The sequence below is a fragment of the Dysidea avara genome, chromosome 10, assembly GCF_963678975.1.
Source record: "Dysidea avara chromosome 10, odDysAvar1.4, whole genome shotgun sequence".
Lineage (NCBI taxonomy): Eukaryota > Metazoa > Porifera > Demospongiae > Dictyoceratida > Dysideidae > Dysidea > Dysidea avara.
This window is the reverse complement of record NC_089281.1, coordinates 20,566,611-20,805,213: the sequence shown is the minus strand read 5'-3', so window position 1 is coordinate 20,805,213 and position 238,603 is coordinate 20,566,611. Positions and strand designations below refer to the sequence as shown.

Below are 238,603 nucleotides of genomic sequence, written 5' to 3'. Positions count from 1 at the left end.
AGGCTTGAGACAAAAATACTCTTACATATCTTGGTTTTTGATAATACCATGTCATGCTCATTGCATACAAACAATAATGAGTAATAAAGCAACCAAAGTGTTAAAGTTTATTAAACAAAACCTGAACAATGATCCTCCCAACACTAAAATAGCAGCATATTTAACAATAGTTAGACCCATCATCGAATATATACCCCATGCAAGAGCAGCTAAAAAAAAAAATTGTCTACATACAGCAAAAACTGGTGTGTTAAAACAGCACATTAAAATTTCCCCAGTAAAACAGCACACTAAAATGTCCCCAGTTTCAGCACATGCGCTACCCCTTAAAATGAAAGTGTGCTAAAACAACACACCAACTCTCTAAAACAGCACATTGATGCGTTAATTTGACATGCTAGTGTGTTGTTTTGTAGTGTGCTACTTTAGCACACTGTACATTAAACAGTGTGCTACTTTAACACATGTGATATTTTAAGTGTGCTATTTAAACACATTTCAGGGGCGGATCCAGGGGGGTTCAAAGGGTTCCATGGAACCCCCCTTTTGAAAGAGCCTCTCTTACTCGAGATACTCTAATAGAGCAGTCAAATCGAGATTCTCTAATAGCGCAGTCAAATCGAGATACTCTAATAGAGCAGTCACAGTAGTCTTTTGAGGAACAGTGTAGTAAGCTATGTATACAGTTATAAATAAGGAAATATAGTTGGTGAAGGCATCTATCTATGGTGAGGAGCAGCTATTGTCAGCAGGTGATGACCTTTTTTTTTTTTTTGGTCTTCAACTTACAGTTAGGCTGAAGTTGCAATTCCAAAGTGGAACCCCCCTTTTTAAAAGTCTGGATCCGCCCCTGGCATTTTGTGCACAATGAACACATGTGTAACTAAGACTGCCAAGATGTGTTATAATAGCACACTTGCTTTTAGTATGCAGCTATAGACTCCACAAAACTAAAAGTAACTGGCAACTAATATCTGGTAGGGCCAAGAAATGAATGTTAATACTGGGCCTTACTGGCAACTAATAAAAATCTATATAACATTGGTCCTTTATCATTGTCTTGCTGAATTCTAATTAATTCCCTTTAACTCTAATTGACTAGTAATTTGGTACCTTTTCAACAGTCAGTATAGCTATAGGAGAAAAAAGGCAGCCAGATTACTAGCCAATTAGAGTTACAGGGAATTAATTATGCAGCAAGACTGCACCAGTCAATGATAAAGGACCAATGACATATAGATTATTGTATATAGTTGATTGCCGGCATTAACATTCATTTCTTGGCCTCACCAGATGTTAGCTCCTTTAACAGCTGGAAAGTATCTGCAAGTACAAGTACCGATACCAAGTACCTTAAAGTAGCTACTTCATAGTGCACACATTTATTACATAGTGCATTCCATGGTATTCTTGTACACATTTTCAGTATGGTTCATGTTTATAATGAAGTAGCTAGCCAATCAAGATTCACAAAGAAGGAAGTCACTGAAATGCAAACCAGTGGATATTCCAGTATTTTTCTGGAGAAGTGTAGATAATATCATAATGGTGCTTTCAAAAACACTAGCTAAACATTCTAATACTGAAACAGTAACTTCTACCTGATTGCTCTATTAGAGTTATTGACTGTTCTATTAGAGTATATCGATCTTTTTCTCAGTAAAGCGTTTTCCCACGTAGGTTTCAGCATTGATCAGTAATTTTGCTGGTAGTTACGTAGCTATTAGTGTTATACCTGATGCTTTTAGGCGTCCACTGTACTAGTAAAATGAGCAAGTACAAACAAACGTTATTTTATTTACACACGTGATAAGAATCGGTATCTGCAACAATATAATGGCCGATTCCGATACTTCATGAAAACAGCAGTATCGGCCCGATACCGATACTAGAATCGGTGCAGCCCTACCAGTTACCTCTATATGGCTCCATGGATATGTCTTTTGTACAGCCAAGCTGTTTTTGCATTAAATTGGGGTCGTGAATCAGATATCACCCTGACTTTTCTAGACATGTGGTGCACAATTCATTAACAAGACCATCTTATGGGATACACTCAAAATAATAGCAGCAATTTAGACATTGAGGTCTCTATAAAGAGCTGGAATAATCTACGATAATATAATAGAATCAAGAACTTGGTTGAATGTATTATTGTACTTAGTTACCAGTATTGCAATTATCTAGAAATTGTGTAGCTATGTGTTGAAGTAAAGGTTCAAAGAGCAGAAATGTGTAGTTTGATTCCATTAATTTTAAATTTCAAGTTTAATTTGTGACTAACCTGTTACCTGTGCACTTTATGGTTTCTCCATAAAATGTACCATGGATGCATTGAGGTATGTATATTTTGTATCAGTCCAACATGAATTACTGTTGTCTAACGCACTATACTGAATTAGAGGTTAATTCATTTGTACATGTACTGTGTGATAAGTGTGACATGAAGCCATGTAAATTTGACTTATATGGCTTACTTCATAGCAAAAATGATAATTATAGTAACCTCTTTTGTCTATATTTCACTCATGCAACACTCACAATGGATTTCAGACCTGCTCATATTTATGCAAGCTACAAATTTGACTGCCCATGCAATATCCAGATTTGTTTGTAATGTGATTCTCTACCTCTGTGCCAATTTGGTACTTTTATCACAAAATGTCACTAAACCACCTCACTAAAATGTTAATTTCAGCATCATAGAGGTATTCTGCCCAGATTAAATAATAGCACCTCTATTATATGCCTCACTTGCAACAACATTTCAGTTTACAAAATTAATGTTTTCTCATAAGTTACTTAAAATGTTTTCTTTGACAAAAATTTTCGGTGTAACTGCATTCACCTTTGTACTCCATACTAAGTTATATCCACTGGAAATCAACAACGATGGTGTCTCACATGTTATTGGACACCTGATTCACATAGTAAGGGTCGCTATAAACATGTACACTATTCTGTGACACCTCCACATCAGTTTCTCATAGCCACATAGATGCAACACACTCCTGCATGTGTGACCAAGTAGTGTGTCTTATTTAGCATTATACAGTATGCCTTCAAGTTCAACTAATTTATGAAAATTATACAGCATGTATCTCTCAAATTGACTAATATACTATAGAGTATGTTTGCAATTTCACATCAACAATGAGTTACTGTTTCTTCATCCGATGGGCAACAGCAGCTACCATGGCTGCACCACGACCAGACCCGTCCTCAGACAACTTCATCACAATACCATTATCTGATTAGAACAATAGTACACAATAATCCACATGGTAACTAATATAATGGGTCTTTACTTGTCCAAACAATTCAAAAATCCCTATATTTTAAGTTTCAGTATTATATAATAGAGCATACACAGTCGTGTAGACCCTTAAAGCTGTAATAAACTCATACAATTTTTGAGGAATGCATGGTTATACAAACAAGCTTGTAAGACCAGGTAACTTGGCCTGCCTCACTCCACTGGCCTAAACCAAACATTGATAGAAAGCTATTCATTGGTAGGCTTACTAACCGCTGTAACAACAGTGTTATCATACAGTATGATAGTACTGTATATTAGGGACATCGAAGGTGTGGGGGTGATCCGTGATATAATATAACCTAAAAACCTGCCACGATTTTTCCTCACAATGACATGACAGTATTGATTGGATAAAACCAAGCCCAAAAGTGTCTTCAGATCGACCCGAAACGTTTGCGTCAAGTTGCGACAGAATTTAGAAAAAAAAATTATTCAACAGAATTGCCTGCCTGACTCCTTCAGTCAAGTGTAGTGGAAAGTGGCTACAGCTACAGCCCTAATTTTTTTGCAGAAATGTTTCTAGTTTGCTTAAGAAAAAACCTTTGGTATATTGATAAACATACAATGCTTGCACTATTGTCTTACCTTTTATCCTTCTTTACCATGGCCATCAGCCAAGGTTCTACCGCTGAGTGTTAATAAACTACACTATGGCTTCCATACCAGTGCATATTGCATCAAACTATTCGAATACACGTGGTTGCCGGTTGCACCAACAACACACGCATACGTGACTCGCTGTTGATGTCGATCAGAGAGAGCAACTCACGGCGAACTATATAGCAATGTGTAAGTCAATAAATATAGTCAGGAGCTCATCGAGTCCGTAGGACGAGGGAGCATGTAACTCTGCATACTCACAACGTAAACAGCATAATTCAAACATGGCGGACATTTCTTAACATAGCATATTCCTTATATAGTAAAAGTTGTATCGTAGGGTACAGAGTTACGTAATAATCATGCCACAAATATGCAGCGCCTAGTCTGGCGGTGCCCGCCCCTTCGCATGGAGTAAGGGTCTGGTATGCTTAGTATAGGACAGTTGTACCGGATTACCAAAAACTGGTGCAACCAATCAGAACGCTCCACGTTTAATCAGCGCATTTTTGTTTATGTTACGTCAAAAGAATGAATCAAATTCCCTAACAGTACTGAAAGAAACAAAAGGAGTTAGCTAATAAAGAACAAGGAGAAGAAAGTGTTATTTCGGGAAGAGCTTTTCGCCTTGTTTGATACGCGAAAAACCCGGGTTACGCTCTGATTTCCTAGGTAGGGAGTAGGGCTGAAACGGATAGCAACTTTTACTATCCGGACATCCTGAACAAAACCTATCCGGATATCCTACGGATAGTGACATCATCACTTGCTATAGAAACATTTTATAGTTTATTTTAAACATCCTTGTTTTACTAGTACTAGAAGCAAACAAACATTAACATGATAGTAAAAGGTTTGTGGTAATGTTACAGTGTTACTTTGCACCGTCTGTAACAAGATTGGCAGCTGGAGAAAACATGAATACAAGATGTAGCAGTTGCTACAAGACTTTTTCCAGGTACAACTAGTCGTAAAGAACTCTTTGTAAGGCAATAACTATTCTGTTACAACTTCTTCAGTAACATTCACAGCCTCGCTTCGTAATTTAGCGATGGGCGTGGTCGCGAGCAAACTGATTAACTTACCAGGTTGCTGTTAACTTCACATAATCTAGCTTAGCTAACTCTCCATGATGAAAATTGATTCATCTGGTGATGAGAAAGTTGGACAGATAAATGGCTTTAAGTTATTACTATCCGCTTGGCTTCAAAGTACTATCCGGATAGTAAATTATTATCCGGATATCCGGATAATACGGATATCCGTTTCAGCCCTAGTAGGGAGACATGTGTATTCAATAAAAGTAGACCAATCCACTTTCGCCTATGTAAAGGCGAAGAAAGTTCAATATCACTGCCACAGTTTTGGGTGAGGCACTTCCGTTAAGACCATTTTCGTTACGTCATTACATTCAAATTAAATTCCTCCAGAACAACTCGGTGATACTAAGCATACCAGACCCTTACTCTATGCGAAGGGGCGGGCGCCGCCAGACTATACAGCACCTGGATTAATTCGTGAAAGAAAGAGATGGCAAGGAAGGAAACGTCGAGGAAAGGGCTTAACTAACGGAGTGAAATAGTGACAAAATGTTTTGGAGATTGCTAGGAAGCATTCTTGCTTACCGCGTAATGTAAGTGGGCTGGCTATCAGTCCACAGCGGCAGCACAGAGTATCTGCAGTAAATACTGAAGGAATCGAGTTTCATCGCTCACTGCTGGAGCAAGAAGACTACAGTATTGTGCCAGTAGTAATGGATTTAGCGAGCATGCGCGGTACATGTGTTTATCCTTATACGGTTATTGTTTGAATTACTATTAATAAATTGCGACGCCATGTTTGAATTTCGCCGTTTACGGAGTTACATGCTCCCTCGTCCTACAGACTCGATGAGCTCCTGATATAGTTTATTTAGTAACAATGTTAAACCGAGTCGGGTCATCCAGTTCCTGCTATACAGATTATTTGGGTCTGACTCCACGTACTAAATTAAATGTGGACATGTTACTATATGTCATAGTGTAGTAGTCTCGCGCAGCCAGACCACTATTTCTCCCCACGGCGTTTATCGATTAGAGATTATAAGCGCCTGCTCGAAATAGGGTCTGGTATACTTCCAGTAGGTCAGTTGTGACAGCACTTCGATTAGAATTTATCGGTGTTGATAATGCACCCTTAAAATTTAAATAAAAAAGAACCAGCATGCAATGGCGAATTCTTATGTGTGCTTGTTAACGCCTTTTCGAGCGGCGTAATCGACACCTCACATCCCTGCCGGGTGCTGTCACAACTGGCCTATTGGAAGTGTACCAGACCCTATTTCGAGCAGGCGCTTATAATCTCTAATTGATAAGCGCTGTGGGGAGAAATAGTGGTCTGGCTGCGTGAGACTAATAGCATAGCTCTGCTTCTTTCGTGAGCCACGCCCACTTACATAAATTACAGTCTGTAGATATATGGTAGCCACGTCCATTCATCAGTGTGTAGGTATGCATGAATCCATGTCCGTTATTGTCTGTAGGCTTATGTAGAGCCATGCCCACTGATCAGTTGTTATTGTATGAGTCATAATCTAGTATAATAGTGCTGTGGGTAACTCAGCAGATATTTAGTGGTCATGAGCTTGCAAAAAAACTTCACAAACAAGTTAAAGAAAAAATTTTGGAATTTTAGCACAGTAGGGATATTCACTTCTTATTGTTTTACAGTATTTGGACATTACATACTACTCCGATCCAGCTGGTTTCAGTACTTTTTATTGCAGCATTATACACTGTCCCTACTCTAATTTAAAATTCCAAATTTTTTCTTATACTTGTATATACAGTAACAAGGAATGAGAACTGTAATGAGGACTATTTTTTTATTGTTTTTGTTTGTTTTGCAATGCTGCATTCTACATTTTGTTCACCATATTAGTAGTGGTTTGATCTGCTGAATGGTGAATTGGCCAACAGCTATTAGGATCAACTGGCAACGAGTTGCTGTTCACTGATTTTTTGCAGTGAGTTATGGATAACTATACCATCATTTTAATCTAATTTTGATGTTTTAGTAAAGTAGCTACAGGATAAACATTTCGATACTCATTGCATAAATATGCAGTGGTCATTTGCATAAAGGGAGAACATTTAGATTAACCAAGCAAAGCAAAGTAAACAAAGCAAAGCCTATGGCAGCCGCATGAAGCACAGCTATTTCCACCCAGTGAACCAGCACTGGGATGCCTGTGTACCACTCAGGTGCTTGAGCCTTGTGCAGGAAAATCCTCCTGGGGCAGGACTAGTAACCCATTGGAGGACCGTCCAGGTCTCACGAAGAGAGGTCAACATTAACCACAACCAACAACACCAATAAGCATAAATATTCCCCTTTATCAAACAGTATGGCCATACTGTTTAGTAGGGTTACCCCCTAAAGTGACGTACACCACTAAAAAGCTGCATCTAAAAACCATCATGGTAATATCATACACGGCTGAAAAGAATAGTTTTACTCCATTCAGCATCAATTACAGTATTACAAACAAGAAAATACTTACAGGCATCCGGATATTGAATAAAATAAATCGTCATAACTTGAAATTGTGTCTGACAATATGCCTGACCACAGTTGTAAGGCTAGAGGCCAAATGAAGCAGCGCACAGCCACCATTTTACGCCACAGCAACAAACTCACTGGTGAGGTGTGCCTTTTGTAGTTTGAATGTCTGCCTACTGCGCTTTGCCATTCTTAAATGGCCATATTCTTCTTCATGGAAACCATACCAAGGTTTTAATTTTCCATATCGATACTTTCCTTGAAGAACGTGTTTACATGCCACAAAATTATTTAATGGACTGTAGTATCAGGTAGCAACCAAGCTGTGCTTTAAAACAATTGCCACACCCTGTAAACGATGAGAACATGTTACAACAACAATCTAGCTACGTAGGAAAACAAGGCGCTCACTAGCTTGATCTACTGTGTAGATGAGTGGTGAGATTGAGATACTCTAATACAGCAGTCACGGCCACACGTGTATTTCATAGCTATATTCTAACAGAAAAAAGCTAACAAAATGAAATAGGTAAAAAGTGGCGAAACAAGAGATGATGGTAGCTATGAGGGAAAATCTTTTCTTCTTCCTGTGGTAAAGAAAAAAGATAGGTTAAAAAAGTCCCAAAGCAGGCCATAAGCCAGCTTTGGGGTATACAAATACAAAAAGAAGTGAAATCTAATCCAAAACAATCAAGCTGTAAAAAAAGTGTGTGGCCCTCAAAAAGGCTATGGTGAAAAAAGATGTGAAATCCAAGGTGGCGGCCAAGAAATGGCTGTGATGGTAGGTTAATGATAAAAATTTTAATAACGACAATTCAGGTGAATTTTGGTGCCACTTGGTCAATTGGCACAAAATTCACCTGAATTGTCGTTATTAAAATTTTTACCATTAACCTACCATCACAGCCATTTCTTGGCCGCCACCTTGGATTTCACATCTTTTTTCACCATAGCCTTTTTGAGGGCCGCACTCTTTTTTTACAGCTTGGCTGTTTTGGATTATTGTATTGTATTGTATTAATGCTTTACAGTGACCAGCACTGAAGGTCTGCAGCAACATGTGTTGCAGGATTAGATTTATGTATCTAGCATATAGCCAATCTCGCCCATGTTACTATGGATAATTTAGCACATCTACAATGCAGTGTTTTTTCATACTCCAGGTAACAAAATATGTAAAGACACTCACTTGGTTCCATTTCCTTCATAGCAGCTATCATACGATCTTTAAAATGAGGATGTAGTTTGTATAATGATCCATCCACAGCCACAGTACATTTGTCTACCTTCTTTATCTGTAACACATACACAACATCATAAAACATCAGGCTCTAGAGGAAATTCAGTGAGTAATGTGGTGGTAGTGAAATCCTTCTAACTTTAACAGACATCAAGTTAAGGGAAGTCTATACAAGGGCATGCATTAAAACTAATATACGGGTGCTGGTTGCCAAAAGGTTCAATTAAATTAAAGAGGTGGTTACTTAGTGATATTCTCTGTATTTTAACCTGCCTGCTATTCCAAAAGTACATAAAATGCCACATTATGGTGTTAGCAGTACAAGGCAAGCAAAGCACAGCAGATAAGCAATCAAGTGTGCAGCATACCTTCCTAACAAGTGCTACAATTCCTGCTGCAGCTAGTCTTGCTGCACGTGTTGACACTGCTTCACACACTCTCCTTATGATCCTGCAGTCATCATCATTAGCATCAGCAAGAATGGACACCTCATTGTTATCCTTCAGTGACTTGATCTTTGAAAGGTCACTGCCATCTCTGAAACAAGAGGAGGGCCATCATATGGATATATAAACACCAGGAGCCTTGTATATGTCAAGTAGCTAACTTGTCGCTTATAGCTACTTTCTCAGTGGCGAGAAGTTAAACCAACTAGTAAGTTACCCGTGACAGTGCCTGTATACAGGTTAGAGAAGCTGCAATTGCAGCTTCAGGACAAAAAGTCCAACAGCAGTACTGAGTTACCAGAAGCAGGTGTCTGGGGGCACAGCCCCCAGCCGCTAAGAGACTTGTATTAATGAATCAAACTCAGTAAACTGCTATATTTTATGCAAAAAATTAATAGTACATTAATTTTAATACATATAAGTTCTCCTAAGATGAAGCTAGTACTAGATAAAGCCACCTAGTGGAAACAGACAGCATAACACAGAGACTCGTAATAAATTAGACATCTGTAAGTGATAGTTATACCACTGGTATAGAATTGAAATCACAAATCCACTGATACAAATACAATGACTTACAATCAAAACATTATAACTACAAATATGCATAGCATGGATTCATTTTGCATGCCCAAGTGATGTTACTGGAGTTCTATATCTTTAAACACTGCACAGCAGTATAAGGTCATGCTCAGCTTAGTACTTAGTGTTAGAATGTCTGAAATACTCTACTAATGAAGTTCCTTAACACATGGATATTTTATGCATTGTGTATTAAGAGTATACATGACTGCTCTATTAGAGTATATACCTGACTGCTCTATTAGAGTATATCGATCTTTTTAGCAAGTTTTCAAGAAGGCTCATGTTATCTCTGTAAATCCTTCCCTGACATGAATGTAAGCTTTGTAGATTGTTGTGCTGTGCTACACACTATTTAATTAATACTCACTCATTTTGTCTTGCCCACTAAATGCTAAATGTTGTGTTAGGGTCAGGTAGGGTCCTGCTGTAAACTCAGAAGTCTAAATTTTACAGGGGGATTCCTGAACCCTTGGACCCCTCCCCCCCGCATCCATACAAAGTATACATTAGGGCTGACAAATATTACAGGTTTTCCTGTATTTGTGCACATCCTTTTTAAGTTTTATTTTATTTAATAAGTTTGTAAGCATTTGGAAAGTGCATAGCAGCAGTACCGAATGATGAGATTGATCGATTGCAAATGGGCGTGTCCTCTATACTGCAATCAACACCAAGTAATAGCTAAAAGGACATTTCCATGCACATTATAAGGTGTTTTAAGGCTGCAACTATGGTAGCAAGCTGGTTAAAAGTGGACATGGCACACGAAGATCGATCATGAAGAGACGAACATTGATCATGCAAGAGGAATAAGCAGCTGCAATAAATATAACAACATTTATTTGTAATTCTTTCGTAGACTATGAGTGCATTAAGAAGCTTCAAAGGATACTTTTATAATTCGAAGTTAACTTAACCTTCGAACCCACGAAACATTCGAAGCTTTGTCCCAGCCCTAGTATGTATACCAAAATTCACAGGCTTTTGATAGGCTACTTGCATGCAGGGGTCAGATGGGATATTTATTAATTTAAAAAACTTCTCAACGGTTTTATTAGACTAATTTAGTGCACTATCAGAGTGTCAGAAAAAGGATCAAACATTTAGGTTATTTTTTGTCACAAAATGTCTCTGCAATAAACTTTCATCACGAAATATATTGCATCAAAGTCTTGAATATTTTTCAATGCCCTATTTAGGGTGTAAAGTATTCTTCATATTGTCATATCTCTTCACATTTTACTATACGTACATAGACACAATTACAAATGATCCCCAAGAAAATTCTACACCCCCAGTAGGTATGTACCTAAATACAAAGACCTTACCCTTGTTCAATCATTGACAGGTAGGCAGACTCAAATTTCTCCCTCTCTTCAAACACTGGTAACATTTTGCCTCCACACAGTAACTTCTTAGTGATGAGATCATAACACACCAGACGAACCATTTCTCCCAAGTACTTCCCAGATATCATCTTCTCATACCTGAGTGTGCACCGTATGAATATGGCAACATAACATACTCACAATGGGACTTCTTCTTAGTCTACCATTCAAGCATCTGTATACTGGTCCCAGATAAATGCAGCTATGTGAAATTGTTTTGAATTTGTTGATACCAGTTCAGTTATATACAAACCACCGTTGAACTACTCTAATAGAGCAGTCACTTACATGTACAGTTGCATGCTTATAGTACACACATTTTATTGTTGCATGGTAGACAACATATGTAAGCTGTTAACTCACTACCCATAAACTGAAATACTTCTATTAAAAGAGGGAAAAATGCTAGGGGTACATGAACTGTGCTATATACCATTAGCCTTCAGTGAGTTATGCTTATCTGAAGATATCAGTTAGTGAGTCAGTTAAAATGTGAACCACTGAAAGCATTTTGGGCCACTTTGAATGGTAAAGATAGTATTACCAAGACACCAAGTGATCAATAGCTTCTAGGATGAAAAATGCAAAGTTTTGTGATCCTAACTATTGTATCAACATGTTTGCTATTACTTAAAATCTTTGTTTTGATGAAGTACACAGGATGTGCGCACAGTTGTCGGCAGTGGTTGGTGTAGTAACTACTATTCAAATAAAACAGCAACCAATACCACTTACAGATTCACTTCTGGCATACACAAGTTACCGCCCACACCATATTTCTGGCCTGTCTCTTGTAGCCACCATTATTCTAAACCTGGGTGTATCACTGAGTACATCAAAGGAAACACAAGGTATGGGAAATTGGTTTACGTATATCATGTCAAAAAGATCTGAAATTTTGTTGATGTTTCTTAACAGTTTGACTTAGTCCTTGAGAAGGAAGGAGATACAGGGGACCTACCCAGCAATGGATTTGCTATGTTCTAAAAATTACAATAGTTCTAGTCTCAACTCCATTAAGCTTTTAATTAATCAGTTGCAGTTTATTTCTTTACTATTACTGTACCAAATCTAAAAATTCATTTTGTCATTTATACATATACACAAAAGCTTTAAATTTGTTTTGCACATCCTGTCACAGTCTTAGATTACTTACTGCTGCTCTTTGACATTAACTGCTCCCTTATCCAGCTCCTCATCCACCTTATTTCTGAAGTCATCTAGTTCTCCCTTCTCACCAAATGCTCCCCATTCACAGTTGATGATGACATGAGAATTCTTTGACTTGTCACCAGTGTACTTGGGTATGTTGCTGGTCTCTTCCATGTAACAAGCATTAGTACCTGTACCCAAAATGAGGCCCACGTAGCAGTCAGGATTGCCCAAACCAAGTGCCATCTGTGTACCAGTTGTGTCATTGACCAGAGCAACCACATCAACATTAGCCAGCTAGGGGGAAGTAAATATGGTACACATCATATATGCTTGTCATGAGCACAGACTTGTACCTTCTTTCTCTTAAAAGCATCTATTAAAAGCTGAACCACGTCTTTACCTACTGCACCGTCTGCATCAAAACCTTTTGTCCAGCGGACCAGGACACCAGATGTTAAACTCTGTTGGTCAACTGGAAAAGAGAAAGTGTAGCCTAGTGGTAGTGTCTCCTTGATGCCATGCTCTGCGATGAACTCAGCAACACAGTCGGCCACATGATCAAACAACACCTCTTGTGTACTAGTGATCTTGTCCTTGGTCAGTTTCTCTTTAGCTACTTTCTGCTCAATAGTTCCATCATCCTTTATGATAATCTTTAAAACTCGAAAGTTGCTCCCACCCAAGTCTAAAGCCAGGTACTCACCAACTTCAGACCCATCCGGCAATGAGTGAACATAAGTTATGAACATTTTTACTGAGCTGTTGTGCTTTTCCTTTGACAGTCCCTCAACAAAGCAGCCAGTAAGCCTCTTTGCTATCTCTTCCATCCCATCCTTGGTGACATTAAATTGCTTCAGTGCCTCTTCCTATAAGATAAGATATACTCTACACCATGTACATCACATTACATTTATAAGTCTTTCACATTAATGGTACACTTCTAAAAGTTGTGATGTACTCTCATCAGTCAACTGGTAATGGTCATTATAAATTTGCAACAAAGTCAAATGCAGTAAACTGCATATCATACACAAGTCACATGAAAGCATGCTCTATAGGTAGACAACAAAACTTTCATATTCAGATGGGTCGACATCATTATATCACCTGACTCAGTTCATATGACCACCAAAAAATTACCAAGAAATTTGTAGACAGCTTTATCACAAAAAGTATCCAGTCATCAGTTGACCTCTATAGTTGCATATCAGCAGACAATTGTAGACTAATTATATTGTATTTTGGAGCTTGTCCTTAAATCCTCCACCTTCTCACATAATTATAACTCCCCTAACAGACCCCGTCCTCAGGGAATTAGTTAATTATAGCAGAAAATAAATATAATAATAAGACTATGATATATTACCTAGTAATCACAAAAGGTCTGGAGTTTAGCAAGGCATGCACAATACTTCTGACGATCATGATCAAAACAAATACATTATGGTGAAATAAATAGTGTCAAAACTACTGAAATACAGGTCAAGTTAATCCAGCTGAGAGCTCATGTCAAAGGGTGAGCGATGAAATGTAAATCCCGTAGGCCATTGATATAAAATCTGTACATACAATGTATAAAGTCCTAGATTTCTGTAAATTTCTGCTTATTTACGTATATTAAGCAACAGAAATGATGAGATCATTTTGCTTATTGAATGACATTAACAACTCTCATAAATCTTGTAGGCAATTTTGGCTCATTGCAGACCCCTTAGCTCATGTCAACAGTGAAACCCTTAGATTGTAAGGTGTCTATCTATGATAAGTCCCTATCCCTCCAGTACAGGCTACGTGGGGGGATTAGATAATTTTGCAAGAGGACATATGATTCCATACCAAAGTTGACAGGCGATTCACGTCATCTTGTGTGGGCTGTGGCCTGCACATGAGCTTTTGCTTGTGACTGCATGATTTAATCAGTTTAGAAGCACAAAATCAAAAAGCCACTACTTTATATAGTCTATACTGAAGGTTACAAATAATAGGTAAAAAATATTTCCTTTCCTCTAGCTACTACAAAACGGTGGAATTCACTGATACAAAGTCTTCCAGTTGATTGCATCTGCTAAGGACTTTTACCTCAATACTCAATGTAAGGTGCAATTAGATCCTTGTGTTTGTTTGTGTATTTGTACGGCTGCTTATGTTTTGTGTGCATGTATGTGTGCTCCAGTAGGGAAGAACAGCTCTACCGACCACTGTGAGGGTAAATCATACACGGAGGTCGCTTAATGGTCTCTTTGTTAGGGGAGGTCATAAATGCAGGGACAAACCTAACTTGTTAGCTACAAATTTAATGACCTTGGAGCCCAAGTGGTCGCGTGATATTAAACCTTCCTTTGCACAGCTACAATAACATTGCAATAAACAAGACAGCCATAGAGATGGAAATGGTTCGGTCACCCAAGCGCTCATCTACAGGGTCCAAAGAGCCCCAGAAAAGTACACACTAATAACTTGATATTTAACGCTTTGTATTAACACACAACCTTACCACCATTGTGCTGCTTGCCAGTAACCGGTCCAAGGCGACAGTCCAACACTACCAAAAACGAGACAGTCGAAGCGACTAAGGAATTCGATCACTCGACTGTCACGTGATTAAATCTATTTCCAGAGTCACGCCCGAAGGAGGCCTAACTCACCTCGGGGAAACTGTGTAAGATTGAACACGAACTCAACCGATTATAAACCAACGAGGTACTAATGTACTGTATGTGTATGTGTGTGCACGTGTTTTCGATTTGCACCTTCGATCAGAAGAAATTTTAAGACACTGAAAAAAAGTGATACCCGAGGTGGGTATATTATCATGGACGATCCCAGTAGGACATAGACGAAACTATAAACTTGTGCGACCTGTGAGATGACAATGCATGTACTAAATTGTTTTTCTATATAGCATGGAGGCCAGGATCACTGGTGCCATATTTATGATTGTGGTGGTGGTGTCATCTGTCAGTGCTAATGATTACTGCACATACTTCCATAACCGTGCTCCGTCTAGAGAACCTCAGCTAACTATGTGTAACAGATATAGGGAGAACTCTTGCTGTCAGCCAGATGAAGAGAGGATTGGATTTGATGTTGATCCAGTTTTCCATCGTGACATCACCAGCCAATGTGCAGCCACGTTATCCCTGCTGCGTTGCTGGATTTGCCATCCTCAGCAGAGCATATTTTATAACAATGAGACTCTAACAGTGTGCCCAGGATTGTGTAATGATATTTTAAGTGATTGTGGGGACTCTGCATGGCGTGATAGAAGAGTGCGAAATTATTACAGAAATGGTAGAGAACTGTGTGAAGAGATGGGATTTAATGTACAAAACACAGACTGCTTCACAGCTGCTGCCACTAAGGGTCTTGCTAGTAAATTAACAACTTTAGTCACTCTTCTTGCAGGCTTTCTGTTAACAGGATTGCTTTCTAAGTCCCAACTGAATATGGGAATGATAGTAATTGTGTTAACGATAGTTCTGTTGGCTGTTCCCAGTCATGCCCAAACATCTCGTAGTAATGAAGTCATCGATTGGGCCCAGAGGGTCTCCTTGTTTATTCAAGAACTTGCCGATGAACAGCTGCTGGTTGATGAAGCTCAAGATTTGTTTGACAACGCAGAGTACGATGAGACTGTAGTAGATGGGATGGAAGTTGTTGAACAAGTCAGAGAGGAGCTGAGAACATTTGCTGCTGACAAATTGAACGCACTTGACAGAATGAGGAGCACCATATTAGAAGAGTATGATCAGTTTAATGAACCACTACCCGACTCTCCAGAGCAGTTTCCTTTCAACATCTACAGGGATTCTGATGTGTCTGAACACTTACCTGATGATCAGTTGACTTTTGACAGGTTAGTTCTTATTTAATACACTGTATAATAATCATGAATGAGGTAATCCAGTCAAGTGAAGGAAGTTTATACATGAACTTGTGTGGGTTTGTACTTTCACCTTCTATGATGTATAGCTGAGTATGTCGTTTCCATTTTTGCTAGGAGGTTTGAGTACACTGTGGACTTCAATCAAAGCTCTGTCAAGATAGCAGGTGGTCTAAATCGTTCCGATGAAGACTTGCTTAGACAAATTAGAGTTTCTGCAGCATTAGATCCAATCTTCAAAGAGAATCTAGCCAATGATTCATTTATTAGGTAAATATATTAGTGTTGTGTGGGATATGATATCACATTACGGTGTTGTGTAATAACACAGTTTAATTGGTGGCTTTTTATAATAGTGTGTTGCTATTTTTTTGTAGAAATCTGACTTATGTGGTAATTCAGAATTCACTGTTATATATGTGCATTACAATTGAAAACCTTGAATGTGTTGTAATTTTTTTTATTTCCATAGTTATCAATTTTATGGGAGTGAAAGTGGATTCATGCGGGCATATCCTGGTCGTCCCTGGCAACGTAATGTCATTGGAATGAGGGAGGACTTTGATCCCAGATTTAGGCCATGGTTTGTCGGTGCCACTTCAGGACCCAAAGATGTTGTCATTGTTCTGGACATGAGTCGTTCCATGGGTGACTTCCGTGGCCGTAGGTATGTTAAAGATACACTGTCCTGTTACTTTATGCCCTGCAATATGCAGTGTATACCTACAGGTGTATGTACCTGAATTCTGTAGTTAGTAGCAATATATCAAAGAGTATATGTGACCAGATATTACAAAATCATTCCAAATCGCACATCAGGCAAAATCAAACTAACACCACCATTGGTTAGCTACACTATCATACTACTAATTTTGATCCTTAGTACTACTCAAACTGCTTGCGGCTGGTTTAACAGATGTCTTTTCTGGGTGGTGTGGAGAGCTTGAATGATGATTTCAGGTTTTGTGAAGGGTCTGGCTTGGCAGGAATCAGTGGTTTACTGGTGATAATGTTTGCCAAACTTTTTTTCTGTTGATTTTGCTGCATATCAGCCACTAAAAAGCCAGCACAGCCCTGTAATCTCGTGTCTGGACTTCAATCGTGGTCTGCATCCATTATGAAGTCTATCTTGTGCCCACCCCTCCACCTCCACCCTCCTCCCCTTTGTGAGCACTCGTGATACTACTTCACTTGTTTAACTGCTCAGATTTTTTGGCAGGAAACTCTACAAACAGCTACAAGTAGTCTGAAAGGTAATAGATTGATACATCTCTGGTGTAAAATTCATATGCGTGTTAGTTATGCTAGGCAAGTCACATATGTATAGTTGTATACCAATCTCATTCTTACCAAAGCTTCAAAATGAATGCTAAAGTCATCTGCTGATATTTGAATACTTTATGGGTGAACCTAGTAAGTTTGCCTTTAGATAGACCCTTGCTAGTCAGTTAAACTTCATGCAATGCTCGAGACATTATGTCTTAACTTGGTTTGACTAGTGGCTGTTTCTACACAAAGGGTCCTATTATGTAAGAATACACATGTTAGATTGGTACACATTATTTATCCAAGTTAGCTAATGAATTAAATGCTAAAAGATATATACATTATTGTCTCCTCTACTGTAGTGTCTGCTGTGGTCCATGAAATGGCATGCAAACACCTGACACTGCATATGTACCCTCAGTAACTCTGTTAGCACATACAGCAAACTGACCTAGAAATCAGAATACCATGATAGTTTGGACTCTTGGTTGATCTGAAGGGTGTCATTTATTATACAGATACCACTGTGTATATGCTTCACTGTATTTTTTCAATCTGTTTATTGTACCATAAATACTATACTAAAAACACGGGATTGGAAGCTCCATTTGCAGACTCAATATAATGTGTATATTCCGGGTACACTCCTTGTAGTTTTGTGGATTGCCTTTCGATTGGTGAAGTGCTACTAAAGGCTTTAAAAGTTGGTTATTTAAACTTTGCTAAGGGTTGTGCAAAACCTAGGATGATATATGTGCAGTAGTTTATACTACTCAACTCGCAGTACAATGTTACAGGAAATTGTAGTGTACACTTTGCCATGTCTTTGAAGACATAACAGTAAAACTAGTGGCATTGTAATAAATTTGGGACATTTTCAAATGGTTTGTGCCACGCTCAACACTTCTACAGAGCAGGTGCACAGTCACTTAGTGTTCCCTTTTATGGTATTTTCTAAGTGTCCTTATATCTGCTGTAATTACGTTAAAGCTAAGTGATTCTAAAGTGGAAATTACAAATCTCAATAAACTTACAACTCCTGTAATACATATCATTGACTGTCTTGTGATAACAGATTATAGCAACCGAAATAACAACATGACTAATGATATGATACAACAGCAGATTAATTACTTCTGGAACAATGAAGAATACTGGCATGCGAAATGGAGCTTCCAATCCTGTGGTATTAGTATAGAGTATCTATGGTTGTACATACTACCCATGTCTTTTGTGTGTTAGATGGCGTATAGCACTGAGGACAGTGCAGACACTGTTATCAACATTAACTCGAGATGACTATGTAAATGTGATTGGTTACCGGACATCTTACTGGGATTATGATAGCAACCGATTTGTGTTTCCTCCATTTAATGTGATGGGTTGTCGACAAACTGGTCTACAACCAGCAACTGCTGCACATCAAGAAGAACTGATGGCTAACATAAGAGAGTTCAACCCACGCGGTGGAAGTAATCCACAGTAAGTGTGTAGTTAGTGTGGATGTGTGTGTGTGTGTGTGCGCGCGTGCACGTGTGTGTATGTTCTTGTAATACCTAGTATAATAGTATGTGCGTGTATAGTAGGGGGTAGAGTGTGTGTTGTGTGTGTTGGCATGGGGCGATTACACAAGGATAGTGATCGATTATGATTACTTTCTATGATATGATTGTGATTATGATTGCAGTGCTCTATAAATGTATGTGATTAAATTGCAAGTATATTTTACTAAAGTAAGCTGATTACATAATTATGTGTAATACAAATACTACGTGCAAGGGCTTTAGTGTGCTCATAGACTTCAAATAAGTTAAAATTTGTAAGTAAGTATGTAATGTGTGTCTCACCCTGTGGGATGAGAAACCAACATATTAATCATAGAATGATATTTTTAACAATGTAGTCAATTATGTGTATAATACATAAAAACTACAGTTATGATTAGTATAATTGATAATGATTACTGATTATGATTGCCCCATGCCGTGTTGTGTGTGTGTGTGTGTGTTGTGTGTGTGTTGTGTGTGTGTGGTCTATGTTTGTTGTTGTGTGAGTACATTTGTGGCAGTGTCTGTCTGTCTGCCTGTCTTTGATTTTGTGTGCTTACTTTGAACAGTTGAATAAAACATGTGTAGTGACTTCTTATGTGTATACAGTAAGGCTGTTTGGTTGTCACATAAGATGTACTTGTAAGGTTTACTTTGTTGCATGTGTATTATTGTTTGTAGACATGCAGTTTGCTTTACAAACTTGTGACTGTTTCAATAGGGAAGCGTTTACCCGCGCCTACACTATGCTGGGTTCAACTCCTCGGACCAACTGTCAACAATTTGTCCTGTGGGTGACTGATGAAGCTCGTCGAGATGATGATGTCCGCTGTGGCCCAGGAAGATACGTTTCAACCGACGATGGTACAGAGTACATTCCTGGCCCCATTTGTAGGTGGACTGATGAGTATGAAAGGCTTTTGGGTATTGTGGACCGTGAGAGTATAGGAAAGGTGTGTGATTGCAATGTGGATAATGTTTGGAGTGGCTGTCATGGTATAATAACCACTGGTAATTGCTGTGTGGGTAGAAATATAATGAAGCATGTAATGCAGTGTCTTACGATATGTGCATACATTGCTGAAAATTTTTTTGTTAATTTTTGTAGGTGCGTACATTCACTTTCAGTATCTTACCAAAAGACCGCACTTATGCGGCGGAGGTGGCTTGTGCAGGTAATGGTGCTCGTGAAGAACTCAACAATGAGAGACGAGGTGCAATCAGAGATCAGTCCATGGGGTACTTTGATTATCTCGAGCAAAGCACACGCAGTGAAGAGGTTATATGGACATCTCCTTATGTGGATAACTTTGGACTTGGCCTGATATTGACACTTGGTAGGCCTGTGATTACACCAGATGGAAGGTGCAGTGAATACACAGTATACAGTGTATATATATTTGCAGTGTGCACACATAGAATGGTTACTTTGCATGTAGTGCTGAGCGGTTTTGATATTTCATAGATGGTATAATGATATTGTTACTTGATATTGCAGTATAGCTATAGTATTGCTATAGTATTGGTATAGTATTGGTATATATGCCTTACCATTTTAGACCTCTACTGCCAGATCCAGATACAAAAGTACATTTTCTTATTTAAGACAGGATTTTGTTAGCAAACTTATATGCAGTATATTATTGTACACTGGTCCATATCCTTTCATACGTATGTACACTTTTCATACAAATAGTGAAGCTTTAAAAGACAGACGGTATCAAAGACAGATACCGTGTCTTAACTAAACAGTTGGTATATTGCTCAGCACTATTTACATGCATTTAAAAGGAAATGCTCTGCATATTTAGACTATTGTAAAAAAAAGTTGTCGCATATTATGTGCCCCTAAAATTTTTGTTGTGTTTATACATACAGTGTAAAGTGCAACTGCTCTAATAGAACATACACTGACTGTAGGATTGAACAATCAGAATCTGCTGTTATTTTGTCTAAAGAATGTAGAGAAAGTTCCAGATCCTTGTTGTTGTTGCTCCTTTGGTGCATGCCTAGACTACATGTTGCTGAAGGATCAAGTCACTATCACCAAGGCAAACAGGCTTGCATGTACCTGGTTTCCTGACAATGTTTTCCATTTGTTCGCATGTACCCACAAACCATTAAAATGGTAAAGCAGCCAGTATGTGAGAAAATAAAGATTGAATGAAGCCTGTAAAAATCCACACAAAGCTTTGGCTGGTTTAAAACACAGGTATAGCAACTCTCTATAGAATTTCTGAATAACCTTCCCACCAGGTTATGAGGACATTTGACGACCAAAAATCAAGAGAGCAAGCTTTCCAAGTTCCAGGAACTTCGAGTGAATATTCCCTATGTACACATTCTGTTATGAAGTGCAGCCTCATACAGTAGACAAGATGCTTTTGTGCATAATAATTTAAAGTATTTTGTTTAAGTTATGCTTCTTTAGCAGTACATAGTAATGTAATTAGTAAATTACAAATAATTAATGAATTACACAAAATACATAGAAACTAGATACATAGCTGTATGTATTATTATGGAATAATTAGCTAGTTTACATAGTTCCTGTTAACCCTTAAACCCACATAGGCCAGAAAACTGGCCCAAATACGTGTGCTTTGCACAAAGTGCTGTAACTTTCAAAGCATCCATCCTATGGCTACACAACTTACATCATTCTACTTGTAATGCAACAAGGATTAAAATGATACCAAGGGTTTTCCCGTAACGTTAAACAGTGAGGCCAAAACTAGCCATGTTGATAACTTTTTGGCAAGGAAACACACAAACCATTTACATATCTCTATATAATGGTCCATATCTCGATGTGGTTGCTCCTATCAACTTGCAACAAGTTCCATTCGCTTCGCCATAAATTTTCTATCAGGAGGATGGAATCGGTTTTAAGCACCATTAAAATTAATTGTGCGTTTGTGAGATGAACTAAATTGTGTGGATGATGTAGCTAAATGTGGCATCATTGTCTTGTTCAAAAATATATACATACCTGGTTAGTGCCAGCATATTAAGTGTGGAAGTGTGTCATCAATTGCACCCGAAAACTAAGCGATTTTACAAAACAAAGTACATCATCGTAATGCTTACATGAAGTACAATCTAAATATCTAATGATCCCACCATTTGCTAGTTTTGTATTGCGACTATTGAGGCTCGTGTGAAATTCTAAATGAAGGTATGCAATTGGCGTAATATTTTCAGGCAGCGCTTCCATCCTCCTCTGTATCAGGCCATATATGACTCACATGAGTAAATCCACAATTGAAATTAAAGATGTGGCAAGAATTTTGAAACAGAGACACGACTTGCTGTAGTTCATCGGTTCATAACAAGTAAGCCACTGTAGTTAGTGTTCATTTAACCTTCTCCAAGTAGCCCAGTGAACAGATTTTTGAACAATGTGTTGTGTTAGGCTATAAGAATTAAGTTACCCCACACGTCACCACGCATTCACCAAAAGTTCTTGCAGGCTAATGAAAAGTTACAGTAATATGAACTGGACTGTGGACACCTGGGTTTTAGAAATAGATACAACATCTACTTGTTTTTGTATTTCTATATTTGTATTGTCAAGTTTCTGATTCCATATATTTACAGAGTTTGTCTTCTCACACATTTCCAATTTATTAGCCAACTCATTGTATGTTTGTGCACATACTTGTTTGGGCTGGTCCTCCATCACACACATTGGTGTATACAGTAGTTATGTACGTATGCCTATGTAGGCATCTTGGAGTGGTTGGAGTTGATGTAAGGTTGACTGATGTTGAGCAGATCCTATTCAGTCAACAATGGGGTACCTTGTACTCCTTTATGACTAATAATCAAGGAGAAGTGATCATTCATCCTCGGCTAACACCAGCTACTGAGGTGCGTATTTGTGTAAACAAACAAACAAAACAGTTGTATACATATACACGTGTGTGAACACACGCACACGCATACACACACTGCACACTACACATACAGTCACAAACACGCACGCATGCACACACACACACACACAAGACACACACACAAGACACACACACAAGACACACATGCACACAAGACACACACACACTGCACACGCACACACTGCACACGCACACACTGCACACGCACACACTGCACACGCACACACTGCACACACATATCCACACACATACACACACTGCACACGCACACACTGCACACACATATCCACACACATACAGGTGTACAAGTAATAATTGTAACACGGGCATGAGGGCTTTGCCTGATATGTATGCCCGACTCCCCAAGGACAGAGGGTATACATAACATATCAGGCAAAGCCTGAATGCCCCGTGTTACAGCTAATGTGTAACACTTATTTAGCTGATAGCCTGTACAGGGCGATCAATCACCCAAGCCAATACCAGTGTAGCCACTGGATGTATTATATATGCATACTTAAAAAAATTTTGAAGCAGCTAGTACACTGCTTACATTCGGTTACGATGAATGGACATATCCTAGAGATACCACAGAGAATTTCGGTTACACGAATTTAATGTTTTAATTAGTGCTATTGAATCGTTTATAGAAAAATTATGAAGTTCACTAAAGGCCTAGATAGGTAAGCTTGTTTGTAGAGTGGTTACTCTGTGCAGGGTGGTAACTTTGTGATGGGGGCATGTCCGTATTCGAAAACGTGCGGAAATGATCGGTGAATAAGCTATAGCACTCATACTCACCTTAGCCCAACGTTTTTCAACTCGTAGGATGACAAGGATAACAAAACACTCTCTGTCTGAGTGGTTAATTTCATGGCAAAATCCAAGTCATGCATCCTAATCACGTGAGTATTAATCGATTCCCGCAATCAATTTTGGTATCAACGTCTATATAATCACTGCCCAGTTTAGCTGGGCTACATACGAAATGTAGCCCGGGTGGCTCCTTTGATCTGAGGGATGACAAGGATAACAAAACACTCTCTGTCTGAGTGGTTAATTTCATGGCAAAATCCAAGTCATGCATCCTAATCACGTGAGTATTAATCGATTCCCGCAATCAATTTTGGCATCAACGTCTATATAATCACTGCCCAGTTTAGCTGGGCTACATACGAAATGTAGCCCGGGTGGCTCCTTTGATCTGAGGTGTGAAAGTGTTACATATTACTTCATACTAAGTGAAAAGTAGAAAGCTTATCTTTACTTGCCACTCAACTCATGTAATTACAACATGTATTTTGTTATGATTTTGTTATGCCTGTAGTTGATAAGTGACCTGGAGACTCCACCACTTGAGATGCTGGAGACAAGAGATGGGGTACCAAACATCAATGCTCTCCTTGAAGCCCTCAGAAATGGAGAAACAGGCAACATAACTTATTCTAACATTCCTCGCTCTGTGTTAAGAGGGGAAGATCAAGATGGGATTATATACGCAGAAGGAACAACTTCAAACTATTTCTATACCGATTTACCAGGCACTGATTTTTCTTTTGCCTTTAATTTTGAGAACAGTGACCTAACTTTCATTTATCCTCTAGAAGGAAGTGTGAATCTCAGTGTGCCAAGTATCTACCATGACCTGAATGCATATAGCAGAGTATTTCCAAGTATTTTCAATAGCTTGGATGTTCAACAACCACGCACCTCACTTGACTATCCACTCACTTTGTTGACAATGAGGAATTCTACTGTTAAACTTGCTCCAAAAGCTTTCTGCCATCCTAACTTGTACCTACGAGAAGAGAGTTACCCTAACTTGACCTTTGTCCACAATTATTTGAATGGTGCCGGCGATAATGTTGGATGTGATAATCCGGATGGAGTGTTTGAAATTAGAGCTAGGTAGGAATATATACCTGTATTCTGTATCCATTATTGTATGATTTTTATGTGTATATAGGCCTGACACATACATCACATCTGGCATGGAGTCCCACTGGAAAAGACGTAGTGGAGCAAATGGACATTTGATTTCTTTGAGTTATATTGGTACTAATGCTGGTGTGGTGCGCTCTTTCCCGGGAGTTCATTGGACCAGACCTTATGACCCTACTACACGGCCTTACTACCACAGGGCCCTTGCTGGTAGAGGCAGATTGGCTCTATCATATGCTTACTTTGATGCAGCTGGTGCAGGAAAAATTGTCACATTCTCTGAAGTGTTATATTTGGGAAAACTACCAGCAACTGTCCCTGAATGCTCACAAGTAGCAAATAGATCTGAACGGTATGAACTATTTATTTTTGTGTACTGGTACAGTTGGGTCCATATATTATGTTGATTGTAAAACATTACATAGTGGCCAGCTCACCATTATAGTAGTCTACTTCACTGTCAGGCTGTAGGTTCTCATGTTGTAGCACTGTCATGCATGTGTATAGAAAATACAGCACAGGGGGGGCATGTTGAGAGGCTAATACACCTCGAGAGTGCTGTATTTTTTGTACAGATAAGCACAGACGGTGCTTTAAGTGTTATATTGTACTTTCTGGTGTTCTTGCTTTGGAACGTTTATCTTGCGTGGCCGAACCGCTTCAATTTTTAGTGATCAGACTATCATGTATTATTTGTGGTCAAACCAACTGGTAGGATTAGTCTGGCTAGTTTTAGTGATTTACAATGTCACAAACGTGATAAATTATTGGGGGGTTGCTTTTGTAACATACCTTATGCAACTATTCTGCACAACATTCTGCATAGCTGTACTGTATTTTCCCAAGTGTACTGTAATTATCCAATTATGTGCAGTTCTGTACTGTATGACTTCATACTGTATGACTTCATACAGCACAGTTATGTAGTACTGTGTATGCCGTGGTACTTTTATCTTCCTTTGTAAGTACAATGTATATATATATATATGTTGCTTGCCAGTTGCCTTTCTATAGTACACTCAGCTTTCCAAATGCCAATCCCAAAGTGATTGCTCTATTAGAGTGATTGACTGTTTTATTAGAATTGAGCGTCAATTTTTTATTATCCCAGTGTTGTGTTTTTATGCACAAGTGCAGAGATATAAGCAGTCAACCAAGCAACAGTAGGTAGTCCACAGGGCTGTGAATACATGAGGTTGCATGTGGACCCATGATTATCATGTACATATCAATGTGTTTCATTCTCATGTATGCAGGTGTGACTGTGACATGGATTCACAGTGTGCCACTGGTCACTGTGAACGCACAAGATGTGTTGGGACACAGGTGGAAGGAGTCATCGCCATTGACATTCGCTACAATGACTTCCATACTCAAGTGCTCACTCGTTTGAGGAGTGGGAATAACCCATGCGGTGATAACTGCAACGAACAAACCTGTCCAACTAGGTAATGAGCAAAGCTCCACATTATTTGCACAAATATGAATATTTCTTGTGCTTTCATGAATTAAGTGCTCACGTACATACTAAAACAACACTGAAAGTAAAACAACATCTTTATACAAACTCATTCATTTATAGAGGCAGAATATATTTAACGTTTATTGTTGTCAATTCTGTTGCTATTCTTTTATTATAGGTGTTATGTGATTGATGAGAGTAGCAATGTTATATTTTCTGATGGACTGAATCAAGCTGATCAACTGGACTTACGTAACTACAATCGTGTGCCGCTAGGTAGAGTAGAGCCTGGTGTAATGAGGGATCTTGTCAGAGAGAAGAGGTTCTTCATTCCTGAACCAGTTCAAATTGACTTCCAAGGTGTCTGCGAGCGACTCAACTATTTTGTTCCTGTAAGAAAGCACTTTGCTTGTTTTAGACAGTGTAACTGTTTAGTCAAGTACAGTAGACCCTCGTTTATCTGAACCCCAATGTGTGGTAAGTGTTCAGACTACACAGAGCTCTGTTGGAATACTCTAATAGAACATACACTGGAGTCAAAATACTTTAATAGAACAGTCATTTCCAATTTTGGATAAACAAGAGTCAGATAACTGAGGGTTTACTGTAAAAATGGCTCTATAAGTGTTATGAGTAGCTATTTATTGACTATACAACTCAGCATCATTTTTGTCAAACTACAAATTGTTGTGTACTGTTGTAGGCTAGTGGTGATGGAATTTTGCGAACTGCTGAAGAAGAGGACAATTATTTTGCAGAGAGGGGACCACTGCAGAGATACCAAAACAGTTTTGGGTGTGTTCAGGACCTAGTGAGATTTTCTGCTAATCCTTCAGTGATTCCTGCCGCCAATATCATCACAGGTATTTGCTGTACTTGTAGCTAATGACACATATGGGGCTAGTATATAGCATGTACTCATGGAGTAAAAGTTACTGGTTTATTGGAGAAAGATTGCCGGTGCTCTTTTGTTACGTAAATACTCGTATATTAAATATGTACATATGTATTGTTTTAGGTACTCAGTCCACTGCCTGTAGTTCAGGGAACTACTACCTCACTAGGATACCAGATACTAATACTTACTTGCTTGTCATTGACAACTGGGAAGACACATTGACTGACACTAACATAGGAATTGGATGTTTAGTTGAAAGAACGTGAGTACATTATCACCTAAACATGTACATATGTAAGACAACACATAGAAAACTGAGCAGTGTTGTACTGTAAAGCTATTATTACTTTGCTATTACACACATGTAGGACATGTCTAATTCCTGTTTAAATCCTTCTGGGTATTAACCTACTACATTTAGGCCCCTATTTGGTGATTATTAGTTTCTCATCCAGCCTTTCTAATTGTTATGATGCGGGTGGGAGGGTATTACCATTATGTCATTATTTTATAATATTAACACACTGATGTACAAACCTTGTCCAAATTGTCTTTCTTTCTTACTACAAACATTTCCTTCACCAGCTGATTCTACTTTTCGTGATTGCCAACTGTTTTTCGACAGTCAACTGAAAGCCTGCTTTGATGGAGTCGATAGAACACGATTGCAACTGGCACTGCAGCAATTTGCTAAGGAAAACAACAGTTCTCCTGGCGATATATAGCGCATTGTAGCGTTCATCAAGAAAAATTATAACAGTTTGGTATCACATGTTCTTCTGAGCATGCACAGAGTAAATAATGGCTCACCATGTGGTAGCTTAAGAAGGATGCGGGCGGTGGATGAGAAACTAATAATCACCAAATAGGGGCCTTACCAAGTTCTGTTTGTTTAATAAACGTTTCAAAAATGCTTGCAAAAACACTTTTTATACTCATTGTAAGTATATGTACGTATCAATACTCAGTGAAGCAAAGTTCTATTACCTGTAAGCTGAGAAGGTTATAGAACATAGACAAATGGCATTTGAAAAGTTATTAAAGGACTTTTCCCAGTACTGTACAGTGCAACAATAGAATACACTGTTATGCAAAAATGATAAGCTTAAAATGATTTATCAATTTGACATCAAGAGGCTCTTTCAAAACCAAGTACATTGTCTTGTTGCTTGTGTGAGTATATATATATCTACTGAATCCCAGTGAACCCCATCATGTGCTAGTTTTATATTGCAACTATTGAGACTTGCACAAAATACTGAATAGAAATGTGCAATTAACACAATAATTTCAACCGGAGCCTGCCTCCTCTGTAATACACCATTGTGTACATATTCCTACTTATGAAGAATAAAAGTATGTATATTTCATTGTGTACACTGAAGAGCACTTGTGTTTGTAATGAATAGAAAATGTACAAATATCATTCTTGTAGATTGACGGGTATTTAGAAATGGATTTGCCTTTGAACACACTGACGACTTCCTAGACTATTGTGTTCTTGACATATGTACATATAACGATTAACTCTTATATACAGTTTAGTAGAACTGTATGGGACCCCTCAAAATGAAGGGTGGCCGCCAAAGCATTGCTGCTAAAAACCATCATAGAAATATCATACATGATGAAAAAAGCACCTTTACAGGAACAGTCCTAATCTATCTAGCAGAAACCTACGGTTGTATCACAGGATCACGAGTGTTGATTTTAAAATAAAAACAATGTGATTTTTCTCCTGCCAGACCACAGTGGAAAGGCTAGAGGCTAAAAGGCTAGATGCTAAACAACACATTAATTGTACAGCCAGCATTTATTTTATACCACAGGACCTACAGTAACTCACATCTTGCATGTACCTTTTGGGATTCCGACAAGCCTTTTCAAACATATTTTCTGTAACAACTTTAAACAGGCTGTAGGACCAGGTGTCCTACAGACCTTTAGCACTTGTGCTGTAAAGCTTTAATAAATAAAATTAATAAAAAATCTTTGCATCAGTATCCTTGCCTTTCTTTTTGTCTTCAATCATGCTGTCTTCATGCAGATCGTATAGCTATACAGGTTATCTTCTGGGTGATACTAGCCGTAAGTGCTCTATGTAATTTTGTAACATTTAAATGTTATACTCCTCAAGGAAAGTGTTTAACATTTCAATATACATAGTTTTGTTGTTTACCACTGCAAGCAGAGCATGATGATCGCACCCTTGACTTATAACAACCAAACATGGTGATCACTTCCTGTGTCCCCTTATATGATCTAGCTGCACTTATAGCAGTCAAGCATGTCCACCATTAACTGCATTAATAACAGCTGAGCACAGCGATCACATCCCTTAATGATACACTTATAGCAAGAGTTTATATCTTACTACTTTATATTATGAACTCTTGCTTATAATGATTAAGCATGCCCCATTGTTGATGCATGATAGCATGGTGAAAACTAGGTATGGCTACCGTGCCCTTTGAACCATCATGTAGGCCAGAGGCTTTCTGTTTGGCTGAAACTTGTCAATCCATTCCTCTACTGCTCAATTTATTGAGAACCCATTTACAGCATATTTGCAAGCATTAAAAATTTTCATTCCTGGTGAATTCATTGATTCATCAAATACTGAGCATGTGGTTACAATCATTAAGACAGTTTTTGAGGCCGTACTATTAAACCTTTTTCTATCTTATCTGTAATTTGATGTAACTTAACTCTCTTCAGGTTGCACTCTGCAGGAGCATACAGAGCATTAAATGCTACTTGTGGTTTACTATCTGATGATGTTGCTAGACCAGTGACATGTCCTGTAGTTGACCAGAGAATACAACCAACATGCATGCCAACTGGAACTAGAGGTAGTGCATCTGTGCTACACCATCTAGGGTGGTATATTCTGGGAATCATAACATTATTAGTAGTAATGTGTCAATAACTAATTCAATTATATATGTTTTGCAAAGAGAGACAGATGTTGCTTAGTTTTGTTTATATCATTGTATAGATTGTATTGTAGATGTTTATATTGAAGAATTTGATGTTTTGTTATTACCCTGTGTATAACAGAGCAAGTTTACAAAGGTGCTTATCTAGCTAACACATACTAATTGCCAGCTGTAATGGTCATACACTAAATGTGTGTAATTTTGTCATCGCAATAGCTAGCTGTATGTCAGAATGTCACACTACATTGGACAAACACAGCATTAGTAACAATTATGAGCTAGCTGGCCTCATAAATGTTACCATAAACTACATATACTGTGACTATTATATGCAGCTTAGTGAGCTAAATAGGTACTACTGATATGGTCGTAGGTTGTCTTATTCAGAGCCACTAGATCATGCTTCACTGTTCATGAAATGCTGTGACCATAAAAGACTGAGAAAAGAATGTATATAGCACATGCATGTTAAGAAAGTGCCTATTTATTAACCCTATTCACTGAATCTGTTGACTACACTGCATGGTCATCAAACCATTGAAGAAATTTCCCTCCATGCAACATACAGTATGGTATGGATAGGTACTTCCCTTGCAAACCACATTACCATCTTTTGCAATGACATCACTTCAAATATTTGTTTATTTGAGGGCCCATTACAGGTTAGATCATAATGTCAAGCAATCACACGCCATATAATACATGCATATAGCAACATGTTATCATTGCCATTCCCTCACACACACTATGCACACAATAATACTGTTCACTTATATCTTAAAACCATTTAGTTAATGAGATTACATTTAACCACTACAAGAGTTACTTAATCACTAAGCATAAGAAGTAATAGTAAATCTGTTCATTCAAAGTACTGCACAATTGCAAATGCAGTTAAATGCCTACAGTAAATCAAATAGCCATAACACGGAATGTGATCAAAGGAATCAAATAAAACTTTGTCATATGATACACTGTTGTTTGTGCCAAATATGAAGAAATTTGAAAAAGAGAAGGCTAACATTTTAATTTCTCTGATGGAATGACCAAAATACTAGAATTTTTTTCCTGAGTTAATATCCTAATTTGCCCAATGTTGACAGAGGTGGTTTTACATAGTCCATAATATGAAGAAATATTTTGTGACAAACTATAAACCATATTGCAAGGGTCAGCCAAAAAAACCCCTTGGACTATATGCATAACTGAGCTACATACCATGCAGCATGCAAAACAACATTTTACACTAATCTTGTGATGAATTGAAGGTATAAAGCTTCATAATAGCATGCAGGTGGTGACGTAAAACAGTGAATTAATATGTCTGGCTTTATTGCGTACAGAAAAGTTTTCTTAACAGATAAGTTATTATGACCACAACAAGTTTTAAAATTGAACAGCTATATACTTTTACTATGTACAAGAAAACTTGTTAATGCATGATAATTAAATCAAAGACACTTGTGTATTCTATACATTTAATTAGCTACAATCACAAAGTATCTGTACATAAGTTGAAAACTTGTTATTATTATTATTAATACTGTGTAAACTCATGCAGAGTATACAACACAGATAATCATACAAATGAGTGCTATAACAAATAGTGTGCTAGTCTATCTTTAAATTCATCTAAATTGTTGATCATCACCAGTGACTCGGGGAGATTATTCCACATCTTGGTAGTTGAGGGTAGTTTGGAGTGTGCAAAGGTTTCAGTTCTGATGGAAGGGATGGTATAGCGGCAGGAGTGACCTCATGTGACTGAATTCAATGGTGTCAAGCTTATGGTGGTTTCAACAAAAGTCTTCTCAATTTTGTAAAACAATAATAGTTTAGGTAAGCTTGCCTGTTGCAGTCAACTCCAATAGAACATTTAAAATGATAAAATGATTTCACTAAAAACAGCAGTGTATGCCAGGGGTGGATTCAGGGTTTCACCGGCAATTTTCAAAGAAAAATTGGGTCAAACCTATACCTATCATCATGAACCACAATAGTGAGTTCATAATAGGCATGTTTTTTTTTGCAAAAATCCTAATAGAACGCACACCTAAAAACCACCTTGAAAAGCATCCTTCAACTCAAAACAACCCTCTGGTGGTTCTTTGCAATGAGTATAGGCCCACTAGTAAGTATCAAGTGAAAAGGAAACAGTAGAGTAGTGGTGGTAGTTATGAGACACTTAACTTCAAAACATTGAAATTACTTAAAACTGTAGCCCTGGTATTTCACACTACTATTACGGAAAAGTGTACCCATAAACTACATTACCCTAAAAATTCAAAAACATTCCTGTCTTGTGGTGGTCTTTATGATAATTTTTCTGGAACACTGTAGATGTGTGTATTATGAGACGCTGTGCTTGAAAGTTGACTATTTCATATTTAGTTACGGTGGATTTCATATGTAAAGGGTAGCAGGGACACTGTAGACAGTTTAAAAAGATTAGTTGACTTCATATGTCTACTTCACATCTTTGTACTCTTAACTACATAGTGAGTGAATCATCAACAGTATGCCAATATGATGTAGTAAATTTAAGGAGCTATATCATCCTATATGATTAGATTTGTGGTTGACTTATAATCACTATCTGTGATGATCTGAATAGGTACTATCTCTTTCAATGGCGGATCCAGGATGGGGCATTTGGGGCAAATGCCCCCCCCCCCCCCCTTCAAGAAATTGCATACAAGATCGAGATACTCTAATAGAGCAGTCGATTACTCTAATAAAGCAGTCACAATGTTCATGAGGCAGTGTAGCTTTCCTATGAAGCTATAAATAGGATTTTATTGTACATAACAGACGTGATATATTTGGTAAAGGATAACTACTATTATTGTTGCGACCTTTTTTTTTGTTTTGGTCTTCAACTGTTTTTCAGCAAGGTGCCCCCCCTCTTTCCAAACTCTGGATCCGCCCCTGTCTTTACTCCTAAATCTGCAGGATTTAACCCACTCAACTGGTTTTAAGTTATGTGACCCATATTACCCTCTGTCCCACAATGCCAACCCCTACTCTATGTGTATTTCAGACAAAACTGAAATATGCCCGATTGTTCATATTAGCTATTATATTATTTATTATTCTTTCACAGGCATAGCGAAGTTTACAAGGAGAATCCTGGGATAAAAAGTAGCAAGGCTTGCTGAATGGATCATTGTGCGTGTCCAAGACCTATACTTGATTTCGTTTTCGGATGGAAACCGGGCCGTTTCTTCTTGACAAAACGCCATTACACTCGAGAAGCCATACAAGATCGCGCTCAAAGTTAGGTTTTTTGATGTGCGCTGCTTGTGGCTAATAGAATCTGTCTTTATAAAACTCAGTATAGGCCAGGAAGCTTAATCTGGGCTGAAGACTTTGTTGCAAGGTGGTTTTTTCGCTCTGTGATTATTGTACGTGGGCGGGTTATCCGGATTAAATACTCTAATAGAGCAGTCATGTAAATACTCTAATAATGCAGTCAAGTGTCCTTGCACTGAATTTGACAGCTATTAAAGGCACCAGTGGTGTAAATTGTAGCTCATATTGGGAGACTCTCAGTATGTATGCACATTGTAATTTGATCAGTTTCATGTGTGTACTGAAACGTTGATGGCGTTACTATGCAGAATGCAAAATTACACTATTCACCACAGTCTTCATTATTAATCAACGAAATTCTACACATGATATTGTAGTCAATAGTATGAGAAGATATTGCTGAGGAGATGATATGTTCCAACAACTTGCAGCAAATACTAGTCAATGATATAGGTCTATAGTTTGATGGATTAGTACAAGGGCCTTTCTTGTATACTGGTGTTACATATGCCCTCTTCCAGTCTGAAGGGAGTCCACCCTGATGTATAATGCAGTCAAGTGTATAACAACAATCCTTGCACTGAATTTGACAGCTATTAAAGGCACCAGTAATGTAAATTGTAGCTCATATTAGGGGACTCTCACACATTGCAATTTGATGTGTGTACTGAAATGTTGACGGTGTTACTATGCAGAATGCAAAATTACACTATTCACAACAGTCTTCTTCATAATCCATTACTGGATTAATAAAAAGTACACAAACTAGATGAATAAAAAATTGGAAACTTTAAAATGGGAATAGGGACCACTGAAAAAAGCCACCAAACAAGAAGGGATTGCTGGGGTGGTAATGTAAACCACAAATCCCTATTTTGACTCTCTGTCAGTGGTAATGTAACCCTATTTTGACTCACTTCAAAATGGCAGAGCATGTAACTAAAGATTTATGACAGAGTCAAAATAGGGATTTGTGGTTTACATTACCACCCCAGCGATCCCTTCTTGTTTGATGGCTTTTTTCAGTGATCCCTATTCCCATTTTAAAATTTCCAATTTTTAATTCATCTAGAACTAGTTGCTTTTATGTACTCAGTAAACCACTTATCATTGTAAGGGCAGATTTAGGGGCTGCATGAGGTACCCCCCTCTCCAAAATTGGTTAATAGAAGCTACACTACAGGTGCAATTGCATCTAAAGCATACATGGGCAATGAAAAGATGGAAAGAGCAAGAAGGGAAGAGCTAATTTATTCTAGGGTCAAAATTTATATTTCAGCGGTAAACCTTAAGCTGCTAAAATCAAAAACTCTAATAAAGCAGTCAACTACTCTAATAGAACATTCATCACTAAAATCTCTTCTAATCTATAAGAAACGTGCAAGACTAGTATATGAGCTGAAATCAAACTGCCTCTTCTTTACCTGCACTGATATGCTACTGTTATACCAGACATCCTGACATAATTTGCCTTACTTTGGCCCCTTTTCTGTTACACCTTATCAGTCAGTAAGTTAAGTCACTAGGTCTAAGTCCTTGAAATTAGGTTAGGTAATCCTAAGGCTGCAGCACATGTTGCTGTCAAACCTTCAGTGCTGGTCACTGTAAAGCACTAATAAATAATAATAATAATAATAAGTTACTGCACTTGAAGCAAATGAAAAATGGAAATTGTAACAGAAAGGTTGTTACATGCTGAGAAAAAACAAAAAGAAAAAACAAATGCTAACCTCAGTTAGCAAAGGGCTTTAACAACTAAGTGTCAACATGAAAACTCTCAGATGTCACAAATGTGGTAAGCTTGGCCACATTAAGAAATTTCTTTAGAAATTACTCTGGTGATAAAACAAATTACAAGCCCAAGCAAAAGGCTAGTGCTGCTGAAAGTAACATGTTGAGAGCAGTTCTGACAGTGAGAGTGTTGGGTTAGTTGTACGACATGCCATGACAAGTTATTTTGGAAGAACAGCATGGATTGTAGATTCAAGTGCCACATGTGTAATGAGCAATCTGTTTTTGACAAGTATGAGAAGCTAAAGACTCCCTTGAAAGTCAAATTAAGAGATGGGTATGAAGTTGATGCAATCAGGCTGTTGCTCTCACAAGTCAGTTGCCTAGTGGAAAGCATAAGATAATTAATGTAATTTATGCAATGTTTTGCACATACTTAGTCTGTCTTGTAACTTACTGAGTATAACTGAGCATGGTATAAAACAGTTCAATTTGAAGGTACTACTTGCCGAATCCTTGATAGAAGCTAGCTTGTTGGTGTTGACATTAAGTCTGGGGATTTATTTTATTTGAGCTGTAACAAAACTGTTTTCAGTGCCAGTATGACAGACACTCAAACAGAACAATCAGCTGAGGATATATGGCACTGTAAATTTGGACATTTGGGGTCAAGAAATTTAGGGACACTAGTTATAGTTTTACCTACGACCCATCAAGAGATCTCACTTTCTGCCAACCATGTGTTGATGGTAAAATCCGTAAAAGCAATTTCCAACTACTGGAGGGAAGAAAAGCAGACAAGTTGCTTGAGTTTATTCACAGTGATGTTTGTGGCAAAGTTCAGATGTCATCTTTGAGTGGATGTCATTACTTTCCAAGGGCGGATTTAGGGGAGGTGCTTGGGGCGCTGAAGCCCCCCCTCCAAGATTTTACCATGTGCAAGCTAGGAAGCTTCTAGAAGTTGCAGTACAGATGCAATTGTATCTGATACGCATGCATGGGCAATGAAAGATGGAAAGAGAAGGGAGAATGGCTAATCTTTTCTTAGAATTACTAAGAGGAGTTCAAATTATACTATTGGTGTGAGACATAACCTAAAAGTTGCTAAAAAGCGAAATACTCTAATAGAACAGTCAACTACTCTAATAGAACATCCATCATAGTGTTGTTGTTTTTTCAAGAAGTTGCTAGTGTGTTTTCTTGGCCTGTGCACTGCTATCTTACCATTGCTCCAAACATCCTGCCATATAATGATCGTTTTCTGAGAACAACTTCTGTCAAATGGTTTAAAATTATAGTGGGTATTTTCAGTTGTTGCTACAAACTTGATGCTTGGGTTGACATGCTTAAGTAAAACAGTTAATTTCTTAGTATGTACACAGTTAATAAGGCTGTAACATCTGAGAACTGTTTGTTTTCGCTTTATCAGTACCAAAGTTCCATGCTGCATTTACCTGAATCTATAGCCGTCAATTGAAGCTAATGAAATTTAATGTCATACAGGGTTTGCACTCAACCTATAAGCTCAAATAATACTGCAGCATTTATGCTGTCATGTTATAAGGGGGTTAGTTGTGGCCAAATGTTAGTTGTATATGTAAGTGACTTTGGACTCGTGTTGTAAAAAATTTATGTGATGATGGGGCCATAGTTGTAAAAAGTCAGATTGAAATAGCAACAGAACAGTCTGTGGCTATACTCTTGTGAGGGCATGACCAAAGAAAGAGCATGCTCCACATGCTGAGGAAGTGTGATTATAAAGGTGTGTTCCAACACAATTTATACAGTGGTAGGCTAAAAAAGTGGTAACTATAATGATACAATTAGCACAGTGTCCGAAGCACATGCACCTCTTGTAAAATCCTAGATCCGATTCAGACCCCAGGCCCTACAGTAGGTTGTAGTTGGCAACCAAAATACCTGATTTTGGTGCAATCAAGAATATGAATGTTAATACAATATAATTTACAAAAATTTTATGGAACATTTATCACTCTATCTAAATACATTCAGTAAATAATTCCTCTTACCTAGTCATTGACCACTTTTTACAATAGTCAGTGTAGAGAAAAGGGCAGCCAAATGGCTAGCCAGCTAAAATTAATGAAATGTTAGTCATTTCACAACGACTTCTAAGACAGTGCTTTTTAATGTATTTGGCGAAGTGGTGAAGAATGTGTGAAATTCCCAGTACCTATTACTGTATCTATACATTTGATTTCCAAATATTATACTATATAGTCATACACTATCCATGTTTTTAATTGCAGAAACTGTACAGTTCTGCAGCTGTGATGCATGGGCCAGAATTAGACACACAATATCATTTACTATAAATGGTTTAGTCACACAGTGAATCTAGAGATCATTTAAGCCAACCAATACAATTCGTGGTCACAAATATAGAGTGATACTTAAAAATTGCAAATTTATTCTGAGCATGCAGTGAGCACTATAATTAAAGAATGTTTGGTATGCAATACTCTGTTGAGCATGGAGAATCCATAGGCTTATTGCATGCTAATAATTATGTGTGATCTCATATCCAGCAAATCATGTCTTTAATCACGTAGCTACAACTGCAATGTCACAGTGGCTTTGACACTGACTGCCAGTGTCAATTACTTTTCCTTTTTCATGTATGGAGTGTTGTCATTGATGATACAGTAATATATGGTATGTACTTGTCAATGGATTCATTAACCATCAGGCCACATCTATGGGTTTAGGGGTTAGTTCACAACTTGCAATGTGTGACATAAGCAGACATCTGCAGGTGTTTAGTTGGCGGGGAGTGAAGTTGCTTAGTCAATTTTCAGTACACAGTATCAGCAAACTGTTCGCCAAGCAATGTCACCTTCCAAACATATCGAATAATTGAAATGTAAAGTGACCCACAAATATAACTGTGTAGTACTACATTTATTTTATTAAAATTACCAGTCTGTGTTCTGAAGAAACTTGAAAGGTGACTTATAATGAAGTATGTATATGAAAGGTAGTTATTTCAAATTTGAACACTATATATAAGATCAATAGTAAATCAGTGATAATTAAGGCATACCCCTATGCAGAGGCGGATCTAGGATTTTTAAAAGGGGGGGGGGGGGGGGGGGGGGGGCTAACTCAAGGTACTAATCTCTTTGGTGAAGGTATGCAAAGCACACCTCCCAGCATGTGAAGCATGCTGGAACTAGGGGGGTCTGGGGGCATGCCCCGCCAGGAAATTTTTGAAAAATAGATGCTAAAATACTGGAATTTGGAGGCATTTCCACATAAAATACATATTTCTGCCTGTCAGAGTACTGTAGATATTTTATATACTGCCTTTAGATATATATATAGCTCTCTGCAGCATTTGCTAATGGAAAGGTTTGAGTAGGTTCAGACAACCAAGCACATGATGCACCCTCTCACAATGTGTGCATGATATAATAATAATGTTGAAACTGGAAAATTTTGAAATTTGAACGATACGAGATTGAATCTGAAAGCATTTTCAATGGAAATTGTGTACCTGAATTAAGTATACTGGTACCGGTAATAACTAGATAAGTAGATGAACAAGCCTTTTAAACAGATCAATGCACTTCATTGTATGAATGGCGCAGGCAGATTTGGCATAACAGAACCAACTTTTATGTTTACACTGAATGTTCTATTAGGGTAGTTAGGCGACTGTTCTATTAGAGTATCTCGATCTTGTACACTCCATTGCTAATCTGGGTCCTTGTTGCATAACCTTTAGCATAAATCCACTAATAATTCCTTGGAAAGATGTTTATAAGGTGGGTTTATGAGTATTTGTATTATTAGTGATCATATAAATATGCTAAAATAAAATTTCATTATAATCCTCAGCATATTGATCAAGTGAAGTCTATAAGCGAAGGGGGGGGGGGCTTCAGCCCCCAAAGCCCACCCCCTAGATCCGCCCCTGCTATGTATTTTGTTTGTATAAACCGCAGGTCAATTGCCTCATTAAAGTGATAGTACACTTGTGAAACGCGCTCCAAGCAGCTTATGTTTGGTTCAATTAGTAAAGCACTTTTCCCACCGGCTGACAGCTCTGAAACCAGCACAACAACGGAACAGAATTGTTTATCTAAGACTCTGACTGACCTTAGTGAGAAAATTGCTGATTTGACTATCAAACAACGAACACTACACAACTCGGTGCAATCTATATCCTCCAAATTTGTTGAGTCTGCTGTTAACATGGACACTGGTGCTCCAGCTCAATCCATCACTCAAGGAGCTGGTCCATCTAGTAATGCTCTAGACATTATAGATGAGATGGCAGATAGAGATCGAAGGAAAAATAACATTGTCGCATACAATTTCCCGGAGTCCACTGACCGAAATGTTGATATTCAATCATTTAAGGCCCTAAGTGACACAGTTTTCAAATTGGATCTGGATGTAACCAAGGCTATTCGTTTGGGACCAAAGATCCCTAATAAACACAGACCATTACTATTGACTGTTGAAGATGTTGACGACAAGACTTTCATGCTCTCTCATTCTCACTTTCTGAAGCGACACGAACAGTACAACAAAGTATACCTTGTCCCTGATAGAACAAGACTTGAACGTGCTAAGCACAAAAGGGTTGTTGACGAGTTAAAACAAAGGAAGGCCAATGGAGAAACTAATTTGATAATTCGTAATGGCATTATTTCACAGAGACAACCCCGTGTAAATATAATTGCTGAAACCACCAACACTCAGCAGGCTACTAATTGTTCCTGATAGAAGTCTTGCTGGTTCTTCAGTAATGATAAGTAATACAATGTTAAGAACTTTGTATACAAAGGCTGATCAGTTTTTAAATAAGCGTGATCTTCTTTCAGCTCAAATTACAGGTAGCCACCCCCCTGACATAATTATTATTACCGAATTGCTTCCTAAATCACCAAATTCTACTGTTAGCTCAGCTCTACTGGCACTTCCTGGATATTCTCTTTACGTTAACTTTGATCCAGACAAATATACCCCTGTCACCTCTCACATACGCGGAGTTGGAATATTTGTCTCTGAGAAGCTGCAGGCTCATCAAGTATTTTTTCACTCACCTGATCTTGAAGATCAAGTATGGGTTAGAATTCAACTTTGTGGATCTGATTCACTGTTAGTTGGCTGTCTGTATCGTAGTCCTACGGGTGATCTCAGTACTAGTGTTTCATCTCTTTGTAATTTATTTACCAAACTCGATAACTATTCTCACTTATTAGTATGTGGTGACTTCAACTTTAAAGAAGTTACTTGGTCAGACCTTTCAGGTTCAACTACTAATTCTCATATAGTACCTTTTCTCGACTCAGTAGATGATTTATTCTTGTTTCAGCATGTCAACAAGCCCACAAGAATTAGACAGGGTGATTCTCCAAGCCTACTCAATCTAGTATTCACAAATGAAGAGAATATGGTTACAAACTTGTTGCATCTTCCACCCTTGGGTAATGGCGACCACATTTGTATACAGTTTGATCTTTTGTGCTATTTGGAGCCGAAGAATACTGACAACTTGAAATATAATACAAGAGCGGCAAATATTGATCTAATGAAGCAAACTCTTGGTGATGTTGACTGGGTATCCTTATTGGACCCCCTTGATATGAGCGATGCTTGGTTGCAATTTAGGTTGATCTTTCAGGATGCTCTTGACAATTGCGTTCCTACTTACAAGCCCAAGGAGAAGAAAAGCCTATACAGTAACTCTGAAGTGTTTAGTTTGAAAAGGAAAAAGAATCATCTTTGGAAAAAGTACCTCTCGACTCGTTCTCTCATAGACCTTGCAAACTTTAAATCAGTAAATAATCAGCTTAGAAGCTTGACTCGTAACCTTAGAAAAGACTACGAAAAGAATCTGGCTCAAGGTGTCAGATCTAGGCCTAAAGCATTCTGGCAATATGTTAAATCAAGGACAAAAGTACGCCCAGGTGTTACCGAGTTGGTCTCCTCGGATGGGTCTGCAATACATTCCGATACTGAAATGGCTACTCACTTTAACGAATACTTTTCTAGTGTATTTACCTGTGAGGACACCGCAAGTATTCCAACAGTTGATTCAACTAGTTCCCCTCTCCTTGATGACTCCATTGAAATCACTCCTGCAACTGTTTTCAGCAAGCTAATAGCTCTACAAAGTAATAAATCCTCTGGACCAGACGGATGGCCTATAACTATTATCAAATCTGTAAGTGAATTTATTTCTGTACCATTATCTATCCTGTTTATAAATCGCTAAATAGTGGCACTTTACCTTCAGATTGGAAGTGTGCCAATGTAACACCTATTCACAAAAAGGTGCACGGAATCTGGCCTGTAATTATAGACCAGTCAGCCTCACTTCTATTTTCAGCGAATCCATTGTCAAAGATCATATACTGAACCACCTATCCACAAACAACTTACTGTCTCCCTATCAATTTGGCTTTATACCAGGAAGATCGTGTTCCACTCAATTGCTTCTGATGCTGGATTATTTAACTCATCATCTTGATGAGGGCTATTCTATTGACGTAATCTATTTAGATTTCCAAAAAGCCTTCGATACTGTTCCACACCGACGTTTATTGCAAAAGTTAACATCGTTTGGTATTCATGGAAATGTGCTAAAATGGATTGAAAGCTTTTAATCTAACAGAGTGCAACAAGTTGTACTTAATGGCCATAAATCTTCCACTATTCCAGTTACTAGTGGTGTCCCCCAGGGTTCTGTGCTGGGTCCCCTACTATTCACGATGTTTGTAAATGAGATACCATCAATTGTATCAAGTCCGGTGCTATTGTTTGCTGATGATACAAAAATCTTTCGAGTCATTAGAAATAGAGAAGACTATACTGCGTTACAGAGTGACTTAGACTTACTTCAAAGATGGTCACAACAGTGGCTTTCAATTTTAATATTTCCAAGTGCAAACACCTTCACTTCGGCCCAGCCCACCACTATGGTCCTTACTGTCTCAACGGAATATTTATTGACATCAATGCAATGCACAGCGACCTCGGTATTGTTTTTGACGATCAGCTCAAATTCCACCATCACACCACTCAAGCTACTACCAAAGCTAACCGAGTACTTGGTTTGATTAAGAAATCATTTGAATACCTTGACTCTACCATGCTAACTTGTTTGTTCAATACATTAGTTCGACCTATCTTGGAATACAATAATCCTATTTGGGGGCCTCATTACATTCTAGACAACAGAAAAGTAGAGAAGATACAATGAAGGGCTACTCGTCTCATCCCACAACTTCAAGACAAATCTTACTCAGAGAGGTTGACACAACTAGATTTGCCATCTTTTCATTATAGACGATTGAGAGGTGATCTAATATTTCTTTTCAAAATTCTTAACAATTATTTCACCACCGATTTTACTGATATATATACGTACTCAAAATCTATTACCAGGGGGCATCAATTCAAATTGTTTAAGGAACGCTCAAGACTATTGTGTAGATCTAATTACTTTATGAATAGAATCACCAACAATTGGAATAGTTTGCCTAATTATGTTGTACATAGTTCTTCGATTAACACTTTAAAATCATTATTAGATAGTCATTTAATTGATTCAAGATTTATTTTTGTATAATTCAAGAGTTATTTTTGTATAATTACTGCATTGATCGGGTATGCAGGCTGTGCCTTTACCCGTATTTAATCATAATCATAATCATAATCAGTACAAGGATGCAATTTTGCACAGCACAGATTCAACTAGCACTCTAATCAGTCAAAATAAACATTTCTATTTTAATACTCAATGGTACACAAGTAAGTATACGTCACATTGTCAAGAACCTTTTTTGTCCAAAAATATCCAATATTATGTAATTATAATGGATGTGACAATTTAGTTGAATCAGAGAGGTTCTGGATTACAGGTGTTAGATTAGAATTTTACTGGCCAAGTGTATTTGAATCATTCCATAAAACATAATAGAACACACATTTGATGATTTGATGCATGTAGTATTAGAATGAAACCCTTTAACTGTGCGAGTATACATTACAGAACATTCTTGTGCTTAACAAATAAATTTGTACATAAAATGTTATACATAAACTTTACTGTTTAACACTGAATGGTGATGTATATGGATCAGTTCATCATAAAGATTGTGTGATAACCTCCTATAAGTACACATCACACAAAATGTTGTATAACTTGATACAACTCACTTACCCAATAGCATATGTCGGACAAGTATCATTGAACAATACAAATAAACTGTTCACCAAAGCATAACATTTATAACCCTGTAACAGTGCTAACTATAAGGCTAATCATGATTATATGTAGTTGTTTTAGTTACCTATAACTAAAACTAAAAGTACTTTTAGTAAGGCAAATATGTATTAGTTAACTAAAACTAAAATTATTGACAAAACTGACTATGACTATAACTAAAACTAAAAGTCCTTACTAAAACAACAAGGGCGAATCCAGGGGGGGGGGCTTTGGGGGCTGAAGCACCCCCTTCACTTTTAGGCTTTACTTGATCAATATGCTTAAGATTATAATGAAATTTTGTCTTAGCATAATTATATGATCACTAATAATACAAATACTCATAAACCCACCTTATAAACATCTTTCCAAGGTATTATCAGTGGAATTATACTAAAGTTTATGCAACAAGGACCCGGAGCAGCATTGGAGGTGTACAAGATCGAGATACTCTAATAGAGCAGTCACTTAACTACTCTAATAGAACATACACTGGAAGCATATAGTTGGTTCTGTTATGGAATTTTTCCAAATCTGCCTGCACCTATACATACAATGAAGTGCATTGGTCTGTTTAAAATGCTTGATTCATCTACTGGTGTAGTTAATATGCATGGCAACACTTAATTCAGGTACACAATTTCCATTGAAAATGCTCTCAGATGCAATCTCGTATCATGCAAATTTCAAAATTTTCCACTTTCAACATTATTATTCTAATATGTACCTATTGTTGTGCAATTGTGAGAGAGTGCATTATGCGCTTGATTGTCTGTACCTACCCAAACTTTTCCATTAATAAAATGCTTCAGAGAGCCATACCTATAATCTAAAGGCAGTATATAAATATCTACAGGCAGAAACATGAATTTTACGTGGAAATGTCTCCAAATTGCAGTATTTTAGCATCTATTTTTCAAAAATTTACTGAGGGGGCATGCCCCCAGACCCCCTAGTTCCAGCATGCTTCACATGCTGGGAGGTGTGCTTCACACACCTCTACCCAAGAGATTAGTACCTTGAGTTCCCCCCCCCCCCCCCCTTTTATAAATCCTAGATCCGCCCCTGAACAACATTAATATATATATATATATAAGTTTAAACAAGTACATTCTAATTATTGATCTGTAAGAATATATTAATATTCATTACTGAAAATGTTCAAGACTGTACCACTCTTGACCGATCACACATACACGCTAGTAGCATTGAGATATCCTTGCTAATAATATAGCAATGGGTAATCTATGCTGTGCGTTAATTTATCACTTTTCAAAGCATTCTCTGTGCAATTAGCTGGCAGCTGACTTTGCAAACAAAACATTTCAGGAGTTTAGTAGTATCACAAGTGGAGTGGAAGTTGGAGAACGTGGGTGGGCGCAATTTAGGCTTCAAAATGAAGGTACAGTAGGATAGTGACAAATTATATAGGTCTATACCCAATCCTCTTGAGCTGTACAAATACCAAACTCAATATAGAAAATGTTAGGCTATAGTTGTACCAAGCCATTCACCTTTGTGTCATTATTTCTCATCAGTCCGAGTCACCATTCAAGCTTATCACATATGTGACTGAATTTTGGAAAATCACCCATATGGGCGCACGTGAAATAAATAGAATTTTCATGTTTAGTCAGTTGCTAAAAAGTGCATGGCACAGCTTTAAAAATATTTCAAGAATTTTCAGTTGTAATTTAAGGTATTGAGAATGGTTTACAACTATTAAAAAGTATATTTGCACTATAAGGTTTGTGATTTGATCATTAAATATTTAGGTGTCAAATGTGCCCATATGGGTGATCTTCCAAAATTCGGTCACATATTCAGAAAGCTGGAGTGACCCTCAAAATCAACTTTGTTATGTACTGAGGTCTAAAATCAATAGTTTAATGATATGGCAACACAATAGCACTATTAGTAGAGATGCCAACCTCTCAACAATTTTAGGAGTGAGACCTCAAACACTACCAGCAATGTGGACTAGACTCAAGTGCAGCTCCAGGATTTTTGGTAGTGAAGACCAAAAAAAAAAGGTTGCTGCTTGCTCAAAAAGCACAGGGCTGTCCAATTTTAAGCACAGGGCTAATGATGAAGCAGATCAAGCGTGAGAAATGCTTGAGAACTAAGCTGAAAGAGTGAGAAACAGAGGGTAAGGTGTGAGAGTGTGAGATTACTAACCAAAGAGTGAGACTCACACCTAATGCGTGAGAGTTGGCATGTCTGTATTAGGTGGTTTTTGCCTCCTGGTCTGTTGCAAATGTACATAGGTGGTCATATTATTCATTCATGATCAATGATATTGTGTTTCCAAGCAGTGATGTTCTATTAGAGTGCAAGGAGTGTGAAACGTATATCTAGCCACCAACCTGTCCAACTCAATTATTTGGGAAGCCACATGAACCAACTGGGCAATTCTCTTCCTTTATAAATAAGTGATGGGTAAACACCACATACAGTTGATTCGTGTTTGCATATTAATGTATGAGTGTCTGAAAGCTGTTAACTAGAGTATTTGTACAGAGATTGCCAATTCCTCACAGCACGAGAATAACATAACACACACCTCATGAATGGCATAGGTCTCAACTGGTTTGTGGCCCAGAAGAGAATGTAAATTACTGGATGAATTGCTTGATGTAGTTGTAGTATTTAAAGCAGGTAAAACAGAGCCATAAGTGGATTTATAGAAATGCAGCAATACACTCTTTTGTTCATCAATGCTCATTGTACCCTGGTACCCTGTAGAATATAACAGCTATTCAATGATAATATCCTCACATATATTGTATATACCTGGACTAAAGAAGCTCCTTTGAGAAGCTGTACTACCAGATGAGTGAAAGCTGGACAGACACTTGTGAGTGTCTGCACTCCAAATCAAGAAAGCTAGAATTGATGACTCCAAGTTAAATGTTAACGATAAATTATGAAGAAGTGAATGAGACAATATTTTCAGGTTATCACTGACTATACTCCAAAATTGTACTACATGAGAAAGAGCTTGTTCCAGGCTAGGCTCAGCAGCACACAACACAGCAACTTTGATGGACTCCATTAACCTTGTTACTAGCCACCAGCAAGTAAACTGGCACATCTGGGATTTTTTTCTGCATTCTTCAACATTTCAGTTACATGTTTATGACTCACTGTGTCCACAGGCTTTAGCCTTCTCACAGGTCCCTAGTGGGATAGCATTCTCAGATAAAAGCATTGCTGGCGAGAAGTCAATATTTAAGTACAGGTTGAATGCAGAGAAAACTCAGATTGCGGTTGTTGTGGCTCCTTTGGTGCATGCCTAGATTGCATGTTGTGGGGGATCAAGTCACCACTGGGTCTGGGATTTTTTCTGCATTCTTCAACGTCTTAATTACATGTTTATGACTTACTGTGTTCACAGGCTTTAGCCTTACATTTCTCTAAAGCAGTAAGCTCCCTCCTATACATAGATTGTGATGAGTGAGCACAAGTATACAGTAGAATCTATGTAATATTTTGGACATCATAGAAGTCTATATTTCAAAGTATCATGATTTTCAAAAGGTATCTTCTATCTTGGCACATTGTACTAAGTGTCAAGATTACATCCTCATTTTTCAATGGCTCGCAACACGAACAGGTTCCATTGTATACAAACTCTTCCAATGGATAATAGTTACTGTAGCCAGGAGATACAAGAGATATCGAGATTCATGGACATCTGCCTAGCAACTGGAATAGCCCATGTGGTAACCTGTGTTGATATATGGTAAATCTCATTGATAAAGCTTAAACCTTAAACCAAAGAAATAACAGAATTCATACTACTGAACATACAGTACTATTAAACTGTTATTGGCATGTTTAATCTAGTATGGTACAACTATTGTTATGTAAGTACTACCACACAAAAACAGCCAAGCTGTGAAAGAATGGTTCGGCCTTAAAAAGCCTGAGTGAAAAAAGTTGTGAAATCAAAGGTGGCGGCCAAGAAATGGCTGCAATGATGTTTAATGCTAATAAATTTCAACAATGCACACAGCCATTATTAAATTTTTTTTTAGCATTAACATCATTGCAGCCATTTCTTGGCCAGCGCCTTTGATTTCACAACTTTTTTCACCCAGGCTTTTTAAGGCCACACCATTTTTTCACAGCTTGGCTGTTTTTGTGTGAATTTCACTTCTTTTTGTACTTTATATGGCCCCAAAACCAGCCTATGGCTGACTTTGAGGTTTGTTTTTACTCACATTTCTTCTTTCCTATGTAGATACAATGATGATTATTGAATTATAAATGTATTTCATTGCATGATTTAATTCAATATTTGATAATATTATTGTAATACCCTAATAGAGTGCACATTTTTTTGAGGACTTCTAATAGAACATACATAGAATGTTCTAGAACAATCTAGTACTTCTATTGGTAGATCTATGAAATAACAAACGTTTGATTATAAGCAGATTCCAACTAGAAATTTCATTTATAAAGCAGAAATTAAGTGAGGTGATCAGCCAAGGTAGTAGTGGTTCAGTGGTTGGGGATGCAGGTGTTGGGTATGGAGGTCCCTGGTTCGAACTCTGGTAAGTTTTTTTTTGACATTTTTGCACACCTTTTTTACTCCACAGTGACCGCTCTATTACAGTATCTCGATCCTGTGATTTTACACTTGCTTGGTTTTTGCTTTATACTTCAGTTTGTTGCTGTAACTCTATTGCTATTCAAACTATCAAAAGGCACTGCTACGATGATCAGCCTATCTACACACCAATTTTCAAGTTATTTCTATACTTGGTTTACCCTGTAGCCGTGACAGAAGTTTGATCTTTTTTTACGAGAATAAACACTCATAACTCCTTGAATATTACTCAGATTCACAACAAACTTGGTATGTGAATCCATCGTTACACACTCTTCATTTGTGCCAAAGATCAAGGCAATCGAGTTACACGTTTGCATTTTAAAGCAATTTTTGCAAAGTGTGTGAAAAGAAATCAAAGCTCCCATATGGCATAAGGAGGAAAAAAATGAAGAAATTAAAATGAAATTTTGAACGCCAATATCTCAAAAATGGCTGTTGCGAATTTAATTAAATTTGCTGTGTGGCGTACCCTACTTGGGGGACAACTATAATGTAAAAATGATGCGTTTTGGAGAAGGGGCCATGGAGCTATGCACGCATGAAAAAGCTGTTTTCTTTCTTCCTGTAAATATACTCACGGTGTGGTCGCCAGCTTTCTTGGCCACACGACACACTACCATGTGTAATATACTCATGGTGTGGTCGCTGGTTTTCTTGGTCACACAACACACCAGGCTACCGTGTGTCTTGATGTAGTATGGTACACCCTTAGCTTATTTCATTGTTTACACTGTAACAAGTTATTACCAGCTAGGTGTAGCCACGACAACATTTCCACCTACAAGAGACAACCATAATTGCTTTGCACTGACTCTGTGAAACCGTCCAAACAGTCCTGGAATTTGAAAGTACAAATAACAATAATATAAAAAGTAACACTCCAAAAGCTGTATGTATACTGTGATAAAATTTATGAAATAGGAAAATTATGTACTAGGTGGTCAACACAGGTGTCTCCAATGAAAATCTTCCCAATAAAACATAAATTGAAAAGAATTCGGTTTTGAAAGGTTGGCCGATTCTCCACTCATAAAATTGTATTATAGTAAATCTATTCATCTTCTAACACAACCAAATTTTCAATTTTTCAGACACAACTAGAATTTGAAGTATTCTGCAAAAAGTATTTGAGCTATTCAGTAACAACACACTTAGATTAAGAGTATTACATTACAGTTCCCCAGCTTCTTAAACAATATACATCCTAACTAAGCCATCAACAAATTTAACTTATAACAACACCCTACCTGTAAGGTGCTGGGGTCAGAAGGAGCAGCACTCACATCCACACAGTTCACTAATGGTCCCAATAGTACAGTACTGTCCAGTAACAAGTCAATAATAGTATAGCAACACTGGAAGGTACAACACCAAATAGGTAATGAATATCACTTAGTAGTGAATATGTAACAATAATTATCACAATTGTAAGGGTCAACCACACGCACCCACTTTTGTAAGCAACACAATCAACCACTCAACCACAAGCTCACCTAGACCAGAGATGTTATAGTATGAATGAACCAATGATTACTTGACATATATGGTACAACTACTCCAATACTGCAAATAGACTAACAGTATACTCTATAGATGTAAATTATCATCACCAAAATTGCTTCCTACATATTAGAGAAGTGTAAGGATATACTGTTCTATCCCTCCGAAGGTGTCCTATCTATATTGCTATTCTAATGGATAGCGATTGTGTGATCTAGAGGAGAATAAAATGGGATGCTTGAAAAGGCACTCCGCACAAGGAACAAAGTTGCATGAGAAGTACATTAGGCAGAGAAAAAAGTAGCACAAAAGTATACTATTGGATGGAGGGAAAACATTTGCCCTGAGCAGGAATATTGAGCTAATCAGTCAGTCATTTCAACCATTATGCCACAAAACTCCTTGCATAGGTTGGCTAATACAAATGGGTCGTAAATGCATGGGTCAATTGAATGATATAGGTGTTAATGCTTGCAGTTAACAAAAAGAATTCAGCTGAGATCTACATGCACTATTGCGTTGTAGAACACAAATGCATGGCAGGAATACTTTGTTTCTCATAACAACTGCTTTGAAACATGCATCTATTGGCAAGATAATCGTCTTATATCAATGGAATGTAGACAGAAGGACAGCTTGTTTGAATCAAACACTAATTGGCTAATGTTATAATTGTTTTTATATCATAAGATATTTATACTATAAGCAGTAAAACTGCTGCTGCAATAAAGAACCACCTTAAGATCTTTCTTGAGTCTCTCCAGACTAGTAGGATTCTCTAATTCATGTAATCCTAGTACCAGCACCTGACGATACAACAAGGACGATGTATGTAAATGTTGTGTTTGTTTGTTTGTTCACCTCTTTCACTGACAAAAACATGTAAAATATTCCCGTGAAGAATTGTGTATTTCAAAGCTATAAATCCTGTTTACTATATAAATAGCTCAGTTAGTACATACAATACTATTTTGTCTACGCATTAAATAACCAATTATAAATTATTGGCTACAGTACAAACACAACATTCGTTTCAAAGATTGCTATGGCTGCCATATTGATCATCTTACTGATACACATCAAACAGCCAATGAAATATCCAAATAAATATGAATATACCAGTTGAAGTGCCCATAGATATGCTTCTCATACCTCAGAAGAGACACCAAGATCAGGGGCGGATCCAGGAGCTGGCAACGGGAGAGGCACAAACAGACTAAGTTGTAGCTGGTTGGGGAGAGTCAGATTCTCTTGTTAGTTGCTGTATTTCTGAAGCAACAAATAATCACCTCTTAGTAGTGTCTCACTGTTGAATTTTGCCATTTTGGCTAAAGGTGGACCGATACCGATACCAGTATCGGTATCAATGCCGATACCAATGGTATCGGATCGGATCGGTATCGGTAATACAAGGTACAGATACCACAGTAGACACTCACCACTTTTATTAAACCATCTCTAGCTAAGTTTCCAGTAGCTAAAAGCTTAGATGAGCTAATCAGTAACTTAGTTGAGCTAACAAAGTAGCGAAACAAAGCCTTTGCTACTCTTCCAAGTATTGCTGCAATTGCTTCGTGTGTATTCTAATGTATTAGAACACGTGAACCCTTTGTAATTAAATGGTAGTGCAGTTGTTCCTCAAGAAATAAGTTTATGACTACTTGGCTTGCTTTTTCATGAAAAGGTTTGGTTGAAAAGCTGTAACAAACATTGTACATTTATCGGCCGCCCACGCAATTAATTGCCTTATCAATTATATATATTATCAATAAGCTTACAAGAAAACTACCTCAAATCAAGAAATTAGTAATCTACCATGATGTTTATCATGTTTAGCTGTTATACAATAAATATTTTGAAACTTGATTGAACTGAGATCAATCAATTACTGTGATATTTTAATAGCTAGCTATGTATCACAACAATGAAATTTCTATAATAAACTTGTCTAGGCTTCAATGTATAGTATCGGTATCGGTATCGGCAAATAATTTCAGTACAAATACTCGTATCGGAAATATCGGTAAAAAGTGGTATCGGTCCATCTTTTGGCCTTTGCAGATGCATGGTTGTGAAGTCTTAAAAGCTGTTTAAAGGCTTTGAATGGCTTAAACAACACCAACCCAGCAATTATTTTTAGAGGCGCTTAGTACGCAGGACGCTTCTGGGTGACTACCGTATATTTCGAGGTTGAGCAATGCTACTAAAAAAATTTTTTTCGCGGATTTGCAAACACTCCCTAACTATATGAAGGTCTAAATATTTTAAGGTTAAAATTTTCGCTGATAACCACCAAAACCGCGAAATCACCGAAAATTTCCCCCTAGGCTATACGGTATTTTCACAGCTAGTTTGACTTTGGTTTGCTTTGGTTTCAAGCGAATTTGTAATAAATGCTAGTAAAATGTACATATTTTCATGAATTGTATAAACTGATCTTAGCAGGGGCGGATCCAGGGGGGGGGCTTTGGTGAAGCCCCCCCCCCTTCATATTTAGGCTTTACTTGATCACTAATATCAAGAGTTAATAATAGAAGAGAGACTCTCTCTTCTATTATTAACTCTTGCTAATATGCTGAGTATTATAATGAAATTTTGTCTTAGCATAATTATATGATCACTAATAATACAAATACTCATAAACCACCTTATAAACGTATTTCCAAGGTATTATCGGCGGATTTATGCTAAAATTTATGCAACAAGGATCCGGATCAGCATTGGAGGTTTACAAGATCGAGATACTCTAATAGAGCAGTCAGCTAACTACTCTAATAGAACATTCACTGGAAACATGTAGTTGGTTCTGTTATGGAATTTTTCCAAATCTGCCTGCACCTATACATGCAATGAAGTGAATTGGTCTGTTTAAAGGGCTTCATTCATCTACTTGAGTAGTTAATATGTATGGCAATACTTAATTCAGGTTCACAATTTCCATTGAAAATGCTCAATCTTGTATTGTTCAAATTTCAAAATTTTCCACTTTCAACATTATTATTCTAACATGCACCTATTCAGTGTTGTGCAATTGTGAGAGCGGTGCATCATGTACTTGGTTGTCTGTACCTACCCAAACTTTTCCATTAGCAAAATGCTTCAGAGAGCCATACCTATAATCTAAAGGCAGTATATAAAATATCTACAGGCCTATGAATTTTATGTGGAAATGTCTCAAAATTGCAATATTTTAGTATCTATTTTTCAAAATTTTCCTGGGGGGGCATGCCCCCAGACCCCCCTAGCTAGTTCCAGCATGCTTTTTTGCTGGGAAATGTGCTTTGCACATCTCTACCCAAGAGATTAGTACCTTGAGTTAGCCCCCCCCTTTTATAAATCCTAGATCCGCCTCTGCTTAGCCTGACATAAAGTTTAGTATTTTAATCAGAAGTATGGCTGGCTCCTCCAAAAGGTAAGGAAAGAGGGGGGGGGGGGGATTTGCCCTAAATGCCCCATCCTGGATCGGCCATTGAGGATGTGATGCTTGAACCACGTACGGCTTCCAGTAGTTATTATCATACGATATGACAGTACTGTATATTAGGGATCATAAAGGTTTGGGCTTTTCTGGCCAAGACCAGCCTCACAATACCTTCATGGTGCCTTGGCAGTATTAACTAAGCCCAAACATGCCTTCAGTGTAACCCAAAATGCTTCAAAAATTGCTAAGAATTTTTTTTTAAATTTAGTGGAATTAACTGAGTATCTGATGCCTTCAGACAAGTGCAACTCAATAAAAGTTAAGGCTACAGACTTAATTTATTTCACTGTTCGATGTCTCTTCAGCTGACAGGAACCTTTTGGCATACCGTGAGCAGATATGTACATGCATGCTTTATGGACTAACCTGGGTCCTCTTTTGTGTCCCATTTATCTTTGCTGACAGCGTAGGCTGTTGATTTGCAATAGCACCACATAATGGCTTCCCTATGTTTGCAATGGAAATTGTCTGAGTTTTTCAATGTGACTGGATTGATTACAGAGGTTCAAAATAAAACTGAAAGGCTGAAAGCTGAAAATAAGGAATTGCAGTAATTGATAGTTGGGGCACACATTCAGACGAAAATAGTAAACCTGGTGCCAGGCCATTGTTTCTTCTAATGCAGCAGTAAGGGCAGGATATAATGTTGCAAAAAAGTAAACAAAACGTACTAGGATTTTAAGGTGGATTAAATGTCCACTAGTATACTGTATCTTCAGGTATAAGTGACCTCACTTGTTTCACTTTTTTTTGATCCCTTAAAATTCCTAATTTTTTCTTGTACTTGTAAGATATTTTGATAGACCCACATGTCATACACATAAGTTGTTTGCTGTGGTACGTCCAGATAAACTGTCACTATATTACTTCATGTAATGTGGCAGCACAATTGGTTATGATGTGGTTCAGTACAGTAAGGTGTCAAGTACACCATAACAGATGTACTAACCACCAGTCCACATCTATGGGTTTGGATGTCACAAGTTGTATTCATACGTAAGGTGTCGGACATTAAGGTATGTAGCCATGCATACATCAGTTAGATTTGGCGGAGAATTTCATTTGATGGTTTCTTATCAGTCTTCAATAATTGCTATCAGCCAATTGCTTAATATACATATATATATATATATATATATGACTGGAATGGAGAAATTACTCTACTGTCCAGACATACATATTAATTTTTACAACAGCAATGTAGCTAAGTGCAAACTTTTTATGATCAATAATTTTTAACTGCTTCAAGGAAACTTCAATGCTTGATAAAAGTTTTACACAATATCTTAGTCACCACACTACAACTCACCCACTCTCTATTACATAAAGTTTGATTTCAATATTACAAAGCTGTTGACATACTGATTGGCTAATTATGCAACACTAAACATTGTAGGTGCTTTCACAATGTAAGCCAATCCATGTGCCATAATTACATGGGCAGAAAGCAAATTAACAAACACAGATACACTGAGTCACTGAGATAAAATTACAAAAACAAGTCAATGGTAACTATAGGACCAGTAGATAAACGAGCAAGTAATCCAGGAATTGAGTTATTCTGTATACATAGTAAATTAGTGGGCTGCCTTGTTAAAGCTTTTGAAGTTCAGTAACATCATCTGTTATCTCAAAACTAACTACTTGGGGTAACTCTTTGGTGCAAAGCAATGTGAATATTTGTAGCTGGTTCATAAAAGCTTTGAGAAAATTGCTGCTCAAAATATGAACAAAAGGAACCATATAGTATTTTACTTAACACATATTATCACCATTTGTACTGTACCTTTGTATGCATGGCTGAACTACCAGTTTCATTTTCCTTCCAGCTATCACACAAAAGCCACCTTACTCCAAATCGGTCACTTATTCACAATACTGTACATGTAATGGTCAGTGAATCACTATTGAGGTTTATGAAGTGACAGCTGGTTAGTGACCTTGATGTGACTAAACCTTAACTAGAGTCATGAAGAGTGATCTTTGAATAATACTATGTGGTATGAAGAACAAACATTTGCAGGTATTTGAATAGGTTTACAACTATCAAACTGCATCATATGGACTGTTAAGATTGTCTTATATATTTAATTTTGTATCATTGTCATATAGAGCTATTAGTCTTATAAGAAGTGTTCCACTTGAGTCTGAGCTAACTAACCATTGAGTTGAAAATACATAACTGTAGTTATGACAACAGTCAAATTATATTACATAGCTACAAAGGCCTAGTGGATCTAATTCAGTTACTTAACCAATGTTAACAAATCTAAATTAATTCTGTAGTTCTCTGTTTGTATAAGATGAAACTCTAGACTATTAAAAGTTGCAATGATTACGTAACAGCCATAGATCTACCAACAATGGCCAATTCTTTTGCCTTTTTTTGATAATTACTGCACAGTGACTGAAAGCTTAAAGGGCAAAAATTATGACATACTGTACAAGCATTATATCATCTTGTGTTTACTAAAAGCATACAGTTCAAGTGGTCAAATAATCAAAACTCTGATCACTTACTGATCAATTAGAAACCTTTCAAGCAGGTATGCCCTGAGAAATTTTTCACTACTAAAGAGCTCTGATATCCAATCTCGCCTGCAGCAATCAATAATCAAATTTGGAATCCTACCATGATTTACAGATGCTGTCTACACATAACAGTTTGTTTACTGTCACATAGTTTTGCTCACAAGGTAATGTGATTCATTCGTCTCTACGCAGTCATGCGAAACATAGTGTTACATACCGAAACACCAACGTACACACCTTGATGACTACCAATGCTGACTAGCAAATGAATTGGTTGCTTATATGCACAGCATTTTCATATTATTGGTATGACAGTCTTCAGAATTGTTTCAGTAAATAGAATTGTACTTCATTGTTTAATAAATTACATTATTCAGCACTGTAGGCCATTTTTTTGCAATAGCAAAATTTAGTTTTATCCTACATATGCATATTCTAATCTTACACATATAGTATAAGTATGTCTACAGAGAAAAAGTGAATGTGAAATAATATCTCACAATTTCTTCCTCATGCTCAAATGATTAGAAGCTAATGCTTTTCTCACAGTCTGAACAAGTACAGCCGTTCAAATAGTAGCACAAAGCAAGAATATTTGGTTGGCTGTTTATTGGATTAGCATCATGATCAGAATTTTGTACTCTAACTTGTGTAGACTCCTGAGCTATTATTAACAGTACATGCACATTTTTCCAAGGACACATGCCTAGCTTTTTATTTTCCAAATAGTTTTTAAACAAGCTGAACAAACACTTTTCATGACCAGTTTCACTCAGAGCCTGAAATTATGGTCAGATATCTGCCATTTTCTGACTATTTCTGGCTAATGTCTGAGCACACATTTAGAAAGTTTTGTACAGTACTACTGAGTATATCCGACCACAAAACAGAATTTGCCAGATCATTTCCAAAACAAAATTTCAGGCCCTGATGTTCATGACATCATTCATCCACATCAGTACTACCATGTACCATCCTGTCTACAACCTGTCATAACCCTTATTCATATTTTTAACAAGCACATTAACTACCTAGTAACAGGACTATCAAATCACAGTTGCTAAGAGATTGGCTACAAATAATTACATCATCTGAATAGTTACATAACATTGTGCATTGTTGACTATCTCACATTACTCACAATGACAGGGTCATGTTATGGTTTATCACGAGAAATTAGCAGGAGCAAAACAAAGAAAAAGCCACCACCAGTATATGAGAACTTTTTTGGTGTAAGTAATTCCTGATCGTGTATTATAGTAGCAAAGATTGTGAAAGGAAACTGCACACCTTTCACAACATGACTTGAATTTAATAAATCAAGACACACGGTAATCGTGCGGCCAAGAAAGCCGGCGATCACACCGTGAGTATATTGACAGGAAGAAAGAAAACAGCTTTTTCATGCGTGCATAGCTCCATAGCCCCTTCTCCAAAGCACACCATTTTTGCAATATAGCTGTCCCCCAGGTAGGGTACGCCACACAGCAAATTGGATTAAATTCGCAACAGCCATTTGCGAGATATGGGCGTTCAAAGTTTCGTTTTAATTTCTTCGTTTTTTTCTTCTTATGCCGTACGAGGGGCTACGGGGACTTCGATTTCTTTTCGCACACTTTGCAAAAATTGCTATAAAATGTAAACGTGCAACTCGATTGCCTCGATCTTTGGCAAAAATGACGAGCGTATAACGGTAGATTTACGCACCAAGTTTGTTGTGAATCTGAGGAATATTCAAGGAGTTATGAGCGTTTATTCACATAAAAAAGATCAAACTTCTGTTTAATAGGGCTACAGGGTAAACCAAGTATAGAAATAACTTGAAAATTGGTGTGTAGATAGGCTGATCATCATAGCAGTGCCTTTTGATAGTTTGAATAGCAATAGAGTTACAGCGACAAGGTTATAAAGCAAAAACCAAGCAAGTGTAAAATCGCGGGATCGAGATACTCTAATAGAACAGTCACCGCGGGGTAAAAAAGGTGTGCAAAAAATGTCGAAAAAGAGAGTTCGAACCAGGGGCCTTCATACCTAACACCTGCATCCCTAACCACTGAACCACTGCTACCTTGGCTGATTACCTCACTTAATTCTTGCTTTAAAAATGAAATTTCTAGTTGAAATCTGCTTATAATCAAACAGTTGGAATTTCATAGATCTACCAATAGAAGGTCTAAATTGTTCTAGAACATTCTATGTATGTTCTATTAGAAGTCCTCAAAAAAATGTGCACTCTATTAGGGTATTACTCAAATATTGGATTAAATCATGCAATGAAATACATTTAGGCCACTTCAACTAAATCTTTTGTTTCTCGGGCAAAATTCAGCCAAATAAAGGTCGGTAGGTCGGTAAAATAAAAATAAAAATAGGCTATTTTGCTAGCTGAAGAGTGATATTGTGAGTCAAACGGTGGCTAAGCTACATTACGGTTGCTGTATCACTTACGAGTAGGCAGCTATATGTTGAGATATTTAGTGTTACCTATACTTTTTGAGAGCTTAAAGATAAATTTGCAACTCCTTCGTGGCGTTGCCACTCTTTGCATGGTGATCACGTGATTAACATAATTATTTTATACTGAAAAAATATAGGGTCGGTCGGGCCCGAGAAACAAAAGATTTAGTTGAAGTGACCTTATAAGTCTTTCTTCAATAATCATCATTGTATCTACATAGAAAAGAAGAAATGTGAGTAAACACAAACCTCAAAGTCAGTCATAGGCTGGTTTTGGAGCCTTATAAAGTACAAAAAGAACACAAAAAAGCCAAGCTGTGAAAAAATGGTGTGGCCTTAAAAAATTCTGGATGAAAAAAGTTGCAAAATCAAAGGTGGTGGCCAAGAAATGGCTGCAATGATGTTAATGCTAATAACTTTTAATAATGCACACAGCCATTATTAAATTTTTTTAGCATTAACATCATTGCAGCCATTTCTTAATTTCACAACTTTTTTCACCCAGGCTTTTTAAGGCCGCACCATTTTTTCACAGCTTGGCTGTATTGTGTGGATATATATATATATATATATATATCACTTTAATGTCAATACAAATAATGCCACCTAACATTTTCAATTCATTGACACATCGCTCACCATTGACGTATGAGAACATGTTTCAAATAAGTGGTTTTATTTATCCATAAAATTCAGGGTACAAAGGTGGGATATTTAATCTACTGTAGCTATCCCATAGGCGGTGGAGACAAGGGACCAAGGGGGTCATGGCCCCCCACTTTTATGGGACGATGTTTGCAAGAAAAGATTGAGATACTCTAATAGAACAGTCAGGATCTAGATACTCTAAGAGAGCAGTCACAGTATTCAGAGAAGCAGTGTAGCAAGCTATACTTAGCTACGTATGTGTAGTTATAATTAAGGAGATATAATTGGTGGGGGATAGCTATTGTCAGCAGGTAGTTACTTTTTTTGGTCTTCAGCTTACAGCTGGCCTAGCCTCCTCAATCTTTGGCCTGCTCCACCGCCCCTGAGCTATCCCACCATTTCAAGTCTACAAAACACTTCTGAGAACTCATACTATCAGCTTACTCAAGTTACTCCTAAAAAGCACAAAAATACTCTAGTAGATCAACACATGTATAAAATAACTAACTAGTCACAATAACATCCCCACGACACTTTTTTGTTCCCAGTTGTATATATTGTTCAGTAGTTCGGCCTCCTGGTTCTCAGTAAAGACATGTACACCATTCAGTGATCCAGTGGTTGGGGATGGAAGCTACAAATTGAGATAAAGTATTTATCTAACCTAATCCTGATCCATATGGCAATTGAGATTTCATTCATGCAAAGTATATTTATAATTACATGTATCAAGACATGAGTAACTTCTAAATGTAACTTTAAGAGAACCACAGCACAATGATGTGGTCACATAATAACATTCAAAGTGGTATATTTTCCTGACCGAGTAGCTACAGTCATTGTATCTTCTGAGCATGTTTTGCATGTACAATGAAATATGCCAACAACTATGCAATTATTACTGTATACACAATGGTTTATTTCATTAAAAAATGATGAAATTTAAGTTGTACTGTAGGGGACAGATGAGAAGTTATCACCCCCTACTATTTTTTAAACAGTTTATAAGGCAATGATCTGTCAGCTATGAATGGTACTTTTTGTTGCGGTATAATAATCACTACTTTGAGTAAAATTGCACAGTGCATGGTTTGGGGGGTTAATGGGGGCTGAATTACACCCTTCCAAAATTTTACTCTGTTAGCTAGAAAGGTCATAGAAGCTACTTGTACGGTACAGGTGCAGTTACATCTAAAGCATACATGAGCAATGAAAACATGGAAAGAGTGAGAAAAAAAGAGCCAATCTCTTCTAGGAAACAACAAGAGGGGATCAAAGGGGTAAAACTGCTTTAAAAGCTGCTAAATATTCTAATAGAACAGTCAACTACTCTAATAGAACAGTCAACTACTCTAATAGAACATTCATTATTAAAATAAACTATAAAGAACAAACACTACCTCACTGATTCCTAGACTCTTAAAATTTTGAACTCAAACCATATGCAGCATTTATGTCATCCCCTTTATATGAACACTAGTTACCACTGCTAGAAAACCTTACTTTATGTAACAACTTTAAACAGGCTGTAGGACCAGGTGTCCTACAGACCTTTAGCACTTGTGCTGTAAAGCCTTAATAAATAAATAAAAAACAATGATTAAAGTGGCTCACAATGATTATTCAGTAAGGTTTAGTCAATATTATTGTCTAATTTTATCTCAGAAAGCTAAATTTGAATTTTTTTTCTGTAAGGGCATGCCCTCGGATGCCCAAGATAAAACGTGTTCCTTTGTTTCTTACATGCACTGCACTTTACTAGTTGCATCAACCAGTTGCCACATTATTAACCCCCACTATAGATGCCCCTAGCTTAGCAACCCCCTTGGGAAATCCTAGATCCACCCCTGGTATATATATATATATATATATATATATATATATAGTAGGTATAGCCGGGGGGGTCTTTGGGGGCTGAAGCCCCCCTTCAATTAGGCTTTACTTGATCAATATGCTGAGTATTATAATGAAATTTTGTCTTAGCATAATTATATGATCACTAATAATACAAATACTCATAAAACTACCTTACAAACATCTATTATCAGTGAATTTATGCTAAAATTTATGCAACAAGGACCCGGATCAGCATTGGAGGTGTACAAGATCGAGATACTCTAATAGAGCAGTCAGCTAACTACTCTAATAGAACATTCACTGGAAACATGTAGTTGGTTGTGTTATGGAATATTTTCAAATCTGCCTGCACCTATACATACAATGAAGTGTATTGGTCTGTTTAATGGGTTTCCTTTATCTACTTGTGTAGTTAATATGTATGGCAATACTTAATTCAGGTACACAATTTCCATTGAAAATGCTCTCAGATTCAATCTTGTATTGTTGAAATTTCAAAATTTTCCACTTTCAACATCTAACATGCACCTATTCAGTGTTGTGCAATTGTGAGAGGGTGCATCATGTACTTGGTTGTCTGTACCTACCCAAACTTTTCCATTAACAAAATGCTTCAGAGAGCCATACCTATAATCTAAAGGCAGTATATAAAATATCTACAGGCAGAAAATATTATGTGGAAATATCTCTAAATTGCAGTATTTTAGCATCTATTTTTCTGGGGGGCATGCCCCCAAACCCCCCTAGTTCCAGCATACTTCGTTTGCTGGGAAGTGTGCTTTGCACACCTCTACCCAAGAGATTAGTACCTTGAGTTAGCCCCCCCCCCCCCCCTTTTACAAATCCTAGATCTGCCCCTGATAGCAGCCCCTATAAGTGTGGTTATAGCATGTCCCTAGTTTTAGTACACTACACATGTGCTCATATAACACACAAATGTGCTCATTGTGCACAAAATGTGCTCATTGTGCATATAATTACACATGTATTAAAATCTAACATGTTAAATTAGCACACCAATGTACTTTTTTAGAGATCTGGTGTGTTGTTTTAGCACATTTTTTTAACACACCATGATGTGCTAAAATGACATACATGTGCTAAATTAGCACAAATGGAGCAGCACACATGCTGAAACTGAAGACATTTTAATGTGCTGTTTTAGCACACCTGTTTTTCTGTACAAAGATGCTTCAGGACTGTATTTTTGATGTAGAGTAGTTTTATGCACATAATAAACTTTCTAAGTGATCCGTATTGATCAAGAGCTGTAGGGGTCAGTGATATGGTTGTGAGTAAATTGTTATGAAGAATGGCATATAAAGAACTATGTGAATTTCATTTGTAAAAAATCATATCAGGCTAAATGTGCCCATGGGATGGTGCTGCAGATGCAAACTTTCATACTCAACTACTGTGGAGGATTCTTAATAATGTTGTTTTATGTAGTGACTGTTCTATTAAAGTATTTTACTGACTGCACTATTAGAGTACTTTGCACTTTCCTCTTTTGGAAACAAATTGATTGAGATACTCTAATAGAGCAGTTACTTACTCTAATACAATAGTCAGAAGATACTGAAACACTCTAATAAAACAGTCAGTCCTTAACACGCTATCTTGAGAACATAACTTTTTGAGCATCTTTTAAGTATTTGTATATTAATTGAGTGTTTTTCTTGTCATTGCATTGTATATGTTTTGGTGTATATTTCTGTATGTTGTTTTCAGGGCTCCACTGAAAATTAGCATAAGCTGAGTGGACTAGCTTGCTGCTTAAATGCTACAATTACAATATTACAGTATTACAATATTACACAAAAGGCTTGTTTATTGAGCATTGCTCAAAAGCATAATAGGCAATTTTCATAGCAAAATTTGATCAAGCATATACCTGTCTCCCTCCACCCCCTTCAAAATTGGTTAATAGAAGCTACACTACAGGTGTAATTCAATCTAAAGCATACATGGACAATGAAAATATGGAAAGAGCAAGAAGGGAAGAGCTAATCTCTTCTGGGATCAAAATTATATCTCAGCATAGCTAAGCTGCTAAAATCAAAAACTCCAATAGAGCAGTCATCTAATAGAACATTCACCACTAAAATTTTTTCTAATCTATAGAAGATATTTTAGTGATGAATGTTCTATTAGAGTAGTTGACTGCTCTATTGGAGCTTAATGTGACTGGGCCTGAAAAAACAGGGCATGTGGTCACATGATTTTTTCCTACTTTTTCAAACTTCCATGACTCATAACTTTTAATACCATTATGCTGTGGCAATGAAATTTTTAGCCCTAAGTAAGCATTTAATTGGCTATACGATGCAAGTTACAGAATGCACATATTCTCTTCCAGTACTAAGATATGACCTGTAGTGTGATGGAGTGTAGTTTGTGCCCACATGCCCTGTTCTCGCAGGCCTGGTCTATAAGGAACATGCAAAGACTAGTATATTAACTGAAATCGAACTGCTACTTCTTTACCTGTGCATGTGCACTGATATCCCACCATTATACCAAATACCCTGACATACAAATTGTTTAGAATTACATATAAATTATAGTGAATCATGATATCAACTGCTTTTTAAAAAGACAAATAGTTTATTCTGTTTAATGTGTAGTGGCCTAGTAGGTAATTAGCTACAAACTTGATGCTTGGGTTGAAAATGTAATTAAATTCTACTGAAATTTTAAACATCTATAAAGTTAACAGAGTTATAGTATCTGAGGGCTGCACCTTTGAAGTTACTTGATTAAGCTCCACAATTTTAAATAACTTTAGAACAAAACAAAATGTGACCACTATATGCATCACTTCTACTGGTATGTTGCATTTAAAAGTACATAGTACATAGTGTATTAAGTTATCATCATCATACTGTAAATGTTGAGAGCACACTATTGCATTAAATTCCTAATTTCTGAAGGAGATACATTACAATAATCACAGTATGAATCAGGAATTCCCAACCATAAGTAATTGAATTGCCTTCCCTGGTGAAAATAAATTGAAAACTCTTTGAAAGTAGTTTCAGTAATTGCTGGTCGCAGTTTCATCTTTAGCATTAGTTTAGGTTCAAATATAGAATCAAATATCTTACAGCTTCTGGAAGTCGCACTCCTAGGAATCTTGAAATTCAATTATTAACCTCTGCAGCATTTAGTGCTATACCATCTGTACGACAGCTACCAAGACTGATGATGTGTCCTTTTTTTAACATGTAACATGAAGTGGCCCACAATGCATATGCTCAAATCTAAATTACCCAAAAATATTTTTCTTGTGAGGGCATGTCCAAAGAAAGAGGAAGTGATTACAAAGATGCTGCAACACAATTAAGTCAGTGGTACAATTAGTCAGTGATACAATTAGTACAGTGTCCAAAAAATGAAATTTAATACAAGTAATATAATTTGCAAAAAGTATAATATATGCAACCTTTATCATTGTCTCGTGTTCTACATTCAGTATTGTAAATAATTCCTCTTTAATCCCTCAAATTGGCTAGTCATTGACCACCTTTTACAACAGTCAGTGTAGAGAAAAAAAGGCAGCCAAAGAGACTAGCCAGTTAAAATTAATGAAATGTTGGTCATTTCACAAGGAACTAGTTAACATGCTAACTTGAGTACATATGGCAATTTTTTGGCATGCTTTCCTACACAAACCACCCTTCCATCGCGCCGGGCTCTATTACATTACGGCATGCAACAAAATATTAAAACACTATCCATGCTTCTTAATTGCAGAAACTGTACAGTTATGCAGCCGCATTGAGCCAAAATTAGACGAACATACTCACACAATATCATTTATTATAAATGGTGTAGTCACACAGTGAATCTAGAAATCCTTTTGTGTAAATAAGCTAACCAATACAATTCTTGGTCATACATTAAATACAGAGTAATACTTAAAACTACAAAATTATTTGAGCAGTGAGCACTGTAATTAAAGGATGTTTGGTGTGCAATACTCTGTTGAGCATGGAGAATATATATGCTTTTTGTGTGCTAATATATATATATATGATCTCATATTCAACAAATCATGTTTTTAATCACACACAACTGCAATGTCACGGTAGTTTTGACACTGAACACCAGTGTCAATAAGTGAAATCACAAACTTTTGATATCGACCAAAACAACTCAAGTGTCAAGCACACTAGTTGCCTGAAAGTGAGTTTTTGGTGAATTTAAAGTAAGCTAGTGTTTGAGAACATGAAGCCCCCTGCAAAGGAAGTCAACTTGGTACAATAAATCATACTGTTCTTATAAATTACTTTTCCTTTTTCATGGACGGGATGTTGTCATTGATGATGCAATGTAGTACAGCAATATGGTATGTACTTGTCAATAGATTCATTAACCACTAGGCCACATCTATGGGTTTAGGGGTTAGTTCACAACTTGCAATGTGTGACGTAAGCAGACATTTTACAGCTGTTCAGTTAGTGGGGAATTCATTTGAAGTTTCTTATAGTTAATTTTCAGTACACGATATCAACAAATTGTTCACCAAGCAATGTTGTTACCTTCCAGATGTATCAAATAATTGAAATTATAAAATGAACCACAAATTTTACTGTGTAGTACTACAATTGTTGAACTTTCAAATTGACGGTCCATGTTCTGAAGAAACTTAAAGTTGACATATAATGAAGTATGTACATATAAGGTAGTTATTTCAAATTTGAACTCTATATAAGATTAATAACTATTATGGTAAATCAGTGATAGGCTATACCTATGTATTCCAGTTACATAAACCACAGGTAAATTCCCTCATTAGAGCTGATAATTCTGTGTATACAAGGATGCAATTTGCAGAGCACAGATTCAACTAGCACTCTAGTGGCTTTAGTACAGTCAAATAAACAATTCTAATTTGATACTCAATAGTGCACAAGTGAGTATATGTCACATTATCAAGAACCTCTTTATCCAAAAATACCCAATATTGTGTAAATATAATGGATGTCACAATCAAAACACTTGTTGTATGACAATTTAGTTGAATCAGAGAGGATTCTGGATTACAGGACTGGAGTTAGATAAGATAATTGTGATTTTACAGGTTAAGTGTATTTGTATAAAAAATATTCTAATAGAACACACATTTGATGATTTGATGTATGTAGTATTAGAATGAACCCTTTAACTGTGTGAGCATGCATCCACAGAACATTCTTGTGTATAACAACTAAATTTGTACATAAAAGTTTATACATAAATTTTACTGTTTGACACTGAATGGTGATATATGGATCAGTTCATCGTAAAGATTGTGTGATAACCTCCTATAAGTACACATCACACAAAATGTTGTATAACTTGATACAATTCACTTACCCAATAACATATGTAGGACAAGTATCATTGAACAATACAAATAAACTGTATTCATCCTTCACCAAAGCATAACATTTATAACCCTGTAACAGTGATAAATTATGCTAACTGAGGCTAATCATGATTATAAATAAGTTTAAACAAGCACGTTTAATTATTAATTTGTAAGAATATTCATTAAAATGTTCAAGACTGTACCACTCTTGACCAATCACACACTAGTAGCATTGAGATATCCTTGCCAAGAATAGCAATGGGTAATCTATACTGTGCATTAATTTATCACTTTTTGAAGCATTCTCTGTGCAATTAGCTGACAGCTGAGTTTGCAGACAAAACATTTCAGGAGTTTAGACAAGTGGGGTGGAAATTGGAGAAAGTGGGTGGGCACAATTTAGGCTTCAAAACTTCAAAATGAAGGTACAGAAGGCTAGTGACAAATTATATAGGTCTGTGCCCAATCCTCTTGAGCTATACAAATATCAAAATCAATACAGTGGTTTTTGCCTCCTGGTCTGTAGTAAATGTACATACAGTTGATTCGTGTTTGCATATTTATGTATAAGTGTTTGAAAGCCATTAACTAGAGTATTTGTATGAAGATTGCCAATCATCACATCACAAGAAATAATGCAACACACACCTCATGAATGGTGTAGGTCTCAACTGGTTTGTGGCCCAGAAGAGAATGTAAATTACTGGTTGAATTGCTTGAAGTAGTTGTTGTATTTACAGCAGGTGAAATAGAGCCACAAGTGGATTTATAGAAATGTAGCAACACACTGTTTTGTTCATCAATGCTCATTGTACCCTGGTACCCTGTAGAATATAACAGCTATTCAATGATAATATCCTCACACATATTGTATACCTGAAGCTCCTGTACTACCAGATGAGTGAAAGCTGGACAGACATTTGTGAGTATCTGCACTTAAAATCAAGAATGCTAGAATTGATGATTCCAAGTTAAGTGTTAATGGTAAATTATGAGGAAGTGAATGAGACAATGTTTTCAGGTTGTCACTGACTATACTCCAAAATTGTACTACATGAGAAAGGGCTTGTCCCAGACTTGGCTCAGCAACACACAACACAGCAACTTTGATGGACTCCATTAACTGAAAAATCAGCGGTCTATATGCAACCTTGTTACTAGCCACTGGAAAGTAAACTGGTATTTCATATGATGATGCTGGTGGAAGGGAATAAACTAAACTTGATAGGAGACATTTCTCTATTGCAGTAAGCCCCACCTACATAGATTGTAAGAAAGAGCACAAGTATACAGTAGAATCTATGTAATTTGTTGGACATCATAGACTTGACCAAGTGTCTAGATTATCAAAGTGTCATGATTTTCAAGGTAAGTTAAAAGTTATCAATCTTGGCACGTTATACTGAGTGTCAAGATTACATCCTCATTTTTCAATGGCACAGACTCTTTCAAGTGTAAACATGGATAATAGTAGCTAGGGAATACAAGAGATTCAATTCAATTCAATTATTAGCTTTATAGTGCAATGTTACAGGTGTACATGGTTGTACAACAATAAAAGTGAGTTTATATACAATTGCACTAAAGGTAATCTGGTAAGTACCAGATCCCATAACTTAAATTAAGTACTTATCATTACTTATATAATTACAATTAGCTGCTAAATGTATCAAAGTTAGGTGGCTTGGGATGTTTGGAGCAGATGCTACAAGGACATGTAAAATGGAAACTATGCTGGTTGTCTGGATCGAAGTTTTTTGTAAAATGCTGCCATAGGATTTTAGTTAGTTGAAATTTAATGGTAACAAGATGTCGAGACTCGTGGGACATCTGCCTAGCAACTGGAATAGCCCATGTGGTAACCTGTGTTCATATTTGGTAAATCTCATTGATGAAGCTTAAACCTTAAACCAAAGAAATAACAGAATTCATACTACTGAACATCCGGTATCATTAAACTGTTATAGGTATGTTTAATCTAGTATGGTACAACTATTGTTATGTAAGTACTATGTAGTATGGTACACCCTTAGCTTATTTCATTGTTTACACTGTAACAAGTTATTACCAGCTAGGTGTAGCCACGACAACATTTCCGCTATGAAGAGACAACCATAATTGCTTTGCACCGACTCTGTGAAACCGTCCAAGCAGTCCTGGAATCTGAAAGTACAAATAACAATAATGCAATAAAAAGTAACACTCCACAAGCTGTATGTATACTATGTGTACGCTGATAAGATTTACAAAATAGGAAAATTCATAATGTACTAGGTGGTCAACACAGACAGTAGTGTCTCCAATAAAAAAAATCTTCCCATAAAACATAAATAGAAAGGAATTCAGTTTTGACAGATTGACAAATTCTCCATTCATAAAATTGTAATGTAGCAAATCTATTCATCTTCTAACACAACTGAATTTTCAATTTTTCAGACACAATTAGAATTTGGAGTATTCTGCAAAAAATATCCATTCCAATGTTTTTGAAACAACATAGTTAGGTTAAGAGTATAACATTAACAGTTCTCTAGCTTCTCTGACAAGACACATCTCAACTAAGCCATTAACAAATTTAACTTATAACAACACCAACCTGTAAGGTTCTGGGGTCAGAAGGAGCAGCACTCACATCCACACAGTTCACTAATGGTCCCAATAGTACAGTACTGTCCAGTAACAAGTCAATAATACCATAGCAACACTGGAAGGCACAACACCAATTAGGTAATGAATATCACTTAGTAGTGAATATATAACAATAATTATCATAATTGTAAGGGTCAACCACACCAATCCACTTTTGTAAGCAACACAATCAACCACTCAACCACAAGGCCAGAGATGTTATAGCACTGAAGAGTTTATAATACTTGTATAGGGGAGAGTGTCTAACTGGAGTACATTCAGCAAAGGCACTGCTGTAAGTAATACCCCAGGCTTCTTTCAGAAGAAAGGCGTGACCTTATTAACACCAATCATCACCTATCAACAGTTCTCTGTCATCAGTAGAATCAAGCTAGCGGTGTATATATGATCAAAAGTGAAGTTGGAGCAGTACATAGGCCATACTGGCAGTGGGATATTCTTCCCCACACAAATACAACTACTTCAATACTGTAAATAGACTAACTCCCTACACAGTATACTATACAGATGTATATTATAGCCACCAAATTCACTTCCAAAATTTATGGATATATTGTCCTACCTTGCCAAAGGTGTCCTATCTAGTGATATCTATATTGTTATTCTACTGGATAGCTATTGTATGATCTAGAGGAGAATAGAAAAAGATGCTTGAAAAGGCACTCACAAAAGGAATGAAGAGTTGGTATGAGAAGTGCATAGGCAGAGAAAAAGTAGCACAAAAGTATAGCAAGGATGAAGGGAAAATGTTTACCCTGAGCAGGAATATTGAGCTAATCAGTCAGTCATTTTAACCATTACACCACAAAACACCTTGCATAGGCTAGGTTGTAAATGCATGGGTCAATTGAATGATATAGGCGTTAATGCTTGCAGTTAACAAAAAGAACTAAGCTGATGCACCCTTATACTCAATGTGTTGTAGAAGACAAATACATGACAGGAGATGATGAGCACTTTGTTTGCCATAACAACTGCTTCAAAACATGCATCTGTTGGCAAAATAATCATCTTATGTCAATGGAATGTAGACAGATGGACAGCTTGTTAGCAACACATAAATCAAACACTAATTGGCTAATTCCATAATTGTTATAATTGTATTTATATCATAACATCTTTTATACTATAAGCAGTAAAACTGCTGCTGCAATAAATACACAATTTGTATTTACCACCTTAAGATCTTTCTTGAGCCTCTCCAGACTAGTAGGATTCTCTAATTCATGTAATCCTAGTAACAGCACCTGATGATACAACAAGGATAATGAATGTCAACGTTGATCATAATAATAGTGTTTGTTTGTTTGTTTGTTTGTTTGTTTGTTCACCTCTCCAAAACATGTAAGATATTCCCTTGAAGAATTGCACATTTCAAAGCTATAAATCCTGTTTACTATATTAAATAGCTCAATTAGTACATACAATACTATTTTTGTCTACACATTAAATAACCAATTTATAAATTATTGGCTACAGTGCATACACAACATTCGTTTCAAAGATTAGTTGCTATGGCTGCTATATTGATCATCTTACACACATCAAACAGTCAATGAAATATCCAAATAAATATGAATAATACAGAATGTGACAGTTGAACTGCCCATAGATACACTCTTCATACTTCAGAAGAGCTACCAAGATGTGATGGCAGGAAAAGGATGTTCCTTTCAGTAGTTATTATCATAATATTATTGTACTGTATATTAGTGATCATAAAGGTTTGGACCTTAATTCCTACTTCAGTGTAGAATTAGGAATTCATAGGGATCAAAGAAATAAAAACAAGGGAGGTCGCCTACACCTGAAGATATACTAGTGGACATTTAATCCCTACTTCAGTGTAGAATTAGGAATTTTTTCTTGTACTTGTAAGATATTATGCACTAACAAAGCCTCATATGTCACATTTATATAAGTTGTTCTGCTGTGGTACGTCCAGCTAAACTGTCACTACATTACTTTGTGTAATGTGGCAGTATCATTGATGAAGGTGTCAGGTATACTATAACAGATGTACTAACCACCAGTCCACATCTATGGGTTTTAGGTGTCACAAGTTGTATTCATATGTAAAGTGTCGGACATTAAGGTATGTAGCCATGCATCAGTTTGATTTGGCGGAGAATTCCATTTAATAGTTTTAAATCAGTCTTCAATAATTACTGTTATCAGCCAATTGCTTAGTACGTATATATGTGACTGGAACTGAGAAATTACTCTACCATCCAGACATACACGTCAAATTTTTATAACAGGAATGTAGCTAAGTGCAAACTTTTTATGACCTATAATTTTCATGGAAACTTCAATGCTTGATAAAAGTCTTACTGGATATCTTAAGTCACCACTGTGTAAACTGCAACTCACCCACTCTCTATTACATAAAGTTTGATCTCAATATTTACAAAGCTGTCAATATACTGATAGGCTTAACACTAAATATTTCAGTTGCATTTTCCCCATTCATAATGTAAGCCAGTCCATATACCATAATTACATGGGCAGAAAGCAGATTAACAAACACAGACACACTGAGATAAAATTACAAAAACAAGTGAATGGTAACTATAGGACCAGCAGATAAATGAGCAAGTAATCCAGGAATTGAGTTATTCTGTATACATAGCAAATTGGTGGGCTGCCTCGTTAAAGTTTTTGAAGTTCAGTAATAACATCTGTTATCTCAAAACTAACTACTTGGGTTACTCTTTGGTGTAAAACAATGTGAATGAATATTTGCAGTAGGTTTATAAGTATATAAGCTTTGAGAAAAATATGGACAAAGTAAACCAGAAACATTTATAGCATTTTGCTTAACAAATACTATCACCATTTGAAGTATACCTTTTTGTGCCTGAACTACCAGTTTCATGTTCCTTCCAGCTATCACACAAAGAGTACCTTACTCCAAATGGGTCACTTATTCACAACATTGTACATGTAATGGTCAGTGAATCACTATTGAGGCTTATGAAGTGATTATGATAACAGCTGGCTAGTGATCTTGATGTGACTAAACCGTAACTAGAGTCATGCACAGTGGTCTTTGAATAATACTATGTGGTATCACACAAGAACAAATATTTGCAGGTATTTGAATAGGTCAAGCTGCATCATATGGGCTATCATATCTTTTATTGTCACATAGAACTATTAGTCCCATAAGAAGTGCTCCACTTGAGTGTGAACTAACTAACCATTGAGTTGAAAATGCAGTTGAGAAGATTGTGAACATGATGATCTGAATAGAGACTGCTCTGTGAAGTGACCAGAATCAACTTGATGCTATAGATCAAACAGTTAAGCATGTATATAATGTTTGTATTAGTTAGTGTACTGTGTACAACATAAACATAACTGTAGTTATGACAACAGTCAAATTATATTATACAGCTACAAAGGCCTAGTGGATCTAATCCAGTTACTTAACCAATGTTAACAAATCTAACTTAATTCTGTAGTTCTCTGTTTGCATACGATGAAACTCTAGACCATTAAAATTTGCAGTGATTATGTAACAATCATAGGTCTAGTAACTGGCCAATATCTTAGCACAGTAAAGAAAATTAAAAAAGTGACTGAAAGCTTAAAGGGCAGAATATTTATGTACTATGCAAGCATTATATCATCTTGTGTTTACTAAAAGCTGGGTTTTTGGAGTTCAAGTGGTCAAATGATCAAAACTCTGATCACTTACTGATCAATTAGAAACCTTTCAAGCAAATACACCTCGAGAAACTTTTCACCATTGAAGAGCTCTGATATCCAATCTCGCCTGCAGCAATCAATAATCAAATTTGGAATCCTACCATAATTTACAGATGCTGTCTACACATAACAGTTTGTTTACTGTCACATAGTTTCGGTATGTAACACTATGTTTCGCATGACTGTGTAGAGACGAATGAATCACATTAAGAGGTGTAACCTTGTGACCAAACACCAAACACCAACGTACACACCTTGATGACTACCAATGCTGACTAGCAAATGAATTGGTTGCTTATGCACAGCCTTTTCATACTAATTGGTATGACAGTCTTCAGAATTGTTCCAGTAAGTAGAATTTAATTGTACTTCATTGTTTAATAAATTACATTTTCTGTTATTCAACACTGTACGACTACAAATGCTGTACTCTACACTTTCATATTGTCTGGCATAAGTCATGCCCATTCTTTGCAATAGCATGTATCCTGCATATGCACATAATACTGCATTTTATGCCTACACATATAAGTATGCCTACAGTCAAAATGTGAATGTGCAAAACATCTCACAAATTCTTCCTTATAATTGAATGATTAGAAGTTCTACAGTTGTTTATTTTCTCACAGTCGGAACAAATACAGCTAAACTACCTGTTTAAAGAAAGAATATTTGATTGGCTATTGGATTAGCATAAATGGAATTAAAATATGTACAAGTATATGTTAAAAATCAAAATCAGACTTAACCACGATTTTAACTCTACTCCTGAGCTATTATTAACAGTAGAGCTGGGCGATATACCTGTATTGTTAGTAATCTGTGATAATTAAGTCATACCAGTTTTGATACCACCTGTTGTTTTTTTTTAATACTGTCATACCATCTGGGCACTATGGCCTCCCTGTGGGTTTGTTTCATCCCATATTTAGAAGGTAACCAGACATGTGACAATGTAGGCAGGTGCTGATGTAGTCAGCTAACCAAATTATGTAAACAAGTTTGTTTGTGGTAATTTGTACCTGAGGTTTGCTGAGCTACCATGGGTATTTGGTGCTTTTGTTGATGGCAGTTACTTCAGTACCAAAGGCTTTACCATTAATACTGTGATACTTTTTATGGAAGGTATACCATTTGCTATTTTTCAATACCGCCCAGTACTAATTAACAGTACCTGTAAATTGTCCAGGAACACACACCTATTCCTCTATTAGTTATTAAACAAGGTGAACAGCATAACGAACACTTTTCATGACCTGTTTTCACTTTCCTGTTCATGACCTCATTATAAAAAGTTCATCCCCACCAGCATTACTGTCATCCTGTCTGCATCCTGTCATCACTCTCATTCATAATTTTAACAAGAAAAACTACCACATTAACTACCTAGTAACATGACTATCAAATCACAGTTGCTAAGAGATTGGCTACAGATAATTACATCATCTAAATAGTCACATAACATTGTACTTTTTTGACTATCTCACATTACCCACAATGACAGGGACATACGGTTTATCACAAGAAATTAACAGGATCAAAACAAAGAAAAAGCCACCACCACTGTATGTGTAGAGCAGTGTGACACATTTCAGTGTACATATTTTCTAATTGTATTATAGTAGCAAAGACTATGAAAGGAAATTGCACACCTTTCACAATATGACTTGAATTTAATATAATAAACAGCAGACTAGGTTATCCAATTGAAACACCCAAGACTAAATCACTTAAACGTCAATACAAATACATTACCTAACAATTTCAATTCATTAACACGTCGTCGTTGACGTATGACAGCACGTTTCAATTGAACGACCATATTTGTCCATAAAATTTCTACTTATTCAGGGTCCAAAGGTGGGATATTCGATCTATTGTAGCTATCCCACAACTAAGAACCTACAAAACACTTCTGACAACTCATACTATCAGCTTACTCAAGTTACTTCTAAAATACTCTAATAGATCAACACATGTGTACAATAACTAGCATGTCACAATAACATCTCCACAACACTTTTCTGTCCCCAGTTGTATTGTTCAGTAGTTCAGCCTCCTGGTTCTCAGTGAAGATGTGCACACCATTCAGTGATCCAATGGTTGGGAATGGAAGCTATAAATTGAGATAATGTATGGTCCATATGGCAATTTGATTTTTGATTTCATTCATGCAAAGTAGCATTACAGAATATTGACATGAATAACTTCTCAAGGTTAATTTAATACCAACACAATGATGATGTGGTCATGTAATGCTATTATAGATTATTCAAAGTGGTACTTTCCTAAACCAGAAGCCAGAGTCATTGTATCTTCTGAACATGTTTTTCATGTACAATGAAATGTGCCAACAGCTATGCAAAGATCACAGGTAGTAATTATACGAGATGGTTTATTTCATAAACAACCATGATGAACATGATGAAATGTAAGTTGTAGATCACAGATAGGAGGTAATTTTCCTTATAATTTTTAAACGGTTTATATACACGTAAATCTGACAGCTATGAATGGTACTTTTTGTTGTGGTATAATAATTACCACTTTGAGTATTTATTCTCACAGTGCACAATAAGCTTGCATTATGCATTTATCTGTGATCTTTCTCATCAACACTAACTACTGTTGAGGAAAGGACTGGGTTTCTTTGTGGCTTCCAAGGTATGTGGTCACAGCTGCAAATTAAGTGCATAGACAGTACATTGTTCAACATATGGGATCAAAACAACAAAGAACTGCCTGCAGTTCTTGCTTGCATAATGTATTTTCTCTGGTTTGTACACTTAAGTTGCACAACTAAGCATATAAAATAGTAGCACAAAGCAACGAATGTAGGAAGTACAACTTCTTAAGTCTGGAGAGACTCAGCAGCACAATCAGACTGCTTTGGTCATAGTTAGATATTGATAATCAATTGCTGGTGATAATTGATGATAAGTGTATAGGTTTGATGTTACAGGACTGAAAACACTGAATGGATAAATTTACGAATTTTAGTGAAGTTATAGGACACCACAAATATCAAAATGAACTGTTGTTACACTTTGAGATATTCTAGTAAAAACAGCTGAAACAGTGCTACCAAAAAACAAAGAATCTTCATAAAACATAGGAAGCTTGATTTCTCAAGACTGAAGAGACCTTACAGTATAATTAGACTGTTACAGTCATCAGGTTAACATTGATAATGACAAAACAATGGAATAATTAATAAGCCATAAATTGTATAGACTTAATGTCTGAAAACTCTGAATAAATACACTTACAAAAGTTTTTGAATACCACTGAACATAAATTTGCACTTTCTCCTACTATTGAGAACCTCTAGTAAAAGAGGAAAATGTACTATTGAAAATGTTAATCCATTCAGTGCCGCTATAGTGTAAATTTTACCCTTAACTTAATTCAGTCCAATCAAAGTGCATGTACTAGCATGGATGGTCTGTGGTCTTAAACACCATATAGTGTATTTAACTCAGTGCCTGTCCAGACCAATACAGTCAATCAGCACACGTACTGGCATGTATTTGCATGCATGGAAGGTCTGTGTTACAGACTTGACCATACATCTTAAATGTCTCTTACCACTACCAGTATTCTCATTATGTGTTCTAAATCCCATGGTCTATGTGTGGTTTGTAGTTAAACTTTACTACCAATTTTGGTTTATACCACATTAATATCAGTGTCTAGGGGAGTGGATAAACAACTGACTAGATACTTTTCCTCTTCATGTAGTTTACATTGTTAAGTAACAAGGTTAGCTGACGAATTTGATGACTAGAATAATCCATAATAGTACAGGAATGATCTGAAAAGATGACAGACTAGATGTTGTGGTTTATGATATCATAGAGTTATATTACCACAAGCTACGTGCAAAATTTGGATTACCCTATAGCAACATAATTATTTTGAGGGTCTCTCTAACACACAGGAGAATACTATAAATCAAACACGTGTGTTTTTATTCTCCAGTAAGCTGTCTGTTTGTGATCAAGCATTGAATTGCTGAAGGGTTGCACAACAGAGGATATTACTGTAAAATGTGAAGACTTTTTAGTAGAACAACATGGTTTTGCGTTGTCTGAATTAACCACTAAATTACATATGCACTCACCAGCCATCCTAGTGAAATATTAATAAACAACCCTTCTGTATAAGCATAACAAGGAATTCTGCATACCCAGCCCACGCCCCAGGAATTCCATATACTCCTGCCCCAGCTATACATACAAGCCTTCAGCCTTATTGCAGGTTACCAGTGGGATAGTAAAATAATACATATGATGCACAATTACTAGACAGTATGGACTTCATTGCAAGATGAGTGGATGGCTTTTCAACAACAACACCTTGTTTTTACAGTGGAATCTCAGTTAATAATCCAAACTTTTTTTTCAATTAACCAAGCTTGTTCTGTTCATAGCAGTGAGTGTTCTAATAGAGGTTTTCAGAAGAATCTGAAAACATTTATGTTTACGAGATGCCATTACGTCTGACCTTACATCATGTAACAGACACAACAATCTATGAGAAATATCGGAAATTGTGTGAAAATAATAGATGATGTACTTCAGACTTCCAGACATATGAATTTTTGTAATTTGACTTCAGCAATGGTTGTTAGAGATTTTTCAAAGAAACAGTGAAGGATGGATGTTTGTCTGTATGGTAAAAAAGATTATATTTGAAGAAAGTCAGTGACTAAGTATGCTTTAGTTGCCAAGAAGTTTTTGACCAGATATGAAATTTGCCCCACCAGCCACAGTTAAGCAGCTTTAGCCACAATACTCCACAGACAACATGGGTATATAGTGATTAACAACATATTTGTTCAGTAGCCGATTCACACTGGTGGTTTTTGAGATGCAAATAGAACGTCCCATGTTTTATACGCCCATAGTGACCTAGGTTCCATAAAACATTGCGGCTATTACATGATGTAAGTTCAAATGTAATGACTTTCTGTAAATATGCATATTTTTGGATTCTTCTGAAACCCTCTATTGAGTTATCAGAATTCTCAAAAGCGTTAACACACATTTTAAAGGTAATTTTGCACATACCTTCAGAGTTGGGACTTTTTAACATCAGATGCTTCATGTACATACAGTACACATACCACTAGTCTTGGCTGGATTCCATTGTTTGTGCATGGCAGATCTGTTGTTAGTTATTTCAAAACTTTATTCCATTCCTAGATGGCTAATGCATGCTCACTGAAGCATCATCTATTTCTTTAAAAATTATCATTATGCCATTGTTTTGTGTTTAAGTAGTAAATGAAAAAGTCAGGCAGACTATATAAGCATCTCTAAAAGCAATGAATATTATGTAGATGCTTTCTAACACATCAAAAAACTAGTACCATGAAGGCTAAGTAATGGATACCTCAACATAAAAAACTATTTCTATCAATGCTTTAGACAGGCAGACATACAAGTACTTAGTAATACCTACCATACTAGTAATCATTGTAGTGTTATTGATATGGACACATGATGTGAGTTTCTATCACATTAACAAAGCACTTCAACACAAACCATCAATGCACATAATTTTTAGTGTATGTAGCTCATTTTGTGTAGTTACATACTGCTTCATAGCTACACAATTTCATGTAATATGACAGCACTTACGAGTGACCCAATAACGGAAAGCGATATCAACATGAGAAATATATCACTAATAATAATTAAGTGCTAGTTTAATTACTAACAACACTCACTCATACACAATCAGTTGCCTCAACTAAGGAGAGTCTAACACTCTTTAATAATGTAATGAACGCACTGAATAAAGAATTAAGTCACTAAAAATATATATATAATATTTCATGGTTGATTAGATATATTAGCAAAACAAACTCCACTACAACATTCCAGAAGGTACTATTTGCACTCCTACACAGTTCATGGTTAGGTAACCAATCAGCAGTGCCCGCCTTATCCTGTTGACAAATTAGCCCATGTGTGATGAATATAGTATAGCAAATACAAAATTCTTCCCTGCATTCTTTCTGTGGCTGTTATATGTGCCAAGTCATACTGCATATCATCAGAAGATGCAGTGCAAAAATGAATTATGTAATTTAACTACTTACATAGATCAGATATCAAACACAAGGATCTTACAACTAATTCTAAATCCTGAGGTGAACTGAAAAACTAAAAACACAGGGATATGGTGTTATGGTTCAAAACTGACTATTAGAAGAACGTGGCCTGAAATCCACAATCAAAACCAGACATTGTTGACTAGCATGGTATTAAATAAATTATGCAAAATAGATGAGTAAATGTATTTAAAGTCTACATTGTTATATATGAAAAGAAGCTCACTGATCTGCTCTGCCTCCTGAGGGAGGCATAGTAGATCAGTGATCAATTGTGAGATCTGCAATACTACTCAGCACATCAGTGATCATTAGTGAGGTGTGTTTAATGGTGACTCCCTCAACTGAGGAGATAGGAGGTCTCATTTTAGAGAACCTCTCCAGAGGTCTCTTGAAGATTTTAAAGGCCTCATTATCTCCCAAAGATCAAAGGATTTAATGCATACCATTTTCTAAATCCTGTAAACAAATATTCAATGACAGTTGTATAGCCTAAGTACATCGCATGGGAGTTTCACAGGATATGTGCAGCATGGGATATATGTACATTAGGGTCCATGTATTTAATATGCGGGTACCTGGGTTCGTACTTTTATGACATTTTAAAATTAAGGTTCTCTTTTTACAAGTATTAACCAGGCCCTATATTAGTGATGAGAACTATTATTTTATAGTTAGTAAGATAAGATCAATTGTCTGATACTGATCAGGACTTATTCATCATTGTTTACAGAACATTTACAACTACTAATTGGAGACCCTTCTCACAACCATACCTCCAACTGCTGTTGATATGTATGATGAATTGCAAATACTACATGGTTTACTCTAACATAAATATTATTGTAGACAAAATATATGTGTGATGACTACAAGACTAAGTCTAGTGGCACTGACTACTATGATTCTGAAGTATGTGGAAAACATCAGATTACTATATGAAGGCAGCTGCCTTTTATTGCTATCTAAGAGCACCCACTATCAAACAGTATGGTACATAGTACTGTAAGGTAGGGTCTCCCTCTAAAACTAACGGTGCCCACCAAAATGCTGCTGTTAAAACCATCATGGACATAACATACGCAATGAAAATCACCTTTAGAGAATAGTTTTAGTGTGTCAAACACCAAATCCAGGAAGAAAACCCTTACAGAAAGCCAAATATTGAATTTTTAAAAATTGCCAAAACCTGATGTTGGGTTTACCTTCTTGCCTGCCTGACAACAGTCACAAGGCCAAACAAAGCAGCAAATAGCTGCGATTTTATGCCACAACAACAAACTCGTGTGTGGCATGAGCCTTAGCTGATTTTGATGAGTGTCTGCTTTCTGTCCTTTGCCTTTCTATTACACAGTTGTCTTCTCCTTCATGTAAGGAAACCATACCAAGGAGTTAATTTCCATATCAAAGGTTGTTGCGCTCTGATCATTAAGTAGCATGTTCTTAATCACCGTAATATTTTATAAGTGTTTCAAATAATTTTGTAGCTTCTACTGTCACTTATTTCTGCAGTTTTGCTGTAGAAAACAAGACATGGCAACCACTATCATGCAGCGCACTTCAGATAAGTAGTGAGATACTCTAATAAAGCATTCTCAGTCACAAGTGTATATTATAGTTATGCTATAACTAATAATTTGACAAACTAGTCCAATCAAAATGAAGTAGGGTTCCAGCAATAAAGAATTAGAGATATGAATAATGGCAAGAATTCATAATATTTGTATGGGGTCTATACAAATATTATGAACTCTTGATAATGGTACATAGATTTTATACCACATACCATGTAGGGATTTTCCTATGTTGTAAAAGACACCACTAGTGATGTGCGATATGTGATACATATATATTGATATATCATGATAAAATTTTCTATATCGTGATATGATATAGAATCTTTATATCATGATATAAGCCTAGGTATAGATTTTAGCTATAGTTAGAGAAAAATGTACCCAAGATGTCATTGTACACTGTACGTATAGATAATTACTTTTTGCAATTTTTGTTCTATATTAAATTAACATATAAATTGTAGAGAAACTCAAAATATACAAACTCAAGCTCCTACGTACATGGTGTGAGATGATGATAAGAAACTCCCTTTTACATACACCTAACATCTTACAGAAGAAAATATCTATGTACAGATCTGACTATTATGAGGGAGTATATCACACAGTGGACACCCCAGACTCAACAATTACTTGATCAGCTAGGGCACTGTGCCCAGAGAGCTTGTTGAATGCACATGATAGATTACTTCAAGAATGAAACGCTTAAACAACAGCATATAGCTAAACCACTTTGTACAGGATACATACCAACAACATAGTGTATATCCAGCCCTTGAAGGTGTGTTGTGTTGGATGGATAAAAATGTTTAACAACTGCAACCAACCACCAGATGTTGCAAACTTGAGGGAGATAAACTACCACACTCAACCTCTCCTTGTATGCACAAAGCTTCTACTGTTCACATTATGAAGGATCTGGATTATTTATTGGAAGGAGTGAGGGAAATAAACAGCTGGACATAAGAAGGTATATTGTGCTGGTCCATGCATAAGTATTTTCCTTAGGAAAGATAAAACTGAGCCACTGTTTATCACACATTCACAGTTTATCAAATTGAGTTACATGCAGTTTAGAATTTACATTATCAAATGTTACTAACTATCCTATACAGTGGAACCTCTCCATTGTAGACATTTTGGGACCCAGAAGTTTTGGCCACTTTTTGCTGAGGTTTTCCTCTTTCAGAGGTTAAAAATGCATTAACCAGACATGTTGGGACCAAAATTTTTGTCCTTAATTTTCTATTGTGTCCTTAATTCGGAGAGTTTAAGAGAGGTTCCACTGTAATGTATTTGCTAATGCATACTGCTAAATGCAGTTTAACTGCATGTGCTTTCTTACTGCACAATTCAGCTGTACATGACTGCTTTAATAGAGTATAGCTATGGTGGCTATAGAAGGGACGGCTTAAATTAAGACTCTAGTTAAGTCAAACGGTGCATATATATAGCCTCTTTTGCTACACCTATGCATAACTGAGCTACATACCATCAGTGTTGGGAGTAACGCGTTATGTAATATTATTACTTTTGTGGTAACTAAGTAATATAACGAAATACGCTATAAAAACAAGTAATATAACTCTAGTTACTTTACTTGCAAATGTAATGTTACCTAAGTAATATAGTTACTGTAATGAACCTATATTATGTAATATTATTACTACAAGTAATGAAGTTACTAATCTCGTTAGTAATCTACTGAGTAACACCTAGCCACAACGAAGTAATGAAGCCTACTGAATGAAGCTCATTCACCAGCTTCTTACTTATAACCAAGATTTGCACATTGTCCAACAACGCAATTATGTCACGTGATAAGGTGTTAGTTTCACACATGACAGCTTAAGGCTGTAGACACAAAGTAATATAACATGTAACATTATTATAGTTACTTTTTTATGGGTAATATGTAACTGTAACTAAATAGTTAAGTTGCAAGTAATATATAATATGTAACTAGTTACTTTTAAAAGGTAACTTGCCCAACACTGCATACCATACAGCAGCTATTGCAAAACAGCATTTTACATACAATTCAAGAAATCTAGTGATCATAATAGCATGCAGGTGGTGACGTTAAACAGTGAATTAATTTTGTTTGGCCTTATTGCATACAGAAAAGTTTTTAATACTGTTAAGCAAAACATGAGTATCATGAGTTCTAATACTACCACAACAAGTTTTAAAATTGAATACTTTTGCTATATACAAATACTCCAACTGAAGGTTTCACCACACATATGCAAGAAAACCTGTTAATGCATGATAATTAAATTGAAGACACTTGTGTATTCTAGCCATTTAATTGAAAGTATAAAATGAAGCTGTTAAAAACTGAAATACTCGCTACAGTCAACTACTCCAATAGATTATATTGGAATGATTTTATTGAAAACAGCAGTGCATGTCAAGAGTGGATTCGGGGTTTTACAAGGGGGTGCACCAGAGTATATATAGTAGGATATAACAGGTGTCTGCAGTCCTAAAGATGCTTCAGGACTGAAAATTTTGATGTAGAGTAGTTTTATGCACAAAAATTTATAGTAATAAGCTATCTAAGTGGTCTGCATTGATCAAGAGTTGTAGGGGTCAGTGAGTACAGTTATGAGTCTACAGTAAATTGTCATGAAGTACGGCATATAAAGAACTATGTGTATTTCATTTGCAAAAAAAGTCATAACAGGCTAAATGTGCCCATGGGATGGTGCTGCAGATGCAAGCTTTCATACTCAACTACTGTGGAGGATTCTTAATAGTGTTGTTACATGTAGTGACTGTTCTATTAGAGTATTTTACTGACTGCACTATTAGAGTATCTCTAATAGAGCAGTCACTTACTCTAATACAACAGTCAGAAAACAAAACAGTCAGCCCTTTACACACAGCATTGAGAACATAATTTTGAGCACAAAAGGCTCATTTATTGAGCATTGTTCAAAAGCATAATAGGCAATTTTCAAAGCAAAATTGGGTCAAGCATATGATCAATTTCTATATGCTTTTATGTATTCAGTTTATTGCAAGGGCGGATTTAGATACAAGAAGGGAAGAGCTAATCTCTTCTAGGAACTGGCTAACAAAAGCAAGTCAAAATTAGCAGTAAAATTGCTGCTAAAATTGCTGCTAAAATTGAAAACTCTAATAGAACAGTCAACTACATCCATCACTAAAAACTCTCTAATCTTTAAGGAACAAAGACTAGTGTGTGAGCTTAAATTGAACTGCTTCTTCTTTACCTGTGCATGTGTTCTGATATCCCACCATTATACCAAACATCCTGACATACCAATTGCTTAAAATTATAAATCTATACGTTTTATGTACTGTGAATCATAGCACATCAATTGTTTTTTCCAAAGGCATATAGCTTCTTTTGGTTTAGTGTGTAGTGGCCTAGTGGGTGATTAGCTACAAACTTGATGCTTGGGTTGAAATACTTTCTTTTGCAACTAAGTTTTAAGCATCTATAAAATTAAAAGTTTCTGGGGGCTGCACCCTCAAAGTTACTTGTTGATCAATTAAGCTCCACAATTTTATATAACTTTAGAACAAAACAAAATGTGACCACTACTACTTGTATGTTGCATTTGAAAGTACATATATATAACAATATATCAAGTTCTTTATCAACATACTGTAAATTTTGGAAGCACGCTATTGCCAACTTTCCAATGGAGATACATTACAATAATCACAGTATGAATCCTGATCATAAGTAATTGCCCTTCCCTAGTGAAAATAAATTGAAAAGTCTTTGAAAGCAGTTTCAGTATTATTGTTGGTCGTGGTTTCATTTTTAGTGTTATTAGCATCAGTCTAGGCTAATACAGCTTCATGAGGTCGCACTCCATTCAACATTGAACTGAAGCCATACTGCAGCATTAATGCTGTACCCTTATTATGACAGCCAGTATTAGCTAGAAAATAGTGATTTCACTTATATAGTGACTCACAATGCTTGTGCTTACTCAGTCAAAACTATCACCAAATTCAATCTCGGAAAGCTATATTATTTGCAAAATTTTGGCATGTCATTCCCCCAGACCCCCTAGGTAGAGTATGCTCTGCATTCTAGTGTGCTTCGCACCCTTTCACTAGTTGTATCAATGAGTTGCCCATTTTCTTAGCCCCCACTTGCAGTAAAAAAATGAACAGTGAATACTGTGCCAATAGTGAATTTCACTGCAAATTCTTAGTGAGTTGCTAAAATGTACAATGACGTTCACTATTTGCCACAATATTCACTACTCATTTTTACTGTGCTGGTATAGATAGCACTTTACCATCTAGCTAGTGCTGGGGGTGATAGCAAAGGGTGCTGGTCATCCTGGAAAGTAATAGATGTACCTAGCTTAGCATGAGTCACATGCTCAAAATTTTGCCCACAGGAATTTCCCAAAATTTCACCTATTATGCTCTTCAGTGTTTCTATAATGCTTGCACATTTCTTAATAGTGAACGCTCTATTAGAGTATTTCAATACAAAGTGACTGTTCTATTAGAGAGGCTAAGGAGCTATGTACTTGCAGTTTCCCTAACTGGGAGTATCATCCACTCAATATGCTAGCATTATGTTGGCATAGCACCCTAACCTGTTACACTGGCATATTTGATGTAGGCCAGCATCCCCCCCACCCCCCTTGGGAATTCCTAGACCCACCCCTGCATTGGTGCATATATTTGAACTTCAAATGACCACTATAAAATAAAACTTTTGGGCTAAATATACAGTGGCTATTTCCAGTTTTAACTACAATAGTGATGCTTGAGTTGTTATCAAGACACACGGTAGTGTGTCGTGCGGCCCAAGAAGCCGGCGCGTAACACCCGTGAGTATATTGACAGGAAGAAAGAAAACGCAATTTTCGCACCTCCGTAGCTCTGTGCTTCCTTGATGAAACAAGACGATTTTTGCTGTGGACATGCCCTCCAACTGCAGCACTCTACATTCCAAATTTGAGCGAAATCGCTTCGCGCGTTCCCGAGATATTCGACTTCAAAAATTGGCTCAGTTTCTTCGTTTTTTTTTTATTCTTCTTATTTTTCTTTTTCTTGTCGCACACTTACAAAAACTGCTATAAAACTCGAACGCCATATCCGATTGCCTTGAAATTTGGCACACAGAAGGGGGATATAAAGGCGCATCTCTGTACCAACTTTGGCTGGAATACGATAAACAGGCAAAGAGGTATGAGCGATTATTCACGTAAAATAACACCAATATGTTGTCACGCCTACAGGGTAAACCGCGTATGGGAAGAAGCTGAAACTCGGTGGGTGAATAGGTTAACTATTGAACCTCAAACCTTTTGTGGTTTGAAAGAAATCGAGCTAAAAAACAGGAAGATACAACGAAAAAACCAACAGTGTGTAACAATTACGCAATCGAGATTAGCTAATAAAAAAACGACTGCTTGCCACGCCTACCAGATAAACCGCTTGGGGTAATGCTTTGAAAATCGTTATACAGATGGAGTAATCATCTTAGAAAGGCTCATCAATGGTGTAGAAGAATCAGACTTAAAGCCACGGAGTTATAACACGAAATCCAACTTGGTGCAGCAAGTGCGAGATCGAGATACTCTAATAGAGCAGTCATCCTAATAGAGCAGTCACCCTGAAGAGAATTCAAGAGATCAGCTAGAAATAAGAAACCTGTATAGAGATCAGCTACACACAAGTCACCCTGTAGAGAGATCAGCTAGAAGAAGTTACCTTGTAGGGAGTTCATGCAACTATGGAAAGAGATAGTTCAGCTAGAAAAAATCACCTTGTAGAGTTCAGCTACAAAGAAACCACCATGTAGAGAGAGTTCAGCTACAAACAAATCGCCCTGTGGAGAGATCAATAGAAGAAGTTACCTTGCAGAGAGTTCAGCTACAAAGAAACCATCATGTAGAGAGTTCAGCTACAAACAAATCTCCCTGTAGAGAGATTAGCTAGAAGAAGTTACCTTGTAGAGAGTTCAGCTACAAACAAATCTCCCTATAGAGAGATCAGCTAGAAGAAGTTACCTTGTAGAGAGTTCAGCTTCAAACAAATCACCCTATAGAAAGATCAGCTAGAAGAGGTCACCTTGTAGAGAGTTCAGTTACAAAGAAACCACCATGTAGAGAGCTCAGCTACAAACTAGTGACCTTGTAGAGACATCAGCTAGAAGAAGTTACCTTGTAGAGAGTTCAGCTACAAAGAAACCATTCTGTTTAGAGCTCAGCTGCAAACAAATCACCTGTACAGAATTCAGTTACAAACAAATCACCCTGTAGAGAGGTCAGCTAGAAGAAATTACCTTGTACATAGTTCAGCTACAAAGAAACCACCAAGTAGAGAGTTCAGCTGCAAAGAAATCACCCTGTAGAAAATTCAGCCACAAACAAATTGCCCTGTAGAAAGATCAGTTAGAAGAAGTTACCTTTTGAGAGTTCAGCTACAAAGAAACCATTCTGTAAAGAGCTCAGCTGCAAACAAATCACCCAGTAGAGAGATCAGCTAGAAGAAGTTAACTTGTAGAGAGTTCAGCTACAAAGAAACCATCATTTAGAAAGTTCAGCTTCAAACAAATCACCTGTAGAGTGTTCAGCTACAAACAAATCTCCCTGTAGAGAGATCAGTTAGAAGAAGTTACCTTGTAGAGAGTGAAGCTACAAACAAATCACCCTATTGAAAGATCAGCTAGAAGAAGTCACCTTGTAGAAAGTTCAGCTACAAACAAATCACCTGTAGAGAGTTCAGCTGCAAACAAATCCCCTGTAGAGAGTTCAGCTAGAATTAAGTCACCCTGTAGAGAGATCGGCTAGAAACAAGTCACCCTGTAGAGAGTTCAGCTAGAAGAAGTAACATTGTAGAGAGTTCAGCTACAAAGAAACTACCATGTAGAGAGTTCAGCTGCAAACAAATCACCCTGTAGAGAACTCAGCTACAAACAAATCGCCCTGTAGAAAGATCAGCTAGAAGAAGTTACCTTGTAGGGAGTTCAGCTACGAACAGATCACCCTGTAGAGAGTTCAGCTACAAACAAATCACCCTGTAGAGAGTTCAGTTACAAAGAAACCACCATGTAGAGAGTTCAGCTGCAAAAAAATCAATCACTCTGTAGAGAGTTCAGCTAGAAGAAGTCACCTTGTAGAGAGTTCAGCTGCAAATAAATCACCCTGTAGAGAATTCAGCTACAAACAAATCACCCTGTAGAAAGATCAGCTAGAAGAAGTTACCTTGTAGAGAGTTCAGCTGCAAACAAATCCCCTGTAGAGAGTTCAGCTGCAAATAAATCACCTGTAGAGAGTTCAGCTAGAAGAAGTCACATTGTAGAGAGTTCAGCTACAAAGAAACTACCATGTAGAGAGTTCAGCTACAAACAAACACCCTGTAGAGAACTCAGCTACAAACAAATCACCCTGTAGATAGATCAGCTAGAAGAAGTTACCTTGTAGAGAGTTCAGCTGCAAATAAATCACCCTGTAGAGAATTCAGCTACAAACAAATCACCCTGTAGAAAGATCAGCTAGAAGAAGTTACCTTGTAGAGAGTTCAGCTGCAAAAAAATCCCCTGTAGAGAGTTCAGCTAGAAATAAGTCACCCTGTAGAGAGATCGGCTAGAAACAAGTCACCCTGTAGAGAGTTCAGCTGGAAGAAGTCACATTGTAGAGAGTTCAGCTACAAAGAAACTACCATGTAGAGAGTTCAGCTACAAACAAACACCCTGTAGAGAACTCAGCTACAAACAAATCGCCCTGTAGATAGATCAGCTAGAAGAAGTTACCTTGTAGAGAGTTCAGCTGCAAATAAATCACCCTGTAGAGAATTCAGCTACAAACAAATCACCCTGTAGAAAGATCAGCTAGAAGAAGTTACCTTGTAGAGAGTTCAGCTGCAAACAAATCCCCTGTAGAGAGTTCAGCTAGAAATAAGTCACCCTGTAGAGAGATCAGCTAGAAACAAGTCACCCTGTAGAGAGTTCAGCTAGAAGAAGTCACATTGTAGAGAGTTCAGCTACAAAGAAACTACCATGTAGAGAGTTCAGTTACAAACAAACACCCTGTAGAGAACTCAGCTACAAACAAATCGCCCTGTAGATAGATCAGCTAGAAGAAGTTACTTTGTAGGGAGTTCAGCTACAAACAAATCACCCTGTAGAGAATTCAGCTATGAAAAGATCACCCTGTAGAGAGTTCAGCTAGAAGAAGTCACCTTTTAGAGAGTTCAGCTACAAAGCAACCACCATGTAGAGAGTTCAGCTGCAAAAAAAAATCAATCACTCTGTAGAGAGTTCAGCTAGAAGAAGTCACCTTGTAGAGAGTTCAGCTGCAAATAAATCACCCTATAGAGAATTCAGCTACAAACAAATCACCCTGTAGAAAGATCAGCTAGAAGAAGTTACCTTGTAGAGAGTTCAGCTACAAAGAAACCACCATATAGAGAGTTCAGCTGCAAATAAATCACCTGTAGAGAGTTCAGCTAGAAACAAGTCACCCTGTAGAGAGATCAGCTAGAAACAAGTCACCCTGTAGAGAGTTCAGCTAGAAGAAGTCACATTGTAGAGAGTTCAGCTACGATGAAACTCCCATGTAGAGAGTTCAGCTGCAAACAAATCACCCTGTAGAGAACTCAGCTACAAACAAATATGCCCTGTAAAAAGATCAGCTAGAAGAAGTTACCTTGTAGAGAGTTCAGCTACAACGAAACCATCATGTAGAGAGTTCAGCTACAAACAAATCATCTGTAGAGAGTTCAGCTAGCAACAAGTCACCCTGTAGAGAGATCAGCTAGAAACAAGTCACCTTGTAGAGAGTTCAGCTAGAAGAAGTCACATTGTAGAGAGTTCAGCTACAAAGAAACTACCATATAGAGAGTTCAGCTGCAAACAATCACCCTGTAGAAAGTTCAGCTATGAACAGATCACCCTGTAGAGAGATCAGCTAGAAACAAGTCACCCTGTAGAGAGTTCAGCTAGAAGAAATTACCTTGTAGAGAGTTCAGCTACAAAGAAACCACCATGTAGAGAGTTCAGCTGCAAACAAATCACCCAGTAGAAAGTTCAGCTATGAACAGATCACCCTGTTGAGAGTTCAGTTAGAAACAAGTCATCCTGTAGAGAGATCACCTAGAAGTATCACCTTGTAGAGAGTTCAGCTACAAACAAATCACCCTGTAGAGAGATCAGCTAGAAGAAGTCACCTTGTAGAGAGTTCAGCTATAAAGAAACCACCATGTAGAGAATTCAGCTGCAAGCAAACAAACACCCTGTAGAGAACTCAGCTACAAACAAATCACCCTGTAGAAAGATCAGCTAGAAGAAGTTACCTTGTAGGGATTTCAGCTACAAACAAATCACCCTGTAGAGAATTCAGCTACAATGAAATCATCATGTAGAGATTTCAGCTGCAAACAAATCATCCTGTAGAGAGTTCAGCTATGAAAAGATCATCCTGTAGAGAGTTCAGCTAGAAGAAGTCACCTTTTAGAGAGTTCAGCTACAAAGCAACCACCATGTAGAGAGTTCAGCTGCAAACACATCACTCTGTAGAGAATTCAGCTACAAACAAATCGCCCTGTAGAGAGACCAGCTAGAAACATGTCACCCTTTAGACAGATCAGCTAGAAGAAGTTAACTTGTAGAGAGTTCAGCTAGAGTCAAGTAACCCTGTAGAGAGAATCCTGTAAAGAGTTCATCTACGTACAAGCAGATCACCCTGTAGAGAGTTCAGCTACATTTCAAGTCACCCAGTAGAGAGATCAGCTGCAAATTATCCTGTGGGGATTAATTTACATGTAATAAATATAGGCATTATATATATAATTTGTACATTTACTGATAAAATCAGAATGAGTTAAAGTATTTATAAAATCTGCTTCATCTTTTTCTTTTTCCTGTGGTAAAGAAAAAAATATAGGTTAAAAGCCCCAAAGCTGGCCATAGGCCGGATTTGGGGTATACAAATACAAAAAGAAGTGAAATCTAATCAAAAACAGCCAAACTGTAAAAAAAGGAGTGCGGCCCTTGAAAAGGCAATAGTGAAAAAAGATGTGAAATCCAAGGTGGCGGCCAAGAAATGGCTGTGATGGTAGGTTAATGGTAAAAATTTTAATAACGACAATTCAGGTGAATTTGGTCTTGGCACAAAATTCACCTGAATTGTCGTTATTAGAATTTTTACCATTAACCTACCATCACAGCCATTTCTTGGCCGCCACCTTGGATTTCACATCTTTTTTCACCATAGCCTTTTCAAGGGCCGCACTCCTTTTTTTACAGTTTGGCTGTTTTTGATTAGATTGTATATATCATGATAATTGTGATAGAAACAATTCATGATACTCCTGATAGAGAAAACAGCTAGACTATATCAGTGTGACCCAGTCTGGGAAAACCGGTCTTATTGCCTATTTAAAAGTATCAAGAAATGCCGGTTTTAAGTATTTAGTGTGTTGTATATAGCTCGCCAATGGTGAAGCTATGTGTACCAAATTTTCACACTTTTTACACCAATTCCTTACCTTCCAGAGCATCCACTGTGCAAGTAGCCAACAACTAAGTTTCCCCCATTTTAGATAGTTTTTAAACCATGTATCAGGCGAGCTCCAAAAGAGGAGGGAGGGAGGCGGGGGCCCGGAAGGAGGGCAAGAGGTTGTTTAAAAAATTGAAAAGGAAGGCGTAGGAATGAATTTTATGGGCCATTCAGGTATCAAAACTGGCTAAAATGAAAGGAAATTCCCAGCAGAGGTACTTATTCAACACCACAGAGCTGTACAGCCACATACAGCTATCCCCAGGCTGACCAGAGTTCCATTGAGGCCCCACACCGTATGTACGGATCACCACTGGGCTTGGGAAAAGCAGCCAGCAAAACCAGACCACTCAAGTCTAGCTGATTTTGATTGTGAAATTAGATAGTTTATTCATGTAGCTTTGTGTTCTGGGTGGAAAATCGAATCTACTGACATGGGCGATAAGACCGGTTTTCCCAGACTGGGTCACATATCATGATACAAAAACACAAATTATCATACAGTACGATTATACTGTATATTAGGGATCATGGAGATTTGGGTTTTTTCTGGCCAAATAAATCACCCAAAAACCAGCTTCACAATAGCTACCATCCTGGCACCTTGGCAGCATTGGTTAGGTATAACCAAGCCCAAAAGTGCCTTCAGTACGATCCTAAAGGCTTCCAATAAATTGTTACAAAATAAAAAGAAAATTATTCAGTGGAATTTTCTACTGACTAACTGCCTGCCTGCCTGCCTGCCTGCCTGCCTGCCTGCCTGCCTGCCTGCCTGCCTGCCTGCCTGCCTGCCTGCCTGCCTGCCTGCCTGCCTGCCTGCCTGCCTGCCTGCCTGCCTGCCTGCCTGCCTGCCTGCCTGCCTGCCTGCCTGCCTGCCTGCCTGCCTGCCTGCCTGCCTGCCTGCCTGCCTGCCTGCCTGCCTGCCTGCCTGCCTGCCTGCCTGCCTGCCTGCCTGATGCCTTCAGGCAAGTGTAACTCGATAACGGCTAAGGCTATGGGCTTGATTTTTCACTGTTCGATGTCGCTCCATTCTGAGACGTGCCTTTTGGCATACCGCAGTATGTACAATGCACACATCATGGACTTTATTTTTTTATAATTGATAGTTGGGGTGGGCGAATTGTCGTATTTTCATGGTGACTGGATCAGATGGATTGATTGCAGAGGCACTTCTTCTACTGTTTTTCATGCGTAACGGACTGAACATAATTGAGTGAAAGCAAAGCGTAATGGCCACTGCACTTTTGAAGCAATATTTGATAGCTGGGGTGTACGTTCAGACGAAAACATTAATTTTTGCATCATCCTTTCTTTTGATGTAGTATGTGTGGGTTTGCCAGTCATAATAATGTTACAAAAAAGTAAACAAACAAGTTTAAGGAAAAATTAGGAATTTTAAGTTCGATTAGGGATCATAGAAAAAAAAGTAGGGAAACAAGAGAGGTCACCTACACCTGCGAATCCCTAATTCAGTCTTGGTCTTGGGTATAGGGATTAAATGGTCACTAGTATATCTGAAGGTGTAGGCGACCTCCCTTGTTTCCCTACTTTTTTCTATGGTCCCTCAAAATTCCTTAAATTTAGTGAGAAGCAACTTGGTATTTGCAAAATATGAGAATATTTCTCTGGCAACATGTGGTGATGTATAATAAATGAGTGTCAACTTTGTCACATAAATTTTATAAGCATAGTAGATTGACTGAATAAAATTTATCCTGTGAAAACATTAACATATTCAATTCATTTAATATATTGTGACTATCGTGATATAAGTACCACAATATCGTGATATTAAAATTTTCACATCGTGGCACCACTATATACTGCAAATAATTTAGTACTATACTGCAGAAGGATGGTCAAGAGCCTTTTCAACTTTATTTTAGAGGTGCTACAGCATGTAAAAACTTTTGAAGATTGAATAGAGCAGTAAACTCTTCTAATAGAGTATACACATGATCTAATTGAGCATTAAACTTCTGCAGTATTTAGTGCTGTATGACTGCTACCACTACTAGAGACTGATGATGTGACCATTTTCTTTTCAACATGAAACATGAAGTGCCAACAATGCATATTACGCTCATTTTAGTTTACCTAAAAATTTTAAAATATTTTTTTCTTGTGAGGGCATGCCGGAAGAAAGAGCATACTCCACATGCTGAGGAAGTGATTATAAAGATGCAATAATTTACAGTGGAAGGCTAAAAAAGTGGTAACTAATGATACACCGTAATTTGCAATTGCTTTTTTCATTGTAAAATAATTTTTGTATGCAAAACTTGTACGAAAATTTCTTAGACGAAAATTTTTACATAAGATCAAACTACTCTAATAGAACAGTCATTCACGTAAATCACGAAATATTTTTACATGAAATTTTCATGATTTTTTTTGCACGAAAATAAAGCAAATTTACACACCTCTTGTGAAATCCTAGATCGCCTCCAGACCCCTGATTGTAGTTGGCAGCCAAAATACAGCCAAGAATGAATGTTATGTTATCATATTAGTGCAGCCAAGAATGAAGTAAATAGCTACAAGTAATATAATTTTTATGGAATCATTATCATTGATTTGTGTTCTACATTCAGTATTGTAAATAATTCCTCATCTAGTCTTTTACTATAGTAAGTGTAGAGAAAAAAGGCAGCCCAGCCAGTTAAAATTAATGAAGTGTTAGTCATTACACAAAGAACCTCGCAAAGAACTACATATAGTTCAAGACTTTTAAGACAGTACTTTTTAAATGTATTGGAGAAGTGGTGAAGAATGTGTGAAAATTACAGTGCCTACTGTATCCATTGATTTCCAAATATTGTGCTAGTCATACATTATCAATGGGTTTTGTTTTAATTGCAGTTCTGTTGGGCCAGAACTAGACGAACACACTCACACAATATCATTTATCATAAATGGTTTAGTCACACAAATCTAGAGATCCTCTATGTGTAAATAAGTGAACCAATAATGGTCTCAACAGAGTAAACATCCTTTATTTAATTATAGTGCTCACTGCTCAAAATAGTTAAGTGTCACTGTAAATGTGTGAGCATGGAGAATTTATAGGCTTTTTGCATATCCAATAAATCATGTCTTTGATCATTACAACCGCAATATCACAGTGGTTATTGACACTAACCTCAAGTGTCGATAAGTGACATCACAAGTTTTTGACATCGACCAGAACTTAAATGTCAAGCATGAAAGTGAATTTTTGGTGAATTTAAGGTGAGCTAGGATTCGAGAACATGAAGCCTCCTGCCAAGGAAGTCAATAAATCATACTGTCCTTATAAATTACTTTCCTTTTTCATGTACTGAGTGTTGTCATTGATGATGCAACATAATACAGTAATATGGTATGTACTTGTCAATAGATTCATTAACCATCTAGCCACATCTATGGGTTTAGGGGTTAGTTCACAACTTGCAATGTGTGACGTAAGCAGACATGTACAGCTGTTCAGTTGGCGGGGAATCCATTTGAAGTTGCTATATCAATTTTCAGTACATGGTATCAGCAAATTGTTTGCCAAGCACTATTACCTTCCAGACATATCAACTAACTGAAAAAGTAAAAAATGAACCACAAATTTTACAGCGTAGTACTATACCTATGTATTCTGTTTACATAAACCACAGGTTAACTACCTCATTAGAGCTAATAATTCTGTACAAGGATGCAACTTTGCACAGCACAGATATTAACTAGCACTCTAGTGGCTTTAGTACAGTCAAATAAACATTTCTATTTTGATACTCAATGGTATACAAGTGAGTATATGTCACAAGCCTCTTTATCCAAAAATATCCAATATTGTGTAATTACGATGGATGTTACAAACAAAACACTTGTTATATCACAATTTAGTTGAATCAGAGGTTTCTGGATTACAGGTGTTAGATTAGGTAATTGTGATTTTTACTGACCAAGTGTATTTATAAAATATTCTAATAGAAAGCACATTAATTTTGATGATTTGATGTATATTGTATTAGAATGAAACCTTTAACTGTGCGAGCATACATCTACAGAACATTCTTGTGCATAACAACTACATTGTACACAAATTTTACATCCTTTATACATAAACTTTACTGTTTAACACTGAATGGTGATGTATGGATCAGTTCATCATAAAGATTGTGTGATAACCTCCTATAGGTACACATTACACAAAATGTTGTATAACTGAATAAACTGTATTCATCCTTCACCAAGGCATAACATTTATAAACCGGTAACATTAATAAAACTATGCTAATCATGATTAATATAAACAAATATGTTTAATTAGTGACCTGTAAGAATATTTGTTAAAATGTCCAACACTGGATTTTGGAATACCACTCTTGGCCGATCACACACTATTGCCCCGAGATATACTTCCCAATGATAACAATGGGTAGTCTATGCCGTGCATTAATTATCACTTTTCAAAGCATTTGCTTTGCAGACAAAACATTTCAGGAGTTTAGTAGTACCACAAGTGGGGTGGAAGTTGGAGAAAGTAAGTGAGCACCTTTTAGGATTCAAAATGAAGGTATAGAAGGCTAGTGACAAATTATAGAGGTCTGTGCCCAATCCTTTTGAGCTATACAAACATCAAACTTAGTACAGAAAATGTTAGGCTAGTTGTTCCAAGCCATCCACCTTTGTGTCATTATTCCTTGCTAGGTTAAAGTCACCATTCAAGCTTATCAAACTTTAAGAAAAAGCGGCTCTCAAAACCAGCTTTGTTACATACTGAGGTCTGAAATCAATAGTCTAATGATACGGCAACACAATAACACAACTAGTTGGTTTTTGCTTCCTGGTCCGTTACAAATGTATATATGTGTTTAACATGCTAGCTTGTTTGACTCTTGTTTCTTCAAGTTTTTCAGTGTCTTCTGACAACTATTAACTAGAATATTTGTACAAAGATTGCTAATCATCACATCACAAGAATAACACAACACTAACCTCATGAATGGTGTAGGTCTCAACTGGTTTGTGGCCCAGAAGAGAATGTAAATTACTGGATGAATTTCTTGAAGTAGTTGTTGTATTTACAGCAGGTAAATCAGAGCCACAAATGGATTTATAGGAATGCAGCAACACACTCTTTTGTTCATCAATGCTCATTGTACCCTGGTACCCTGTACAATATAACAGCTATTCAATGATAATATCCTCACACATATTGTATATACCTGGACTAAGGAAGCTCCTTTGAGAAGCTGTACTACCAGATGAGTGAAAGCTGGACAGACACTTGTGAGTGTCTACACTCAAAATCAAGAATGCTAGAATTGATGACTCCAAATTCAGTGTTAATGGTAAATTACGAGGAAGTGAATGAGACAACGTTTTCAGATCGTCACTGACTATACTCCAAAATCGTACTACATGAGAAAGAGCTTGTTCCAGACTTGGCTCAGCAGCACACAACACAGCAACTTTGATGGACTCCATTAACTGAAAAATGAGCAATCTATATGCAACCTTGTTACTAGCCACCGGCAAGTAAACTGGTATTTCATATGATGATGCTGGTGGAAGGGAATAAACTAAACTTGATAGGAGACATTTCTCTAATGCAGTAAGCTCCCACCTACATAGATGGTAAGAAAAAGTATGAGAGAGCACAAGTATACAGTAGAATCTATGTAATGTGTTGGACATCATAGAATTGACCAAATGTCTAGATTATCAAAGTGTCATGATTTTCAAGGTAAGTTAAAAGTTATCAATCTTGGCATGTTATACTGAGTGTCAAGATTACATCCTCATTTTTCAGTAGCTCCCAGCATCAACAGGTTCCACTGTATACAGGCTCTTTCAAGTGTAAACATGGATAATAGTAGCCAGGGGATACAAGAGATGTCGAGACTCGTGGGACATCTGCCTAGCAACTGGAATATATAGCCCATGTGGTAACCTGTGTTTATATTTGGTAAATCTCATTGATAAAGCTTAAACCTTAAACCAAAGAAATAACAGAATTCATACTACTGAACATCCGGTATCATTAAACTGTTATAGGTATGTTTAATCTAGTATGGTACAACTATTGTTACGTAAGTACTAGGTAGTATGGTACACCCTTAGCTTATTTCATTGTTTACACTGTAACAAGTTATTACCAGCTAGGTGTAGCCACGACAACATTTCCGCCTACGAAGAGACAACCATAATTGCTTTGCACCGACTCTGTGAAACCGTCCAAGCAGTCCTGGAATTTGAAAGTACAAATAACAATAATACAATAAACAGTAACACTCCCAAAACTGTATGTATACTATGTGTACGCTGATAAGATTTACGAAATTGGAAAATTCATAATGTACTAGGTGGTCAACACAGACAGAACATAAATTGAAAGGAATTCAGTTTTGACAGATTGGCAAATTCTCCACTCATTCAATTGAACTATACATAGCAAATCTATTCATCTTCTAACACAACTGAATTTTCAAATTTGAAGTATTCTGCAAAAAGCATCCATTCCAATGTTTTTGAAATATTTAGTAACAACACACTTATGTTAAGAGTATTACATTTACAGTTCTCCAACTTCTCCAACAAGACACATCCCAACTAAGCTATTAACAAATTTAACTTATAACAACACTACCTGTAAGGTGCTGGGGTCAGAAGGAGCAGCACTCACATCCACACAGTTCACTAATGGTCCCAATAGTACAGTACTGTCCAGTAACAAGTCAATAATACCATAGCAACACTGGAAGGTACAACACCAATTAGGTAATGAATATTGCTAAGTAGTGAATATGTAACAATAATTATCATAATTGTAAGGGTCAACCACACCAACCCACTTTTGTAAACCACCCAACCACAAGGCCAGAGATGTTATAGCAAGGGTTCATAATATTTGTGTGGGGGAGAGTGTCTTAACTGGAGTACATTCAGTAAAGGCACTACTGCAAGTAACACCCCAGGCTTCTCTTAGAAGAAAGGCTTGACCTTATTCAACAAGAGTTCGTAATATTTGTGTTGTATATACTTTCTACTGATGACAGAGAACTGTTGATAGGTGATGATTGGTGTTAATACATATGATATGACTACTCCAATACTGTAAATAGACTAACTCAGTCCCCACACAGTATACTATACAGATGTATATTGTAGCCACCAAATTCGCTTCCTACATATTAGATAAGTGTATGGATATAATATTGTCCTACCTTGCCAAAGGTGTCCTATCTATTGATATCTATATTGCTATTCTACTGGATAGCTATTGTGTGATCTAGAGGAGAATAGAAAAAGATGCTTGAAAATGCACTCACAAAAGGAACGAAAAGTTGCATGAGAAGTGCATAAGCAGAGAAAAATTAGCACAAAAGTATAGCAAGGATGAAGAGAAAATGTTTACCCTGAGCAGGAATATTGAGCTAATCAGTTAGTAATTTCAACCATTACACCACAAAATACCTTGCATAGGCTAATACAAATGGGTGGTAAATGCATGGGTCAATTGAATGATATAGGCGTTAATGCTTGCAGTTAACAAAAAGAACTCAGCTGATGCACCCTTACATTCAATGTGTTGTAGAAGACAAATGCATGACATAAAATTTGTTTGTCATAACAGCTATCAGCCAATTACTTAATACATATATATGTGACTGGAACCGAGAAATTACTCTACCATCCAGACATACACATCAAATTTTTATAACAGGAATGTAGCTAAGTGCAAACTTTTTATGACCTATAATTTTCATGGAAACTTCAATGCTTGATAAAAGTCTTACTTGATATCTTAAGTCACCACTGTGTAAACTACAACTCACCCACTCTCTATTAAATAAAGTTTGATCTCAATATTTACAAAGTTGTCAATATACTGATAGGCTCAACACTAAACATTTCAATTGCATTTTCAACTTTCATAATGTAAGCTGGTCCATATGCCATAATTATGTGGGTAGAAAGCAGATTAACAAACACAGATACACTGAGATAAAATTACAAAAACAAGTCAATGGTAACTATAGGACCAGCAGATAAATGAGCAAGTAATCCAGGAATTGAGTTATTTTGTATACATAGCAAATTGGTGGGCTGCCTCGTTAAAGTTTTTGAAGTTCAGTAATAACATCTGTTATCTCAAAACTAACTACTTGGTTACTCTTTGGTGCAAAACAACGTGAATGAATATTTGCAGTAGGTTTATACGTGTATAAGCTTTGAGAAAAATATGAACAAAGTAAACCAGAAACATCTATAGCATTTTGCTTAACAAATACTATCAACATTTGAACTATACCTTTTTATGCCTGAACTACCAGTTTCATGTTCCTTCCAGCTATCACACAAAGAGTACCTTACTCCAAATGGGTCACTTATTCACAACATTGTACATGTAATGGTCAGTGAATCACTATTGAGGTTTACAAAGTGATTATGATAACAGCTGGTTAGTGATCTTGATGTGACTAAACCTTAATTAACTAGAATCATGCACAGTGGTCTTTGAATAATACTATGTGGTATCACACAAGAACAAACATTTGCAGGTATTTGAATAGGTCAAGCTGCATCATGTGGACTATTATATCTTTTATTGTCACATAGAACTATTAGTCTTATAAGAAGTGTTCCACTTGAATGTCAACTAACTAACCATTGAGTTGAAAATGCAGTTGAGAAGATTGTGAACATGATGATCTGAATAGAGGCTGCTCTGTGAAGTGACCAGAATCAACTTGATACTGTAGATCAAACAGTTAAGCATGTATATAATGTTTGTATTAGTTAGTGTACTGTGTACAACATTAACATAACTGTAGTTATGACAACAGTCAAATTATATTTCATAGCTACAAAGACCTAGTGAATCTAATCCAGTTACTTAACCAATGTTAACAAATCTTACTTAATTCTGTAGTTCTCTGTTTGCATAAGATGAAATTCTAGACCATTAAAATTTGCAGCGATTACATAACAGTCATAGGTCTAGTAACTGGTCAATATCTTTTTTTGTTTTTTGATCTTTACTGTGCAGTGACTAAAAGCTTAAAGGGCACAATATTTATGTACTATGCAAGCGTTATATCATCTTGTGTTTACTAAAAGCTGGGTTTATGGACTTCAAGTGGTCAAATGATCAAAACTCTGATCACTTACTGATCAATTAGAAACCTTTCAAGCAAATATGCCTCAAGAAACTTTTCACCATTGAAGAGCTCTGATATCCAATCTCGCCTGCAGCAATCAATAATCAAATTTGGAATCCTACCATAATTTACAGATGCTGTCTACACATAACAATTTGTTTACTGTCACATAGTTTTGGTATGTAACACTATGTTTCGCATGACTGCATAGAGACGAATGAATCACATTAAGAGGTGTAACCTTGTGACCAAACACCAACGTACACACCTTGATGACTACCAATGCTGACTAGCAAATGAATTGGTTGCTTATGCACAGCCTTTTCATGCTAATTGGTATGACAGTCTTCAGAATTGTTCCAGTAAATAGAATTTAATTGTACTTCATTGTTTAATAAATTACATCTTCCGTTATTCAACACTGTACGACTACAAATGCTGTACTCTACACTTTCATATTGTCTGGCATAAGTCATGCCCATTCTTTGCAATAGCATGTATCCTGCATATGCACATAATACTGCATATAAATTGACCTTTTATGCCTACACATATAAGTATGCCTACAGTGAAAACGTGAATGTGCAAAACATCTCATAAATTCTTCCTTATGATCGAATGATTAGAAGTTCTACAGTTGTTTATGATTTTCTCACAGTCGGAACAAATACAGCTAAACTACCTGTTTAAATAGTATAAAGCAAGAATATTTGATAGGCTATTGGATTAGCATAAATGTAAGTACAAGTATATGTTAAAAATCAAAATCAGACTTAACCACGATTTTAACTCTACTCCTGAGCTATTATTAACAGTACCTGTAAATTGTCCAGGAACACACACCTATTCCTGTATTAGTTATTAAACAAGGTGAACAGCATAACGAACACTTTTCACAACCTGTTTCACTTTCCTGTTCATGACATCATTATAAAAGTTCATCCCCACCAGCATTACTATCATCCTGTCTGCATCCTGTCATCACTCTCATTCATAATTTTTAACAAGAAAAACTACCACATTAACTACCTAGTAATAACATGACTATCAAATCACAGTTGCTAAGAGATTGGCTACAGATAATTACATCATCTGAATAGTCACATAACATTGTACATTGTTGACTATCTCACATTACCCACAATGACAGGGACATATGGTTTATCACAAGAAATTAGCAGAAGAAAAAGCCACCACCACTGTATGTGTAGAGCAGTGTGACACATTTCGGTGTACATATTTTCTAATTGTATTATAGTAGCAAAGACTGTGAAGGAAACTGCACACCTTTCACAACATGACTTGAATTTAATATGATAAACAGCCGACTGGGTTATCGAATTGAAACGCCCAAGACTAAATCACTTTAACGTCAATACAAATACATTACCTAACAATTTCAATTCATTAACACGTCGTCGTTGACGTATGACAGCACGTTTCAATTGAGCAGCCTTATTTGTCCATACTTATTCAGGGTCCAAAGGTGGGATATTCGATCTATTGTAGCTATCCCACAACTGAGAACCTACAAAACACTTCTGACACCTCATACTATCAGCTTACTCAAGTTACTTCTAAAATACTCTAATAGATCAACACATGTGTACAATAACTAGCCTGTCACAATAACATCTCCACAACACTTTTCTGTCCCCAGTTGTATTGTTCAGTAGTTCAGCCTCCTGGTTCTCAGGGAAGATGTGCACACCATTCAGTGATCCAATGGTTGGGAATGGAAGCTACAAATTGAGATAATGTATATATCTAACCTGATCCATATGGCAATTTTGATTTCATTCATGCAAAGTAGCATTACATAATTATCAGGATATTGACATGAGTAACTTCTCGAGGTAAATTTAATACCAGCACAATGATGTGGTCATGTAATGCTATTACAGATTATTCAAAGCGGTACTTTCCTAAACCAGAAGCCAGAGTCATTGTATCTTCTGAACATGTTTTTCATGTACAATGAAATATGCCAACAGCTATGCAAAGATCACTATATGGGATGGTTTATTTCATAAACAACTATGATGAACATGATGAAATGTAAGTTGTAGTTCACAGATAAGAGGTCATTTCCCCTACTATTTTTAAACAGTTTATATACACGTAAATGTTGAAAGCTATACTTTTTGTTGTGGTATAATAATCACCACTTTGAGTATTTATTCTCACAGTGCACAATAAGTTTGCATTATGCATTTATCTGTGATCTTTCTCATCAACACTAACTACTGTTGAGGAAAGGACTGGGTTTCTTTGTGGCTTCCAAGGTATGTGGTCACAGCTGCAAATTAAGTGCATAGACAGTACATTGTTCAACATATGAGATCAAAACAGCAGGTTCGAGGCTGCCTAGGTCCGGTCATGGACTTTTTTCTCCTTTCTCCACCTTTTCAAACACACTTTCTGTAACAACTTTGAACAGGCTGTAGGACCAGGTGTCCTACAGACCTTCAGCACTTGTGCTGTAAAGCCTTAATAAATAAAATTAAAAAAAACAACAACAACAACAACAACAACAATAACAACAACAAAGAACTGCCTGCGGTTCTTGCTTGCATAATGTATTTTCTCTGGTTTGTACACTCAAGTTGCACAACTAAGCATATAAAATAGTAGCACAAAGCAACGAATGTAGGAAGTACAATTTCTCAAGTCTGGAGAGACTCAGCAGCACAATCAGACTGCTTTGGTCATAGTTAGATATTGATAATCAATTGCTGGTGATAATTGATGATAATTATAAGTGTATAGGTTTGATGTTACAGGACTGAAAACACTGAATGGATAAATTAACAAATTTTAGTGAAGTTATAGGACACCATAAATATCAAAATAAACTGTTGTTACATTTTGAGATATTCTAGTAAAAACAGCTGAAACAGTGCTACCAAAAAGCAAAGAATCTTCATAAAACATAGGAAGCTTGATTTCTCAAGACTGAAGAGACCTTACAGTATAATTAGACTGTTACAGTCATCAGGTTAACATTGATAATGACAAAACAATGGAATAATTCAGGAATTCCAATTACCCCTGCCCTAGCTATACATACAAGCCTTCAGCCTTCTTGCAGGTTACCAGTGGGATAGTAAAATAATACATACAATGCACAGAACAATTACTAGACAGTATGGACTTCATTGCAAGATGAGTGGATGGCTGATGAAGCAATATGATTGGGTTGTGGCTGCTACCTAAAGACATTAACAACACTTTGTTTTTACAGTGGAATCTCAGTTAATAATCCAAACCTTTTTTTTCAATTAACCGAGCTTGTTCTGTTCATAGCAGTAAGTGTTCTAATAGAGGTTTTCAGAACAATCTGAAAACATGTATGTTTACGGGATGCCATAACGTCTGACTTTATATCATGTAACAGCCACGACAAACTACGAGAAATATCGGAAATCATGTGAAAATAATAGACGACGTGCTTCAGACTTCCGGATGTATGAATTTTTGTAATTTGACTTTAGCAATGGTTGTTAGAGACTTTTCAAAGAAACAATGAAGGATGGATGTTTGTCAATATGGTAAAAAAAGATTATCCAGAGCTATATTTTGAAGAAAGTCAGTGACTAAGTATGCTTTAGTTGCCTTGGCCAAATGTAAAATTTGCCCCACCAGCAGCTTTAGCCACAATAATCCACACACAATATGGGTATAATTATAGTGATTAACAACACATTTGTTCAGTAGCCGATTCGCACTGGTGGTTTTTGAGATGCTAATAGAAAGTCCCATGTTTTATACGTCCATAGGTTCCATAAAACATTGTGGCTATTACATGATGTAAGTTCAAATGTAATGGCTTTCTGTAAATATACGTATTTTCGGATTCTTCTGAAAACCTCTATTGAGATATCAGAATTCTCAAAAGTGTTAACACACATTTTAAAGGTAATTTTACACATAACTTCAGAGTTGGGACTTTTTAACATCAGGTGTGAGGTTTCGTGTACATACAGTACACATACCACTAGTCTTGGCTGGATTCCATTGTTTGTACATGGCAGATCTGTTGTTAGTTATTTCAAAACTTTATTCCATTCATAGATGGCCTAATGCATGCTCATTGAAGCATCATTTATTTCTTTAAAAATTATCATTACGCCATTGTTTTGTGAAGTAGTAAATGAAAAAGTCAGGCAGACTTTATAAGCATCTCTAAAAGCAATGAATATTATGTAGATGCTTTCTAACACATCAAAAAACTAGTCCCATGAAGGCTAAGTAACGGATACCTCAACATAAAAAAACTATTACTATCAATGCTTTAGACAGGCAGACATACAAGTGCCTAGTAATACCTACCATACTAGTAATCATTGTAGTGTTATTGATATGGACACATGATGTGAGTTTCTATCACATTAACAAAGCACTTCAACACAAACCATCAATGCCCATAATTTTTAGTGTATGTAGCTCATTTTGTGTAGTTACATACTGCTTCATAGCTACACAATTTCATGTAATATGACAGCACTTACGAGTGACCCAACAATGGAAAGTGATATCAACATGAGAAATATACCACTACTAATAATTAAGTGCTAGTTTAATTACTAACAACACTCACTCATACACAATCAGTTGCCTCAACTAAGGAGAGTCTAACACTCTTTAATAATGTAATGAACGCACTGAATAAAGAATTAAGTCACTAAAAATATATACAATATTTCATGGTTGATTAGATATATTAGCAAAACAAACTCCACTACAACATTCCAGAAGGTACTATTTGCACTCCTACACAGTTCATGGTTAGGTCACCAATCAGCAGTGCCCGCCTTATCCTGTTGACAAATTAGCTCAGGTGTGATGAATATAGTATAGCAAATACAAAATTCTTCCCTGCATTCTTCCTGTGGCTGTTATATGTGCCAAGTCATACTGCATATCATGCAGAAGATGCAGTAAAAAAATGAATTATGTAATTTAACTACTTACATAGATCAGATATCAAACACAAGGATATTCTAAATCCTGAGGTGGACTGAAAAACTAAAAACACAGGGGATATGGTGTTATGGTTCAAAACTGACTATTAGAAGAACGTGGTCTGAAATCCACAATCAAAACCAGACATTGTTGACTAGCATGGTATTAAATACATTACGCAAAATAGATGAGTAAATGTATTTAAAGTCTACATTGTTATATATGAAAAGAAGCTCACTGATCTGCTCTGCCTCCTGAGGGAAACATAGCAGATCAGTGATCAATTGTGAGATCTGCAATGCTACTCAGCACGTCAGTGATCATTAGTGTGGTACACTTGGTGGTGGTGGCTCCCTCAACTGAGGAGATAGGAGGTCTCATTTTAGAGAACCTCTCCAGAGGTGTCTTTGGGATTTTAAAGACCTTATTATCTCCCAAAGATCAACAGATTTTGTGTATACCATTTTCTAAATCCTGTAAACAAATATTCAATGACAGTTGTATAGCCTAAGTACATCACATGGGAGTTTCACAGGATATGTGCAGCATGGGATATATGTACATTGGGGTCCACGTATTTAAATATGCGGGTACCTGGGTTCGTACTTTTATGACATTTTAAATTAAGGTTCTCTTTTTACAAGTATTAACCAGGCCCTATATTAGTGATGAGAACTATTATTTTATAATTAGTAAGATAAAATCAATTGCCTGATACTGATCAGGACATATTCATCATTGTTTACAGAACATTTACAATTACTTTTATAAGCACCAAAGGCGCAAATATACTCCTGACTTTAACAATGAAGGCAAATAGTTTTGACAGTCGAGTTAATGTACATTACCGCCACAACTAATTGGAGACCCTTCTCACAACCATACCTCTAACTGCTGTTGATATGTATGATGAATTGCAAATACTGCATGGCCTACTCTAACATAAATTGTAGACAAAATATATGTGTGATGACTATAAGACTAAGTCTAGTGGCACTGGCTACTATGAAGTATGTGGAAAACATCAGATTACTATATGAAGGCAGCTGACCTTTATTGCTATCTAAGAGCACCCACTATCAAACAGTATGGTACATAGTACTGTAAGGTAGGGTCTCCCTCTAAAACTAACGGTGCCCACCAAAATGCTGCTGTTAAAACCATCATGGACATAACATACGCAATGAAAATCACCTTTAGAGAATAGTTTTAGTGTGTCAAACATCAAATCCACCTTACAGAAAGCCAAATATTGAATTTTTAAAAATTTCCAAAGCCTGATGTTGGGTTTACCTTCCTGCCTGCCTGACAACAGTCACAAGACCAAACAAAGCAGCAAACAGCTGCGATTTTATGCCGCAATAACAAACTCGTGTGTGGCATGAGCCTTAGCTGATTTTGATGAGTGTCTGCTTTCTGTCCTTTGCCTTTCTATTACACAGTTGTCTTCTCCTTCATGTAAGGAAACCATACCAAGGAGTTAATTTCCATATCAAAAGTTGTTGCGCTCTGATCATTAAGTAGCATGTTCTTAATCACCGTAATATTTTATAAGTGTTTCAAATAATTTTGTAGCTTCTACTGTCACTTATTTCTGCAGTTTTGCTGTAGAAAACAAGACATGGCAACCACTATCATGCAGCGCACTTCAGATAAGCAGTGAGATACTCTAATAAAGCATTCTCAGTCACAAGTGTATATTATAGTTATGCTATAACTAATAATTTGACAAACTAGTCCAATCAAAATGAAGTAGGGTTCCAGCAATAAAAAATTAGAGATATGAATAATGGCAAGAATTCATAATATTTGTATGGGGTCTATACAAATATTATGAACTCTTGATAATGGTACATAGATTTTATACCACATACCATGTAGGGATTTTCCTATGTTGTAAAAGACACCACTAGTGATGTGCGATATGTGATACATATATATTGATATATCATGATAAAATTTTCTATATCGTGATATGATATAGAATCTTTATATCATGATATAAGCCTAGGTATAGATTTTAGCTATAGTTAGAGAAAAATGTACCCAAGATGTCATTGTACACTGTACGTATAGATAATTACTTTTTGCAATTTTTGTTCTATATTAAATTAACATATAAATTGTAGAGAAACTCAAAATATACAAACTCAAGCTCCTACGTACATGGTGTGAGATGATGATAAGAAACTCCCTTTTACATACACCTAACATCTTACAGAAGAAAATATCTATGTACAGATCTGACTATTATGAGGGAGTATATCACACAGTGGACACCCCAGACTCAACAATTACTTGATCAGCTAGGGCACTGTGCCCAGAGAGCTTGTTGAATGCACATGATAGATTACTTCAAGAATGAAACGCTTAAACAACAGCATATAGCTAAACCACTTTGTACAGGATACATACCAACAACATAGTGTATATCCAGCCCTTGAAGGTGTGTTGTGTTGGATGGATAAAAATGTTTAACAACTGCAACCAACCACCAGATGTTGCAAACTTGAGGGAGATAAACTACCACACTCAACCTCTCCTTGTATGCACAAAGCTTCTCCTGTTCACATTATGAAGGATCTGGATTATTTATTGGAAGGAGTGAGGGAAATAAACAGCTGGACATAAGAAGGTATATTGTGCTGGTCCATGCATAAGTATTTTCCTTAGGAAAGATAAAACTGAGCCACTGTTTATCACACATTCACAGTTTATCAAATTGAGTTACATGCAGTTTAGAATTTACATTATCAAATGTTACTAACTATCCTATACAGTGGAACCTCTCCATTGTAGACATTTTGGGACCCAGAAGTTTTGGCCACTTTTTGCTGAGGTTTTCCTCTTTCAGAGGTTAAAAATGCATTAACCAGACATGTCGGGACCAAAATTTTTGTCCTTAATTTTCTATTGTGTCCTTAATTCGGAGAGTTTAAGAGAGGTTCCACTGTAATGTATTTGCTAATGCATACTGCTAAATGCAGTTTAACTGCATGTGCTTTCTTACTGCACAATTCAGCTGTACATGACTGCTTTAATAGAGTATAGCTATGATGGCTATAGAAGGGACGGCTTAAATTAAGACTCTAGTTAAGTCAAACGGTGCATATATATAGCCTCTTTTGCTACACCTATGCATAACTGAGCTACATACCATCAGTGTTGGGAGTAACGCGTTATGTAATATTATTACTTTTGTGGTAACTAAGTAATATAACGAAATACGCTATAAAAACAAGTAATATAACTCTAGTTACTTTACTTGCAAATGTAATGTGTTACCTAAGTAATATAGTTACTGTAATGAACCTATATTATGTAATATTATTACTACAAGTAATGAAGTTACTAATCTCGTTAGTAATCTACTGAGTAACACCTAGCCACAACGAAGTAATGAAGCCTACTGAATGAAGCTCATTCACCAGCTTCTTACTTATAACCAAGATTTGCACATTGTCCAACAACGTAATTATGTCACGTGATAAGGTGTTAGTTTCACACATGACAGCTTAAGGCTGTGGACACAAAGTAATATAACATGTAACATTATTATAGTTACTTTTTTATGGGTAATATGTAACTGTAACTAAATAGTTAAGTTGCAAATAATATGTATTATGTAACTAGTTACTTTTAAAAGGTAACTTGCCCAACACTGCATACCATACAGCAGCTATTGCAAAACAGCATTTTACATACAATTCAAGAAATCTAGTGATCATAATAGCATGCAGGTGGTGACGTTAAACAGTGAATTAATTTTGTTTGGCCTTATTGCATACAGAAAAGTTTTTAATACTGTTAAGCAAAACATGAGTATCATGAGTTCTAATACTACCACAACAAGTTTTAAAATTGAATACTTTTGCTATATACAAATACTCCAACTGAAGGTTTCACCACACATATGCAAGAAAACCTGTTAATGCATGATAATTAAATTGAAGACACTTGTGTATTCTAGCCATTTAATTGAAAGTATAAAATGAAGCTGTTAAAAATTGAAATACTCGCTACAGTCAACTACTCCAATAGATTATATTGGAATGATTTTATTGAAAACAGCAGTGCATGTCAAGAGTGGATTCGGGGTTTTACAAGGGGGTGCACCAGAGTATATATAGTAGGATATAACAGGTGTCTGCAGTCCTAAAGATGCTTCAGGACTGAAAATTTTGATGTAGAGTAGTTTTATGCACAAAAATGTATAGTAGTAAGCTTTCTAAGTGGTCTGCATTGATCAAGAGTTGTAGGGGTCAGTGAGTACAGTTATGAGTCTACAGTAAATTGTCATGAAGTACGGCATATAAAGAACTATGTGTATTTCATTTGCAAAAAAAGTCATAACAGGCTAAATGTGCCCATGGGATGGTGCTGCAGATGCAAGCTTTCATACTCAACTACTGTGGAGGATTCTTAATAGTGTTGTTACATATAGTGACTGTTCTATTAGAGTATTTTACTGACTGCACTATTAGAGTATCTCTAATAGAGCAGTCACTTACTCTAATACAACAGTCAGAAAACAAAACAGTCAGCCCTTTACACACAACATTGAGAACATAATTTTGAGCACAAAAGGCTCATTTATTGAGCATTGTTCAAAAGCATAATAGGCAATTTTCAAAGCAAAATTGGGTCAAGCATATGATCAATTTCTATATGCTTTTATGTACTCAGTTTATTGCAAGGGCGGATTTAGATGCAAGAAGGGAAGAGCTAATCTCTTCTAGGAACTGGCTAACAAAAGCAAGTCAAAATTAGCAGTAAAATTGCTGCTAAAATTGATAGAACAGTCAACTACATCCATCACTAAAAACTCTCTAATCTTTAGACTAGTGTGTGAGCTTAAATTGAACTGCTTCTTCTTTACCTGTGCATGTGTTCTGATATCCCACCATTATACCAAACATCCTGACATACCAATTGCTTAAAATTACAAATCTATACTTTATATGTACTGTGAATCATAGCACATCAATTGTTTTTTCCAAAAGCAAATAGCTTCTTTTGGTTAGTGTGTAGTGGCCTAGTGGGTGATTAGCTACAAACTTGATGCTTGGGTTGAAATACTTTCTTTTGCAACTAAGTTTTAAGCATCTATAAAATTAACAGTATTACAGTTTCTGGGGGCTGCACCCTCAAAGTTACTTGATCAATTAAGCTCCACAATTTTATATAACTTTAGAACAAAACAAAATGTGACCACTACTACTTGTATGTTGCATTTGAAAGTACATATATATAACAATATATCAAGTTCTTTATCAACATACTGTACATTTTGGAAGCACGCTATTGCCAACTTTCCAATGAAGATACATTACAATAATCACAGTATGAATCCTGATCATAAGTAATTGCCCTTCCCTAGTGAAAATAAATTGAAAAGCCTTTGAAAGCAGTTTCAGTATTATTGTTGGTCGTGGTTTCATTTTTAGTGTTATTAGCATCAGTCTAGGCTAATACAGCTTCATGAGGTCGCACTCCATTCAACATTGAACTGAAGCCATACTGCAGCATTAATGCTGTACCCTTATTATGACAGCCAGTATTAGCTAGAAAATAGTGATTTCACTTATATAGTGACTCACAATGCTTGTGCTTACTCAGTCAAAACTATCACCAAATTCAATTTCAGAAGGCTATATTATTTGCAAAATTTTGGCATGTCATTCCCCCAGACCCCCTAGGTAGAGTATGCTCTGCATTCTAATGTGCTTCACACCCTTTCACTAGTTGTATCAATGAGTTGCCCATTTTCTTAGCCCCCACTTGCAGTAAAAAAATGAACAGTGAATACTGTGCCAATAGTGAATGTCACTGCAAATTCTTAGTGAGTTGCTAAAATGTACAATGACGTTCACTATTTGCCACAATATTCACTACTCATTTTTACTGTGCTGGTATAGATAGCACTTTACCATCTAGCTAGTGCTGGGGGTGATAGCAAAGGGTGCTGGTCATCCTGGAAAGTAATAGATGTACCTAGCTTAGCATGAGTCACATGCTCAAAATTTTGCCCACAGGAATTTCCCAAAATTTCACCTATTATGCTCTTCAGTGTTTCTATAATGCTTGCACATTTCTTAATAGTGAACGCTCTATTAGAGTATTTCAATACAAAGTGACTGTTCTATTAGAGAGACTAAGGAGCTATGTACTTGTAGTTTCCCTAACTGGGAGTATCATCCACTCAATATTATTATTTTATTATTATTATTATTAGCGCTTTACAGTGACCAGCACTGAAGGTCTGACAGCAACATGTGTTACAGCCTTAGGATTACCTAACCTACAAGGACTTAGACCTAATATGCTAGCATTATGTTGGCATAGCACCCTAACCTGTCACGCTGGCATATTTGATGCAGGCCAGCATCCCCCCACCCCCTTGGGAATTCCTAGACCCACCCCTGCATTGGTGCATATATTTGAACTTCAAATGACCACTATAAAATAAAACTTTTGGGCTAAATATACAGTGGCTATTTCCAGTTTTAATTACAATAGTGATGCTTGAGTTCTTATATTAATTTCCTTTGGCAACTAAAACATTGATTTCTAGTAAACATTTAAGCAACTTCTATGGCTACAGTGTCTGGGGACTAAGCCCCCAGTACCCTGGTACTAGAGATCCTATATACACTCACACATATAACGTTAACCACTGCATTTATCCCCTCTACTTATATCAGGGGCTAGCTAGTTGTGGCCAAAAAGCTAGTTGTAAAATCTCATGATCCTTGGCTAGTTGTAAATGGTGATGGGCTGGTTAAAGGTCATACTAGAATAGCAAGCTGCATGTACCAAATTATTAGGGATCATGGAGATTTGGGTTTTTTCCTGGCCAAAAAATTCACCCAAGAACCAGCTTCACAATACCATCCTGGCACCTTGGCAATATTGGTTAGGTATAACCAAACCTAAAATTGCCTTCAGTATATACGATCCTAAAGGCTTCCAATAAATTGTTAAAATTAAAAAAAAAAATTATTCAGCTACTGCCTGCCTGCCTGCCAATTGTTACAAAATTTAAATTAAAAAAATTATTCAGCTACTGACTGCCTGCCCGCCTGCCTGCCTGTCTGATGCCTTTAGGCAAGTGTAACTCGATAACAGCTAAGGCTATGGGCTTGATTTTTTCACTGTTTGATGTCGCTCTGTCCCGAGATGTGCCTTTTGGCGTACCGCAGTACTACAATGCACGCACCATGGACTTTATTATTTTATAATTGATAGTTGGCGTGCACGAATCGTCGTATTTTCATGGTGACTGGATTGGACTGGATTGATTGCAGAGGCACTTCTTCTACTGTTTTCGTGTGTAACGGACTGAACATAATTGAGTGAAAGCGAAGCGTAATGGCCACTGCACTTTCAAAGCAATATTTGTTAGTTGGGGCGCATGTTCAGACAAAAACATTAATTTTTGCATCATCCTTTCTTTTGATGCAGTATGCGTGGGTTCACCAGTCATAATAATGTTACAAAAAACGTAAAACAAGTTTAATGAAAAATTAGGAATTTTAAGTTCGATTAAGGATCATAGAAAAAAAGTAGGGAAACAAGAGAGGTCACCTACACCTGCAGATATTGTGAATCCCTAATTCAGTCTTGGTCTTGGGTATAGATTGAATTAGGGATTAAATGGTCACTAGTATATCTGAAGGTGTAGGCGACCTCCCTTGCTTCCCTATTTTTTTTTCTATGATCCCTAATCAAACTTAAAATTCCTCATTTTCCCTTAAATTTAGTGAAAAGTGACTTGGTAATTGCAAAATATGAGAATATTTCTCTGGCAACATGTGGTGATATATAATAAATGAGTGTCAACTTTGTCACATAATTGTTATAAGCATAGTAGATTGACTGAATAAAACTTGTCCTGTGAAAACATTAACATATTCAATTCATTTAATACAAGTATTTCAAAAAAATTTGGAATTTTCAATTAGAGTAGGGACCATAGCACATCGATAAAAAGTACTGAAACAAGCTGGAGTAGTGCATGATATTAAATCACAGTAAAACAATAAGAAGTGTTATATCCCTACTGTGCTCAAGACACCATAATGGAAATGCACAGTAGGGGTACACTTCTTATTGTTTTACTGTGATTTAATATCATGCACTACTCCAGCTTGTTTCAGTACTTTTTATCCATGTGCTATGGTCCCTACTCTAGTAGAAAATTCCAAATATTTTGAAATACTTGTTTGTTAACTTTTTTTTTTTGTAAAATAGCTTTTTGGCTAGCTATTAATGTACTATGGTCCCTATTCTAGTTGAAGATAGTACTATACTGCAGAAGGATGGTCAAGAGCCTTTTCAACTTTATTTTAGAGGTGCTACAGCATGTAAAAACTTTTGAAGATTGAATAGCACAGTCAACTTCTCTAATAGAATATACACATGATCTAATTGACTGCAGTATTTAGTGCTGTACCATCTGTATGACAGCTACCACTACTAGAGACTGATGATGTGATCATTTTCTTTTCAACATAAAACATTAAGTGGCCCACAATGTATATTACACTCAATTTAGTTTACCTAAAAATTTTAAAATAATTTTTTCTTGTGAGGGCATGTCAAAAGAAAGAGCATACTCCACATTCTGAGGAAGTGATTATAAAGGTGAAATTTACAGTGGAAGGCTTAAAAAGTGGTAACTATAATGATACACCGTAGCCTAATTAGCTTTTTTTTCATTGTAAAATAATTTTTGTATGCAAAACTTGTATGAAAATTTCTTACACGAAAATTTTTTACACAAGATCGAACTACTCTAATAGAACAATCATTCACGAAAATATTTTTACATGAAAATTTTTATCACAATTTTTTTATTTTTTTGCACGAAAAAAAAGCGAATTAATGCAATTAGTACAGTGTCCAAAGCACACCTCTTGTGAAATCCTAGATCGCCTCCAGACCTCTGATTGTAGTTGGCAGCCAAAACACATACAGCCAAGAATGAATGTTATGTTATCAGTCTATTAGTGCAGCCAAGAATGAATGTTAATACAAGTCAATATAATTTACAAATATTTTATATGGAACCTTTATCATTGACTCGTGTTCTACATTCAGTATTGTAAATAATTCCTCATACCTCAAATTGGCTAGTCTTTTACAATAGTAAGTGTAGAGAAAAAAGGCAGCCAAATGACTATAGCCAGTTAAAATTAATGAAATGTTAGTCATTACACAAAGAACTATATAGTTCAAGACTTTTGAAGACTACTTTTTAATGTATTGGAGAAGTGGTGAAGAATGTGTCAGTACCTACTGTATCTATACATTGGATTTCCAAATACTATATTGTGTTAGTCATACACTATCAGTGTTTTTTGTTTTTTTTAATTACAGTTGTGTTGGGCCAGAACTAGACGAACACACTCACACAATATCATTTATCATAAATGGTTTAGTCACACAAATCTAGAGATCCTCTATGTGTAAATAATTTTTGGTCTCAACAGAGTAAACATCCTTTATTTAATTATAGTGCTAAAATATTTTTTAAAGTGTCACTGAAAATTTAATGTGTGAGCATGGAGAATTTATAGACGAACACACTCACACAATATCATTTATCATAAATGGTTTAGTCACACAAATCTAGAGATCCTCTATGTGTAAATAATTTTTGGTCTCAACAGAGTAAACATCCTTTATTTAATTATAGTGCTAAAATATTTTTTAAAGTGTCACTGAAAATTTAATGTGTGAGCATGGAGAATTTATAGGCTTTTTGCATATCCAATAAATCATGTCTTTGATCATTACAACTGCATTGTCACAGTAGCTATTGACACTAACCCCCAGTGTCAATAAGTGACATCACAAGTATTTTTGACATCAACCAGAACAACTTAAATGTTAAGCACACTAGTTGTATGAAAGTGAGTTTTTGGTGAATTTAAGGTGAGCTAGGGTTCAAAAACATGAAGTCTCCTGCCAAGGAAGTCAATAAATCATACTGTTCTTATAAATTACTTTCCTTTTTGGTGTACAGAGTGTTGTCATTGATGATGCAACATAATACAGTAATATGGTATGTACTTGTCAATAGATTCATTAACCATCAGGCCACATCTATGGGTTTAAGGGTTAGTTCACAACTTGCAATGTGTGACGTAAGCGGACATCTGTAGGTGTTCAGTTGGCGGGGAATCCATTTGAAGTTGCTTTATCAATTTTCAGTACACGATATCACCAAATTGTTTGCCAAGCTATGTTACCTTCCAGATATATCAAATAATTGAAAATTTAAAATGAACCACAAATTTTACTGTGTAGTACTACAATTATTAAACTTTCAAATTGACAGTCCATGTTCTGAAGAAACTTAAAAGGTGACATATATAATGAAGTATGTACATACAGCTGTAAAAGGTAGTTATTTCAAATTTGAACTCAATCAGATCAATACCTATGATGGTAAATCAGTGATAGGGTATACCTATGTATTCTGTTTACATAAATCACAGGTCAATTCCCTAATTAGAGCTGATAATTCTGTACAAGGATACAATTTTACAGAGCACAGATTCAACTAGCACTCTAGTGGCTTTAGTACAGTCAAATAAACACTTCTAATTTGACACTCAATAGTGCACGAGTGAGTATACATCACATTACCAAGAACCTCTTTATCCAAAAATATCCAATACTGTGTAATTATGATGGATGTTACAATCAAAACACTTGTTGTATGACAATTTAGTTGAGGTTTCTGGATTACAGGACTGGAGTTAGATAAGATAATTGTGATTTTACTGGCCAAGTGTATTTGAATCATTCTATAAAATATTCTAATAGAACACACATTAAATTTTGATGATTTGATGTATGTAGTATTAGAACAAACCCTTTAACTGTGTGAGCATACATCCACAGAACATTCTTGTGCATAACAACTAAATTTGTACATAAAATGTTATACATAAACTTTACTGTTTAACACTGAATGGTGATGTATGGATCAGTTCATCATAAAGATTGTGTGATAACCTCCTATAAGTACACATCACACAAAATGTTGTATAACTTGATACAACTCACTTACCCAATAGCATATGTTGGACAAGTATCATTGAACAATACAAATAAACTGTATTCATCCTTCACCAAAGCATAACATTTATAACCCTGTAACAGTAATAAAATTATGCTAACTAAGGCTAATCATGATTATATATAAGTTTAAACAATTATTGATCTGTAAGAATATTCATTAAAATGTTCAAGACTGTACCACTCTTGACCGATCACACACTAGTAGCATTGCCAATAATAACAATGGGTGATCTATGCTATGCATTAATTTATCACTTTTCAAAGTATTCTCTGTGCAATTAGCTGGCAGCTGAGTTTGCAGACAAAACATTTCAGGAGTTTAGTATTATCACAAGTGGGGTGGAAATTGGAGAAAGTGGGTGGGCACAATTTAGGCTTTAAAATGAAGGTACAGAAGGCTAGTGACAAATTATATGGGTCTGTGCCCAATCTCTTGAGCTATACAAATATCAAACTCAATACAGACAATGTTAGGCTATAGTTGTACCAAGCCATCCACCTTTGTGTCATTATTTCTCATCAATCCTAGTCACCAGCTTGTCACATGTTCAGAAAGCCGGAGTGACTCTCAAAACCAACTTTGTTACGTACTGACGTCTAAAATCAATAGTTTAATGATATGGCAACATAATAGCACTAATAGTTGGTTTTTGCCTCCTGGTCTGTTGTAAATGTACATACAGTTGATTCTGTGTTTGCATATTTATGTATAAGTGTTTGAAAGCCATTAATGAGAGTATTTGTACAAAGATTGCCAATCCTCACATCACAAGAAATAACACAACACACACCTCATGAATGGTGTAGGTCTCAACTGGTTTGTGGCCCAGAAGAGAATGTAAATTACTGGATGAATTGCTTGAAGTAGTTGTTGTATTTACAGCAGGTAAAATAGAGCCACAAGTTGATTTATAAAAATGCAGCAACACACTCTTTTGTTCATCAATGCTCATTGTACCCTGGTACCCTGTACAATATAACAGCTATTCAATGATAATATCCTCACACATATTGTATACCTGGACTAAGGAAGCTCCTTTGAGAAGCTGTACTACCAGATGAGTGAAAGCTGGACAGACACTTGTGAGTGTCTGCACTCAAAATCAAGAATGCTAGAATTGATGACCCCAAGTTGAGTGTTAATGGTAAATTACGAGGAAGTGAATGAGACAATGTTTTCAGGTTGTCACTGACTATACTCCAAAATCGTATTACATGAGAAAGAGCTTGTTCCAGACTTGGCTCAGCAGCACACAACACAGCAACTTTGATGGACTCCATTAACTGAAAAATGAGCAATCTATATGCAACCTTGTTACTAGCCACCGGCAAGTAAACTGGTATTTCATATGATGATGCTGGTGGAAGGGAATAAACTAAACTTGATAGGAGACATTTCTCTAATGCAGTAAGCTCCCACCTACATAGATTGTAAGAAAAAGTATGAGAGAGCACAAGTATACAGTAGAATCTATGTAATGTGTTGGACATCATAGAATTGACCAAATGTCTAGATTATCAAAGTGTCATGATTTTCAAGGTAAGTTAAAAGTTATCAATCTTGGCATGTTATACTGAGTGTCAAGATTACATCCTCATTTTTCAATAGCTCCCAGCATTAACAGGTTCCACTGTATACAGGCTCTTTCAAGTGTAAACATGGATAATAGTAGCAAGGGGATACAAGAGATTTCGAGACTTGTGGGACATCTGCCTAGCAACTGGAATATATAGCCCATGTGGTAACCTGTGTTTATATTTGGTAAATCTCATTGATAAAGCTTAAACCTTAAACCAAAGAAATAACAGAATTCATACTACTGAACATCCGGTATCATTAAACTGTTATAGGCATGTTTAATCTAGTATGGTACAACTATTGTTACGTAAGTACTAGGTAGTATGGTACACCCTTAGCTTATTTCATTGTTTACACTGTAACAAGTTATTACCAGCTAGGTGTAGCCACGACAACATTTCCGCCTACGAAGAGACAACCATAATTGCTTTGCACCGACTCTGTGAAACCGTCCAAGCAGTCCTGGAATTTGAAAGTACAAATAACAATAATACAATAAAAGTAACACTCCCAAAACTGTATGTATACTATGTGTACGCTGATAAGATTTACAAAATTGGAAAATTCATAATGTACTAGGTGGTCAACACAGGTGTCTCCAATGAGCCTTATCCGCAATTACGTCACAACGCGAAAATCACGCAAAAATGGCGAAAAGTGTGGGGGCCAAGTGGGATACTTTGTATGGAAGGGATAACGTTTCGAGATGTTCCACGTGAAGAAAGCATGAGAAAACTCTGGTGAGGCTTATTAACTATCTTACTATGTAGGGGCATGCATTTTCGTACTTCTTGAGTAGTCCTACGGTCTGCTTTTGGTTTCTTCCCAATGGCTCTCTGTACAAAAGGCCCCCACACTTTTCGCCATTTTTGCATTGTGACGTAATTGCGGATAAGGCTCATAAAAATCTTCCCATAAAACATAAATTGAAAGGAATTCAGTTTTGACAGATTGGTAAATTCTCCACTCATTTATAGCAAATCCATTCATCTTCTAACAAAACTGAATTTTCAATTTTTCAGACACAATTAGAATTTGAAGTATTCTGCAAAAAGTATCCATTCCAATGTTTTTGAAATATTCAGCAGTAACAACACACTTAGGTTAAGAGTATTACATTTACAGTTCTCCAACTTCTCCAACAAGACACATCCCAACTAAGCTATTAACAAATTTAACTTGTAACAACACACTACCTGTAAGGTGCTGGGGTCAGAAGGAGCAGCACTCACATCCACACAGTTCACTAATGGTCCCAATAGTACAGTACTGTCCAGTAACAAGTCAATAATACCATAGCAACACTGGAAGGTACAACACCAATTAGGTAATGAATATTGCTAAGTAATGAATATGTAACAATAATTATCATAATTGTAAGGGTCAACCACACCAACCCACTTTTGTAAACAACACAATCAACCACCCAACCACAAGGACAGAGATGTTATAGCAAGGGTTCATAATATTTGTGTGGGGGAGAGTGTCTAACTGGAGTACATTCAGTAAAAGCACTGCTGCAAGTAACACCTCAGGCTTCTCTTAGAAGAAAGGCTTGACCTTATTCAACAAGAGTTCATAATATTTGTGTTGTATATACACCTCTAGCCTGATTCTACTGAAGACAGAGAACTGTTGATAGGTGATGATTGGTGTTAATACATATGATATGACTACTCCAATACTGTAAATAGACTAACTCAGTCCCCACACAGTATACTATACAGATGTATATTGTAGCCACCAAATTTGCTTCCTACATATTAGATAAATGTATTGAAGTGTATGGATAGTATTGCCCTAAGGTGTCCTATCTATTGTTATCTATATTGCTGGATAGCTATTGTGTGATCTAGAGGAGAATAGAAAAAGATGCTTGAAAAGGCACTCACAAAAGGAACGAAGAGTTGCATGAGAAGTGCATAAGCAGAGAAAAATTAGCACAAAAGTATAGCAAGGATGAAGGGAAAATGTTTACTCTGAGCAGGAATATTGAGCTAATCAGTTAGTAATTTCAACCATTACACCACAAAACACCTTGCATAGGCTAGGTTGTAAATGCATGGGTCAATTGAATGATATAGGCGTTAATGCTTGCAGTTAACAAAAAAAAAATCAGCTGATGCACCCTTGCATTCAATGTGTTGTAGAAGACAAATACATGACAGGAGATAATGAGCACTTTGTTTGTCATAACAACTACTTCGAAACATGCATCTGTTGGCAAGATAATTATATTATGTCAATGGAATGTAGACAGACGGACAGCTTGTTAGCTACACATAAATCAAACACTAATTGGTTTTTATATCATAACATCTTTTATACTATAAGCAGTAAAACTGCTGCTGCAATAAATACACAATTTGTATTTACCACCTTAAGATCTTTCTTGAGCCTCTCCAGACTAGTAGGATTCTCTAATTCATGTAATCCTATTAGCAGCACCTGATGGTACAACAAGGATAATGTATGTCAATGTTGATAATAATAATAGTGTTTGTTTGTTCACCTCTTTCACTGACAAAACATGTAAAATATTCCCTTGAAGAATTGAAGCTATAAATCCTGTTTACTATATTAAATAGCTCAATTAGTACATACAATGCTATTTTTGTCTTAGCATTGAATAACCAATTTATAAATTATTGGCTACAGTGGAACATTTGTTTCAAAAATTTATTGCTATGGCTGCTATATTGATCATCCTACACACATCAAACAGTCAATGAAATATCCAAATAAATATGAATAATACAGAATGTGACAGTTGAACTGCCCATAGATACACTCCTCATACTTCAGAAGAGCTATGAAGATGTGATGGCAGGAAAAGGTTTCAACCATGTACCTTTCAGTGGTTATTATCATACAGTACAATAGTACTGTATATTAGTGATCATAAAGGTTTGGACTTTAATCCCTACTTCAGTGTAGAATTAGGAATTTTAAGTTCAATTAGGGATCAAAGAAATAAAAAGTAGTGAAACAAGGGAGGTCGCCTACACCTGAAGATATACTAGTGGACATTTAATCCCTACTTCAGCGTACAATTCCTAGTACTTGTAAGATATTATGCACTAACAAAGCCTCATATGTCATATTTATATAAGTTGTTTACTGTGGTACGTCCAGCTAAACTGTCACTATATTACTTCATGTAATGTGGCAGCATCATTGATGAAGGTGTCGGGTATACTATAACAGATGTACTAACCACCAGTCCACATCTATGGGTTTTAGGTGTCACAAGTTATATTCATATGTAAAGTGTCGGACATTAAGGTATGTAGCTATATATCAGTTTGATTTGGCGGAGGATTCCATTTAATGGTTTTAAATCAGTCTTCAATAATTGTTATCAGCCAATTGCTTAGTACGTATATATGTGACTGGAACCAAGAAATTACTCTACCATCCAGACATACACATCAAATTTTTATAACAGGAATGTAGCTAAGTGTAAACTTTTTATGACTATAATTTTCATGGAAACTTCAATGCTTGATAAAAGTCTTACTGGATATCTTAAGTCACCACCGTGTAAACTACAACTCACCCACTCTCTATTAAATAAAGTTTGTCCTCAATATTTACAAAGCTGTCAATATACTGATAGGCTCAACACTAAACATTTCAGTTGCATTTTCACCTTTCATAATGTCAGCCGGTCCATATACCATAATTACGTGAGCAGAAAGCAGATTAACAAACACAGACACACTGAGATAAAATTACAAAAACAAGTGAAAATAACTATAGGACCAGCAGATAAATGAGCAAGTAATCCAGGAATTGAGTTATTCTGTATACATAGCAAATTGGTGGGCTGCCTCGTTAAAGTTTTTGAAGTTCAGTAATAACATCTGTTATCTCAAAACTAACTACTTGGGTTACTCTTTGTTGCAAAACAACGTGAATGAATATTTGCAGTAGGTTTATACGTGTATAAGCTTTGAGAAAAATATGAACAAAGTAAACCAGAAACATCTATAGCATTTTGCTTAACAAATACTTTGAACTATACCTTTTTATGCCTGAACTACCTTTTTATGCCTGAACTACCAGTTTCATGTTCCTTCCAGCTATCACACAAAGAGTACCTTACTCCAAATGGGTCACTTATTCACAACATTGTACATGTAATGGTTAGTGAATCACTATTGAGGTTTACAAAGTGATTATGATAACAGCTGGTTAGTGATCTTGATGTGACTAAACCTTAACTAGAGTCATGTACAGTGGTCTTTGAATAATACTATGTGGTATCACGCAAGAACAAACATTTGCAGGTATTTGAATAGGTCAAGCTGCATCATGTGGACTATTATATCTTTTATTGTCACATAGAACTATTAGTCTTATAAGAAGTGTTCCACTTGAGTGTCAACTAACTAACCATTGAGTTGAAAATACAGTTGAGAAGATTGTGAACATGATGATCTGAATAGAGGCTGCTCTGTGAAGTGACCAGAATCAACTTGATACTGTATATCAAACAGTTAAGCATGTATATAATGTTTGTATTAGTTAGTGTACTGTGTACAACATTAACATAACTGTAGTTATGACAAAAGTCAAATTATATTACATAGCTACAAAGACCTAGTGGATCTAATCCAGTTATTTAACCAATGTTAACAAATCTTACTTAATTCTGTAGTTCTCTGTTTGCATACGATGAAACTCTAGACCATTAAAATTTGCAGCAATTACATAACAGTCATAGGTCTAGTAACTGGTCAATATCTTTTTTTTTTGTTTTTTGATCTTTACTGTGCAGTGAATAAAAGCTTAAAGGGCACAATATTTATGTACTATGCAAGCGTTATATCATCTTGTGTTTACTAAAAGCTGGGTTTATGGACTTCAAGTGGTCAAATGATCAAAGCTCTGATCACTTACCGATCAATTAGAAACCTTTCAAGCAAAAACGCCTGAGAAACTTTTCACCATTGAAGAGCTGTGATATCCAATCTCGCCTGCAGCAATCAATAATCAAATTTGGAATCCTACCATAATTTACAGATGCTGTCTACACGTAACAGTTTGTTTACTGTCACATAGTTTTGGTATGTAACACTATGTTTCGCATGACTGCGTAGAGATGATTGAATCACATTAAGAGGTGTAACCTTGTGAGCAAACACCAACGTACACACCTTGATGACTACCAATGCTGACTAGTAAATGAATTGGTTGCTTATGCACAGCCTTTCCATACTAATTGGTATGACAGTCTTCAGAATTGTTCCAGTAAATAGAATTTAATTGTACTTCATTGTTTAATAAATTACATCTTCTGTTATTCAACACTGTACGGCTACAAATCCTGTACTCCACACTTTCATATTGTCTGGCATAAGTCATGCCCATTCTTTGCAGTAGCATGTATCCTGCATATGCACATAATACTGCATGCCTACACATATAAGTATGCCTACAGTGAAAACGTGAGTGTGCAAAACATCTCACAAATTCTTCCTTATGATCGAATGATTAGAAGTTCTACAGTTGTTTATGATTTTCTCACAGTCGGAACAAATGCAGCTAAACTACCAAGAATATTTGATAGGCTATTGGATTAGCATAAATGTAATTAACATAAGTACAAGTATATGTTAAAAATCAAAATCAGACTTAACCACGATTTTAACTCTACTCCTGAGATATTATTAACAGTACCTGTAAATTGTCCAGGGACACACACCTATTCCTGTATTAGTTATTAAACAAGGTGAACAGCATAACGAACACTTTTCATGACCTGTTTCACTTTCCTGTTCATGACATCATTATAAAAAGTTCATCCCCACCAGCATTACTATCATCCTGTCTGCATCCTGTCATCACTCTCATTCATAATTTTTAACAAGAAAAACTACCACATTAACTACCTAGTAATAACATGACTATCAAATCACAGTTGCTAAGAGATTGGCTACAGATAATTACATCATCTGAATAGTCACATAACATTGTACATTGTTGACTATCTCACATTACCCACAATGACAGGGACATATGGTTTATCACAAGAAATTAGCAGAAGAAAAAGCCACCACCACTGTATGTGTAGAGCAGTGTGACACATTTCGGTGTACATATTTTCTAATTGTATTATAGTAGCAAAGACTGTGAAAGGAAACTGCACACCTTTCACAACATGACTTGAATTTAATATAATAAACAGCAGACTAGGTTATCCAATTGAAACGCCCAAGACTAAATCACTTAAACGTCAATACAAATACATTACCTAACAATTTCAATTCATTAATGCGTCGTCATTGACGTATGACAGCACGTTTCAATTGAGCGACCTTATTTGTCCATAAAATTTCTACTTATTCAGGGTCCAAAGGTGGGATATTCGATCTATTGTAGCTATCTCACAACTAAGAACCTACAAAACACTTCCGAGAACTCATACTATCAGCTTACTCAAGTTACTTTTAAAATACTCTAATAGATCAACACATGTGTACAATAACTAACCTGTCACAATAACATCTCCACAACACTTTTCTGTCCCCAGTTGTATTGTTCAGTAGTTCAGCCTCCTGGTTCTCAGTGAAGATGTGCACACCGTTCAGTGATCCAATGGTTGGGAATGGAAGCTACAAATTGAGATAATGTATATATCTAACCTGATCCATGTGGCAATTTTGATTTCATTCATGCAAAGTAGCATTACATAATTATCAGGATATTGACATGAGTAACTTCTCAAGGTAAATTTAATACCAGCACAATGATGTGGTCATGTAATGCTATTATAGATTATTCAAAGTGGTACTTTCCTAAACCAGAAGCCAGAGTCATTGTATCTTCTGAACATGTTTTTCATATACAATGAAATATGCCAACAGCTATAAGCAAAGATCACAGGTAGTAATTATATGGGATGGTTATTTCATAAACAACCATGATGAACATGATGAAATGTAAGTTGTAGATCACAGATAAGAGGTCATTTCCCCTACTATTTTTAAACAGTTTATATACACGTAAATCTGACAGCTATGAATGGTACTTTTTGTTGTGGTATAATAATCACCACTTTGAGTATTTATTCTCACAGTGCACATTATGCATTTATCTGTGATCTTTCTCATCAACACTAACTACAGTTGAGGAAAGGACTGGGTTTCTTTGTGGCTTCCAAGGTATGTGGTCACAGCTGCAAATTAAGTGCATAGACAGTACATTGTTCAACATATGGGATCAAAACAACAAAGAACTGCCTGCAGTTCTTGCTTACATAGTGTATTTTCTCTGGTTTGTACACTCAAGTTGCACAACTAAGCATATAAAATAGCAGCACAAAGCAACGAATGTAGGAAGTACAACTTCTCAAGTCTGGAGAGACTCAGCAGCACAATCAGACTGCTTTGGTCATAGTTAGATATTGATAATCAATTGCTGGTGATAATTGATGATAAGTGTATAGGTTTGATGTTACAGGACTGAAAACACTGAATGGATAAATTAACAAATTTTAGTGAAGTTATAGGACACCATAAATATCAAAATGAACTGCTGTTACATTTTGAGATATTCTAGTAAAAACAGCTGAAACAGCGCTACCAAAAAGCAAAGAATCTTCATAAATCAAGACTGAAGAGACCTTACAGTATAATTAGACTGTTACAGTCATCAGGTTAACATTGATAATGACAAAACAATGGAATAATTAATAAGCGGTAAATTGTATAGACTATCTAATGTCTGAAAACTCCAAATGAATACACTTGCAAAAGTTTTTGAATACCACTGAACACAAATTCTTTCTCCTACTATTGAGAACCTCTAGTAAAGAGGAAAATGTACTATTGAAAATGTTAATCCATTCAGTGCTGCTATAGTGTAAACTTTACCCATAACTTAATTCAGTCCAATCAAAGTGCATGTACTAGCATGTATGGTCTGTGGTCTTAGACACCATATAGTGTATTTAACTCAGTGCCTGTCCAGTTCAACCAACACAGTCAATCAAAGCACATACTGGCATGCATGGAAGCACACATCTCAAAAGTCTCTTAAACTAACTACCACTTCCAGTATTCTCATTACGTGTTCTGAATCCCATGGTCTACATGTGGTTTGTAGTTAAACTTTACTACCAATTTTGCCACATTAATATCAGTGTCTAGGGGAGTGGATAAACAACTGACTAGATACTTTTCCTTTTCGTGTAGTTTACACTATTAAGTAACAAGGTTAACTGACGAATTTGATGACTAGAATAATCCATAATAGTACACAAATGATCTGAAAAGATGACAAACTAGGTGTTGTGGTTTATGATATCATATAGTTGTATCACCACAAGCTACGTGTAAATTTGGATTACATCATATTTTGAGGGTCTCTCTAACACACAGGAGAATACCATAAATCAAACACATGTGTTTTTATTCTCCAGTAAGGCTTTGACCAAATTGTCTGTTTGTGATCAAGCATTGGATTGCTAAAGGGTTGCACAACAGAGGATATTACTGTAAAATGTGAAGACTTTTTCAGTAGAACTCAACATGGTTTTGTGTTGTCTGAATTCACCACTAAATTACGTATGCACTCACCAGCCATCCTAGTGAAATATTGATAAACAACCCTTCTGTATAAGCATAACTTGAACCTACAAGGAATTCCGCATACCCCAGCCCACACCCCAGGAATTCCATATACCCCTGCCCCAGCTATACATACAAACCTTCAGCTTTCTTGCAGGTTACCAGTGGGATAGTAAAATAATACATACAATGTACAGAACAATTACTAGACAGTATGGACTTCATTACAAGATGAGTGGATGGCTAATGAGGCAATATGATTGGGTTGTGGCTGCTACCTAAAGACATTAACAACACTTTGTTTTTACAGTGGAATCTCAGTTAATAATCCAAACTTTTTTCTAATTAACCGAGCTTGTTCTGTTCAAAGCAGTGAGTGTTCTAATAGAGGTTTTCAGAAGAATCTGAAAACATGTATGTTTACGAGATGCCATTACATCTGACCTTATATCACGTAACAGCCACAACAATCTACGGGAAATATTGGAAATGGTGTGAAATTAATAGATGACATGCTTCAGACTTCCGGATGTATGAATTTTTGTAATTTGACTTTAGCAATGGTTATTAGAGACTTTTCAAAGAAACAGTGAAGGATGGATGTTTGTCAGTATGGTAAAAAAAGATTATCCAGAGCTATATTTTGAAGAAAGTCAGTGACTAAGTATGCTTTAGTCGCCAAGAAATTTTTGGCCAAATGTGAAATTTGCCCCACCAGCCACAGTTAAGCAGCTTTAGCCACAATACTCCACACACAATATGGGTATATAGTGATTAACAACATATTTGTTCAGTAGCCGATTCGCACTGGTGGTTTTTGAGATGCTAATAGAACGTCCCATGTTTTATACATCCATAGGTTCCATAAAACATTGTGGCTATTACATGATGTAAGTTCAAATGTAATGGCTTTCTGTAAATATATGTATTTTCAGATTCTTCTGAAAACCTCTATTGAGTTATCAGAATTCTCAAAAGCGTTAACACACATTTTAAAGGTAATTTTGCACATAACTTCAGAATTGGGACTTTTTAACATCAGGTGTGAGGTTTCATGTACATACAGTACACATACCACTAGTCTTGGCTGGATTCCATTGTTTGTACATGGCAGATCTGTTGTTAGTTATTTCAAAACTTTAATCCATTCATAGATGGCCTAATGCATGCTCACTGAAGCATCATTTATTTCTTTAAAAATTATCATTACGCGATTGTTTTGTGTTAAAGTAGTAAATGAAAAAGTCAGGCAGACTTTATAAGCATCTCTAAAAGCAATGAATATTATGTAGATGCTTTCTAGCACATCAAAAAACTAGTACCATGAAGGCTAAGTAACGGATACCTCAACATAAAAAACTATTACTATCAATGCTTTAGATAGGCAGACATACAAGTACCTAGTGATACCTACCATACTAGTAATCATTGTAGTGTTATTGATATGGACACATGATGTGAGTTTCTATCACATTAACAAAGCACTTCAACACAAACCATCAATGCACATAATTTTTAGTGTATGTAGCTCATTTTGTGTAGTTACATACTGCTTCATAGCTACACACAATTTCATATAATATGACAGCACTTACGAGTGACCCAACAATGGAAAGTGATATCAACATGAGAAATATACCACTACTAATAATTAAGTGCTAGTTTAATTACTCACAACACTCACTCTTACACAATCAGTTGCCTCAACTAAGGAGAGTCTAACACCCTTTAATAATGTAATGAATGCACTGAATAAAGAATTAAGTCACTAAAAATATATATATATAATATTTCATGGTTGATTAGATATATTAGCAAAACAAACTCCACTACAACATTCTAGAAGGTACTATTGCACTCCTACACAGTTCACGGTTAGGTCACCAATCAGCAGTGCCCGCCTTATCCTGTTGACAAATTAGCTCAGGTGTGATGAATATAGTATAGCAAATACAAAATTCTTCCCTGCATCTTTCTGTGGCTGTTATATGTGCCAAGTCATACTGCATATCATCAGAAGATGCAGTGCAAAAATGAATTATGTAATTTAACTACTTACATAGATCAGATATCAAACACAAGGATCTTACAACTAATTCTAAATCCTAAAGTGAACTGAAAAACTAAAAACACAGGGGATATGGTGTTATGGTTCAAAACTGACTATTAGAAGAACGTGGCCTGAAATCCACAATCAAAACCAGACATTGTTGACTAGCATGGTATTAAATAAATTATGCAAAATAGATGAGTAAATGTATTTAAAGTCTACATTGTTATATATGAAAAGAAGCTCACTGATCTGCTCTGCCTCCTGAGGGAGGCATAACAGATCAGTGATCAATTGTGAGATCTGCAATACTACTCAGCACGTCAGTGATCATTAGTGAGGTGTGCTTGATGGTGACTCCCTCAACTGAGGAGATAGGAGGTCTCATTTTAGAGAACCTCTCCAGAGGTCTCTTGGGCATTTTAAAGACCTCATTATCTTCCAAAGATCAACAGATTTTATGCATACCATTTTCTAAACAAATATTCGATGACAGTTGTATAGCCTAAGTACATCGCATGGGAGTTTCACAGAATATGTGCAGCATGGGAATTAAGGTTCTCTTTTTACAAGTATTAACCAGGCCCTATATTAGTGATGAGAACTATTATATTAGTAAAAAAAATCAATTGTCTGATACTGATCAGGACATATTCATCATTGTTTACAGAACATTTACAATTACTTTTATAAGCACCAAAGGCGCAAATATACTCCTGACTTTAACAATGAAGGCAAATAGTCTTGACAGTCGAGTTAATGTACATTATCGCCACAACTAATTGGAGACCCTTCTCACAACCATACCTCTAACTGCTGTTGATATGTATGATGAATTGCAAATACTGCATGGCCTACTCTAACATAAATTGTAGACAAAATATATGTGTGATGACTATAAGACCAAGTCTAGTGGCACTGACTACTATGAAGTATGTGGAAAACATCAGATTACTATATGAAGGCAGCTGCCTTTTATTGCTATCTAAGAGCACCCACTATCAAACAGTATGGTACATAGTACTGTAAGGTAGGGTCTCCCTCTAAAACTAACGGTGCCCACCAAAATGCTGCTGTTAAAACCATTATGGACATAACATACACAATGAAAATCACCTTTAGAGAATAGTCTTAGTGTGTCAAACATCAAATCTAGGAAGAAAACCCTTACAGAAAGCCAAAATTTAATATTGAATTTTTAAAAATTGCCAAAACCTGATGTTGGGTTTACCTTCTTGCCTGCCTGACAATAGTCACAAGGCAAACAAAGCAGCAAACAGCTGCGATTTTATGCCACAATAACAAACTCGTGTGTGGCATGAGCCTTAGCAGATTTTGATGAGTGTCTGCCTTCTGTCCTTTGCCTTTCTTTTAACTTCAATTACACAGTTGTCTTCTCATTCATGTAAGGAAACCATACCCAGGAGTTAATTCCATATCAATGGTTGTTGCGCTCTGATCATTAAGTAGCACGTTCTTAATCACCATAATATTTTATAAGTGTTTCAAATAATTTTGTAGCTTCTATAGCCACTTATTGCAGTTTTGCTGTAGAAAACAAGACATGGCAACCACTATCATGCAGCGCACTTGAGATAAGCAGTGAGATACTCTAATAAAGCATTCTCAGTCACAAGTGTATATTATAGCTTTGCTATAACTAATAATTTGACAAACTAGTCCAATCAAAATGAAGTAGGGTTCCAGCAATAAAAAATAGAGATATGAATAATGGTAAGAGCTCATAATATTTGTACAAATATTATGAACTCTTGATAATGGTACATAGATTTTATACCATAGCCATGCCAGATGATGCTAGTAACATATTATACCGTGTAGGATTTTCCTATGTTGTAAAAGACACCACTAGTGATGTGCAATATGTGATACATATCGTGATAAATTTTCTATATCGTGATATGATATAGAATCTTTATACCATGATATAAGCCTAGGTATAGATTTTAGCTATAATTAGAGAAAAATATACCCAAGATATCATTGTACAATGTACTTTTTTTTTGATAAAAAGAGCTTGCAATGTTGTATGCTAATCATGTACCATGTTGTATTGTACTTCTAGTACATCACTGCTACAAGTGTCATCAGTGTAAATAAACTAGCTGAGTGATGAGTTGTATATCGTGATATATATTGTATCGTGATATGCTGTGTGCAATAATCGTGATAGGAATTATATCGCACACCACCAATCATATCTCGCTGGAACTCTACTTCATTATTAAATTAACAATTTTTAATTGCACTATACCTGCTACATTTATACTAATCTTGAAGTTGCTGCTTCATCTCTGACTACATTGCAGCAATTTTATCTATACATCTAAACCAGATACTATATTTCATATATCAGATGATTAAAAAGCTTATAATAGTACTGCCCTGCTTCACATATGTCTGCTGAACATTTTCAACCATAAGATGTAGTATTAATGATGGAGTGCTTATGAATGTAGTAACAGCCTATGTTCCAGATACTATAAAACATATGTATGGCTTTTATTTCAAAGCAGTTACATATATCCAAACATTTAAAATTTCGTTAATTAGCACAGTATGCAATAATTAAAAGTTGGTGTCTAGTTTTAGGGAACTGGAACTATGCATACAACATGTATGTAATATGTTAAACAGCAAAAAGATCTAAGCTATACATTCAAAAACTGGTTTCCTTCTGAACTGTATCTGCTATTGTACTTACATATAAGAACAGGTTGCTTAGTAATCTAAGGCACAGAAATGTAGTACCTTATGGAGACTAAATATATAGCATTAACATAATTTTAGCTCTAAATAACAAACCTGCATGGATTAGTGTTGGATTTTCAGGGCCTCTTATTCTTTTAGATCCCTGGAGGCAAATGTTACATGGTTAGCCATTTACAGATGATGAATACCATCTAATGACCTATTATGTCCGAGATAGCTAATTTCCACTGAGAGCAATAAATAGAGGCAGTTCTAGAAATATCTAAAGGAGGTTTCCAGCTATAGTTATTAGATCTCAGATGCAGGGGTTTGTGAGCACAGCTCCCCAATGTTGAAGAAGTTTTGATGTTATGAAGACTGAAATTTAACAAACTTATCTATTTAACCAGAAAAGGCACAATATTTAGCAATAAAGTAGCTTCCTGACCACCATTTCATTAAATTTTCTGAATTTAGCATGTAGATGCTAGCTAGCTAGCTACACAACTTCAGAAAATGGTGGCTAGGATGCAAAGGATTGTTTGGTTCACAGCCATTTGATTGATTCAAGTAATTTTACTTTCACTACACACAGCTTCAGTTGTAACAATGCTGATTTAACATGCATTTTTCACAACCAATTACTACAAATGTACTAGGCACCTCTAAAAGCAATTGTCGTGCAATGGATGCTCCCAATGTTACTTGCTTGTTAAGGAATATTTATCTTTCAATGTTTGCATGAAAGCTGAAGTAGTGAGCTGTTCTTGCATTTAATGAAGTACAAATATAACACTACAATTTCTATATGAGTCGCAAACTAGATATAGAAAAGTATCGACCAAAAAAGGGGGCTCTGGAAACCCCTCCGTGATAAACGTAATAAATACACAGGACCTGTGTACTGTATTAAGTAACTGTGTTATAATCATGTATCACCTAGCAGAAGGAATGACTATCCTTAAGAGCTAAGATGGATGAGTTGAGCACAGATATAGTAGTGGCAGCTAAGCAACAAAATCGTTCACTTTGTGATAAAAGCACCAAATTTTCTGTAGAAGTTGAGTAAGGTATACTAAATCATTTGAGATATGGTGCCACAGGGCATGTTTTGAAACTTTTAAATTGGGTCATAAGCCAATTTCTAGTTGGTCAGGAAACCATACAAGTGTATTCATAATCTTCATTTTTGCTTAAATCACATGGAAGTATTTACAGATGCAATCACTCAAAATGTGGTAAAACAAACTGTTTTTTTAAACACTTCTAATGGAGCCAATATTTCAGTGTTAAAAGTACAGGCACAATCCAACAGAAACAATGCAATGCACATCTATGGTTTCATATACCATGACCATCCGTGTTTCTTAACATGCAAGCTAATGACCTGGATGGACACCACCCTTGATCAGCTTTTGGATGTGACCATCTCTTGCTTGTCTATTCAGTTGCAAAATCTCAGTATACTTCCTATGGAACATTTCCCAAATACAATTTCTATTGATTTTACTTGTCAGGTTTTTTTGAGCATGATATGATTGGTGATTTTAATTGCACTGTATCTAATGAAATAGTATGAATTAAGCAAATGTTGTACCAAGTTTGGTGCTTTTATCAAAAAGTTAATGATTTTTCGTTTAGCCGCTCTACTAATATGCCACAACCAATTGAATGAAGGCAAGTGAACTGCCCATGATATACGTTACTTGATCATGTGTCCAAGAAGAAGAGAAGATCAAATCGAGCTGTACAGTTAAACAGTAATATGCCACAACCAATTGATTGAAGGTAAGTGAACTACTCATGATATACGTTACTTGATCATGTGTCCAAGAAGAAGAGAAGATCAAATCGAGCTGTACAGTTAAACAGTAATTAGTCAATATACCAGTTTACCATTTAGTCATATCATATACTGTGGTTCACAACAGAGATTGCTGCCAAAAATCTTAATAGAACACTCACCTAAACACCACCTTAGAAAGCTCCTCCAACCACAAAAGAAGCCTAAGAAGTTAATAGGTCCACTGAAAAATATGAAGACAAAAGGAACCAACAAAAAACATTTTTAAAAACCTTTATGTCATTTTTCATGTCCATGACCTATTTTTAAATGCATATTGCAACCATTCAGAATCATTGAATAAAATTTCCTGGAATCAAACTTGAACCAAATGGAATATATGTAAATTAGATTATGCATGAAACTTTTGGGTTGGTTAAATCAGTATAAACTGCCTGTCCAGTAACTAACTCAGATTCTCAAGCAAATTTGCTTCTTGTAGGTTTTGATATGTGACTCAAGAGTAACCAACGTGTTGATGTGTGCTCCAATCTATTCATGTTAACACTTTCGTTTGGAAATCCTATATATATATCATTACCAATATTTTTACCACAGCATATTAAGTTCATACAGCAACAATGTTGTTGTGTACCACCCATACTACTTGACTTATTGTGATCACATAGCTGCACAAGGGCACACATATATCAAAAACCATGCTACTGCTGATCACAGCATGCTATACACTGCCTATATAGTTGGATATATTTAAGCTGTATTGTACAAACTACGTAAGAAAACAATACACTGGTGTTTGTTAACTATGATAATATTAGCTGACTACTTAACAGCTACTATGATGTACATGATGACTGACTTGATTGATATACAGTCATGTTTATTAATATTAAGCACCGTCAGCACCTCTTATTATCATGTTAGCTATCCATCAATGGATTTAACAGTAAAGCAAAAACGATTTAAAAATTGAAACATGGGAATAGAGATTGCTGAAAAAAAAAATAAACAAGAGTCTAACAAGCCAGCATGTTAAACACACACACAGAGATCTCTATTTGGACTCAAATAAAAACATTTATACAGAATCATTCTCAATATACTTATCTACCCCCACTACTGTTTTCCTTATTCTCTACCATATCCATTGAGTCCAAATAGAGATCTCTGTGTGTTTAACATGCTGGCTTGTTAGACTCTTGTTTCTTTACTTTTTCAGCAATCTCTATTCCCATTTTAACACTGGTATGTATTATAGACTATGCATATTGTTTATCACTTATAGAAAATAGGATTTTTTAACTTCAATAAAGGATCATGAAATAAAAGTAATGAAACAACGAGGTCGCCTATACCCTAGTGCTTGCAGATACACTAGTGGATGTTTCATCCCTATAGCCATGACTCAAGTATAGCCATAACCGAATCAGGAATTAAACATTGACTAGTATATCTGCAGATGTAGTTGACCTCATTACTGCTTTATTTCTATGGGTAATTATCATTAGCTCTGTAGCTAATTATTAACTAGAGCATGATTCACATGCAATACGCTACACAAAACCATTAATAGTAGCCTTGCATATAACAAATCTTATTGGTGTAAATCATGCATACACCTTAAGTGTATCAAGTAAGTTAGCACATTATAAATACTGGCTGTTTCTTATATATGCATTATATATACATCTACTGCAAATGTAGATATGGTATGACAATGTCAACATAGTTAACATTGAAGGGTGCTAATGGTTTCGTGGCCATCAATCAAAAGGATCATTCATTAAGCGGGGCTTCAATCATGGATAATAGACGCCCCTACCCTACCGTCCATTATCCATGCTTCAATGAACCTTTTTTCGTGGCTTACTGCTTGTTCAACTGTACTAATAATCATAATCATAATCACTGGCTTCTTTCGAAGAAATATTCTTCGGTAACAATCTGTACTCACTAAGCATGTCACCATCTTGAAAAGCAATCAAGTGACATCATAAGTAGTATTGGTTTTGGTATCAGTTATTTTAACCATAGCTGATACACATCTGATACATATTAGATGGGGTGGTTGATTAAATATACACAGCTATATCATGTACCATGACCAAATATGAACATCAGATCAATTGTGATTTAAGGTTCACTAAAATCTTGTATTGTGCATCTGACATCGTACTACTACATGCACTAGTTACTGTACACTATATAGCAACAAAGGAAGTTCAACAGAAATAGTTGATAACATAGATAGTAAACTCTCTGTACTGTCTATAGCAGAAACAAATCAGAGTTCCAACATATCAAGAAGTTTGTGGACATTTGCTATACTTTTGTTCATGGCAAAAATGCCAGCTGGAACAGGCATGTCCAATACATTTCGATTGAAAAACTATTAAAAATTACATTAATTATTGTGTACCTCGAGTCTGTTTAGTAACTTTTCCAGGAGTGATATGAGCAGAGCAACTCTCTGCGAGTACAATGATGCCAGAAGAAAATTTGGCACGTTAAAATGGCCTAAACCGACCCGTTATAGCAAATTTCCCCATACATTTTGTATTGAGCATTTTGTGTGTGCACGTAATAATAAGGCATATAACCCACGACACATGATAGATACCTCAGATTCCAGACCAGATTTGGAAAGAGCAGTGAATAGTGATTAAAATGAGCTATAGCAGAAGGAAATCTGAGGAAATTTAAGTGTGTCATTTTAAGGTTGAAAATCACTTACTTTTTCTATGGCGAATTGTATTTTGACGTCTTGACACCCATTAACCTTCACTACAAAAGTGTTACAATGAAACAAAAGCATTGTGAATTAGTTCTGCAGGCTAGCTTTTTTAATTACAGTGTTCCATGATTAAGCACAATAATGTCCGTTTCATGTAGCTAGGGTCCGCAATCCGAAAAATCAACTTTTACAAATCAATCCCCCCACCATTGTGGGATGTTCATTGTAGTAACCCATTGCTAGATCCACCATAAAACCGGAGGCATGATTGTTTTCTTCACAGAAATATTATTGGTGAGATGCAAAAATTATTTTTAAAATGTTGTGTTCCACACAAAGAACAGGATAAAACTTGCTACTTAGCTAGATATTATCTATTAGTTAAAAAGCACGCACAGTAATAAGCAAATGATTCACTGGGTTCCCATTGCTTTCTTTCAAAAAGTAGAAAATGAAACATGAATTTTCGAATTCAAACTACCCTACCAGCCAAGACAAGTAAAGCCAATTCTTCCTCATAGTGATGTGATAAGGTTGGATGCATAGTCTGTCCATGCTGTTAGTCTGGAAGGGATCTGAGATTTCTCACCATCTGGGTGAAGAGCGTCAAAATTTTCGGGCGTTATTTCAAGGGATTCTCTCAATGGTGCCAATATCCTTTCCAGTACTTCTGATATCACAGTGGTCACCTAATTTTGTTTAGAATGATGATAAATGATGGTTCAAAATGTTTGGTAGTAGTAGCAGTTGTGATTTCATATGATGCAGTATACCAGCAGCTCATAGGAGCTCCACCCAGTTGGAATTGAAAATAAAAGATTTTATGCTTTTTTTGGTTTGTTTTGTACCATAATGATGTAGGGTGATCTAGTAAAGATTTGAAGCTGCTGTGCAGCATGAGAGGTGAAGTCAAATTTGGACGATTTTGCTGCCTCCCTTGATGCATAGCTTAGAGCGAGGCGTGGAAGCTGTGGATGAAATAATAATTGACAACCGCTGCTACCAAACGTTCAGGGACACCTTTTGCTATAGTTTTAGTCAATGCAGAAGTGCTGGAAATGGCTAGAAAGTGCGACACAATTCTTTAATGCTGCAGAAAATTTTGACGCTCGTCACCCAGATGGTGAGAAGTCTAAGATCTTTTCCAAACTAACAGCATAGACAGACTATGCACCCAATCATATCGAAACACTATGAGGAAGAGTTGGCTTCTCTTACCCTGGGTGGTAGGGCAGTTTGAAATCGAAACTTCGTATTTCTTTGTCTGTTTTTTCAAAGAAAGCAACCCTGTGCCGGGCACCCAGCAAATCATTTACTTATTTCTGTGCATACTTTTAACTACAACAACTCTGGATATGATCTGGCTGAGTAGAAAGTTTCATCCTGTCCTTTGTGTGGAGCACAAAATTTAAAAAATAAACGTTGCATCTTGTGAGATACTAAAAACAATATTTCTGTGAAGACAACAATCGTTCCTCCAGTTTCATGGTAGATCTAGCAATGGGCTGCTACAATGAACATTCCACAATGTTAGGGGGATCAATTTGTAAAAGTTGATTTTTCGGATTGCGGACCCTAATGTAGCAAATTTCTTCATATGATTGGAGGGCAGCAAGCTATTTATTTTCCTCTGAAACTTGAGTTAACTGACTTTTAAATGGTCCGACCTAGCATACTTATTTGCTGTCACAGCATAACCCTGCTACTTGTACTTTATTAGTACATGATTTACAGTGTTGGGAGTAACGCGTTACATAAGTAACGCGTTACATAAGTAACGCGTTACATAAGTAACGCGTTACATAAGTAACGCTTTACGTAATATTATTACTTTTGTGGTAACAAAGTAATATAACGAAATACGCTATGAAAACAGGTAATATAACGCAAGATACTTTACTTACAAACGTAACGCGTTACCTAAGTAATATAATTACTGTAACGAGTCTAATATGACGTAATATTATTACTAAAAGTAACGAAGTTACTAATCTCGTTAGTAATCCTCTGAGTAACGCCTAACCACAATGGAGTAACGAGGCCTATTGAATGAAGCTTATTCACTAGCTTCTTACTTATAACCAAGATTTGTACATTGTCCAACAACGCAATCATGTCACGTGATAAGGTGGTAGTTTCACACGTGACAGCTTAAGGTTGTGGAAACAAAGTAATATAATATGTAATATTATTAGTTACTTTATTTTATGGGTAATATGTAACTGTAACTAAATAGTTCTGTTGCAAGTAATATGTAATATGTAACTAGTTACTTTTACAAAGTAACTTGCCCAACACTGATGATTTATAAGTATCTAACTTTCTCGCCCACATTAATTTGCATACGTAATTACACTCACCTGTGGAATCTTTCCCTTTGATCGCACAAATAAAGGGACGCCTCCATCAGCTGTAATACAAGCAAGAAAAGCCATATTAACTCTCCTGCAGGTGATCAGTTGCGTTTTGAAATTGCAAGACTTTGCAGTGCGCTTTACATAGAATATTGACCGAATAAATTAGAGTATTCATTATTTACGTCGCGTCGAAGGCGTTAACAAGTCATGGAAGAGCGAGAAACAGATACCTCACGGGGAAAGGTTGTTGTGCATGACCACAGCTATCCAAAGTTGCACGTATTCGGCACTAGAAACCTGAAGTTCGTGAATTTGTGCCACCCCTTGCCGACCATCCATCTCTTTGCAAAAGAGGGCGTAGAAGAATCGCAGGATGACATTTCGAATAGCTGCAAGCGGCAAAAATTAGACCCAGCTGTAGAGGGTAGCAGTATACAAGAGGACCTTGAGGTTGAAGGAGACGAAGAGTTGGATGTTGTGTCTGTTGACAAAGTGCCACACTTGCCATTAGATGATAGTAAAGTCCGCAGTGTTATGGTGGAGTGTGAGAAGTATGTCAACTTGGTCAGGCTTGTTACAAAGCACCAACATCAGGAGGAAGTGTATGTGGTATTTCTGTGTCTATTTTACAAGGGGGTGATATGCAATGCTCGCTATAGGTTGCTCTGCATTTGCAATCAAAATCAATTGCCAAGGCCACTAGATTTGTGCCAAGTCATTGGTCAAAGACAAAAATTTGCAACTCGCAATCGATAAATGGGAATATTTAATATTTCTTGTAATCTACCAACAGTGCGTGCGACATGACACCCCCTTGATTTACAACTACATATAATGCATGTGTGTAATATCAAGAGTGAATATTCACTCTTGGTAATATTGTGTTCCAAAAGTTTCATCATAATTTGTTAATGGCATTTCATTATGGGAACTGTTTTTAACAAGAGAACTACCTCAGGAGGTGGTTATGTGTCACAACCCTATGACGTGTGAGTGACATTTACGCAGCCATGCATGATGCCAGGTGTTAAGGCTTGTGTATTAGTTAGGAAAGCTACGTGTTGTACTATTGCTGAGGTTTGTCAGGGCTCTGGGATGCATATAACATAGAAAAACAGTTAGTTGTTTGGATTGTTTGGTACTGATCTGAGAGGCCAGAGCTACCAAACTTCGTGTAGTATGTACAATATGTTTTGTAATAGTCACTACATATTAACTGGTATTTCTTCACCTGTAGCTACCATTTTATGTGGTTGTATTAATTTTATGCAATGCTTGGCAATTATTACATGATGTTTATTTTTTGCTGAAGAGGTCTATGACTTCTTACATGTTCTGTTGTTTCACAAATGTGTGTGTGCGTGTGCATACGTAGACTGTTTTAGTGGGTTGTGTTCATGATCATGTCCATTCCTTATAGCCATTACATGTATGTACATGTATCCATAGCAATACATGGGTACAACTGATTATAGCTACAGAAATTTAACTATACTTTATACAGTGAAGTATTCAGGGGAATCCTTTTGTGTAATTTACCTAGGACAAACAAATTAGACAACCTTGATGCCATCACTACCATACATACTTAACGTGTACACCATATACATTCTATAGAACAATGTAATAGATGGATAAAAATTTGTAGGTATGTTTAATGAATTTTCTTGGTAGTGATTCAAATACACGTACCTCATATGATTATGCAATTTTCTCTCTTTCTTATGTACACTGAGATCATTATTTTTCAATACTACTGTGCTGTTTCATAAACTTTTGGCTTTTTTCGGAGACATCTAAGTATATTTGGGTATTTTTGTGGCCAAATCACAGTGTTATGGAAAGGATTGATGCTAACCATGGCTACCTGGAATAGTATTTAGCAGAAATTTCGCTGACTTGACTAACTGCTACAAACTGATGCCTTCAAACCAAGGTAACTGAAAACGACAAACACTATGAGCTTGATTTCTTCACTGTTTGATGACACTTTGGTTTGAGACGTGCTTTATTGCCTACCGCAGCAGTTACAATGCATGCATTATGGATTTATCTTTGTGCTACTTCATGTCCCATTTCTTTCTTCACTACCGTATAGGTGTTGATTTGCATGTAGTGTGTCTATGGCTTCTTGTGCTGACTATCACATTTGTAGAATCTCCGTAGTGACTGGCAGAGACACTTTTCTTATTGTTCTTCGTTTGTAATGCTATGGGAATTGTAGTGGTATTGAAAATGAAGTGAAATAATCACTTTGCTTTGTAATAGGGTTGGGCAATATTTACCTGAATGGCTCAGATCACAGAGTGATTGCCAGCTATTCTGGATTACATGAGAAATGTGAGGTGAACATATCAACGTGTTTGGCCTAGTTTCCGATTTCAGCAAGTTTGTGTAGGATCAATAATAAAAACAAGAAGTGACATCACTATGACTGTCATATAAGTACTGCCACGTGTTCACACCAATCAGCCTTTTTATGGCTATAATATTGTTGCTGATTGGAGCAATTTAGAGGTAGGGAGACTCTGCTCACTATGTCTATCTAACTTGGAGGCTCTGCTCCTTAAACAAGACAGGTTGAACATGTAGATGGGTAAAGGGATGGGTGGGAAGTTGATATGTTCACCTCACATTCCTCATGTAATCCAGAATAGCTAGCAATCGCTCTGTGATCTGAGCCATTCAGGTAATTACATTTCGGAATGCTCGGATCACATATCAACGTGATGTTTGTAGAGAATCTGTTGAGGATGAGGACAGCACTGCTTGTCCCACAGAATTACTGTTGGCTGGTCTGTAATAAAATCTCTCAAAAACAGATTCAGATCTCCAATCAGCAGCATCCATTATTTGATTTGTTGTAATTCTGGCTGATGCTGCTGCAGTAGCTGAAGCACTTCTCACTGAATGTTACTTAAATGTGTCAGTGTCTATCCTAGCTAATTTGAGCAGGGTAACTATCCATCTAGCCACTGAAGATGAAGATATTGGACTGTGGGGCTTGACATATGAGAGGAGAAGCTTGTCCTTCCCTTCATCCCTAAAGGACTCTGTCCTTGCTGCATATGCTTGTAGGGCCTCCTTTGGACATAGCCTCTTGTCAGAAGAGAATGAAGGGAATGTGAAAGGCTTGAGGGGCCTGGACGGACGAGACTGTTTTGATAAACAAACTAGGTTAAATTGCTCACCATCTGGTAGCATTCTCATAGCTTTCAAACTCAAGTTGGATAAGTCATTGGACCTTGACAGCCTTGTTAGAGCTAGTAACACAACCAATTTGTGTGACAACATTTTTAATGACAGAGACTTGTTATCACCCGAGACAACAATGTAAGAGGTGACCTTTGACACTTCCCGTGTAGAAGAGTAACTGGGTAAAAGGGGGTCTTGTGTTGTAAGCTCCCTTTAGAACTCTCACGATTGTAGGATGTTGCCCAACGGGGTGGCCATCAACTTTGTCGTGGGTTGAAGAAATGGCTGAACGGTAAGCATTTAATGAGCTGTATTTGTAGCCTTGTTCATAGAGCTCAGCTAAGAAATTGGCTACATCACTTATAGGACCTGAAAAAGGATTTCTATTCCGTTCACCACACCAGCTAGCCCATTTACTGAAAGAGGAGTTGTATGATCCATTGGACTTGTCTCTCCGTGATGAGAGTACAAGGTTTGTTGCTGTCTGAGAAAGGTGGCTGTCTTCACATTGTTGGCGGATATAATCCACATGGCTAACTGTGGTATGATGTCCGGTAGATTGTTCTGACACGCTGACTGTATTGTGTCTGGAGACTGTGGAATAAGAATTGTACTCTGACCAACATTTGGAGGAGCAAGGGATACCAAGCTTGGGCTTTCCAAACTGGTGCTACTAGCACGAGCTCCTGAACTCCTTGGGTGTGTACTAGTGACAGGACACTTCCTATCAGACCCCAAGGTGGATTGGCATACAATTTCTGTGGAAGAGTATTCCAATCCTGAGTAAGTGCATCTGTGGCTGCTGCCGAGGATCTGGCCTCCAACTCACAAATACTGGGGGTTGAGATGACAATCTGCTTGCAAACAGGTCTATGGACAATGGTCCCACCAAACGATTGACTTCTTGGAATAGGATTGGGGAAAGCTTCCATTCCAACCTGTCTGACCATATTCTGGGCTCCTCGTCCGTGATTGTGTTCAGAACTCCTGGTAGGTGCTGAGCTTGAAGGAGTAATTGAGCTGATGGTTGTTCCAAGGATAGCAGACAGTTACCTTCCTGCCTGATTTTTTTGATCTTCTCCCCTGGTAATTTCAGGTCCATAATTACTGAGTTTACTGTCATTCCCAGAAATTCTATTTCTTGGGCTGGAGACAGGATAGATTTTTTTGTTTGATGATGAACTCCAGGTTCTCTAGGAGGAACAATGACATCTGGATGTGATCCAATAGCTTCTGCTTAGAGCTTGCCATCAATAGCATATCGTCCGTATAAATTACTAGTCGAATATCCAGAGATCTGAGCATCTCCACTGATGGCTTGAGAATCTTTGTAAAGGCCCCTTGGGGCTGTGCATAGACTAAAGGGGAGATAGTTGAACTGAAATGTCTACTCCCCCAACTTGAAGAGTAGGAGATGATGAAATTGAGGGGCTATTGGGACCATAAAGAAGGTATCCTTCAGGTCCACTTTGGCCATCCAGTACGAGAACTTTCACTGTATGTAACCCCTCCATCTTGAAATGCTCTGATTTCACAAATTTGTTTAAGTGCTTCAAGTTGATGACAGGTCTCTGACCCCCATCTTTCTTTGGTATTATGAACATATTTGAATAGAACCCCTCTGTTGGGGCTGAAATTTGACATATGACCTGCTTCTGCAGGAGGGACTGTATCTCCTCCTCCAGTATTGCTGCATCCTCTGTGAACAAGTGAGGGTTGCAGGGTGGAGATTGTTGGAGGGGAGCAGACAAGAGAGGAATGTGATAATCCTCTAGTACTGTTTGAATGACCCATGGTTCCTGAGTTAGGGCCTTCCAGTTCGACCTGAATAGGCTGATTCTGCCAGCAAAGGTCTGAGTGGTCTGACAAGTTGTCTCTGCCATTGGCAATATGCCTCTCTGAGACAGTTGAATCCATGGTGGATTCTCTAATGCTAAGGATGGGTAGATCCAGGATTGTATACTGAGTGGGCTCTGCCACTGTGACTGGACAAGCTGCTTGGATTGGCTTCTCTGAAGCCTTTGTGTACCCTCCAGAACTTTCAGTGGTGTGACCTCTGACACCTGTTGATTGGCTAAAACATGTAAGCGAGGTGTATTCTCTGACACCCTTTGTTTTTGTGCAGTGTGTAGAAAAGTACGAAACAAACAAACAGAAAAACAAGTACAATGAATTTAAATTCAGGTAGAGATAATTGAAATAAGGTAATGAAACAACAGAAGTCGCCATCACCTGCTGGTGGACCCTATTTCAGTCAGTTACTGACAAGCTATATGAAAGAACAGCACTGGACACATAAGGATATAATTACACAACATACTTGCTTCTGCTCCACCTACACTCTAGCACATGTAATTCTTTTGATACTGTGTTATAGAAGTTCACAATAATCAGTTATGTATGTTACAAAGAAGTTAACAAGAATTTATAGCATGTAGGTATCGTAGTGCTTAAACAAGGGGATCATCATCTGATCACCAGTATTTCCATAGACAACTGGATTGATTGCAGAGACACTTTTCATACTGTTCTTCATTTGTAATGCTGTGTAACGGGTGGAACATAGCTGGAAATGAAGCATAATGGCCACTTCACTTTTTCAGTAATTGATTGCAAGAGTAATTAATTTATGTAAAATTAATTTTATAGCATGCCTGGCACCATTATTTCTTTTAATGTATTATGCATGGTTCAGTAGTCATAATTGTGAGTGGTTGAGTATAGGGATTTAGTGTACATTAGTATATCTGCACATATAGACAACCTCTCTAGTTTCACTACTTTTAGTTATTCTCTTGTTTCACTAATGGCAAGTAATTGGAAGCTTCAATCTATGCTGTCCAGTAGAACTAGGAAACAGACTGGTATAAAACAATTCTCTATTGCTTGGGATGATTTTTAAAACAAGTAGAAGGAAGGATTAAGGATCAAAGAAATAAGGATTAGGGATCAAAGAATCAGTATAAGTTGTATGCTTATTTGAAGGCAGTATCTGGTCAAGACACAACTATTAAACACAAATGTGACCCAGTCTGAGAAAACCGGTCTTATCACCCATGTCAGCAGATTCGATTTTTCACCCAAGACACAAAGCTACATGAATAAACAATCTAATTCCATAATCAAGACTTGAGTGGTCTGGTTTTGCTGGCTGCTTTTCCCAAGCCCAGTGGCGATCCGTATGTGTGGTGTGAGGCCTTAATGGAGCTCTGGTCAGCCTGGGGATGACTGTATGTGGCTGTACAGCTCTGTGGTGTTGAATAAGTACCTCTGCTGTGAATTTCCTTTCATTTTAGCCAGTTTTGAGACCTCAATGACCCAAAACTTGGCCTAATTCATCCATTGGCCTTCCTTTTCAATTTTTGAACACCATCTTGCCTGCCTTCCAGGGCCCCCGCCTCCCACCCAATTTGCAGCTCGCCTGATACAGTCAACCTCGGTTTAAAAACTATCTAAAATGGTGGGAAACTTAGTTGTTGGCTACTTGCACAGTGGATGCTCTGGAAGGTAAGGAATTGGTGTAAAATGTGTGAAAATTTTGTATACATAGCTTCAACCATTGGCAAGCTACAACACACTAAATACTAAAACCGGCACTTCTTGATACTTTTAAATAGGCGATAAGCCCGGTTTTCCCAGACTGGGTCACAAATACCGTAAGTGTAGAAATTTTTGAGAGGTTCAAATTTTCGTGGATTATGTGGGTCCATGTATCCACAAAAATAAGATTTTTTTACCAGATATGGGCTCCCAGCATTAATTAAGATCAACTGACATGTTTTGTGCAATGTCACTACCACTACTTTTCTTATGCCTAACTAAAGAAGGCTTGAAGTTTGCCACAGCATTTTGAGGTTATTGTTAACGAAGTGTACAGTGAAGTCAACATTGCTGCAAAGGAAAGAAAAGAAGAGAATATCAGATACTTTCTGATAGTGAAAATGCAACTATTGACAAGTAGTATTGGCTAGTACACGAGTGAGCATGGAGGAAATTCAAAAACAAAAGACTCAAGGACAGTACCGTGTTAGATTGGCAACATTACTACAACAGGGAAGTGCGGAGATTACGAAAGCTAGGTTAGGAAAAGCTGTAATTGTCAAAAAGTAGGAAAAACTGTAACTGTCAAAGCCTTGCCAATCATCTAAAAAGTGAGATATACATCCTTTTTTGAAAAACTAGACACACACTTACAGCAATTGATTGGCAATATTAGGCCATGGGGGGCAACAATAGGAGCGAGTGTTGTTATGGGGTGGGGACAAGAATGGTGATGAACATACTGGGAAGAAGCCAGATATTAACCTTAGGAAAGAGTGGACCATGTGTGTGTTACGTTGGATGGGCTATACCAAAATAAAAGCAAAAAGCAAATGTAATGTTTTGCCTGATAATTTGAGGAGATTCAAAGAAATTATTTGGCTGACATACGTTAGCTACGTGCATTTGTGGAAATGGAAGATGTGCCTCCAAGTTTGATCATTATTGGTATCACACTGCTACAAAGTTTGTTGTCAATAGACAATAAAAAAGGGAAATGGAAGAGGGTAGAGATTGCTGCAGTTGACGATGAAAGGTAGATAGCTGCTATATTTGCATGCATGCACTTTACCAGGAAAGTTCCTACCAATACAACTCATTTATCAAGGTAACAAATGTCACCCAAAAGGCATTTCATTTCTTGCCAACTGGCATATTACCGACTCTGAAAATCACTTGGCTAACAAGTTAACAACAATTGAGAATATTATAATTCCTTTTGTTAAAAAAGAAAGGGAATTGTTTGGTCTTGGTGATGACCACACTACAATGGGCCTTCTTTAATATATTCAAAGGACAGTGTATACAGCTCAGATGTTAAAGCTGCTAGAAGATAATCACATTCTCTATGTTACTGTCCTAATAACTGCACCAATTGCTTGCAGCCTTCAGACTTGTCAGTGGAACAAGGATTTCTTAAATGCTAAATTTCAGGAGTAGTACAGAATGGAGATATGCCAACAATTGGAAAAGGGAGAATGACAAAGGAGGTGGACCTCTATGACTAATATGAAACCAATTACAGCATGGATGATCAACTTGCATTCACACCTCGTTGCTCATGCTAGTATCATCATTGGTGGATTTTGTCATACAGGTATTGTAGGGTGTATAAAACAATTATAATTGATAACAATTTGAACAGTTATAATTGATTAATATTTGCTACATGTGATTCTCTGTAATTTACATTTGAATTTACAATCTATTTTTAAATTTACAAATCCTACTGCACAATATAGTGATGTTTCAAAGCACACACAAAGATGATGGCGCATCTTGCTTTGATCAAACTTCAAAGTACTGCTTCCAGATGCTAAATCTGTAGCAAATGCTACTCCAAATGAACCACGGTCTTTGACTCCTTGTTACTTCTGTGCTCTTGGTACAACGTAGCAGAGCCTGCAAGCAATTCCTCTCCAGCTTAATAATTCTTAGTAGCAACATCAACCTTATTATACAATGAGTCATACACTTTCACCTCACCAGACTGACGGCCGATAGTGCTAACTGGGTTTGAGCGAGAATGAGCTATTTGCAATTATCACCCAAGCCCCAATGTGGTTCAGAACTAGCATAGGCTGTAAGCCATTTAACGATGGAAACTTGTAGCAGATAAGCTTTTGGGCAGCACCGATAACTTTGTCATCATGTTCATTGTGTAGTAGCACTACCTTGTCCGGCATTCTCAATACGACATTCTGAATTGTCAACTTTCCTTCCCTTATTCTTGTCCAAGTTCATACTTTCGTCATCCAAGTTGTTGTCCTCATCTATAAGTGTTGTATCTTTCTCTTGGCATCTTTACTGCTGCTGTTGCCATTATGGTCAACTGTACAAGTACTGTATCTGCTGCTACCAGTATTGTTAGATTCAGGGCTAGAATTGTTAAATGTAGCTCTTTCATATCTGAATCAGACAACTTCATAAGCTTCTTACCTGTGACCTAGCTTACATTTAATAGAACCAGTGTGTCATAAGAACATTGAACACATGGCACGTGGCTAATTATTTCACCATCTCTTGCAACAGCAATAGCAAACAAGTCAAAAATGTTGCCAGTTTCTCTCAAACAGTTAAATGTTTCTCCATAGCAGGCCACCCAGACTTCTTGATAAATATGGTATCCACAAATCACCGAATTGCATTCAAAAAGCATCGCAATACTATACCATGAAAATATAAACCCACATAATTGTCTTACCCTCTGGGACCACAAAAAATTTAAACCCTCTATACTATTTAATATGCTTACAGTAACTGATGCGTTTAGCCAAGCCTAATTCAACTATGGTTAACGCTACAGGCTTGATTTCTTCACTGTTCAACATTGTGTACTGTAGGTCTGAGACATGCCTTTTCCCTACTGTGAAAACTACAATGTGTGCATCACATTTTTACCTTTGTACTCCAATTGTTTCTCTACTACAGTGTAGGTATGGGTAGCACATCAATGGCTTCCTGTACTGCTCTTATCCAACCTCCACCAGGTACACTTTTACTCAGGTTGTGTAAAGTTTTCTACTCACCACAAGTGTAGTCTTCTGATTTTTCCTGCTGTTGCATACTTTTAGGTTTGGTTTAACTCGGCCCTTGTCTGTTGGTGGACTTCAATTGGCTTAGTGACAGGATGGCCCACCAGCAGAGCTTTTGCTGTCTTGTGTTTCCTGATTGGGTTGAGCTTCAGTTTCACATAATACTTTTGGTGCTTTTTGCCTTGTAGTGCCTCTAAAGGTTAAACAAGGAATTTCAAGCCAGCTTTGTTCTAAATCAGCTAAATGACCCATTTACTACTTGCACTATAGTATAACCACTAGTCCGTTACGAAGAATGGCAAGGCACAGAGACGGTAAGAATCACTGAAATGGCATACATAGCAAGGGTGTTGCCATATTTCTCCTGGAACTGCAGCATGAATGGATTCCATTTGCTAGCAATCAGTTGCAAGACACATGACCTCACACGTACTATACTGTGAATGCCATGTGGTGGGTAATTTCCAGATGGTGTAATTTCTGATAATAGTATTATTTGGCCGGTTGTGTATTTTTTTGGCTGGCTGTTTTTTTAGCACGCCTGAAATTGTTTTTGTAAAATGTGTGTGTATCCATGATACTTCTGTGTGTAATATGTTGATTAAAGTGGTTTGTTTGATGGCGATTCCTTGGTAGTGTCTAATTGGTGGACTGGAATACTGACCTAACTTTTTTTGGTTTACACATTAAGAGTGGGGTTACTGTAAACTTTGAAGGGAATGAAGAATATGATACTTTTAACCATGAAAAGTAGCTGCAATAAGCCTAAATTATGGGTTCAACTGCATGCATTCTATTCACTATACGTAAGACAGTGTCTAATGCAACTCTTCTCAGTAGTTACGTATCTAAAAGAAATCAATCAACCACCAGTTAGAGTTCTGACCACCAAATAAAAATTTGAATGAGAGATCACATGACTGCTGAAGCATCAGGCACCTATTGATATAGCTGTTATCTGGCATACGCCACAAAGTCTTGAACCGCAAAACATTGAGTAAAACTTCAGGAAGCCATTTACATCACGTCGAAGTGATAGTACACAATTGATCTTTCTTCACTGATTTTACCTTTGTATGTGGTGAAGAAAGGTGATACAAGGAAAAACTTAGACAGCAATCGATTCCTCTACTCGTGGCGAACATGGTGGTGCAAATTTTAACTCTGTATGTCATTGTGTTCATAAGTTGCAAGCGTTTTAGTACTCTCCTGTAATTTATTTTCTCTATACTTGCTGTACAAATTGTTGTTGCTACTTTGTAGGGCCGTAACTCCCAAAGTTATTGGCATGCGATTTACCAGAGCATGTACTTGACTAAGTAGATTATCAATATTAAATAAACAGGAGGAATGCTCGATTATACAGATCCAGTCACAATTGTTGATTCCAGAACCTGTCTTAAATTAGTGCATTTTCCAGGTTGCAAATATCTATATGATGAAATCCATTAATGGTGATAGGATAAGCATGAAGTGTGCATGCAAATCCATCTATCTGTAATGCTGGTAAATCCCGAACCATAGCACCAATCAACCCTGGACTTAACCCTTAAAGGTGCATATATAGGCAAATATGCATGGCTGCAAACAAAGCTCTATAACATTCGAATTGTGTGTCCTATAGCTCTACTCATGATGCGATCAGAATTAAAACAATGCTAAGGGTTTTACCCTCACACTAAAGCATGAAGCCAAAACTCACTGTACGTGTAAGCAAGTTTGCATTAATATGTACACCCAAACCCTTCATAAAATGATCCATAACTCGATGACAGTTGCTCCTATCCACTTCCAATCAGCACCATTTGAATTGCCATTAAATTTAGTGATTAAACCCACAATTAAAGTTAAACAAGTGGCAAGAAATTTACTTCACAGAAAACTTGAGTCGTTGTTCTTCATCACTTCATAACAAGCAAGTCTTTGCTGTTACAGTGTTAATATTTAAACTTTCCCAAGTAGCTCAGTGAATAGAATTTCATTCATTGTGTAGTTTTAAACTAAAAGAGTTATCCTACCCCACCTAGTGTTGCTATGCATGCATGCCTGTGACGTGTAAACATGCATTACTCAAAGTTTCATGTGCCTTTAAGAGTTAAACCTGGCACCAACAAGTTTATTTTCTGTTCACTGTACAGAGCCGAAAAACTGCTATTATCACAAATTCATCAACAGGATTTTCAAGCACAGTTACTCACACCAGGTGGGATGCCATCGGCCAAGAAGGCGTAGCTATTAGTGGTAGTTACAATAGTAACAAATTTGCTGACAAATAGTTTACTGACAACAAAATTACCTATGGGATACACAAAGGTTATTATAATGGATTAAGTCTAGGAAGTTGCCAGCTAAATCATACACAAAGGCATCCCTAACCTGGCATGGAAAACCTTGTCACTGGTTAAGGTTACTATAGTTAATTATATATTAAATTAGCCAGCAAATTGATAGAACAAACTTGTATTATATAACATTTAGCAATAATCAACTTACATAATATTATTGGTTACTACACATGCCAGTGTCATGCTTGGTAACCTTATGGTTTGTACAAGTGTATATAGCATGTGCTAATTGACAAAACAAATTTAAAATGACTCGTGGCTGCATAGGCCATACATCTAGTAATGTCTACAGCAACTTTGATGTGATACGTTTGTTGCTATTGAAATTACATTCCAAATTCAATAATCCATAAGCAATTACTTTACTATTTCTATTATGGTATGTTGAGCGTCAGAGTGGCGGTGTGCGGGCTCTAACTCTACCAGTGTTCAAATTGTTGTTACAGCAATTACCATGGTATGCTTCATGTGTTATGTCCAAATAAGTAATAATCAGTTTATTTGTGTTGCCAACCCTAAGTTAATAATGGGTTTTCTAACAGCTGAATTTTATCTCCTTCTAACTGACAGTTTATTTCTTGTGTAAACTGGTCAAGCATTCGAATGTGTATTTAGTTGAAATATGTATGTGTCATGGATGGGGTAGCACTTTCAATAGATGTCACTCCTGAGAAAAGAATGAGTCAATACAGCTGCTAACCTTCCACTATATATGTAACTCCACTGAATTACCTTGATATTAGTGATTAACTTTTGCTGTACAACCTGTAGCTATTGTAGTACGTATGAGGCTATACACTTGATATAGAATAGCATTTTACGGTCGATGTACATGGTAAAGTATGGGAGGAAGTGACGCTAAGTGTTGCAGGCCTATTGTGTTTATAAAACCATATAGTATCTGCAAACCTATTGCACTCAGCAAAGAACATGAATACTTGCTTTAAATTATACACATACACTTCTGTATCAATCAATGCCCATTGGAATTTCTAATCACAGATTATACCATTTGTTTGGATAATTGTTTACCTTCAGTACATGTACCAGAGTATATTAGCACAAAAGGAAATGGTAACTCCAGAAAAAATGAATACTTTGTGTTTCCTCAATTATCTATGTATATTTGTAGGTTTAAGTAGTCAACACTCAAGACCAATACAGCTGGATTCATTACTGCATGTAATTTTGATACTATAGATCTACATATGTGCAATTAAAATATCCACTTACATAATTTTGTAGGTGTTACTAATCACTGGACTGGACTACTAGACTGACATATGTTTGGGTTTTAACATATGATTTTAATAAGTCACACTAGCTAAATGCCTTCAGGGAACCTTCAGCCCACTACGAAATGCCAACTGCAAGCAGTGCGATGAGCAAGAACTGTCTTCTAAGGATTTTACTAGTACTCTATACCAGTACTCCACAACAGATTATGTAGTAGTGCTGCAAGGCCATAATAGCAACGTTTAACCAATGATGATCAACCTGCAAACAATTTCCTTGAACAATGACATAATCTGAGATTTGCAAGCTTCACAATTTGACCTTTCATCTTGGTTAACCTTTTAATATACAAAATTATCACACAACTACCGAGTTCTTTTGGCTACTATATTTGAGATTCATTAGATTGGTGTTATAGACTTGTTACCTTACTTGCCACTTTCTATTGCTAGTTAACCATCACCATCACGGCCTTGTAGCTTTAGGATGAGGAGTTACAAAAGTACTGTAGAGCAGTATTGAAATCCTTCCAAGTAATATTTGGTGTTTGCATTTGGGCTGAAGGTTCCCTGAAGGCATTTAGCTTGTGTGACTTAATAAAATCCAACCATAAACCTCAGTCTAGTAACATCCTAATTTGGGCAGCCACATCACTTATAGGTCCTTTGTTGCAATTTGTTTATGCTTATTTCTCAGCTATCATTATGCTTAATGGTGTTATAATCTGCTTGTGTAATGTATACAAACAATAAGATAGAGTTACTACTTGAGGGCTTACAGTATGAATATGTGTAACAGATTATGTATTCCTCAGTACATGGTGATACCACTGTAGCAGTACACCAGTTGGTTTAGTTTATAGTCAAGTTTCTGCAACTTGATGCTTACTGATCATGGGTGATTTACTTGTGATTAACTTATCTGTTTATTGGAAAATTATGAGTCAATTCTTGTAAAGAAGAGAATATAATTTTCTCAATACCAGACTTAATAGTATTTAACCTGCTTAGATATGCTATTAATTTTAAGGTACAGGGAATTTAAATTTTTTTGCTCTGTGATAAACATACTATGGTTGAGCATGCATGTATGCTGTTCTTGAGTGAAAAAACCCAGGCTATCATCTCTGCCAATAAAAATCATCACGTGTACAGCAGGCTGAGGCCTAGTGTGGTTTCTATAAAACACGCATCTGTATACGACCATTTTCGTACAAATTGTGTTTGCTGGTATGACTCTTTTCTTTGATGTAGTATATGCAGATTCACCAGTTTTACAGAAATATGGGTAGTTTTACGAAAACATGGAATCCGTATTGATGGTGAGCTCCGCTCTTGCAATGGAATCAGTTGCAAGCTCCATGTTACATGAAGCCTAACCCCACACTAAACTGTGAATATACTGTGGTAGGTAGTTTCCAGATGATGTAATTTCTGATAATCAATGTAAACTATTATGATAATAAATTTTTAGACAATTCATGAATCCAGAAGTATGTATATGGAACCTATCTTAAATTGGTTATATTTGCCAGGTGAGACTCATATGGTATTCACAGTATAGTAATTACACTTATGAGAGATTTAGCTCATCGTCTGATATCCAGTACTCAAGTCTATACTTTATAAAGCTAAAAATTGATCTATCTGTAATGCCACTATAGCACCAACCACCTAGTCTGGCTCCGCCTGCCAGTATTGGAACAAGCTTGAGAAGGAAGTTACCAACCAAATAGTGAATGAAAGCATCCCTAAACTCACCCTTGGGCTAGCCAGTTGGAAGTATCACATTCAGAAGCATCCTCAACCATGTCTCAACCCTTCTCTTGTGTCTAGATGCACTAAATATCACTTCTTCCACTTTGAAAGAACATTTTAGGCTTGGTAGTAGCCAGCAAGGGCTGTGAAAGTAAGGTGGGGCTTGATATTTTTTGGCAGGAAAATACAGACTTTTATGATCCGTACTACTGTAACACAGTACTGCTGTACTGTATGTCACTTTAATGATCCTCTGCACCACAACTGATTTAGAACAACCAATATACAAAATTGTGTAATTATGATCATTGGAATGCTTATCAGTATATGATAAAGGTTGTGTAACATAATGTATAAACTTGCTCCATTGTTTCTCTTTATCTGTGTAGTTTACTGAATTTCATACTGTATAGGCAGAATTTTTGGAGAGCAGAATATTTGGCACTTGCTTAATAATTTGCATACAGTTTAATTTGATGAAATACGCGTCTAGTAATATGGAGTCCCACATGATAGCAAATTAGTTTTGTCAAGCTAGCTACATGGCTTCTTGTTTCTCGTCTCATTTACCGAATTGTATAGATGCTTAATTATCTCGTTGGCCTGCATACTGGATGGACTGATGTGACACAGAGGGCTGAGATTTATTCAATCCATAGCCATGCAGTGCTGCAAAAGGAAACAAAGTAATTGGTCCATGTGACTATGCAAGTATGATCTCCACTTCCTTCTGCCAAAAGAGTAGGACCTTAACCTGTGATATTACAGACAATCAGAATTGTTTGACTAGCCGCAGGCTGAGGTTCAGTACATCTATACCTTGCTTCTTGCTTGATCTCGTGCCTGTTCAATTGGTTAAAATGTTAGGAACACTAATAATAAAATATGGCGAGATTTTAATTTGACGATTTTGTAAGCACTACTAATAAGTCTTGTGGACATTCAGCTATGTACATGAAATACTGTATGAGTAGAAATTTTGGTGTGGAATTAAAATTGATGATTTAGCGAAAGTATGATATTGAAAATTTTCCAGTATAGAAGAAGTAATGAAGCTTTGGTATCAGTTTTCCAAATTCCTTGATTTCTAAACTTCCGACATACGTAATACAAGTTATGTTCTATCAATTGCTGGCTAATTTACTATATAAGTAACTATAGTAACCTTAACTAGTAGAGTATACTTGACACCAATAGTAACAAATTACTTATTTAGTGACAAATAGTTACATGTACCAATTGATGAAACTAGTTAAAATGACTTGTCATACTCTAGTTACTTTCCTAGCTTGCTTGTCGAGAATGTGCCTGTAGCTGCATAGGCCCTAGATCTAGTAATGTGGGTATAGACTGCAATAACTTTGATGTGATGCGTTGGTTGATATTGAAATTACATTCCAAATTCAATAAGCCATAAGCAATTACTTTTATGGTATGTTGAGCGCCAGAGTGGCGGTGTGCAAGCTGTAACTGTACCGGTGTTCAAATTGTTGACTCACGCCACAGTTGCTGTAGTATCCTTCATGTGTTATGCCCATATAAGCTATAATCATTTTATTTGTGTTGCCATTCCTAGTGGGTTTATTGTCAGCTGCACTAATGGGTTTTCTATCAACTACATGAATTCTATATTTCTTGTGTATACTAGTCAAGTAAAGCAACAAGATGAATGACATTTGAATGTGTATATAGTTGAACCTGAAATATCTATGTGTCGTGGATGTGACTAGTGGGATATTACTTCCAATAGATATCACTCCTGAAAAAAGAATGAGTCATTTTTGGTTTAGTATAGCTGAGAACCTTCCACTAGCTGCACCAGTGATAAATAACTCCATTGAAGTATGACTTATCTTGATAGTTTTGTATTTAAGTAATTGGCTGTTGCTATACCACCAGTAGCTATGTGGTGTAAGAATGCAGAATAACATTTTATGATCAAGATATATAGTAAAGTATTGTAAGAAGCAACATTGAGTATTGTAGGGCTTTTTGTGTTTACAGAAACCATTTGGTATCTGTGCATGTACGTACCATACTCATTAACAAACACAAATATCTAATTTTAAAACTACATATTTTACCATGTCAGTTGATACCCACTGCTATACAGTATCTATTCCTAATGACAGGCTGCACCATTTGTACCTATCCACGTGTACTTGTGAGTGTAGAAAACATTAGCTCTAAAAATGGTGTCTGTAGAGTGCATTGTGCTTTCTCATTTTTCTATGTGTGTAGGTTTTGGCAGTTTGAACTTCAACAGCAATATACCATATAGCCGAATTCATTATTACATGTAGACACTAAGTCTTGATGCTGGATCTACTGTATGTATGAGCAGTAAAAATATTCATATCCACTTAATTTTGTTAGCCACATCACTTAAAAGTCCTTTGTTGCAATTTGTTTATGCTAATTTTCACAGCTATGATTATGTTTAATGGTGCTATAATCTGCTTGTGTAATGTATACAAATGATAAGATAGAGTTACAACTTAAGAGTGGGGTTTACAGTATGAATATGTGTAACAGATAATATCATGTATTCCTCAGTAAATGATGAAACCATTGTAGTACAGCAGTTGGTTTAGTTTATAGTCAAGTTTCTGCAACTCGATGCTTTCTGACCATAAGTGATGAATTATTGACTAAGAAGGCAGTTGTATGTGTGTGCTTGTAAAATTGTAAATCATTTCTGGAAATCATTTCTGGAATAGATCTATAAAGAAGAGACAATTTTCTCAATACCAGACTATTAGTATTGACTCACCTGAAAGTTGATATTATACAGTATTATTGAGTATGCTGGTTTAAATTCCCACATGCATTGAACCTATGCCTACCTACTGACAGAGCACTGTTTAACAGTATCAAATTATCTTTATATATTTGTCACATTTGTTGTGTGTGTGTACAGACACTTGTGCACATGTGGGGTGTGTGTCCAGAGCGTAGGATATATCTCTCAAACACTTCATAGGTGTGCAAAAGACATTTGCCACAATGGCAATATCATAACGACTGCCTGTAATGGACCTCCTTATGATGTACATGTGCATATAGTCTGGCTGCTTCACTGTCAGGATTTGTGTATGCATATAGTGAAACTCGATGGATTGATCATACATTTATACTTTTCTAGTCCCAAGAATGAGGTGGCACATCTTAGGACTTATGTACTTTGCATGGTCACTGCGTTTATTGATCCAGGCATAACTTTTATGACTCATAATTTTGAATTTACATTAAAATGTGATTTATGAAGTACTGCCCTTTTATGTTTCACAAGTTTATGCAGTGACAATCGCAACAATAATTTCCCCTTAATAAATCATTAGGTAGCTACTTAGTATGGTTTCACTATACATACAGACTGGCTGTCATGTACATGGTAAATAGTAATTTTGTATGTTTTCCAGTAACCTCAATGGATGCACACCTCCACAAAGAATGCTATACACACAGCTGATGGAGCTACTGAGAGATGGCCACCTTACAAAGTTGGCCTGTGAAAATGTTAGTTTATGTGTGTGAACTGTGTGTTTGTATATGCTCAAACAGTATGTACGTATGAATGAATTTCATTTCAAGAGATAGTTAAAGAACTGAGAACTAATTTCACATAGCCACACTGCTTCATTTTTTCTATGTGAGCGAAAGAAATTTTCACTTGCATAGAAAAGAGACAGTCTGACTATGGACTGCACAAGACTAAAAATCAACTCCAGTACTCCTGTTCTACAGTGACCACATTTAGTTTATACAATTGCTTGACGGTGAGTCTGTGCAACATTATGAGTATTGGCAGTACTATAGGTCTGCATGTTGTTGGAGTACATCAATGCGCGTAGTGCTTATTGTACGTGATTGACAAATTAATAATATTTGTATGGGATGTAAAGAACTTCTAAATTATGCTACCTTTTGTCCAATATCCATACGTATGTATGTTGTACATGGTACTTTAGTTTAGGTGCGTTTACTGAAGCAAATTGATTGGGTTGTTCAATCACTGGTCAACTGTTATGTTTGCATATTTGTGTGCTATAAATTTTGTTAATATATTTGTAGTTCTAGTTATTCCGCTTGTTGGTAGGTATATCATGAACCAGTAAAGCGACGCCTACACATTGATGGAATTGCTCAGAAGTTTAGAAGAGTGTTAACTGAAATCAAATGGGTCAGTATATATATAAGTTTAGTTTGACGCAATACTTTAATCCCCCTGGTAAATATGTGTCATATTATAATTATAAAAAACCACATTTAAATAAATGTGTGTCTCAATTATAAACTTAAGATTTCCAGCACATTTGGAAAATAAATGCCTGGTGTCACATATGAGCCTGGGCTTTTAATGGAGTCTACTGTCAGTATCTTTAATTCTTTCACTTGCTGCTGTTGTTTCTTTATGTTTAGAACCATCTGAGAGATAAAGGTGCTAAGAGTAATCCCATGAGTTCTCTATGCGAATCCGTGGTCATGCAGATATATATTGTACAGCTGTTTTCCAGTCATGTTAGGCCTTCACTACACTTATTTGTAGTGAACATAACAGGTTCTGTATGCTTGCTGCTGCAATAGTGGTACAATTCAAATTCAATTAAATGCGACCCACTGAGCGAAAACTCGACTTGTTTGCATTTTCCTCGAACTTCTTTTTATGGCTTTTTTGTTGTCTAGATGAAAAGACACAATGGGCTGTTAAAGTTTCAGCCTTATCTGGTAAGTGCTTTCGGAGTTATAGCAATAGACAGCAAGAAGAGCAAAACAATTGATTTGTACAGTGACTATGCAAAAAAAACTACAGGTGCTTGTTTAATCGATCATAAGTCTCGAGTGCAATGGGCTACAGAGTTGGAACTTGTGTCACATGAACTGGGGCATTCACTAAAGTATAGTTTTTGGCCTAAATGCACACTCGTGCCATTATGCAAGAAGACTGTTCAAGCTGAGAAACAGCAACAATAAAGTCACGTTTTACTGCAACGTAAACAAACACACATAACTCATGTTTGCTTCATCATGATAGAGAAATGAAATAATAATATTCTTACTCTTTATGAAGAGGCGAATCCAGTAGTGTTTTACAGACATCAATTCGTGTCTTCCTTCACGATTTACTGGAGTGATTAAAACATACGTAAAATTACTTTTGTAACATGTGCCAATATATTTCAATGGCATTTATCTGAAACACAGAATTATGCAAACAAGTCGGGTTTTTGCTCAGTGGGTCACAAATGTCAGGATCCCTGAGAACTATCCAAAATAAATGCGCGGTCTCTAAGAAAGGCCCTATTCGTTAAGCTATGTAAAAAATGCTGGGAAGGAAATAAATAAAAGTCGGGATTTTATACGAGGAAATCCAATACTTAAGTTGACCAAATCTGAAGAACTTACGTAACATTAAGGCCATAGTTTTCCAATACATTGGCACAGATCGATATACTTATTAACTTAGGCCAATTTGTAGTTGGTAGATCATACATATGTCATAGGTGTATTAGGATTGAAAATACAGGTCCAGGCACAATGATGTATGTGAGACAGTGTTTGTAAGACATACGTATGCAATCAACATGTACATACACATGTACTCAAGTGATACCAATGTTTGTTTGCTGATTACATTCCTACAATTGCCAGTATGGCTTGAAAAGGGAGCAAACAACCTCTTTCCAACATGCGAGCAGTTGCAGAATAGTTGTAAGGGTGGGAAATATCTTCAAAAACAATTATCACTAATTTTTCGGCACAATATCTCCATAACTACTAATATTGCAATATGTCTCTTGAATAACTCATAACTAGTCCATATATCAACTGACCTGCCTGTCCAATTTGTTTTCAAATTCCAAGAATGCTGCATAGTAGCTGGTTGTCAACACCTAGTATTGTATGCCTGAGCTGTACCCATGATGGTTTTTTATACAAGATGTTGCATCATATTTACCAAGGTAACAGCAACTATGTATAACACATTGTGCTTGTTACAGTGTATCTCGATATCATTTTTACACATCGAAAATATTGAATTTCTTGATATTATTGAAATATTTCCCACCCCTATATAGTTGTCATTTTGCTTACATAAATTCAATTCTCCATCATGCTTTTAGCAGTCTACTTAATTTCCTTATTAACAAAGTGATGTATGCTTTCAGTAAGTGTGCTAATCATATCAACTTCAATGGACTTTGTACATTAACTCTTGATGAAGTATGCTATCTTGAATACTTTTACATCTAGTTTTAAGGACATACATACTAAGAAAAACTTTATTTAGCTACAAAGCACTACCAATCTTGTTTATTCCTGTTGGTCTATGACACTAAAATGTGCATGTAAACATGACCACCTAGGCAATATGATTATTGGCCTATGTAGCTTGTACATGAAGAAATAAATTCTGACGTTCATCCATCATATTGTAACATGTACACACACACACACACACACACACACACACACACACACACACACACACACACACACACACACTCTTCCTTCTTCCTTCTCCGCTACCCCCTCTGGGTCACGTGGCCTTTCTAATTGGAAAGGACACGCAGCAGCAAAAGTGGACAGATGCATACTTGGTTTACTGGAAATGGTAATGGCACAGCTGCACAGAAACCAATGGACCCATTGGACTCCAGCAGCAGCATGTTCCCTGGCATTGTGGCAATGTATACCAAGCTGTGCCTGTTCTAAGTGCAGACTTCAATATCCCCTGGGAGGCTTGCAAAGCCTCCACAGGGGAACCAGGTTGGTGTGTACCAAGTGATACCATCAGGCAGCATCCTGGGCTTGGCACACAGTAACCCAACCTTGTAATCATCGCTTTTAAAACTGTTGCCTGTGGATCACCTCATGGAGGTGCTGACTGACATGATGTTAAAAACACACACACACACACGCACGTGCGTGCACACACACACACAGAAACAAACACGCACACACAGAAACAAACACGCACACACAGAAACAAACACGCACACACAGAAACAAGATGTTCTAGGGTACAACACTGTTAATTTAAAAGCAAAATATTAACAATATTCATAGCCATTAACCATTTCATCATAACTTAATTATCAATTTAAAAGCATCAAGTATTAATGGATTTATAAAATGACTTTATCTTTAAACTTTATAGGATTGATTGCATTTTGTTTAGACTATGAGTGAATCTGATAGTTTTGAAACTCATGTTTGCATCCAAATAAGTGATTTATAGTAAAGTTTTAAAAGATTGTTACAAAAGTGATATCATGTCATGTAAATATATTTTCATCAGTGCTCTTTTGTGTTCAGAGCATACATTGTGTGCCGCACATGTGTGTGTGTGTGTATTGTGTTTGTTACTCTTCTATATACAGGATCGTGAATTGACACGTTGGGTGCATGAAGCATTTCTGCAGAGTTTGGATTACAGCCTGTTACCTGTTTACTTGGATGTGTTGCAAGTGCTTCGTTCTAAGGTACGCAGTCCACTATGATATCATGTACTTTGCAACTGCTAATGATAAGTTTTTAAACAAATTGGTATGATAATTGCTTGTTTTTCCACTGATGTAATGTAGTGGTATAGTGAACTTCCTAGGTCATAGGTTAATAGGCGGATGTTGCAGTAAGAGACTCCAGAAAGCCTCACCAAAATGTAAACAGGAGAAAACTATTCATTATTATTGAAATACATGCTATTATGTAATATCTCTGACAACAACTCAAGGAAAAAAGGAACTGCTATTTGACTCAAACGCAGCTTGGGTTTGTTGAATAGTGTACACCAGGCTATAGTCATGCATGTTACCTTGAGTTACATCATAGCTTATTCTCCAGTGCATGTATACATGCTGTGTGTGTACATGATTGTTAGTCTTCCACTGTAGCCATCAAACCTTCTTTGTTTCCGTAGTTAATTACTTCCTTGTCATCTTGGTCATTGTATTGCTACTATTGTTACATTCACAGAATGGAATACAAGCAATGTCATGTAGTTTACCATAAATTGTGTTTGTTTTTGCTTTCAGTTAATTAGTGGTATAGTCAGACTGACCAGCATCCAGCATATACTGTTTACACCATGTTCGTATTATTAATTGATACTGTATGTAGCTGACTAGGTAGTTTACTGTGTGCTTGTATTGTAGACTTAACAGGTGTGTATGCATGTTTGGTGCACCTGGTTCATTCTTTTGTTGTTACTAGTAGTGTATTAGTGTGAACTCAGCATTTCTAACATGACGTTTTGTATGTGAGTAGGAGTATAGGTGGAGACAATAGTATAGAATTTCTGTTCTTGTATTTGTACAGTGATAAAAATGTACTGCATGTGTTACACTTTTTTATAATGTGTAATTTTTTTACACGTATCTTCTTTTACATACTAAGTGCCTTAGTCTAGTAAAGCTAATACATATTTCTAACATTTGTACAGTTCATGAAAGGAAAATACGTATAAAACAGGTTTAATCAGACTGCTCTTTTTGTTTGCTTCTTATGTTGCGACTATAGCTGACATGCACATGTACAAACCATCAATGCACTCAAGTTGGAATCGTAATTGGTACAAATTACGTGGCTATTATTATGGGTGAACCACAGTGCAGGTTTCAGTCAGCAATGTGATGGGAAATTCTGTTATTGAAAGAGAAAGATTAATTTGATTGTGAATCAATTAAACCACATGGCTCAGTAGCCTATATCTCAAGTTACTAAACTGTGAAGAGTTAACAAGCCAACCATGTGCCATTGTGCTATTATAGAGGGAGTGTATAGTGACTAACATGGAAGAAACGGCACGATATTAAAATGTCAAACTATACTGTGTAGTTAATGGTATATTCCTATAGTTGCACATATCCTAAATCACTGTTTCTGTTGTTGTTTAACACATTAAAATTGTGTGGTTTTGGCTATATACGTGTTCAGGTATCTGTGAAAGAACACATAGTTATATTTCTGTTTGTCGTGCTAGTGGCTAAGCAGGTATGTATATGACATCAAAGGCTCCTCTACCTTTCCCTTACCATGTTAGACTAATGCAATTTCTAATCACAGTTTCAGTAATGATTTTATTAGTTTTGAATGCAGTGCTACTGTCGTTCAGTTAAAGTATTACCTTATTTTAGCAGTTTTTCCATATCCATATCATATTTGATAACGCTTTTGCTGCATTGTTACACTATTGCTACACTATTTTACCATAACACTTTGGCTAAGAATGTGTATTATACTGTCAGAATAATATTTGTATAGCAAATCTAATGTACATGACTGTAAATGAGATTTGTATATCATTTCCAGTGCTCAGTATTGGTTGACAGAATGATACATCGCAGCTTATCTAAAGAAGGAGGGGAGGCTCTTAGCCTGTTACTAAAGAGATCATGGAATCCTATTATTGGTCTACAACCTCCTGAAAAACAAGTTGGGTTATGTTTACAACTTACAAATATTGTACTTTATTGGCTTTTTATGAATACTGTAATGTTCAATTGGAAGTGGTGTAGTTATGTGAGGTAGCGTGTTGTTTAATTGGCTCTATAGTTTCTATTTTATGGTAGATGTGCATAGTTGTCCATAAAGATTGTTTCCAAGTAGAAAGCCATTTCAATTACCAACTATTACGTATGTGAGAAATATATGCACTTACCCCCTTAATGTACTATAATTTTGTATTCATCCATGTTGAAGCCAGACTGTAATAAACACTATGTCCAAAGCTATAGGGGTATACATGCTACTTTCAGAGTTTTGTGCATATTAATTGTAGAATAATGTTTATTAATTATCTGTGGTGGCTGCTACAAGGAGCAACTACCAGATTTTTCAGCTGCTTAATGGGTAGATCATAAGAAATCAATTCCTAGGGTTCTTATGGATGATACAGTACATTCATAGCTAAATAGTTCAAAACAAAATGAAGGGTTTGTGGTCTGGTGTGGTATACCACAATTCAAAAATTCTAAACCTTTCTACTTCAGATGCCATGTTTTAAAATGATCTTTTTTGTCCGTTGTGGTGTTATTTGTTCCTATACACTATAGTGCTAAATTGGGTTTCATCCTTAGTACTGTTTTACTTGACACTGCTTTACAGACATTCTGTTACATAAACATATTAAATCAGATCTGAAACCCTGTACTTTAAAGGTGTGTATAGTTCAACATGGACATATTTTATAGATAGTATCATCCATTCAAACACAAGAGACACTATTAAATGTGACATAAGCTTTCCGAGGTGTGGTAGAAATTTGTGTACCTATTCAACTCTATGTACATAGAATCATAGATCATTTTTCCTTATATGTACATACTAGCATTTTATATCACATAGCTAGTTAGTTACATTACGTACGTATGTGAAATATTTAAATGTGATAATTTTTTCATGTAGTGTGGCTTTGATCCTTCCCCGTCATTTGTGGTGTTCCCACATTCAACACAGCCCATTGGCTCCAAGCGATGGAAGGCATGGCAGTCATACCTCTCTACAATTGGGAAAGTGCACTATGTACAATTACCTGACCATGTTTCCAGTCCCCTACACTGGGTGACACCAACTGAATGTGTCCACTCCATCATCGCAGAAGCTTATAGTAAAATTGAAGAAGTATGTACATCTTGTGGTAGTCCACTAAAGTACAGCTGTCTGTCTGGATAACACTTTCTACTAGACCCAAGTTCTATGTATACAGCTGTAGTGCGTGTCTATAGTGTACAATAAAATGAAGTCGGTATGTGTCATTTGGTTTTACTGTGTTTAACACGAAGGGTTTCCACTACACATTAGCGGTATCGGGTTCTCAAACGCCGTAATAAACATGTTTTGTGTGTCTAATAGTTCTTTGGAGCCATCCAATGTGTGTACTCTGGTATATTTTTACCCACGAAAACAACTCCATAAAAATTTTGTTATTGGCTAACTGTCGCTTACCCCTACTCATTGTCATTTGTAACAAAATTGAACATGATTATATCTTTTACAATAAGGGATGTTACTGAATCTTTTGAAGAATACAGACATGCTTATGTTTTCTTCAATACGTGACTAGTGTTTGTATGTTCCTGTGGCCAACCAACTGCAAATAATGGAATCATTCTTTATATTTGGCGGCAAATTAATTTCATTTTTTCTATGTATGGTTTATATTAATTAGTTAATCATATAATGAAGCTTTCAAATGTAAGCCATTTAACTACAATATATTTCGTTGCTATGTGAGTTAAGCATTAGTAGTAGTCATGGTTGTTATAGTGTTGATCTGTTATCATTCCTGCTTGACTGCGTAGTTGTTGAAGTGTGAACTACTTTGTTGTATGACTATGTGGGTAATAATCCTTATTTCAAAGACATGTATGTACATTAGTACATGCATTATGTGTAAATCTCACTGCAATCATGTCTGTATACCATAGAGTCGCGTTGTTGAGCGCATGTGCTTGGAGAAAACTTTTGTAACAAAATACTATCTGTTAGGCGCATATGCCTAATTAATAATTATGGTGTGAATCACTACATTGTAATAGAGTAGGCGTGGTCACCACACCAGTGTGTAAGGATATTTAACTCCGTTTCTGAGTGAAATCCTTCATGATGAATGAGAATATCGCAATGTAGTAGGCTGATATGCTGTATACATAGTTAAGGGAGACGTGAGCACTCGAGGAAACATTAATTTTCTGTATTTTCAGGTTTTCTTCTTGTGTGTAGTTTGTCATGTGATAAACCTTGCCTTGGGCCATGTGCACTTAATAGCCATGGTTAATATGTATGCGCTTAACAAATAATATGTGCTTAATAGACACATGCGCTTAACAACCCAACTCTACGGTATTTGTGTACAAGAAATTAACTGGATAGTACCCCATCACTGTCTCAAGCAAGAGATTTTTTGTTTTATTAGCTACTTACCTCTCCTTTTATCGTGATTTCTTGTCCATGTGATTTCTTGTCCATGTGATCTAGACCATGCTTGTACATGTACATGCTACATATGCACCACCTATACAAGTACATTATAGAGACGTATGCTTGTGTGTATTCTCATGTGACTAGCTTATGTTTACTGAGGTATGCAGTACACAGGTTGTACATAGATTGTGTCTTAAAATATTATTTAGGTGTATATCTCACAAGTGCTTCAACTGCTTGTATTGTGGTGTTGTAAGACTCACTATAACCTCCAGTTGAACATACAAAATACATTTATAAAAGTTTACTGAGCATGATTAGGTTTGTTCTGTTAATCCAGAACCACTGTAGCCAATGCGTTCAAGGGATTCTATTTTGTCTGACAAGGTTTCTCCTTTTGTGATATGACTGTATGTGTGTGTTCGTTGTGTGTGTGTCTGCTGTTTATCCTATCTATAATATAATTCTACAGATGTATGGTATGTGATCTGTAACAGTATAGCTGTATTCTCCATATTTATGACTTCGGACAGAACTAGTGTAATCATGCCTGTTTGAAGAGCTAAATACTCATGTCATATTTATACTTTAAAAGCTTTAGTGTTTGTACAAAACAATACTCATGGTCTAGACTGTACAGTTTAATGTTTAATCCACATACATGTCTATCGTAGCAGAATAATAATACGTGTTGTAAATCACTATTAGACCACTTCTGCTTGATTAATTTTTTCACAGGCAAAAATCTTGGTAGGTCAGTATATAAATAACAGAAATCAGCAAAATACATGTAAGGGGTGTGGTATCAACAAGTTTGCAGCCAGTATGCATGTTTTGAGCTAGGTTTTGAAAAGATATTTGCAGCATTGGAAGAATGTGAGGCTTGTGTTTATGGTATTTTAGCTTGATTCTTCACTTACTGTATGTTAACATTTTTTTGATCTATGAAAAAAGTGGGTCAGTCAGGCTTATGAAACAACCATTTTAAGTTGGCATGGCCTTACCAAGGGCCCTCAAAATGTCATGGAAATCACTAAGATTACTTTATATAGTTGACTACCTGTATCTGCAATTTCACATTAATGTGTAGTGTATAAATGGTAAAGTATAAATGAAATATTCATGGATAAAATTCTTAATTTTCAGGAAATGTTCACAGATATGCATATGCGTACAATTATATAATATTCCCTATAACACTTACCATATGAAAATGTAACTAGAATTGTTAGTTTATTTGATTAGAGGAATAATTATATTATTATTAGGTGACTTACCTATGTGGCTATTGTGCTCATTAGAAAGCGTTATGGTTGTCTGCAATTTCTTTTGTTGAAAACAGTTTGTGTAGACAAGGAGTATATAGATTTGGCAATAAGGAAATTGGATGTATAAACACTCGTTAATTTTTATATACTAATTTTATCTGTAAGAGCTTTGCATTTTAAGGCTATTGTTGAAGTTCACTGTATATTGCTTCTGTACATAGTTGGTTCTGTGTTGAGTTTTTGCATTTATTTCATCTTTTTTATGGAGTTTTCAGATTGATTATATTAGCATTATATAGCCATTGATGGAGCAGGATATTCTAAATCATTGAAAATTAAATACAGCTGCATGCACTGTGACCATACCATATTCAGTGGTACACACTACACCAGCTCATCCTGTTGAATGTGGTGAACTAGTGATTCTGTATTTGGTACCTTTTTACACTCCTACTGTTTTGTCATCAATGGGATGGATATGTAAATCAAGTAATGTAACTCCTTTGCTATTGATAGTCTGTGTGATTCATACCCACACCACTTAGAGGTGCAGCCTCCCTCTGACAGCCTACGTTTGTGTATGTGTTATGCTTCATCCTTTAGTGTCACATTTCATGTCGATCATGTATTAGTCAGGATGTATCAGTCAGGATCATTTAACACAGTTTTTTTTCACCACAACATAGCACCGTCTCTTACTAATGTTAGAAATGCCACTTTACAGTGATTTATAGATTCAAAAAAGCAGTGCATGATGTGATGTTAATTAAACATTGTTAGTAAATAGAACTTAAGTTTGCTATAACTTTTCATTTAGTTGTTAGTACACGTGTACATAGCAACAGAACTGGTTCAGATGTGGCTGATATGTTGGTTTATTCTAATGTAGTTGTAAATTGGTCTATAGTCTATATATATATATATATATATATATATAGCTGTGCTGGCACAGCATTACGTTTTTTGTACAAGCACTTAACAATTACTGCATGTTCTGCTAATATGTAAATGAAAATTTTCACAAACTATCTGTTCATCACTTTTTATTTACACCTGACAGTTTTGACTATTAGAAGTGTCAACTGCTTTTACTCATACATGAATGCACTCAATTAAGTGTTCTTCAAGTGCCTGTTTTCTTAATTGGTCAGTGTTGAAATTTGAGTAATGCTATTCATTGTGGATACTTTTTGTGTCTTGTCCTGTACATCTATTGTGTAGTAATGGTAGTTGATGAAATTCATCTTACCAGTTAGTAGCAATGAATTTTATTAAAATGTGAGAGTAGAATGTAGCTAGTGGTGTGTGCATTAGTACCCACAAATTCCAAGAAGTTACTGTAATGCATTGCTGTGTTTTCCTTCTGCAGGTTCAAGTACCAGGGCAACCAATGGTCCTTGTTACCTGGACGACAGCAGCAAGAATGGCATGCAGAGTACGTATGTATTTCAAGTGTTGTGTAGAGAAATTTAATTGTCAACAAAGGGTATCTGTAAGATTTAATTTGTTAAAAGACTTCTTATCAATTTATTACATTCTTTGTGGAGCATTATTCATGTATAGAACATGTATATATGATGCTACTTTTAGCTTTGTGAATAATTGTATTATACTTATTATTGTAGATAGCTGAGCTGCACAAGATTAGTGCAATCATAGCACTTGGGCCACCTTGTAAGGGATCTAACCACCAATGGAAGGTTGTGTTTGTTGTTTTATTGCTTGACATTACAATGTGTTCTATAGATTGAAACAGATCCCTTTAAAACATGCTGTGTGCCAACAGCGTTTGTTGTTGGAACCAATTCTAGGTTATCGGATGTCGAATACTTTGAGGTACGTACAGTAACACAATGTGTGTAAATTAAATTGCACCTATACTGTTATGTGAAAGGAAAATGCCTTTGTCACTTTACATGGTGTAGTGCAGATTTATTGGTACACTGTTGTAATGTGTAGTTGTAGCAACAGTGTAGTAATTCAATAAGAAGTCACGTCATATCATTACATACATAGCATGGCAACTGAAGATTAGTGCAATGAAGTAACTCTTTTGAAACTGTATACAATTATATTGGAATGTTGGAAATGGTGTATACTTTAAGTCTGCCAATGTGTATTACATTGTACAGTGTTCAGCACAGTATTGGTATGACTATCTGTAGCATAATAAACATTTAGTGAAACTTGGCATCTTAGTAAGTTAACGTGTCATTATATCCTTCTTACCTTTTGTATCCTTGAACTATGTAAAAGAAGATAGACTGCTTAGACTGGTTCTGTATGGTGTAATTTTGTTTAGATACTGTTAGTTGACACGGTCTTAGTTTGTTTACTGGCTATGGTCATGTAGAGTCATTCTCAGTTTCTAATTTTTACTTGTGAATAATTTTTGCTAACTGCATGTGTCATATTATGTAACAATTCATAACTATCCCTTTATCTACTAGTAAATTGTAATGATGTAGTAATCTCATCAGTGTATGTAATCATGTTAATGGACAATCAAACAGTTTGTAAAGGATTAATTGAATTTTGTGGATGCGATCATAAATCTGTCTCCATGATATGAGTTATGCAGTAACCTAGTGAGGTTAACATGTAAATGTTCTGTTGGTATTGACATTTTTGTGGTGAACATTACTCTTACATGATCTTTTCATATGTATACAGCATACATTTCCAGTAGGGATAAATGTAAAGCTTTTTTTTTTCAATAACAGTTTTCATACAATGCACTGATAAGTAGTAAGATTCATGTTTACATGATTGTACTGCTGAAATTTAATGTTTGCATGTATTCACACACAAAAATTTTTGCATAAGCGAAAAATTTTAACCTTATAATAGAAAATAGGGCAGACAGTGACTACATTGTGTTACGATAAACCTTACTCAATGATTCATCTTCCCTTGTATTTCCAGTACTGGTTTGCAACACAGCAGAATCTGTGCATAGCATTCACTAACCAAACTACAGTGGTCTTAATTCTGTCATATAGTGAAACTTGCTTTGCAGGGCCTGAAATTGTGTTTAGGAGATGAACTGACAAATCCTGTTAAGTGGTCGGATATACTCAATAGTATTGTATAAAAACCTTCTAAATGTGTTCAGATATTAGCCAAAAAATGGTCAGAAAATGGCAGATGTCTGATAATAATTTCAGGTTTTGCTTTGCTAACGAGATCCAAATCACAGTTAAGGTTTGCATCATATCCTCTCCAATTCCTTTTTGTGGGTCATGATAAATCACTTGTGTAGTCCTGATGTAATGAGGATCCACTCTAGTGTGGTACACAATACTCAAGAAACAGTTTGTAATGCATTTCTGTTCAGGAGATGATCTCAGCAAGCTCCAAGATTGACCATTCAGAACCATTGCCCACTTTGCAACTGGCACTGTATTTGTGTTTGACACTATTTGTGTATACTTGATTGTTTATTACCTAGCGGAGTTATGTTATTTCATGTCAACTGTTTCAGTGTTATGCAAATTTTTTAGTATTCACCATTACTAGCACGCAAGGCTGAATAAGAATTAGAAATCAACAATTTGACAGCTCTGTAGAACGTTACTGCACTTTTGTTATTAAGTGATATAGTACTATATATTCCACTGTCAGTGTCATAACAGTGTTTCAAAATTGAAACGAAGTAATTAGATTAAATGTTATTGCTAACAAGAAAATTACCCACTCTGAAGTGAATTAAGGACATTAAAGTTCTGTTGTATTGCGTCATCATTTTTTTTAAAGGTTCAGGGCAACAAGCAATTCTTTGATGTATGTACATAGTTTATCTGTAATATCCTTCACTCTATTTTTCCTTACTAGACAGGTGCCGTATTTTAAGGGTCCATAGTGTGTGAGCACTTGTGTTATGTAGCACCTTTCACAGATGGGACATTTGGGAACATTCTTTTTAAGGAGTTTTACATATGTATCATGTAGTAATTCTAATACGTTGATAACTTGATCATGACTAGCTGAAGTATGTGTGTACAATTTCACAGTGTAAAGTTATTCAATCAGTTACTTGCGTAAATCCCATAACTATGTATGTATTACTATAAAGTCGTTGTGGCTACATAATTATGTTTTAATGTACTTTTCCTAGAAAGTCATTCATTAAGTAATCAGTTTTGGAAATAAATTTTCTGCTGATGCCCTGGTGGTTTGCGTGTGCCTTAAATTAAATATTTTACTAAAAATAAAATCCATGATCTTTTGTGAAGCAATTCCATATCTTGATAGATTTTTTGAATCTGCTAAACTGGTTTCTATTTTAAGTAATGCAATATAGTTATGATATGAAACTCGTATACATTGTTAGCTTTTCAGAAATGGAACAGCAATGTTTTCAACTTCCTTACTCTAAGCATGCTTATTATATACTATTACCAATACACATTCAATGTTGTGACATATAAGTTATGCCTTTTTGTATTATATTACAATACTTTCTACGCATTTTGTATATTGGTAACAATATCAAACAAGCATGCTGTTGCAGTGTGTAAGGTATTATTCTTTTCTTTGTGAAATACATGTATCCTAAGATTATAGTATCTGTGTTGTGATGCTTATCGACGTTGGTTATAGTGAATGACTTGTCAACTGTACACTGTGTAAAATGCTAGCCCAGTAGTACATGTATTGGTAGTGTGAGTCATGGTTGTTAAGAATCATGAATTCCTGATATGTTCAGCAGTTTTTTGTTTGTATGTGTGACATGCAGTCATATACGTACGTGTCATTACTTGGTATGATTATGATGAAATTTGATGTTTATATAACATTTGATGGCACTTGTCTTGTTAATTGACCAGTCTGTTTAGTAGGTGTGTATTTTAACTGTGCAATATGACATTTTGTTAATGTGCTACTAATTAAAAGCTTCTACAATGATAACTGACTAACTATGGATTCTGTATTGTTAGAATAGGAACAGTCCATAAACATAAGTTTATTCATGACACATGTGTATGTACTTTGAATGATGGCTTCACAACTTCACTTAATAATAATTAGCGTCACCATTTCCTCTTAGTGCAGTTATGTCCATTGCAGGAAATTCACAAATATTATGAACTCATGCTTGTTTGCTTGAGTGTTATATGATTGTGTATAATATACATATCTTGAGCTACATATGCTTTCCTCAAGTGCAAAAAGTTATGCTTTTTTCATGGTAGTGATGCTTTTCTAATGGTAATATCTCCCTCAGTTTTTTTTGCACCTCTTGAGTCTAATTGTTTTAGTGTGCTACCTTTGCTGTAAATTTTAGGAAAATGTTTGAATTTTCAGTTTCTTGGGGGTGTTTTACAGTGACATTTTAACTTGAAAATATTTGACATTACTCAGAGACTTGTCACTTTTTACTGTCTTGAATTTGTTATGTTCGCTGTACAGTTCCTTGCAATATCTACACATAACAAACATGATTGTAAATTAATAAACCAGATGGGATTTACACCTGTAGCACCTGTGATGTAGCAAGCTGCTAATTCCATTGTGACCGATTTAAGGTCATTGTTACAAATGCTCACATAGTAGCTTGTACAACTTAATCACAACCAAAGCACAATATACATAGTGGCATTTAGTACAATGTACAAATTCACACTTTCATGTGGAGATAATCACGTGTGAGAATCTGTACACTGATGTGACACTGCTGAAAAACATCGCCATGTACATATGTGTACATGCATACAAGTTTTCTGTTGTTTGATCCCTTATTATATTTTGGTAGTTGCATGCACCGCATGTGTTGTGTGTAGTACTAATAAAGAGATCGAAAATGATTATTTTATACAAGAAGCATAGCATGAGTGCACACTTTACATGGTGTCTTGCAGGGCGTGCAATCTTGAAAGTGATATATGATTGTGAATTAGGATTGTTATTAACAAATAAAGTTAAAATTTAATAGTTTTTTGATAGGCTTTTGTTTATAGTGAAAGTTTATAAATACATAATGTTTTAATAGCATCAAAGAATGTTTTCATATTAGCATGCAGTGTGTAAATTATATCTATCAAACTAATTCCTTTTTAAAACACTTAACAGCCAACAGTGTATATGAATTTAAGAATCTTGTAGGAATTCTGCAGAAAGCCATTTATTGTTGCATTGTTTTCTTGTTGTGTAATATTATTCAATTTACACATGAGCATTTTTGTGGTGTACTAAGATAAACAAAAGACAATCATCACAAACATGTTGATTGTTATGGTATAAATTACGACCTACAGTTATTTACATACTTGGCGACACACACACTTGAATGCTATGAAAACAAGGACAATATCTGATTACAGGATGTTAATGTCATTGTACCAGTGTGCACATTTCGATGCCAACTTTATTCCAGAAGCCTTCAAATGTTTCATTTGTTCACTCAAAGGCCCTATTTATTTGTAGCAGGTTTATTGCACCTGTAAATATGTGTCTCCATGTTGATACTTACAACAGATGATCTATCATGTACTCTTTGTGACATCAATAGATTCTCAGGGCAAAGATGCCATGTGTTACACAGTTGATTGTGGTGGATGAAGCTGACGACATGGTAAGGCTTATCTTGCAATGCCAAATTTGCCACCACAGTGCTTGGGTTTAATAGTTCATGTATTGTGTATATCTGATATAAAATATTTGATTTTCAATATATGAATACTTCTCATCATGCTGTAGTTAAGATTGTTTCCTGATAAACTCTTTGCGGTATCATGTACACAAAGCATTGCAGATAGACACATTCTGGTGAGCTATTAAATAACGCAGTATACTAGCTAACTACATCATGAAAGTGTCTCTGTATTTGAAATCCACATATTGTTTTCTTTTAGGAGGGAATCGGTAGATTCTTAGTGTCTGTCCTACCATTTTCATCACAGCCTTTAACACAAAAGCCTATGATAAAAGTCACATCTGTAGAAGACACTACCAAGCTATCCTTGGCTCCTGTTACAACTGAAGCCTCTCATTTAGTGATGTCAAGCCTTATGTCAGAATCTGATGTGAGCAGAGATAAGCATGCACTCAATTTTAATTCAAACAATTCCAATGGAAAAGATGCACTTTTCAAACTGACCAGATCTGGGTTAAGCAGGTCATCAACCATGCCATTTTTAGTGGAGCCTGCTGCAAGGGGCAGACCAAGATCAAAATCAGAAGGAAGTCATAGAACAAGAAGATCAAACGATGAACTAACACCTCCGCAAACACCAATCTTACACAACACAAATCTTTCCCCATCTCTACAGGCACTATCACTTCCTGAGTCAAACCTTCAACCTCTTCCAAGAACTCCACCAAACAACCCTTACCCGGCAATCATACAAAAGCTTGATGCCAATACACTTCGCCAGTTGAATATAAAAAACTTCAGTTAATCGTTTCAGTGATTATATACTCTTTAACAGTCTTTTATTAAATATTTAATCTATTGATGTGTTACAATATTATTATACTGCTTGTCATGTAGTTAATGCATAACATATATTTACACTTCAATTTATTACAATGATAAAGTGACATCTAAATTAAGGTTACAGTTTAAAAATGGTTGCTCAGGATATACAACAAATATTAATGAAAATGAGAAAGCAGTGTGATATTTACAATAAAAATTAAAAATGCCACTGTTGAATGGGCACACTGGATGGGAAACTCTTGGTAGATTCAAAAGCAAGGTGTAATCCTGTTAAGTACAATACAGTATACACATGGAAATTAAACCGATGTATCAACTTACTCTCTTGATTTTTCTAAGCAGGTAAAAGTGAATCGGTTAGCACCATTCTGGAATCCATATTCATCAGAGCACCAACATGTATATAACTCTGTAGCGGTGTCCAAGTAGCACTGTCTTGGCTTGTAGTGGCCAACACAGTCACATCCCGAGTACCATTCACCAGACCCTCGACCCAAGCCGTTACGTTCACACTGTGTTGGTGGATTTTCTGTATTATGAGAATAAAATTGAAGTAAAATGTTTTATAGTGATGTAGAACTAATCTAACCTCGACAATTTCCACGATATTCTACTAAAATGTCTTTTCTCATTATACACTCTTGTCTTTGAAGATGACATTTTGAATCATATGTCACACCATCTGATCCACACACTTTTTCTGCATCACTAGTAACATCAGGACATCCTCGACACTAAATGGCAATAAAGGTTAGATCATTATGCTTCTTATCGGGCTTGTGGTGTGTGTGTGGGGATTGGGGATACCTGACTTACTCTCTTTGAACGGCCACGGGCACGTTTTTGTTGTCGTTTCCGTCGTCGTTTGTTGCCTATGAGTATGTCGATTATGTCAGTACTTGGTTCTTCTGTGCTTTTTGTCGGTTGGGAAGTTGTTGGAATAATACTTGGCTCATCTTGTTCTGTGCTATCAGTTGTATTACTGTCTGGGGGTGTCGTAGTTACATTAAAGGCTTGTTCCTCTGTCATATTTTGCTCAACCATAGTCACTTTGTCAATAGTAGCATTTGTATGGTCTGTCATAACATTAGTTGTAGCAGTAGTATTGGTTTTTGTAGTGATGTTAGCACCTTCAGGCGGTACACATTTCTTGATGACCTCGCAGTAGTTTTCACCTTTCATATGCAGCGTGATCCTATAAAATGCAAGGAATGTTAATTGCGCATTTATTAGTTTATACAATAACACACATTCTGTATCTGGAGCTAGAAACTTACGTGAAACATATCTCTCCATCGATTACATCGTTTTTTGGTCTCCACAAATATTTTCTGGGTAGATCGTGCATGACTAGCGGTTCACAAGTGTTGAATATTATCAGCTGTTGAACAACGACAGTTTATATGTAAACGCTGCTGCAGTTAGGCTTGCTGCTGACGCTAACCGTATTGTTTTCACATGCGCGATCCTCTGATCGCTGTGAAGGCTTAACAAATCTGCCAATTGGATTGCCTCCGGTGTTGGTTGCCTCTACTCTAAACCACTCTGGTCCTTGCTGCTTGTTCTTCAAAGGACATCGCCTTGTCGTTACTATAACTAGAAAACAAATCAATTTTATAATACAAGCACGCACACATTTGTTACTATAGGTGTCACTGTGCAGAGTAGAAGCTATGCAGCGTATAGCTCAATACATGCATAGCTAGCAAGTATTTGTGGCCGAAAAAAGTAATCTCTCACAATTCCATGCAGTAGTCACACAATGAAAGCAGCATGCACAATAGCTAATTCCCATCGCTAGGAGTTTAAGATCTATATTGCTGTACCTGATATAGGCTTGCCCTCACGGTACTGAGATGGTGTCGTTGTTACAGTGTAGGCAGCCGACGACAGCACTTTCGTGCTCACTGGACATTTCAACAGCCGACAGTTCTGCAGCATTGCTTCTGCAGATGCTATAAACACTAACGCCAGCAATAGAAATCTCATTTTGGCTAACATAAAATATTGTAGTTCAGTAGTTTCAGAACCACTCTATTCGCAAGCAGTTTGTGAGAACTGATCAAACTGAATTACGACCTAACCTTTTATAAGCTTTTGGTGGTATTGTGGTTGCTGTCAATTTACACTATGCAGATGCTAGCTATCATGACTTAATACTGCATTCCACTCTGGTACATTGTTATTGTAAGGTAGAGGCTATATATGGTGCAGTTTGTATGTATGCAAACATTGCAGTTAAGTTGATTCGCTTATAATTGGGTAGGCCTTCCAGTTTATACGTAACTAGTGAAGTGTAGCTGAAATTTCGTCTACAGCCACAGCGACCGCATGTTCTGGCTATATATAGAAGTTCACGAAGTAAGTTTCGTCTATTCAAGCTATATATGCTGCTTTCGTCCGCTTTATAAGAATAGCAGCAGCATGCGTGCGTGCATGCAAGAAAAGAGCTAGTAGCTATAATTATTATTACACCAGCTACGTATAACTGTGACTGAATGATCAGTTGATAGTGATCAACGATCTAGATCTATAGCATGGCCATGCGTGCATGCAGGTACTCCTATATATACGTAGCTTTATACTTGAGTCTAATTCTTAGTTACACTCAGAGACTCGCATGCATATATGATTCGCTATATAGTGTCCAATCTGCATTGTGAAGTGTGTAATTCATGGTTGAGATTTCTGTACTTCAGTATGTCTATAGATTTAGATTATTTATAGCAGTATATTTAAGGACTTATAAACACTTATGTAATATATAGTGCAGGTATACTGAAACTACAAGTCCTTGGAACTGTTTACAAATTCTCTCATTTAGTGACATGCCGCATTGTGCCACTACCTGACTGAGGACTCATATGGGACTTCTGTGCAGTGTTTATTCTAGGGCTGTTATGGGGGGAACTTTCCCCCTTAAATATCAGACTCACCCCCTAAAACTGTGAGTGACTACTTATAGGTCGAGCTTGCTTTTAAAATGACCCACAAAAAAAGGCTTATCAAAAATGATATGATTGCTCTCATATATTCAATCTCAGAGTGGTTAATACGTAAAATTTTCCCAGGTTAAAAATTGAGAACGCAATCTTAAATTTAAGTGCTCTCAGATTCAGTACTGATCAATTAATTATTAAAAACCTTCTAGTATTCAACAAACAAAATTTCATACATATAGTGACGGCTATTCAATATCTGAGAGCTCAGTTTATACCTAGTATAATTATATAGTGAAATAGCATACTTAACTCTCAAAATTGTCCTTAAATTCAACATCAGAAAGTGGTATAATTTGTAAAAAATTTTTACTTTCAAAATGGCATGCACCGCCAGCACAAATACCCCCAGATTTAATTTCAGAAAGCTTGATTTTTTAAAAACTTCTTAGTTTTGCTATAACCATGAAAATGCGTACCCTAATATTTAATTTCAAACACTTGAATTATTTCTTGGAAGGCATCTATCCATGCAGATCTTGTAATTTGCTAATGTTCTTTGTGGTATAATACGTACAATGATGGTCAATACTGATCATGGTCTCACATAAATTGTAAATATTCATCACTTGATATGCAGTGCATTACTATTAGAATTATGTACAGTATAGCTACATGAGATGCATGCACATGCATATGGTTGTCCTAGATATTACATCATTATGTCATCACTACTACACTCTGCATCAAGCTCTACCAGCCAAAGGATCTTTGACTACACACAGTCACAAAAATCAACACTCATGACACAGCCTTAAATGACTAACCAGTTGGGCAACTATTTCAAGTGTTTATGTAGTTGTGAACTTGCATGGACAACTATATAACAGACTTTCACCTAGTCCCCCCACAAAGGAGAAATCCTAGAATAAACACTGCTTCTGCATGTGCGTGCATATGCGGGCTCATTGCTGCAACATGTAGCTAGCTATGTGCATAATGAACGAACATGCCATTTTAAAAGACAGGTGTAGTTATATTCTTACTGAAATAAATGCAACTTCTTGACTATGAAGGTGTGAAGAGCAGACTTATACTAAGTACATATGTGGAAACTTACCTTTTGATAATATTAACAGCTGCATGGAGTCCCATTTTGGTAGTAACAAAATTTTAGTGTCAAATCCCTGCCTACTGCAGGATTTCAGTTTTCTTGTGGATCAATATAGTGCATGAGATAGATGATTAAAGTCACTGACATTATTGTTTAATTATTACAGTCATGCATGTATGCATGGATATACATAAACATGTTTGCATGATAAGTGGCTTTACACAAATACATTTATATACATGCGAGTTGTATATACATGAATTTGTCCCACCCAATTATGTCATGATCTATATGTTAATGAAATTACCTTTTCGCTACATATAAGTATTCAATCATTTTTTTTGCCTTAAATGGGGAGATGCAAAGTTGATAAGACTAATGAAGGTGTTGTTTATTTTTGACACATGATAGGCCAGTCCCACTAATGCTATAAATGAATGATTAAAAGCCAATAATTAATTTATGGGGGTCACATTACATGTGACTTGGTGTTTCCAGGGGGCACTTATTAGTTTACAGACTTGTTTGGAAGTAATATTGAAGCCATTTCAATTTTAATCCTTCCTGATTTTACATGTCATGTAGCTGTTGACTATTGCCTTATAAAAGGTTGTATAACTAAGGTTGGACTGCATGCTTGTAATTAGGTTTCCATGACTAATTATTGACAAATCCTTGTATAGTATCATGTTGATTGCTATGTGGTATTATGCATGGGTGTCATAATGTAGTTATATCCATACAAGTAGAGGCCATGCATATAATGATGGTGCATGCATGTACATACAATAACAAGGAAACCAAAGTGGACAAAAACTGGTTAATTAAGGACGCATGTAACCTATACTACATATATCAGGCTATGTTTTTCATGATAATGAATTTAAAGAAAGGTATACTATACAACATCACAGGTGTGCATAGAGAGTGCCCATGTATATACAATTAACTAGCCAGCTCAGATCAGTTAGAATATTATGTAATAGCGTACATGTGGCTATACTGTTCTTGAAGTTCCCAGACGTCTATATATGTGTATAACACTGTTCTTCAGCTAATTATATTAGCTGACACATAGTGATAAATAGTAAAAATATGCTAGCATGACTTCATAATTGGTCCAGACAAAGCCACATAATGTATATGCGCTGTATTATACAAACTGATTAGCTAAATTGATAACACTTTATCTGCTTTAAGTGTGGAATCTATAGGACAGCTGCACTTGTGTATGTAGATTGACTAGCCAATGCCTACGTTGATTGATTACAGGTTGCATAATCTTACAAAATTTGAATGGGAAGGACACAGTGGAATTCTCAAAGACTCCCTGACATGTGCTCTCTTTGATAATTAGAAGTGCTTGTCCATGGTCTTTTGTTTCAGTGGATATATATTTAGACGCCTAAAATCAAGACACCTAACCACTTTACTAAAGAATAGGACAATTCCTCTATGATATGCTTTGTAATACAGCATGTGTAGTATATACTTAGTGTGACAATGGAATTTTCTCATATTTGGGATGGGAATGATATAACCACTACTAATTCTGTTGATACTACGTCCCACTAGACCAGCCTGTAATCACACACTACATACACAGAGGTAATTTAAATTACTATGTAGCAAGTAAGATAACAACGGCATATATGTGTATCTATACAGGTGGCAAATAGCAGATAATATACACATCTGTATCATGCAGTAATCATGGAAAGGTGTAGAATATATGATCCATTAAGATGACTCTTCTATTAATGGTATAACAAGTATAATATGATCATTTTTGGTCTTCTCTGTATTCACACCTAGTGTCATTGTAGCAACAAAACACTTATATAGAATGATTGTGCACGTAAGGCAGATGAACCAGATAAATTTTTTATTGCAGCTAATATTGTTATGTGTACATACAATTGTAATCCATTAGCTACAATGTAACTACATGCAAGCAATAAACAGATAGCTATATATACATGCTAGTTCTTAGTGATGAAAGACTACAAGAACTAGTACATCCATGCAGCAATCTTATACCACATGTATACATACACACTTGCAAGAAGGACTGTACATGTATACGTTTTTACTTGAATTCAACAAAACTTAACTACAAATCAGATTTGTACATACATGTATTCATGGATAGCTACAAAGACTGCAACCAAGCAACTAACTTGATTTACATGACTTAAATTGGATCTGTCAAACTTTTACCACATGTGAAATGCTAGAAACCTCTAGTAAGACAATATGTATGACCACAAGTTGGTACATATAAGTAGTTTAATGTCAGCTCATGGAAACACTTGTATCAGTTGTACTATATATGTATAATTAGTCTTCACTGACTGATGTCACCACAGCATTAGGTTGTTTGTGCATGTACTTACTTTACAATTGTTTAAAAAGGTATAATGTATAGCTCATTACTTTATATCATGCATATATCTGTATGTGTATTATGTTCTGACAGTGAATGCTGCATGTATATAATTTTGAATGGCAGCTAATTATAATATCTATAATATAGGCCATGCATACAACTGAACAAAACCTGGCATGACTATTAACTATCTTGTATAGTGTAACACCTACATACAATAGTTTGCATTAGCCACAATATATTTCAGTAAGAAATTACAAATTTTAGTGCTATTGACTGTACATGCTGATCAATTTCCAGACTGCAAAACTACACAATCATGTAGTTTGATCATGATAGATAGACCTCCTGATCAGTAAATTATGATTAGCAAATAGAAATAAAAGAAAGGATGCAGTATGTAGAAACAACAAATGTGAAAAAAATAATAATAATAGAGAATTACATGTATTCTAGTGATGTATCACAGTTGGATTGGAATGTGGCAACCCTCAAAATATTATACAATTTACTACCATTCATGGGTAATGCATTCAACCTTGCTATATACCACAGCCGTAAAGTGAAACAACTCTATCACTGTAGAAGTACATACTTAAACTAGCTCAAAGCTAAGCAAATGCAAGTGACAGAAGCCTGAAATATGCACCTAATATATTCCTACTAAAAAAATCATATTAGTTAGCTACCTGACAGTTTATCAATGCAATAATTGCATAGGTCCAAAAACAGGTTGTAATTTCTTGTCCACATGTTTTACTTGTGAGTGATCACATTAGCTACAATAATTATAATAAAATTACAAATAAGCTGCTAGCTATATGATATACCTGATCTAGCTTAATTGGTTTTAATAATTTGGTCAAGATTGTAGTTGCTATTGTTACGCAAATCTGATTTAGGAAGAAGGCTATTATAAATAATAGCTCAAAGAAAAGTGATGATATGTCCTAAACATATTGTACATGTATTAATGCTATGTTCTCAGGATGCAGTTTCATATGATAGCCTAAGCACAATTTCAGCTATATTTTCACACGTTAAGTGTTACATTTTACCCACACATGATATAACCCCGCCCATTGCATTTTTAGGTTTTGATAAGCACACCATATAGCATGCATGTACAAGGTATGTTGATTTTTTTAAAGCTTATATAGTATAAACATTTAAATGATGTGCTAGTATAAGGAACAAAATAAAGAGACGGTGGATCATCATAATATTAACTATTATGCTGTATTTCACCATGCAGAACATGGCTAAAATAAACAAATATTAGGCAAGTTACTTACTAAAATGACAAATTAATACTATAGGTACAAGCACGTATCAGTATAGACTGAATTTGGGTTCACTAGTATATCTGCAGGTGTAGACAACCTCCCTTGTTTCCTTACTTTTTTCTATGATCCCTAATCAAACTTAAAGTTCTTAATTTCTCCTGTGTAATATTATCATGGCTGCATGGTGAACCTGCACATACTGCATCAAAAGAAAAGATGGTGGTACATGCTATATTGACTGGTCATTAGCAAGTTCAGGTACTCCCAATCACCACATAGTAATAATATAATATAATTCTCGATTACCAAAATAGGTCGGGATACATCAGCTACGCTGTACTGAAACGAGAGAATAAAGCAAAATCAAAATTGGCGTATATGCTTATGCATCAACCTGTACTACTAACTGTAAATACTCTTATACATATGCCACAAATACCAGATTTATGAATTCAAAGGATGCAATCATCTTCCTCCAGATTAGCATATGTGTTCATCACATAGGTAATGCCACATCACAGATCTTTAGCAGATGGCATTATTTTGTGTCCACTTAAATTCAAAAAGGTTTAATTGAATTTTACATCTGCAAATTTAGCTAATGTTGTTTACACATAGAATTCGTATTACTCTGATGATCATTATGAAGCATTGTTATCAAGACATATATGGTATAGTAAGTCATGAGAACGAGAAACAATAGACATACAAAGCACATGCTACAGTAATAAAAAAGTAAGCAACTACAATAGACCTGTGCAATTTCCTCCATATGTGTCTGGTTTGTACAATTAGTGATTTACAGGAAAACAACTATCATCCATCAGTCTCTACTAAATCCTCTATGCTAATAGTGTCTTCCCAAAAATATATAAAGGCACCATGTTGATAGAGTAGAAAAAAGCCCTTATATACTTGTATACATGGTCATATCTATACTGATATAATTTTGCTAGCTCTCTCTGTCTTCATTTCAGTGAACTTTAGTATAGTTTGATTGCGGTTGTATTATATATTCTTTACAAAAAAATGATCATGCACAAAAGTGTATAAAGTGTTGAATGTTTAGTGTGTCATTAGAAATATACATGTCTGTGACAACGTGTATGAAACCTATGATAAAACTAAATTTGTGACCGGATTTGACAAAACCAGGCTTCCACACACATCCAATTTAATAACTTTAAAGGAACATAACTCATTGTAGATGTATACAATCAGTTTCATATTTGGACCTGCTATTTCATAATTGTATGAAAAGAACGTGTGAAAATTCCAGGGTAATAGCATGTTGGGTAATCAAGTTACAGTAGGTTAAAGGCAAAGAATTGGATGTGTGTGGAAGCCTGGTTTTGTCAAATCTGGTCACATTTATAGACCACTACATGCAAATGACCTATCAGCATGCAACAGTCACTGATGCATAGTAAATTATGTGGGAATTAATGAAGTCCGGGCTATGTGTTGTATGTATACATCATGTATTTTGTATATTTAAGAGGCAGCAAATGATATGTATCTAATCCATGCATTGTTCACAATTTAATTGCATTGAGTTAACTGAACTCAGAGTGCAAAGATCAGTTGTATCCAGTTCTACCACGCTAATTATGTATTCTACCATGGTGTATGCATATTAATTTTGAATGTAATGAATTAGACAGAAAATAAGTTCCCACATAAATATTGGTAGCGTTGCATCATGTCCAGCACGTGATGCCTGGTATAAAGTGTACAGATAACTGGAGTGAAAGAGAGAACTTTTGACTTTACTATATACAACCTGTGAAGAAGTTTGCTACAACATGGACATTATTGTAACTAATTATGAAAACACTGATTTTTCACAAACTAATCTGTAGAATATGCTTTTGTTTTAGTGTAGCACTAAATGGATGTCAAGAGGTCAGAATTCCATTGGAATGTTCCCTTCCAAATATTTGTCACCGTTCAATCCACCATAGAACAAGAAAGTGATTTTCAACCTCACTGATTTAATTTGATTTCCTTCTACTATAGCTCATATCTAGTCCAGAATCTGAGGTATCTATCATGTGTCTCATTGGTTATTATGCCATTTATTACAGGAGCCTGAAACGCCCTGATGTAAGGGGGAATTTGCTACACTAGGCCATTTTGATGCACCAAAATGTCCATGAATCGGGCTTCTCTACATGTATCACACTTGGAAAGTTACTAAAATGTCACAAAGTAGGCAGTACACAATAGTTAGCCGGTTTCATTTTTTATTGGACATGCCTATTTTAGCTGCAAGCCTGCCATAAAACAAGTTGATGTTATCTGATGCTACTTCTAAAAACCAGGCACCCATGCAGTAAATACTATCCCATTCTGGCTAAATCAACCATGTATATAATTTAATGCTATTATCAATCAAGCTAGATAATAAGATTTGCAAATGTTATAATTTTGTAATTCATGAATTATTTTGTAATTAAGTAATTACATTGCTATGCACTGGCACCACAAATTATGTACAACTATCTTCTCAACTGTTTTATAGTGTGTTTATTGTGTTTTTATTCTCTTTTGCGTAAGTATGGACATGCCCCATTTCTACTTGTTATTTAGTCTGGTAGTCTATGAAACCAGATACACTGTTCTAATTTGGTTCAAACCTCTCCCTTAGCGCATCCTTAGAAATGCATACGACTCGTGTATCTTGTGAGTGAAGCGCTGGTAAACCACATTTACCTACCAGGAAGGCTTATAATGGATCTGTGCAGCCTTCATTTCTCACATACAAGCTGCCTTTAGGTTTAGCTAGTAATAATGATTGACCTACACACATTACACAATAAAAACCACATAGTCAGACCTTATGTTACAAGAAAAACTGCATAGGTGGTGGAGTAGAGGTGAGCAAAATCAAACTAACAAAAAGAATTCTGGCTAGGACAACTCAACCAGAAACCTGCTAGCTTTTTTACCACATGGGAAAAACCCAAAAGGCTCCACTCCAGTGTCATAATGAAGAACTTTGTGGACATTTACTGTACTTTTAAAACCCGGCACACCCCCAAGGTCAGCTGCGGGTGCACCCGAATTGTTTTCCAAAAAACATGTGCATATTTGTATATCTGTATATTTGTTTGTCTTTCCCCACCCATGTGAGCAAAACTGCTTAGCCTCCTGTGGTGGCACTGATGTCAGTTCATTGAGCAGTAAATAGTGTTGTATATTTTTTTTATTTGCTTTTACCAGTTAGGCACTGGAGAGCAAACACTTGAGGCAGAGCCTGTACTACTCATGATGAGGTGTTTAGGCTACTCCAAATAAATTCTCTGTTTCCTATCCTGGACTCAAGCATATTTACATGCAGGTGGGCGGTCCATCATTTCCATTATTTCATTATAAGATTGGCAGCTTTTCAAGCTATTATTTGCCTGGCACAACCATAAAATCTGCATAAAAGCATGCTTACGCTTGTTCCTTCCTTTTAAGTTGCAAAGAATAGCACAAATGTGGAGTTAGAGTTGAGTTGATAGCATGCACTGCTGACACTGCTTTTACTGAGCCTGTCAGTATGCAAGAATAACCGGAAAATAATAGAAGAATATGGAATAATGGAATATTAAGAGCTGACAGTAACCAGATGTGGGTGGTGGACGGGAAACAGAGAATTTATTTGGAGTGGCCTTACCACGAGCCAAGGAACCTCTTTGCTAAAACGAATACCTATCTATGTTTTGAAAAAAAATCCAACCCCTAAGTGTGACTCAGTCTGCAGGCCATCTGGATGTTAGCTAAGTACCACACACCAGGGAAGCCAGCTAAGTGGAGGAAGGTTTTTACTGACCTGCTTTACCAGTTAGGCACACTGGAGGCGAGGGTTAAAGCAGGTAATTAATGTACTTAAAACAGTTAGTTAATGTACATACCTCAATCAGTAAGTGAACGAGTAGTCTATGCTGTAAAGCACAAACAAAATCCTTGCTATGTGAGTATATCCTACTGAGAATATAGCCTAGATGTTGCCGCACTTGCCTTTAAGTTGTATCGAGAGTACGTAGAATGATGGCACAATACTGATCGAGAGGTAGGTCTATACATTTATCACTACTGTCAAGTTCACTGAGTTTCGAAGCACCTTTCCTACTGCACATGCGCAATTGTAGTATTCTGCGCATTAATTAAAGTGACGACGTTTTACGATGAAAATAACTCGTGAACGGAGGATTACTGCGTTTGGTATCTGCATACCAGCGAGTGTTCTTCATTGCTGTGTTTCCGCTGACGTTTCCACAAAGAAATTTGTGAAGATGTCGCTGGAAGTTAGGGTGAAGAGTGCCAGCAACCTCCCTAACGTGGAGAGATGGAGCAAGAGCGATCCAATGACGGTGCTTTTGTTCCAAGGTGGGCATTTATTAGTGCTTGTGTGTTCTTTTTGTGGAATGTCCGCAAGAAAAAAATGTTTGAACAGAGCCTTGGCTGCTACACGTAATCCTTTGCGTGTTTTTTCATTACGCAGGTGAGAAGAAGAAGACAAAGGTCATTGACAATAATCTTGACCCGGAATGGAACGAGGTAATTATACGGAGTTGTATGGGGTGTGTATGGTTTAGATTAACCTTTCAATGGCTCTTAACTGGCCTTGTGTTGGTTACGCTGTGGAAGTTGCTACCTTGTGTTAGGCTAAAACACGAAATGAGCTCACCTGCTTTGCAAAGAAGCCGCTTTGTTGTCTTCCCTTTGACCACCTTTTTGTTTAGATTTTCTATTGCTCAGTACTTGTGATCAAATATATGCATTGTAATAGAATGTTTTTAGGTTGCTTTTTATTGAACAAATCAGTAAAATTATTTAATTGCTTTAAAATAGGGATATGTCTCTTGGTAACATAGTCACCACAAGACTTTGAGGACATCATGAGTAAGCGTTTGGGTTTCTGCAATTATTCTCATATTTCACGTGTGCATGGAGCTGTGTTGCTTTGTCCTATACTTGCTTATATTGGCATGACGAAGCATGTGCACTTCACTACGTCTAAATAATATGCACAATTATGGTGTGTTTTGTCAAAATTTTGTTTAGTTATGATTGTGTGCTTATACAACATTTGCAAGATTTTTTAGAATTTTCTTGAATGTATGTCACTGCTACACTACACAAACTTGCTTATGAATAACAGCTGCAAGTTTTACACAAAACCCGCTGTGCATTTAGTCCACCAATGGTTACTAATATTACTGTATGTGTCAAGCACACTTGAGCTACACTTTCTGTCTTTGTGCATCATATTCCAGGACATGGAAAACACCACGATTGAGTCAGAACACTGTAATTAATCGTACTTGTCAATATGACGTTTTAAACATGAACACTTTGTTTTGTTCTTTATATGATTTTTGCCATCTGCTAATCATAGCTCTGTTAATAACTTACAAAGCTCCTCTTGCCTCCTTGATAGCTGGTTTCAAAACTGCTCAGCATTTAGACAAGTATTGTTTGTAATATGAATACTTTTTGTTAATAGTTACTAGTGTAGGGAGATAGTTTTTGTGTTAGTGTACCATGTATCATGGTTACCAAGTACATGTCATAGTTGTGTGTAGGTGTTGTCATAGTTACACGTATACCACAATGCTATACACTGTTTGTGTGTGTGTGTGTGTGTGGGTGGGTGTGCGCGCACGTGCTAAATGTTTAGTTCAAATCAGGTCCTGTCTTTATATTTGACAAGTACGTTATATATGTATTATAGCACTACAACTTACAGTCAATGATTAATGTGACTCACTTTACCACAACCATATAAAGTAATTAACCTCCGTCAACTGATGGTGGTTGTTTTGGTAGGTGTAAAGTGTCCCAGAGTTTTTTGTGTTAACCTTCAATTTTCAACTTGATCATATCATTCTTTACTAATATGCACTAAGTCTAAAGGCTTTGGAGAGCCCCACAACGAAACATGTTAAAGTAAACCACGAGATTTTTCCATTTTACAAAACCTATAAAATCAGGCATATGGGACCCTGTACTATCACACCCCCAGCTTGTCTGGGAGGAGTCTTAACTATAAGCGCAACCTCCTCTGGATCCAAAAAGAAAACTAAAATGTTTAACCCCATGATGGCCACTGCTGCCATATGGCATCATAACTCACGCATAGAATAAACTTTGGCCTTGCTATAACTTGTAAACGCGTTTCATAGGATGTGCTAGTACTGAAACGGACACGCCTATAGAGATCCTGTTGCTGGGATAACCGGAACCTTCCCCGACTAGTGTGCATTTGTTATGTAAGTGTAAAGTGTAACCTTTCGTAATAGGCGAATTAAATCGTTCTTCAAATTGAAAACAAGTAGCTGATAACAAAGAAAGTGTTATACATTGATTGAGACAGGTATAGTTGACAGTCGGCTGCTTTATCCCAGGCATGGCATGGTGGACACGAGTGCAGTTATGCATGCGCAACAGCAGAAATGGGACAAATCACGGAGAAACCAGCTGTGGATGGATCGCACTGTGAGTAAACTTTATAGAATAGTTCTTTGGAGTGTAATACACCTTAGTAAATAGATTCCGTTGTTTGCTTGGAATGATTTTTACCAAAGTTTAGACTTTATTGTTTGATAACTTCATTGCAGTTACTGTTATGTAAACAAAAACAACACAGTCGACCTCCTTAGTTTACAGCGAGTATTTAGATATATGATTACTAAGTAGTTCAATATATTGGATGGTTAGTATGATGTGATTTGGAAATTCGGCCAGTGGTCCTGGAGAATTTGGCTGTCAAGTGTAGTGACCTAGCAATGCTCACAACTAGGCACGTAGAACCAGATTATCTGGCTACACGGGCACACTATTCTTTGCGAGTGCGAGTTGAGTGCTATGAATACCCGGCACAACTATCAGGCAAGCGTTTGCCAATTAACTCTGTTTAAATTATTGTAACTATGATTTATAAAGAACAGTAATTGGAGAACACTTTTGTACATGTTGCCAGTGTATGCACATGTATGTAATGGTACATTCCATTGTGAATAGTCGCGACTATTACCCTAAATAAATTAGGAACCCATATTAAACAAGTAGGTGAAATTGTAGAAGTAATGTAATTCAATGACAACGACATGATCACCCAATCATCCAGCTAATTAACATCAGTTGCTGACTACATGGTTTGCATTGGCGTGTTGTAGGAAGTGTAAACGTTTACAATGAGTGTATATATACATATGTATATGTAGGATATGTAAGTATGTACACTTTTATAGGCATAGCTAGTTTTAAAATTACTGTGTGTGTGCATCCATGCAGTATTAGCTGATGTATTAGTACAGATATGTTTCGAGTCAGCCATTAGCAGTTCACAGGAGTATTTTACCGTTCAGTAGATATGTTGTGATTATATTGCTAAGTAGCTGGGCATTTACTGCATTGTATAAAGAGCTACAGTATATAGGCTTTGTTGTTGTGTCTTTGTACTAAAACGATAGTGACTGGCTACCTTAGATTGGATTTATGCCAGACTTGCTGCTCAAGGTCATCACAAACCTTCATTCATCTCCTGTACAACATTACATTAATGTAAGGTGCAACAACAAGTTGACGAGGTTTCTGGTTGATATTATTTGCAGGAAAATCGTAAAACTCTGATCACTAATATCAAGAGTTCATAATATTATAGGGCCCCCCTATAATATTATGAACTCTTGCTAGTATACAGTATGGTAGTACTGTATGTTTAACTGGATGCTGAGCTAGTACTAGCATGTTGGTACTTAAAAAGTATATGACATAGTTCAACACCAAAAGTCTCTATTCAGTGGACTGGACTGGAATTTATTTTGTTTTGGTTTTTACATTTTATTGCTGCATTTATTGAGTTTTACTAGTTAACAGTTCTTAGGGAACTTGCAACCCAATACTAAATGCTGAGTGTGAACAGTGGAAAATGCAACAATTGCCTTTTAAAATTTCACTGCTGTTTATTAGGCTGAGTTTTAGCAACAAAGATATCCTAACTGTCATTTACCTCAAAAGCAGAGAATAGCCAAGTCATTGAGTTGGATAACTTACTGAAAACTTCTGCATAGCAAGAGTGACTTCCTTCACTTAGGCCGTCACTATTCGGTAGACTAGACTAATATATTTTTGGTTTGTGCATATTTTATGGTTGAGATTTATTGAGTCAAGCAGTGGAATATACGAAAACTGTTTATATATATTTTTATAAAGGATTATACTTACCCTAGGGTATAATGTTGCTACAGGGAGTGTGACAACGATAATCAACTTGCCAATGGAGTATATAGGTGCTGTGGAGTGTTGCTTTCTTACATCTAGGTGAAGCTTGGGATTTGTATTTTAATTTGAGCTGTATGCACTTCATATTATTTATACCATCATTATTCCATTAATGGCCAAAATCCAAGCAACCACTGTGTGAATTGTGGAATTCTGTTTCATAGTAACCACATTCTAAATACTTGCTACAAACCAAGGAACTTGACTGTGTTGTTTTATTGAACTCGTTATATCCTGCAGTCTCCGGAGTAAGGAATAAAATCATAACTGTTTACAAAGATGTCTATATTTACAAATAACTTTGTACTTGTAGTACTTTACAGTTCGCAGCCAGTTTCTTCGTGATTTATGCCTTTTTCAGTATTGTGAGTGCGTACCATACCTCATGTAGGATAAAACATATGATTGTGTTATTACCACCTGTCTCCTCCATTGGTGCAATTTTCAACTGATAGAACAGTTTAACCTTCCTGTACCAATTTGCACAATTAAGTAACTCATAATAGTTGGAGATACGACTCCTATGGGCGTGTCCATTTGACCATTAGCATATATACTATGAAATGCATGAAACTGTTTCCATGGATGAGTTCTGATACTATACCATCATGGCAACTATGGCCGGTTATTGAGTAGTGATGGGCGGTATCTGAATTTTTCTAAATCAATACGGTATAAAGTATATTATTGCAGTTATAGATATTTTTTTTTTAGAAATTCATGTAATGCAAAACTGATATTTCAAAAGTCCAACTGTAGCTAACATACACTGATGTAAAAAAAAATGGGACTAAAAAGTTGGATGATGAAGTTTTGGCTAGCAAAAACACCTAAATTGCAAACAAGTTTGCTGAAATTTTTTTTTCTGATGATAAATTGAGTACAATTTTGCTGATAGCTAGGAAGTCATGAGGAAGTTAAAGATTAGCTGACAAGAATACCAGTAGATTTACTTTTTCTGGTAGTAAACGGTTTCTATATTTGTTAGGGGTCATCCATAATTTTCAGCATTTTCGCAAGCGTACAGAGCGTACGCTGGGGGGGAGGGGGTAAATCCAATGCGTACGCTTTTTAATAATGTTGATATTAGTAGCGCTATATAAAAATAATTCTAAATAATTTAGCATGCGCATACAATTTCAGTATCAAGATGGCGAAATGTGAGTTGCAGCTCGAGGCAAGACAGTTTCTTCTTGAACTCGCTAGGCATCCAGATAGTGTACACAAGTCACCAACTAATCATTACCAGCATTTCGTGAACGCCAGAGGGCAGATGCTGTGAAGCGCGCAAGTAAAGTGGAAGGAGCGAGTTGTTTACAGCAAAGAGCACTATGTGGCAGCACTGAAAAAAGCTGCGCAACACTTGAAGTGGAGCAGGACAAGGTGTATTGATTCATTTTTCAAGGTACAATATATAAACAGGCTATAACTAACCACGTAGCTAGCTGTGCATTAGGTATGCAGGTAGCCATGACTAGGCCATGTTAGGTAATAGCCAGGATCGCTTTCAGTAAAAAACTGTTTTCACTGTACTAAAAGCACGTAGCTGTACAGTACTAAATGGCTAGATTGATAGGTTTAGCACTATTTCATACATGCAGGATTGTAGCTTGCCAAATAGCCGGTTTAATTTATAGAAGTAGTGTTTACAAATAGGTGACTTGCACAATGTATTGAACGACAGCTACCTATAACTTGTTTTCTTTGCAGACAAGCACAGTGAATGAAGAAACTGTAGCAGTAGAAGACGACGTCAGTAGTGGTGCTGAAGCTCATGATAATGTACAAAGTGTTGTAACTCAGCAAGTTAGTACAGGTGTTTCAAGCTGTAGTACTGATGATAATTTGATGCATTATATTGAAGACAGCCAACAGATAGCCATTTCTGTGATGTGCACATTTCCGTTATGTTTTTACCAGTGAAGCTGACAAGGAGCGCCACACATGCCTGATACACAGTGGAACTAGGTCACGAGAGGAATCAGAATCTACTTCACAGTCAAAGAAGTCCAAAGTTGAGATAAAATGTCTTGTTTATGGTGAAATTTATCCCACCAAATACCAGCTTCAGAAACACCAGACTGAGCAAAATTACAAAATGGGAAGGGGAAGACCTAAGAAGAAATAAGTATATGACTGTCACACAAATTCACACATGTAAATAACTTCTTGTGTGATTGATCTGTCTGCATTTCCTACAGTGTAAAAACAGCAACAATAACTCTTAAAAACAATTTCATATGTGACATACACACATACATACATACAACAATTCATGATCGATATCAACATTTTTAATAGTACGCTTTTAGGTGGGGGGGAGGGGGTTATGGAAAAGAGTACTCTCTGTACTCTTGTGAAAATGCTGAAAATTATGGATGACCCCTTACATATGTATCCAGATTTAGAGAAGATGCTTTCTGAAGGTACACTTGTTGCGCACACACACAAGTTACATTTAGCTAGGTGGGCCAATGCAGGGTAACGACTTTGCCTCTGTAGCCACCACTTTAGGGCATCAGTATCTGTTGGCATTACTGCCTCATCACAATATTCTTTCACCTGGTGTTTTACATGTTCTGTAGGACTGAGAGAAGAGCTAGCCTTCACAAGAGAAGGAACATCATCAGCAATGTGGTCCAATACAGCTCCCAAGCCTTTCAATTTTTTTGTTGGTATAATTGTTTCTGTGTTTGGTTCTTCCACCACATGAACCAAAGCTTCTTCTTGTATCATTTCAACTGTGTCATCATAGTTAAACACTCATTTCTTGAACCTCGGATCAAGAAAGGCAGCTTTGTCCAATAGTTGCTGGATCTTGTCATCATTATATCGCTTGCTTATATCATTGTTTATCTTCTGCTTGATCTGTTTGATAAACCTTGAATCTGTGTCTTTATCCGCTGTCAGAACATCAGCTATGTGCTTCATAACTGAACGGATTGCTGACACCGTAACAGTTTTCTCAGCAGAAAGAGCAACTGTCAAGTAGGAAAAGGGTTCAAGTACTGAAGAGAGTGCCTCTACAACCCTGAATTCTTCATCTGTGAGCAATTTGTGCCAGTTCTTGCGATCCTCTGTGATTAACTTGTGCTTAGGCAGCCTTAGAGATTCTTGCTTTTCTCTTAATCACGATTCCGCTTCCAACTCCTGCTAAAAGTTTCAACAAGTGCACGACATTTCTTAATAGCTATCTCCACCCTGTATATCCGCAGACCCTTAGAGATAGCAAGGTCCAGACTATGACCGAAGCATAACAATTGCAATATATCTTGATCAGAGAAGGCTGCACTAAAGTTTGATCCGTTGTCAGTGGTGACACAAGTTAACTTGTCCAAAGGTAAGTTCCAGTTTTCTAAAATATCGGTAAGTGCCTCATAAATATTTATTCCTGTATGATCTTGGGAACATTGGTGTTGTTTCTAGGTTGATTGATTTCAAATTCCACCCATGATCAATATGATGTGGAGTCAAACTCAGGTAAGGATCATGCAATGCACTTGTCCAAAAGTCAGTGGTAATAGAAAAGTGTGAAACTCCATTTATCTGTGGCTTGATCTTCGTGTCTCGCGCACGTGGGCATACAACTGAGGTAACTCTTTCTCTGAAAAGTGCTTCCTGGAAGGACAATTATACTGGGGATTAAGTTTATACATTAGACTACGAAAACCTATTTCCTCAACAGTAGATATTAGATGCATTCCCATGGCTAAGTAATGACAAACTGTCTTATTTATTTCTTGTGCTTGAGATGAGTTGGGTGGATACTGCCGAGCACGGTCGATTGATTCAGCTAGAGTAAGTTGGGTGGGGTCCTTTTCTTGAATACTTGAGGTTGAAAGGGTTGACGACTGTGACGTACCTTGCTGTCGCTCTCAGGAAAGTGAAGAAGACGCTTCCGTATACAAATGAGAATGGTGTTCGTGTAAATGTGTAAACAAGTTGCTGGTGTTTCCATTCTTCGCCGAAATGCTTCGTTTGCATGTTCTACAAACAGGTCTGTCTTCTAAGTCTTTTCTTATGTATCAATTTTCATTGAGCTTTAGGCCAAACTAGTTCCAGATAACACTTCTCGAGTTAATCTTCTTGCCAAGCGTATCTTCATCCATTTTTTTTACCATGCACGTGCTTGAGATACTGTGCGGTATACCACGGTATTTCAATTATCACGTTATTTAATTACATTTCGGTTTATCTTAGTACCATAATTATATTGAAATATTGATTTACCGCCCAACACTAGTTATGAGTTGAGCCTCTAAAGCTAAAGATTGCAAGCAAAAATATTACATTTATGTAGGTAAATTAGTTACCTGGAGTCACAAGAGCAGTGGCAATGGGGAGCAGTGGCAATGGAAGGCAATGATGTGTGTGTGTGGGAGTGGGGGGGAGCTGACATTCTCTGGTGGAACTCCCTTACGGAATCTGTCTCAGTAATATTGCGAATCATACTATGTCGGATGCATCTGGTACGTACATGGGAGTACGCAAGGACACATGGGAGTGGCTGCAGTTATCTTAACATGGCTGTTGGGGTGAAGGGAAGATTAGAGTATTTCTTTCAAGACCTGCTTTGGAGGTGCTAGCGTGTTCAATTTGTGGCTGTAAGTAGCTAAGCAGTTGAGTTGTGTGTCACTGTGATACTGCTGGGGCAGTTTTGGCTATCAATTCTGGGTGCTGCCATGTTACTCCTATGAACTTACTGAGTATAAGTGGAAGCTATGCATGTTCCTGGGGAAGCTAACTAGTTAGTGGATACCATTTTATTAATCTCCCTGGTTGGCTGAGCTAGTTTACTACTATTACTAAACATTGTGGTTGACAGCTAGGTACAGCCAGCTTGTCTCTTTAATATGGTGTGTTGGCAGAAACTAACAAATGTTGTGCCTTGTAGTAATCATTCATGACTGCATGGGGTGCACTTAATTAAGGTCCCTTCTTTATGGATAATTATATTGCAGTGAAAGCAGCACTGGAGGTGGTGGGGGTTTTAACATCTTTCTACACTGCTCATAGCTTCCGAGGCAGTCACTATATGGCACTTGTGAGAATGCCTGGCTCAAGCACTTGGCCATTATGGATTATGTGCTGTGGCCAGTACTAGGCTAGGAACTCTTGAGCTCATCACTTTGCCATAAATTTATCTTACCCAAGCTCTGTTGGAGTTGTAGAACTACTAGACAGTTTCTATCAAGATGATGACAATTACAAATAAGGAAGTCCAGTAGTCTATGCCATTAATGTAATATAATTTGATGTTGACAAGAAGTTTCAGGGTATTATTGTGGCCTTGTGTGACACACAGCCACTTGTAAGGTTTGTTTTTGTATTTAGTTGTGAGCCTGCTGTGTTATGAATGAGGTATTATTTTTATAATGTCCTCTAACTCCTGAGGTAGAGTTATGTTTTATAAAAGTTTAGGCTGAAATCGATTATGGGAATAGATTGATGCTCATGTGACTTATCACGAGTTGGAGTTTGGCCACAAGAAGCACTCAGATGGAGGTGTTTTAGTATCCTTGTCATTCTATGAGTTGGAACATTACTTGAAAGTGAGAACTAGTCTTATTGTGCATACATAAGCGTTTCGGCATGTTTTTGAATAAGGACCATACCCACATTACAGATAACACAAGTTAACCATACTACAATGAAGCAAACAAACGTAGCTGCCTGCTGCCTAACCACAATCGAATCTTCCAGGCATACATATAAAATGAATCCAGTGGTTACACTTGTATTGGCATGGGTAGTTAATCACCTGGCAGGCTATTACTGCAAAGAAGTGTTGCATAATAGTTGTAACACTGGGCACTCGTGGCCTGATATGTCCACCCAAAGCATTAGGAGACTCCCAACTCTGTAACATGCTGCACTCAAGACTTAAGTATGATTAAACAACCCTGTAATTGTTTTCCGTATAGGCACTGTACAAATTGCTCTTCTTGTTGAGTATTGGTATAACTCTGAAAGCACTTACCAGATAAGGCCACTCCAAATAAATTCTCTGTTTCCCGTCCACTGCCCGCATCTGGTTACTGTCAGCTCTTAGTATTCTATTATTTCATTTTCTTCCATTATTTTCTGGTTATTCTTGCATTCTGTACAGGCTCATCTTGTAACAGTATCAGCTCACACGTCAGCAGTGCTATCAAGTTGGCACAACTTATGCCTGTGTTATTTTTGCTAATTAAAAGGGAAGGTACAAGCTTAAGCACGCTTTTATACAACTTTTTATGGTTGTGCCAGGCAAATGGCTTGAATAGTTGCCAGTCTAAATGGACCGCCTGCCCGCATACAAATCTGCAAGTCCAGAACGGGAAACAGAATTTATTTGGAGTGGCCTAAGGCTGTAACTTTAACAGCCCACTGATTTTTCTCTCTGGTCAACGACTCAACAAAAAAGTCTTAAAAATAATGAAGTTTGAGTGTGCATGCACACGTACCTAACCTTGCATTTCACTGGTACTTACAACTGATGTCCTAAATGAATTAGGAACCCATTCTGATTGGTGTGTAGTTTTGTAATCTACTGTGTTATTGTGACAACTACATCATCTGGCTAATTGGTTGCTGACTGAATGGTTTACAATGGTGCATTGCTGTGAACATTTGCATTGAGTGAATCTACATTGTGTGAATGAGTATATTTCATAGGCACAGCATGTGTACTAGTACATAAAGTTCAAAAAGGATGCTGCCACTTTTTATTTAATTTCATAAGCATAATGCTTCTTCGTTGTATTTAGTGTACATACACATTTTTATCCCTGAAGTTAAGGCACTTCCCTAATAAGGACACTTCAATGTGGTATTGTGATGTCTGGAATATATAGGTTCTACCAAATGTACAGATTTTGGGGAGACACAAGTTTTGTGGATTAAAATACGTTGCAGTAGGATCGTTCTTATTTCACACTATGCCGTGGAGTGAACTCTGATAGAGACTACATTGAAACTATTCGCTAATAATAGAAAGTCTGTAATGCTATGCTCCTTGAAGAATATAACATCTATGTTACCTTTTGTACCTGTCTTGACTGAATCATTTTTGTGCTGTTCTGCCATCATTTTTGGAGTATTAAAGTGATGATATCAACATGTTGTTTGTAGCATATATTAAAGGAAGATATATCATGATGAAATCTGACAGAGCCAAGTATATTTCGTTGGTTTAGGCCATTTGTGCTTGGACCAATCTCTAAAAGTAGCTACTTTAAAGTTTGTCGGTTTCTTCTGTTTTGCCCTCCTTTGCTTTGCTGTACTCAAGTTTGCCTCACCTGCTTACATTGGTATTGTGTCTGGACAAAGAGGGCATTCTTCTTGTTTTAATTAAGCCATCTTTGTGGTGTTCAATTAAGTTGAACTTCCACACAATGCTTCTTGTTGTTGCCATTCATAGTAACCTCGAATAAATGTGCTGTTAATGGTACGCACTAAAAAAATTTGCTCATGTATAGTTGTAAATATTACACCATTCAAATACTATGTACAGTACATACTATAATCCAGTGACTTTTTGAATATTTGTTTCAGGAATAGTCACGGTACAATCACTGCTGTCTATACAGTGGAAGTAACTCCAACCTAAAATGCTAAGAAGCTTCAATACAAGTTCACAGATAATCATATACCTGGTTGGTTTCACAGTGCAAATGCAAGACAGAATATGCAAAACAGTAGTAAATATTTCAAAGAATTCCCAGGATTTGAAAAAATAAGTAAATACACTTGATCAAAAGTTCAACTTCATTAACTGTCATAGGATATCTTTGTAGGACTGGCCTTAGGAAGTGGTCTTAACCTCTTTCCTGCACAAAAACATTTAACCTATATAGAGCTATGCATAACATACATTTGTATGCTTGTTGTGTACAGAATATGCTAAGCATGGGCTGTTGTGATGCTACAGTAGCTATAGCTGCCATCTACGTGTATGCATACTACTGTTTCAGCAGTGTATTTTATCTCCAACTAACTACACTAAATGTGATTGTGTAAATCATAACTTACGATTGGATGAGTTGTATATTATGATTCTTTCTGCTTATAAGTACAGTAAGAATTATATACTGAATTTGTAGTTTGAGAACTGGGGCCCTAGTTTTAGAGCTTTGGGTGCCCCTTAACCCTGGGGCTCTAGGCAGCGGCCCTGTATCTTCGTTACCAATTCCCCAGCACAACTTTGTCTTTCAAATGTTAGTGTATTGCCTTTCTGTGAGCTGAGATGGTTTGCACTGCAGGTAAGGTGTGTACTTGTTTAGTGGCTACTCAACTGTACATGTGTTAAATGACCATGCAACAAGGCTCATGGCTGTCAATATTAGTACATGAATAGGCTTTCTACACTGGCACAAGCAGCTATAAAACTGTTATGCTTACAGGTGGTTAGTACTGCTTATTCAAAGCAGAGAAGTGTACTGTGTTTTTGTGTATTCACTTGCGCTAAAAGGCAGATCCCAGATTTTAATCTAGTAACCAGTGCCTAATTCTCTTGCACCATAATGCTAACAGACCCTAGCACTTTACCAGATTCTTGCATAATGGAGGGTATTGTAATACTCCAAATTTGCCTAAGTTTAACCCACCGTTTAAATATCCACTAGTATAGCTGTGCAAGTGTAGATGACCTCCCTTGTTTTATTTCTATGATTCCTCGATAATTTCTAATGTTACTTACACTTAAAAACTTGTGTAAAAAAATTAGTGCAGTTTGTCTAATATGTCAAGAAGACTGTTACATGTCAAGGCGGAGCCTTCATGCCACATATCTGCTGTCATTGTATCTATTGGTGGTTCGTGTATATTATATTCAGTTGCGTATAATTCATTCAGGTGTAGTAATCACAAGAAATCAATGTTGTAAAAGAACAAACTCCTTTTGAAGTGGTATTCATCATCAAGAGATCATAATCTAAGTCCCTTAATTATATTATGAACTCAGTGTAATTACCGAGTAGCATGATGTGACTTTCACCACAGGTTGCTATCACACAACCCTCGTCACATTGGCCCTTTTTGTTTTTACACTTTTCCTTGTTAGTTCCTACACACTGGTTTTCCTTGTGAGCTGCTACGCTCCTGTGTATTTCCTCTCTTTTAATTATGGTCTACTTGTGAAATTTGTAAGACTATAAGTACATATGTTTGAGTAGTGTTGCAACCAGCAAATCACCAAAGTGAAAGTGTAATTTTAAAAAAGCAGTTAGTATACATGTGGTTTGTGGCTATAAAATAATGTTTTGCTTTGATCCTACTGTGGAGGGGTTGTGTGAGCGATGGATTGTGCAGCAATATTTGTTTGTTATTTCCTGAATGGCTAAATCCCTAGTATTCCAATCTAGACCACGGTCACTAGGGAGCTGCTGTTTGACTGACTTGACAACCAAACATTATACAATAATGTGATATGTAAACACAGTACATACACTAGATTAAGATGAAGACCATCATAGTATCCTGTGATAATGTGGCATTTGGAGTTTTCAACGTCTAGGGTTTGTGTGTGTTTTATTACCATTTTAATGAGCATTTTGGTTGTTGATTGGCAAATATATAAATATGGTGGTACAGTTGGTGGCTGCTAGCTCGTAATGTGCTGCTCCTAATTGCTCCATTCAGTAGATAAACTATAAGGCTTAATAGGTGGTACTTTGTATCGCTTCACCTTTCCTTGTTGCTGAGCAGACGTTCATTGTGAGGTACTATATCAGAATTGTCTGCACTTTAATTGCAACTTTATAGGTAACCAAAAGTGTTCTGGACAGGCGAGTCCATTATGCAATCACAATACTAGACTATGTTATTGTGATGCTTTAGTTAGATCACAATAATACAGAATACAGTTTGGATATCTAAATGACTGTCCTTACATTGATCTGATTATAATCACCATCCATCACTTGACTTGTACCATACCACTGCACTGCTCCTGGTAGCAGTGCATAGTACCCATTGTAGCCACACCATTGAATAAACTGCTTTCATTTTCACTGATACTTTGCCTCTGGCAAGTAGCTGGGACATGACCTTAAAACTTAGAGGAAACCCTATTATATAGTCTTTGTAAACAGCATAGTTACGTAATAATTATTATGATACATATAGTTTATACAGTGAAAATCCTAATAGGTACTCATACACATTTTTGCATGCGTGCAACATCAGTAGGTGGCTCAAAATGTCTGGAAATTTCTAACTTTATGCTTAAAAATTTTTTTTAAAAAGACAGTGATAGCTACACAAATCTTCTGCATCCCTCTATCAATTCTTGGAATAATAAAGTAGACAAACTAAATAATATTAACTTGTAGTAGATAGTTTGTGATGTATGATTTAACCTCTAATTATCAGGGGTGAAAAGCTAAACATTACAATGTGGCAGTTCGCAGCTGGGGCAGTACGTAGGAAATTTTATCAGAAGTGCTGAGTGATTTCATGTTTGGAAAAAAAGGTTTTTACCTCCCCACAGTGCGGTTGACTGGTCACACGTCAAATATGTCAGTTACGAAAGTAAACTGATTAGTGAAGTTGTTATATTTTATGCTATTAACAAGTTTTGGTGATAACTGGCTAACCAGAATCCAATTATTCCACTCCTGCACAATATAATGTGACCCACTTCTTTATTTTTTTGTATATGTGAAGGCAGACTTTATGTATTATAACCAGTAAACACATTAATGAAGAGACATTACAGAATCAGAAACACATGATTTGTGGTACACCAGACTACAGCTGCCAGCCATGTACTGTATGTATAGTACACACTGATCAGCTGTAAAGGATCTAGTATATAAATTTTGTACAGTCTGGTTTATTGTACAAGCAGACATGTGCAGCATTTGTCTTGGCTGTACTTGAGGTTGGTGTTAATTTCTTTGTATTGTAGTCATTCACATATACCATTGCTAATCCTCTTGGGGGTGGAGATGTACTGGAAGTGAAAGTGTATGACTATGAAAGGATTGGTCGTAATAGGTAAGAATGTTTGCGCGTGCGTGTGTGTTATGTGCATACGCCCACCCTCTTCTTCGTTTACTACAGTTTGTTTGTATACAGCTTGTAAAGGCTGGCAAGTATTGAATGACAAGCCTGTAAGGTTTAGTTGTAATTATGGTCACAAACTATTGTATAAGTCCTATTAGGTAGGCGGAAGCCATATAACCATCTACATGTCACCCCCTCATAAGAACTATTAGATGTGTGTGGCAGTAAGCAATCCTCTAGATTTGTGTAACCTACTTTTTTGTGATTCAGGAGTTTTTTAATTTCTACTTTTCTAACTCACTTTTTTGGTTTTTACTCCATGTACAAGTTACAATGTTACATTGGTTTTATACAGGCTGCTTGGAGAAGTGAATATCCCATTGAGTGAGGTAGCAAGATCTGGGTCTACAGACACGTCATACACTCTGAAGGGAAAAGATGGCTCCCCGTCTAAGGTAAGACTCACTACTGTTAAATGGATTCATCCTAATCCATTTAAAAATTTGGGATGCAGACAGTTGGCCAGTTAGAATGATGTTTGTATGGTGTTGCTATGCAACATGAAATAAGATATGTTTGTCTTACACTAGGGAGGAAATCGTTGTCTGCAGTTTGTATATATATTTTTTGTGAAGAATGTCAGCATGCACATAGCGAAGATTATAGCGGTACATTCTTGGGATCTACTAACTCTACCTACATAAACACTGTTAAGTGTTTCTTAAGTGGATGCATGCTTTGTTTAAAATCGGTTAATTATAGTAACCAACTGTAACCTTGCAGAACCATTATATTTCTATTGTTTAAACTGTGGTTATTTCCTCGCTAGCTTAAACAAATTGGCCTGCCTGAATTTGCAAGTTTATTAACATTTATTGGTGCAGTACTATATGTTATTGTGTGGGACATGCCATCCCACAAGGGTATCATGTATCAAGGCAATCCTTTTATTTGTAGAGTTATTTGAATGTGGTTTGTACCTCCTGTGGGGTTGGTACTTAATTTATGTACATGTTTTGTTGTGGTTGCATGCACTTTGTTTAACCTTCCAGTTTACCAGTATATGTTATGCAAACAAACAAGTTATTTGGTTTGTGGACTGTATTAAAAATGTGTGTGTTTGGCTTCACTGTATGTCAAGTTCTACTGCAACCATACAGGCCAAGATCAATATTGCGATGACTTACACAGCTCCTGAAGGTGCAGGAGGTGGCGGTGGGGGAGGAGGAGGAGGTGGCAATCAAGATGATGAGGATGAAGGGGAAATCACCTTGGGAGATGAAGCTGCCGACACAGGTGAAGAACCAGCAGGAGAAACGCTCACCGGAGAAGGTGGAGGAAAGACCTCAGCTGCCACAGAAGAAGCGTATGTAGATTAGTTTAATCTTTAACGTGATTATATCCATTATCACCTTTAAACTATCAATGTTATGATGGTAGGCTGTTAGTACATACTTTACCCTGTAGACGTCACAAGGCTCGACGCAAACGAGCTGCACGAGCCCAACTTCCTGAAAAGCCCACCGATTTTCAGGTAAGATGCCATACTATGCAGCAGACATAAATATTATATGAATGAACCACTATAATGTTGTTAGCATGGAAGACCAGATGTAGGCATGGCATGTGTGAATGTGATACATAGCGATGTTCATTAATTATATCAACATTTGTTCCATTCTTCACCTATTTTTGTATTCATAGGAGACTAATTCCAGTGTGTTTAATATTTTCTGTCTGCTTGTTACAGGTCCGGGTACATGTTATTGAAGGACGTAAGCTGGTTGGTGGCAATATCAAGCCAGTTGTCAAGGTAATTTGTGGCAAGGATGTTGAAGAGACAAGTGTTCAGAAAAGCACTAACCAACCATTTTGGGACGAAATGGTTTACTTCAATTTCAAAGTGCTGCCAAAGGAAATGTTAGAAAAAGTAGTGGACATAAAGGTATGCTGTAATGAACTTATTTCACCTGTAATTTGATTGCTATAAGTTTTTGTATGGAGGAAAATTATGTTATTTTATTGTACTAGTCTCAGATTGCTGTGTGAATACCATTATTAGCATCTTTAGAATTACCCTGCTCAGCCACTTTTTGCTAATTTTATTTCATAGAATTCCAGTCACTTAATGATGTCTGTGCTTAAGTGGCAATATGCTTAATTGGTTGCTAAGGCAGCAGAGCCTTGGCAAGGTTGCATGTGTCCAATTGGATCTGTAAATTTTGAATTGGAGAAGCTATTAGCTATCAGAAATGAGTAAGATTTTAGATAGCACAGTTACTTGTATTGGGGATGGTAACTTAGCGCTGTGATGTGGGAGTTCAGCATTGTACAGTGTGGTAATAGTGTAGGAGTAATGTGGCCATATCAGACCACTTGTAGTGGGCACATATGAACATCCTACTGGGACAGTGATGATGACTTGAAGTACATGGGAATCTCTCTGAATAATTATATAATTCATTCTTGATGATGTACTTGTCTGAGCTACCCCAGTATTCATAATTACATCAACATTACTGAATATCTAAGGGAATAGTATTCATTAAGTCATCAAGTAACATGGATGGTTTGAGAAGTACTTCACCCCTACTCCTGTGTGAGGCGTACTTCCTTTGTATTCTTCACTTGGTTGTCTATGTACACACACAACAAAGTATGTGATGTGGGAATGTACTGTGAATATGTGTGATGGGTAGCCAATGAATGGCCTGTTAATTGGTGTGCTGTGTGTTGTCCAATGGCTTGTGTTGTGTTTAGGGTAGACAAATTAGCTGACATCTGCTCTTACCAGCAGCCATGGTTTCTTACATGTATGGCATGTGCGAATGCACACTGCACACATATATGCACACTGGCACTACACATGTGCAAACTTGTTTACCAATATCTTTTACTATTTGTTGCGTAACTGTACAGCTGGCAATGAAGCCTATTACAGATGTAAACACTCATGAAGTAAAATGTGATTTCATTACTCTTTGTGACTGCAGAAATACATTTAAATACATATACTGCATGTACTAGCAAGATGATTTGTTAGGAATATTTACCTGTTTATCAGTATATGCTGTTGTTATGCTGTTGTTATGCTGTTGTACATGATGTGCTTCAATATTTTGTCTTGTATTTTCTTTGTAGGTCCTCAACTCAATTATTCTTATCAAGGACTCTCTCATTGGTTCATTTAAGGTCAGTTACCATAACAATTTTAAACAGCTGTTACTGTAGGCACTTAATGGTTGTCTCCCATAGCTACACTCTTCCCATTTTGTGTTCCATCATGTTACTAGTTAACCAACCAGCTGCCTTTAATTACTTGTGTTGTTTGGCCAGTTATAAGTTTTTGCATTAGTATTAATTGAAACTGATTTTTATGGCTTATCGCTCCATATACGTTAATGTTCAGAGTGGGGGTAAGCCAGTAGGCCCACCTCGACATGACCTTGGCTGGCGTGGGTAGAATACTGTGGTAACCAAGCGCAGCTGTTTTTTTTTCTTGCAAGACAAATCAGGTTAAGTGACACGAGAAAGCTCCATTGAGCCTTTGTATTAATTCAATTAAGTGGCTGAATTAATTTCAATTCAGCTTTTCATGGTGTTTTTCATTAATCCTGTTTACATTTTATTTAAATTATTTTCTTGTTTTGTGTACATCATCATCATTGGATGCTTCACTACCTAGTTTGACTTGGGGATGGTGTATGATGAACCTGAACACTGCTTCATTCACAAGTGGCTACTATTGACTGATCCTTATGATGGAGCTGGTGGATGTAAGGGATACCTGAAGATCAGTATTAATGTTATGGGACCTGGTGATGAGCCTAAGGTTTGTATGTATGTAGTGTATATGTCTCTCAAGTTGCTTATACCTAACCATTACTGTGACGTTGGAATGCATTTTTTCACTTGTAGCCTTCCCCTCCGGCTGTCAGTGGTGAAAATGTTGACATCGAAGCGTAAGATTTTTGGTGTTGTAGAAGTGGTCTTACTGACAAGTTGTTATGCCATACATAAATTGTAGTATCAAGAGCTAGTAAAGTTTGCATGTAATCAGCATTCGATTATATTTTATGCTTACAGGAATTTGTTGCGTCCTTCTGGCATGCGTCTTCAGCCTGCAACTCTGAGTATCAAAATATTCAAAGCAGAGGATTTGCCACAAAGTAATTCATGTGTACAGGCTATTGTATGTTTTTAACTGTGTTGTCTTTGCCATATAGTGGACCCTGGCTACTTTGAAGGCATAAAGAAATTCTTTGGTGGTACAGTAAGTTAACTGAAATGTTGGTTATTTACGATAGTCTACTTTTCTGTGTTATTTGTAGGCTCAGAAAGAACTGGTTGATCCCTATACTGTCGTTGCTTTTGCTGGCCATAAGGTAATGTTTAGTGTACATGTACTGCATCTAGGTATGTGTACCATTCTGAAATACAGTGGGATTACATTTATTTCTAAACTGGTGGCTATAAATACTTTGCTTGCAATTGATGTCAAACTGTTAATAGTGATGGTTGGATAAACAGGCAACAATAGCTATCCCTCGGGAATTAGTAAAACGTGGAATAACGGAATTGCGGAATAACGAAATAAGCAAAACTTATCTTTTGCAGATTGTACAAATAGTTACATGCTCTATAGCAATCATACTTTATTTATACCTTGCAACAGCTCTGCATGGCACGCCACGGCGATGGATAGCTAAACAGCAGCTGGGCGAGCATTAAATGGAACGAGTGAGCATGTAACCAATCACCCTAGAACGATATGCCTTCGCTAAACTTATCTATACTCCTTAGTTGATATAGCTACAAAACGCCTAGACCTGGCTAGTTCTATTCTTAGGTTAAACTAGCTGTCCTTCATGTGCATACGACCAAATTTATTAGAGTCACACTAGAGTTCAGTAGGGAAGTCCAGTGGTTGTGTGTCTTTAAATGGATTTCAAAACTCTTCAGGTTTGAATCAAGAGTGTAGTTAAGTAAAGTTAACGAAGGTATATCGTGCTACGGTGATTGGTTGTGTGCTCGTCCCATTTAATGCTCGCCAGCTGCTGTTGTATCCATCGCCGTGGTGCGCCATGCAGAACTGTTACAAGGTAAATAAAGTATAATTACTATAGAGCATATAACTATTTGTATAATCTGCAAAAGATAAGTTTTGCATATTTCGTTATTCCGTATTCCGCGTTTTACTAATTCCCCTATCCCTCTTGTTTCAGATGATATGATAAGTCCATATATAGTTATGGGGACTAGGTGGGTCCTTCACCCTTCAAGATCGAGATATTTTAATAGAGTAATCAATTACTCTAATGGAGTACTAGATGGATTTTCAGAAAATCGGCCAAATTTTATTGCCCAGAACCTCCTAGAATGTTAAGTGTACGTCACACACTGGACAGAGTTTATCAACCAGTTATTACCCTTCTTAGCCATTGAAAATCTTTTCTTTTCTTTTTTTGTTACTGCACCTCTGGATAAGTGTACATACATGTATATTCATTGTTCTCTAATAGAATATTCATCTTACCCTTTGCTATGTTTGTAGGGAAGAACTGATGTTATTTGGAATGACATGACACCAGATTGGAACCACCAGATCAACCTAGGAGTTAGGGTATGTATGGCTATGCCAGTAAAGAATGTGCTAACATTATTTCATGCTGTCTGTAGTTTCCTTCAATGTGTGACCAAGTGAAGATTTACATGAAGGACAAGTGAGCATGCTGGGAATGTTGTGTACTAATTGATGTCTTTCCTGTACAGGGACAAGCTTGGGAAGGATGACTACATTGGAACAACTTACATTACGCTATCTGAAATTTCAGCTTCTGGTGACAATGGTAAAGTGTTTCATTGCCACTTTGTACAACAATTTGCATTAAGGGATTGTATTTTGGAAGGCTCAGTTTTGTATGGCCTGATTTTGTATTGTTACCAGTATGTTAGTAATAACCGCTACATGGGCATGTTTGCCACATGTCTGCAGCTCTTTGCATAACAACTGTATTCTAGTGTGTGTGTGGAAATTTATTAGCAAGAGTTACACCTTATATTTAGCTTTGGTTTGTAATGCTAATTTTGTGTATTTTGTGTTTTTGTACAGGCTTTGCACCAACGTTTGGGCCAACATTTGTCAACATTTATGGCTCCCCCAGAGAATTTACTGACTTGCCAGACAAATTTGAGTACCTCAATAAGGGACAGGTAATATATATATGTTTTATAGAAGTACAGTATGTTGCAACACTGCATACATTATGCTGTGAATGTTGTTGTATTCATCTAGTTGCCCGGGGTGTCTTATCGTGGTCGGATTATGATTCAACTTGACGTGAACATTGGTCATTTACCAACTGAGAGACATCAAACCATCAAGCCGGACGAAGTGAAGGCTCTGGATGTAAGTAGGATTGTTTGTAGTTGTTGATGAAGCATGACTTTAAAGGCTTACAGCATAAATGTTATATTGCAGGTTATAATTATATATACAACTTTTTTTCAGAATTATTTGGGTCGACGCAAGTACAAACTGAGTGTTGCCTTTGACTCAGCCACAATGGTTTATCCTATTGACTCGCCGGTGGAATTTGAAGTCAGTATTGGTGAGAGTTGCTTTCGCTGAGACCCGCACAGCCTTGTGACATTGCTGTGTGTTCTATTAGGGAACTTTGGTAACAAGTTGGACAAGTTTGTACCAGCCACAAGCTCCACAACGCAACCCACCAATCCTGTTTATGACGGGTGCAAATACCACTACCTGCCATGGCTGGACACTAAGCCTTGTGTTACTATTGACAGTGACTGGGAGGACAACACATACAGGTCAATGTAGTTACATGAAATGTACCCCTAAAATGGGGACACCTTAATGATTAGGTTACCATTTGAGCAATTTGAATCTCTAAAAACATAGGACATTATTCTGTTCCCATATAGTTTTTAGAGTTGCCATATGATTCAGTTGCGTAGACACCTTGATACTGTGTCTGTGTAGGATTGAATCACTTAATATTCTGCTGCACATGATGGAACAGCTACAAACAGGTGTCAAGACTGTTAGAGATATGATGCAGATGGATGATTTTGACACGACTGAAGCTGCTGCTAAGCTTCTAGTAATCCTTGAACAGCTAATAGAAAACTTGGAGTATGTTAATGTGTGCATATAGACTTAGTGGTATGACTGTGTGTTGTCAAAGGCAACCGATGCCTGTCCTGCCAGAAAAAGGGTTCACCAAGCTTGATGTGAACATGAGGAAATTTCGTATGGCAGAACTGGTTAGAGCTACACATACTTGAAGTAATTGTGTACTATTTTGTTGTTTTTCTGTGAAGAATGCCATTCTATATGAGGCTAGACACTTATTGCAAGCTCATGGATTATCCCCTGACATTGATGCCACTGCGACTGAATGTGAAGACTATCTTCATCGTCTGTTGTCACTTTGTAATGAGGTTGGTACCTGTATTTTGATTATTTAGTGTGTCATTTCTCCCAATAATTATTTTAATTATTGTATTTCACATACATTGCTCTACATGTCTTAACCTGGTAGCTATTCCAATTTTACTGCTCTTACTACAGCCTCAGAACACTGTACCAGATGTCATAATATGGATGCTGTCCGCTGGCAAGAGGGTAGCCTCCTGCCGTATCCCATCCCACAAACTGATGTATTCCACTACTGCAAAGGCTAGGGGCCAGGACTGTGGAAAGATGCAAACTTTGTTCCTCATGGTCAGTTTAGTATATCAGTTCATCAGTTCATTTATGAAAGTGTTTTGAAAGTGCCGGCCCATTTGTTTATTCAAGCAGTTACACACACTAATAGCATGTACACATGATAGCAAAGTAGTTGCTTGATTGAGATATGCATGGATTATTGAGCTCCTGATGTGTGAACTATTCTTTGTGCTACCTGAGACAGATCATTTTGTATTCCTTTAGCCACCAGCCGTGGAGAAGGAGGAAGAGTTGAAGAGCAGGAAGGAGAGGGCTCAAGTGCGGCTACAGATTTGGTTAGGTCTAGCCAAATACCAGTCAGAATGGAGAAATGACACAGCTGGCGGTGAAGTGGCCGTTTATGCTGAGACAGTATGTACTACTAGTACAGTGAAACACCTCTTTATTATCGCACACTCCACATTATGAACTCGTAAAAACAAACCTCCACAGCAAAAAAAAAAAAGGAAAGGGAGAATAAGGCTGAGAAAAAGTCCTTATATTGCAGCAAAAAAATATATATATTCTCAGCCTAAAATATATATTCTCAGCCTTTTGGAGATTGGTCCAAGCACAAATGGCCTAAACCAACGAAATATACTTGGCTCTGTCAGATTTCATCATGATATATCTTCCTTTAATATATGCTACAAACAACATGTTGATATCATCACTTTAATACTCCAAAAATGATGGAAAAACTCACAAAAGATATTTTGCATGTTGATTAATTTTATACAAACTACCTTATTGGCCATATTATATAGTTATACAATGGCCACGAGTGCTCTGCCTGATATAAATGCACAAGCCTGAGGGCCGTTAGGCCCGAAGGCAAGTGCATTTATACAGGCAGAGCACGAGTGCACGTTGTATAACTGTTATGTACCACTCACCTAATAGGTGGGGAGAGGCTCACAAGACAGCTGTAACACTTATAAAGGCCAGATTTCTAACATCAATTGTGGGTAACCAGGCCGGACGTTGCGATGACGTTCCCCCTGCAGTACTGCAGCCACCTGAGACATTGAAAGCTGGTACACTATGGGTTATATCATTAACCTGCATTCGCTGTTTGACTCTCATCATGTAGCGCTCAGCATGCCAGCGTGCCATATAGACTAAGCACCAGACCAATCGCCATAGTGATTCTCTTGAGCGAAAAAAAGCAGCTAAATAGATGGTTTAAGTATATATATAAAAATAAAAAAAAGTAAACAAAACCTAACTAAACGATACTAGTCTAATTCTTACTATTCACACTGGCTAAACTCTAATCTGGTGGTATGACAAAACTGGTTACCACAATCAAACGTAAAGGTTAGTATTATTTAGAATATATTTGTTTTATTGAGTCATTGTGGAAGTGGACTACAGTTTAATCTGGGCTAAGATGGCACCAGACTAGTAAGGTGTATAAGTACGTTTATATATATGTAGACTAGAGTTGTGGACACCCATGTTGGCTTTTTCGATCGCCATTGGCTGCTTGTAAACATTATATGTATTGGTGACGTTATGGCCCACAATCGACCTTTACATGTCAGGATATAAAAGAATTCGAGTGATCTGTGAAGTGTCTTTCCACCTATTAGGTGAGGTGTCGTAGTGGTCTTCGCCACTGGCACTTGTGCTATGCTGCACAAAACCACAGCCAGTGCAATATCTGTATATTGCACTGCGGTCGGTGCATTATAACTTATAATGCACTCGTTGTGGTCTACAAAACCGCAACCAGTGCATTATAAGTTATAATGCACTCCTGTGGTCTGCAGCAGTGCAATATACAAATTATGACACTGGCGGTGCCTTTGAACTGCCCACGCAGAGTGGTACATATGTATATATAGCAACCTCTCTTTAAAGAGTTGTAATTTCAGTAGCAGTTGTCATTGTGGAAGTTACTTTACAGTGTGTGTGAGTGTGTGAGCAGTTAGCAATAACAAATCAACACTCTCTTATGGTGGTCCTTGTCAAATCATTATATTATATACTTTTGCCTAATCAAAGTGTTGGATGTTTTTAGTAGCATACTAAGCATAAGGCTGTGCTTTAACTTTATCAACAGTACGAGAACCAAGCTTGCATCTTTGGGAAGTGGGGCACTATTGGTTTGCTGCGTCCTAACTTCTCTGATGCCAGAGGCAAGAGGAAACTGAAGAAAGATTACTTTGTGGCACCTGATGGATGGCGTTGGGATGGTGAATGGTTTATCAATCCTGAGCTGAGGTGAGTAGGACCCTATTGGAATTATTTAATGTCTTGGTAAACCCGATGTGTACAGTCAATTGTAGAATCTCATTCTAGTAAAGTACACTGAGCATGCTATCCTGGCATTGAATTCTAGAACTTTAAAGCTAGCTTTTATCATTTTATCACATCTTATGCTTTGTAACGTGTGTGTGTGTGTGTGCATGTAGTGTGGAGTTTGATCCTGATGAGGGATTGAATGAGTTCCAAGAAGACATTTATGAACACGAGATCAGATTGCCATTTTCTGCCTTTGGGCACCATGAGGCATACTGGGCTGATGTGGTATGTATTCACTACATATTGTATAGTGTGTGATGTGCTACAGTATTGTAAGAATGTATGGCAGTTATCTGTCCTGTAATGTATGTAGCTTGCTTTTCTGTCCTGTTTTATGCTCTGTCAGGGTTTTTTAACTTGAAAGATAGGTCAGGCTTTTATGTACGTATATATTTGCCTAGAAGCCTTTGTCAATTAAGCTAATTTTGTGTTTATGTAACGTATACCTCCAGCGTGGTGACAAACTAACTGGACGCGATGATAAAGCCATCACTCGTGATGAGATGCAAATATCAGATGGATGGAAGTGGTCCACTCAGTGGGAGGTTGAACAGAATGGAGCTGTGGATGAAGAAGGTGAACAATTTTAACAACAAAAAAAAGATGCAAACTTACTGTCTATCGTATTAGGTTGGGAGTATTGTGTGGAGGCTGGTCTGGGAGGATGGCAGTCCTCTGAGCGTACATTCCACTTGTGTAGAAGACGTCGATGGGTACGAACCAGAATACGAGTCAGTGACCCTAAAGTTGCTGAAAAGAAGGTACAACATCTCACATGATTATATGTAAATTCTATTTCCACTTTTGTTAAGGCTGCAAAGCGCAAGAAGAGGATAGATGAAGGATGGGAGTATGCTCGACTGCCTCAGTTCAGTTATCACACAACTGAACACACTCTTGACTTGGCCAGACGTCGACGTTGGCATCGCAAGCTAGTCAATGTGGACCCATCCAAGCGCCCTATCTTTTACTTTGCAGATGAAAAGAAAAAGAAAAAGGTATTTTTCTAAGTACTGGTACTGTCACAACTCTACTTTTTGTATGTGGAATTGTTTATTTAAAGTGTTCTATTTTATGTTAACAGAAGAAGGATGAAGATGACGACGATGATGATGACTCAGGCTCAGCCCCAAGGATGTTCCTGACATATGGTGATCAGGAAGTACACACCTACCAGCTGAGGGCATATATCTACCAAGCTAGAGAACTACATGGAAGGGACAAGTCTGGCTTGTCGGACCCTTACGGCATTCTGTCTTTCAACCGTTATGGTGCCCGCACTAATATACTAAAGGAAAGCATCTGCCCCACATGGGACCAGACATTGTGGATTGAGAACATTAAACTGTTTGGAGACCCAGCAACCATTCTACAGTCTCCTCCATATGTGTATATTGAGTTCTTCGATAAGGACACCATTGTTAGTATATAAGTACTAGGTGTTTAGTATGTACGTGTTGTATATTAGTAATATAGTAATATTATATATGTGTGTAAGTGCAGTATGCAGTTTTACTTGTGTAAAGTGTTCCTCTGTGTTAAGATTGTGTGTTTTTAGGGATCCAATGAGTTGCTTGGCTTTATGAAGGCACAACCAACTGTGAGGCTGGATCCTAGAGCTCCTCAGCCTCGTCTTGACTGGTACCTAATCTACAGGTACAACCAGGCTGCTGGTGAACTGTTGGCTGCCTTTGAGCTAATACTGGTCAGTGATGGAATGTTGAATGAAGGTTTTCGTTTTACTAGATGTGTTTTTGTAGGAGAGTGGAGATCAGATGTTGCTAGCCCCACCAAAGTCTCCTAATGGGAAGTACTACATTGTTCCCACAGGCATTCGTCCTGTATTGCAGAAGACCAGAATTGAAGTACTTTAGCATAATTCAGCACAGTACTTACTGTACACACACACACACACACACACACACACACACACACACACACACACACACACACACACACACACACACACACACACACACACACACACACACACACACACACACACGCTAACATTTATTGTTATTGTTCAGGTGCTATGCTGGGGTGTAAGAGACATGAAACGTTACCAGTTACAGAAAGTTGACTCCCCATTGGTTGAAATTGAATGTGGAGGAACAGTGGTGCGTACCCAACCAATCAAAGATGCTTCCAAAGACCCTAACTTCCCAGATCCCATCATCTCCTTTGATGTGGTAAGTGACTCCATTGATCTCTTGTACCAGTAGTTACAACATTCACATGCACATTGTTTGCTTTAGTTTTTGCCTAAAGAAGATTTGTATGCTCCACCACTCAACATTCGTGTTCTAGACAAGAGGGCATTCGGTCGCCATCCTATGGTTGGTACTCACATCATTGGTAGCTTGAAACAATACTACACTGACCCAACTCCTGAGAAGATTATTGTTGAAGCATTTGGAGGTATTAGGCAGTGTTTACCAGCTTGTCTTTATTACAATGTGTTTGTGTTCAGCTGCACAAGAAGCAGCAACACATCCTGATCCCACACAAGAGGCAGAGCAGAAGAAATTTGAAGAAGAGAAACTAGATGTGAGTACTTCCTGATGTTCTTGCGTAGTGCGGTAAATACTTTTTACCTATCCTGGATTCAATATTTTCCTGGCATTTACATTTTTGTACAGTTCCCTTCTCCCTCCCTATGGCCCTATGCACTGTGGTGATGTTATTGTCTAGGATGATCCTGATAACAAGAAGGAATCTGACTTTGACTGGTGGAGCAAGTATTATGCCTCTGGTAATGATCCCAGTAAGATACAAGAGGACTACAATACACAAGGATATGATCAATTGAAGGTGTGTATTAATGTGACATGTGTAGCATATATGCCAGGCTCAATAAGTATATATAGTAGTGATCTTTGTGTTCATATTCAGATGTACACGAAGGAACTAGAGGAAGAGGAACCATTTAACAACTTCACTGACTTTGCTGAGACCTTTCCACTCTACCGAGGAAAGGGATCGCGTGATCCAGATGAATCCGAAGGACAGTGCTGTGGCTACCTCAAAGGAGCAGTCAAGGTCTACCCTCTACCACCAGATGGTCCTCAACCTGAGAAGATCTTGTCCACTGACTCTGTGCCCTCCACTAAAGCTGAAGAGTGTATAGTCCGTGTTTATGTCGTGCGGGTAAGAGAAACCTAACAATTCCTTGCTCTTAGAGTACATACTTGTGTTTATTTTCAGGCTAATGATTTGCAGCCTCAAGATCCCAATGGAAAGGTATTGTGTATACCCACTAGTAGTAGTGGCTTGTATATTGTACTACCATTTTTCTTCATAGTCTGATCCTTACCTCAAACTGAAGTTAGGCGGTGAGAAGATCAGTGATGAGGACAACTTTATTCCTAACACACTCAACCCAGTGTTTGGACGGTAAGGACCCCTCCAAAATTGTGTCATTTTTCTGTGTAGTAATCCTAGGCTAGTACATAGCTTACGGTAAAATTGTGAACTGCTTGGACAACTATTTCTATATCACTTAGCTTTTCTGTTTACTTTTAATAGCTATATAGTCCTCTACTGACTAGATATTACTAGCTAGCTGATATGTTTATACACTGTACACCATTTCCTGTCTATAGGATGTTTGAGTTAAAGGCCAACCTTCCTATTGATCGTACACTGGAGGTTATTGTGATGGACCATGACTTGTTGAGTGCTAATGATCTCATTGGAGCTACCACTATTGATCTAGAGAACCGTTACCTCACCAAACACATGGCCCTCTCTGGACTGCCTAAGAGCTTCCACAAGTTAGTCAGTAGTTGAGGACATAATATTGTTGGCAAACATATTTGACACTTTGTACTCCTGCACTTTTGTACACGCATGCACACGCACACGTACACACACACACACACACTGTGCATTCTTTTTACAAGAACATTTAACAAACAACAGCCTTGAAAATGACTGGCAGTAAGCAGGTCTGGTTGCTGCTTGAAAGTGTACAGTCCCAATCAACCAGAGTAGTCCAATGATTGTAGCACGATGGCTTTCCTACATTTGTAAATGGGAATCATCTGCATTTTCCGTGGTGACTAGATTGCTACTGTTCTTCATTTGTAATGCTGTGTAATTGGTTGAACATAGCTGAAAGTGAAGCGTAATGGCTACTTTACTTTCAAGTATTTCGTGGTGACTCGATTGATTGTAGAGGTGCTTCTCCTACTGTTTGTTTGTAGTGCTGTGTAACAGGCTGAAGCAAAGCATAATGGCCACTTCACTTCGAGTCAGTAATTGATAGTTGGGGTACACATTTAGCCGAAAACATTACCTCTGGTGCCATCCTTTCTTTTGATGTGGTATGCGCCGGTTTACCAGTCTTAATAATGTTACAAAAAGTAAGGAAACAAGTATAAGAAAAAAATGAAGGAGTTCAATTAGGGATAATAGGAATAAAAGGGAGGTCACCTACACCTGCAGATATACTAGTGGACATTTAATCCCTAATTCATACTACTACTGTGAATCAACACCTTGGGCTGTCAGCAATCAAATGGGACGTAATGGTAAGTCCAAGATGCGTGTATTTTATGTACTGTGGTAGGCCTAAAGGCACCTGTTGGGCTGAAGCAATGTCGAACAGTGAAAAAAATCAAGCCCATAGCCTTAGCTGTTATTGAGTTACGCTTGTCTGAAGGCATAAGGCAGTTGGTCAGTAGGCTTGTGGGAATTATGCTCAAAAATTTTTTCATTATCCTATTTCAAAAAAGTTATCATTATGCTTTTATTATTCTCAAAATATACTCATTATTTTTCTTCACTTTAGTAATTAAATTGTACAGCAATACTTTGAAACAGAAAAAGTACTAAATCTAGCTGTCTCAATTTGTCAGGAAAAAAAACTAATTTTGCTAGCAAGATGCTTAGTTACTAGTATAATGAGTTACGAGTAATGAAATATTCTGCACCAATATGCTCTAAAAATGCATCAAAATGCTGGAATAATGCTCAATTCTTTTACCCTATCATTATTCCCGAAATTATTTGGGATAATTCCCTCATCCCTATTAGTCAGTTAGTAGAAAATATTCCATTGAACAAATTTATTCTAAAATTTTGTAGCAATCTATTGGAAGCATCTAGGGTCATACTGAAAGTACTTTTGGGCTTGGTTATACCTAACCAATACTGCCAAGGTGCCAGGATGGTATTGTGGAGCTGGTTTTTGGGTGATAGTTTTGGCCAGAAAAACCCAAACCTCCATGATCCCTAATATACAGTACTACTATACTGTTTGATATAAACCAAATCACTCTCTGTACTTTAGGTGTATGTATTACTGATCAATTTTGATTGATTTTTGATGCTTTAGAAAATACTTCAGAGCAGCAATTTTGCCCTCAGTCTGTAGTACCATTTGTATGTGGCACTGGAGACACTAATCACATGTACCAAGTCAAGTGATTGAAAATTGGCATTGAGATCAGTATGTGTCTCATCAACATAAGCACACACATGCACGTACTCATTTTAGAACAGTTATTATTTGGTGCTCATTCCCTCAACAGATCAGGTCCCAACAAATGGCGTCAACAGTTACTGCCTAGGGAGATATTGGCTGAGGTGTGCAAGAGACGTCGTTACGGTGACCCCGTATTTCACTCCAGCACTCAATGCACAGTCAACAACCAACTGTACAACCTTGATGAGATTGGTTAGTAGCTGTGTGTGTAATATAGTAATTGTGTTTTGTATTGTGGTGACCATGTGTAGAGGCTGAGAAGAAGGCTAATAATCAGCTTCCTCCTGAGTTAGGAGCCCCTGATCAACGATTGGCCCTTCATATACTGAATGGGATGGACCTTGTACCTGAACATGTTGAGAGGAGGTCACTGTACACTCCTTCCTGTCCTAAAATTGAACAAGTGAGTATGAGCAACGTGTGTGTATGTGCCTACCTGAATTGGTGGATAAAGATTAAGACTTTGATATCTATTTGTCCTGTTGGTGTGTCTACCTACAGTAGATGACTATTCTTATTGTTATACCCCTGTAGGGCTCACTGGAGATGTGGGTTGATATTTTCCCCAAATCAATTGGACCAGCTCCAGATCCGGTGGACATCAGTCCACGTAAGGCAGATAAATATGAGCTACGTGTGGTGGTCTGGAACACTGTGGATGTGACCCTGGATGAGGTGTCCTTTGTCACTGGGGAGGCTATGAGTGATATTTACGTGAAAGGGTAAATACATTATTTACGATATAATGTGATACTAAACTTTAAATGCCATACAACCCTAAAGAGTATAGTGAAATGATACAGGAGAGATTGCATCACAGTTATGTAGAAAATCCCTAGGCATTACAAACTTACAATACCAAAGTAGGGATTTTCCTTCATAGCAACATTGCTCCTCTCTCTTGTTCCACTGTTTTTTATTGCAGTCATCCGTTTTGAATTAATAACACACAAATTATAATAGCATTTTATGGTTTTCTATTACGAAAAAAGATACCTTAAGAAAACTAGAAATGAAACATTGGAACCCCAAAAGGAACATGCTACAAATACGTTCGTTATTGTGGCATAAAATGTTGGTTGTATGATGTGTTATTTAGCCTCCAGCCATTTTACTGTGGTGTGACAGCTCTCAGGCAGACCAAAAAATGATTCTATGCTGATGTCTTTTTGTATACGTTAAAGCATAGCCGCGAGTGCTATATGAAAAAATAAAGCACGAGGTGCACGACCGAGGTGCTAATATTCGCCTCGTGCTTTATTAGCATCGAGGCCAAGCGCCGAGTGCTTTATTTTTCATATAGCACAAGCAAGGCTATGCTTTAAATGATTTATGGAACTTTCTAGTTGTGTAGCTTCACTATACACTAGGACTCGTAATTAACAAGTGTTGCACGAACTATTAGCAGCCTGAACGCACACAAACTAGTTTAACAAAGTAACTCATGCGTATTTCTCACCATAGTTTGGCATGGTAGACGTTCATTGCGTATTTTGGCAGGTTTGGTTCGCAACCCACAATCAATTCCATTGTGAGTCACATAGTGAAATATTTCCGTGATATCTCCAGGACTTGTCCGTTTACATTAACAAACGTAACAGCAACGTTACCTTCTCCCACCCATCATCGAAGCATTTAGGTATGTCTATAAAAGCAATCTAGTGGTAGAACTCGTATTAGCTGGGGTGATTGATCACTCAGCGCGACAAGGCTATCAGCCTTCACTGGCGTGGGTGATTAGTCATACTGGCGTGGGTCCCGCAGGTTATTAGCCTGCACTAGAGCACTTGGGCAACTGTGCTTTATTGCCCATAAAGAGTGCTTTATTGCACCGCACTCTTTGTGGTCGAGAAGCACTGTTGGCCGACTGAGAGTGTACTTTATGAAATTTAAGGTACACTTTTTCCTTTGATCTCGCCCATGCAAAGTTCTATAAAGTAATTTAATAATTATTCCTTTAAATCCAGTAAGCCTATATATTAGCATACCTCTGTACAAACTAAAATAACTTTGCAAGTGTTAATTTTCATGTTCAAATTAATTCTGAATTTGAAGGGTTAATTAATGCAAGATTTGACATTAAATAGACTGAGAATCAATCTTTCCATAGTATGCTTTTTTTTGTAGTACTACAATGATCTTAACTAATGACTGCAATTTTGGCCACAATCAGTAATGTTTTATTGCTGTGTAGGTGGTTACGTGGTATGGATGAGACACAGAAGACTGATGTTCACTATCGGTCAATGGATGGAGAAGGAAACTTCAACTGGAGATTTGTGTTCCCATTTGAGTACATACCATCAGAACAAGTCATGGTTGTGTCTAAGAAGGTATAGTGGGTATAATGTTTGTTGAGGTGTTATCTAATATACCACAGGAACATTTCTGGAGCCTGGATAAGACAGTGAAGCATTTGCAGCCTCGAATCAACCTGCAAGTTTGGGACAATGACCTCTTCAATCCAGATGACTTCCTTGGTAAGTACACAGTTTAATATTGTAGTTGTCCCACTAACAATTATTTTCAGGCACCATGGACATTAACTTATTGGCAATGCCCGAAGGCAAGAAGACAGCTAGGAGCTGTGACATTGACATGTTCCCAGACCCGGGTAACCCTGACCAGAAGAAGAACAAAAAATTTAACGTTGTGTCATTGTTCAAGAAGAAGAGAATGAAGGGTTTCTGGCCATTCTACAATGAGGCTGAGGGGGAGAGAGTCTTAGCTGTAAGTAGATCTGTATGATGGTACAATTGAGACATGTATGTATTTGTGTACTTGATCTATATATCTGTTACCATTTTCATGGAATACACAACTGGCATTTTCAATACCACCCTGCTCTTTGTGTGTGTAGGGCAAATTGGAAATGGAAATTGAAGTGCTAACTGAAGAAGAGGCATTACTTCGTCCTGCAGCTAAGGCCAGAGAAGATCCAAACATGAACCCTCATCTTGATGAACCAAAGTGAGTTGTACAGGTGTCTTGTTTGTAGTGACATAACTTGTGTGTTTAGTCGGCCTGCTACTTCATTCTTGTGGATCACGTCACCCTTCAAGACCCTCCGATTCATCATTTGGCGGCACTACAAATGGTACATCATTTTTGGAATAATTTTGATCTTGTTCATAATTCTGCTTGCTATCTGGATTTATTCTGCTCCGGTAAGTCCCTCAGCTAAATGAGTATCCATGCATCCACAACATTTCTTGTTTACAGAGCTACTTCATGGAATGGATGACAAACACAATTCTGCCATAGTGAAATTGATTTGACATATATTTTTTGGAACAAAATACAAATTTATTAGGTTTTTGATAGAAAAACAAAAATCTGTTTTTGTTGTGCATTATGACATCGTAGCTTAAAGCAGTAGCTGCAATTGTAATAAATCTTAAATCTTATGTAATTTGTACGAGTACTTCCATGGTTCTCGATGTCCACTGGGTTGTGTAATAGCAAGGGTGGATAAAGGAGTTATTTCTTGCCTTTGTGATGGTGTTGTGTGCATGGGTCTCTTTTTCTCCATATCGTAATTGTGTGAATATCGATGGAAGCACTTGTCTGGACAAGATTCCGACTTATAAGATACCCTAGAGTTGTCACCAAAGCTGTTTTGGTACAGTGATCTTGTCTTTAGTACTACGGTGTTCCATGAAATTATGTCGGAGGTGTGGTGTTGATTGTTCTTTGATGTATGTCTTCTACCTAATTTCTATGATAACAAATATCACTTATAATCAGAGTTAATAATAGTGGAGAGGTTATAATGGTGTGGACATAATATTTCTTACTTGTCCTAAATGTTCTCCAAACTGTTCAGTTGTGTGGCGGTTATCATGATTGGAATATGGGAACTTTGATTCCTGTATGGTTAAGTGAATGTTAAATCATTACACTTAAGAAATCCACTACACGTTAAAATAACCCTGTTTGACTGGTGTGCATTAATTAAATAATACCATTAGATATGCATTCGTGTGGAGTTGTAGGTACATTTCTATGAATGCAATATTTCCAACATTACAATTACCTGATGTACTAAGGCTGTTGGTATCGGTGGCAATCTTTCTCTGCTTGTGATCGCTGCGGATAGCTCGCCTTGGTCAGCCGCCATCTTGTTGCATGTTGCTATGACAACAAACAATGGATTTTGAAGAAGACGACGACGACGAGCAAGAACAAGAGACTACAACTCGCCAAGACGGCGCTAGAGGGTATTTAGAAGAACATAGGATACCAGAATTACTGGAAAATCTTGTGGCTGCGTTAGTTTACCATCGCCCAGACGACCACAAGACGTTTATGCTAGAACACATTGAAAACCTTAAAAAGGCGAAGCAGGACTTCCACGATCCTCCTTGTATGTTTGATATTTCCAATATACAGTCAGTATACGGGATGTTGGACGTTACTAAGCGGGGCCATATTACCGTGGACCAGTACAAAGAGGCGATGAAGTGTCTTGGAGTTGAAAAATACAACCACAGTCCTGCTGGAGCAGAGTTGAACAAGATCACACAAGAAACATTTGTAAGAGAATTAAAGTCTTCACTGAAGGGTGCTGTATCTACTTACCAGTCATAGAAAATATGTAAATAATTTAATTATACATGAACCGATAGTGGATACAAAATATACAAAGTTATTTGTTAAAATCATACATTTCTGTGAAGTGTCGTTCAATGCTACTGACAAAGTTAATGTCCATTGCCAGTTGCTGGCAAGAAGATGACAATGGTAGCAATAATTGCTTGGATCTTATTAGCTCTAACAATTCTCTCTTAACAGCATTAGCAGATTTTGCAACAGTTGGTAGCTCAGGAGTCCCTATAAATACTAAATACATAACGAATGCACAACAAGTTGTTATTTTACCTTTAAAGGTTGATATTTTATTGGTGACACATTTTCTCAATACCTGATCTGCTTGGTGGATGATACTCTCTTGAGTGTGTTGGCGATCCAGTAGAACCCGTTCACTGTCATCTACTACTGGTTGAGCTGGTTTATTACAGGCTGTCTGGACCAACGACCACACAACAGGCCTATTATTAAAATTTCCAATAGAACACAATATTAGTGTAGTTACCATGCATCATCTGTCATTTGACTGTCTATTGTGATACTGTTGTGTTCCCAGTTGAACTTGTCTGGTTGAGCAGGTTCTAACTCGTCGGCCATGTACTTGATGGTTTGTGATGGTATTGGAATTTGCCTTTTATCATTCCTTGACATTGCTAACTGAAATGGACACTGGACTAACACTTCTCCAAATCCTAAACAGTCTATAAACAAATCACTGAACTATAAGATTATAATTATTACGGTTACATTTCCTGGCTATCTGGTAGTACTCATGTCGTATACTATGGTAGATCATGTTGTCATCTAGTAGTATCACAACTGGGTGTCTGGACCCTTGTATCCTGGAACAACATTAAAAAATTATAATACAGTAAATATGTACAATGGAACTTCAGTTATGTGAACACCAGTTATCCACTCCAGTTAAATGAATACCAAAATGATTGTTCTATTAGAGTAGCATTTGTGTTTGATTGGACTTCATTAACATTTAAAATGTATAAGCTACCCAAAAATGTCCACCCAATGCAATAGATGTTCACCATAGAGTAATCACTTATTGTGTACAATATGTCTGGCCTCAGTAGTCAACATTTACTAATAAAATGTGCCCGGCAAACTTAGGTTGCTAGAGCAATCATATGATTTATGTGGTATCCTAGTATAGAGCTAAAATTGTATTTTAGGGTAGAGGTATGAAGCATATAATTTGTTGACAAATTAAATCAAGAAGTAACAAGCACCAATTGCACTAGCTGTAGGTCAAAAGTCAGCTGTAAGGTAGTGATACGGTCAAGACAGGAACCCACAATACATAACTATAGTTAATGTAGTTCATGGAATTACATGTAACTGACATTTGATGATGGTTTTTTTTTTCACAGAGGTAGCATCAATAAAATTACTGTAGAATACTAGAAGCATATTGGAAAAGAAAACAGCATTGAAACCTTAAAAAAACACTCAGGTCAAGGTGAAATTTTGCCTGGTCACTCACAGATTGACAAGTGCCTACATGACTTCCTCATAATAACTGATCAAGACACATCACACATTATCAGTACAGGGGATGTCATTTAACTACACCAAATTTCCATCTTACCTACCATGATGATCAAAGCTAACATGAGGATTACTGGATGATATCACACTCAAAAATTTCCCCCAAGAATCACATCCATCGCTAACTGAAGAATTCCCAGCTGTACCTAATCTGTTCACTAATATTAAATGATTTAAATTATTGTTCAGGTCTTGTCGAGCATGTTTCAGCTTGAACAGCGGTTGTTCACTACACGAATCAGTTTTCTGGTGCTCGTCAGTACAGCCACGAAAATCAGGCGGGTAAAAGTCATCGAAATGTACACACACAAAAGTTCCACTCCTTTGTGTCTGACTGCCTTCACATAGTCCAGTCACTAATTTAGTTTTACCTGCAGCTGGAATCCCGTAAATGAGCAAGATAACTCCGTTTGCGTTCTCCATGTAGCATTTTCTAATTAACACGCACCACTAAGCATTATTTAGAATACTTAAGATATGATTGTGGTGTTGGGTTGTTATCAATGACTTCAGAGACAGAGTTTCAGACTTACGAGAGCGGTTGTGTGGTACGCAATTACCGTGAGCTGCAGGTATAAACTTTATCCATTAGAGACTGGATAAATTTTGTGTTGTGTATAGTTCAACAACTTTGCGATAGACAGCAGTAGTGAAAGGATAGCAGCTACAATGTAAGTAGCTGTCTTGTTCTTGCCCAGTAACTTGTATCATATTGTATACAGCCAAAAGTCCATAGCAATATTGGATTTAGAAAATCCCGAGGGACCACAACCACTGAGAAAGTTAGGACGACAAAACAAATATGACATCAGAGTGTTAGAGTGGAACCCCAGTGAAACAAATGGCAACCTACTAGCCTCAACTGTAAGAGTGTGAATAATGCTAAGCCACGTACAAATTCATACACGTACATTAGAAGAGCTGTATTCAATCACATATTATTTTACTAGGCATGCTTGCACTTGGTGAATTTTCAATTTCATGGCAATATAAAAATTTACTCAACAGAGCCAGAACAAGTTAGATATTTGGGACGCTGTTACTAGTCGCGATCCTTTGAATTCTGTAAAAGCTCACACCCGAGCGGTCAGGTTAGTATAACAGCTGTATATGATGTATTTCTAATCACAATCATTTTCAGTGATCTCAATTGGTCCTACTCAGACTCCAACTGTATAGCGTCATGTTCAGTTGACTCATATGTGTATACCTGGGATGTGAGGTGAGTGCGGGTAGTTTACTAAAGATATTAGATTAAAATTTTGCACAATATTGAACTTTCCTAATGCTCATTATCACCATCATTATTGTATGTGAATATCATAGAACCATTTATCAGTGTTAAATATGAATAACATAATGTATGTAATAAAGATGTGCTTTTATGCCTTCAGATTGTTACAGTATCTGGAAAGTATAACAAACAATTTTCGTGGTACTAAGCACTTTATATGTATTGTACACACTTATAGTGTTTCATGATTGACATTTACATGTGCATGCACTGTGCATGCACAAGTATAAATAATACTCTGTTTTTTCTCATTTTTATTAGGGATCTTCGGAAACCAAAACTATCATTCAAAGCAGTTGGTTAGTGAATATGTGTACTAGTATCAGCACTATATGGTAAATTCAGATATTTTGGTACACACAGTCTGTGCAATACATGTGGTTTTCATGCAACTATGGACAATGTAGTATGCTTGTAAATTATCACTCCAGATGTTTATCTAGTTATGTGTATGTGTCACTCGTAGCTGGTGCCTCTTGTGTAAGGTGGAACAGACTAGATAGTCACACACTGGCCTCAGCACATGACTCTGATGTTCGTATCTGGGACAGTAGGGTAAGTGATGTATCATGTAACTCTAGTAGTCTGTCTATTACATGGTTATGTAACTGTGTCATAGACTTATAGGTAGACTTGATTTTGTGTTTTTCAGAATCCTTCAACTGCTGTTGGATACATCAGTGCTCATGTGAACAAAATCTATGGTTTAGACTGGAGCTACCTTAGCAACAAGGGATTAACAACTTGGAGCCAAGATGCCTCTGTGAAGGTGTGTGTGTGTCTGTGTGCATGCATATGTATGTGTATCCTCCTTCCCCAGGAGGATTTTCCTATACTGACTCTTTGCACCTAAGTAACAGCAGGTGTCCCAGTTTTGCTGGGTAGGTGTGACCATGCTAGCACAGTAGCTAAAGGCTTTGTTTTGTGTATCTATGTGCATCCCATTCATTTCCCAGTGATAGCGAAATGCTGTCCTTGCTGTTTCTGTAAGCAAGAAACTTTACTTGCATGTGTTTGCTCTAGCTATTAGTGTAGAGTGAGAACCTGAAGCAAATGCTAAGTTCTCGTTGTTTCCACACTTTCACTGTACATTCCTCATGAACCTATGCTTACTATTGCTGAGCAGTGCACGGCTGTTCAACAACAGCAACAGCTGAGACAACAGAGTTAGCAACCATGTGATTTTAAATTGGCAAATAAAGCGAAAACTGAAAGCTTTACTTTTTGTATGTGTGTATAAATGTATACATGTGTGAGCATTGGTGTAGTGTGTGTGTGTGTGTGTGTGTGTGTGTGTGTATGCTACATATGCTTGTTTTCTTTTTCTTTTTTTTAAGTTCTGGAACATTTCTACACCTCGTGAACCAGTACATGTGTTAAAGGGCTATGCTCGACCTGTTTGGAAAGCATTAAACACAGTAAGTACTGAGAAATTTGTTACTGTAACTACGTACCACAAAAACTCTTAATTCTTGTACACACCCTTTGTGTGTTTACCATATTGTTCAAGTCCAAGTAGTAAAATAAGATCTCGATTATTTTATACCATATTGTCTACATGCGTGATGTATACTGTTTGTATACATGTGTATGGTTCTGGTTGATGTAGCCATTTGGTCATGGGCTGGCACTATCATTAGCTCAACACATTCATGGTAGTGGAGATGAGAGAGTGTTCCTACAGAACTTTAGTGACCTTATTACTCCACTACACATCTTTACTGGCCATACTGACTCCATCCTGGATATACAGTGGCGTGCTAATGATAAATATAGTATGTGATGTGTTTGTATGTACGTATATCTGTGTGTAAGTGTTGTGTGAGTTACGTGGTTGGAGAGAATCCCAGGCCTGATACCTGGCTATGCCTAGTTGCTGTTGTCCTTGTTGTATCCTTAATATTAGGGCTGCAAAAAATATTGGATTCGTTTTGGATATTCGTTTATTAAGATTGTATCTGGATACTAAATTTACCATTCGGATATTTGTTTACTAGTGAATTACAAGTGTTTACAGTTGAAATGGTTTTGGTTATCAGCTGTATTTTTACAAGATGGCCTGTTGTGCAATGTAAACTTGATTATAAAGACAACCACCATTAATTTTGCATATATTTCAGAGAGAAAGGTAGCAACATGTAGCTAAATTCTAGTACTTTTGCATTAATCAAAATGTTACCAAATAGTTTGGTATTTGTTCATTAAGACATCCCAGTATCCAGATACTGAATTGGACATTTGTTGTAGCCCTACTTAAATATTGAGCAAGAGATTTTTGCACTTACATGAAGAGTTCATAATATATAAAGATTATGAACTCTTACTTACATACATAGCTGGTACCTGAGATTTGGTGCATGCAGCCTTAATTCTGAAGGATTTAGTACACAAATATCCCAGTACAAAGAATCAGTGTCATAACTGATTCAGCTTTACTTTTTGCCTTCCATTTGTATGAGAAGTGGCAGATGTATGTGGGATTATGGTACCTTTGTGTAAAATATACTACTATAGTGTTTGTATTGTTTATAGACAACTACTCACTGATTAGCTGGTCTCGTGACTACACCTTAAGAATATGGGACATCACTCCTGCCATGAAGGAGGTCTGTAATACACATAGCACGGTACCTATACAAATAATACACATAGCACGGTACCTATACAAATGTAGTACTATTGTTTATTTTAAGGAGTTCATGTGTATTTGCTTAAATATAGCCTGTTTCTAAATATATGTATATATGATGTCATACAGAGTAGTTTATTTTATCAACACTTAGCTTGTTATACTTATATGCTTATGATGATGTCTCTTCCAGGGTTGTGTACAAAGTAATGATGAGGAGAAAACCAAGTCCCCACCTCCTTCAACTATTCCCATCACTAAACCTAAAGTGGATATTACTAGTGAATACTCCCCATCCACCCCATCTGATTCTGTCTTCTCCCAACAACCAGTTCAAACTCTGGAACAAGAGTTCTCCTTACTAAACCTTGATATTCCTAACTTAGATATGGAACAGGTAAGAGAGTAGGGCAACACACACATACACTGCAGATTTATGTTGCCACGTACACATTAATCTGTGTGTGGTTTTGTATGTGTACATATATTGTATTTCATGTTCACTCTTGTTTAGTTGGAAGCTAGCCAGCGTAGTTGTACGGTAAAGATCCACAATGACTCTCAACTGGTCAGACTGATCATCACATTTCCATCACATTATCCTAACGCTGCACCTGGCTTCATTGTGGACACTGCCACTAACATTGACACTTCTCAACAACAAGAGCTAATACAAGTGAGACTTCAGTGATGAAAAACTGTGTATACATACGTATGGAGGGACTATAAGATACTCACCGTTTTTTGTTTGTTGTGTGATAGTTTCTCTTTCCTGATTACAGAAACTTCAAGACAGTGCACAGTCATTTATGAAGCAAGGTAAACCATGCCTGCAGCACTGTATTAAACTACTGGCCAATACCCTCCAGCTTTTTTCGGTGAGTTGCACTGTATAGTAATGAATATCACTGAGCAGTTATTATGCAAAATGTGTGGCAGCTATCTAATCCATGCCTTGGCCACTGTGGAACTTTGTGTATAATCTTAGTGCATGCTAAGTTAGATTTCAGACAATAAACAGTATGAATAAGTAAGTTTATGAATAGTGTACATTAAACAGTATGAGTGGGGTACTAATAGGAGTTTATAATGTGGGAGGTCTTGGTACTATTGTTGCTTGATTTGGGCAAGCCACAACTGTTGTTACATTATGTAATTAAAACTTGATTATCAGGCTCGTCCTGCTCCACCTGTAACGAAACCAAACGTGTATGACTTGACCACCCTCCAAGATGACAACATCCCATTTGCAAGGACTAGTGGTGCAAGATTTTGTTCTTGTGGTCAGTGAAGAGTGCAGAAGTAGTTTCTGTTGATATTACAATACACTTCATCAGGTATATTGGTGGTGTTTAATAGGCCTCGTGGACTAGTGCTACCTACGATGGAAGGCAAAAAGACCCCTCGGTAGGTAGACTATACAAAAACCAGTTACATATACTGACATATATCAAGCACACTCATACCTGAAAACTAATATCTAAAGTATGTACTGTGCATTGTTACTGGTAGCTAATGAAATAAAATTTATTGTCACCTTCATAATGTACTTAAGCCTTAGTATTTGTGGAAATGTAATGGCTTAGCATATAAAGTTTCTCACTTATAAGTTTAAAATTGGCTGGATGGCATTTATTTGTTATTTACGTGACAGTATAAGCTTCAACGTTTACATTTGCATATATGTAACACACATAATGTGTTTTTATTAATTATTTTCTATTCTTATGTAGTTCTATGTCTATGTACAAGGTACACATTCGTAACCAAGGAACATATGTGTCCCAAACAACATCAATAAATAACAAATTACAAGTTCCCTCTGCCAACTGGAGATCTAAGAAACATCAATCAATGGTACCTTATGTTATTAAAGAAGTAAGCATTGATATACAGTACATTGTCAGTATTATATTTATTTATTTCTTATTAAGCCACACCGTAAGTTGTCAAAAAATCCTTATGTTGGATTGGTGATGGTGATGGACACATCTTCTCTTCTTCCTGTAAACCGAGACTTAGCAAATAACTATGTGTAAGTGTTTATAGTGGTTATGATTAAATACTTAAGAAGACAAATGTTGTGACTTGCAGCTAAAAATTGGATCACTCCTGTATCGCATATGACTCATCACTACTAATAACAAGTGTATGGAAAAAATTTATATTTGAGTAGCATGACTAAAGTAGGGATTAAATGTCCACTAGTATAACCACAGGTGTAGATGACCTCCCTTGTTTCTTTGCTTTTTATTTCTATGATCCCTACTCAAATATAAAATTCCTTACACATAATTTATGACTGGTAAACCAATGCATACCACGTCAAAGAAAAGAATGGTGCCAGTCAGATATACACTTCTGTAATGCACACACCCTGACTATAAAGTGTTGTTGCCATTTCACTTCATTTTCCCATCTGTTATACAAATTACAAATGAAGAACAGTATGAGAAGTGACAGAAATTGTCGATTGAATGTGCACCCCGACTATATAACAATTGCTGGAAGCGAATGACCATTCCGTGTCATTTTCGGGTATGTTCTACCCATTATACAGCATTAAAAAACAAAGAACAATATGAGAAGCTCCTCTGCAATCAATCCAGTCACTGCAGAATTCACATGACAGCCAGCTGCACTGAAGCCACTGCAAATCAACACCTACTTACCTGCAGCAGTGGAAAAAGAAATGGGCAGACTAAGGTACACAAGTCCATGATGCATGCGTGTTAATAATAATAATAATAATAATAATAATGCATTGTAGCTGCTGTGGTTGGCAAAAAGGCACATCTCAGGCTAAAGCAATACCCGAACAGTGAAGAAACCAAGCCCATAGCCTTATCCATAGTTGAGTTGTGCTTGGCTGGAGGCAGCAGTCAGTCAGTTAGCAGCAAATTCAGTTTTAAAATTTCATAGAAACTTGTTGGAAAGGTTTGGGGTCACTTTGAAGACACTTATGGGCTAGGTTATACCAATAATACTTAGCTGTTATGGAGACTGACATTTTTGGGCAAACCTCCATGGTCCCTACTACAGTATACAGTACTGTATGATGTGCAGTTTTGTACTGCTACAAAGGATCATAGCAATAATTCACTATAGAGGTACTTTATTCTATTGTGTTTGTATATATGATATAATTCAGGTTACAAGCTAAGAACATAGAGGAGATGTGCCAACAAAACGCTGCAGTAGCCCTGAGTGCTGGCAGAACAGATCTGGTGAAGACATGGTCAATAGCTGCAATGGTGGCCAACACTAGTGAACGTGTGGCAGCTAGTCCTGATGATGATGAGGCCCCATGGCCTATACATCCATTTGCTCGTCCCCTTATCCAGTCACTGTAAGTAATTCATAATGTACTGCTTGCTGTATATAGGTCATGACACTCTGTAGTGCCCCATCTACTTTCATAGCTAAAGGTTAGCTTTCAAGATGACTTACATCACCTCTTCAATACGATGGCCATGTACTCTATGTAGGTCATGAATCCGTACTTTGGTCTTCCAAGTTACATGTACACTATATAATGAAAACCTCTTTATTGGGGACCTCAAGGGTGGGATTGGCTCCAAAATGAAGCAGTCATAAAGTGCACATATAAACGACTGTATGTTTGTGGCTTACCACTGTGAAGGTGGTCATATTAAAGAGGTCACTGCTAAGTACAGTATCAGTAATAGCAAGAGTAATAGTTACCGTATAGTAAAAAACTATGGCGAATTTGGCGAATAGCGTTCAATTCGCCAAAGTTTTTTTCGCCAATTATTTTAGATGATCACACGAGCATATTGAGTAACTAGAACTTGAGATGAAGGTCAGCTCGTACCACCACGCAATAAAGATCGAGCTGACTTTGGAGATCTTGATCTTCCTAGGAATGTGTCCCACAGTTGTAAGCACTCCTTGGGATAGAATTTCCAACCGGCTTCCCGTTCGCACGTCAGTTTAGTTCATCGTCTCGTGATGGATTTGGCCAAATACTTTGATATACATGATAACCTCTGCTACTGGAGTTCACTGAAAATGCAAATACGATCACTCTCGGCATCGCAGGAGATAGAGAAGCATCTCGAGAAGCATGCCTTTGCTAGCACGTCGTTAGATCAGTAGCTACAAAAGTACAGGCTCTGCCTTCTGTGCAAACCCTCCAGTGCCCAACTGGTAGACTTGATAATAATAATAATAATAATAATAATAGTACTGCTACAACAACAACACTAGCTACCTATACACTTACTACACTACTTAACTTAACTGATGAGTTGACACCTTGTTGTTTTATCCTTACATACCATCAGTTAAACGTCAGCGGTAAAAACTTTGGCAAATATTATTTCAATTGCCAAAGTTTTTTCCGCCAATTTTCTCAACAGAGGGATTTTGTCACACTTTTTTACTGTCAAAGTTTTTTACTATACGGTAGTTACTCTTGGTAATGGTTAGAGACCTACCACAAGGATCGTCGTGATTTTAAAAACCAGAGGCAAAGCCGAGGTTTTTTAAAGCCACAAAGATCTGAGCGGGCGGTTTCTAACTATTACTTAAAAATTGGTGTGGGTTTATTTAGATGGATTGATTGTGGATTGAGTAAATCATCATGTCATCATTCTTGCACAAAATGTAAACCCATAATCACTTTCTACATTGTTATACATAAAACGAAGCTCACTGATCTGCTCTACCTCCTGAGCAGATCAGTGATCAATTGTGAGATCTGCGATACTACTCAGCACGTCAGTGATCATTAGTGAGGTGTGCTTGATGGTGACTCCCTCAACTAAGGAGATAGGAGGTCTCATTTTAGAGAACCTCTCCAGAGGCCTCTTAGGGATTTTCAAAGATCAAAGAATTTTATGTATACCATTTTCTAACCATGGTTTACACTGCATTGTGTTGTTGCAGGTTTTCCTACTATACCAAAATCTATGACATTCAAACACTAGCAATGTTGTCTTGTGTGTTTCAAGCATATGACAACACCATGGCAACTGCTATGGGTGTTGATGATGATGGACCCAATGGGTTTACTATAGTAGTACAACAGTCTAAGGTGTGTTATGTGTAATTGTAGTTCAGTAAACCTGACACTCCAATATGAGGACTATGTTACAGATATCATGTACGTATGTACAAATTTCAAGTGTGTAATTTTCATGGATTGACAAAAATTTCAGGATTTTTGTGGTTTTATTTTCGTGGATCACTTGTTAGGCTAACTGCTATTTAGCATAGGCAGTCTTGATAAAATCATTAATTTTTTAGGATGAAAATTCTACAGTAAGCAACCACAAAATCTGCAAAAAGTATGTCCCTTGAAAATTTGTACATATACAGTATTAATAGCTGATTAAGCAGCATACTGTACATATGTAGCAAGTTGCACATCCCATACTACTTAATATTAATTAAGCAATAAGACTATTATATGTTTACATGCATACTTAATCAGATGTAATTGGAGTAATTGAAATTCAGTATAGAGTTTCCATATGGTGGGTTTTTTTGAGGGGGAAAGTTTTCATGAATTGGCAGTTATCCGCAAAAATTTTACCCCTCAAAATTTGCAGCTTGATAAAAATGACATTGTTTGAGTATTGTAAATGTATAAAAGATCCTAAAATTTCCCCTCAAACTTTTGGATGGTGGCAATCCGTGAAAAAATTTCTCCTCAAAATAAAATCCTGCTATATAGTATGTGCATAGGGTCCACTGAACAGTCTATACCCAGGGAGAGGAGAGGCTATTATAGACTTGACTTAAATAGTGTTTTACAGTAGCAGTCTGGAGAGTTTCTAGGCATAACAGTAACTTAGTGAAAGTAACCATACTAAGCTGAAAACACTAGTTCTGATCCAGTGGTTTATTTAAGTGAGGTTATGTACGTGTGTGCAAAGAAGTCAAGTTGAGCATTGTTCAGTTTTTTATCAGCCACCTTCCTACTATTAGAGTAAGCATGATACTGTCAATTATTTTTGCAGATTGGTAGTCCAAAACACAACCATGATTTTGGAGATTTTGAGAATCCCGAAGAGGAGGAGATGGCGCAACATAAGATAAATTGTCGGTGTGTAGTAATGTCACATGTGTCGTGTTAGTCATGTTAGATGATTAGTTCACATTTAATATTGCAACGGTTGTTATTCTCCCCAAGTTGTAGCATTTTGTATGCAAGTTTGTAAATCTTGCTAAGTTTTCCTGAAAATGTAAGTCTTTCAATGACGAAGGTAACTGTTGCCATATGATGCATACATACGTATGTACATACATATGAATAATAGTGATACTTAATACACATTTCATGGGGCGTAAATTGGTGGCACCTTGCAAAAATAGAATTTCTGCTTTGGTTACTGATATTGTCATGTTGTATGGATAGACCTGATTACAATATGAGAAAGTGTTATCTACACACAGTGTCACATATAAATCGTGTGTGGTAAGTAATAGTCAATTCATTTTGATGTGTTTCCCTTCAGATTATTGGACCACCATTTGACTAATCAATGTAATGAAATGGTTCGCTGTTACTCTAATGTCTTGTATTGTTGGAGGATGTTTAGTTTACGAGCTGAGTTACTTTCATTCAATGCTACAAAGGATAAAGAACAAACAACAATTGGTAAGGCTGTACCTTAGTATAACATAGGAGCAGGAAGCATGGACTTGTCTCTCTAAATACCAATGACAACTGAGATATTGTTATTTATATAAACCAGCGCAAGGAAAAATTTGAAATTTTATATTTGAGTAGGGGTCATAGAAATAGAAAACTAATGAGGTCATCTACACCTGCAGCTATACTAGTGGATATTTAATTCCTATTTCAGTCCAAGTATAACCATGACTATAGTAGGGATTAAAAGTCCACTTGTATAGCTGCGGGCCTTCTTTTATTTCTATACTCAAATATTTAAGTTCTAAGTACTAGTTTACTTTTTTGTAAATAATTTATGACTGGTGAACCAATGTGTACTGCAACAAAGGAAAGAATGACGCTGACCAGACATATATAACAATCTATTGAGCAACTTAACACGCCCCCTGTATATCAATTACTGGAAAGCAATATGCATGACCATTCTGCTTTGTTTTCAAGTACACTACCTGATATACAGCATTATAAACAAAGAACAGTACAAGAAGCACCTCTGCAGGACATTATGGATGATTGTCATGACAACCAGCAACCGTTAGGCGTTATTGCTAATCAACACCTATGCAATAGTGGAGAAAGAAAGTGAAACACGAAGGAGTACAGTAAGTCCATGATGCCTGTACTGTAGTTACTGTGGTTGGCGAAAAGGCACATCACAATGTTGAACAGTTTAGAAATCAAGCCCATCTGTTATCTAAAGGTATCAGTTAGTCAGGCAGTCAGTTAGTAGAAAATTCAGTTAAAGAATTTTATAGAAACTCTCTGGGGTTCCTCTGAAGACATTTTTGGGCTTGATTATGCCTAACTGACTAGGTACAGTGGTATGTATGAAGGCTGTTTTTTTTAGGTGATATTTTGAAAGCCCAAACCTCCATGATCCCTGCTATACGTACACAGTACTATACCATACTGTGTGATTGAAAGTTTGTTAAAAGTCACACTTCAAATGGCTGTCTTTTTTGGTTGATATTTTGGTCACATAATAGCAGTCTATGTAACTAACCCATATAAAGATCAAGAGAATAGTAAAAAGGATTAAAAGTTAGTTAAATTCACTGTGAAGAGAGCTTATCGTAAGAAATTGAATGTTTAAACAGTGGTTCAGGCATACGAATAGTAAGGAATCAAACCAACATTTATAATTAACATTTGTCCCTGCCCCCAATCAGAGCTGATATTGTCTATATATCACTACAGGATTCCTCAATCATTGTAACAAGTGTATCCACCCTGTTAACACACCATCATGTGATTTCTGCAAGGCATTGTCTCTCTCTTGCAGCATTTGTCATGTTGCAGTAAAAGGTAAGGTAAAATACGTATTACTTGCTAACTTTCTTTACTATAAAAATTACTATACAGGAATATCAAGTTTTTGCCCACAGTGTTGCCATGGTGGTCACTTGTTCCACATGTTGGACTGGTTTGACAAGAATAGTGAGTGCCCTAGTGGCTGTGGCTGTAACTGTTCCCGTGTCAGTTATGTAACGCAAAATAGCAACTAACAATAATAGTATTATTTTGAATAATATTTTTAATTATGAACACCATTATACTTTAAATTCAGAACACAGCATGCTGTGACTGATGTAACAGTTAGTATAGCATGTACGTACTTGACTTGTTGAAACTCAAACACTGTAAAATTAAAGTTATAAGCTACCTCAAAATGTTGACAGTAAAATCTGCTGTGTGCTTATATAAGATAGATATTTGCAGAGGTGCTAATTTATAATTTGATCTTTTAGATATTTTTTTGCTGTGATGAAAATGGTATCAATTCAAATACAGAAACGCCCCCACAAATCTCCTGCAACCACCCTCGAACCAACATGAGCATTGAAGCCACCCAAAATTTCATTCTCTGGGATTCCATTAAGTGTCTGATGGAAGTCATTATAGAACAAATCCTCCTATCAGAATGCAGCCCAAGTAGGAGCATAACATGACAGCACATGGAGTACATCAGATTGCCTACTACCAACATGCTGTTTAGCAGACAACAACCTTGAACTCTGACAATGCCACTATTCTCCAGCCTGTCTCCATGTTTGTATTGCTGGAGCAAACAACAACTACTCCTTCACCACGCTAGTGAGGAATGCCAGGCGATGGTACAGACGTCCAGCTGCCAATATTACACTATCGCCAACATGATATACATTCTTGCTAAACCATCTAGTTTCTTGCAATGCTGCTACCTTCACATCATATCTCTTCAGTTCTCTAATAACAAAATCAGATTGTCTGTCTTCTGTTAACAATCCAGGTCTATATTGTGATCCAAATTCTACTGAGCCTTCTGTGTCCACTTGTGATCGTAATTTCATGATCCCATTCAACTTGATACTAACTTCCTCGTCTCAACGCAGTTTTGCATTTAAAATGTAACTGTCCTGGTAAATTTGCAAATCCTCCATAGGGGAACAGACTGGAAATGAGCTGATCATCAAACGATGTCCAACTCCCAACTCAACCATGCTGCTGTCAGCATTAGCCAGAATTCATTAGAGAACTGCGCACACACACATACCCACCCATCCATCCACCCAGTAGCAAGTAATTAGAATGTGTCTATTGCTCTATATGTGTATACTGATAGGTAAATATACACAAAATATTCACCAGGATTCACTTTAAATTCTCACTTGAAATGTGGGAATGTGATGGCATGTATATTTTATCAGGAAACAATCTAAACTATGACATGATGAGAAACAACTAAACTAAGTAATCTTTTAGTTATATCAGATAACTGCTTTGCAGCTTAAGAGAATCTACTGGCAATTTTGCAAGATCCATCAATTTCATCTACCACAATTAATTACATAACGCGTGGTATCTTTGCCCTTTTTTATATCAATGCAAGAATTTTGAAGAGCACACAGTCTGCCACTTTTTTAACAACTGTATACACACATATACAGTGGAACCTGTTTAACTTTTGGTGTGCAAATGTCTTTTTTGGGAAATTTATAGAGTGGTGGCCTTTCTATACAGGTGGTCACTAAGACAGGTTCCACTGTAGTTACAGGTACAAACCTGAACAAGGCATTTTACATGTTAGAAGTAATACAAACAATTTTTGGTGCTATCAAAACACTAATAAGTATGTGTATGACTAATATAAACATAAAGCCAATATAGAATATAAATCAGGTAAATTTAATCACAAAGGCACTTCTTACAACCACATAGTAAGACATTTTTTATTTATGTAAGGTGTGTTATCACAGCATGCCTTTATAACAGATCATTTTCGATCTCTTTATTAGTACTACACACAACACATGTGTGCGTGCAACTGCCAAAATATAATAAGGGATCAAACAACAGAAAACTTGTATGTATGTAGACATACATGTGATGTTATTGTACACATACATGTGATGCTATTCAGTAGTATCACATCAGTGTACAGATTCTCACACATGATTCTCTGCACATGAAAGTGTGAATTTGTACATTGTACTAAATGCCAATATGTATATTGTGCTTTGGTTGTGATTAAGTTGTACAAGCTACTATGTGAGCATTTGTAACAATGACCTTAAATCAGTCACAATGGAATTAGCAGCTTGCTACATCACAGGTGCTACACGTGTAAATCCCATCTGGTTTATTAACTTGCAATCATGCGGTATCTGTATTATGTGTAACTATTGCAAGGAAATGTACAGCAATGGCATTATTTCACTGCACTGATCATGAGATAACCAAGCCACCATCAGTTAGAAATTCAAACATGGCAATTAATAAACTAATTTCTTTGTAGAAAAATGAACTCTAGTTTCAGAATTTGTTTTTGTTTTCTTATAATTGGCTCATGAGTATGGAAAGGCCTGGGCCTCAGAATACAACAGCATGATTCTTATTATGCATGACTCAAGGCTAGTCTACAAGTTTTCAAATAAGCAACTGTACATTATCATCAGTTTAGACACTATATTTGCTAGCATTTCTTCATCTACCGCAATTCATTTAGTAACAGTTCCAGTATACTGCTACCACTCATGAAATGTTTTGTTGTAGTTATTCAATCAATTACTTACGTAACCTTGTATCCATCTATCACTACAAAAATGCTGCAGTTACACATTAATGTATTCTAATGTCATTTTTCCATTATTAAGTAATTTGACTCCTAATCAAATTGAAAATCTAATTTAAAGAAGCACAATACAGATACATGCAAACATTGGGATAACATACATTACATGTTAGGTTTCAGTTAAATAATACTTTCTACTTCCTTACACTACAGCATGCTTCCTTAAGAAGTGTAAGGAAGTAGAAAGTATTATTTTACTGTTTCTGAAACCAAATATGTAATGTATGTTATCCCAATATTTGTACGTAGCTGTATTGTGCTTCTTAAACCAGATTTTCAATTTGATTAGGATTCAAAATTACTTACATATCTTTCTTGGAAACAGTAAAAAAATGACATTAGAATACAAAATGTAACTGCATTTTTGTAGTGATAGTTAAATGGTTACATAATATTGAATAACTTTACACTACACACATACTTCATCAAGTTTTGTATAAGAGTTAGCATTCAGTATATTTAAGCCCAAAAAATACCTAGGAGATGCATCTGTGGATGATGCCATATATGACACAATATAAATCACACAAATATGATACCTCTCTATTAAGGACAAAGAGTGAAGGGTTACACACAGATAAGCAAATGCACATCAAAGAAATGCTTATTACTTTGCCATTACTGAATATTACAATGCACCGTGCAACCAACAAGTAGTACAATTACTACGCTGTACTATATATACACACTTAATTTCTTTCGCTTCAGTCATTTAGTTGATTATAATTATAATTAATGTCGGTAGGTTAGTAGTAGAACCACAATCAGCCATTTGATATTGTTTACTTGTCAACTGCCGTCCAATGATTGTTTTGGTAGGTGTGCAGGGCTCCTATACAATTATAATCTAATATATGCAACATGACTGTGATATGATCGGCCACAAATTGTTCCACCGGCCACATGCATGTTTCAGTGATACAGTCCATACACATGGGCAACGCTTTCCGATTAGTACTTACTGTTCTATACTATCTCTAGCACTGTGATGCAGATATTCTATACACATGGTACATGGCCTTCTCATTATACGCTCTCATGCTTGCTAGCTGTGATGCTACTATACACAAGCACGCATAAATTATCTCCCATTAATTTTGTTTGCCAAGTTAAACTTCATCTAATGATTATACATTTCCTGATTATTATGCTTCCATTTCTGAGATATGACACTTACATCTGATTCATTTACAATATATACAGTAATAGCCTATACACTTAAATACAGGATCATTACTCCACATAAGTTTAAAGCAGCTATAGCAACCCACAATTCCCATAACAAACAGATGGTTTCATTTACAAAGCAGTAGAACTGTCACTCTTGATGTGTCCTATAATGTTGCAAAACATTTTGACAATAGAAGTAAGGTCCAGAACACACAGTATGCTGTACTGCATGAGGTTTCTATTATAGGGTCAATTTTTTTCATTGTGCATACATTGTGTGTATGTGCACGCATTGATCTTTCCACTTACGTATCAGTGTATTGTTTACATTCATCTCTGGTGGAATTGCATAAAAATACAAAATATCATGTAAGACAATGGAGATATGTTACACTACATTACCAATGGAGTCTCAAAGCACTAACAAGTTAATCTCTCACTACATACACATCACAGAGACAGATTTGTGATTACATCTGCACTGTTCTGCAGAATTCAATTAATTTTACAAATTGGTTGTGTGTCAATGCATTTGATTACACTGATGATATTAATTTGATAACTATATATAGTTACACTTTACTAGCAGATCAGAAGATAATTATGAATTGTTGTATAATACACATACCTAGCACAAATTATAGCTTATCACTATTAAGAATTTGTAACTGAGAATGATTCTTACCTTCTCTACTATGGATTCCTGCCTTACCAAATAAACTAACAAAGACTATATACACTTATTTTCCTGCTAGCTAGACAACCTACGTATACCACAAAATTACTCTAGTTCAAGCACTTTACAACAGTCTACCTTCAGGTTTTCTAAATCAAAGACACAATATAGACATGAGTTTAGGCTGTGTTAGATCAAACCACCAC

General features: G+C 36.7%; 12 protein-coding genes and 1 long non-coding RNA gene across 18 annotated transcripts; 6 read left to right on the top strand and 7 right to left on the bottom strand.

Annotated features, from left to right (window-relative positions):
• Positions 1-3,061: 3,061 nt before the first annotated feature.
• LOC136267904 (hexokinase-4-like) lies at positions 3,062-14,927 on the bottom strand. Its single transcript, XM_066063084.1, has 7 exons — positions 14,768-14,927; positions 12,627-13,139; positions 12,275-12,567; positions 11,059-11,217; positions 9,068-9,236; positions 8,649-8,754; positions 3,062-3,250 (listed from the first exon to the last, which is right to left on the bottom strand). The coding sequence occupies exons 1-7, from the start codon at positions 14,771-14,773 to the stop codon at positions 3,159-3,161; spliced, it is 1,338 nt and encodes a 445-aa protein (XP_065919156.1). The 5' UTR covers positions 14,774-14,927; the 3' UTR covers positions 3,062-3,158.
• Positions 14,852-30,214, top strand: LOC136267902 (voltage-dependent calcium channel subunit alpha-2/delta-3-like). The gene is made up of 15 exons (XM_066063083.1): positions 14,852-14,973; positions 15,176-16,129; positions 16,274-16,426; positions 16,629-16,823; positions 18,665-18,904; positions 19,691-19,922; positions 20,078-20,334; positions 22,698-22,842; positions 24,196-24,776; positions 24,835-25,161; positions 26,066-26,257; positions 26,450-26,663; positions 26,975-27,134; positions 27,290-27,431; positions 29,888-30,214. Exons 2-15 carry the CDS (start codon positions 15,177-15,179, stop codon positions 30,096-30,098), a joined length of 4,002 nt encoding a protein of 1,333 aa, XP_065919155.1. The 5' UTR covers positions 14,852-14,973; position 15,176; the 3' UTR covers positions 30,099-30,214.
• A 9,729-nt stretch (positions 30,215-39,943) lies between these two features.
• On the top strand, positions 39,944-41,401 carry LOC136236843 (uncharacterized). Its single transcript, XM_066027075.1, has one exon. It carries the CDS (start codon positions 39,944-39,946, stop codon positions 41,399-41,401), a length of 1,458 nt encoding a protein of 485 aa, XP_065883147.1.
• A 1,819-nt stretch (positions 41,402-43,220) lies between these two features.
• Positions 43,221-46,490, bottom strand: LOC136236842 (protein fuzzy homolog). Its single transcript, XM_066027074.1, has 4 exons — positions 46,190-46,490; positions 45,960-46,135; positions 43,352-43,425; positions 43,221-43,299 (listed from the first exon to the last, which is right to left on the bottom strand). The coding sequence occupies exons 1-4, from the start codon at positions 46,488-46,490 to the stop codon at positions 43,221-43,223; spliced, it is 630 nt and encodes a 209-aa protein (XP_065883146.1).
• Positions 46,491-65,596: 19,106 nt separating this feature from the next.
• On the bottom strand, positions 65,597-137,577 carry LOC136236841 (uncharacterized). The gene is made up of 18 exons (XM_066027073.1): positions 137,432-137,577; positions 123,694-123,815; positions 99,065-99,152; positions 97,043-97,150; positions 96,552-96,640; positions 95,619-96,019; positions 95,389-95,564; positions 74,184-74,327; positions 72,201-72,331; positions 71,701-71,788; positions 69,676-69,744; positions 68,445-68,552; positions 67,917-68,011; positions 67,268-67,322; positions 66,725-67,106; positions 66,497-66,672; positions 65,854-65,936; positions 65,597-65,801 (listed from the first exon to the last, which is right to left on the bottom strand). Exons 1-18 carry the CDS (start codon positions 137,504-137,506, stop codon positions 65,738-65,740), a joined length of 2,454 nt encoding a protein of 817 aa, XP_065883145.1. The 5' UTR covers positions 137,507-137,577; the 3' UTR covers positions 65,597-65,737.
• Positions 101,176-105,470, bottom strand: LOC136237163 (uncharacterized). Its single transcript, XR_010692333.1, has 3 exons — positions 104,532-105,470; positions 104,158-104,474; positions 101,176-101,299 (listed from the first exon to the last, which is right to left on the bottom strand). It is a non-coding gene; the product is annotated as an uncharacterized lncRNA (long non-coding RNA).
• On the bottom strand, positions 115,420-123,024 carry LOC136237162 (protein fuzzy homolog). Of its 4 annotated transcripts, XM_066027471.1 has the most exons (11): positions 122,640-122,873; positions 122,358-122,591; positions 122,101-122,177; positions 121,595-121,682; positions 119,572-119,643; positions 118,392-118,499; positions 117,569-117,657; positions 116,636-117,036; positions 116,408-116,583; positions 115,606-115,688; positions 115,420-115,553 (listed from the first exon to the last, which is right to left on the bottom strand). In XM_066027471.1, exons 4-11 carry the CDS (start codon positions 121,595-121,597, stop codon positions 115,490-115,492), a joined length of 996 nt encoding a protein of 331 aa, XP_065883543.1. In that variant the 5' UTR covers positions 121,598-121,682; positions 122,101-122,177; positions 122,358-122,591; positions 122,640-122,873; the 3' UTR covers positions 115,420-115,489. The 4 variants fall into 4 exon arrangements, with proteins under 4 accessions (XP_065883543.1, XP_065883545.1, XP_065883542.1 ...); XM_066027473.1 differs by lacking the exons at positions 122,101-122,177; positions 122,358-122,591; positions 122,640-122,873 and adding an exon at positions 122,881-123,024; XM_066027470.1 differs by lacking the exon at positions 122,101-122,177 and having other exon boundaries at positions 122,358-122,873.
• Positions 137,578-173,282, top strand: LOC136237160 (KAT8 regulatory NSL complex subunit 3-like). The gene is made up of 12 exons (XM_066027467.1): positions 137,578-138,030; positions 155,959-156,055; positions 156,636-156,719; positions 159,922-160,023; positions 161,852-161,974; positions 162,947-163,162; positions 167,102-167,167; positions 167,358-167,432; positions 167,479-167,568; positions 172,244-172,306; positions 172,432-172,500; positions 172,587-173,282. Exons 1-12 carry the CDS (start codon positions 137,636-137,638, stop codon positions 173,130-173,132), a joined length of 1,926 nt encoding a protein of 641 aa, XP_065883539.1. The 5' UTR covers positions 137,578-137,635; the 3' UTR covers positions 173,133-173,282.
• Positions 173,132-175,245, bottom strand: LOC136237161 (uncharacterized). Of its 2 annotated transcripts, none has more exons than XM_066027468.1 (7): positions 175,000-175,245; positions 174,618-174,769; positions 174,451-174,554; positions 173,981-174,368; positions 173,763-173,907; positions 173,495-173,702; positions 173,132-173,440 (listed from the first exon to the last, which is right to left on the bottom strand). In XM_066027468.1, the coding sequence occupies exons 1-7, from the start codon at positions 175,172-175,174 to the stop codon at positions 173,422-173,424; spliced, it is 1,191 nt and encodes a 396-aa protein (XP_065883540.1). In that variant the 5' UTR covers positions 175,175-175,245; the 3' UTR covers positions 173,132-173,421. The 2 variants fall into 2 exon arrangements, with proteins under 2 accessions (XP_065883540.1, XP_065883541.1); XM_066027469.1 differs by having other exon boundaries at positions 173,990-174,368; positions 175,000-175,244.
• Positions 175,246-185,097: 9,852 nt separating this feature from the next.
• LOC136236950 (myoferlin-like) lies at positions 185,098-219,124 on the top strand. The gene is made up of 50 exons (XM_066027182.1): positions 185,098-185,278; positions 185,394-185,449; positions 200,070-200,158; positions 200,523-200,622; positions 201,328-201,533; positions 201,635-201,701; positions 201,918-202,112; positions 203,309-203,359; positions 203,853-203,999; positions 204,086-204,129; positions 204,254-204,336; positions 204,394-204,440; positions 204,499-204,552; positions 205,722-205,790; positions 205,847-205,890; positions 205,940-206,016; positions 206,280-206,380; positions 206,463-206,576; positions 206,679-206,778; positions 206,839-206,998; positions 207,171-207,323; positions 207,376-207,454; positions 207,512-207,631; positions 207,762-207,914; positions 208,125-208,271; positions 209,968-210,128; positions 210,320-210,434; positions 210,662-210,785; positions 210,840-210,970; positions 211,022-211,207; positions 211,294-211,629; positions 211,768-211,914; positions 211,970-212,074; positions 212,240-212,401; positions 212,468-212,630; positions 212,683-212,759; positions 212,904-213,023; positions 213,105-213,359; positions 213,417-213,452; positions 213,514-213,605; positions 213,815-213,985; positions 215,747-215,892; positions 215,952-216,103; positions 216,235-216,422; positions 217,895-218,033; positions 218,081-218,180; positions 218,231-218,430; positions 218,561-218,670; positions 218,720-218,867; positions 218,923-219,124. The coding sequence occupies exons 1-50, from the start codon at positions 185,185-185,187 to the stop codon at positions 218,962-218,964; spliced, it is 6,156 nt and encodes a 2,051-aa protein (XP_065883254.1). The 5' UTR covers positions 185,098-185,184; the 3' UTR covers positions 218,965-219,124.
• On the bottom strand, positions 218,965-222,312 carry LOC136236952 (L-seryl-tRNA(Sec) kinase-like). 2 transcript variants are annotated; one of them, XM_066027185.1, is made up of 7 exons: positions 221,894-222,312; positions 221,032-221,132; positions 220,796-220,982; positions 220,582-220,751; positions 219,737-220,533; positions 219,498-219,569; positions 218,965-219,418 (listed from the first exon to the last, which is right to left on the bottom strand). In XM_066027185.1, the coding sequence occupies exons 1-5, from the start codon at positions 222,274-222,276 to the stop codon at positions 220,349-220,351; spliced, it is 1,026 nt and encodes a 341-aa protein (XP_065883257.1). In that variant the 5' UTR covers positions 222,277-222,312; the 3' UTR covers positions 218,965-219,418; positions 219,498-219,569; positions 219,737-220,348. The 2 variants fall into 2 exon arrangements, with proteins under 2 accessions (XP_065883257.1, XP_065883256.1); XM_066027184.1 differs by having other exon boundaries at positions 220,796-220,991; positions 221,038-221,132.
• LOC136236840 (EF-hand calcium-binding domain-containing protein 10-like) lies at positions 219,850-220,290 on the top strand. Its single transcript, XM_066027071.1, has one exon. The coding sequence runs from the start codon at positions 219,850-219,852 to the stop codon at positions 220,288-220,290; it is 441 nt and encodes a 146-aa protein (XP_065883143.1).
• On the top strand, positions 222,303-234,009 carry LOC136236951 (GATOR2 complex protein WDR59-like). The gene is made up of 24 exons (XM_066027183.1): positions 222,303-222,425; positions 222,475-222,524; positions 222,576-222,717; positions 222,862-222,944; positions 222,995-223,075; positions 223,409-223,446; positions 223,614-223,702; positions 223,800-223,916; positions 224,485-224,565; positions 224,757-224,922; positions 225,680-225,753; positions 225,970-226,173; positions 226,291-226,452; positions 226,559-226,654; positions 226,951-227,059; positions 227,114-227,183; positions 227,510-227,654; positions 227,711-227,811; positions 228,928-229,125; positions 230,688-230,835; positions 231,764-231,849; positions 232,262-232,404; positions 233,638-233,745; positions 233,803-234,009. The coding sequence occupies exons 1-24, from the start codon at positions 222,357-222,359 to the stop codon at positions 233,943-233,945; spliced, it is 2,703 nt and encodes a 900-aa protein (XP_065883255.1). The 5' UTR covers positions 222,303-222,356; the 3' UTR covers positions 233,946-234,009.
• The last annotated feature ends 4,594 nt before the right edge of the window (positions 234,010-238,603 follow it).

Excerpts from the sequence above, each read along its gene's own strand:
- LOC136267902 (XM_066063083.1), top strand. The coding sequence starts at position 15,177 with ATGGAGGCCAGGATCACTGGTGCCATATTTATGATTGTGGTGGTGGTG. Across the intron at positions 19,923-20,077 it reads ACCGTGAGAGTATAGGAAAG|GTGCGTACATTCACTTTCAG; the intron begins GTGTGTGATTGC and ends TAATTTTTGTAG. Across the intron at positions 22,843-24,195 it reads GGCTAACACCAGCTACTGAG|TTGATAAGTGACCTGGAGAC; the intron begins GTGCGTATTTGT and ends TTATGCCTGTAG.
- LOC136236950 (XM_066027182.1), top strand. The coding sequence starts at position 185,185 with ATGTCGCTGGAAGTTAGGGTGAAGAGTGCCAGCAACCTCCCTAACGTG. Across the intron at positions 205,891-205,939 it reads AAGATTTACATGAAGGACAA|GGACAAGCTTGGGAAGGATG; the intron begins GTGAGCATGCTG and ends TTTCCTGTACAG. Across the intron at positions 213,986-215,746 it reads CTGCCTAAGAGCTTCCACAA|ATCAGGTCCCAACAAATGGC; the intron begins GTTAGTCAGTAG and ends TTCCCTCAACAG.
- LOC136236951 (XM_066027183.1), top strand. The coding sequence starts at position 222,357 with ATGACTTCAGAGACAGAGTTTCAGACTTACGAGAGCGGTTGTGTGGTA. Across the intron at positions 222,525-222,575 it reads GAAAGGATAGCAGCTACAAT|CCAAAAGTCCATAGCAATAT; the intron begins GTAAGTAGCTGT and ends TATTGTATACAG. Across the intron at positions 223,447-223,613 it reads ACTATCATTCAAAGCAGTTG|CTGGTGCCTCTTGTGTAAGG; the intron begins GTTAGTGAATAT and ends TGTCACTCGTAG.
- LOC136236952 (XM_066027184.1), bottom strand. The coding sequence starts at position 222,276 with ATGGAGAACGCAAACGGAGTTATCTTGCTCATTTACGGGATTCCAGCT. Across the intron at positions 221,133-221,893 it reads AGCTTTGATCATCATGGTAG|GATACAAGGGTCCAGACACC; the intron begins GTAAGATGGAAA and ends ATGTTGTTCCAG. Across the intron at positions 220,992-221,037 it reads CTACCAGATAGCCAGGAAAT|ACTGTTTAGGATTTGGAGAA; the intron begins GTAACCGTAATA and ends ATTTGTTTATAG.
- LOC136237162 (XM_066027473.1), bottom strand. Across the intron at positions 116,584-116,635 it reads AAGGAGCTTCCTTAGTCCAG|GGTACCAGGGTACAATGAGC; the intron begins GTATACAATATG and ends TATATTGTACAG. Across the intron at positions 115,554-115,605 it reads TGTCCAACATATGCTATTGG|GAGGTTATCACACAATCTTT; the intron begins GTAAGTGAGTTG and ends GTGTACTTATAG.
- LOC136236841 (XM_066027073.1), bottom strand. The coding sequence starts at position 137,506 with ATGGCTTTTCTTGCTTGTATTACAGCTGATGGAGGCGTCCCTTTATTT. Across the intron at positions 96,641-97,042 it reads CTGACCCCAGCACCTTACAG|GACTGCTTGGACGGTTTCAC; the intron begins GTAGTGTTGTTA and ends TTCAAATTCCAG. Across the intron at positions 96,020-96,551 it reads GTCGTGGCTACACCTAGCTG|GTGGGAGCTTACTGCATTAG; the intron begins GTAATAACTTGT and ends CCATCTATGTAG.
- LOC136267904 (XM_066063084.1), bottom strand. Across the intron at positions 12,568-12,626 it reads ATGCTTTTAAGAGAAAGAAG|CTGGCTAATGTTGATGTGGT; the intron begins GTACAAGTCTGT and ends ACTTCCCCCTAG. Across the intron at positions 11,218-12,274 it reads GTTAATGTCAAAGAGCAGCA|GTATGAGAAGATGATATCTG; the intron begins GTAAGTAATCTA and ends GTGCACACTCAG.
- LOC136236843 (XM_066027075.1), top strand. The coding sequence starts at position 39,944 with ATGTTAAGAACTTTGTATACAAAGGCTGATCAGTTTTTAAATAAGCGT.
- LOC136236840 (XM_066027071.1), top strand. The coding sequence starts at position 219,850 with ATGGATTTTGAAGAAGACGACGACGACGAGCAAGAACAAGAGACTACA.
- LOC136236842 (XM_066027074.1), bottom strand. The coding sequence starts at position 46,490 with ATGTGCCAGTTTACTTGCTGGTGGCTAGTAACAAGGTTAATGGAGTCC. Across the intron at positions 46,136-46,189 it reads AAGGAGCTTCTTTAGTCCAG|GGTACCAGGGTACAATGAGC; the intron begins GTATATACAATA and ends TATATTCTACAG. Across the intron at positions 43,300-43,351 it reads TGTCCGACATATGCTATTGG|GAGGTTATCACACAATCTTT; the intron begins GTAAGTGAGTTG and ends GTGTACTTATAG.
- LOC136237161 (XM_066027468.1), bottom strand. The coding sequence starts at position 175,174 with ATGTTAGCCAAAATGAGATTTCTATTGCTGGCGTTAGTGTTTATAGCA. Across the intron at positions 174,770-174,999 it reads TGAGGGCAAGCCTATATCAG|TTATAGTAACGACAAGGCGA; the intron begins GTACAGCAATAT and ends TTTGTTTTCTAG. Across the intron at positions 174,555-174,617 it reads GCGCATGTGAAAACAATACG|CTGATAATATTCAACACTTG; the intron begins GTTAGCGTCAGC and ends GTTGTTCAACAG.
- LOC136237160 (XM_066027467.1), top strand. The coding sequence starts at position 137,636 with ATGGAAGAGCGAGAAACAGATACCTCACGGGGAAAGGTTGTTGTGCAT. Across the intron at positions 160,024-161,851 it reads TGCAAGTGCTTCGTTCTAAG|TGCTCAGTATTGGTTGACAG; the intron begins GTACGCAGTCCA and ends TATCATTTCCAG. Across the intron at positions 167,433-167,478 it reads GATCTAACCACCAATGGAAG|ATTGAAACAGATCCCTTTAA; the intron begins GTTGTGTTTGTT and ends TGTGTTCTATAG.